The sequence below is a fragment of the Chiloscyllium punctatum genome, chromosome 5, assembly GCF_047496795.1.
Source record: "Chiloscyllium punctatum isolate Juve2018m chromosome 5, sChiPun1.3, whole genome shotgun sequence".
Classification (NCBI taxonomy): Eukaryota; Metazoa; Chordata; class Chondrichthyes; order Orectolobiformes; family Hemiscylliidae; genus Chiloscyllium; species Chiloscyllium punctatum.
Window position 1 is genome coordinate 105531047 of NC_092743.1, and position 288358 is coordinate 105819404.

Genomic DNA, 288358 nt, shown 5'->3' on the forward strand with positions numbered 1-288358 from the left:
GTGGAGGCAGAGGAATTAGGAATACAGGATGGCATTTTTGCAAGAGGTAGGGTGGGAAGAGGTGTAATCCAGGTAGCTGTGGGAGTCGGTGGGTTTGTAAAAAATGTCAGTGTCAAGTCGGTCGTCATTAATGGAGATGGAGAGGTCCAGGAAGGGGAGGGAGGTGTCAGAGATGGTCCAGGTAAATTTAAGGTCAGGGTGGAATGTGTTGGTGAAGTTGATGAATTGCTCAACCTTCTCGCGGGAGCACGAGGTGGCGCCAATGCAGTCATCAATGTAGCGGACCAAAGGGGTAGCCATGGCAACACGTATGGGCCCCAGCTATGCCTGTCTCTTTGTTGGCTACGTAGAACAGTTGATCTTCCATAATTACACCAGCACCACTCCCCACCTCTTCCTCCGCTACTTGTCTGTACTTGTCCTACCTGCCTATCTTCTTTTCCACCTATCCACTCCACCCTCTCCTCCTTGACCTATCACCTTCATCCCCTCCCCACCCTCTTCAAGAAGGAGGGAGGTAGTAAACAAGACATCAAGTTGCCTGGCCTATTTTTCTTGTTTACTACCTCCCTCCTTCTTGAATAGTAAAGTTATATTTGCTATTATCCAATTCAATGGAACATTTTCTTAGTCTAGAAAACTAACACCTACTGCACCATCAGCAACCTCTTTTAAAACTCTGGGTTGAAGTCCAGCTGAACCCAAAAGTATACCAGCCCACAGCTCCATCAGTTTACTTAGTACTGCTTCCCTCATAACTGTAATTTCATCAAGTTCCCCTTTCTCATCCACTTCCTGATTTAAGCTGTTACTAAAATATTTTATGTCCTCTATAGTGAAGATAAAACCGAATTAATTGTTAACTTCTTCTGCCATTCCCTCATTAAATACGATTAATTTTTCACTTTCACTCTCTGACAGACCAAACACCCACTTTCCTTACCCTTATCGTTTTAAAGTATCTGTCAAAACTCTTGCAATACAATTTTATATTCCTAGCTAGCTTCTCCTCATGCTTGAATTTTTTCCTCCTGATTTACCTTTCAGTCATTCTCTGCCATTCTTCATATTCTGACCACCTGATCTGTTACTTATCCTTGGACAGTAATATATCTTTTCTTAAGTTTGATTCTTTCCCCAGTTCCTTGAGTTAATCATGAATGGTGAGGACTAACTCAGATTTCATGCCCACATAGTTGCCCTTTTTTAAGTTTAAGATACTAGTCTTATAATCAAACTACTCCTTTTCAACCTGGATGTAAAATGCAATCATACAGTGTTTGCTGCTAGACGTGCTGTAACTCTGAAGTCATTAATTAATTCTGTTACATTGCACAATTTCAAATCTATAATACCCTGTTGTCTGGTCAGTTCCAAACTTTCTTGAAAGTGTTCTATGAATTCTGCATCCATGTTGCTTCTGCCAATCTGAGATTTCCTGAGATTAAACTCACTCGTGATTATTTCTATCCTTTTATCACAAGCGCCCAATACCGCTTCTTGTATACTTTTTCCCACATTGTGGCTGCTGTTAGCAGGCTGCAGTTCACTTTCAGTAAGTCACAGAAAGATAGGGTACTGCCACAATCAACAATGAAAGACAGAAGCATGAAGGTGGAGCAAATGGAGTGAGAAGGTCATGTGATGAATACTTCAGCCAGGCAGCATTCTCTCTAAGCTGCATATCTGCATAGCAATACCTCCCCCCACACCTGTCACCATGCAGATATTTACTCATTTAAGTTATCACCTAAGTGTGACTGTCTGTAAATAATCTTTAAGGGGCCACTCACTTGATTTGCCTATGGACTCCAAATCAAATTGTGAGGCTAACCTGTCGGCAACTTAATGGCAGGCCCAGTTACATTGTGGCTGAATTTGCTTCCCCTTCACCTGAGCAAACAGTGTGCCTAAAGTTTCAAGCTGGAATTGTCTCTACCCTATTAATACCCATGCCCCTGCCAGATCCAGGACTTTGGAATGTCCTGAGGTTATGAAAGGTATTTTATAAAAGTGATTTTTTTTTTTGCAGCTATCTCTGTGTTACCCCTTGTAGCTCTGGATAATGGCCACATAATTACCTGCTGCCCATTTAGTAATCCTCAAAATGCACTGTGGAGCACTTTTTCAGTTCCAAAATAATCCTTCATATAAGTGACAGGCCAAGAGGCTATCTAGGGAAATCTGGCTCTTTGTTTAAAATCAATCAGACATCTGCAACTAATGCAGCTGAGAGTCTCCTCAGGAAGTATTAGGTTATTAGTCTCTTCTGGCAGGGAAGCTAAAATATAATTTATGCGATGGAACACGTGAAGATTACTGCTTGACAGAGAGAAACTGAAGCCATCCAATCTTTGGTAGTAGGAAGTAACTGTTTACTTATTGTTATTGGAAACATAGGAAATGACAGCAGGAGTCCATTCGGTCCCTTGAGCTTTCTCTCCCATTCAGTCAGTTCATTTACCTGCCTTATACCTATAATTCCCTTAATGTCCAAGGTCTGTCAATCTTTGTCTTGAATATACTCATTAAATGAATATTCACAGTTCCCTGGTGTATAGAATTCAAATGACTCACAAACCTTCTGAGCAACAGTCCCTTTTAATTTTCTGACGGTGGGCAGGGTATGTAAGTGGTTTGTTTTAGGTGTATAGCTCCTTAATTTGTTTAAATGCAGTATTGAACTATATTTGAAACTTAAAGAGAGCTAACTTGAGTGGGAACATTTGGTGACACTTCAATGAAGAAATATTGCCTCTTGAGTGAAGAATATTCTCCACGAAGCAGTTCTAGATGTCCAACTCCCTATCCTGAAAGCCACCCAAGGGAAATATCTTCCCAGCATCTTCCCTATCAAACATCCTAAGAATTGTAGGCTTCAAATATATCATCTCTCATTCTTTTGAACACCAGAGAGTATTGGTCAATTCTATATAGTGTTGCTCATGTGCTTGCTCTTGGCTTGTCAGATGACTATATATATTAAAACAAATGCTGCTGGGATGAGCAACATTTGCTCTCTGGATTGCAGAGGTTCCAGAAGAACATGCACTATTATCTTGTCAAAGGACAGCTGGAGATGAGTAAAGCCTTGTTGTTAGTGTTGCCAACCCCCCAGAGAATGAATGTTAGCAAACAATGTTCAGGTGAGACAGCCACCTGATGGACCATGCCTGGGCAATCTCCCCCCATACTCAGCCTAACCTGAAATCTGATTCCTCAGTTCTACTTTAAGAAAGCAAACTCTAAATTAATAGAGAACATTTCATGACCTCAAGAAACCTGATAGGCAACTTGTACAGACCAAGCTCTCACAAACAGCAACGGGATCATGAGCAGATCATTTGCCTTTGAATATTAATTGAGGGCTAAATATTGGCTGAAATATCAGAGAAAATTCCCCTGGTCTTCTTTGAAATGGTACAGTGAGATCTTTTAAATTTAATAAGAGGTCAGATAGGTTAATGTCTCATCCAAAATATGGCAACTCTGACTGGGTAGCACTCCCTGGATACTACATTATATGTGTCATTCTGGATCATGTACTCACAAGTATGGAATCTGATTTCAAACTATAATCTTCTGTCTCAGAGGTGGGAGAGTGACTCTCAGCTGATAGCTAATGCTTTGGCTTTCTCACTGCCTTGGGAATATGCAAGTAAAGAGGTGCAGTTTCAAAATTCTACTGCTCCAAAGTGCAGGATGTTTCTCTTTCGCTTCATCTAGATACAATACTGTGGAATTCAGGCCAACAATATGAGCAACAGCAGCAAACCACACAGTAGATAAGCAGTGCTCAGATGATGAAACCAAGGTAAAGAAAGTCAAGACATAGTTACTGTAATATACCGTAATGATGCAAAGAGTTCAATATCTTCCAATTACTGTAAATTATTTATTTTGCATTTTTGCCGGAGAAGCAGTATCTGTTTGGTTGCAAAGTTTGCAAGGATCAGTTACAAATGCAAAGAACGGCAGCAGGTAAGAGCATTTTTTAAATTCATTCATTCATAGCATGTGGACATTGTTGGCAAGACCATCATTTAAGCCCAATCCCAAGTTGTCCTAGTGAAGGTAGTGGTGAACCTACTGCTTTCAATCTAGTAGCAAGTTCGGGCCTTTCAAAGAGGTAGTTAAGAGGCAATGACATTGAGGCAAGTCTGGAATCACATGTAGGCCTGACCAGATAAGGATGACAGTTTTCCTCACCTGAACAAACATCAGTGAAAAGTGAATCGATGAATCAGATGGGTTTTCAGTCATTATGTGGTCACATAACTGACAATTTGGCTTATTATTCCATGTTTATTTATTGACTGAATTTAAATTCTTCAATCTTTCAAGATTAGCTCCACCTCCAAATTTCAATTGGCTTTTGTACTGAGTTCAGGGGAGTACAGATCTCACAGTCCTTTTTAGTTTATTCATGAGATATGAGTGTTGCTGGCTTTATTTGCCCCAAGGGCAGTAAAATGACAACCATATTGCAGTGGGTCTGGAGTCACATGTAGGCCAGACCAGGTACAGATGGTAGATTTCCTTCCCTAAAGGACAGTTGTGAACCAAATGGGTTTTCATGACATATAACAGTGGTTATGTGTTCACCTTTCATCTGGCTTTTAATTCCATATATTTATTGAATTTAAACTTCACCATATGCCACAATGGAATTCAAATCCTGGTGTTCTTGGATTATTCATCCAATGACACTATCACTACACCACTCTCTATAGCAATCAGACGGGAAATCTGGCGAAGCAGTAGCACTTAAAGGGCTGTCACTTGCCAATGATGAACAAGTGATTCTTCCTGTAATTTTCATTGAACTGGAATAAGCAGAGATTGCTGGTCAGAAAACCTGAGAAGTGTAGAGTGCCAAATAAACACTGGAAACAGAGACGCATGTTTAAATGGAGCAGAGGAGCAGAGGATTTGGAAACACAATACAAATCAAAACTCAAACTAATGACAATGGTTAATAAAACCATAAAAATAAAACAAATCACTGGAGTTCATTTGTGAAAGGATGGAGCAGAAAGTGATTTAAACTTGTCTTGAATGTTGGTTTGACTATATTTAGTGCGCTGTGAACAGTTTTGGCCTCCACATTATATCAATGCACCAGAGATGATACAAAAACATTTACTGGAATGATACCAGGATTGCAAGGTCAAATTTATCAGGAAACATTAACCAGGCTGGGCCTCTTTTCTCTAGAAAGGAGAAGTCTGAGGGATGAGTGATAATGAAGGCCTTTAAAATTATAAAGGGAGTTTGAAGCTAGAGGAGAAAATCTTTCCACTTGCCAGGAAAAGGTCACATTCTGATCCATAAATATACAATAGTCATTGATAAATTCAATCATGAATTCAGGAGAACCTTCTTTATCTGATAACATTGAGAATTTAGAATCCATTACCTCAGGAGTGGCTGAGGGGAATGGTGTAGATGCAATTAATGGAAAATTGGATAATTACAATTGGAGGAGAGGAATAAAATGGTATGGGCTCTTACAACCTTAGAGGGATTAGGGTGGGAGTAAATATCAACATGATCCATTTTGGCCAAATGGAAATAACTCCCTGCTTTGATTTTGAAGCCTTAGAAGTTATTCTGCTAGGAATAAAACATGTGAACACCAGTTTCAGAACTGTGAAATTAGTAGTGTATGCTGCCAACATGGAGGTCACTTTTTAACCTCTGACCACAAAGCCACTAAGTAGCAACAGTATCAGGAGATTTTTAAAGACAAAGCTCAGAAGGGAATATTTAGGGGCAGAGCATTTGTGGGGAACCACTGGGGAGATGCTAGTATTGGTCTTGATTTAGATTAGATTAGATTAGATTACTTACAGTGTGGAAACAGGCCCTTCGGCCCAACAAGTCCACACCGCCCCGCTGAAGCGTAACCCACCCATACCCCTACATCTATATCTACCCCTTACCTAACACTACGGGCAATTTAACATGGCCAATTCACCTGACCTGCACATCTTTGGAGTGTGGGAGGAAACCGGAGCACCCGGAGGAAACCCACGCAGACACGGGGAGAACGTGCAAACTCCACACAGTCAGTCGCCTGAGGCGGGAATTGAACCCAGGTCTCTGGCGCTGTGAGGCAACAGTGCTAACCACTGTGCCACCGTGCCGCCCAAAAATATCTGTCAAGGAAAGTGCACCCTAAAGACATCAAGGAAACATTGCTTAAGCTGTAACCAAAATGAGACATTGATAAAATAGAATTCAGTGGAAAACAAAAGGTTTAGAACAGTTTTAAAAATTCACCTCAGATATAAAGCAATGGAAAGAAACACAAACTTGAATTTATACTGTTGCTTACTTCACTGTACCCATATTATAGACCTCTAACAAACTCAGTGATAACCCATTTAGCACATCTGAGGCTGATGGCCTGGAGTTCAGGCAATTGCTAAATTGCTCAGGGTGATTTTATTTTCTACTAAATACTTATCAATCACAGATTCCCCCACTCCCCACCATTGCCTCATCTTTGATGGTTTGCATTGCCTTTAATGAGCTTTACATATAAATTATTCAACTGGAAACAGGGGTGATTTACTGGCTAATAGATGATAAAAAAAAAGTACCATGGGTGATTTGGTGATGGGGACAAAAATGTTCGGTTGTGTGTGAGAGCACTTCTAGATATAAAGAAAAAATGTCATTTCAGTTCAGGAATTTTCAGTTGACTTACAGTATCAATTACTTTTTAGTTGAGGAAGTTCTGGATCTCCATAATCTCTGTGAGGAAATGCTTCCTAATAGGGACCCGGAATGACCTGCACTCTAATTCTAAGCTTATACTGCCTTGCTCTGGACTCTCTCACCACAGGAAATAGTTTCTCTCTCATTCTGTCAATAGCTTTCCTCATCTTCCACACCTTAATTAGATCACCACTTAATCCTTACATTCAAAGAGATATATGATTAGTCTAGATATTTTCTAATTAACGTGTTCAGATATGTTATTGCATTTCTTTGGAGTAGGTGGGACTTGAACCTAAGTTTCCTGGTTCAGAGGTAGGGACACTACAACTGCACCACAACACACCCTATAAGCCTAATCTACACAACATGACCTCAACCTAATCCTTTGCATCCCCCGGTATCAGATTGGTGAATCTGTGCTGCAACCTTTCTAATTCCATGTCACCTTAAGACAGACACTAGGATGGTGTAAATAACTAAATAAAGGTAATGGAGAAAACTCTATTATAGACAGCACTGCACTTTGTGCTGAATATTAATAGAGAGTTTCACTTGGTATTTTCACCCTGATGTGGGAGTCTCTTAAGTGGAATAAATTGCAAGATAAAATCATTAAGTGAAGCAAATGGAAATTATTTAGTAGGCAGACATCCTTTTAGCAGGATTCTGTCAATAAATACATCTTTATTGGCTCTTGCTGGTGCCTAAATACTTCTTAAAATCCCAAGGTTTTTATGGGTTTATGTAATTCTGTAATTACCATGGAAACAATCATTTACTGTAGATAAGAATATCAATTGTTGTGCCAAAGAACTGAAAGAGAGCAAAAGGATATTCCCCATTTGGGCAGAGTTTCACTGGAGAACCTTTATCCTGCAAACAATATTGTGACAAGGATGAGAACATCCTTTTTTAGGTATTAGTTGAAGGATAAATATTGGCACAATGCACCACAATAGTAGTCATGAGATCTTTTAACTTGACCTAAAAAGACTCAGTTTAATGTTTATCTAAAAGATTGTATCGCTGACAGTGTAGAACCCTATCAATACTGCACCAGGCCTTGAATTTGTGCTCAAGTCTTCAGAGTGAAACTATTTCACAATCTTTCTGACTCTGAGATGTGGTCTAACGCTGAGCCGTGGGCTGAAGTTGCAGCAGATAATAATTCAAATTGAAATGAGGAATAACTGAGCAATGAAATGGAGAGTATAATGGTCTGTAGAAGTACTGATCCACAAGGCCAGTACAAAGATTTAATCGATTGATCATTCTCTCTAATTTTTGTTTATCAGTAACTTCTTGACAGGACTGAAAGAGTCTCCAGTCTGTTGTCTTAGGAATAATATCGTACCTAAACAAAACAATAATATATTACTGATATAGTGTGATAAAAATAGATACTTGGCTGAAATCATAAGATCATCTAAAGCAGGAATAGCAGTCAGTCATTTAGCCCATCAGGGCTCCTTTGCCATTTGATAAGATCTGCTGATTTGATTGTGACTACAAATCCACTTTCCTGCCTTGCCCCCTTAACTCCCTTATCAACTAAACATTTGTTCAGCTCAGCTTTGAATATAAGTTGCCACCCAGGTAAATAGTGCAGTGAAGGCGGCATATGGCGTACTGGCTTTTATTGGTAGAGGAGTTGAGTTCCGGAGTCCTGAGGTCATGCTGCAGTTGTATAAGACTCTGGTGCGGCCGCATCTGGAATATTGTGTGCAGTTTTGGTCGCCATACTATAGGAAGGGCGTGGAGGCACTGGAACGGGTGCAGAGGAAGTTTACCAGGATGTTGCCTGGTATGGTAGGAAGATCCTATGAGGAAAGGCTGAGGCACTTGGGGTTGTTTTCATTGGAGAAAAGAAGGTGTAGGGGTGACTTGATAGAGGTGTACAAGATGATTAGGGGGTTAGATAGGGTTGACAGTGAGAACCTTTTTCCACGTATGGAGTCAGCTATTACAAGGGGGCATAGCTTTAAATTAAGGGGGGGTAGATATAGGATTGATGTTAGGGGTAGGTTCTTCACTCAGCGAGTCGTAAGTTCATGGAATGCCCTGCCAGTAGCAGTAGTGGACTCTCCCTCTTTATGGGCATTTAAGCGGACATTGGATAGGTATATGGAGGATAGTGGGTTAGTGTAGGTTAGGTGGGCTTTGATCGGCGCAACATTGAGGGCTGAAGGGCCTGTACTGCGCTGTATTCTTCTATGTTCTATGTTCTATGTTCTATGTTGCCAGAGTTGGAGGGTTTGAGCTATAGGTAGTGGCTGAATAGGCTGAGGCTATTTTCCCTGGAGCATCGAAGGCTAAGGTGTGACCTAATGATTATAAAATCATGAGGGGCACACGCTCAGGGTAAATAGGCAAGGTCTTTTCCCTGGGTTGGGGGAGTCCAGAACTTGAGGGCATAAGTTTAGGGTGAGAGGAGAAAGGTTTAAAAGGGACCTAAGGAGCAATTCTTTCACACAAAGGGTGGTGCGTGTATAAAATGTGCTGCCAGAAGAGGTGATACAGGCTGGTACCATTACAACATTTAAAAGACATCTGGATGTGTCCATGAATAGGAAGGGTGCAGAGGGATATGGGCTAATTGCTGGCAAATGGGACTTGATCAATTTAGGATAAATGGTCAGCATGGACGAGTTGGACCAAAAGATCTGTTTCCGAGCTGTACATCTCTATGACTCTACGACTCTACGACTTTATGACACAGTCTCCATGACTGTCATAGAATAATAACAATACAGTATGGAAGAAGGCCATTTGGCCCATTGTGCCTGTGTTAGTTTTTTGAAAGAGACATCCAAATACTCCCATATCTTCCTGCTCTCCCTGTGTAGCCTGCAATTTTCTTTCCCTGTACCTACTACCCCTTTGAAATCTGCTTCTACTACACTTTCAACCAGCACATTCCAGATCATATCAAGTCATTGGCCAAAAAAAAGCAGCCTTATGTTGCTACTAAATTTTATGAATCACCATAGATCTATGTCCAACAGTCATCAACAATTTTCCTTTATTTATTCTCTGATCAACCCTCACAATTTTGAACACCTCTATAATCATGAGGGGCATAGATAAAATGAATGAAAAGCATCTATTTGCTCAGGTGGGGGATTTCATAACTATATTTTAGAGGTGAGAGGAGAAAATTTTAAAGTCGTGTGGGCAACATTTTTTACACAGTCAGTGGTTTGTCTGTGGAATGAACTGCCAGAGGAAGTGGTGAATGCAGGTACATTTTTAACAATTAAAAGACATTTGGATAAGTACATGAATGTGAAAAGTTTGAAGGGATATGGGACAAGTACAGGCAAGTGGGACTGGTTTAGTTTGGGTACATGGTTGGCGTGGACTCATTGGACCAAAGGGTCTTTTCCATGCTGTACAGCTCTACGACATTATAATTATACTTCTAAGCTCTTCTGCCCTAAGGAAAACAATCCCAGCCTCTCCAGTCTCTACATGTAACAGGTCTGGGGGTGAGAGTTTCAAAGAACCTCTTAGAGCAGAAATTTGTTCTCAGCTCCTTCTTAAATGGAAGAACACTAGTTCTAGATTCCCCCGAATGAGAAAAACATTTTCCCAGCATTACTCTTTATAATCCTCTCAGAAACTTATATTTTTCAATAAGATCACCTTTCATTCAGCCAAATCCCAACAAATACAAGCACAAACTGCTAAACGTTTTCTCATCAGACAACCATTTATCCTAGGAATCAGCCGAGTGAACCTTCTCTGAACTCTGAATGTAACTACAGCCCTCTTCTGTGAAAGTGGACAACCTCCCATTTTCACACATCCATCTGCCAATTTTGTGGCTTAGCCTATTTATAGAGTCATAGAGATGTAGAGCACAGAAGCAGACTCTTTGGTCCAGCTCATCCATGCCAACCAGAATTTAGTTCCATTTGCCAGCATTTGGCTCACATCCCTCTAACCCCTTCCTATTCATGTACCCATCCAGATGTCATTTAAATGTTGTTAATTGTACCAAACTCCATCAGTTCCTCTGGCAGCTCTTCCATACACGCACCACCCTTTGCATGAAAGAAATTGCTCCGTATGTCCCTTTTATATCTTTCCCCTGTCACCCTAAACCTATGCCCTCTAGCTCTGGACTCCCCTAACCCAGGGAAAAGACCTTGTCTATTTACCCTATCCATGCCCATCATGATTTTATAAACCTCTATAAGATCTCCTCTCAGCCTCCGACTCTCCAGGGAAAATAGGTCCAGCTTATTCAGCCTCTCCCTCTAGCTCAAACTCTCCAACCCTGGCAACATCCCTGTAAATCTTTTCTGAGCCCTTTCAAGTTTCCCAACATCCTTCCTTTAGCAGAGAAACCAAAATTGCACAAAATATTTCTTTGCAGACTTTGTATCCTCCAAACAACTTACTTTCCCATCTGTCTTTGTATTGTCAGCAAATTTGGTTGTAATACAATTTTTCCTGTCTTACAAATCATTGATTTCAATCACAAATAGTTGAGGCCCTACTCGCTATGGTGCTCCATTTGTTTCAGTTTGTTAATCTGCAAATAAACCATTCATCCTGAATCTCTATTTACTGTTAGTTAATTAATGCTAATATATCACCCATGACACTATTTTGCGTGGTAACCTTTTATAGGCATGTTATTAAATGCCTTTTGGAAATCTAAATGCACTAATCTACTGATTCCACTGTATGAACATTGCTACCTCTTCAAAGGGCTCTAATAAATTTATCAAATACCTTTTCTTTTCTTTCACAAAACCATGTGTCTCTGTCAGATTGTATCATGATGTTCTAAATGTCCTATTACTGCACGTGTTAATGAATTCTAATATTTTTCCAATGAAAGGTGATTCAAATAACTGAGATATACAGTGTGATTTTCACTTAATTTCCAAGTGTGGTGGCAAGTACGTTAGATGGGGATCAACAAATTACCCCCACTGGCCGCATCAGCTCACTGATAGGTGAGTGAGCACATGTACATCACCTTAACACAGGAGTCACCATTGGTGATTTGGGTTGCCAGAATCAGAGATTGGTAGTTCCTGGGTCCTAAAATCTGCGAGTTGAGATCTCATGCTCAGGGGATCCAGTGGGTCGAATATGCCTTTTTTATTCTTCTTCTCACAGGGTGTGTGTTGTGGAGAGAGGAGGTCAGAGACAAAGGCAGGGTTTGGTTTTCAGAAACCAAACATACATGTCTCTGATTGCCCTCAGATTGAGGCAATTTGAGAACTCTTTCAACTTAGCAGACAGGTCACCATGTTATCCCAGTTGGAAACTCACTACCTTTCTCATCATAGCAGTTGAGGCCCTTAAGTGGCATTAATTTCTACTTTGAAAGGCTTTAATTGCTGGAGAATCAAGAAAGTCACCCATGGGCCTTCTCATTGCTGAGGTGGCAATAATAGGGTGAGTTTTACTCCAGGTAACAACTTGCCCAATTATTTCCGTTTTTTGCCATCTCTCTTGCAACCTTCATCAAGAGCAAAATCACAAGCATGGTTTTCTGATTTTTGCATCCATCATTTTTTGAATAGTTGTGTCATATTTGCAGTTTACCAAGACACTGGAAACTATCTAGATCTCTGGGAATTTTGGAGAATTACAGCCAAACGTCCCTGATCTCTGCACTAGCAATCCAGACCCCAGGCCAATTGTTTGGGGAATGGTTTCAAATCTCATGCTGGCAAATGATGCAATTTGAATTCAATACAATCTAAAATAAAGAGCTGACCAAGTGACAACCATGTAACCACTATCAATTGTCATAAAAACCTATGTGATTCAATAATGTCCCTTAGGTTTAAGTAATCTGCTATACTTGCTTGGTCTGGCCTACATGTGACTCCAGGCTCAAGACAATGTGGTTGACTCTTAATTAATCTCTGAACAATTAAGGATGGGCAATAAACACTGGTCTAGCCCACTTCCTGTGAATTGATAAAAAAAATCCTGATACAGGAAATCAACAATAAGATACTTGTTGACCTTTAGTCCCATTAATTTTCCAAATATTTTTCTCAAGTTATAGCAATTGCTTTGAATTTCTCCATCATTTTTGCCTCTTGATCTTTTAAGACCGTAAGACATAAGACCATAAGACATAGGAGTGGAAGTAAGGCCATTCGGCCCATCGAGTCCACTCCGCCATTCAATCATGGCTGATACTATTCTTGGGGTATGTTCATATCTATTGCTTCTATGTGAAGAAAAATATAAAATACGTGGTCAGAATCTCCTGGTATTTCATTTTTAGTCACATTTTAAATTCTCCAATCTGACCATCTAAAAGACTGATATATGTTTTAGCTACTCTCTTCCTTGTATGTACTTATGAAAGCTTTTATTGTCTCCTGTTATATTTCCTGCTAATTTTCTCTCATATTCTAATTTCTTCTTATTACTACTTTTTGATGAGTTTCCTAAATTTACACAATCTACCGATCAACCATTAATATTGACAGTATTGTACATCATTTTTCATTTTCAAACCATCATTTCTTAATTAGCACTTAGTTGAGAAACATATCAGCCGTAATTGAATGGCAGAGCAGACTCAATGGGACAAATGGCCTCATTCTGCTCCTATGTCTAATGGTCTAATGGAGTCTATTTATTAATTCAAAAGGCATAGCTTACAGAAACTGCTGAAGGAAAGGTGATTAATCTTCTTAACGTTTAAACTCAGTTTTTAACTGGAGAGAACAGGCAGCTTCAGAACTGGGAGAAGATCTGCATATTTCCTTTTTTCTCTCTGTGTGTCTTTGTAACTTGTTTCCAGCTCCTAGCTGCTCATCCACCCTAGAACCAATCACACACTGTTGCTGAACAAAAAGACCAAGAGGTGTAGCTGCACAGTTCCTTGGAGTTGCAGATAGACGGCATGGTGAAGAAGGCATTTGGCACGTTTGCCTTCATTGGCCCAGAAAATTGAATATAGGAGTTGGGGTGTCATTTTGTGGCTGTACAGGACATTGGGGAGGTTACTTTTAGAATACTGCATGCAGTTTTGGTTGCCCTTCTATAGAAAAGATGTTGTTAAATGTGAGAAGATTCAGGAAGGATTTATAAGGAAGTTTATAAGGACGAGAAGGTTTGAGCTGTTGGGAGAGACTGATTGGTTGGAGCTATCTTCCCTGAAGCATTGTAGACTGAGGGTCAACCTTATAGAGGTTTATAAAATTATGAGGAGCATGGATAGGGTGAATAGCCAAGGTCATTTTCCCAGAGTAGGGGAGTCCAAAACTAGAGGACATGGGTTTAAGGTGAGAGGACATAGATTTAAAAAGGATCTGAAGGGTAACTTTTTCACGCAAAGATGTGTGTATGGAATGAACTACCAGAGAAAGTGGTGAAGGCAGACACAATTACAACATTTAGAAAGTGTCTGGATGGAGATCTGGGAATAGGAAGGGTTACAGAGATATGGGCCAAATGCTGGCAAATGGGACAGATGAGGATGTCTGGTCAGCGTAGATGAGTTGAACTGAAGGTTCTGTTTCCATATTGCATGATTCTCTGACTCTATGTCTACTGGCACTGTTTTGTCTAAGCTACTCATTACCTCCTCAAAGATTTCTAACAGATTTGTCAGGCATATCCTCCCCTTGACAAAGCTGTTCAATGTTACCACACTTCCAAGTACTCCACAATCCCATCCTTAATAATGGACTCTTAAAATCTTACCAACAAATGAGGTCAGGCTAAACAGCCTGCAATTTCCAATCTTCTGCTTCCCTCTCTTCTTAAACAGGGGTGTACATTTGCTATTTTGCAGTCCTCTGGGACTTTTCCTGAAAGATCACGACCAATTCTTCTACAATCTCTCCAGCTATCTCCTTCAGAATTCTAGGTGTAGTCCATTTGGTCAGAGTGATTTATCTATCTTCAGACCTTTCAGCTTCACTTTCTCCTTGGTGGTGACCAGTATACCCATCTCTGCCCCCAACTCTCTTAAAGTTCTGGTATGCAGCTATGTCTTCCACTGTGAAAACTGATGCAAAGTTTGATTGATTCAGTTCCTCTGCTATTTCTTTTTTCCCTGTTACTATCTCTCTAGCCTGATTTTTCAACAGTCCAAAGTCCACCACTGTTACCTCTCTCTTACCTTTAATATATCTAAAAAAAACTCTTGCAATCTTCTTTGATATTACTAGCTAGCCTACTCTCACATTTCATCTTCACTCCACTTATTGCTTTTTTCAGTTATTCCTTGCTGGTTTTTAAAGGCTTCCAAATCCTCCAGCTTAACACTGATCTTCACCACACTGTACACTTTTCCTTTTGCTTTTGTGAGACATTTTCTATGTGAATCATTAACTGTATTTCTCTTACAAACGAATGGAAACTTGCAGAGAAAATTATCTGAACAACAAAGGGTCTGGCTAGCCCCAGAAGTATCATCTCAACATTGGAACCCGGAAGGAAGGAGACCACTGAATCAAATTTCCAGTCTTTCTACTTCCACTAATAATTTATCTTTCCTATTCAAGTGTGTGTGTATATATATAGCCAAATTTATAAGGGATTTGAGTTTTAATTAATAGTATCATATACCAATGGTTTATATCTTTTATCTGTTGCTGTACTCTAATTATTTGTCATAAATAATAATTCCTGAGCAGTATAGAAACCTTGTCTGTGCTTTCCATCAACCTTTTTTTTGAAAGTCAAGTAAATTGAATAAGTGTTCATACATTAACAAAAACAAACATTTAATAAAACACTGGGAATAGTAGGGCTTGATTTACAACACCCCACTCAATGGGTTGTGACAAAGTTTGAGGGCTCTTGGTCAAGGTTGGATCGCCATGGAAACAGAGGCAATGAGGTTTTGGATTATTGACAAATAATATTGCTGAAGGAAAACATCAGGTTCTGTGCTGTATTTAGACATGGCACTGGAAACAGCAAAGGATGAAGGTGGCAGAGTTTCGCTGGCAATCTTAAAGGACATTTCAAAATCAAGGTTGAAGGATTTACCAGGTAAACTGGAGAAGGTATTGCTTGACAGTGCTAAAGAGGCAAAGATAACTGAGATAACATGGTACTTGAGTGTAGAGGAAATACAAATGAGATCTAATACTTCAGGTAATGAAATGTCAGAATCAGGTAATGTTCTGTTCCAATTAAAGCAGCTTAAACATGAGGAGAGAACGAAGAAACTAGAGATGGCAGAAAAAAAAGGTAAGGGAAGGGAAATGGAATTAAAAAGAATGTGTGTAGGAAAATTAGAATGAGAATTGCAAAGAGATGAGAAAGAAAGAAAATGTGAATGTTAGCTTAAAATGTTACATTTACAAAAGGAGACATTAGATGCTATTGAATACTCTAAAAGGGAATACCTAAGTTATAATTTGAAGTCTAAAAAGGAAATGTTTAAGTTTGTACAAGCCCTACCAAATTTTGAGGGAGAGGTTTTGGGGGCATTCTTTATGTTATTTGAGAAAATAGCTCAGCAAATGAAGTGGGCTAAAGGAGACTGGATGTTGCTCATGTAGAGTAAGTCAACTGTCAAAGGAGGTTTCTTGGGGTTATGATACGATGAAGTAGAATATATTTCCTGCATATGAGTTAGTACCTGAAGCATAAACGCAAAGGTTCCAGAATTTAAGAAAGAGCCTGGGAAAACCTAAATTGAACTCAAAAAGGTTAAAGTAAGTAATTTTGAAAGGCGGTTATGAACAATATAAGTTGAAACTGTATATGAAGCTTAGAGAGGTTATCATTTAAAAGGAAGTTAAAAACTCATGACCTGCCATACTAAGAACTCATCTGGCAGACCAATGGGTTGCAATTTCTGAACAGGCAACAATAATGGCTGACAGTTATGAACTTATCCATGAAACGCATTTTTACTTCCATCAGCCACATTCGAAAGAGAGAGTGAAAGGAAGACAAGTCAAAGTGAGGAATGGATAACTGGAATGCCCCTTGTCTCCTACTCAGATCAAAGGGAATGTTCTGAAGATGGAGGTGAAAATTGGAAGCTAAGGTATTTCTATTGTAACAAGGTAGGACATATTTGTTCATCATGCTGAAAAGGACAGCTGAAAAGGAAGCCCATGTGACTTATTAGAATATGTAAGACTGGGTCTGAAAAGGAAACTCAGAATGAGAAACCCACAGATCAGCTAGCAGCTTTAATTACAATTAAGAAACTGGAGGCAGACATTGCTGAGTACAGAATAAATACATAGGGTAGATGGGAGATATGAAGGATCTTTATCTAATTGGATGATAATCCCTTTATCTTCAAAGGAAGAATCCAAGCCCATAACTATTCTAAGAAGTAGAGGGACTAGTCAATCTGTCTTACTGGAGAAAGATGTAAACTTCCTTCCAGAGAGTTCATTGAAGTGTTTGCAAATGGGATACATGAGATAGGCAGAAAGTATTATCCTAGTTCCATTGTTGAAGATCCAATTGGAGCGTGACTTATTGTCTGAACTAATGGTAGTTGGGGTAGTTAAGAACTTACCTGTAGGTGGAGCTGATTTATGAATTGTCAGGAGTGAAAGTTGTAGCTTTGCCTGTAATTGCAGAATGCCCAGTTGAGGCTAAAGAGATGGAACACTTGCAGGAACACTTGCAGGAACAGCTTCTGGGTATTTTCCTATCAAGTGGTGTGGTGACCAGAGCAAAGGCTAAACAAAATACATCATCAGATTTTTAAGCATGTGGGAATTTACCAAACAATGATTCAGGAATACAGAAACCAGAGGGTTATTTCTCGAAGAAACTAAACCAATATCAGAGGAAGAATTCTATCAGACAAAAAGAGACCAGATATCTTGAACTAATTTAGTCCCATTTGCCAGCACTTGTCTCCTGGTCATCCTTGTGTTCTTAGCCTGTTTCTTGCTGGCTTTCTCCTTCTGCCTGTCCCTTAGGTTAACTCTCTTTTATAGGGTACAAGTCTTCATCATTAGGATTAAATAAAATGCCCAATACAGAGACAGTCATTTGGCCCAACCTGATGTTCAACCTCCATATGAGTCTCTTCCAATCCCTTTTCATCTCACTCTGTCAGCACATCCATCTATTCTGTTCTCCTGCATGTAGTTATCTAGGTTCCCATAAAATATTTATGCTGTTCACCTCAAACTCTTGTTGTACTAGCGAGTTTCACTTTCTCACAATTTTCTAGACAACAAAGTTTCTAGAATCCGTTTTTGTATTATTGGGAATATATCTAATTCCCCCGCTACTGTATTAGGATTTAAATGCCAGATCTCTAGTCCACTAATATATTTACTCTCCCATCTCATCCCTATAGCTGTTAGGTTTGATAACTTAACAGGAGTTGCAATGCTAGAGCTTCACAACTAGATGGAAAAACAGATAATTAAATAATAATCATTGAATGTCCATCACAAACAAAAATATCTACAATTGCAAAAGCATCAAGTAGTCCAATTAATAAATGTACATTTTAAAAAATGTATGCACCCATGTGATGTGAGTGTCACTGGCTGGCCAGCATTTATTGCCTATATCTAGTTACCTTTTGGAAGGTGGTAGTGAGCTGCCATTTTGAACCACTGCAGCCCGTGTTCTGTTGGGCGACCCACAATGCCCATAGGGAGAGAATTCCAGGATTTTGACTCAGTGACAGTGAAGGCGATATATTTCCAAGTCAGGATGGTGAGTAGCTTGCAGATGGAAGTGTTTCCATTTATCAAGGGATGGTAGTTAGATTGTCTCTTATTTGTGATGATTATTGCCTAGTATTTTGTGGTGCAAATGTTCATTGCCAATTGTCAGCCCAAGCCTAGATATTGTCCCACATCCTGTTACATTTGAACATGGATTGCTTTAGAATTTGAGCAGTGCTGAATATTCTTCTATGATGATTGCGCATCCTCATTTCTGACCTTATGTTGGAGGGCAGGTCAATGATGAAGCAGCTGAACATGGTTGGGCCGAGGATAGTTCCTTGAGGAACAGCTTCCGAGGTGAACTGAAGCTGAGATGACTGACCACGAACAACAACAATCATCTTCTGATGTGTCTAGTGTGACTCCAATGGAGATTATGCCCCTTGACTTTCATTAATTTTAGTCTAGATTAGAGTGGTGCTGGAAAAGCACAGCAGGTCAGACAGCATCCGAGGAGCAGGAAAATCAATTTCATTAATTTTAGTTTTCCTCAGGCTCCTTGAAATCACCTTTGGTCAAATTTAGGATTAATGCCAAGGTCTCACCTCCCCTCTGGAATTCAGCACTTATGTCCATGCTTAAACCAAGGCTATAATAAAATCAGGAACCGAGTGGCTTTGGCGGAATCCAAACTGAACACTACTGAGAAGGTTATTGCTGAGCAGGTGCTGCCTGATAGTGCTGTTGATAACACCTTCCATCACTTTACTGATGGGACAGTAATTAGCCGGGTTAGTTTTTTTTTGTGTAAAGAATATACCTGGACAATTTTCCACGTTGTTGGGTAGTTGCCAGAGTTATTACTGTACTGGAACATCTTGGCTAAGGGAGCCCCAAGTTCTTGAGCACAAATCTTCAGCACTTTTACTGAAATGTTATCAGGGCCCACAATTTTTGCAGCATCCACTGCCTCCAACTGTTTCTTGATGTCATGTGGAATGAATTGAATTGGCTGAAGACTGGCATTCATGATGCTGGGAACCACTGGAGGAGGCTGAGATGGGTCATCCACTTGGCACTCCCGGCTGAAGGTTGTTGTGAATGCTTAGGTCTTATATTTTGCCCTGTTGTGCTGGGCTCTTCCATCAATGTGGATGGGAATATTTGTGGAGCTTCCTCCTCCAGTTAGTTGTTTAATAGTCCAACAACATTCAGGACTGGATGTGGTAGCACTGAGAGCTTAGATCTGATCTGTTGGCTGTAGGATTGTTCAGTTCTATTGCTGTTTTTGCTGTTTGGAATAGAAGTGGCCCTGTATGGTAGCTTCATCAACTTGACACTTCATTTTCAGGTATGCCTGGCGCTGCTCCTGGCATGCCTCCTGCAGTCTCCATTGAACTAGACTTGATCCCCTGTCTTGGTAGTAATGATTGAGTGGGGGATGTGCTAGGCCATGAGACTGCAGATTGTATTGGAGTACAATTCTGCTGCTGTTGAGGCCTCAGTGCCTCATGGATGTCCAGTCATGAATCGCTAAATCTGTTTGAAGGCTGTCACATTTAGCATGGTGGTAGTACCACACGACGTGATGGAGGGTATTCTCAATATGAAAGTGTGATTTTGTGTCCACAAGGACTGTGCAGTTGTCACTCTTACCAATACCGTCATGGACAAATGCATCTGTAGCCAGAAGATTGGTAAGGATGAGGTCAAGTATGTTTTCCCCCTCTTGTTGGTTCCCTCACCACTTACCTCAGAACCAGTTTAGTAGCTATGTCCTATAGGACCTGACCAGCTCAATCAATAGTGCTGTTGCTGAGCTTTTGCCGAGTTGGTGGTGGGCATTGAAACCCCTGACCCAGAGGACATTCTGTGCCCTTACCACCCTCCAAGTGTTTCTCAACATGGAAGAATACTGATTCATCTGCTGAGGGAGGACAGTATGTAGTAATCAGCAGGTGCTTTCCTTGTCCGTGTTAAACCGGATGCCATGTGACTTCATGGGGTGTGGAGTGAATGTTGGAGTCCAAGGGCAACTCCCTCCTCACTGTATACCACTGCTGGGGGTTCTGTCCTGCCAACGGGACAGGACAATCCAGAGATGGTGATGGTAGTGTCTGGGATATTGCAAGTCAGTTTTCCCAATTTTGGCATTAGCCCTGAGATGTTAGTAAGAATGACCTGTCAGGGCTGTTTGTGCCATTGTCATTTCTGGTGCCTAGATCTTCACCAGGTAGTCCATCCAGTTTAATTTCTTTGTTGAGACTTCATAGCAATTGTTACAATTGTTATTAGGCCATTTCAGAGGGCAGTTGATAGTTAAAACACATTGCGTGACCCTAGATTCACATGTAAGCCAGACCAGGTGAGGATGGCAGATTTCCTTCCCTGAGGGCATTTGTGAATCAAATGGGTTTTTCTTTCAATCAGCATGGTCATCAGTAGATTCTTAATTCCAGCTATCTTTTTTGAATTCATCTACCATGGCAGGACTCGAACCTGGGTCCCACGAATATTAGCTGAGGTTCTAGTTTAATAGTCTAGCAATAATAATAGGCCATTGCCTCCTCTTTGAATCTTTATTCTATTGTCTGAAACTGAGGAGAATCAATACTGTTACATTATTTATATGGGCCTGAGGAATCAATGAGAGGGTAATAAATGTTATTATGACCACTTGTGGGTTTTTTTATTGTCTGCACTACGGAATCTACATTCCTAGAAGGTTCACATACATCAGGCATGTCAGAAGACTTCTGATTTACAAAAAAAATACTATTTTTTGAGACAATCTCAGAATATCCCAAAGCACTTTGTACCTAATGAAGTATAGTCACTGTTGTGATGTGGAAAGGCAGCAGCCTATTTGAGTGCAGAAAGGTCCCGCAAACAATAATACGCTCAAATAGTAGTATTTTTGAAATTGATTGAGGGATAAATTTTGGACTGAACAAAAGGGAGAACTTATGGCTGCTCTTTAAAATATTCACCTGAATGGGCAGCTCAGGGTTAACACTTTTTTTGCAAAATAGCAGCTCTGGCAATGTGGCACTCCCACAGTACTGTACTGGTAGTGTTAACCTGAATTTTGCAGTTAAGTCTTTATGAAAACTCTTTTGTTTGTGAAATTCACTCAGGGAGTCCAAGTTGCTGTGACAACATTTATAATTACATGCATGCTGCAGTCTGGAGCTGTAGATATTGATGGTAGCAGCTCCAAAGTTTTTTCCTGGTTGACCAGGAATCTCTCCTACTCTTCTCATCTTCACATTGGCCTGTGTTAGAAGGATTTAATAATTAGTACACATCCTGTTTGATCATATTCCAAATGCACCTTCTCTTTGACTGTCAAGGCCTAAAGTGGAATTCAAGTCTAGAGCTTCAGGCCCAGAGGCAGGGTCTCTACCCACTGTGCGAAAAGACTTCCCCTCAAGTTTGTATATATAGATTTGAACCCCAAATCTTTTGCCTCTGACACATGAGTGGTACACACAGAGACAAATCAAACAGTATTAAGGTCCCAAATACATCTGCAATCTTCCTCTGCCCCATGACTATGATAAAGGGGGAGATTCTGATCTTGCTAAAGCTTCTAAGGTACTTTATATAAAGCAGATGATATTTGGAAAATGAGGCATATGAAAGTGATTATTGGTGCCTAACTAAGACTGGTAGTAGGTTCTGTTTATAATAAGCTGCTTATATGGTGACTCCCTGCAATTCTTTGGTTCTGTCACCTTTGTGGTGGTACATATCACCTTTGTGATGGTGAATCAAGATGATCAGATCCCACCCAGTTTCTTGCTGCCCAGGCAGCATTTGTGGGACTTCAATCCCAGAACATCAATGGCCCTGAGTCTGTCTTCCAAATCATAGCACATTCAGCTTCTAAAGACTAGGGGGTGGCCTCCAAGAAGTCTGTATAATTAGAGAAGGTTTTGACAGAGTAGAAATGTTGGTGTTTTCACTTATGGGTGAAATCAAAACCAGGGATCATAAATATTGTGACTAATAAATTGGGCATTTAGGAGAAACATTTTTACCCAGAAACTGTTGAGAATGTGCAACTCACAACCACAGAAATGGTTGAAGGAATGAATATAGACATATTTAAGTGGAAGCTGGATAAAACATGAGGGAAAAGAATCTAAATGATGTGTTCATGTGGTGAGATGAGTAAGGGTAGGAAGAGGCACATGTCGAGCATGAATACCACATGGATCATTTGCACTGAATGGCTTCTCTCTGTGCTGTAATTTCTACATAACTCACTTTTTTGATTATGGTACTTTGCAAGTTCTTCTGAAAATAAAACATATCAAGATGAGGACCCCACCTGGACTGTCAATGCGATATTAAAACACTGGGGAAATTTTACATCTTCTGTGTCTGGTTGCATCATTTCACAGACCCGATCAAATATATCGCTGATATGGTGAGATGCTGTTGGACTGAGGTGGACAAAGTTAAAAATCACACACCACCAGGCTACTGTCCAACAGGTTTATTTGGAAGCACTAGTTTTTGGAGTGCTGCTCCTTCATCAGGTAGCTGTGGAACACAGTCATATGGCACAGAATTTATAGCAAAAGATCGCAGTGTCATGCAATGGAAATGATATATTGAACAAACCTAGATTACTGTTAATTCTTTCATCTCTTAGAATGGGTTGCAGGTTTTGGTTCATTAATATGTAAATCCCAGAACTTATTTTCAGTCACATTCTCAAGATAACTTAAGGTTTTATAAAAAAAAGAGGTGACATCTCAGCTCAGACAATGCACTAAAGGTCTGAGGTTAGAGTCTATCTGTATCCCAGTTTTGAGCCAGACTGGTTCTATTTCCAAAGTAGGAATTTATAAAATGTTACATGGAATGACTATTTGCATTGACTGCCTGCAGGTTGTGTGCTTTTTGAACAAAATAGAATGTGCCTGCACTTACAATTCTGCAAATGCAAATTCATTGCATAGGCTTATACATGTGTCTGTGTGTGCATGTGTGTGTGTGTGGGGGGGGGGGGGTGCAGAGAGAGAGAGAGAGAGAGACAGAGACAGAGAGAGAGTGAGAAAGAGAGAGTGTGTGTGTGTGTGAGAGAGAGAGAATCTGAGTATGTGCATGTAAGTGCATGTGAATGTGTGTTTGCATGAGTGCAGACTTGGTGCAGTGTGTGCATGAGTGTGATGGAGTATAAGCCTGTGAGAGGATGTGTGTGGGTGGGTGTGAGTGTAGGGTGTGTATGTGTGTGTGTGTCTGAGAGAAAGCAGGTGTATGAGAGAGGGTCTGTGTGAGTGTGTGAGTATGAGAAAGAGAGTGTATAGTGTAGTGTGGTCACCTATAGTGTGTCATGAACCCAATGTCCCGAATGAGGCCATCCTCATGGGTACTGAACTTGGCTATCAACCTCTGCTCAGCCACTCTGCATTGTTGCCTATCCCAAACTCCAGCTTGGAGGATGGTCACCTGAAAATCTGAGGCCGAATGCCCCTGACTGCTGAAGTACTCCCCAACTGGGAGGGAACATCCCTGTCTGGCGATTATTGTGCAGTATCCATTCATCCATTATCATAGCGTCTGCTTCATCTTGCTAATATACCATGTCTCAGGGCATTCCTGCCTGCAGTGTATAAGAAAGACAAAGTTGGCTGAGTCCTGAAGGCTGGGCAGTTTCCTGTGAACAATGTTTAAGGTTTGGCAGTTGTTTGAAGGCGACAAGTGGAGGCGTGGGGAAGGTCTTGGTGAGGTGGTCCTGTTGCAGGCTGTGAAAAACATGGTGTAGCTTCTCCGCATGGGAAGTATGAAGGGTGCTCTCTCAGTCGTATCCCGTGTCTGTCTCCTGAGGATGATTACAGTTTCTCGCTGTGGCAAATCCGAACTGGCGATCGATGAGTTGAGCATCGTATCCTGTTCTTATGAGGGTGTCCTTCAGTACCTTCAGATGTCCATTACATTCGTCCTCATCTGAACAGATCCTATGAGTAGGGCTTGTCCATAGGGAATGGCTGTTTTCATGTGTTTAGGGTGGAAGCGTGAGAAGTGTAGCATCGTGAGGTTATCCGAGGGTTTGCAGTAGAGTGAGGTACTGAGGTTCCCGTCCTTGATGGAGAATGAGACCAAGAATGTGTCCAAGAATGAGACAGATATTAAAGAGTAGTCCATGGTAAGTCTGTTGGTGGGATGAAACTTGCTGACATCACTGTGTTTCAGTGACTCCTCATCATGGGCCTGGAGGAAGAAAATATCGTCAATATATCTGGTGTGTAGTGTTGGAGGTCCTGTCCAGCAAAGAAGTCTTGTTCGAACTTGTGCATGAAAATGTTTGCATATTGGGGTGCAAATTTGGTCTCCATGGCTATTCCATGTAGCTGAATGAAGAACTGGTTTTCAAAGGTGGAAATGTGGTTGAGACTGAAGTGGATGAGTTGTAGGATAGTGCTCAGAGGTTGGCAGTTGTTGGTGTTGAGTACTGAGGCTGTTGCAGCGATGCCATCATTGAGGGGTATGCTGGTGTAGTGTGCTGAAACATCCATTGTGATGAGAAATGTTCCCAGTTTGACTGGTCCATGGCTGCTGAGTTTCTGGAAATAATCTGTAGTGTCGCAACAGAAGCTGGCGATCCCCTGTACAATGGATTTCAAGATCCCCTCAACATAGCCAGAGAGGTTTTCACACAGGGTTCTGTTGCCTGACATGATGGGACGACCAGGTGAGTTGGCTTTGTGTATCTTTGGAAGGCAGTAGAAGTCTCCTACGTGACAAGTACATGGGATGAGAGTGTGTAGGGAATTCTGTAGGACTGGATCCAAAGGTCTGATCAATGCGTTTAGTTCATGGGTGTGTTCTTTGGTCGAATCAGTTGGTAGTCTCCTGTAGTGTTCCTGGTTGTTCAGTTGTCGGTACACTTCCTTGCAGTAGTCTGTTCTATTCTGAATGACAATGGCTCCTCCTTTATCTGCTGGTTTGATGAGAATGTTGTAATTGGTTTTGAGAGCACAGATGGCGTTGCATTGTGATCGGGTGACATTTTGCTCTACCTTGTGGGTGCGGCTGATGAATCTGGCATTTACACATTTCCTGACGGTTTGAGCATACATGTTAAGCCCAGGGCAGCAACCCTCCAGAAGGGTCCAAATCGATTTCCTCTATGGTCACTTCACTACGGAGCTCTCTGATGACTATTCCAGTTCATTGGTTGCTCTCATTGGGATTGATGCTGACATCTTGAAAGAATTCCTAGAGTCTCATTCGTCTGATGAATTCTTCCATGGTGAGATGAAGTAGGGTTGGGAGGGAACTCGTATTCGGCATTAACATCAGCATTGACCAGTTGGATGAAAGGCTTGTTTTTGTACTGTAAACAAGGTAATTACATGTGTGGGGCCCCCAGGTATCCATATTTGACAAACACAATGATTAGAAGACCTAACACCTCAAATACATTGCTTGCAGAAGGGATTTGAATAGGGCACAGAATATTTAATAGGATAACAAGTTCCATCATGTCAAAAATCGTAGCTCCCTGCACATATTTATAGTTCCTAATTCTACTAGAAAGCAGAGAAATTAGTTCCTCTATTGCTGGGATTTAAAATAAAGTGGCATATCATTAAAATTAACACAGGACCATTCGGAAGTGATGTCAGGAAGCAACCAAAGGCAGTGGAAATCTGAAACCCTCCGCCAAAAAGCTGTAGCATCTGGCTGTCAATTGACAATTTCAAAATGTAGGCTGTGGCAGTTTTTGTGCATAAGAATATAAAAGGCTGTTGACCAAGGTTGATAAATGAATTTGGTACAGATCAGTCATGAATGGGTCTGAATGGTCTTCTCTTCTAATAAAAGGATTGCATTTCAATAGCATCTTTCACAACCACATGAGGCTTAAGCATTTTATAGCTAATAAAATACTGTTGTAAAGTAGAACATAGAAAAGTACAGCACAGGACAGGCCCTTTGGCCTACGATGTTGTGCCGAGAAAAGAAAGCTCCCATTCCCTGGCCAGGAATCAAACCCAGGCCACAATGGTGAGAGCACCAAATCCTGACCACTAGACTACTAGGGAACGGTAGTAAATATAGTAGTCAATTTGCACACAGCAACATCTCACACTGAGCAAATTGGGAATGATCAGATAATCCGTTTTGGTCATTTTGGCTGAAGAGTAATATTGGTCTCAAATTGAACTCCTTTGGTGTCCTTCAAATAATGCCAAAGGATCTTTTACATCTACCTAGGTACAGACAATGTAACAGTTTAACATCTCATCCAAAAGAAAGTATATCAGACTGCAGCACTCTGTTCGAACAATGTCAGCCTGGATTTGTAGTTATGTATCTGTATTATCAATGTTTGAATCTAAGACTTTCTGATCTTAAAGTAAGAGGGCTACTTATTGAGTCACAGCTGACAATTTTGGTGCCAGGTTACTTGCTGGTTGGAGGTGAGGATTGTGAGCACATCACGCTTGGGGTTTGGCCATCTACATCTTCCGAATACCACTTCCAACTGCAGGAGCAGTATGCCTTTTGGCTGTAGCACAATGAAACTTTACACTGAAGGTTGCAGTCAGGGAATGTAGTGTTTAAAACAATACCTAGCAGAGAATGATGAGCCTCATAATATATATCCAAATGGGAGATGCACATACCTCTAGTGAGCTCTTGAAACCAAACAAAGTCCTCCTGACTAGCTCAGAACGGAGCTGACTGCGAATCCAGTCAGTAACTTCACTGCATGAGACTGGTACTTCTGGACACTGCTTCAGACATGCCCAAATTTATTGTACCAGCTGTGGGACAGGCAAATCTCCAACATCCAAAGGAGAAATATTATTTATTTATTTCCACACCACCAATTAAACAGAAGACAAGAGCAGATTTTCTGAGCTCTTGGTCATCTTTGGCAAGTTACCTTCCACACAGTGTGCACACATTGGGAAAATGATGGCTACAATTTCCCGCACATTGATGAGAACTGATTGATCATCAGAGGTCTCAGAACAATAAGTGCCTAAAAGGAATCAGATAAATATTTGATCCCTCTCTGTAGTTGATGCTTTGGGTAAAGCTTTGAATCTTTCAGGCAGTGACTAATTCTGTCACTGTGACTTCAGGAAAATGAATGGTCAGAAAGAGTTTTGTTAGGAATGGTGGTGCAATGAAAGCACGATGTCAACTAACATTATTTGACAAATAACAGTAAAATTGACTATTATTGTATTGTCTACACATGTTGTATTATAGATATCTAGTGACTCTTAAAATGGATTTTGAAATAACTCCATGGAGACTGGTATCCCATCACCAAGTACCCTTTATTTACACATGGAAAGTCCTTGACACTGATCCAGCTCCCTCAGGGGCAGCTCAGTGTGTCAGGGTGTCTGACACTCCTTTTTTTTTCTTTTTTTTCTTTTAATCCCCCACACTACCACTGAACAGCAGTCGTGCTTATTTTTCTCCAGCACCCATGTCGTGTGTGTGCAGGTATCAGACAGAGTGAAGAACAACAAGTGCGTAAATCTTTACTTACATTCTGTAACCCAGAAGAAAGAAAACATCAGAGTGGCCAGTGGCAAGCAGTGCCCTTCCCGACAAAGGGCAGTGCTGCGTGACCAAAAAAAGTGAAGGGAGAGCAGGGATGAAATCTAAATAGTATTGGAGGGGGAAAGTACAACCAGAAACAGAGGAAAAGGTTTTTAAGGAAATCAAAAAGGGAATTCAAACGCTCATCCCCAATATAGACACTCCTGCTTTTTAATTTTTTTTTCTCTAAATCTCCTGATTATATTTTCTCTTTTTTTTCCCCTCACACTACCACTGTGGGTGGTATTTTCCCCAGCACCCATGTCATGTGTGTGCAGGTGTAGGACACAGTAATGAACAAGTGCGTCAATCTTTATTTATATCCCACCATCAGAAAGAAAGGAAACATCAGAGTGGCCAGTTACAAGCAGTGCCGTTCTTGTCAAAGGGTAATGCAGCGTGATAAATAAAAGTGAAGGGGAGGGCAGGGATTAAATCAAAGTAGAGTTGGAGGGGGAATTAAAACACTCCACTCCTTGCGGTGCCCACCTCTCCCTGCACAGCTTGAGGGTGTTGGTAGACACCACGTGCTCCTTCTCCAGGGACACCCGGGCATGGATGTAACTATGGAAGAGGGGCAAACAATTGGCCCTAACAATCCCCTTCTGTTTCCTGGACCTGTTTATGGCCAGTTTGGCCAGGCCCAAGAGCAGACCCATGAGGAGGTCATCTGACGTACCCTTCCCCCCTCTGCACTGGGTGCCCAAAGATCAGGAATATGTGACTGAAGTGCAACCAAATGCAGAGGAGAAGGTTTTTAGGAAAATCAAAAATGGAGTGCAAATGCCCACACCCAATTTGGGCAGTCCGTTTTTTTATTTTTAAAGAGCAGAATCCTTCACTCCTTGACACTGATCCAGCTCCCACAGAGCCAGCTCTCAGAGTGAAGAACTTCTGACCCTCCTGGTTTTTTTTGCTTTACCCCACACTACCACCCAACCATGGTAGTGCTTATTTTTACCCAGCACCCATGTTGTGTGTGTGCAGGTGGGAGACACAGTGAAAGACATAAGTTGTACAAATCTTTATTCAATTTCTACCACCAGGAAGAAAAGAGACACCCAAGTGGCCAGTGGCAAGCACTGCCCTTCACATCAAAGGGCAAGGCTGTGTGATCAAACAGTGAAGGGCAGGGCAGAGGTTAAATCAAAATAGAATTGGACGGCGAAATAATATACTCCACTCCCTGCGGCACCCACCTCTCCCTAAACAACTCCAGGGTGTTGGTGGACACCACGTGCTGCCTCTTCAGAGTCACCTAGGCTCTAACATACCGCGGAAGAGGGGCAGGCAGTCGGCCCTAATTACCTCATCCACTGCCTGCTGCCTGGACATGTTTATGGCCAATTTGGCCAGGCCCAGGAGCAGACCCACGAGGTGGTCTTCAGACCTCCCCTCCCCCCTCCGCATTGGGTGCCCGAAAATCAGGAGCATGGGACTGAAGTGCAACCAAAAACAGAGAAGAAAGGTTTTTAGAAAATCAAAAAAAGAGAGTGCAAGCACCCACACCCAATATATACATGGTCCATGGACTCCACAGCGCCACAGAACAAGCAGTTGGGCTGGGAGTCCATGACCACTGCAATCTGCAGTTGCAAGGGACTGCTACTTGCAACACCCTCCACCCCAGATCCCCAAGAGAAAGGGGGAGGACCCTGCATAGAGAGTTCTCACTGAGAGCCTGGTTCATGCCAAGTTGTGTGTGGGTGGTGGACGAGTGAGGAGAGGTGGACAGTGTGCAGCAGCAGTTGATACAGGCCTAAAAGGGGTAAAACTAAAATTCCAGAGGCAGCTCAGGTTGTGGGGCAGAGGTTCCAGGGGTAAGTACAGGACCTTGGGGCCATATAAAATTCCGTCTGGGCAGGGTTGACGTTCCTGTTTTTTTTTCCTTTTTTTTATATTTTTTCCTTTTTTTTTAAAACCCCCACACTACCACCTAACTGCAGTAGTGCTTATTTTTTCCCCAGCACCCATGGTGTGTGTGTGCAGGTGTGAGACACAGTGAGAGAAAAATCTTTATTCAATTTCCACCACCAGGAAGATAGGAAAACACCCGAGGGGCCAGGGACAAGCACTGCCCTTCACATCAAAGGGCAATGCTGTGTGATCAAAACAGTGAAGGGGAGGGTAGGGACTAAATCAAAATAGAGTTGGAGGGGGGAATAATACACTCCACTCCCTGCGGCACCCACCTCTCCCTGAACAACTCCAGGGTGTTGGTGGACACCGCGTGCTCCTTCTCCAAGGACACCCGGGCCCTAATGTAACCACGGAAGGGGGCAGGTAGTCGGCCCTAACGACCCCCTCCACGGCCCGCTGCCTGGATCTGTTGATGGCCAGGCCCAGGAGCAGACCCATGAGGTAGTCTTCGGACCTGCCCTCCCTCCTCCGTACCGGGTGCCTGAAGATCAGGAGCGTGGGACTGAAGTGCAACCAAAAGCAGCAATCAAAAAGGGAGTGCAAACGCCTATGCCCAATATACACATGGTCCACAGACTCCACAGCGCCACAGAACAAGCAGTTGGGCTGGGAGTCCATGAACCACCGCAATCTGCGGTTGCAGGGGACTGCTGCGTGCAGCACCCTCCCTCCCAGATCCCAGAGAGAAAGGGGGAGGACTCCCGCGTAGAGACCCCTCCACTGGGGATACCCACCGCCCGGTGGCAAATGGGCACGCCAAGGCACGTCTGGACGGTGGATAAGGGAGAAGAGGTGGACGGTGTGCAGCAGCAGTCTATACAGGGCCCTCCTTTTTATCCCCTGGAAGGGAACAAAATTAAAATTCCAGAGGCGGCTCAGGTTGTGGGGCACAGACTCCCACGGGATGTACGGGACCTTGGGGCCAATGTGAAATTCCGTCCGGGCTGGGGTGAGCGCAGACGGGATCCCACTGCACACCTGAGAGTCCAACTGGTGCACTACGTCGGGTCCGAGCACCGCCGTTTTAAGGCATTGGATGGCAGTGGCCACGTACCGGACGTCTACCGCTGCCCTGCTCGCTATGTCCTGTGGCAGCGTCCAGCCCAGGCCCCCGGCACCCAGCACATCCCCAACCCTGGTCGCCCTCGCCGCCACGGCCCTCCCCTCCGATAGCCACTTGAACCCGCAAGTACGGAGGTGCAGATTCCTGAGCAACGGCTCCCTGACGACAGCCGCTACTCCAGCCGGAGGGTAGGCGCGAAGCGATTCGACCATGTTCCAAACAGTGATCAGGTCCTGGTAAAAAGACAGCCAGCGTCTTGAGGGCGACCTCCAAACCGTCACGGTCAACGAACAGGAGTTGCGTGTTGTAGTTGAGGTTACGCACCTGGCGGAAAAAATACATTGCCAGGGCGCACCACCTAGGAGGAGGCTTGACATAAAGGTATTGCTGCAAGGTCTGAAGGCGGAACATCGCGACCTGGGTGCGGACGCACACCAGCAACTGACCGCCCTCCTCGATAGGGAGACTCAGAACCTGTGCAGCGACCCAGTGCATCTTTTTGTCCCAGAAGAAGTCGACCAACATTCTCTGGATGTCAGCGACAAAGCCAGGAGGAGGGACCAAAGTGACCAGCACTCGACTCCTGTAAGATAGCACTCGGAGCAGTCCTGTCCGGCAGCCTAGGCTAGCCAAGGCTTTGGCCTCCAGCTCCTGTCAGTTGGCCGGCCAGGATTCCTCAGCCGGGCTGAGGTAGACCCCCAGGTAGAGGAGATGGTTGGTACTCCAGCTGAACCCCCATAACTCCTCCGACAGAGTCCACCTGCCACGGACCGACCAGTAGTCCGGAACATTTGGCCCAGTTGATTCTGGCGGAAGACGCTGCAGAGTACACGGCCTGGCACTCGTGCATCCTCCCCAGGTCAGTGAAAGTGAGGAGCACGTAGTTGGCATAGGCCGAGAGGACCACCTCCATGCCTGTGCTGCGCTGAACCAGCCCCGACAACCTCCTCCGCAAGAGGCGCAGGAAAGGCTCCACGCACAGGGAATACAGCTGGCCAGACAGGGGGCAGCCTTGACGCACTCCTCTCCCGAAGCGAAGGGACACCGTCAGGGACCCGTTAACTTTAACCAGACACTCTGCAGCGGCATACAAAGTTGGATCCGGGCGACGAACCGCGTCCCGAACCCGAATGCCCGCAGAGTCCCGAGCAGGTACTCGTGATCGACCTTGTCGAACGCCTTCTCCTGGTCGAGAGACAGGAAGGCGCTCGGCAGACCAGCCCGTCGACAGAAATGGATCAGGTCCCGGACCAGGTGGACTTTGTCGTGTATCCTCCGGCCCGGGACCGTGTAGGACTGGTCCGGGTGAATCATGTGGGCCAGCACGGAAGCCAGGCGAGAAGACAACACCCTGGCAAAGATTTTGTAGTCCGTGCTGAGGAGGGAGACTGGACACCAGTTCTTCAAAGAATGAAGGTCCCCCTTCTTTGGCAGCAGGATGATGACTGCCCTGCGCAAGAAAGGGGCAGCTCTCCGGCATTTAATACTCCCCCAAGACCTGTGCGTAGTTGCTCCCCAGGACGTCCCAGAACGCCCTGGAGAACTCCACAGTCAGCCCGTCCAGCCCCGGGGACTTGCCCCTCTAGAGCCGGTCGAGGGTGCCGGTCAGCTCCTCTAAAGTGACGGGAGCATCGAGCCTTCCGGCGTCCTCCGGGCTGAGCTGCGGCAGGTCCTCCCACAGAACTCTGCGAGCATCCTCGCTCGACGGATCCGGAGAGAACAGAGCCGTGTAATAGTTCCAGATGTGGGCCCTGATACCCTCCGGATCAGAGACGAGGGACCCGTCGTTGGCCAGCAGCACAATGAGCTGCTGACGGGTGCCAAGCCTTTTTTCCAGTGAGTAGAAGAAGGGGGAGCCACGGTCCACGTCCTGGAGGAGCTGGATCCGCGACCTCACGTACGCGCCCCGAGCCCCGATGAGCTGCAGGTACCGGAGTGCGGCCTTCTCTTCGTACGCCCCGCGAAGGACCGGGTCCGCGTCGGGCTGACCGATGCGTGACTCCAGGTCGAGCATCTCCCTCTCCAACTCCCCGATCCTGGATTTCCGCCTCTTGGTCGACCCCCTCGCATACTCCTGACAGAAGACACAGACGTGAGCCTTGCCCACGTCCCACCATAGCCTCAGGGAGGGGAAGCTTCGCTGTTTCCTTCTCCAGCCGGCCCAGAAACGACGAAACGAGTCCCGGAACCACTCGTCCTCCAGCAGCAGGTTGTTAAAGTGCCAGTACCCGGAGCCGAGCCTGGCGCCAAATGGAAGGAGTTCCGCCCACACCAGGGGATGGTCCGTGCACGACACCTGCCGCGTGGAGGCCTTCAGAAAACAGGAGGCGTACGCCCGCGAAACGTACAGGCGGTCAATTGTGGACGCTCCGACCCTAGGCCTCATGAAAGTGAACGCGATGGAGTCGGGATGGAGATTCCACCAGACGTCCACCAGGTCAAAGGACTTTACCAAGTTCCCTGACCTCCTCCCCGACACCCAACCAGTGTGGGCACCGCCGTGGTCCCTGCCCTCGAGAATGCAGTTAAAATCTCCCGAGGACGACGCGCTGGTTCTCGTCGATGGAGGAGAGATGAGCGGACACTTCTCCGAAGAAGCTCGCTTGCCTCAGCCCGGCCAGGGGAGCGTAGACGTTCACCAAGTGAAGCACCGCGCCCCCCAGCCAAAATGTCAGGTGAAGCAAACGGCCTGGCACTGGCTCCCTGACCCCCAAGATCTCCGGCTGAAAATGCGGGGCCAACAAGATAGCCACCCCGCCAGATCTGGGGGTGAGGTGACTCATGTAGAACCTCCCACCCCCACCCCCCTACCCTCGCCACTCCAGGAGCCAGGTGGCTTCGTCTCCCTGGGTAGTGTGGGTTTCTTGCAGGAAGCACACCGCATACCTCCTGTCCCGGAGGACCGAGAGGGTCTGGAATCTGCGCTGTGACTCCCTGCCTCCGTTGATGTTGAGGCTGGCTATAGTTGTCTCCATGTCGGAAGCGTTGTGCAACCACCATCAGTACAGTTAAAAACCTATATATACATTTACTGGGAGGACGAGGGAGGGGCACAGAAGTCCCTCGCTCTCACCAAGAGTGCCCCCAGGACATTCCTGACTCACTTTCGCTCATTCATATCGAGCCCAGGCGCCTGGCGAGCAGCGTGGGCCGACCAGTAAACTCTTTCAAAAGAGCTCCAGCAGTCGAGCGCCAGTTGGGCTCTATCCCGGCGACTCAGAGTTTCCTCGACAAATTCCTGGAGTTCCTCGAGGGGGATGAGGGGGGAGATCAGTGGGGGGCACCTGGGACTCAAAAATGTCACTGCAGACAGAGTCCGCATAGTCCCCGGTGTCCGCCACCGATCCCGAACCCTCCTCCGGGAGGTCACCCTCGGTCACCGACCCCTCCCCCACCGAGAGGATGGGGGCTGGTTCGGCGCCGCCAACTGGTTTCAAACCCCCGGTGACCCCACCCCCAGGGTCACCGGCGGTACCTTCCTCAGTGCACCCCTTCCCGGACCGCCCACAGTTCAGGTCATCAGGCGGCAGAGGCTCGGGGCCCCGCTCCCCTCCCGACACCGGGATGCCCAGCTCCTCGGGGAAAAGGTCCTCTCCTAGGGCCAAGGCCCCCGGAAAAATAGTCTGGGAGGGAGGAACGAGGATAACTCCTTCCTCCCCTCCACCGCTCGATGACCCAGCAGAGGATCCTCCATCATCGCCAGCACCACGGCCTGTGTGGCTATTAAAGTCCTCCCCAGGGGCCAGAGGAGTTGAGGCAGCAGGAGGCCCTGCTGTAGCCCCTGGGGGTTTGAGTATGTCGGGCTGTAGTGCAGGACAGTCAAGAGGCACCGTCAGTTCGTCCCCTGGAGAGGGACAGCACCACCAGTGCGCTACTGGAGTATCTCTCCCCTCTGAGGGCTGGCACCACTTCCCCAGAGAGATACGGGGGAATTTATGGGCCTTCCCCTCCCCGCCCGCCTTAGAGGTCATGGGGACCGAGGTCCCTCTTCCCCCCCACCCCCACCCCAGCCTTTCCTGGAATACGATTGGCTGGGGGAAGACAGGGGACATGGCCAGGGTGGGGTGGGTCAGCTGTGTCACTTCCTGCCCTGCCCCTGGTTTATCAGGAGATGGCGGGCAAGGGCAAGGGCCCAGAGACATGGTCGCTGCAGAAGGTTAGGTAGCGGTGGTTCTCCCCAGGTTAGTACTAGGGTGTGGCTGGGTGGCCCCCGGGCCAGGTGTTGCAGCGCCAGGGGCAGGCATTGAAGCCCCAGGGGTTTGGATGTGGGGTCAGTGGGGCCAGGATCAGGTACGCGTTAGGGGTTTGGGGGTCAGGGTTCCCATGCCGGTGCAACGCTGGCATAGCCGCAGGGCATTGTCATGCTGGGGCGGGGCAGGTCATGGGCTAGGTGTCGGGGAAGGGGATAGGGTGGTCTCCCCGTGTGCGGGCCTGACGCGTCGCGTCTTCTTGAGCGCCTTCTGGCCGGCCAGACGCTCACCCCCCTCCCTGCAGGAGGCTGGAGCATTGGAAGCCTCCGGCTTAGCCCCCGGTGCGGGGGCTTGTGGTGCTGACTTCGGGGGAGGGGGAGTGGGTGCGGCGGTACCACCATCAGCCGTTGGTGTGGGCTGTGCAGCCTTCTGAGTGGGGCAGTTTTTTCTAATGTGCCCCACCTCACGGCACAGGTGGCACTACACGCCGTCCGCCGTCCAGAAGACGCGGTAGGCCACGCCCTTGTGGAGGAGGGTAAATGAGTCCTCAGTGACCTCCTCCCGGGCCAGGCAAATAAACATCTGGCGTCGGAAGGAGCATATGTGTCGGACGGCGGGGTCCTTAAGACTGAGCAGGAGTGGTTAGACACCTGACCGGATCTCCCCCAAGGTGGTGAGGTGGGGGAGAAGGAACACGCTGGCAATGAAGGGCAGGACATTGGAGATCACGACCCTCTGGGCCATAACCTCCAGAGGGTCGACGGGCAAATGTGTCCCGCCCACAGTGAGCCCCCTCTCCACGGCCAGGTGGATTGCCTGCTCGGTCTTAGGGAAAAAGATGGCCTTCCCGTACATCTGGGACGCAGCGACAATGGCCAGTGGGCTGACCACACTAGCCATGGCCTTGCTGCAGGCCTCGATGGTCATATTGGGGTGGGGATAGGCTTTGACCCCCAGGCGTTTAAGTGCCTGAAGGGGGTCGTGGTTGCGGCTGGGGTTGGAGCAGCCGAGCCTAAGGCAGCGGCTACCCTGGCGTCGGTGCGGCTGGGCTCCGTGACCTTCGGGCTCACCGTACTCTGCTGCTATATGTTAATAGGCCTCAGGCAGCAGCGGTGAAGGTGGGCCTCTGGCAGCAGCAGCAGTGGAAGCAGGCCTCGGGCGAGTCCCAGGTAGGCCCTCGGTCGCAGCAGTGGGGGCAGACCTGTTGGGGAGGGTCCCCAAGGCAAGTCCCAGGCAGCCCCAAAATTGAGTCCCAGTCAGCAGCAGTGGAGGTGGGCCTCCAGCAGTGGCAGTGGTGGAGGTCCTGGGGAGGGGACAAGGTGAGTCCCAGGCAGCGGTGGTGAAGGCAGGCCTCAGCGTTGTAGGCAGGCCTCAGGCAAGTCCTAGGCAGGCCCTTGGTTGCAGCGGTGGGGGCAGGCCTGTTGGGGTGGGTCCCCAAGGCAAGTCCCAGGCAGCCCCAAAATTGAGTCCCAGGCAGAAGCAGTGGTGGAGGTTGTGGGGAGGGGCCCAAGGCGAGTCCCAGGCAGTGGTGGTGGAGGTAGGCCTCAGGCAACAACAGCAGTGGAGGCAGGCCTCTGGCAAGTCCTAGGCAGGCCCTTATTCGCAGCGATGGGGGGCAGGCCTGTTGGGGAGGGTCCCCAAGGCGAGTCCCAGGCAGCAGCAGTGAAGGTGGGCCTCTAATAACAGCGGCAGTGGTGGAGGTTCTGGGAGGGGCCCCAAGGCAAGTCCCAGGCAGCAGCAGTGAAGCAGGCCCCAAGCAGCAACAGCTGAGGCAGGTCCGGGTGGGGTCCCAGAGACCAGCATTGGGAGTGGGCAGCAGGTCAGCAGCAACACTCCCTTGACCTGGGTGAGGCACAGGCTGCAGCTCCAAAAGCAGGCCCCAGACTCAAAAGCTCTCACCTCCTTTTGCTTCTGCCTCCTCCTCTTCTTCCTTCTTCCTTCTTCCCCTCTCTCTCAATGTGGGGCAGCTAGTCCAGGAACAGTCCTCTTCAAGGAGGAGAGTCCTTGCACGTGCACGCACACAGTCACACTGATCCAATTCTCAAAAGGGAAAACACCCGAGTGGCCAGTGACAAGCAGTGCCCTTCACATCAAAGGGCAATGCTGTGTGATCAAAACAGTGAAGGGGAGGGTAGGGACTAAATCAAAATAGAGTTGGAGGGGGAAATAATGCACTCCACTCCCTGCGGTGCCCAGCTCTCCCTGAACAACTCCAGGGTGTTGGTGGGCACTGCGTACTCCTTCTCCAAGGACACCCGGGCTCTAACGTAACTGCGGAAGAGGGGCAGGCGGTCGGCCCTAACGATCCCCTCCACGGCCCGCTGCCTGGACCTGTTGATGGCCAGTTTGGCCAGGCCCAGGAACAGACCCACGAGGAGGTCTTCAGACCTGACCTCCCTCCTCCATACCGGGTGCCCGAAGATCAGGAGCGTGGAACTGAAGTGCAACCAAAAGCAGAGGAGGAGGTTTTTAAGGAAATCAAAAAGGGAGTGCAAACGCCCACACCCAATATATACATGGTCCACGGACTCCACAGCGCCACAGAACAAACAGTTGGGCTGGGAGTCCGTGAACCACCACAATCTGCGGTTGCAGGGGACTGCTGTGTGCAGCACCCTCCACCCCAGATCCCCGAGAGAAAGGGGGAGGACTCCCACGTAGAGAGCCCTCCACTGGGGATCCCCACCGCCCGGTGGCAAATGGGCACGCCAAATCTTTTCTGGCCGGTGGATGAGGGAGAAGAGGTGGACGGTGTGCAGCAGCAGTCGATACAGGGCCCGCCTTTTTACATCCTTAAAAGGGACAAAATGAAAATTCCGGAGGCAGCTCAGGTTGTGGGGCACAGGCTCCCGCGGGAAGTACGGGACCAAACACTCCTGTTTTTGTTTTTTTTTCCTCTTGTTAATTTGATTTGATTACATTATAGTGTGGAAACAGGCCCTTCGGCCCAACAAGTCCACACCGACCCGCCACCCACCCATACCCCTACGTTTACCCCTTACCTAACACTACGGGCAATTTAGCATGGCCAATTCACCTGACCTGCACATCTTTGGACTGTGGGAGGAAACTGGAGCACCTGGAGGAAACCCACGCAGACACAGGGAGAACGTGCAAACTCCACACAGTCAGTCACCTGAGGCGGGAATTGAACCTGGGTCTCTGGTGCTGTGAGGCAGCAGTGCTAACCACTGTGCCACCGTGCCAACACTCCTGTTTTTTATCTGTCACCTAGGGCTCCCGATTGGATCAGATTAACAGCTCTAATCAGGGAAATCATATTCTATGACGTCCACCTGGCTAACCTCATTACAATCACTACAGACAAAGCCTGACAGTGGAGTTTTCAATGCACTTTAAAATGCCACTATCAGCAGTTGCAAATGGTAATATTGAAACATTTTCAAATTGACATTGGCAAAGTATACAAATAGCCATTGCTGGTAAAACCCAAAACAAAACACCTCCTGTTCAATGTGATTCCATGATTGGTAGCACTTGTCAAACTTCTCTGAGTGAGCTTCTAGCTGCACTAAAAAATAATTTAAGATAATCAATGAAGTTCACAACACGGTTTATTTACCTTTGCCAGAAGAGATATACATTCAAAACGCATTCAGACTAAAGGCATATACTTAAGGCTCTGTCCTTTTCTGAATAATTTGGGAACATGGGGAGCCTGTAGTTCCCTACTGCTTACTCCATAACAATGCCTTAGCCAATGAGAGTTGATGAGCCAGCCCTTTTCTCCTGTGGAATAAATCAATATGATTGTTTGTAACACTTGCATTTGTCCTGAGGAGTGCAAGACATGTACTTTCTAAAAAAAACTTGTCATTGGATGCAGTTAGGTGAGCTGCCTTCTTGAATTGCTGCAGTCCACATGATGATAGCACTCTTTTCAGCTTTAGTTCTGTACTACCAAGTTTGTTTTCATTTCTAAATTATTATTTCTTATACTTTTATAATGTTTGTAGATGCAGACTGAGGCTTAGAATTGGAGTTACTCCACGTCTTCTCTTTGTAGAGGAAGAAAAGAAAGACTGGCAGAATAACTATAGAGGTTCCAGGATAAACAGACTCCTCAGCCCATTCTCTTGTTATCCACGTCTCCTCTCACTGTCAATTCAGGTGGAGCAACTTGACAATAATTTGTAGAACATCGATGTCTGCAGCCACATCCTTTAAGAGGTTAGCTGATTAAGGGTCATGAATCCTATCATCAGTGTCCCTGGTTAGTAATAAGTTCCACTTAAATGGCTGATATCAGGTAGCTCACAGCCACCGGTTGTGGCTCTCTTTGAGACCCATTCTGCTGTTCATTTGTGCAGCACTGATCCTCAGATCATTCTGCACATATCCCTTGATTGACAAAAACATTCCACTGAGAACAACCTTCCTTAATGTTTGAGGTGTTTGCTCTCTTCCTTTTCTTTCATGAGCTTGCTGCCTTTGCTTTTCTAGAATAGTGGTGTTTACAGGTTTGGGAAAGCGCTTAAGAAATGACTGACTAATATGCTGTAGGAGCTTTAGAGTGTTGAGATGGTTACAGTCTTGCCTTCAGTCAAAGCTATTTCTCTTGTAGGTCAGAAGTAAAGTGATTGAAGACATTCAACTATGGGTCATTCTGCTATAACGTGTTCCATTAACACAAATTCACTCTAACATGTTGGTAAGGGATGATATTCAGTCCCTTGCGCGGGGGAACCTAGAATCAAGGGATGTAGAGTCAGTGTGGATAGAGCTGAGAAATTCTAAGGGTAAAAAGACCCTCTAGGGAGTTATCTACAGGCCTCCAAACAGTAGTCTGGATGCCGGATGTAAGTTGAATCAGGAGCTGAAATTGGCTTGTCGGAAAGATGTTACTACAGTTGTTATGGGGGATTTCAACATGCAGGTAGACTGGGAGAATCAGGATGGTATTGGACCTCAAGAAAGAGACTTTGTGGAGTGCCTCTGAGATGGATTCTTAGAACAGCTGGTGCTGGAGCCTACCAGGGAGAAGGCAATTCTGGATCTGGTATTGTGCAACGAACCAGAATTGATCTGGGACCTCGAAGTGAAGGAGCCATTGGGAAGTAGTGACCATAATACAATAAGCTTCAATCTTGCAATTTGAGAGAGTGAGGGTACAATTGGAAGTGACAATATTTCTGTTGAATAAAGGGAACTATGGAGCTATGAGGGAGGAGCTGGCCAAAGTTCAATGGTGCAATACCTTAGCAGGGATGACAGTGGAGGAACAATGGCGGATATTTCTGTGTATAATGCAGAAGATGCAGCATCAGTTCATTCCAAAAAGGAAGAAAGATCCTAGGAGGAGGCATGGGTGGCCGTGGCTGATGAGGGAAGTTAAGAAACATATAAAGTTAAAAGAGAAAAAGTACAACATAGCAAAGATGAGTGGGAAAACGGAGGACTGGGAAGCTTTTAAAGAACAACAGAGGATTACAAAAAAGGAAATACGCAGAGAAAAAATGAGGTACGTAGGTAAACTGGCCAAAAATATAAAGGAGGATAGTAAAAGCTTTTTTAGGTATGTGAAAGGCAAAAAAATGGTTAAGACTAAAATTGGGCCCTTGAAGACAGAAACAGGGGAATATATTACGGGGAACAAAGAAATGGCAGAAGAATTGAATTGGTACTTCAGATCTGTGTTCACTGGGGAAGACACAAGCAATCTCCCTGAGGTAACAGTGGCTGAAGGACCTGAACTTAAGGGAATTTATATTTGCCAGGAATTGGTGTTGGAGAGACTGTTAGGTCTGAAGGTTGATAAGTCCCCGGGGCCTGATGGTCTACATCCCAAGGTACTGAAGGAGGTGGCTCGAGAAATCGTGGATGCGTTGGTGATTATTTTCCAGAGTTCGATAGATTCGGGATCAGTTCCTGCGGATTGGAGGGTGGCTAATGTTGTGCCACTTTTTAAGAAAGGTGGGAGAGAGAAAGCAGGAAATTATAGACCAGTTAGTCTGACCTCAGTGGTGGGAAAGATGCTGGAGTTTATTATAAAGGATGAAAGTACGACACATCTGGATACTGGTAACAGGATAGGCCAGAGTCAGCATGGATTTATGAAGGGGAAATCGTGCTTGATTAATCTTCTGGAATTTTTTGAGGATGTAACTCTGAAGTTGGACGAGGGAGATCCAGTAGATGTAGTGTACCTGGACATTCAGAAAGCTTTTGATAAAGTCCCACATAGGAGGTTAGTGAGCAAAATTAGGGCGCATGGTATTGGGGGCAAAGTACTAACTTGGAATGAAAGTTGGTTGGCTGATATGAAACAAAGAGTAGTGATAAACGGCTCCATTTCGGAATGGCAGGCAGTGACCAGTGGGGTACCGCAGGGATCAGTGCTGGGACCGCAGCTTTTTACAATATATGTTAATGATATAGAAGATGGTATTAGTAATAACATGAGCAAATTTGCTGATGATACTAAGCTGGATGGCAGGGTGAACTGTGAGGAGGATGTTAAGAGATTACAGGGTGACCTGGACAGGTTAGGTGAGTGATCAGATGCATTGCAGATGCAGTTTAATGTGGATAAATGTATGATTATCCGCTTTGGTGGCAAGAACAGGAAGGCGGATTACTACCTAAATGGATCAATTTAGGTAGAGGGGTAGTACAAAGAGATCTGGGTGTTCTTGTACACCAGTCAATGAAGGTAAGCATGCAGGTACAGCAGGCAGTGAAGAAGGCTAATAGTATGCTGGCCTTCATAACAAGAGGGATTGAGTATAGAAGCAAAGAGGTTTTTCTGCAGCTGTACAGGGCTCTGGTGAGACCACACCTGGAGTAGTGTGTGCAGTTCTGGTCTCCATATTTGAGGAAAGACATTCTGGCTATTGAGGGAGTGCAGTGTAGGTTCACGAGGTCAATTCCTGGCATGGCGGGACTACCTTACGCTGAAAGACTTGAGCGACTGGGCTTGTATACCCTTGAGTTTAGAAGACTAAGAGGGGATCTGATTGAGACATATAAGATTATTAAAGGATTGGACACTCTCTGGAGGCAGGAAACATGATTCAGCTGATGGGTGAGTGCTGAACCAGAGGACACAGCTTAAAAATACGGGGTAGACCATTTAGGACAGAGATGAGGAGAAACTTCTTCACCCAGAGAGTGGTGGCTGTGTGGAATGCTCTGCCCCAGATGGCAGTGGAGGCCCAGTCTCTGGATTCATTTAAGAAAGAGTTGGATAGAGCTCTCAAGGATAGTGGAATCAAGGGTTATGGAGATAAGGCAGGAACAGGATACTGATTAAGGATGATCAGCCGTGATCATATTGAATGGTGGTGCAGGCTCGAAGGGCAGAATAGCCTACTCCTGCACCTATTGTCTATTGTCATAACATGGTTGATAAATTAGGGACACTGTTTCTAAAGCGTGAAATTTTAAAGCATGTATTGTTTATAACACAATTCTGGCCCCATTAGTCTAAATGGCACTGCAATTACATGATTTTCTTATAACACAGGATTGTATGAGAATGGAACTACCAAGTAATAGCAGAACTGACTGTACCAGCATATGCAATCAACTCAAGATCCTTAGTGAAGAAGGTCATTAAATATCCATCAGTTGCCTTTTCCACTGCTTCCTTGAGTGTTCAACAGTAATGGAACATTGCAGAAGGGCTTAAAGACTGTTGCTGAATCTTCTGCATGTAGTAGTAAGTTATAGATAGTGTTTTGCGCAGCAAGGGTAAAGTGGTAATGTCTGGCTAACTTGCTAATTGCATCCTGGTAAATAGGCCTTGATAACTATCTATACACACCCCACTTGAATAAACAGATACACATAAGATCAGGATTAGTTTAATCATATTTAGCTTCTGAATGCTTATCTAGGTAGAAATCACAAAATGGTTCAGTGGTAATTATTCAGGATGTTCCCTTATATAGTGTTGCAGAAAGGACATTCAGCCCATCATATCTGCACCAGCTCTCTGTATGAGCATCGTGACTTTGTGCCATTCTCCTGCCTTTTCCACTAACCCAGAACTCTATTTAAATTTCATCTAATGTCTTCTCGAATGTCTTGATTGGAGCTGCCTCCACCACACCTTCAGGCAGTGCATTCCAAACCCCAACTACTCACTGTGAAAAGATTTTTCTCACATTACGTTTGCTTCTTTTGCAAATTACTTTAAACATATACCCTCACCTTCTCAATCCTGTTACAAGTGAGTGCCAGCATAGAATTAAGTTGTTTAATCTTTTTCAAATTTAAGTGTGCAATTCATACCAATTGACTTCTTTTGTTGCTCATTGTAAAACGAAAAAGCCAAGATCATCCTGATATAAGAAAAAGGACAGTGGGGTTATGTTGAGCAGTTACATACTTAATGACAAACAGATTGGCCATCTGGAAGCAATGAATCATCTAGGACTCTGTGTGTGACTACAGATCTTTTCTTCACAATTTGTGATGTGATTAGAACAAATAGTTTGATAAAATTACATACCTATTCAAAAGAGAAATACGGCAAATACATTTAATTCTCTGTACGACCACCGCTTCGAGAATATGTCAAGATTTGACTAAATGAATTAAAAAGTTAGGTTACAGACCATATTTATTGTCAGATTCAAATTCTCTTACACTTCCAAAATTGTGATGTCCAGAATGTACACGATACTTCATTGACAGTCCACCCAGTGCCTTGTATCCTAAGTCCATTGTGGACCACCTTTCCTCAGGGCTAGAAAGTTGGATTTTCCTTTACTGAATTACAGAGGAATGCCTTAAGTGAAAAATCTTCAAAGGTGTGAGCTTGTGCCAGTGAACACCAGTTCAGTTGATGCAGTTCCAAAATAGCTATCGGGATCCTTCCATCTCCCAGTACACCATTCTGCATTGACAAAGGCTCCATTCCCTGAAAGTATCACATCATTGAATTGGATCATGGCTGATCTTAAATTTGCTTGACCTGCCTTATTTCTCCTTTGTCTAACAAAGTTCTAGCAATCTCAGATTTGGCATTGTCAAATGATCAACTGCTATTTGAGAGAGTTTCCTGAAACCAAACCTGAACGGTCTCTGTTATGTTCCAAGAAGGACCAGGAGACCAAAGTATTAAACAACTTCAGGAGCTACAAATCAGAAAATGTAATTATCTTACAATGATATTCACTGGACAGTACATATATTAAAACACATTACCAATATATACTCCTGAAATGCATCATCTATTGTTGAGATTAACTTCCAGAAACCATTTGACATGATTATCGGTTAGGAAAATTGTGGTAGCATAGTTTTCCAGACTCTGCCCTCACCATTCTCTTCCCTCCCACAATAGGGTCCATCTGGTCCTCACTCTCCAACCCATCAGCATCCACATTTAAAGGATCATAAGTCACCATTTCTGCCACCTCCAGTGGGATGCCACCACCAGACATGTTTTCCTCTCCCCTCTTTCGTCATCCTTCCACAGAGACCATTCCCTTTGAGACACCCTGGTCTACTCCTCCTCCAATCCCAAAACCTCCCCACACCACCTTCCCATGTAATTCCACAGGGTGTGATTCTTGCCTGTTTCCATCCTCCCTCCTCACTGTAGGCAAGGCTCCTCGGTGAAGCAGCAAGTTATCCACACTTCACTCAATTTAGTCTACTGTATTTGCTGCTCACAATGTGGTCTCCTCTAGAATGATATGGAAGTGCTGGTGTTGGACTGGGGTGGACAGAGTTAAAAATCACACAACACCAGATTATAGTCCAACAGGTTTATTTGGAAGTACTAGCTTTCAGAGTGTTGCTCCTTCAGGTAACTAAATAAACCTGTTGGACTATAACCTGGAGTTGTATGATTTTTACCTCTATCTCTAGAATGGGGAGGTGAAATGCAGACAGCATGACTGCTTTATGGAACACTTAGATCTGTCAGTAAAAATGATCCCCTGTTTCCAGCCACTTCAACAAACTACTGTGTTCCTTTGCCAACATTTCTGTCTCGGGCCGACTGCAGTACTCCAGTGGGGTTCAGCCCAAGCTGGAAGAACAGTATCGCAGTTTGCAATTGGGGACCCTGCAACTTTCAGGACTCAATATCAAGTTCAACAATTATTGAGCAGAAGGTTGTGGAGGCCAAGACATTCAGTGTATTTAAGACATAGCTAGGATCTTGATTGTAAGGGGAATCATAGATTACAGGGAGGAGGCAAATAGAATGGGGTTGAGAAACATATGAGCCATTATCGAATGGTGGTGCAGACTAAATGGGCTGAATGGCCTAATTCTGCTCAGAAATCTTATGGATTGTTGTCAGATGACATGTAGAACCTGACCCAGGAGGAGACATTCAGTAGTGGCCCATGGCAAAATCTTCAATCTTAAGCTTTATTGATGTTCTTTGGGTGAGGTGAAAATGCCAAAGGTTTCCAATGGTGGAAAGTCAGTTGGTTGTAGCAAACAGACAAACAGTGTGTCCTACAATGATAAGGAAGGATGAGTGTGGGCATGTGGTGTTCCTTTTTCTCTAGATCCTAGAAAAGTCTTTTTCAAAATTCAAACGTCTTGTGGTGGAATTTCAATCCTTGATCTTGGTACATTTGCATAAACTTATAGATTATTAGTCTAGTGACATTATCACTACGTTGCTACCTCCCCATACTCCAATTATTTCCGCTTGGAAATTGTTCTCAGGATCTGACAATTTAGATCTCTTTCATCCACATTTTCCCATTCATTTAATCTGTCTTTGCCCCTTTTGAAACTTTTCTTCATATTTATCACATTTGTCTAATCAGGATAATGTATCCTGACTTTCTAGGCAAAAGTGAGGACTGCAGATGCTGGAAATTAGAGTCTAGATTAGAATGGTGCTGGAAAAGCACAGCCGGTCAGGCAGCATCCAAGGAGCAGGAAAATCGATGTTTCAGGCAAAAGCCCTGGCTTTTGCCCGAAACGTCGATTTTTCCTGCTCCTTGGATACTGCCTGACCGGCTGTGATTTTCCAGCACCACTCTATCCTGACTTTCTGTCTCTTAACCCCCAAACAATTTCAAATTAATATGTCATCTCTTCACCCTCAGGCTGTGCCCCTGGGTCCTAATCTCTCCTACTAGTGGAAACATCCTCTCCACAACCACTTTCTCCAGGCCTCTCAGTCTCCTGTTTCAGTCAGATTCTCCCTCATCCTTCTAAACTCCATTGAGTACAAACTCAGAATCCTCAACTGCTTCTCATATGACATGCCCTTTATCCTTGTAAATTTTTTCTGGATCTCCTCCAACACTAGGTACAACTTTCCTTAGTTACCGGGCCCAAAACAGTTCACAATTTACGAAATGCAGTCTGACTAGAGCCTTATTCAACCACAGCAGAGCATCTCGGTTTTTGTTTTCTAGCCCTCTTGAAATGAATGTCAACATTGCATTTGCCCTTCTAACTGCTAAGTGGATCTGCATCATGTTAAAATTGTACAAGACATTGGTTTGGCCGCATTTAGAATATTGTGTACAGTTCTGGTTGCCACATTACCAAAAGGATGTGGACGCTTTGGAGAGGGTGCAGAGGTTTACGAAGATGTTGCCTGGTATGGAAGGTGGTAGCTATGAAGAGAGGTTGAGTAGGTTAGGTTTATTTTCACAAGAAAAAAGGAGATTGAGGGGGGACTTGATTGAAGTTTACAAAATCATGAAGGGTATAGACAGGGTGGATAGAGACAAGCTTTTTCCCAGGGTGAAGGATTCAATAACGAGAGGTCATTCTTTCAAGGTGAGAGGTGGAAAGTTTAAGGGGGACACACGCGGCAAGTACTTCACACAGGGTGGTGAGTGTTTGGAATGGACTGCCAGCAGAGGTGGTAGAGGCAGGCACAGTAGATTAAGATGCATCTGGACAGATGCATGAGTAGGTGGGGAGCAGAGGGATACAAATACTTAGGAATTGACCGACAGGCTTAGACAGTACATTTGGATCGACTCAGGCTTGGAGGGCTGAAGGGCCTGTTCCTGGTTTGTAAATTTTGTTTGTCCTTTGCATGTTAACCTTAAGAGATTCTCTTAAGGTTAACATGCAAAGGACAAACAAAATTCACAATTCTCTTTGCACTTCAGATTTCCATTTAGACACTCAGCTTTACACCTCTTGATCCCTTTGCTGCCATTGTGTCATCAGATCACTTGTCCATTCATTCAGGCTATCCAGACACCCGAATGCTGGAAAATCAGCTAATGCAAAGGATGTCATGACTCCTCAGTAAAATATCATCAAGAAGCTGTCTGTATTGATTTTCATACACCATGGTGCAGCATAAATCAGCAATACACAATAGGTGCAGGTGTAGGCCATTCGACCCTTCAAGCCAGTACCACTATTCATTATGATCATGGCCTATCATCCACAATCAGTTTCCTATTCCTGCCTTATCTCCATAACCCTTGATTCCACTATCTTTAAGAGCTCTATCCATCTCTTTCTTGAAAGTATCCAGAGACCAGTAGGAATGTTGTCCATCAAATGTTCCACTTTGCTATGCTTTGTAAACCAATGCACCTGGGATAACAAAATGTAAACTAACACCACCATTTTCACATACAACTTACACCTTGATGGACTCTCTTGGTATCTTTCTTTGATGGGCTACATCCTAGAGTTCTGAGGGAGGTGGCTGATCAAATAGCGGAGGCGTTGGTTGTAATCTTTCAAAGTCACTGGAGTCAGAGAAAGTCCCAAATGATTGGAAAATCGCTGTTATAAGCCCCTTGTTCAAGAAAGGATCAAGACAAAAGGTGGAAAATTATAGGCCGATTAGCCTAACCTCGGTTGGAGGTAAAACTCTAGAATCCATCGTTAAGGGTGAGATTTCTAAATTCTTGAAAGTGCAGAGTCGGATTAGAACAAGTCAGCATGGATTTAGTAAGGGGACTCGTTCTTGACAAACTTGTTAAAATTATTTGAAGAGATAACAAGTAGGTTAGACCAGGGAAACCCAGTGGATGTTATCTACCTAGACGTCCAAAAGGCCTTTGATAAGGTGCCTCACGGGAGGCTGCTGAGTAAGGTGAGGGTTCATGGTGTTCAAGGTGAGCTACTGGCATGGATTGAGGATTGGTTGTCTGACAGAAGGCAGAGAGTTGTGATAAAAGGTTCTTTTTCGGAATGGCAGCTAGTGACAAGTGGTGTCCCGCAGGGTTGTGTTGGGGCCTCAGCTGTTCACTTTATATATTAATGATCTGGATGAGGGGTCAGGGGGCATTCTGGCAAAGTTCACCGATGATACAAAGTTAGGTGGATAGCCAGGTAGTTCTGAGGAGGTGGGGAAGTTGCAGAAAGATTTGACAGTTTAGGAGAGTGGTCCAAGAAATGGCTGATGAAATTCAATGTGAATAAATGCACTTTGGAAAAAAGAATACAGGCATGGACTATTTTCTAAACGGTGAGAAAATTCATAAAGCCAAAGTACAAAGGGGTCTAGGAGTGCTAGTCCAGGATTCTCTAAAGGTTGACTTGCAGGTTGAGTCGATGGTTAAGAAAGCAAAATGATGTTGTCATTTATCTCAAGATGGTTGGAATGTAAAAGCAGTGATGTGCTACTGAGATTTTAAAAAGCTCTGGTTAGGTGCCATTTAGAATACTGTGTCCTGTTTTGGGCCCCACACCTCAGGAAGGACATACTGACACTGGACCGTGTCCAGTGGAGATTCACATGGATGATCCCTGGAATGGTAAGTCTAGCATACGATGAATGGACGAGGATCCTGGGATTGTATTATTTAGAGTTTAGAAGGTTGAGGGGAGATCTAATAGAAACTTACAAGATAATGCATGACTTAGAAAGGGTGAATGCTGGGAATTTGTTTCCATTAGGCGGGGATACTAGGACCCAGAATTAGACGGTGTCAATTTAAAATGGAAATGAGGAGACAGTTCTTCAGCCAGAGAGTGGTGGGCCTGTGGTATTCATTGCCACGGAGCGCAGTGGAAACTGGGCATGTTAAATGTCTTCAAGGCAGAGATTGATAAATTCTTAATCTTGCAAGGAATTAAGGGATAAGTGGACAGTGCGGGTAGGTAGTACTGAAATGCCCATCAGCCATGATTGAATGGCGGAGGGACTCGATGGGCCGAATAGCCTTTCTTCCACTCCTATGTCTTATGATAACTTGCAAGGCAACACCACAAAAAGACCTGCATAGTTTGTACACTGTAGAAACAGGTCATGAGTCTCAAAGAACTATGCTGATGTCGTTGCTTTATATGAGCCTCCAACCAGCTTATTCATCTCTCCCCATCAGCATGTCCTCCTATTCCTTTTTCACTTATGTATTATCTAGGTTTTTCTTAAATCAATCTATGCTGTCTGCCTCAACGACTCCCTGTAATAGCACATTCTCACCATTCTGGGTAAAGAGATTTCTCCTCAATATCCTACCAGATTTATTAGTGATGATTTTATATTTACAGCCCCTAGTTCCAGGTCCCAACCCCCACATGACTATCCAATAAAATCCTTTCATAATCTTGGACACCTTCATCAGGTCACAGCTCAACCTTCCCTTTTTTAAGGAAAAGAGTCCTAGCCTAATCAATCTTTCCAAATGGTTCTAATCTCTCAACTCTGGTCTCTCTCCAGTGAATCTATTTTTGCATTTTCACCAATACCTTTATTTCTTGTCGGTAATAATGGAGATCAGAACTACACACACTGCATGCTCAGTGTTCTCCTTTTAACAAAGGTTATAGTTGCTAATGGTTTAAATCCTGAAATGACACACACACACACACGCACACCCTGTGATGGCGTTGCTATTTCCCACATATTATAGTCCTCCAAACCTTTTATTACTGATGGGAACTGGTATGACTAAAAATCTAACCCTGCATTTCCTGGGAAAGGGAGGGGTAAATTTCTGGAAAATTTCAAAAATCAATTTGCAAGTCCTTCCTTTTTGCTGTATCATGTTGGTTTTTTTTAAATGGGGGAGGCGAATGATTCTAATCAGGTTGCTCATGAACTGACTTCAGATCAAAACCACTTAACAGAGAGGGTGATGTACAGCTGGTTAACATGCATTGATTGTACTCTCAGTGTGCTGATTCCCCCCCTGCCATCACTGTACGTGGTGCAGGCCAGCAGATTATAAAATGCTCCATGTGTCACTCTGATCACAGTACAGGGTGTAGCAAACTCACCCGATTCAGCAGACAAAGCTACATGCACTATCCTGATATCAGAAGATGCTGGCAAGAAAATGCAGAAGAACACGCAGGTGAGCTTCTATAAAATAAAACTTATAAGACCGCAAATAAATTCTGTTCAGTAATTATTTTTAAGATTATGGATTAAAATGCAATTTTCACTGTTGAATTATTTCTAAAATAATTTTTCTTTTACTTTTTTCACACACTTCTGCCCTCAGCTAATCACCACGTCGTGAATCCATTCTTATTCATATACTGCTGATATTATTCACAATCTCTAAAGCAAATTTAAGTTCTAATCATTCTGAATTATAGGGTTCTGTATTCAAAAAATAGCCACATTATGTTTTAATTAATGCATTAAATGTCACCTCCTTTTAAATAGTACGTAGTAGTCAAATGATAAAATCGTTGGCCTCAAAAATGGATGTGTAATTGTAATTATACATGTAGGTCATAAATGAACGAATTCAGAAATGTTCCCTATGGATCATTAATTCAGCGTCAGACTCTGCAGACATTTGCCTGTCCCTCTTCTGCATTATTGCAGAAAATGCTAGAATTACATAGCGGGCCAGTCAGCATCTGTAAAGAGAAAAGATGGGTTAATGACTTTGGGTGTGTTCCCCTTCGTTAGAAGTCCTTTTCCCCATCCTCCCTTCCCATAATTCAACAAGACTGGTTTCCTCCCATCGTCTGACAAGTGCAGACAACAGGTAACAAAAATAATTACGCATTGCAAGTGAAACGACTGCACCACTGGAGACATTTATCAAGCTTGGCTGGTGTGATTCTTGTCTGTAATTGTACATCTTCTGAGTTTCAAATGAAGATGGGTGTAGCAGGAGGAAGTCAAATCACAGGCAGCTGCAGATACCTGTAGGTTTTCTATTCTGTTTTTCTTTCTTCTTTAACAAATACAATCAACAGCAGCTGGTAGTCTACTTCAGAAACAAGCTACTCCTCGTTTGTAATGACTTAAAGGCGAGTCACTGACAAAGTCGATGTTACAGACTTGCCATCTCTAACATGCTAATAGATAGCAGCATTCCTGAATGGTACTGCAATGATCTTCATTGCTTCCATTCGCTGGCATAGAGGAATTCATGCTGGTGTTTTGGCCATTGCTTATTCCTCAGCATCAAAAACGCATATCTTAACTGCTCATGGGAGCTTACTGTGCATAAATAGGTTGCCGCATTCCCTCCATTACAACAGGGACCGCACACTGGTAATTGCTGCATTGGATATAAAGCATTTTGTGATCCACCGAGGTCAAGAAAGAGGCTATAGAAATGCATATTCTTTTCTTTCCTCTTTTTGTATTGAATATATGTCGTATCCTTCAATGCTTCCTAATTTCCACATCTGGAACAAGGTAATGCACATATGTAATGTCCAAGAAGAATACTGAGCCAAAAGTACACTTTAATTCCAAACTGTCTGGACTTCGGCACTTCATTCTGATTTAGAATTGCTATCTCACTATCAATTAATTTCTTCATTCAGCCAAGAGAGCAAGAAACAATGAGTGATCAATGACTGCTATAAAAAGGGATTCAAAATAAAAGAAAATGCAGGTGAATTTCTCAGTTGGCATTGTACCAGTACAATTAAGTAGCATAAAAATCACAGTAAATGTGGCTATTACTAATTAGGGTAAAGTTAATATTAACAGCAATAAGTAAAATACTAATATTAATGGTAGTTAAAATTGAACCACCACTGATAATGAATATGATGCTAGTGTTAATGATGGTGAAAATTGGACTTGCATTTTTCTTGAATAATGTTGGATTTGTTTACTGATAAATGTGGGACTGGCTTCACTGGTAATGATTTTAAGTCCAGCATTATTACTAATATATTAGAATTCTTAATCATTCTCAAGCTTTTATTAATCCATAAATGGAAGGCACATATCAATTGTAATAAACATGAGGTCAGCATTAGTTATCGTAAATTTTGGGATAGTACTATAGTGAGAATCCATCTATTCTTACTATATTGTAAACATTCATTCCATTAATGGATTGGCTTTAATAATATCGAATATATCTGTCCAACAAAGAGACTAATATAAAGCTAGTATTAGTGGTTAAAAAATGTAAGAATAAAATTATTGACAGTGAATATGAATGGATATAGGGAAAACATTAATAATAGTTAACATAGAACTAATGTCAATGCTAATAACTGTAGGGCTATCATTAATGATACTGAATTTGGATTTAGACTTATTCATACTGAATATAAGACTAATATTATTGGTAATAATACAAAAATAGTATTATTTGTAGTGAAGATTGGTCCAGCAGTAATGTTAACAAATATGAAGCTAGCGCAATGGCCTTTTCATATAGGATTAGCATTATTGGTGCTAAGTATAGGACAATCATAAAAGCATATAAATACAATGATATGACCAGCATTAACATTAATTGATATAGGGTCACTATGAATAATAAAAGGCTACTATTAACAGTAATGTATGTGAAAATTGGTGATAAATCCATTGCTAGCAATTGGCTTTGCATAACTAACTTTTGTTTTATCCATTCATGGCATATGGGCATCACTGGCTGGGCCAGCATTTGTTGTCTAACCCTTAGTGCTCTTGAGAAGATGGTTGTGAGCTGCCTTCATGAAGAGTTGCAATATACCTGCATTAGTAAATATTAGTGCAAATGCTTATAGTTATATAGCAAATGTTATTTGCAATATACTTGGGGTCAGTAATAATGAAAGTGAATATGGCTTATGTCTTTGGTAATGAAAATACAAATATTATTATCAGTAATAGTTGTTGGGTTAGTATGAATGGTAATAGATACAAGATGATAATATTGATAACTAAATAGTATAGCTTCATTAGTAATGAATTAGAACAAGCATTAATAGTGTTGAATATAAAGGGTTCTGTTCATCTCCTTGATCTCTATGGTACTAATATCACACACACTTACCTCCAGAATAAAATCAGCCTTAGCCTGAAGCTACTGAAACTCTCATGCATGCTACCTATAGGGTTTAATTATCCTTATGCTCTACTGGCCAACTTCATGTTGTCTATTCACTTTGTTTAACTCTTGCTAATCCAAAACTCTGATGCCTGAATCCTATCATACCAGGTCACATGTGGTCATCACCTACATTAACTTTCTAATGTCTTAGAATGGAATTTCTGAAATGTTTTTAAAATTCCCTCAGTGGCCTCAACTCTTTTAACGTGCCCAGATGTATAATTCACTATCACATCATTTCACATCTCCACGACTCTTATGGCTCCAGCCTCACATATCATCTCTCTATTTACTAGTATTGCTGATATATTCAGCTGCCAAGGTTCCAAACTGTGGAATGTGTTCTCCAAACTATCTGCTTCTGTAATTTTAAAGCTTATAACTCACTGCTGACTAGTTCTTGATAACTTCTACTAATCTTCATCAGGTCAGCGTCCAGAACATTTTACACCTTGGTGAAGTGCTTGTGATGATTCTCTCTGTTAAAAATACATAAAAATGCAAGATACTACTTTGCATGTCAATGGGTAGCACATATGCGTTTGTGTCAGATGACTGTGGGTTCAAGCCTCTCCAGGGACTTGGGCAGAAAAGTCTTGAATTATGCTCCAGTGCAATCTTTTGAATGAGACATTAAAGCAAGGCCTCAGTCTGGTCTCTCAGCTGGATGCAAATGATGCCATGGCACTATTTCAAAGAAGGACGTGCGAGTTATCCCCAGTTTCCTGAGCCAATATCTACATCTCAACCAACATAAATATCTACAGATTATCTCATTCTCTATCAAACCCCTTGTGAAGTCATAGGCATTGTGTTCCTTCCCTCAGTATGTGCTAGCATGACATAAAGTCGTCAAGGCAGTAGTAGAAATTGTTGAAACAGCCTATCATCCTTTCATCTGAACAATGAGCAGTTAGATGAACATATGAAAGCTGCCTAAGTGCCTGACAATCAAACACATAATACCAAATGTCGAATGCTGACTGGTCATTGATGAACTCTTCCTGTTCCTGTAGGGACGTCTACCAAGAGGAACACCAAGTATCATACTAATCATTCCACATAACATGAGAAAACCCAATGAACAACAAAATACAAAATTACCGGTCTGAACATCCCTAACCTCCAGAGGAAGTTCAACATAGATGTTGGCCAACATAACCAAGACCTGAAAATGTGTTGCTGGAAAAGCGCAGCAGGTCAGGCAGCATCCAAGGAGCAGGAGAATCGACGTTTCGAGCATGAGCCCTTCTCCTAATGCCCGAAATGTCGATTCTCCTTCTCCTTTGCTGCCTGACCTGCTGCGCTTTTCCAGCAACACGTTTTTAGCTCTGATCTCCAGCATCTGAAGTCCTCACTTTCTCCTACAACATAATCAAGAGTTTAGCACTTGCTATGTGCGACTATAGGCAGCAATCACTGACAAATGTTTGTTAATTCACTTGTGCCAATCTAGAATGATCCCAAAAATAAGATGTTCAATGCAGAGAAAACTACACTGCTACAGGATGGGATTTCCTTGCTGTGTATTAGTGAAATTGACTCACCATCCAGTACATTACAAAGCTTTATTAATTGGCTCATTGATACACCTAGAAGCCTGAGGCTCCAGTAAATCCTTGGATGCCTGTAAAGTCAAATAGGTGTTGTCCTTATCACGCGCTGCCCAGCTTCTTCAGCATCCAAACATTTCCATTTGCCTGAATACTTCAGGTTCATAGTACGATTCAGAAAGGCGCACAACTGGCAAAACACTTTCTATAGGGTGGATTTGGTTTTTACCTCCAAGTAGGAAGTAAAGGTACATCAAAACTCCACTGCAACAGCCTCTGGACTGTTACTTCAAAGTCAGACTGCAGGAAGCCAACAATCTGTTTCCACAGTGAAGAATCATTTCAATATATAGATTAGATTACTTACAGTGTGGAAACAGGCCCTTCGGCCCAACAAGTCTACACCGACCCGCAGAAGCGCAACCCACCCTTAACCCTACATTTACCCTTACCTAACACTACAGACAATTTAGCATGGCCAATTCACCTGACCTGCACATCTTTGGACTGTGGGAGGAAACCGGAGCACCCGGAGGAAACCCACGCAGACACGGGGAGAACGTACAAACTCCACACAGTCAGTCGCCTGAGGCGGGAATTGAACCCGTGTCTCTGAAGAATCGAATCAGATTCCAAACGCTAACTTTGTTTCTCTCTCCACAGGTGCTGCCAGACACGCTCAGTTTCACCAGCACTTGTTAAAAAAAAAGTTTCCATAGAATGCCCTTGTAGCCCCCTGGAAAAACAGCCTTTCTGGCTTCAGGCAGGAGTGATACCCTATTTGTTGTAGTAAAATTTGTAGGGCTGCAAAAGCAAGGGATAAAGCAAGTGCTGCCTGGGAGAAGAAGGTTGGTGTGTGGGTGTGTCAATGGCTCTGAGACTAATTGAATAATTCTTCCAAAGTGCCATCTGGAATACAGTGAGCTGAATATCCTCAACTGTTATGAGAGATTCTTCGATTGTTATAAACAACCCAGGACAGCATCTATGGGGAAGTTAAACAAATGGTATTTTCCCATTTCCTGTCTATGCTTTTATTTGAATTAGAGATTGGTAGAAAAAAGACTGTCTGCAGTTTATTCAATTAAGCAGGTAGATTCCTTCCAATTGACATGGTATTAGATAAACAGAGGTGGCACAGTACAGACAGAGGCAGATCACGTGAAGAAAAATGCCAACTAAAGTTAGCAAGTCTCATGATCGTAAAACTGTCCAACCCAGTCCCACCTTTCAATGGATTTCAAATGTATCAGTCTCTGGGCTGGCACAAGTAACCACTGTCTTGACTGTGATTTCAGCTATAGCCCAACCTTCTCAGAACCTTTGTACCCCTCCCCCGAAGCACATTACCACCTCCCTCTCTTGAAACCCTGATTAACCACCAGCAACATTTCATCACTTCTGCTCTTCCCATTCACTAAAGTGACACAGCAATTTCTTCACAGCAATGTCTTTACTTTTATTCTCATTATCATCAATTTCAAATCTTCCATGTCCTTACCACCTCTGTATTTTTATAAAACTCCTCCAGCTTTACAATCCTCAAATTTCTGCACACCTCCATTTCTGGCATGTTGTGAATTGCCACTGTGTATTTTCATTGCTCCACCATTAATGACAGCCTTCAGCTACAAAAAACCTAAAGTCCAAAAATTCCTTCCCAAAGTTCCTCTACCTCTCTTCTCCTTTAAGCATCTCTTAGGATCTACCATTTTGTCCAAACATTTTGTCATCTGTCCTAATGGCTTTTTATGTGTCAAATTTTATTTGATAATGCACCTGTGCAGTGTCTTGAGGATGTTTTATAACATTAAATATGCTATATAAATGCAAGTTGTTATTGTTGAAACACTACTTAAAAGGGTCACTGGAAACCATCATCCCATAACTTCTGCAGCGAATCAGCAGTGAAGGCACTTCATGTGAATTTCACTGCGTTATTTTTAGTTCTGTATTCTATTAATTTAGCTGCACACTATGGGATCTGCTCCAGAAATGTTCACAGCATCAGTGGAATCAAGCAGCACAGTGTCCCTTTGGCATTCTTTCACTAGAAGCTGTGGCAACTTTGCAGCTATTTCCATGATAATTTTTAAAGATATAAGTAGAATGGAACATTCACAAGGGAGAATTTTGCTTAACCATGTGCGTCACTGCTGAAATTCACAGTAGCAATGAAGAAAATGGGAGGTATTAATTTGGTCATACTGTCTCACTCAGCCGGGTACAGTACAATGTCGCAGCCTTCTAACAATTATTCTAGAACAGTCTGCCAGTTGATATGCATTTACTCAAGCAAGTGAGGACTTGCAGACTGTTGCATACTAATTGCACTAGCCACCTTTAAGCTCAATGGAAGGAGATTAATAAATACAGGGTGATTCAGACCAGTGACTTTTTTTTTAAAAAAGTCTTGATAAATAATAATAAAGCATTCATAATGAACTAAAGATACTGTCAATAATTTGATGGCTTGTTGAATCATTTTTTCTGAATGACATCAAGAATATCATATTATATTCCTCAGTTAAGCCTTTATTTTGATATTTGTTTGCCTGCTCTCTCCCAAAGGCAGTGATCAGAGAGCTGTGAATATCAGACAAAGCCTCGATGTTATCAGTTCTGAGTCAGACAGATGTTCGGGCCTGCAGCAAAAATAGAAACAGACCTCAAATGGTGTTTGTCCATTGGGTAAAACAGACAATCAGTCTATGTTCAGATCAGTTGATTCAGCAACTTTGAGTCATAATGTTAATTATCATCAGAAGAGGAGAGTCACAACTGATGGTCACTACAGGGAAAGTTCATGACATGTGCTTAGTCCTGTCTGTAGTGTGACTGCATTTATGACAAGATGTAGCATTTATTCATTGGTTCTCTGAAACAAGGTGCAAAATACTTCCACTTGACCATTAAAGAAAACATTAACTTCATTATTTTCTGTACTGTTTAACATTTTTGTGAGCATACAATGAAACCCAATACATCAAAACCTTTACTGAAGCCATATGCCTTTCCTCGGATGAACCACTCTATCCCAGCTACCACTACCTCTGTCATCCAGTAGCCTGCCAATCAAAACCTCTAACATAGACATCATTCTACTCCATTCAGTATCCACTCACCAGTTGCATCTAACCATCTAGCCCCACCTGTTCTAAGCAACTTACCCACTTTACCACCACTCTAGCTTCCCCTACATTGTCCCACCCACCAACTTCAGACCATGCACACCATCCCACACGGCACCAATTCTATATAGCTGATCAGTCTGTTGTGTGTACATTCTCTCAACTTGGGTCTATAGATGGAAGATATTACTGAGGTCAGCTGAGCGAAGGTATAATTATTTTTGCTTCCTTTCCTCATTACCTCTCCTGGGCTACACCTTGCATCTATCCACCATTTATCTTACTGTACCGAACAGTTTCCTACTCACATGCTACTCTCCTCAACCTGCTACTGCAATTTTCTTGGCTTTTCACCCTCAAGATTAAAGAGGACTCCAGATACTGAAATATAAACAGAAAATGCTGCAAATACTCAATAGTTCATGCAGCACCTGTAGGCAAAGAAACAGTTAATATTTCAAGTCAATGAAGTTTTCAGCTGAACTGAGATAGGTTAAGAATATGGCAGGCTTTTAGCAAGTTCGGAGGAAGGGAACTGGAGGAATGGAAAGAATAAAGAGAGCATTTCTAGGAAGTTGGAGAGGTTAAATGATCAACAGAATAATGCTGCACAGCAAAACATTGTGGAAATGAGTCAAATAAAGGGACAGAAGATTCTTCTAGAGGAGAAGTAAATGTGAAAGGCAGAACCATCTGCATCCCTCTTTCCAGCATTAACATCCCTTTTGGTGTTGCACTCATCATTTGTTTAGTTTCTCTCACCTTCCCTATCACAAATCTTTTCCATTTTGTTCTTCCTGTTCTGCTTCCCTTGCCTCTACTTAACCTGTCATATCTCTAACCTTTCCCAGTTCTAAACTGTTCATCAGAAATGGAAGCATTAACCCTGTTTTTCTCTTTGCAGATGCTGCATGACCTGCTGAGTAGTTTCAACATTCTCTGTTTCTAATTCAAATTTCCAGAACATGCAGAATGTTTATTTTAAATTTGTCCGAAATGACCATTGAAGGGTCTTTAATAGTCAAGCACACATTCTAGAAGGATTGTGGAGGGTGAGGTGCACAAGAGTGCATGGGACAAGCATGTTCCAGAGATACCACACCCACATGAATGGTAAGCAAAGGCATGTTCCAGAGATACCACACCCACATGAATGGTCCTGTGGTATTCTGAAGCTCCAATGTTTTAGACACCTTCAGCTGCCCAAATGTTTGACCCTCAAACCCTCTCTATCTCAGTCATGGGGAATGGCAAGTTTGTCTTACAAAGGCTGACCATGCTGGGCCTCTGCTTAGTGGAGTTTAGAAGAATGAGAGGTGATCTTATTGAAAAATATGAGATTCTGCAAACTGGACAGGATAGATAGTGAGAGAATGTTTCTCCTTTTGGGGTATGTAGAGTTAAGAGGCACAAGATTCATCTAAGAGGAATCACTAAGATGAATTTCCTCTTTCAAGAGCACCATGAATTATTGGATTTTTCCAACTCTCCAATTATTGGAGAGCAGTGGCAATATTAGGTTAGATAATTTTTTGATCAAGAAAGTCAAGGGTTAAGGGAAAACTGAAAGGAAAGTGCAGTTAAGGCCACAATCAGATTAGTCATGATCTTATAAGTGGACCACTCCTGAGGGGAAGAATGGCCTACTCATGTTTCTATTTCCCACAGTTCTTTCTCTTGCTCTTTAATGTCGACCACATTTCACAAAGCAATTGTTCACCTGTCTAGCTAGATGTTTGCTAACACTTCATGAAAGTCCTTGGGATGTTGGATTGCATTAAAGATACTTTATAAATACCAAGTCACTGACCATAACCGAGAGAGGACACATAAACCTGGAACAGAAAGTACCTTGCTGGTCCCAATATCACCAGCTCAGAACTGAAGGAAAATCCTCTACTGGCTGGCTGTTTGCCAGGCACTGCTGGTAGAGCAGTGCCTGGGGAAAAAAGAAAAATATTCATTTTGTACTTCTTTCCAAGAGCAGAAATATGTTACCATAGATTTTGGCAAAACATCAACTGAGATTACAAAGTGGGATTGTTGATTAAAGACGTACATAGGGTGATTTTATTGGCCATTTACAGAAATAACTATATGTAGTGGACAGGTACAAAAAAAGGCAAATGTTTTGATGGCATTTATGTTAAAGGGAGAGGAGTATAAAATGTTGGTGAAGAAAACAAATGGTGCATTGGCCTTCAGAGTGACAGGATTTGACTACAGGAGCAGGGATGTCTTGCTGCAACTGTCTAGGGCCTTGGTGAGACCACAAAATCAGAGTTATGCAACACCGAAAAAGACTGTTCAGCCAACTCATTCAGGCTGACCAGCTTTCCCAAACTAAACCTTTCTATCCATGTACCTGTCCAAATGTCTTTTAAATGTAATTGTACCAACCTGAAATACTTCCTCTAGCAGCTCGTTCCACACGCACCACCCTCTGTGTGAAGAAGATCCCCCTCAGATATTTTTAAAATCTTCTCCCTCTCACCTCAAGTCTTTACTCTTTAGTTTTAGAGTCCCCCAGTCTGAGGAAGTCTGGAGCAGTTTTGGCTGTCTTATCTGAGGAAGGATGTTCGGGCAATGGAAGGAGTGCAATGAATGTTTATCAGACTGATAGTGGAGATGGCAAGACTGTCTGAAGAAGTACTGGATTGGTGGGGACTATATTCACTAGAGTTTAGAAGAATGAGGTTCGATCTCATAGAAACCTATAAAACTCTAACAGGACTAGACAGGGTATATGCAGGAAGGATATTCCTGATGCCTTAGGAATCCAGAACTAGCAGCTACAGTTTAAGGAGATGGGAAAGGCCATTTAGGATAAGATGAAGAAAGATTTCTTCATTCAGAGAGTAATGTACCTATGAAATTGTCTTGCCACAGAAAGAAATTGAGGCCAAAACTTTAAATGTCTTCAAGAAGGAGTTAGATATAGTTCTTAGGGCGGTAGGGATCAAAGGGTATAGGGAGAACCCAGGAACAAGGTACTAAGTGATCAGCCATGATAATATTGAACGGCAGAGAAGGCTCAAAGGGCCAAATAGCTGACTCCTGCTCCGTTTTTTTATGCTATGTAAAATTCTGCTTCCACAATAATTTAGAGTACCAGATTTTTGGTTATGGCTACTTCAAGGAAGCTGTGGAGCATAGAAACTAACTGGAATGATACCAAGTCTAAACAAAATCAATTGAAAAGATAGGTAATGTAAATTAGGTTTGTGTTTAATTGGCAACAGAAAATAATGAGGCAATCTAATTTGTGTTTCAGATGAATAAAATAATTTATTTGGTAAATATAGGAAACCTAATTTCTCTGGATGGATGTTGGAGAAGTAAAGAGACATAATCTGAAAATTACAGCCAGACTGTGTTAGGGTGATATCAAAAAGCATTTTTGAAACCAGTCTTCTTATATACATTTACTATGCCTTATACCTCACATGAAATAGATGACACGAGGGCAATTGTGCTGATATGAATAAATTTATCTATTCTGTGAATGACAATGTACTCAGGAAGCACTTTTGCATAAAAGCTAAGATACCAGAGTTATGGGCTTCAATGGCAGATTGCATGAGAAGGATGATTTAGTGACAGAGTTAGGGACTAGAGGAAAGGATTTAACAGGAGGATTAGGGAATGAGAAGGACTTGTTTCAATGGAAGCGAGAGGGATGAGAGTTAGAGTTAGTTAGCTAGCTCTCATGAGTTAGCTCATGAGAGAGATGAGCATCAATTGAGAGTTAGTCTAATTTTAGGGGTAGATCTCAGTAAAGTTGATGTACTAGACAGATGGCATAGGTAGAATTGTTAAGGTAAAACAGTTTCAGAGACCACAAGGAAGAGAAGATGTTAAAGTCCTATGACAGAATGCAAAATTTCAGCATATTATATTAACAGGTTTTTGTGATTACTCTCAATGTTATTACCTTCTTTTATGTTTCCTCTTCCTCTTCTATTTGTGAAGGTGACCTCAAAAAACTGCTTTCTTGGCATTGTCCAGAGTGGAGTGCAGTCACTGGTCTTATGGTAAGGTGCTGCAGCTGGTGTTGTGAATCAGGCCGTCCATATTAAAGTACCCGGCTACTTCACAACACCAGGGTTGCATCCAACTACTGGCAACATCTGGCTTGGAATAATAAATATTTGCATCAGCTCATCTGGAAGCAAGTAAGGATATTCAGTTATCACTCTTCATTAACTGTAGCACAAGTAAATTAGTATGCATTTTTAAATACTGCCTTTCATGCCTCCAACCTCAAGGAGTAACTTGGAATTATTATCATTAGTTTAAGAATTCAATTTAGAAAGCAATGACCTTGACAATATCTTGAAAGCTAAAAATGTTCCTTACACCAAACTGCTCTTGCTAGTTTTTCTTGTTAGGTTAACACTTCTGTAAAAACTTTGGGAACTAAACAGTCATGTTAAAAATTCTAATTAATTTGTTAAAACAAAAATAACCATTGATGGTTTGTTATGCAATCTCAGTGGAGTACAGTGCAGATTTTAATTCCCAGCATGAGGATTGCTGGGGACTTCTGCCTTAAAAATGTATTTTACAGAGATTTTTAAAGATTGCGCAATGTTAGGACACCCATTCATGTTAACTGGGATCAGAATTGAGGGTCATGGGATGGCTCAGTGCTGTTTTGCTTGAGTCGTGAGCTAATGGATTCAGGTTTTACACTTTGAGCACAGAATCTAAACTGATAGTCCCAGAACTGAGAGAACTGCACTTCAAAAGTGCTGTCTTGATTTATCTGGTCAATATCACATTGCTGTTTATGAGAGCTTACTGTGGACAAATTGGCTGCCATGTTCCTTAAATTACAATAGTGACTACATGTCGTAAGATTTTCTTTTTATCAATGCAGTGTTTTGGAATATCCTGAGGTTTTGAAAGGAAAAAACTCCTTTCTTTAATTAAGAGTGAGTTCTGTCCCAGATGCAAAAGCAAATAGGAAAATGCAAGAAAGGAATTTTAATGAGAAGGAATGGAACAGGGAAGCATGGATTTAGAAAGTGAACATTCAGGATGAACACATTAGCATGTAATAAATATTCTCAGAGGAATATGTGAACAAAGACCAACCCAGACCCCTGTGGTTTCATGTACAGAGAATACTAATCTCTGAGACAATGATTATATGAATGTTTTGATTGACAAAGTGTGACCAACATACACAGATTACCTCTCAGAAGGATGCTTGTCATCTTCATATTGGCTTTCTACAAGATCTACTTAGTGAGTCTCACTCCCTCGCTATCAAATTTTTCTCTTCAGATAATTCTCTAATTCCCTTTTGAAAGCAATGATCGAAACTGGCTTCATTGCACTCACACACAGCAAATTTCCAGATTTGAATAATCCACTGAGTAAAAAAGCTGTTTCTCCTTTTCACAATCACCTTAAATTGTGGTATTTTGGTTCTCAACCTTCCTGTCAATGGTAAGGTTCTCTTTATCTACTTTATGTCAAATCGTCCTGATTTACAAATTTGCATGATTTACTTTTAACAGACTTCTGCAATGGCCTAGCCACTCAGTTCAAGGGCAATAAGAATGGATGTGTTAACAACTATACCCACATTCCATGAAAGAACAAAATAATCCCTTCTCCAGGAAGGCCAGCTTGAGCTTCTTCAATGTATGCAGATAACTAAAGTTCAGCCTTGCTGGAAATTTTTCTGAATCTTATCTGCATCTTGACTTAATTTCTTTCAGGATGCCCAGAATTACACACAACACTCCAGTTAAGGCAAAAGTGCATTTCAACAAGTCCAAGCCTTTAAACTTATATGAAGGAAAGCCATATATTCAAAGAACAGGAATACACATCTACTGGACAGGTGTGAATAAAGTTGTCAATAATGACTGCCTGCAGTTTAGTATATGTTAAGCTTACTCTATACAATGCACAACCGAATTGATAAATGATTATCCAATAAACCAAACACATCTTTCAACTCGAAATTAGTCTCAGGTTTATCATGGTCAATTGCTCCTGTAGAATAAAATCGTATTTGGTGATTTATCGCATGCACATAAATCGTCCATTCTGGGATATTTAGCGAACAAATCTGCAGGACATTGCTGCTAGCAACGTGGGAAGAAGAATCATGAATCTGGTTCTGGAGAAGGGTTTCTTGACTGAAATGCTAACTGTTTTCTCTCCACAGATGCTGCTGGACCTGCTGAGCTCTTCCAGCAATTTCTGTTTTTGTTTTTTTCAAGATCTCCAGTATCCAGTTATTTTATTTTGTCCATGAATCCGGTAGCAGTCTGTTGGTTCCTCATTGACTCTGCACACTTGCATGCTACTGCACTACTCATCCCATCTCCATCCTTATAGTTCCGCTCTATCCACAATATCCATTGATAAATCTCCACAATGCAGAGGTATGATAACACCTTCTCCCGACTACAGCACACTCAGCCCCACCCACTCACAATAACGGTCGTTATGACCCCGCCCACATATGACCGCGCCCGTTTCTGCCCCGCCCACTCACGGACTTCGGGCTCCACCCACTCCAGTACCCACACCCCTCACGGTCACGCCCCTATCTTTGGCATCGCCTGCTACTTTGTGCCTGGGCTGCTTCCACGCATGACCGCCCCCCCGCACCCCCCCATCCGGTCCCGCCCTTCTTTGGTCCTGGACCCAGCCCACGGGGCGACGCCCTCTCGCCCCGCCCCTGCACGTGGTGTGTGTTTTCCTCTCAAACACCGCCTCAAGCGCATGGCGGCCATGCCGAGCGGGAGTCGTTCCCTCTCAGGCCGCCTGAAGGGGAAACGTCGCCCCCGTATTGGGGTCACGGGTCGGTCTTCCGGCTCCAAAGCTGGAGTTTGTCTCCTGCAACTCCGTTCGTCAAGTAAGCGGCCCAGGTGTGGGTGGGAGGCAGGTTAACTGTGGAAGGAGGAGGGATGTAGAAGTGGGGAATCGGGGGGGGGGGGTGGATTTCGGTGAAACGTGGGGAGCACCGGGGGGGGGGGGGTCGGGGTCGGGGTCATGAGAGGTGAGTCTGGATTGAGGGGAGTTGTTGAAGTCTGGGATCATTCCTTAAGGTGCCAGGGAACCTGGGAGACCGTCAAGACTCTCAAGGGGTTGGTTAAATTTAACAACGTTAACTTGCTCAGGGTTGTTACATGAGAATGAAAGATGGAAAAGAAATGGATTTGTGCAATGGAGTATGCACAGTGTTGGAAGAAATTATGAAAATTGATGTGTTTGTATTTTAAGAGGAATTGATTTTTGCAGTCGACTAAATATTTTCTGGTTTTCTAAAGTCCTGTGATTCTAGTAGAATTGCCCTGCCTGATTTTCTTTGTGACAAGCAATGTTTCTTTTCCATAATTTTTTTTCTACCCCTTATGAAGGATAAATGTTTTCTTCCGTTTGCCTTTGCTGTGAGGCTGCTTAATAGCCTTCATCAAATCATGTGAGCATTGCTGTCTGTGGTTAATAATGCCATGAGTTGGTCTTGAACATCATCCTTTCTGACTCAAACATGAGCTCAACAGTTTACACAGGAACAATTTGATCATTTGTTATGATACAGGAATGACAAAGCTTGTAGTTGAGATCTATAACTATCTATGGTTTGAAAACTTGAGTGAATGGCAAGCTATTGTTACAACACTTTTTAATATACTTCAAATCGCACTTATAAACTTGACTTGTTTGCATTTCTATTTTCCTGATGTGGACTGCACACATTCACCAGAGGGACAATACCTCCTTGTCTAACTATAGGTTGGTAAGATGGAAATTGATAAGAGCAAATGCTAGAGATTTACAAAGGCAGACTATTACTAAATCTCAATGTCAGTGATATCATGTAATATCACGACGTTAATAAATGTCCTATTTCTTTTAGGATTATTCCATCCATTAGGGCAATAACTTGTAGGATAATCTGTAATAAAACATGAATAATTGCCTTTGCAAACTACAAGTCTACCCTTCTGGGGCTCAACAGTATGTTCAGCTGATTGTAATCTAGCTAGTAACATGATCTCATCCTTGTCATATCCTTTCTCCAGATATGAATGGAAGAAGTGGGAGTAACTGCCTCAACATTAAGTGCAGATAGTGCCACCGGGTACCCTGAATTAGGTCAATGGATAATACTCAGTTGGCTAAGATTCCTTTTGTAATAATCTTCACCCAGTCTTTACCTGCTTCATCACACACTCTGTCATGAGGTTGGTTGGACAGGGGTGTATTTTCAATAAATGGAAGAGTACTTTACTCCTGTGCCAAGTCTGAAATTGAAGTAATGTAGGCTAGCCTATAACAGGACCTGGACAAGATTGATGTTTATAAGAGGCAACTGTCATTCACTGTGTAAGTGCTAGGCTTTTATGAGAGAGAGCATGTCCTTAAATCATGCCAAAATTGGCAAGTTTCCTATCCCGTGTTGGGAGGAGGATAGAGCAGATCTAATGTGGATGAGAAAATTAATTAGACCTACTCTATCAACACAGGCTATAAGAACACTGAGTAAGCTGCTCCAAGTAGAACTGAGTCAGAAAACAATGGCATATTTACTGCTGTACCAGGTGGGTGCAGCTGCAACAACTCAGAAGTTCAATAATACTCAACCAGGAGAAAGAAGAATGCACTTGCACACTGCCACTGAAATATCTGTCCATTGATTTCCCCCACTGCCACACTTTTGTATGGGATACACTGCAGTTAAATGGTCTTGTTCCGCGACCTCTCCATGATCTCCACCCATCATGAAGGATATGTCACAAACCATTTTGGCTTGAACGTGTACTATTTTCTGACTTGCTGTACTGAAGTCTTGGAATCCCAATTTGAAGGTCAGCTTCACCAGGATGAAAATTTGTATGTGGATTATTAATTAGGTTTTGCTGAGTTGGAAACATATACCATCTATAAGAATATTGTATGCAAGAACAGAGTTGGTGTTGGTGTAGTGTCTATATCACTGGACTAATAATCCAGAATCACAAACTAGTATTCTGGAGTCACTGATTTAAATTCAATCACGGCACATAATGACATTTGAATTCAGTGAAAGTCTAGTATAAAAGGTTAGCTGAACGGTGACCAGGAAACAACAACTGATAGTTGCAGAAACCTCTCTAGTTCTCTAAAGTCCTTTAGAAAGTTAGCGACCTCTGTACTTTGTCAGGTTTACATGTGACTCCAATGTGGTTGACTTTTAACTGCCCTCTAGGCAATCAAGGATTGGGAATAAATTTTGGCCTAAGTGCCAAAACCCACATATCATGAACAATTAAAGAGAACAAACAAAGGCTGGGAATACTGCTGGGAGTTACCACCTGATTCTCATTCCTGTGTGCAGCTCCAACAACATTCAAGAAGCTTGACACAACTTGCAATTAGGAATGGACAATAAATGCTGGCCTCACCAATGACGCCCACATCCTTAAAGTAAATAAAATAAAACTCTCTAAAAGATGTCAGGATGTTGCCAGTAATCTCCCGGCCACATCATGACTGAGTAGAAAACCTGCTCCCTCAAATTCTGCGCTCAACCAGCTGGAGTTGCAGAAGCTAATTACTGTGCAGCCATACAAAGTATGCATTGAGACAAGGACATCAGATCGTTTTTGTTTATCCATTTACTAGTAATGTAATCTTGTAATTATTGTCTCAAACAGATTATGCAAAATTCATTGCTCTTATGTGAAAGTAGACTCGTAGGCATTCACAGCACAAGAATGCTGTGTCAATTCTCAGCTGGTCAATAAAGATGTGACGAATCCCATTTTCCAGCTCTGGAAGCAACGAATTCCAGACACCCACCACTTCCTGGGAGAAAGAATTTCTTAATTATCCTGTTACCCTGTTATCTCTTATCCTGGCTGTTGACTCCCCTACAAATGGGGGGAAAACGCCTTTCTATCCACACCTCTTATAACTTTATATCTCACTATCTGGTCCCCTCTCAACCTTTGCTGTTCCTAGGAAACCAAACCTATTCTATTTAATCTTTCCTCATAGCTCAAACCCTCCAACGTAGGCAGCATCCTGTTAAATCTTCTCTGTACCCTCTCTAGTGCAATCACATCATTCTTGTAATATGGTGACCAGAACTGTGCAGGAATTCTCAAGTTGAAACCTCACCAGCATTTCATAGAGTTGCAACATGATCTCCTTGTCACCTATACCTTGGTTAATAAAGGTGAGTATGCTATACATCATCTTAACGAACATCTGTTTTCCCTGATACAATGTAATATTTAACCATGTCAGCAATACCTAACATTTGTGCCAGTGCTCTTTTCACCTGATCAGTCCATTGATAACCTCCACTGTTTGGTAAGAGGTGATGCATGAACTATCTCTGGCCCAGAAGTTTTTGTCAGTAAGATAGACCTGGGTTTCACTATTCATCATTTTATTGGGAAGTAAAGGTAACAGTAACTGAAATTTAAAGTTGATTTTGCCCTCTTAATGAGAACAATGGAGCATTTCAAGGTGTACAGATTTAAGATAATTAATTAAAAAATGTGAAAGTGACATGAGGAATTTTTTTTTTGCAATGTGTGCTTAATGCCTGAGATTATATTAGAGAATGATTCAATTGAAACTTCAAAAGGGAATAACACTGTTATCTGGAAAAAGAATATGCAGGGTTACAAGGGGAAGGTGGGTGAAAGACTTGAGTTACCATGCGCATTTGGAGAGTCAATGCAGATATGTTTTGCCAAGTGCTCTCTGTGCTGTAACAAATATGGACTTTCAGTGAAGAATTATTCTAATAAAAATAGTTGTTCAAGAAAGATGAATCATTCATGGTTAAATAAGGAAATTAAGGGGATATTAAATTTATAGGATCACTGTACAAATGTGTAATTAGTGATAGTTCAGAAGGTTGAAGAGATTTTGAAAAACTAGCAAAAATTACTTAAAAAAAAGAGGCAATAACAAGTGTTTGAGAGAAAATCAACTAGTAAAATAAAGACAGATTGTAAGAGGTTCTCTGGATATTTGAATAGGAAAGGAGCGAGAGAGAGTGTCTAGAGAAGTGACAATGAAAAATGAAGAAATGGTGAAGGTTAGAATGGTAATGTGTCTTTAATCGCATTGTGGAGGTGCCAGTGTTGAACTGGGTTGGACAAAGTTAAAAATCACACAACACTAGGTAACTAGTTACCTGATGAAAAAGCAGCGCTCTGAAAGCTAGTACTTCCAAATAAACTGGCTGGACTAGAACCTGGTGTTTTGATTTTTAACTTTATTCACATTGGGAGACTTGAAAAGGAGAAAGGCAGAAAATAGGTGTCTGTAGGCTAGTTTACGTAACATCGGTCATGGGGATGGTGCTAAAATTTGTTATTAGGGACGATCTAGCAGGATACCTGGAAAATCCAGATGTGATCAGCTAAGGCTTTGTGAAAGGGTAAGTGTAAAACTGGTACACAAATATAAAGTGTGTTAGTTACTGGATAAATTAATCAGCTGTCATAAGCACTTAAACTGTTCACCAGGATCTGACGAGAGAGTTGATGATTTCCCTGCATCCACAACTGGTCACATTTGCACCAACCAATCAGCAATCAGTTGCAGGACAAATTCCACTCTGCACACAAACAATGATGCCATGGTATCTCACCTTCTACTCCACCGCTTGCAAATTAACAGTGTAAACATTGTTAGCAATGGATTTTAGTAACATTTTAAAAAGTGCAGCAATTCTTCCACAATTCTTTGTTTTTAAAATTTTTTTTTCATTTAGTCCACAATCAAGAATAAAGAAAAGTAAAAAAATTGAGTCTTTACATTAGCTTGCACAAAGGATTGGTTAGACAGCAGAAATGTAGGGATAAATTGATTTTTTTTTTTGTTGGATTGGCAAGCTTTAACTAGTGGAATGCCATGGCAATCAGTGCTGAGTTCTTAACTACTTACAATCAATAGTTGAGAGGACTGACTGTATGGTCATTAAATTTGCCACTGACACCACAATAAGGGAATGAATTGTCAAGAGGAGGTAGAAAGCTTGCAAAGCACTATAGGTTGGTTGATAGGCAAATGTTTTGCAGATGGAGCATAACATGCGTAAATGTGAACTAGTCCATTTGGCAGTAAGAATTAGAAAAGTTGTATTTAAATGGAGAGAGACCGCACTAGTCAGTGGTAAAGAGGAATCTGGATTTTCTGGTACATGAGTCTCGTAAGGTTAGAATGCAGACGTAGCAAGTGATTAGGAAGGCAAATTAACTGTTGTAGCTGATTACATGGGAAATGGATTTAAAAATAACGTTTTTCTGCAGTTGTATGGAATGTTGGTGAGACCATATCTGGTATGTTGTGTACAGATGTTGTCTCCATTTTATGAAAAAAAAACTGCTTAAGCAGATCAGAGAGGGTTCACTTGACTAATGGAGAAAAAGCAGAGTTAATGTTTCGGGTCCAGTTCAGGTCAGGACTGAGAAATGTTAACTCTGCTTTCTCCACAGATGCTGCCGAACTGGCTGTGGTTTTCCAGCAGTTTGTTTTTGTTTCTGATTTACAGCAGTTCTTTTAGTTTTTTTTTGTTCACTTGATTCATTCCTGGAATGAAAGATTTATATTATGAAGAAAGATTGAAGAAGTTGGTCCAGTATCCTTTAGAAAAGTAAGAGTTGACTTTGTTGAAGTTCTTAGGGGGTTGGACGCAATGGTTGCCCAGTGTCTATGTTCCCTTCATTTTTTTCCTGCTGCTATGCAGACCTCTGAGATTCATGTGCAGCAGTGACTTCCAGAATTGGAAGCCTGTGTTTGCATGCTGCTTTGTATGTGCAGATTCTCCAAATTGCAGCTGTGTAGCTGAGAAGGAACACAGTTCCAAAAGTGTGGCACTGGAAAAACAAAGCAGGTCAGGCAGCATCTGAAGAGCAGGAGAGTCGACAGTTTGACATAATTCACCCAGGTGCATGTTTTCTTTTGTGGATGAGACTGAATCTAGGGACAGATTTTAAGGAGAAGAGGTCTTCCTTGAAGACAGTTGAGACTTTTTTTTTTCCTCTGGTCACTAGTGTGTGTAATTTGCTTCCCCAAAAATACTGGAGGCTGAGTTGTTAAATTGAGTTGAGAATTATTAGCCATTATCTCATTGAAAAGCAGAGAAGATATGTTGGGCCGAATGGCCTAGTTCTGCTCCTACATTTATGTTCACATCAAATTTATTCAAGGCTGAGATAGATTTTTGATGGACAAGGGAATCTAGGATTATAGAGTGCAGATAGGAAAGTGAAACTGAGATTTCAACCAGATTGGCTGTGATCTTATTGAATGATGGAGTATACTTGAAAGTACAAATGGTGTGCTCTTGCTTCCTGTATTTCTATGTGACAATTGTGAGAAGTGTTTCTGTGATTGTCCACAGATCCAGGTTGAAAGTGGCATCCATGTGTCCAGATTGGATGTGGCCTGTGGGAGGTGTTGCCTGTCATTCCTAGATTTGTTCGATGTTGTGGTCCATACTCGAATGAGCCTGAAGAAGACAGCTCCTGGTAGATTTGGCATCACAGGAATTGGAAGTGAAGTTGAATGTTAATATAATTTGATTTCCTTTCTATACTATAGGTTGTCCTTTAAAATAGATTATGTGGGCCATGTGTTATTCTAATTATCCAATAAGCAAAGGGAATTGGTGGAGAACTGAGTTACTGCTTTTTCTCAGGCTGACAAGAATTTGTCAATAAAGACCAATCAGGAGTCAGCTGCTTCACCTCTCCAGGAAATTAAAAATCCAAAGCAGAGTTTTCTCTATTGTCTGTGTCGGTGGAGGAGAAAATCGTATGGGATTGGGAGACGGGCCTTTTTTTTGTGTAATGTAGTCTTAACTTTTTGTTGGGGATGCTGAGTTTTCTATATGATTTGAAGACATTTTTAATGAGGATGTTATGACATGTCTGAGGCTGATGAGACTTGAACCTAGACTTTCTGGCTGTAATGTGAGTTTGGCTGTTTATGAATGTGATTGTGGAGGATGTATTTGTATTTTCAGTTCTTCAGGGCTTCTATATGCAATAGAATATGTGACCAGTCACTGGACTTAACATGTGTGAAGTCATAGTTACAAGGATGTAAGATTGTCCCAATGGATGAATGACAGGAAGATTACTACTGCTCTGCCCTAGTACATTGCATTGTTTTAATTAGATTAAATCAATATAGCTGTGTATACTTAAGGTGGAGATTACCTCAGCATTGATTTCTATTCCCCTAATTTGGTTTGGTTAATCAGGTTTTACATTTACAAGGAAAAAGATTACATTGAATGCTAGTGACATAAATATTTGCCCCAAGTCTTTTTGCAAATATGGAGGAGGAAAAAAAAAGTCAAAACAACAACAGTTTAAAAGGGAGAAGAGAAGACAAAGGAAGCATATGGTGAGGACAGTGCAGGAGAGAGAGAACCTGCACAGTTACTGCCTTTGCTGTTTTTGAATTCATGTGTCGCTGGACATCAGAGTTCATCTGGGAAAATTAACAAACAGTGAATTTCACAACTAATCTTGGAGGAACCAGTTTGGGCGAAGTTCACAACAAAGAATCAGATAAGTTAATTGTTTAAGTCTGTCCAAGAGAGAGGCTGTATTAGTGAGTACAGTGGGTTCTTTCTTGATTATATGTTTTTGGAAATAAGTCTCTTGATTAAACTTAAAATATAAGCCATAGCTATTAATTTAACCTGGTGCAGTGTTTTGTAGAGGAATAAGATGGTGTTATTTTCTGGGTCTGTAGGTTGTGAAGGAGCAAAAATGGCCTTTGCAGTGATATGTACTTCTTGTCAGATGTGGGAGTTTAAAGAGAGTTTAAGGGTTACTGCGGATTATATCTGCCATAAATACTGTTGAATGCAAATCTTATCAGATCGAGTGGATTGGTTGGAGAGACAAATAGAAGCGATGAGGAATTTGCAACAGCAACAGTATGTGATGGATGGCAGTCATAGGAAGGGGGAAAGTGTCAGATACAGTCACATAGATGAGTTGACTCCAGGAAGGGTAAGAGAGGATGGCATCTAGGGAAGGAGTCTTTTGTGGATATACCCATTTCAAACAGGTATGCTGTTTTGGAAAATGTAGGGGGTGATGGATTCTCAGGGAACATAGCACGAACAGCCAAGTTTCTGGTATTTTTAATGCAACGAGGGGTACGTCCAAGAAATCAATTGTGTTAGGGGATTTTGTAGTCCGAGATACAGACAGACATTTCTGTGGCCAACAGAGAAAAAACAGAATGGTGTGGTGTTTCCCTGGTGCCAGGATCAAGGATGTCTCTGAGAGGGTGCAGAATGTTCTCACCGGGGAGAGGGGCCAGCAAGAGGTCATTGTTCACATTGGAACCAACGATAGGAAGGGAAAAGGTTGAGATTCTGAAGGGAGATTAGAGAGTTGGGCAGAAATTTAAAAAGGAGGTCCTCAAGGGTAGTAATATCTGGATAACTCCCAGTGCTATGAGCTAGAGATATCAGGAATAGGAGGATAGAGCAGATGAATGCATGGCTGAGGAGCTGGTATATGGGAGAAGGATTCACATTTTTGGATCATTGGAATCTTGTTTGGGTTAGAAGTGACCTGTACAAGAAGGACAGATTGCACCTAAATTGGAAGGGGACTAATACACTTGGAGGGAAATTTGCTAGAACTGCTCGGGAGGATTTAAACTAGTAAGGTTGGTGGGGTGGGACCCAGGGAAATAGTGAGGAAAGAGATCAATCTGAGACTGGTACAGTTGAGAACAGAAGTGAATCAAACAGGGCAGGCAGGGACAAGGTAGGACTAATAAATTAAACTGCATTTATTTCAATGCAAGGGGCCTAACAGGGAAGGCAGATGAACTCAGGGCATGGTTAGGAACATGGGACTGGGATATCATAGCAATAACAGAAATGTGGCTCCAGGATGGGCAGGACTGGCACCTTAATGTTCCAGGATACAAATGCTACAGGAAAGATAGAAAGGGAGGCAAGATAGGAGGGGGAGTGGCATTTTTGATAAGGGATAGCATTACAGCTGTGCTGAGGGAGGATAATCCCGGAAATACATCCCGGGAAGTTATTTGGGTGGAACTGAGAAATAAGAAAGGGATGATCACCTTATTGGGATTGTATTATGGACCCCCAAATAGTCAGACGGAAATTGAGAAACAAACTTGTAAGGAGATCTCAGCTATCTGTAAGAATAATATGGTAGTTGTGGGCGGGGATTTTAACTTTCCAAACATTGACTGGGACGGCCATAATGTTAAAGGTTTAGATGGAGAGGAATTTCTTAAGTGTGCACAAGACAATTTTCTGATTCAGTATGTGGATGTACCTACTAGAGAAGGTGCAAAACTTGACCTACTCTTGGGAAATAAGGCAGGGCAGGTGACTGAGGTGTCAGTGGGGGAGCACTTTGGAGCCAACGAACATAATTCTATTTGTTTTAAAATCGTGATGGAAAAGGATAGACCAGATCTAAAAGTTGAAGTTCTAAATTGGAGAAAGGCCAATTTTGACAGTATTAGGCAAGAACTTTCAAAAGCTGATTGGAGGCAGATGTTTGCAGGTAAAGGGAAGGCTGGAAAATGAGAAGCCTTCAGAATTGAGATGATAAGAATCCAGAGAAAGTATATTCCTGTCAGGGTGAAAGGGAATGCTGGATGACTAAAGAAATTGAGGTTTTGGTTTTTGTAAGGTTTAGACAGGATAGATAGAGTGAATCCTTAGAGTATAAAGAAAGTAGGAGTATACTTATGAAGGAAATCAGGAGGGCAAAACGGGGACATAACTTTGGCAAATAGAATTAAGGAGAATCCAAAGGGTTTTTACAAATATATTAAGGACAAAAGGGTAAGTAGGGAGTGAATAGGGCCCCTCAAAGTTCAGCAAGGTGGCCTTTGTGTGGAGCCACAGAAAATGGGGGAGATACTAAATGAATATTTTGTATCGGTATTTACTGTGGAAAAGGATATGGAAGATATAGACTGTAGGGAAATAGATGGTGACATCTTGCAAAATGTCCAGATTACAGAGGAGGAAGTGCTGGATGTCTTGAAATGGTCAAAGGTGGATAAATCCCCAGGACCTGAACAGGTGTACCCGAGAACTGTGTGGGAAGCTAGAGAAGTGATTGCTGGGCTCCTTGCTGAGATATTTGTATCGTTGATAGTCACAGGTGAGGTGCCGGAAGACTGGAGGTTGGCAAAGGTGGTGCCACTGTTTAAGAAGGGTGGTAAAGACAAGCCAGGGAACTATAGACCAGTGAGCCTGACCTCGGTGGTGGGCAAGTTGTTGGATGGAATCCTGAGGGACAGGATGTACGTGTATTTGGAAAGGCAAGGACTGATTCGGGATAGTCAACATGGCTTTGTGTGTGGGACATCATGTCTCACAAACTTAATTAAGTTTTTTTTGAAGAAGTAACAAAGAGGATTGATGGGGGCACAGCAGTAGATGTGATCGATATGGACTTCAGTAAGGCGCTCGACAAGGTTCCCCATGGGAGACTAATTAGCAAGGTTAGATATCATGGGACACAGGGAGAACTAGCCATTTTGTTACAGAACTGGTTCAAAGGTAGAAGACAGAGGGGGATGATGGAGGGTTGTTTTTCAGACTGGAAGCCTGTGAAGGATCGATGCTGGGTCCTATACCTTTTGTCATTTACAAAATGATTTGGATGTGAGCATAAGAGATACAGTTAGTAAGTTTGCAGATGACACCAAAATTTGGAGGTGTAGTGGACGGCGACGAGGGGTACCTCAGATTACAACAGGATCTGGACTAGATGGGCCAGTGGGCTGAGAAGTGGCAGATGGAGTTTAATTTAGATAAATGCGAGGTGCTGCATTTTGGGAAAGCAAATATTAGCAGGATTTCTACACCCTAATGGTAAGGTAGCAGGGAGTGTTGCTGAACAAAGAGACCTTGGAGTGCAGGTTCATAGCTCCTTGAAAGTGGAGTCGCAGGTAGATAGGATCGTGACAAAGGTGTTTGGTATGATTTCCTTTATTGTATTGAGTACAGGAGTTGGGAGGTCATGTTGCGGCTGTACAGGACATTGGTTAGGCCACTGTTAGAATATTGCGTGCAATTCTGGTCTCCTTCCTATCGGAAAGATGTTGTGAAACTTGAAAGGATTCAGAAAAGGTTTACAAGGATGTTGCCAGGGTTGGAGGATTTGAGCTACAGGGAGAGGCTGAACAGGCTGGAGCTGTTTTCTCTGGAGCATTGGAGGCTGAGGAGTGACCTTATAGAAGTTTACAAAATTATGAGGGGCATGGATAGGATAAATAGACAGTCTTTTCCCTGGATTGGGGGGTCCAGAACTAGAGGGCATAGGTGTAGGGTGGGAGGGGAAAAGATATAAAAGAGACCTAAGGGTCAACGTTTTCATGCAGAGGGTGGTATGTGTATGGAATGAGGTGCCAGAGGATGTGGTGGAGGCTGGTACAATTGCAACATTTAAGAGGCATTTGGATGGGTATATGAATAGGAAGTGTTTGGAGAGATATGGGTCGGGTGCTGGCAGGTGGGACTAGATTGGGTTGGGATATCTGGTCGGCATGGACGGGTTGGACCGAAGGGTCTGTTTCCATGCTGTACATCTCCATGACTGCCGGTAGTTTGGAACCAATGCGGTTTGTTCGTCCATCTGGTTGATTGGTTTCATCAGCTACATTATCTGTGCAGCCCTGAAATGGAGCTTGGAGAATTCATGTGGATTCTGTGAATGACTGGCTGAAGACACTTTCTCTTTTTTTATTATTGCTGCAAAGCCGCTTTGAACTCTTGCCAGAGTAGAAGAAAAATCTTCTGTTGCAACTGATGTGCTAGCTCTCTGGCCACGTTAAAGTCACTGTACCTGTTCAAGCTGTCCTCTATAATTGCAGAAACCCTTCTCCTTTCTTTTCTCTTTCGTAAATCGAATTTTTCATGTCTTCATGTCAGCCTCTAGTTTCCAGTCTCGTCAGCCATGGATAGTGCTTGTGACTCCCAATTTTGGTGGCATGTACAAAATGTTAGGCTGACATTCCATTGCAGTTCTGTGGAAGTACTGCTTTGTCAGACTGAGCCATGTTTCAGACAAGACATTAAGCTGTGGTTTAATCTAGTCTCTCAGGTTAATCTAAAATATTCTTTAGCAATGTTTTAAATTGTAGCAAGAGCATTCTCCATGTCATCTTGGACAATTTTTCTCCTGCAATCAAAATCATTTAAGGAGAATGAATTCTCTGCTTATTAACACAGTGGCAAATTGGCTGTTGCTTTACAAGAGTAACTACACTTAAATGCTTAATTGGTTGCATTGTGTCTTGAGTTGTACAAAGGTCGAAAAGCCTCTTTTCTTTATAACCCCACAACTACTCCATAATGTTTTCTTTTAATTTCTAGCAATTGAGCAAAGAATGAAGATTGTTCTAAAGAATTCTACTGACAAAAGTCCTTTAGATGACAGTGATGTTGTAACAAACCACAGCATTGGAGAACCTATTGTGCATTCTGCAAAGTACTTAAACTGTCAATCCATTTCACAAGCACCTTTTAAAGGAAGAACTGAGGTTAGAAATTTTAAGGAAAGATTACTTGTCAAATTTATTGTTTCTAAGTCATATTTGATAATATTTCCACTTAGTAGGTGACCAAAACTAGGGGCTATGCCTATCAAATGGCCGTTAGCAAATCAGTAGGGAGTTCACCAAAAACATCTTTGCCCAGAGAGTAGTAAGAATGTGGAATCTTAGTCCACGGAATAGTTGAAGTACATGAAGAGAAATGTACATATGGACCTGATGTCAAAAAGAATAGAAGCCTGTGATAATGTGATGGAATGAAGAAAAGGTTGGAGGAGGCTTGTATGTAGAATAAAGACCAGCACAGACCAATCTGGTGCCTCTGTTGGATAAAGGGCTTTGTCCTGAATTTCATGTGTCCTAGTTTTAATCTCCTTTGTAAGTGGAAATGTTTCTTTATCATATTTGAAAAAGGGTAATAATTATAAATTATCTTCCTGTTACTGTGCTATTTATTGAATGTAATTATATACAAAAGTTAGACATATTATGACGGGCATGGATAGGATAAATAGACAGTCTTTTCCCTGGGGTTGGGGAGTCCAGAACTAGAGGGCATAGGTTTAGGGTGAGAGGGGAAAGGTATAAAAGAGACCGAAGGGGCAACTTTTTCATGCAGAGGCTGGTACATGTATGGTATGAGCTGCCAGAGGTAGTGGTGGAGGCTGGTACAATTGCAACGTTTTAGAGGCATTTGGATGGGTATACGAATAGGAAGGGTTCGGAGGGATATGGACCGGGTGCTGGCAGGTGGGACTAGATTGGGTTGGGATATCTGGTCGACGTGGACGGGTTGGACCAAAGGGTCTGTTTCCATGCTGTACATCTCTATGACTCTATATTATGGGTCTGCAAAGACCAAATAGGGAGAATGGTTGGTGCCATGCATAAGAATGGTGACCCCAATCTGGATTGTTTGATGCATTGAAAAAAATTACTTCACCTCCTCCCCAGTAAGCTTGAGCTTGTATTAGTGGAGTCTCCAATGAATTGGTACTTCATATTTTCAATATTGCTCAGACTTCAAAAATGGACAGCCTGGGGAACATATTTGCATATGCTTAAACAAATAAATTTGAGCTGGTTAGCGAGGTATTGTGCTGATATTGTTTCCTCTTGGCTCGAAAAGTGCAAAGCAGCCTGCTTGATTGGCACATATACACAAACATTCAGTCCTTTCACCTCTGAGATTCAGTAGCAGCAGTGTATACAATCTACAAGATGCACTGCAGAAATTCACTCAGGCTCCTAAGATAGCATCTACTAAACCCATGACAACTGCTACATAGAAAGACAAGGGCAGCAGATATTATCATCATCACCATCTATAAGTTCACCTCTAATCCATTCACTATCCTGATTAGAAATATAACACCACTCCTTCAGTGTCACTGGGTCAAAACCTATGAACACTCTCTAAAATGACATTGTGAGTGCACCTGCACCAAATGGACCAAAGCGGTTCAAGAAGGTAGCTCACCCTGTCACCTCAAGAATAACTGAGAATGGATGATAAATGTTGGTCCAGCCAGCAACACCCACATCCCATAACTAAATTAAAGCAAACTTTATTCAAACTGAACTTGGGCATGCTAGTTGCAAATAATGGGTGGAAAGTCTGAGAAATTTTATCTACAGTATAAAGCTAAGTTATAGTATAAAATGTCAAGTATTCAACAAGCAGCTGTCCTGTCATTATTGTCTTTTTCAGCAAAGTAGGACTGTTTGTGTGCAGCTGTGTGACAACATGATGCCGAAAGGACTCAAACAGTCTTCAGTAGTTGATCTTTGCAGTCAGTGTAATGGCATGTGCACTAATTCAGAGAAAGGTCCCAAATTCAAAAGGTGCCAGGTGAGGAAACAGGAAATAGATCACGGCTGTGGAGACTGTAAAGTGACTGATACGATAAAAAACACCCGGAGAGGCACTGAGCTCATTGCAACAATTGAACCTCTCCAAGTTAGCGTAAACCGAAACGGATGTAGCAAGATAAATTCTTCTGAAGATTTTTCAAAATGTGTTGAACAAAATCGAGACAAATCAGTGGGTATGAACTTTAAAACAGGATGCACGTTGTCCAGGAACAACATAGAAATACTGCTTGAAACTCGACCGTCGGAACAATCCACAGTAGTTCACAGAGATGTGCAGCATCTTAAAGCTTTGAATAAATCCCATTTGGGGGCTAGTACTGGTGATTTTGAGAAGACTAGAACATCTAATGTTACTGAATCTTGTTCTGAAATAGGATTTAAATCAGGGCATTTAGGATTATCCTGGCATCCCAATGGTTTGGTTTGGCAAGATGCATGTCAAGATAACACAATTTGGAGCAAAGTGGGTTCTACAAATGTAACAGGGGATGATTTAGAACTGGAAATACCAGAATTGCATGATGTTAAAACCCAAGATCTAAATGCTGGCTTTGACCCAATTAGCATAATTGTACCAAATGAGAAGGTACATCTTTCTGCAAACTGTAAAAGAAAACTGAGTGAATGTGTGCATTCTGAGGTTTCTGTTGAACAGTTTAGCTGTGCAAGAACGACACCCATCATTCTGGATACGTGTGCTCGAGCTAGACCATTCAAGAGAGCAAAACTATGCCAAAAATTTTGGTTTGATTCAGAATGGTGTTGCAAACAAGAAAATGCAGGTGAACTGCAAGGAGGCACCTCTGTACTCGAGTCAAAATCAGGAACATTGCCATGTCAAGTGTCTTTGGAATCATTTAGGAATATTTTATGTTTGTTGGAGAAGTTGTCCTTGGAGGCACCTAAATTAAAGGCAGTTAACAAAGGTAAATTTAAAAATAAATCACTGTTAGAAAATAATTGGAGTTGTGTATCTTTTGCAAGTGACAAGGTAGCAAAAGTACAGCCATCAGTACACTTTGCAAAGAATTCAAATGTTGAATATGGTAGACAGTTAAAAGATGCATATTCCTGTAATAATTTTAAATCGTCTCCCTCAATCAATGTACTAAATAACTCCAAAATGGCAAATGGTCTTTGTGTTGAAGAAAAAAAAAGTCCAATCAGGCAAAATAAACTGAATTGCTCAAGTCCAGCTGCTCATTGCACGAAAGTACTGTCAGCAAAGCCACCCACATTATACATTCCTTTGTGTAGTGACACACGAGGAAAAGTAACTGTAGACTACCAACGAGTTGGGTGTGTTCAGGATAAACTTACTCCAAAGAAAGTTTACATAAAGGAAATGAACAATGGACAGTCAACAATGCTCTCTGTTCATCAGAATGAATCTTTAGATTTAAGATGTGACCAAATAGATGAGCAGTGCTTTATTGCACTTAGTGAACATACTGGAGGTGAGGGGTTTCTTGATGATTCCTCTTTAGTTGTTGCAAAGAAATCAGATTCTCATTCAAAGTCAGTGGAACTATCTGTGTGGCCAGATGGTAACTGCAACCTTGAAAAACCTTCAAATTGTCTGTGGCAGAATGCTGAAAATACTTCTTTATTGGAAAACCAGCTCAGGATTCCATCCCCAAAGGAACCATTTATTGCAACACAAATAGTTACAGACAGTGAAGTCAAAGAAATACTGTATAAGAGCTCTGAAAACCACCACAGTGCAAAGCGAGTACCTGATGTCATTAGAGCTTATGAAGAGGATGTGCTAGTGCTTGATGTGATTCAAGATGACCCAGAGTTATTTGGTAGTCCCAGTAATACTGATGTGGTGCAGAATGCTGAACCAGTCGTGGCTTTGGGAGAAATTGCATGTAAGAATGTGGAGGTAAACTCTGGAGATAGTTACCTTGGAACTCAACTGAACAACAAACAGCAGAAAGAGTCAGATGAAAAGATTTCCAGGTGGGTGTATGCTTTTCATTTTTTGTTTTAATCATTTATTGATGTGCTTTTTTTTAAAAGAAGGAAATTTTACGGAATATTTTCAAGTTATGTTCAAATTAGATAGAGCAATGAAAATTTCTTAAATCATTTAAATTCACTTCTGAGAAAAATGGGGTCAATGGTAGAGTAATAGTAGTGTCACTGGACTAGTAATCCAGAGGTTCAGGCTAATAATCTGGACATCATGGTAGCTGGTGGAGTTTACATTCAATTTTTTAAAAATGGAGTTAAAAGCTGATATCAGTAATAACTTCATTAAATAATTTCTTCCATAAAAAAACCTATCTGATTCGTTAATGTCCTTTTTTTATGGAAGATAATCTTCCCTGACCTGATCTGGTCTACATGCGACTCCAGACCCACAACAATGTAGTTGTCTCCTCTAATGACTTTCACAGCAGTTAAGAATGGGCAATAAATTCTGGCAGTGAAGCTTATGTATCATGAACAAAATTAAAATTCAATTTCACTAACAACTATCATATTTCTCAAGTTTGGAACCAATTTCTACTTGATATTCCTACCCCTTGTTTTGATCTATAACTGCTCCAATTTTGATTACTTGTGCAACTCCCTTTTTGAAAATATTTGGGGAATCTTATTCCAGCATATTTTCGAGTAGAATGATCCAGATCATGAACAGCAACACTTGAAATAATAAAACGTGAGAAATTTAAACTTAATCTGCGATCCTCACACAAAAATGTCGTCTTTTATTTCGGTGATCACTTTACGTTTGTGATGGTATCTTGCAGTCTTCCTTGGAAATACAGACCACTTTACAGCTCTCTCTCTTTACTTTGTATGCTTCTCTTCCTGTTGCTCAAATAGAGACTTATAACAATGTTTAGAAACTTTTTTATGAAAACCTTTTTGCTTTATTTCTACTCTCAGCACCTCTCTCCATGTGTCTGAGGATGATTCCTCTGGAAAGCTGCCAGACTCAACTACTCTGCAACATGATGGTAAGTTTTTAAGAGCTAAGTTTTTCTCAATGCCACTTTTTTTTTGTCAGTTACCTTTTAAATTGGAAGCCTTTTTGAATTGATCCATCTTTCAGCAGATGGTTTCAATTGACATCTGTACTGATTTATTCTCAATTTGTACTCTGGCCAAATGGCTTCCTTCTGTGCAGTACAAATCTAATGTATCTGTTTCATCTGTTCTTCAACCTTGCTCCACCATTCTATGAGATCATGGTTGATCTTTGACCTCAACTCCTCCTTTCTTGTTTGACCCCTGAATTCCTCAATTTCTTTCAATTCACTTTGAGTGGTCTGCAAAAGAAGCAAGGGTGAAGTGAGGGAAAAGCTTTTTCACTCTGCAAGTAGTCAGGGTATTGAGGCATTCTTGTGGCCGTTGGATGATTATTTGGATAAAAATAGTTTACACAGTGTCGGGAAAAGCAGAAGATTGGTTAGAAAGTAATGATGGTCATTTAAAGAGCTTGTTCAGGTACAATGGGCCTAATGGCAGCCTCCTGTGATTCTGTGAAATCCAAAAAAAAGTCAAAAAAATACTAAAAGAACTGCGGGATGCTGGAAATCTGAAACACAATCAGAAATTGATGGAAAGTCCGAGTAGGTCTGGCAGTGTCTTTGGAGAGAAAGCAGGTTTAACGCTTCAGATCCAGTCACTGGGAAACTTTTTGAGGTCGTGAACTCCAAAGATTCACAGGTCTCTGAAGAAATTGCTCCTCATCTCCGCTCTATATGTCTGACCTTCTATCCTGAGATGAAGCCCTCTGACTCTCAGCTGTCCAGCCGCAGGAGCAGTCTTTTTGGTTTGTGATGATTTATGACTGTAGTGAATGGACTGTATAAACAAATAATGTTTAATGCTTGGATGAAAGAGTCCAAATTCAACTGCCTAACTGTTTGTCAGAAAGTTGCTGTGTAGCAGGAATAGTCATTTCATGTAATAATAGGGTACATGTTACTGCAGTGAATCAAAGGTTTTACAGCAAAAGGTGGCAGTAATTTGCCCTTTGCCCCTAATCCCAAGTAGTTCCTCAAATTTACTATTAATTTTAGTAATGGATTATTTCTTTGCATTTTAGGATTCAATACTCAAAGGAAAACATCTGTGAATGAAGAGAATTGTTTTGTTGAGGATACGGCATTGACGAAAGAGGGAGAGGTTACTGATTCTGGATATAGTTCGTACCAGGTAGAATGATAGTTTAATCTATGCTTAAATGATTTCTTTTATGCTAGTTTTGTTTCATGCCATCTGCATTATTAGGTCTTGTTCAAATCCACCACTTCCTTTCAGTGTTCTTTACCTTTTATCCCTCCACTTGCTGCTGCTTACTGCAGCAGTGTTTGAAGAGGGCAGTGTAAATCCTGAACTCACTAATGCACTGAGCTGTTCACTTTCATGTCCTCTCGCTTGGTCTGGTGAGCCTGAGGCTGATATTATAGTTCAAAACAGAACCCTGAAATACATTCCGAATCCACTAACCTCCCACCTTCACAAGTACAAGCAGAGCTTCTGCAAATCTGTGGAGGAGAAAGAGTCCAGGCTGTGTTTAGATTTGATCATACATTTCACTCACCTGCCCGTTGAGTGCCAACACCACGACCTCAGTAAATGCTGCTATTGTGAGGTCTGTAACATGTTGTGGTTATTTTGATTGCAAAGATAGAGCTGGTATTATAGGAGCAGGCCACAAACATTCTGGCAGCGTCACCTTCATGGAACAGTACAGTACTGTACCAGTCACAATTCATTGGTAGTATGTTTCTTTCTATGGATTGTATACTACAATGATGTATCTGAATAAAAGCTGCAGGTGTCTTTTATTTTCAGGATGCTTCAAATACTGGATTAGTTTCTGCGATTGATGAACAACAGGATGACAGAAGGACTGAAATAAGGTTAGTGGATAGAATGATTATTTTTGCATTCGTTGCAATTCCCCACCACATGCTTCATTCTCTAAAACTGCAAGAACCCTTTTTTAAAGCAACATAGAAATAAACAGTGCCAGAGAAGAATATTGCAAAATTTCACACCAATACAAAATTGCAGAAATACCATGTTGCTTTCATTCCCCTCTATTGTAAAGTGTTGCTTTGGATTTTGTAATGTGAATGTTCCGTACTCTGCCGGTTATCCATTCATCAACCTTTTCATGAAGTAATTATATCTAAAATGCCACCCTCCTGCTAATTTTAACATTTTGCCCTCTTGTGGAATCTTGTGTTAAATACACTGATATTTACTTTATTTGCAGCCTCTTATTTTTTGAACGTCTTAGTGTAACACATAGACCATTTTCTCTCTAGACTAAACATTTGCTAGCTTTTCTCCCTTCTTAGAGAAGATGTCAAATCCCATTCATTAATTGCATTTCCCTCGACTGCCTCGCTATCTCATTTAGAATCTCATGACCAAAATGGGCACATTTCAGGCAGGTTAGTGCTGTGCCAGTTCTCTTGCAAATTCTGTCCCTTTCTGAGATTTGAGCAGACCACATAATCTGTTATACAAATTGGTCTTTTTAAAAAATTTATTGAAACAAAGATAATAATCTGGAATGTTCTATGTGAAAGGGTGGTGATAGCAGATTCTGTATTTTCACATTCAAAAGGATTTAAAATTTTAAAATAACTAAGATGACAGAGCAGGGGAATAGGATTCATTGGATCACTCTTTCGAAGAGCTGACTTAGGCATCAAGTGTGAATGATTCTGTTATCTTTCAACAGCGTTGATGGAGCTAGTGAACCATCTTTGTGTTTTGATGTCCCTCCATTTGTATTAAATTCAACATATTTTGTCCTTGCATACCAGCCATTTCAATTTTTTAAAAAATTGCCATTGTTAAATGTTCTTGCTCTGTCATCCTTGGCTATGGGTAGCACTACAGAACCAAAAAGTTGAGGCTTTGCACTGTATCTCTGAAACCTGAGTACTTAACCTAGCCTGGGATTCCAGTGCAGTGTAGAGGGAGTGCTATACTGTTAAATGTGCTATCTTTTGGATAAAATATTAAATTAAACAAATACAGAAATTGCTGGAGAAACTCAGCAGATCTGGTAGCATCTGTGGAAGGAGAAACAGACTTAACGTTTAGAATCCGGTGACTCTTCTTCAGAATCTATTTCAAGGTCGCTCTGCAAGAACACATGCCATTCTTTTAAATAATGATGTTCCTGTTCAACTTCATTCCCTCAGCAGACATCAGTAAAATAAGTCATTATTTCAGTTTTTGGGGTCTTGCAGTACACAAATTAACTGCTGCAGTTTCTAGAGAATGCAATGGCTTCCTTGTGAAAGTGGTCTTTGAGACTCAGTGCAAGGATAATACCTGAAATAAATGTCCAAAACGTAATAATGTAATAGCCTTCTAACCTGCTATGCCTCTATAAAAAAGGTTAAGTTAGTTTAAAATATTGACGTGAATAACTTAGTGCACATTTCTTTTGCAGTATCTGCAGCTTTCAACAGCATTGTTCAGATAGACATTTATTGGAAAATCAGTTTTCTCTGGAACAACCTTGTTCTGAAACTCCATTCCATAAATCAGCATTGACAAATGGTATGCTGCGGGTTTGTGATTGTGTATGTCATCAGTTTAGAGTTGACTTGATGTTTTTGTAGTAAAATGTGTGATTGGAAATGTTATGTCTTTAACGATTGGAGAATCTGTGCTTAACAACGCCCTTGACAGTCCTTTCTGAAATGATCTGGATTCCTACAAATAAAGACTCATTAGTTTAGGGAAGATGAGGTGTTAAACTATAAACAGAATGCTGGAAATACTCACCAGGTCAAGCATTATCTATGAAGAAGGAACTAAAATTGTCAAAGTTGACCTGAAGCATTGCATCAGTGATAACTCTGTTTTTATTTCTTTTCACATAGTGTCACACCTGCAGAGTATTTCCAGTGCTTTCTCTTTTTCTCTGATTCCCATTTGTGCTATATTTTGTTTTTCTACTAATTATTTAAGATGAAAACATTCGTGTTTATCAGTATAATTCTTCTCTACATATGTAAAGTAGACTTGCTTTGCTTTTAAAAGGCACATTAAATTTAATGGATTGTACTAAATTGTGAGTTTATATTTTAAAAGAGGAAAAGCTTTAAACTCCTGTCTGGTTTTCTCCTGATACTTTCCAAAAGGTATCGGGCAGTGATTGTTAGTTACTCAGTGCAAGTCGTCATTCATGCATGAGCTTAGCCAAGAATTGGCAGCAGTTGGTATGACTGAGGCTTAACAAAAGTGATTCTCATCCTACTCTTGCCCAATGTCCAGGTATCCATTTATTTAAGCAGTGGTCAATCAAAAGTGTTCAGAGGGGACTTCCTGGTAAGCTACCAAGCTGCTCCTCTATCTCCCTTTCCTACCCAGCTCCCTCAACATCCTGAGTCCGGCTAAATAATCCATTGCAATCTTGCCAACTAATTCAGCGCAGTCTGGTGATTAAACTCAGAACCTCTGTTCTGCTCAGTCTCCTTTCTCATCAGCCACTGAGTTTACTTATTGGTATTTTGAAAATGGTTCCTTGAGTTAAATAGGAGAGTGCTGATGCTAATCGTGGTGATCTGTGTAGATCAATGTCTTCAGGAGGATAGAGGACAAAAGGCTTTTTAACTGAAAGTGAAAAGGATCTTTTTTCCCTTAGGTTTAAGATTTCCGCAAGAGCATTTACAACCACCAACATCAGCACGTACTCCTCTTCCTGTATTTCCGAATAACTTGGAACACCGGACAAGGGCTAGGCTTGTAAGTCAGCAGTTCATGTGTACCTTTGTGGCCTGTTGTTCCACTGAATTTACCATGTCTACACTGAAATGGCCCTTTAAATTTATATTCAATGAATTAGTTGTCCAGAGAACCCTTTAAGTACGCATCACATTGGAATAACAAACCTTGCTTATAAATCGATTTATTCCTTTTTATAAAACCAAAAGTTTGCTTTATCCTGCTTGAATAATACGCTTTGCCCATATAAGTTGTAAAGATCCTGCTGTAAAAATTATGTTGCTTTGTATCTTTCACTCCCATCAAGGTTTGTGAAACTGTGCTCATGGTTTTGTTCTTGTTGCTGTAGAGAGCTGTAACTTTCTGTTGGTTTTCCATGACTTAAGCACTGAGATGGATTGTGATCCAGGAAGCTTTTAGAGAGACCTCTGTCATTAAATGTGTGAGAAGGTTGGAAGAGATGGATACATTCCTTGGCTTTGACAGGTCGTGACTGAGATAACTGACTTGTAATGCAAGATTAACCTTGATGACTAATTCACTGAAAACATCTGTCAGGATTCCGATTCAAACTAGTGAAATGTGCCGAAAGGATGGAGTCAGAAAGTCTTTGAAGACTTGAAACCATATACTTCTGGCTGCATAGGAAGATTCAGATTCTTCATTTACATGGAAGCAAGCACTGTTATTTTTCTAGTTTAGCTAACTTACCTTGCTCTTCCTGCATTTTGTTTGTTTAACTTTTTATGTCATCCAAAACAGCATCAAAGTGTGCATTGCTTAGGACTTGTGCAATTTTCTAGAGCTTCTGCATTTGTGATACAGTGACTGAAAGTATGTCTTTCCAAAATACTTTTGGAATAATTTGCTTTTAAACTATAGGTTTTGTGAATTGAAAAGAAGCCCTATTGTGGTAAAGGTATTTTGATTTCATTGTTCATTTAACTGTTCCTTGAAGCAGTAATAATTTATATTTCTATGATGCACTTAATGCAGTAAAACATCCCTAGTTGAAGAAGCATTATCAGAATCATAACCGTTATCATTTTAATAAATTCTAACACTCAGCCACGAGATAATAGGACAGTGACCAAACCCTTAATCAAAGATCAATGTTAACCTTAAAGAACATCTTGGAGAAGGGAGAGGTAACAACATGGATAGCTTTAAGTTGGGAATTCCGGTGTTTGGTTTCTTAGCGGTTGCATGCTTACTAAAAATCGGCCAATAAAATTGATATCCAAGAGTCCAGGTCTGGAGGAAGTTAGAGATAGGGAGGGGTGAGGCTGTGGAGGAATCTGAACTCAAGATGAGAAATCCATCCATGTTTGCAGACACAGTAAATATTTGAATTTCTCTCCATTTTAAACAATTTAATATTTTTAACGAAGAGAACAATGAATACTCCATTGATCCCTTTCTTTTTGATATTTTGAAGGTACAGGCTTGCAGCATTTTTTCACATTTAAAAGCAGTTAGACAATTTGAGCATGCATGTTACTTTCCTTAATGTAATGGGTTAGTAAACATTTTTGAATGAAAGAACTGTTTTAATAGGGTGGCATGGTGGCTCAGTGGTTAGCACTGCTGCTTCACAGCACCAGGGACCTGGGTTCAATTCCAGCCTCCGGTGACTGTCTGTGTGAAGTTTGCACATTTAACCTGTGTCTGCGTGGGTTTCCTCCCAAAGTCCAAAGATGTGTAGGTCCGGTGAATTGGCCATGCTAAATTACCTATCGTTGAGAGGCAATCTAATAGAAACTTACAAGGTAATGCATGGCTCGGAAAGGGTAGACGCTGGGAATTTGTTTCCATTAGGCGGGGAAACTAGGACCCATGGGCACAGCCTTAGAATTAGAGAGGGTCAATTTAGAACGGAAATGAGACCGCTCTTCAGCCAGAGAGTGGTGGGCTTGTGGAATTCACTGCTACTGAGCACGGTGGAGGCTGGGACGTTCAATGTCTTCATGGCAGAGATTGATCAATTCTTGATCTCGCAAGGAATTAAGGGCTATGGGGAGGGCGTGGGTAAGTGACGTTAAAATGCCCATCAGCCATGATTGAATGGCAGAGTGGACGTGATGGGCCGAATGGCCTTCCTTCCACTCCTATGTCTGATGGCCTTATGGTGTTAGGTGCCAATTGTAGTGATGTATGTAGAGTACTATGTATTAATCAGAGGGAAATGTGTCTGAGTGGGTTACACTTTGGAGGGTCGGCGTGGACTTGTTGGGCCAAATGGCCTGTTTCCACACTGTAGGAAATCTCATCTAAGTGAATTATTGTGCACGGATACTCAATCCATCACTCATATCCCATCAAAATTATAATGGTATGCAGTATTTGCAATGCACAAGTGCTGCACGTAAAAGCTCTCTTCCACCTGTCCTGGTCCCTTTTTCTTGGTGAGACAGCCATCTCACTGTACCATGCACACACTGATGGGTGGGAGTAGTAATCTCGGGTGCTGTCTCTTGCCTTGCACTTTCATATGACTTTGTCAACCACCTGAAAGTAACAATGCGTGAATACACACATGCTCCCCTCCCCCCATTTGTTTACAAACCCCAGTTTGATAAACAATTTGAAACACTGCAGATAATTTAGACATTAAATTGTTTTGTCATTACTTTTAGTGTAATTATCCACTGGAGTTGACTGCACTACCATCTGGTTACTGCCGATTTTATTTCACCACAGTTAAAGGATGCAGGAAAAATGGGTGCAGGTTTGGACATGAAATTAAGAAAGGAGATGAAAAAGTAAATGCATTACTTATTAATACTCTTGATTTCAATATACCTTCTGAGCTGCACTACTTTTTTTTAATTGATCTGTTATTTCTTATAGCATTCTGCTTTTTTAAACTAATTTACTTACCTAGCAATTTTAATGTTTGTGTTGAATTTGTTCACTAATATGAATCATTGACAAGACAAGAATTGAAGCACAATGTGACAAATCTTTTACCCGTTAATATCTAATTGTTGCATCTGAACTGTGTAAATGGACAGCTGTTGTCCTGCATTTTTTTTTGTTGTTTATAATTTTGGGATGCTTCATTGAAACTTTTCTGTATTCGTTTCCTGATTCAGTTCTGTATGGAGATTGTTCAGAAGTTTTTGGATTCTGGTAAAATGAATCTCTTGTTGCGTGCAGGTATGAATAAGCTTGTTCAGTGCCATTTTATGTAAGCCTTTTATTCCTCACAGGCTTTTAACATTCTTTCAATAGTGTAGTTAATTTGGTCAGTATAACATTGTATGAATGTTACTGCACTAGCTGGGGAATTTTGATTTGGATCATTAAATAAATCACTGGCATGAAAGACCAGTAACAGTAATAATGACCATGAAACTACTCTATTTGTGACAAAAATCTATCTGGTTGACGCATGTCCTTTTTAGGAAAGAAAATTGGCTTATTGTCACCCAGGCTGGCCTCTGACACCATACCTTCAATGGTGTGATTGAAATTTTATCCGCCCTGTAAAATTTCCTAGCAAGTTCCTCTGTTGTCTTGAGGGTAATTAGACATTGGTAATAAATGCTGGCCTTCAACTATGCACACGTGCTTAATAAATAATAAAAATCAGTAATTGCATTCCAATTGGGAAATTTTATATTGAATTAGTGTTCTCCATCAATCAGTCAGTAAAAATTCTAAGATTATTCTCTTCCAAAGATCTTGAATCACATTTAAAATGGGTAATCTCCAGAGCTGGAGGTAATCTTACTATCCTACTGAACTGCAAAGCCTTTCTCATACTGTCCTTTGAAATGCTAGGTAATCCAGTCTCGAAAACCAAGGCCCTGTTGCCTCGTGAAACAGCAAGTAGGTCAGACAGCATCCATGAGAGAGAGCTAGCTAATGGTTTGAGTCTAGATGACTCTTCAGAGCTCAAAATGATAGCTTGCTCTGACCCGCTGTGATCTCCAGCATTTTTTGTTTTCAGTATGGATTCTAGTGTCTGCAGTAACTTGCTCCTACCATGTTACCTAATGTCTGTTTTATGCTTCTAAGGTAATATATTTATCAATTTGTGCAGTCCTCCTGGATTAAATGTTTTATGTAGTATTTAGGCCACCATTTGGCTGCATCTGACATCTTTTGTGAAAGTGTGTTGTGATTTTGACAGATTAGGAATGGTCAACAAAAGGTGTTAGCATTACTATGAAATCAAAATTTTGGATAAGCTTTTCGCTGATAGGAAAAGTAAGACCTAAGTAAATTTGGGTAAATCACAGATATTATAGATGAGAAATAAATTGATGTCAGAGTGAGGAACTGTTTTAACTGTGATGTTTGACTAAAATGTCAATGGTGAGATTCTGTGGAAAAGATTAAATGAGTGAAATTTGAAATGAATGCACTTTGACGGTCTAGACCGAATCTGCAAGAGAGAGGCAAATAAACAGAATGGATGCAGAAGTAATATTTTTGGGAAGTGCATCAATCAGTTGAGATTTTGAACTGTTACTGAAATATGACATCGAGTGTTTCCAGTCACTTAAGTTTGGGTGAGAAGAACATGGTTTCAGCACCAAAGCAATTTCCCTTGATCAGGCTTGTCAGGGTTCAAGTCTCAGCCCTGATCAATCTTTCTTGGGTTTTCCAGTTGGGCCAGTTTCATTTCATGAAACTAAGGACATGTTGTTTGGTGATCAGTGGCTCCCAGTGATTCATCACTTGGATGAAGTGAGATATTTTGTCTTCTCAATTGAGGATAGTATATCAAGTAGTATATCTGTAAGCATGAAAAAATTGCTGAAGACCATTAAATTATTCTCAACTCTATTGATGGTGTGATAGTAATGTGATGCATATACTTTTTCTGCTCAGTGAGAATATTTAAAAGTTACTACAGAAGTTTTCCGCCTGGCATTTACTGTAGTTCCCAACTGATGAACAGACTACTTTTCACATTGTTGAACTTGCGTATGTTGCAAGAAGTATTTGAAATGCTCAATATGGCAGTGATCATGAAGGTATTGGTAAGTAACTGTTTTATTGATAACTTATTCACTTCAAGTTAGATTATCCTATCTCTTGGCCATAGATAAAATCAAACAGAATTGAAAATCTAACCGTGTCAATGAGCAGTCCCTGAATATTTGCTTTCTGTTGTTTTAAACTGGTTGCTGGACAGTACAGTGGCATGGTAGTTAGCACTGTCTCACAGTGTTAGGGATCTGGATCCAGTTTGAATAAGGGGGATCTTTGAATTAATGGCTCCTGTTTAAAAATCATGGATCATCCATTTAACTCTGAGTTTACATGCAACGTTTTCTGTGAGGGTTGTGAGCCTTTGAAACTCTGTCCCTGAAAGAAGGTGGAAGCAGAGTATTTGAATACTTTTAAGGCAGAGGTACATAGAATCTTGTTAAACAAGGGTTGAAAGGTTATCAGCAGGAAGCGGGAATGTGGATTTGTGGTTACAGTCAAATTAGCAATGATCTTCTCAAATGGTGGAGTAATTTCAATGGGCTCAGTGATTTACTCTTGATTCATATTTTTGTATGTGATAATCTCAGATTCTCCATTTACAACAGAACTGATCCTTGTCCCTTCTTTATAACCATATTGATTGTTAACAGATTCTGTTCAACATATGGAAAATGTTTTCTCTTCTAGCCAGATGGGGACATTTTGCTCAATGTATTTGATCTTGTGGCATCCACAGACTCGAGGCCCATGGTCCCCAATCTTATAGAGATAACCTGTAAGGTAGGAACAACTGTTGGTTGTTTATACATGTGATAGAAGTGCATGTGGTATCTTTGTGAATATATTGCAGGATTAACTACATTAATTGACAACTGTTAAAATATTCATTGAACTTGTTAATTTCATGTTTTCTCTAGTAGGGTACAAACGTGTCTGTCTGTCTATCTGTCTGATCTCATAACCATATTTCTATCCCTCCCTACTAATTTTAGTTCTCTCTTCTCTTTGTCTTCCTCACTTGTCTGTCTGTGTCTCTTTCAGTCTCTCTGTCATCAGCCACACCACTGTTTGTGACTCTATAACTAATTCCACTCTCTATCTTTTGTAGAAAAGAGGTCAAACATATAATTGCTAGCATATTTTAGATTAACTGAATTGTGGGAGGAGAAGTTGGAGACATCTTGTATTAATATGTATGTGTGTTACTCGTAGATTTATAAATATAGAGCCTTAAATTATTCATAAAATAGACTGGGATGTAGAAGAGGTATTTAGTTAATTTTATTTTTCTAGTTTTCAGGACTATCTTAACAATATATGCTGCTTCCACAAGGAGTAGAAGATACTCCTTTGACTATATGATCTTATATGGTCTTATTCATAACAAGGTTGTCTCTGACTTTTGCTTCCTATCTTTACACCTGAGCTACCTAACCCTGGGGCATTAAAGATGTTCATAATTTAAGTGTTCTATTGATATTATGCTTGAAGATTTTCTTAGTGATGTAAAAATCAAATATGGTGGAGGCTGGAAATCTGGGGAAAAAAACCCAACTAATGGTAGAAATATACAGGTCTGGCAGAATATGTGGAGAGAGAAAAACAGAGTGAACATTTCAAATTGACGACTGTCCATCAGAACTGCAGAATGTTAGAGATTTGTAATCATCTCCCAGTTCTCATGACAGGTATTGAACTGGAAAGTTAAAATTGTTTCTCTCTTTGCTAATCCCACATGACCTGATTGGAGTATTTCTAGCATCTTCTGTTCCTAAGATTTCTAGCATTTGTAATATTTTGCTTTTGCTTAAACAGCTTGTGCTTGAGATTTGTGTTACACAAGTTTAAGTAGGATGAGATTGGAGCTGATATTTCAAGATGTATTGTGCAATTAATCATTCTAATTTTGACTGGATGCTTTCTACGTATTTTCAAAATTATTGTGGTTTTCTTGTGTCTGAAAGTTATGGAATTGCTTTCACAACCTTTCACCTCCGGGGAAAAAGTGCAATCCATTGAGTCCTGGCATGTCATACGTTTGTAAATGGAGTTCTAATTAAATCTCTGTATTTGAACTAAAAAAATAATGGGGAAGGTTTTGTGTTTAAGACTTTTCATGTACAGAATAATTTGCAAACTCTTACAGCTTGCGGAAGTGGGATTTAAGTTTAAATTGGATCAGTTTAACTACATGATGTATCTGCTGAATCAGCTACATGTGCCTCACCAAGAAATAGATTTCATCATGGCTCTTAAACCAAGGTAAAAAGTTGTCCATTTTCCTCTTGTTAGGCTTACAATTTTGCCTATGCAAGATATGATACTAAGCAATTTGCCCTAATATTTTAAAGTGGTGTGTGTGTGTGTGTATGTCAGTGGAGGTGAGTTTTATTTGGACCTTTTGAAAGATTCTTAAAATTGCTCAGCGTACCTCTGCTGACCTATTGAAAGAGCAATCTGATTAGTGCCACTCCTCCCATTGCTCTTTCTCTTTAATATCGCTAATGTTTCTTCTTTAATTATGTATCCAATTTCTTCTTGAAATTTACATGTTTTTCTTTTCTTTTCCAGATTACTTCCTGATCAAACAGAACCAGAAGAGCTGCTTAACTTGAATTTTGCAGTAGCTCAAATAGAGGTGTTTAAATTTTTTTTTAACTCCAAGTATTCTGTACTTTTACTCATATTTATGGGCATTCTTATAAAGAGTGCTTTCAGCTTGTGGTATAGATGCTAACATCTGATTTCTATAAATGGATCCTTTATTTGAAAGTAATGTTGATAATTGGACACTTGGAAAATAATGGTAGGTGTGGGCAGTGTCGACATGAGTTTATGAAAAGAATGCCATATCAGGCAAACCATTTGGAGTTTTTCATGGGCTTAACTAGCAGAATTGATAAGAAGGAACCTGTAGATGTTGTGTGTGCGTGTCTGAGTTTTCAGAAAACTTTCAATCAGGTCCAACATAGATTAATAAATACAATTGGAGCACATGAGATTGGTAGAATTATGCTGACATGGGTTGAGAATTGGGTAATGGACAGAAAACAGTAAGAATAAATGAGTTATTTTGTGTTGGCGTGATGTAGGATGCCTAAGGGCAGCAGTTGGGACCCCAGCTATTCACAGTGTGTATCAGTGATTTGGATGTAGGGTCCAAATTTCAAAGCTTGCTGATGTCCCAATTTACATGAGACTATGAATTTTGAGCAGAGCATAAAGAGGCTGCAGGCACTTAGGCCAAGTAAAATATGATATGGAAAAAATGTTTAAGTTATCCACTTTGGGAGGAAAAAATAGAAATTTTAAATTATTTTAAATGGTGAGGATTAGGAAATGCTCATGTCCTAAGAGATTTGCGTGTCCTTGTTTCTGAGTGGAATATTCTTGCAAGGTTAACCCTGTAAACTCTCTCACCCCATGCAGTCAAGTCCCTTTTTACTTCCCAATCTCCCTATAGTTTCCTCCTGAAAGCTAGCATGCAGCTGCAGCAAACAGGGAGGGAAATGAAATTACAGTCCCAGCCAATGTTACTACTAGATCGAAGTCCAATCTCAGACTGAAATCTGGCTCAATAAATCATTTTGTTTTATTTTGTTTTTATTTAACAATATGGTCTTTCAGTGTGTCATAGATTTGGTTTTAACAATAAAACAGTTTGTTATTGAAATGCAAATGAAATAGAATACACCAAACTTATTTATGTAGAACTCATAGTAAAAAATACAATCCTATCTGAAACATAGAATACTCCAACATCAGAGAGAGAATCCTCTTTCGCATGGAGTCACAGAATCACAGCACGAAAACAGACTCTTCGGTCCAATTAGTCCATGCCGAGAATAATCCCAAACTAAGCTGGTCCTACCTACCTGCTCCTGGTACACATCCCTCCAAACCTTTCCTATTCCTGCACTTCTCTAAATGTCTTTTAAACATTGTAACTGTGCCCACATCCATCTTTTATCAGGAAGTTTGTTTTAAACATGATCCCCCTCTGTAAAAAAAAATTGCTGTTTATCTTTTTATTAAATCTCTCTCCTCTCAGCTTAAAAATGTGCCCCCTAGTCTTGGAAATCCCCTCATTCTTTGAAAAAGACAGCTATCATTAACCCTATCTATACCGCAGTAGGTTTGGCTTAGCTTTCAATTCCTGTTTTTTTGCAAATTTGGTAGTCTCTTTGTTGCATAGTCTCACAGTTGAGCTTCACCTTTCCCAGTGTCAAATAGTCCTATCCCTACTGATCTGGAACTTGCAAACAAAAGCTCTTACTCTGAAGTAACCTATTTCCTAGCAGTGCTAAACCTTTCTTCGGGAGAAGTGATTTCATACATCCAATGTCCGTCAGGTTGTTTGCAAGTTGAAACCAAAAGCTTCTCAAGCTATGGGTTTTGCCCTTAAGCAAAAAAAAATCTACCTTTGAAACTAAAAGCAAGCTAATATTTTTTAATATTTACTCTGTCCAATTGTAGAACACTCAAGTAGGGGCGACACAGTGGTTAGCACTAATGCCTCACAACACCAGGGACTCGGGTTCAGGACTGGCGGGGTGCGGGGGGGGGTAATGGCTCTGGGTGGGATGCTCTTTGGAGAGTTGGAGTGGACTTGATGGCCAAATGGCTTACTTTTGCATTGTATGGATTCGACAATTCAAATGAATACTAATTATCACCCCAGGATTGTTTCTTGTTGCAGCTGTACAGGACATTTGTTAGGCCACTGTTGGAATATTGCGTGCAATTCTGGTCTCCTTCCTATTGGAAAGATGTTGTGAAACTTGAAAGGGTTCAGAAAAGATTTACAAGGATGTTGCCAGGGTTGGAGGATTTGAGCTACAGGGAGAGGCTGAACAGGCTGGAGCTGTTTTCCCTGAAGTGTCGGAGGCTGAGGAGTGACCTTACAGAAGTTTACAAAATTATGAGGGGCATGGATAGGATAAATAGACAAAGTCTTTTCCCTGGCGTCTGGGAGCCCAGAACTAGAGGGCATAGGTTTAGGGTGAGAGGGGAAAGATATAAAAGGGACCTAAGGGGCAACTTTTTCACGCAGAGGGTGGTATGTGTGTGGAATGAGCTGCCAGAGGAAGTGGTGGAGGCTGGTATAATTGCAACATTTAAAAGGCATTTGGATGGGTATATGAATAGGAAGGGTTTGGAGGGATATGGGCCAGGTGCTGGCAGGTGGGACTAGATTGGGTTGGGATATCTGGTCGGCGTGGACAGGTTGGACTGAAGGTCTATTTCCGTGCTGTACATCTCTATGACTCTATTTGTTTTTTAAAAAAGGCTCTAGATTTACTGTCAAGTTGGTACTCGTACACCGACCAATGCTCCTGTCTCCAGTTCAAAATCCAAACCATAAGATAAATTATGTTTAAAATTTACATAAATCTCAAACCTTGTATCTTGATGAGTTGGTCTTTATTGCAAGAGGATTTGAGTGCAGCAATAAAGAAGTCTTGTTAACAATTGTACAGGGCCTTGGTGAGAATACACCAGGAGTATTGGGTACAATTTTGGTCTCTTTATTTAAGTAACATTGTACTGCCTCTTTGGCAAGTATAACAAAGGGATTTCTGGGATGGTGGGATCAGCCTGTGGGGGGAGAATGAGGAGACTAGCCTTTTTTTGGGTTTAGAAGAATGAAGGACTATCTCTAAGCATGCAAAATTGTTACAGGGTTTGACAGACTAGATGTAGGAAGAATGTTTCCCCTGTCTCTACAACCGGGTACATTGGCTAAGAAGTTGTTGACCATTTAGGACTGAAGTGAGGAGGAATTTCTTCATGTGATGCAAACGAGTCTTTGGAATTTGCTATTCCAGAAGGCTGTGGAGATTTGTCATTTAAGTATGATCAATACAGATTGATACATTTTTGTATATTAAAGATAACAAAAGAATGAGAATACTGTGGAAAAATGTTGCTGAAGTACAAGATCTAGTTGTGATGGAGCAGGGGCTGAATAACCTACTTCTGGTATTTCCTATATGACCAATCTTGCAGGATTGATAAGCATTTGGAAGTAACGATTAATCTCGAACTGTGAGCAAAAACTTGTGGTGGGCAGATGTTGAAGTAACTTTCATTTCTTTCTGTGGTTATAAAATGATGAGAAGACTAGCAAGTAAAAGGCTGTTTGGCTGTGTCAGACGTGAGAGGTGATGTAGTGAACCTTTCAAGAATATGTTCAGTCAAAATTGAGATCCTCAACTGCCCGCCCTTTGTTATTTTTCTCTCAGTCAGAGGTGGATGCTAGGAAGAAAGAACAGTATTTTTGTAAAGGGAGTGCATTCATTTCTTCTGCTTCATTAAGAGCTGACCTAGACTTGGACTTAATCTGCAGTCCATCATCATTGTCTTTTTTTTTTAACTTGAGGAACTTTTGTTTCAAGAATGAGAGACATGTTCTTGAAAAAATATTGGGAATCTTGGATTTTGGGAAAAAGGACCTTTTAGCACTGGTTTCCGTCTTTAGAAGCTCATCTGCAGTGAGAAATGTTTCTTAATAAACTATTGAAAGGTAAGCAAAGTAAAACGAGTAGGTTGCAGAAACTCTAAAGTTCATGGATTAGTGGTGCTGGAAGAGCACAGCAGTTCAGGCAGCATCCAAGTAGCTTCGAAATCGACGTTTCGGGCAAAAGCCCTTCATCAGGAATAAAGGAAGGGCTTTTGCCCGAAACGTTGATTTTGAAGCTACTTGGATGCTGCCTGAACTGCTGTGCTCTTCCAGCACCACTAATCCAGAATCTGGTTTCCAGCATCTGCAGTCATTGTTTTTAACTCCTAAAGGTCAGTCATACGAAAGAAAATAATCAGTTAGACAGATCTCCAAAATCTGTGGAGCTGTGAACTGAGATTGAGTTCTATTTTGAGGGCCTGATTATGTCCTAATTATGAATCAAAACTAGAAGTGTAGGAGATTGGGAAATAAAGATTGGTTGTGTCAGAATTGAGAGACCATGTAATCAACTTGTGTTTGTGACTGGAAAACGCTCTCCAATTGAGAGAGTGGTTGGTAAATGTTATGTTTGTATGCTGGCTGGTGTTACTTAGTGTTGCTCTTATTAACTCTGAGGTCATGCTTTTTATAATAAATCACAGGTTGCTACAACACACCAACCACTGTTCATCCAAGTCTGTTAACGATTTCCTGCACATGATCAACCTAGTCCAATTTCATGCTGTTTACCATTCTCCCATAATCTTTTAATAGTTTAGATTCCACTAATTTTGCAGCTTTCTTTTGGTTACCTTACATGATTTCTTATCTTGCACAGTTTAACCTCCTTCAGTCTTCTGACATCTGTTTTCTAGATCTAAATCTTTCTTCCCTTTCAGGCAGTCTGCTCTTAGTTTTTGCTTGTAACATGAGTTGAAATCCTGTCTCTCATCTGTATGTTAGCACTCCACAAAGTTTCAGTTGTATTTCAGAATTCTGTTGATACTACTTGTTACAATTTCAGAAATTTGAATCCTTCTCCCATACTTACCATACGTTAAACGTTTACTTTTTAATTGGCTGTTCTTGTGATGGATCTGTTAGGAATGCTTCATACATAACCCAGTCCTCAAATTCTTGAGTCCCTTTTGCAGGGATTTCCTGAATCCTACTTGTTTCTTTTGTCATCAGTGAATTTGCACTGTATTTTCTGGCTGATTCCTCCCTTTTACCAGGGTTCCTTTCCTTACCTCTTTGTCCTGGTATCTGCAAGGCAGCACTATTTGGGATTTCTTGCATATTGCAAAAATGACTGTGCTCCCTTGACAATTGTATCTATCAATATTACTTCACTCACCTCCCTTCCTCTTACGACTCACATTGGATTTGATGCTTGTCCATATATAGGTTCTGAGCACTGATCGTATAGCCATGCCATGAGTGTTTCTTGTATTTACATAGACATAGAACATTACAGCGCAGTACAGGCCCTTCGGCCCTCGATGTTGCGCTGATCTGTCATACCAATCTGAAGCCCATCTAACATACACTATTCCATGTACGTCCATATGCTTGTCTAATGACGACTTAAATGTACTTAAACTTGGTGAATCTACTACCGTTGCAGGTAAAGCATTCCATATCCTTACTACTATCTGAGTAAAGAAACTACCTCTGACATCTGTCTTATACCTATCTCCCCTCAATTTAAAACTATGCCCCCTTGTGCTCATGGTCACCATACTTGGAAAAAGGCTCTCCCTGTCCACCCTATCTAACCCTCTGATTATCTTGTATGTCTCTATTAAGTCACCTCTCAACCTTTCTCTCTAATGAAAACAGCCTCAAGTCTTTCAGACTTTCCTTGTAAGACCTTCCCTCCATACCAGGCAACATCCTAGTAAATCTCCACTGCACCCTTTCCAAAGCTTCCACATCCTTCTTATAATGCGGTGACTAGAACTGTATACGATACTCCCAAGTGCAGCCGCACCAGAGTTTTGTACAGTGGTAGTATAACCTCATGGTTCCGGAACTCAATCCCTCTATTAATAAAAGCTAAAACACTGTATGCCTTCTTAATAACCCTGTCAACCTGGGTGGCAACTTTCAAGGATCTGTGTACCTGGACACCGAGATCTCTCTGCTCATCTACACTACCAAGAATCTTACCATTAGCCCAGTACTTTGCATTCCGGTTACTCCGACCAAAGTGAATCACCTCACGCTTGTCCACATTAGACTCCATTTGCCACCTCTCAGCCCAGCTCTGCAGCTTATCTATGTTTCTCTGTAACCTACAATATCCTTCGTCACTATCCACAACTCCACCGACCTTAGTGTTGTCTGCAAATTTACTAACCCACCCTTCTATGCCCTCATCCAGGTCGTTTATAAAAATGATGAACAGCTGTGGACCCAACACCGACCCTTGCGGTACACCACTGGTAACTGGACTCCAGGATGAACATTTCCCATCAACCACCACCATCTGTCTTCTTTCAGTAAGCCAATTACTGATCCAAACTGCTATATCTCCCACAATCCCATTCTTACGCACTTTGTATAAACCTTATTGAACGCCTTGCTGAAATCCATATACACCACATCAACCGGTTTATACTCATCTACCTGTTCGGTCACCTTCTCAAAGAACTCAATAAGGTTTGTGAGGCACGACCTACCAGATGGCCTCCTCCTTTTAGAGATCACAATTTCCCTTCTCACGTGGTTGAAGATGCCCTCCAACGCATCTCATTCACACCCCGCACCTCCGCCTTCAAACCCCACCCCTCCAACCGTAACAAGGACAGAACCCCCCAGTCCTCACTTTCCACCCTACCAACCTTCGCATTAACCGCGTCATCCGCCGACATTTCCGCCACTTCCAAACGGACCCCACCACCAGGGATATATTTCCCTCCCCACCCCTTTACAATTTCCACAAAGACCGTTCCCTCCATAACTACCTGGTCAGGTCCACGCCCCCCCAACACCCCACCCTCCCTTCCTAGCACCTTCCCCTGCCACCACAGGAATTGCAAAACCTGCGCCCACACCACCTCACCCACCACCATCCAAGGCCCCAAAGGAGCCTTTCACATCCATCAAAGTTTCACCTGCACATCCACCAATGTCATTTATTGTATCTGTTGCTCCCGATGCGGTCTCCTCTACATTGGGGAGACTGGACGCCTCCTGGCAGAGAGCTTCAGGGAACATCTCTGGGACACCTGCACCAATCAACCCCACAGCCCTGTGGCCCAACATTTCAACTCCCCCCTCCCATTCTGCTGAGGACATGCAGGTCCTGGGCCACCTCCACCGCTGCTCCCTCACCACGTGACACCTGAAGGAAAAATGCCTCATCTTCTTCCTCGGAACACTTCAACCCCAGGGCATCAATGTGGACTTCACCAGTTTCCTCATTCCCCTCCCCCTACCTTACCCCAGTTACAAACTTCCAGCTCAGCACTGTCCTCATGACCTGTCCTATCTGCCTATCTCCCTTCCCACCTATCTGCTCCACCCTCCCCTCCACCTATCACCTCCATCCCCACCCCCGTTCACCTATTGTAGTCTATGCTGCCTTCTTCCCAGCTCCTCTTCTTCCACCCCCTCCCATTTATCCCTCCACCCTGGAGGCTTACTGCCTCTATTCCTGCTGAAGGGCTTTTGCCTGAAACATCGATATTCCTGCTCCTCGGATGCTGCCTGACCTGCTGTGCTTTTCCAGCACCACTCTGATCTAAACTCTGGTTTCCAGCATCTGCAGTCCTCACTTTTGCCTAATCTTCTAATTGCATACAAATTCTCCAGGAATCTAAACTTCCCACTCATTCCATACTTGATGTATTTACAAACATACAAAATAGGAGTGAGAGTGGATCATTGGATTTCTTGAACCTGTTCCTGCAATCAGTAAGACCATGGCTGATCGTTTTGTGTTTTGAATTCCCTATGCACATTTACCTCTGCCCCTGATCTCCTGGCCAATAAGAATCTATCCATCTGTGTCTTAAAGATATCACGTCTCTACTACCTATTGCAGATCAATTGTGCATGTAAAAATAGGGAAATCCTTGTTCGAGAATGAAAGCTAAAATGGTAGAATAAGGTGAATTTTACACAATTTCTTGTCAATGAGATCACATTTCTCTCAACTGCAGCATAATGGAAGACCCTTGATCTGGTAGCTGGTCAGTTAGATGTATGTTTCAATTGAATTAACGATTTGACTTTGAGTTTGAAGGGATCAAAGACAATGGACCGAATCTTATGTTTTTTTTTAACAAAGTCAAAGTTGCATCGCTATGGAAAGTAACTGTGGGTGTTCCCCTCTCAGTAGCTCCAGCCTCCACCTGAATGTGCCAGTGAGCAACCCCCCAACACCACCAAAACATTCACATTCCCTACCTTGTAGCCTGGCCTGTAAACCCCATAAGGCTCCACGCTTCCCAAATCTCCACCAAACCTATCTACCTGTGCATCTCCTTGTGTTTTTCAATCCATTGCCTGACGTAAGTGACCAATTGAGGGCTGGTCATTCATTTATTAGCCACTGCCTACTTCCTTGATTAGGGACACAAACAGACAGTCCTAGTCCGACCTAGATTGTACCTATACATCTCCGAGTGCATCAGCACTCCCATTCAATCGCCACCCCATCCCTAACCAATTACCAGATTGACTGCCACATTACCAACCGACTGATGGTGACTCTGTCTTTTGTAACTGTGTGCTGGCATGGCAATGATTCTCTGGTCATGCACGAAGCTGCTAGGTGAGTGAGCATGAGAGAGCAAGCAGACAGCCCAGTCTGTGAACTGGGATGCCTGTGCCTGTGTGTACAATGTCCCCACTGCAGCCTTGCAATGCTAATTTCTGGCTCGCCCTGCAATGCAAGTTTGCACTTTCAGAGCACACTGCCAATTCATTGAGCGTGGGGCTGACGCTGAATGCCAGTGCTTGTGTAAGAGGTGTGCATGTGACTTGTGTTCTGGGCAGTATTTTAGTTGTAGCTCATCTGGAGCATGTGCTGATCTGAATCCATCAGGTGCACAGTCCTGTTTTCTTGGTGAGGTTTCCTAACACTAAGCTTGTTTGATAAGGTGGGAGCCTTGATATTAATGAGATGGGTTGTACCATTAATAAGTTGTATATCAAGTTTTAATCTCCATTAATTACCATCTCATCGCTACCCAGAGAATCTTGCTATGCTGCTTGTGAAAAGCATAAAAGATGGTGTGAGTTGCTTTTGATGTTGATATGGGTCTCACTATACTTGTCAGCTGATTCTGTGTCTCAGCTCTTCATAGTTCACGTCACTTAGATCCCCAATAAATTCTGCGTTGTGATTTCTGGAGCTTTCTCTGATCCCAGGAAATAATGGGGGGGGGGGGGCAGTTGGGAGGGGGAGGAAAGGGGATGGGGAATGTGGGTCTTTGGGGGGGGGGGGGGGGGAGGAGGAGGAGGAGGAAGGGGGATTGGGGGGGGGAGGAGGAGGAGGAGGAAGGGGGATTGGGGGGGGGAGGAGGAGGAGGAGGAAGGGGGATTGGGTGGTGGCGTGGGTGTGGGATGTTCATTAAAGGGTTGTGTGGACTTGATGGGCTGAATGGCCTGCTTCCACACTGTAGGGATTTTCACTCTGGCCTGTGAATAAACCAGCCCAGATTGCAGCAGCACAGACTGAAAAGGGTCAGTATAAAGCTTGGCTTTAGTAAGCAAGACTGACTGAGGCAGCCCTTTCAAGGCCATCTGTGGTCTAACCTGGAGGGTAAGTGCCTTCCACCACCCAGGCTGCAGCCACTGGAGAAACATTGTATAGCAATGCCAAGAGAGGCAAAGGGACACGAGGCCTGGCACGAAGGGAATGTACATGGGATTGGCTTTTTAAATTCATAGTCACATTTATTAATCGAGATTGGAATATGCTTTTTATTCTCTTTCCAACAATGCCTTTTTAAAACAAAAGTTGACAAGTAATCAGGGAACAGTGAAGTGAGTGCAGGAGTGTGATTCAAGGTAACATAAAGGATAATCACTCATTAATACTTCTTCTCGAGCAGGGGACGAGCTGAGAATAGTTCATAGGTCAGCGCACCATCGAGGGCTGAAGGGCCTGTTCTGCGCTGTATTGTTCTATGTTCTATATGTTCTATGAAAAGGGCTGTAAATGTCTTAGCCAGTCTTGCTTCCTGTTGTTCCTCCTGATTGTGCAACTGTCTCTCAGCTTCTTGCACGATAGTTGTGGTCAGGGCTCTTTTTCTCATAGTGATCAGGTTGTACAAGATACCGTTCTAAATCTGATAAAGGAACGGCGCTCTGAAAGCTGGTGTGCTTCCAATTAAACCTGTTGGACTATAAGCTGGTGTTGTGTGATATTTAACTTTGTACACCCCTATCCAACACCGACATCTCCAAATCATTCTAAATCTTGATACCTGTTTAACAGAATGCACAGAGGGCTTATTCAGAGAGACCTAGGCAATGAGCTATTGCTTAAGGATGGCAGTTGTGAGCTGTTCATGGTAGCAACTTGGCTCTCACTTCAGGTCTGCTGCACATATTACGTGAATTGAAGATGCAAGCTTGAGTGTCTAAGCTTTATCAGCCATTAGCTACCCTTTGACTTGCTGTAATCTGTTAACTAACTGATAGAGGATTGCAGCAGAATGAATGAATCCTAGTTGTCTGTAGATTGAGGAATTAGAATCCCTTTGGTCCATTAAAATGACCATGAGGCCCCAGCAAGCCAATGTGTGTGGTCACTCACACCTTGAATTGAGAAATCTGCCCAAGTCCTCATGCTAAATTTGTTTTTTGGCTTTGGAAACCATAAATGGGATGGAGCTTACTCTTCAATGTGGAGAAACCGTGACCTCCGTGTGCTGCAAAATGTGATAACTCTCCAACAGCACCCTGAAAGGAGCTGGATGCATTAAAATTGAGCTGCAGTCACCTTGACAACCACAAGTATTGCTATCCTAACTCTACTTTTGAGATTGTGGATGCAACAATTTGTAAATTTAAATCATCACACCTATAGTGAAGCAAGACGGTTTTGAACCTATTTCCACATTAAAGGCAAGGTAAGGGAATTCCTTTTTAAAGACCCTGGGGAGATAATTACCTACTGCTGAGAACGACTGCTCTTGACTGTTGGCTTTGTTCATGGATCAGTTCAACTACAAGAGGAAGAGCTATCCTACGTTTTTGGATGCACTTTGTTTCAATAGAACTTTTTAAGGAACAAAACCTACTTCGGCACCAGCCAGACCATGTCCTGTAAAATATTGAAACTTTAGTTAAGTGTCACAAAGCTCCAAACATGTACGGCAGCAACCAGAATAAGTAATCCATCAACTAATCACGAATAGTTGTAACATTGCTGGTCAGCAGATGCTCCTTCGTGCTACTGAATATTATTCTGTCATACAAAGTAAAGACAGGATTTAAACTGGACCTTGTAAATTGCAGTGCTGGCATTAGATTAGGGTAGCTTCACATGCTTCTAGTAGTATGTTTGTGGGTATTCCTTAATTAATTAGGTTCTGGCACATTTGAAGCTGCATTGCATTTTTAAAACATAAAGTGCAAGAGAGTCCAAGTTTTCCGACATAATCCTCCAGCCATCTGCTGACCTCAAGGGTCTAACCTTTATCAGCCATTAGCAACCCTTTGACTTGCTGTAATGTGTTAACTAACTTACAGAAGATTGCAACAGAATGAAGGAATCCTAGTTGCCTGTTTAATTAATCCGGCTTCTTTCACGCTGCTGTTGGAGAGTAACCACATTTTGCTGTACATGGAGATCACTGTTGCTCCACATTGAAGAGGAAGCTCCATCCCATTTATGGTTCCTAATGCCAAAGGTACTTGACCTCATTCAAGTCTCTCACACGGACTGTATTTTCCTTGGTGGTCTTAATTCGCTTCTCAATTTCTGGATCAACCTATCCACATTTTGCATGAAAGTAGTACAGGAAGGGAGTGTGGATGTTGCAGGCATCTGTTATCCATCCCCAAATGCCTTTGAACACGTAGTCTGATAAACTAAACCGCATTTAATTCAATGCAAGAGTCCGAACAGGAAGCCACATGAACTCTGGGCATGGTTAGGAGCATGGGACTGGAATATCATAACAATTCCAGAAACACTGCTCAGGGATGGACAGGACTGGCAGCTTAATGTTTCTGGATACAAATGCGATAAGAAGGAGAAAAAGGGGGTGGGTGGGGGGCAAGAGAGGAGGGGGAGTACCATTTTTGATAAGGAATAGCATTACTGCTGTACCTAGAGAGGATATTCCTGGGAATATATCCAGGGAAGTTATTTGGATGGAACTGTGAAATAAGAAAGGGATGATAACCTTATTGAGATTGTATTATAGACCCCCTAATAGTTAACGGGAAATTGAGAAACAAATTTGTAAGGAGATTTCAGTTAATTGTAAGAATAATAGGGTGGTTGTGGTAGGGGATTTAACTTTCCAAGCATATAGACTGGAACTGCCACAGCGTTAAGGGTTTAGCTGGAGAGGGATTTAAGTGTGTACAAGAAAACTTTCTGATTAGTATGTAGATATTCCTACTAGAGAAGGAGCGAAACCTGACTGACCCTTGGGAAGTAAGGCAGGCCAGGTGACTGAGGGTTAGTGGGGCAGCACTTTGGGGCCAGTGACCATAATTCTATTAGTTTTAAAATAATGATGGAAAAGGATAGACCAGATCTAAAAGTTGAAGTTCTAAATTGGAGGAAAGCCCATTTTGACGGAATTAGATAAGAACTTTCAAAAGCTGATTGGGGCAGATGTTCACAGGTAAAAGGATGGCTGGAAAATTGGAAGCTTTCAGAAATGAGATAACAAGAATCCAGAGAAAGTATATTTCTGTTAGGGTGAAAGTAAAGTCTGGTAGGTATAGGGAATGCTGGATGACCAGAGAAATTGAGGGTTTGGTTAAGAAAAAGAAGGAAGTATATGTCAGGTATAGACAGGATAGATCGAGTGAATCCTTAGAGTACAAAGGCAGTAGGAGTATACTTAAGAGGGAAATCAGGAGGGCAAAAAGGGAACATAGCTTTGGCAAATAGGGTTAAGGAGAATCCAAAGGGTTTTTATAAATACATTAAGGACAAAAGGGTAACCAGGGAGAGAATAGGGCCCCTCAAAGGTCAACAAGGCAGCCTTTGCGTGGAGGAGATATGAAATGAGTATTTTTCATCAGTGTTTACAGTGGAATAGGACAGGGAAGATATAGAATGTGGGGATATTGATGGTGACATCTTGAAAAATGTCCATATTACAGAGGAGGAAGTGCTGGATGTCTTGAAACAGATTAAGGTGGATAAATCCCTAGAACCTGATCAGGTGTACCCTAGAACATTGTGGGAAGCTAGGGAAGTGATTGCTGGGCCCTTTGCTGAGATATTTGTATCATCAACTGTCACGGGTGAGGTGCCGGAAAACTGGAGGTTGGGTAATGTGGTGCCACTATTTAAGAAAGGTGGTAAGGAAAAGCCAGGGAACTATAGCCTGACATTGGTGGTGGGCAAATTGTTGGAGGGAATCCTGAGGGACAGCATGTACAAGTGTTTGGAAAGGAAAGGACTGATTTGGGATAGAGTGGCTCTGTGCATGGGAAATCATGTCTTACGAACTTGATTGAGTTTTTTTTGAAGAAGAAATAGAGGATTGAGGGCAGAGCAGTGGACATGATCTATATGGACTTCAGTAAGACGTTTGACAAGGTTCTCCATGGGACACTGGTTAGCAAGGTTAGATCTCGTGGAATACAAGAAGACCCAGCCATTTGGATACAGAACTGGCTCGAAGGTAGAAGACAGAGTATGGTGGTGGAGGGTTGCTTTTCAGAGTATAGGCCTGTGACCAGTGGAGTGCCACAAGGATCGGTGCTGGGTCCACTAATCATCATTTACATAAATGATTTGGATGTGAACATAGGAGGTATGGTTAGTAAGTTTGCAGATGACACCAAAATTGGAGGTGTAGTGGACAGTAAAGAGAGTTACCTCAGAGTACAACGAGATCTTGATCAGATGGGCCATTGGGCTGAGGAATGGCAGATGGAGTTTAATTTGGATAAATGTGAGCTGCTGCACTTTGGAAAGGCAAATTTAGCAGGACTTGTACACTTAGTGGTAAGGCCCTAGGGAGTGTTTCTGAACAAAGAGACGTTGGAGTGCAGGTTCATAGTTTCTTGAAAATGGCGTTGCAGGTAGATAGGATAGTGAAGAAGGCGATTGGTATGCTTTCCTTTGGTCAGGGTATTGAGTACAGGAGTTGGGAGGTCATGTTGCGGCTGTACAGGACATTGGTTAGACCACTTTTGGAATATTGCATGCAATTCTGGTCTCCTTCCTATCGGAAAGATGTTGTGAAACTTGAAAGGGTTCAGAAAAGGGTTTGAGTTAAAGGGAGAGGTTGAATAGGCTGGGGCTGTTTTCCCTGGAGCGTCGGAGGCTGAGGGGTGACTTTATCAAGGTTTATAAGATAATGAGGGGCATGAAGAGGATAAATAGACAAAGTCTTTTCCCTGGACTGGAGGAGTCCAGAACCAGAGGGCATAGGTTTAGGGTGAGAGGGGCAACGTTTCACACAGAAGGTGGTATGTGTATCAGTTGAGCTGCCAGAGGATGTGGAGGAGGCTGGTGTAACTATAGCATTTAAAAGGCATCTGGATGAGTATATGAATAGAAAAGTCTTAGAGGCATGTGGGCCAAGTGCTGGCAAATGGGACTAGAATAGTTTAGAATAACTGGTCGGCATGGAGAAGTTGTACCAAAGGGTCTGTTTCTGTGCTGTACAGCTCTGTGACTCTATAACTGAGTGGCTTATTTAGCCATTTCAGGAGGCAGTTAAAAGTCAACTATATTGCGATGGGTCTGGAGTAGTATGTAGGCCACATCAGGGCAGGAAGACAAATTTCCTTCCCTAAAGGACATAAATGAACAATTGATAGTCATTAGCACCATTACAGAGATTAACTTCTGTTCCAACGTTATTAAATACTGTAAATTTTACCAATTGCTGTGGTAGTATTTGATTGTCTCCCAGAGCACTAACTTGAGCCTTGATTAATTCAGTGACATCATATGGCACCACCAGCATAGATTTGAAATAAAGGGCAGGAGGTTTAGATGGGATTTGAGGAAGAATTTTTTCCACCTAGAGAATGTTGGAAGTCATGACCTGGAAAAGGTGTTAGCGGTGGGAACTGTCAGAACATTTCAGTAAAATTTAGATGATAGCCTTGTTTGCTGTGGCACTTTAGGTTATGGGTAAAATGCTGGAAAAACAGATCAGAATGTATAGGTGGTTGGTTATCTGGCACAGGCATAGTGGACTGGAAGGCCCCTTTCTTACTATGCTGTAAAACTGACTATATAAATACTGAAAGCACCAGGGTTTTAAGAACCTCTCCTCTCCTCCCCTCCCCCGCCCCCCCAAAAAAGCACCCATGGATCCTCATTAAGAAAAACTTTACTTCCAGTGATTTAACTTAATGCTCGATTACAATCTTTAAAATACTGGGAAAACTTCACATGCATTTAAACAGGTTAAAATACTGTATTTGAATGCCTGCTTTAAGTAGTTCTAATTGTTTTAAGTTCCAAAGGCTACTTTAAGCTGAAAGACGCGTTTACTTTTTTTCTTTAACTCATCTTTACAGTTGGCAGTTATATGATAATCGATCGTAACGTTTTGAAAAGTTAACTGCCGGTGAAACTGGCACAAGTCGCTTAGTGGCAGGAAACATTGGCAAAGGTAGGAAAGGGGTATTGATTCGCAAGTGCCAAATGCATTCAATTTTATTTTGCTCTACCTGCTGCTGTCTGAATGTTCGTTTGCTGGTGCTCTGCTAGTTCGATTTAGTTGCTGTGCCAACTTCTCCAATTAATATGTTTCATACCTATTGCCCTTGATGTGCTGGATGTGTCACAAGTTCCTTAATTTACTATTTGATTTTGTAGTTAACTGGTTGCTGTGCCTGCTGCTCGTTGACTTGTGTTTTGCAGTGCCCTGTGGTCATCGTAACTTCATTAATTTCAGACCTGCCTACTTTTGCCCATTTAGTCAGTGGCTGGAGCAGCACAAATATTGTTCACTCACTGCTGTCTACTTAGTAGCTGTCTGGCAGTGCTAATTAGCTTGTTTTAGTTGTCAATTTATAATGGAGTTTGTGTAAGTTGCTTTGCTTCCTGTGCTTCTGGTTCTTTGCTCTGATTTGAATGTTGACAGAAAATGGAAGAATCTAGTTCTAATTTTCAGTTCTGCTGTTTTTTTTTAGTAAGCTGTTCTGTTGGAGTGATCTGACGACATGTTTTTGTGAAGATTGAGATGAAACTTTCCTACTTTGATACCAACAGAAATACATGGAAAAAGGAAAAAAATTTGACCTTTACGTTGTTGGATTTTTCTAACTTGTAACTTGCAATGTACTACTGACCAATTTAAGCAGTTCAACTTTCTTAAATATCCTGAAAACAACTTTTGGAGTTCCTGTAATAAGTAACTTGTGCTTTGTATAATGTATGCATTCAGTATTACATTTGGGAGTATTTTTTAGTCATAAGCATAACTGGGTGGCCCATCTTTGAATCATCTAGAATATATCATACACCAGCCATTTGGCCCAACTGTCCATGCCAGTGTTTACACTCCATTTGGATCTCTTCCAATTTGTTCTCATCTAAATCTGTTATTGTAATCTTCCATTGTTTTCTCCCTCCTACATTTGTCTGGTTTCCCTTTGAATGTATCTGTACTATTCACTTCAACCATTCCCTCTGGTAGCAAGTTCCACATTCTCACCACTTCATAGTTAAAGAAATTGCTTCTGAATTCCCAATTGGATTCTCAATGACTATTTTATCTTGATGGCCTGTAGTATTGATCATCTTCACAAGAGGAAGCATTTTCTCTGCATCAACTCTATCAATACCTTTTAGTAATCTTGAATACCTCTATTGGGTAACTCTTCAAACCTGATGTTGCAAGAGAAAAGGGCCCAGTTTGCTTAATCCTTTCCTGATAGATATACCCTTCCATTTTGTCATTGTACTGGGAAATCTTTTCAGCACCCTCTCTAGTGCTGTTTGTAATAGAACTGTAACCAAGGCTCGATACAGATTGCGCATGACTAGCTTGTTTTTCAATCCAGTGCGAGAATTAAAGCCTGTTACCAGACATTTTCTATGAGGATCTTGCTAACCAATGAAGCAAGATTGATTGTATTTGTTCTTTGAGATCCCTTCATTCCCCTCCCCCATATTCTAGTCTTAACAAAGTGTACTGCGTATTAATTTGACTTTCATTCACCAACTACTAATAAAATTGGAGTCGACAAAGTCTTCCTGCAGTTTGTTGCAGTATTAATCTTGACTGTGACCTGAAGTTGGTGTCTCCACAAATTTAGAAATAATTTTTATTCCAAAATCCAAATTGCTAATGTAAATTGTGAATAGCAGTGATCCCAGCACTGATCCATGTCAAATACCACTTTTTTCATCTACTGCATCTCTGAATGACTACCCTTACAACCAATGTATGCTTTCAGTCTTGAAGCCAGTACGCAATCCATCCTGCCAAGTGCCCTGACTCCATATCCTGACCTCCTTCATTAGTCTGTTATGAGCAACTGATTGAAAGTCTTCTGAAAATCCAGATAAGTTACATCTATTGCATCACTGTTCTCTGTTCTCTCTCTGGTTGAAGGAAATGATAACAAAGAATTTTACTATTACTACTTCGAAAAATTCTGTTCAGAATTTTTTTCCCTTGTGAAATCATGATAGGTATTCTTTATTATATTTTTCATCTTTTCTATTCCTCATTTAATAGGGACTCCAGTATTCGTCTAACCATTGACAAACTGACAAGTCTGTAGATACTGCACATGTTCTTCACCTGATTTTAAATATAAATATACTCCTGTATTTACATTAGCTATCCCCCAGTGCTATGAACCTGTATCTTTTTCTAATGAATTATTAAATGTACAGTAATACCTCTGTTACATGTGCCCTACATGATTTTAAAATGTGTGGAATGCAATCCATCTGGGTCAGGGCTTTATCCTGTTTGTGTTTTGGTTCTCTGTAAGAAACAAAGAGGAAGAAGCATCAAATCACACTTAATGCTACTTTAGGTTAGAGCAGGGTCCTATCTGCAAGTATTTTTTAAAAGAAAAAAATCTGTCTTGTGCCAGGATTAGAGGGGCAACCCTGACCCTTTTATTATAAAAATAAATCATTATGGTAAGAGCCTCATTTGTATATCTCCACTTAACAAACAATATAACATGCAAAAATGAGCACATCAACTTGAGCTGAAAATATCACTAGAATTCCACTAAAGTCGGTGAAACCCATCTATATAATGTGTACTACATGATAGTAAAAAGCACATCTTAAAAACCACAGTAAGCAGCACAGAGATCTGTTGAAATGTATAGGTAGTCCCCAGGTTGCAAATGGGTTCCTTTTTGGAGTCAGTTTACAAGACTAACAGTGGAAAGCAGCTGCTCATAAATGCTGGAAATGTTTTTATATTGGGTCTTTAAATTTTAAAACCCTGTTTGTGATTGTGTTCATCACTACAAGCATTTGTAAATCAGGGATCTTCTGTAGATGTATATTTCCTGAAATAGAGTGCTGGAGAAACTCTGGCAGGATCAGTGGAGAAAGACAAAGTTAACAGTCCAATATCAGACTTGAAACATTTAGTTCAGTTTCTGTTTCTACAGATATTGCCCAACTTGCTGAGTTTCTCTAGCACTTTGTTTTTATTTCAGATCTCCAACACCTGTAGTACTTAGCTTTTGTTTAGTTGTATATTTTCTGTTTGTTCAGCATTGTAATGGTTTTGAACAGCACTCTTGATAATTAGTGGATATTCTTTAACAATATAAAGTAATAAATGAATCTAAGCTAAATGGAGGAGTATAAAAGTAGACTGAAATAATTTTCTTCATAGTTGGATTATTCCAGAGTGTAGCGTTATGTATGTCTGCTACCTGCCTACTAACCCAGTGTCCTACCAGTGTGCAAAGTACTGAATTGAACCGGAAGGATCACTGTTCAAACATATTATGATTCTGCATGGAAGGTGGGATTTGAACTGGCCCAGTAGTAGAAACCATCACTGTGCTAGGAGACCACTCTTTTATTGTAGCAATATAATTAATAAATCATAAACACTAATGCCTGCTTCTGTTACTTGAATGGATAAGGCTGTTAAGCCCCACTGCCTCGAGTGCTACTGTGCCATGTTCTTCCCAGCTTTTTCCACAATATGGTGCTAAAGAAGACCATACAAATTAATCTGTCAGCGTTTATTTTCACCACCTTATCCCTGTTATTTCAGTAAAATCTCTTTCCTATCTTCTCTATCCTCTTGACATTTTTCCCTAAGTGAAGAGGCCTAGACTTAATAAATTAATAGAGTCATAGAGATGTACAGCACGGAAACAGATCCTTCAGTCCATCTCGTCCATGCCGACCAGATATCCCAACCCAATCTAGTTCCACCTGCCAGCTCCCGGCCCATATCCCTCCAAACCCTTCCTATTCATATCCCATCCAGATGCCTTTTAAATGTTGCAATTGTACTAGCCTCCACCACTTCCTCTGGCAGCTCATTCCATACCCGTACCACCCTCTGCATGAAAAAGTTGCCCCTTAGGTCTCTTTTATATCTTTCTCCTCTCGCCCTAAACCTATGCCCTCTGGTTCTAAGAACCCCACCCCAGGGAAAAACCTTTGTCTATTTATCCTCTCCCTGCCCCTCATGATTTTATAAACCTCTATAAGGTCACCCCTCCGCCTCCGATGCTCCAGGGAAAACAGCCCTAACCTATTCAATCTCTCCTGATAGCTCAAATCTTCCAACTCTGGCAACATCTTTGTAAGTCTTTTCTGAACCCTTTCAGGTTTCATAACATCTTTCCAATAGAAAGGAGACCAGAATTGCACGCAATATTCCAACAGTGGCCCAACAAATGTCCTGTACAGCCGCAACATGACCTCCCAACTCCTGTACTCAATACTGTGATCAATAAAGGAAAGCATACCAAATGCTGCCTTCACTATCCTATCTACCTGTGACTCCACTTTCAAGGAGCTATGAACTTGCACTCCAAGGTCGTCTTGTTCAGCAACACTCCCTAGGACCTTACCATTAATTGTATAAGTCCTGTTAAGGTTGCTTTCCCAAAATGCAGCATCTCACATTTATCTAAATTAAACTCCATCTGCCACTTTGGCCCATCTGATCGAGATTCTGTTGTACTCTGAGGTAACCTTCTTCGCTGTCCACTACACTTACAATTTTGGTGTCATCCGCAAACTTACTAACTATACCTCTTATGCTCCCATCCAAATCATTTATATAAATGATGAAAAGTAGTGGACCCAGCACAAATCCTTGTGACACTCCACTAGTCACAGGCTCCCAGTCTCTCTTATGAAAATTTGAATAAACAGTATCTAAATTTTCCAGCTCCTCAACATTGGAAATCTTAGATTTGGTAGCAGAAATTCATTCTGGAAATGTTACTGTAAAGCTAAGAAATTGTATGTTTTCAATCGATTCATTTGTGTCTATTGATGAATCTTGGTGGTTTTGCACCATTTCAGTGCTGGTTTAGTCAGTACTGTGATTCTCCCTCTACAATCCAAGTATGTATAGCACTTCAGTGTTCACCCAGATAGTGAAAACAGGATAGTCAGCTCTACCCTTTTCCTTGGTGTGAGTCGTCGCTCACTGGCTAACTCTAATGTGTCAAATCACAAAGCCTGTGAAATGGAACACTGTCCTGGGCAATTAACCACTTAATCTATACTGTCACTCCAAAGCAGTATTGAGAGAGTGCCATCTTTCAACTTGAGATGTTAAACCAAATCTCCTTCTACCCTCCTTTTGAGTATAGAAAATTGCATCTCAAGAAGAGCAATTCTCTTCCAGTGACCTGGTTCAAATTTATACCTTGACCAGCATTTACCACATTGATATTTGTAGGATCTTGCTTTGCTCAAATTAGTTGCCTTTCTGTAATATTAACTATGCTTCAGGTAAATTTTGTAAAGTTTGGGGACATCCTTATAGCATGAAAGATGCTTCATGATGCAAATCTTTTCCTTAAGTGAATCGAAATGACATATTACCCCAGCTAAAACCATTTGACTTGGCACAGGTCTTCCTGGTCTGCAGTATGTACGTTTGTGTCTCAGTGTCATCTCATTCTGGTTTTTGAACTTTTTTCTTTGCTTTTCAGCAATACAAAGAAAAAGGAGAATGGAGCAAAATGGGAACTTTCTTTCAGAGCCTATGTTGGAATGACAACGGTAAAAGTGACCTTCACAGAATTGCCACATGCATTGCAATGACTCTATTAAAAAATAAGGATAATGGAGCTGCAGTCCCTTTCTGCGAATTTGCAAAAGCAGGTGTGGCTTATTTGTTTAACGTTTTCATGAAAATATCTTAGTGACTGGCTTAAGAGAGTTCTTAAAAAATGCATTACAGCTAGATTTCTTTGTTGTAACCAAAGCAATATCACTTTTGTTTATAACCAGTGCTTTTCAATATTGACTGTCTTTAGTTGTGCATTTCCTAATATGATCACAGTCACATTAATTTAGATTGTCAAAGCCAAAGCTTAAAAGCTAATGGATGACTGCTAATAACCTTCAAGGGATTTGGGATCAGTTGCATCATTCACTGCTTGATCCCATGCTCAATGTTGTTGAAAGCAGCAACTCACTCCTATAGCAATACGGTTCTTCTGCCTATTTGTGCCAAGTGGCATTACTCATACCATTACATAAATCAAAATGTCCTAAGTGAAATTGTCAGCTGAAATTTTGGAGTCTCAAGCCACCATAGAGCTCTAACAGTTGTAACACTTGTACTCCCAGTCTAACAGGCTGGTGTTCTCAATTACACGCTCTCCCACTCAGTGTTATTGAAGGGCTGTGACAAGTTTTAAGCCTCAAAATGGGATTAGAGTGAGGGGACAAAGATGGGAAAGCATACTCTAAGCACTTTGTCTCATCCAAGCTTGACCTCGTCCTCCGCTAATACCAACAAGAATATGGTGGTTTAGCAATGACTTAAAGGCAGGATTCTGGCTTGTTTTTGACTTCTTAATTTAGGAATGCTGCTGTATTGTCATGAGTGCAATGTAGGGTAGAAATTTTGTTTGGCAATCATGTGCTTACTCTGTGCCTCTCTCCAAGGTCGTTATCCTACCGCTATTTTTGTCTCTCGTTTCGCTCTGCGTCTATTTTTCCCACTTCCTTTCTTTCCTGTTACCTTCAATCACTCCAATGCATTGCACTCATCCTTATTATTTTGCTCTGTCCATTTGTGTCCCTGCTTTTCTGTTTCGCATGTCTTGAGTGATACAGCATGGAAGCAGATCATTTTGTCCAACTCATCCATGCTGACCAAGTTTCCTAAACTGAACTAGTCCCATTTGTTTGCATTTGGCCCATATCCCTCTAAACCTTTCCTATCCATGTGACTGTCCCAATGTCTTTTAAATGTACCTGCCTCTACCACTTACTCTGGCAAGTCAGTCCATATATGCAGCACCTTCAGTGGAAAAGGTTGCCCCTCGGGTCTCTTGTAAACCTTCCACCCCCCCCCCCCCCCCCACCTTAAACCAATGTCTTTTCCCCTGGAGGAAAAAAGCATTGGCAACTACCTATGCCCCTCATGATTTTGTAAATCTCTATAAGGTCACCCTCAGCCTCCAATGCTCCATGGGGGAAAAATAATGTCCCAGATTATCCAGCGTTTCCCTATAACTCAGACCCTCCAGTCTCTGTAAAAAAAATCTTGTAAATTTTTTTTGCACTCTATGGGCGACACAGTGGCTTAGTGGTTAGCACTTCTGCCTCACAGCACCAGGGACCTAGGTTCGATTCTCGCTTCAGGCAACTGTCTGTGTGGAGCTTGCACGTTCTCCCCATGTTTGCGTGGGTTTCCTTCATGTGCTCTGGGTTCCTCCCACAATTCAAAGATATACATGTCAGGTGAATTGACCATGCTAAATTGCCCATAGTTAGGTGCATGAGTCAGGTGTGAGTATAGGGTAGAGGAATGGGTCTGGGTGGGTTACTCTTTGGAGGAGTGGTGTGGACTTGTTGGACCGAAGGGCCTGTTTCCATACAGTAGAGAATCTAATCTATGTCCAGTTTGATTACGTCCTTCCTACAGCAAGGCAGCCAGAATTGTATACAGAAGTCCAAATGTGGCCTTATAAACAGTACTTCAAGTGTAGTGCCCTATACTAGGGAATTTCATGGGGGGGAATGAACTCAGCAGAGTCAGGAAGGGTGTTAAATTGAGAAGGGAAATGTTATAAACTACTGTATTTGAGCGGTCAACACCAGTGAGGAAATGTATTGTGGATGGAATGGACAACAGGTCTTCTGGAATGGCAGTGGCTTGGTGCAAATGAAATATGATACGATGCTAGAATGGGAGAACATAAGAACAGGAGTAGACCATTCAATCCATCTAGCCTGCCCTGACACACTATACCATGGCTGATCATCTCAGTACCAGTTTACTGCATTCTCTTGTTGAGACTTTTTAAAATTTTCCTTTTTATTTTTGGTTTGGAACGGAGTTGCAGTTGAGAATTGAACTTTGAACAATAATGCACTTACAAAAAGAAAACAAAAGACTGATGTTCACTGTTAGAAACTGGCCTGAAATGATAATGCAGTTTAATTATTGTTGTAAGGATATTGTGGATGATTTGGCAACAAGATGTTATACTTGGGGACTGGCAGTTGTTTGGATATTGATCGATCAATCAAGAGAGGATAGGTGTGGCTCGGCAATCACAGAGAACATTGAAAAAGAAAGGGGAAAAAAAATGAACTGGCTCTGACTGGTCAAGAAGCAAAGGCTTTAGTAACTACCACACTGGGAAACTGTATTTTGATTTTACTCCCTCCAGTTGTTCTGCAGTTATCGATTTGTTGAAAGTTCTGAGAAAAGAATCCTAGGCTATAAGATACTAACAAAATTCTCCAGAGGTCTGCAAAATCTGTTTGCATTAACCAGTGAGTTCAGAATTCAAGCAAGATACCATCCAATGTGCCTGTAATACACCCATTGTCCAAGGAATGAAATCCTGGTATTCACACTGGAACGGGTGCAGAAGAGGTTTACCAGGATGTTGCCTGGTATGGTAGGAAGATCGTATGAGGAAAGGCTGAGGCACTTGGGGCTGTTTTCATTGGAGAAAAGAAGGTTTAGGGGTGACTTGATAGAGGTGTACAAGATGATTAGGGGTTTAGATAGGGTTGACCATGAGAACCTTTTTCCACGTATGGAGTCAGCTATTACAAGGGGGCATAGCTTTAAATTAAGGGGTGGTAGGTATAGGACAGATGTTAGGGGTGGATTCTTTACTCGGCGAGTCGTGAGTTCATGGAATGCCCTGCCAGTAGCAGTGGTGGACTCTCCCTCTTTGTGGGCATTTAAATGGGCATTGGATAGGCATATGGAGGATAGTGGGCTAGTATAGGTGAGGAGGGCTTGGATCGGTGCAACATCGAGGGCCAAACGGCCTGTTCTGCGCTGTATTTTTCTATGTTCTATGTTCTATCATTTGAAATGCTTATTGATCTGGCAAATTACAGTTCTTTTATTTTTATCTCTAAACTGTGTCTATCTGTTGGTATGAGAGTGGGGAATTTACGATCAAAGAATGTTGGGTTTAGATCATAGAAATTAATTAGAGTGCCTTGTTCTTCTTCTCTTCTGCTGGTTTATACTCTGAATAATAAATTGTTAATTTTTGTTTATTACAAACTTGATGTCCAACATCTGTTACTCATGAAGTTTGGTTCAGAACAATTCATAGAATAATACAGAACACAAGACCCTTCGACCAACTAATCTGTACCATCAAAACCATTCCTGATGAAGGGCTTCTGCCCGAAACTTCAATTTTCCTGGTCCTCGGATGCTGCCTGACCTGTGCATTTCCAGCACCACACTAATCTTGACTGTAGACTCTAATCCCCAGCATCTGCAGCCTTCACTTTCGCCATCATAACCATGCTATTACCTACACTAGTCCCACTTTTCTACTAGGCCCATAGCCTTGAATATTATGACACTTCAAGAATTCATCCAAGTATCTTTTTAAAGGTTGGGATTTCCTGCCCAATTATACTGCTGGACAGTGCATTCCAGAACCACACCACCCTGTGGGTGTGAATGTTTTTCCTAAACTTCTGTCTGAACCTCCTGTTTTTTTCACTTTAAAAAAAATTATGCCCCCTTGTTATTGACCCTTCAACTAAGGGAGTTTCCAGTACCACCTCGTTATCAATCTGCTCAGAAACTTCCCAATTCGTCATCTTGAATTCTGTACTTGCATCCTCTTCCTCCTGAGTAAAGAGGTGTGAAGTGCCATTTAACACACTACTGATGTCTTCCAACTTCATGCGCAGATTGCCCCCTGGATCTGTAATGGACCCTGCTCTTTCCCTGGTTATTCTCTCTCCCCTTGATATACTTGTAGAACATCTTGGGAATCTCTGTAATCTTCTCTGACAGCGTTTTCTCATGTCCCCCCTTTTGCTCTCCTAATTACTTTCTTGACTCCTCCCACACCCCACACTTTCTGTGCTCCTGTAGTGCCTTCGTTGTCTTGCTGTCTTTGTGCCTGTTATACCTCTTCTCTTTTTTTTACTCCGTCCTGAAGATTCCTAGACATCCAGGTTTCTGATGGCTTGTGGCTCCTATATTTAAATCTAAAGGGAACATATTGACCCTGTACTCTCCTCTGTACCTTTTTATTGCTCTTGAAAACTCTTGCTGTTTTCTTGTAGATTTACCCTCCAGCAACTTTGTTTATTTTAATAAAATCTACTTTACCCAATCCAAAACACTTTTTTTTTGTGTAGACCATTTCTATCCTTTTCCATAACAAACTTAAAATGTGTGGTAATATATTAAAACAGACAGTAGATGCTGGAGATTTGAAACAGAAACAGAGAAACTCAGCGGGTCTGGCACCATCTGAGAGTAGATAACTTAGTTAACGTTTCAAGTCCACTGATGGTTCATCAATTCTGCTGAGGAAACTAGAAGTCACCAGACTCGCAGCGTTAACTCTGCTTTCTTCCTACAGACACTGCCAGACCTGAGGTTTTCCAGCAACTTCTGTTTTAAAACATATGGTGTTCTGATCGCTATCACTGAAATGCACACCCTCTGCCAGTTTGAACAGCTATCTGGTTTCATTTCCAGAATTAAGTCCCAAAATTGCACTGTCCCTTATGGGACCATCTACAGATTGACATGAAGAGCTATCCTGTATACATTTCAAGAATCCTGCCCCCTTTGAACCCTTTATATAATGATTTTCCCAATTAATGTTGAGGGTAATTGAAATCCCTTTAATTATCCGATTGTTATTTTCACACACCTTAGTGAATTGACCACATAACTGTTCCTTCAGTTACTTGCTGACTGTTTGGAAGTCTATAATAAACACCTAATCGTGTAACTGCCCCTTTTTGTTCCTAAATTGTATATGAGGTATCATCCCTCCTTGCTGTAACTGATTCCCTAACTGATCGTGTGTCATTGAGGGTTATTTCATGTTTTAAGTTCACCGTGAATCCATTGGTGGGCTGATTTTCGTTTGGCTTGCTATCCCTGTGTCATAACACTCTCCATATTCCTTTAATGTCTGTAGAAACCCATTGGTTTTGGTCTTTAACCTGCTTAATGATTAGGACTTTGCAGTTCTCTGGGGCAGCAAATCCTAAGGATTCACCACTGTCTGAGTAAACAAATTCCCCCTCCTGTTCTGCAATGACCTGTCCCTTACCTTGAGATTATTTCCATTGGAAGCAGCAGAAGAAAGTACAAAACAGGTTGATGGTATAGAGGTAGGATTTGCTTACTTGCTGCCTGTTAACTTTAATAAAAGCCTTTAATTTAGCTGGCACTATTTCTTTCTTGTAAAGTAGACACTTGCCAGACAATATTTATCACCCACGCATTGGCACAGTGAATGTGAAGTGAAATATTAGAATACAGAGTATAATGTTGGTGTTTTGATTTTTAGTTTGCCAAAAGCCGCACGTGAATGGTATGATCAAGCAGTTGCTCATCAGGATTGGAACCTCTGTGATGGTTGCCTACTATAAAAGTGAGCAATGGAGAAAGGTATGTTCAAGGCGCATCTATCTCAATGAAAAATAGCAAATTCAGTTTACTTGCTCCTTCACCCTTACTCTGTCCTCTTTCTATCATTTTTCATCACCAAAGGATATTAAAAGTTTTAGTTTTTGTCACCCCTGCACACTGCCTTTATGTGTTCACTCTTTTTATTGGGGAACTGGCTGACACCTAAAGACTTTTTATTATGTTATTTCAGTGAAGATGTTTGTCTGTTGTGTAATCCACAATACTGCTGGAATATTACCAGTCACTATTTTTGTTAACTTAATTTACAAATGGTAACTTGAGAAGTCAGAGTCAAGTCCTGCGACACTTGATGCAGGTATCATCATATTTGGAAGGGGAGTCAAAAGCTATGGTTAGATGATGCCGACCATTGTTTTTAAAAGACTGTCAGAAGAAAAAGACGGGGGCATGATTGGGGAGATGTGAGAGAAGATGATGGGTTGAGCATGGTTGTAAAAGGATAATGGTTATAATCAAGTGAAAAGCTGAAGATGAGCAAGACTTCGGCCACCTTAAAAAGGGCTTTTTCTGGCTGTTTAGACAGTCGAGATATCATCCCATTTATAAGCAGTATTCAGCTTTGCAGAAGTGAATGAGATTAGGGAAATATAAACATTTTGGCTTGAGGAAGGGAAGTATCTTGGCAAAGGACAAGAAAGAAAATCTCAACTTCAGATCAGAGTTGATGGTGAAGTGCATAATAGTCGAAAAAAGACAAAAATTGGAGTCATCAGTCTTGGGATGATTTGATTCAGTTTCAATAATTGGGAGAATCCAGAGTTTTCCTCATGATTCCCATTGACTCCAGTTTTGTTAGAGCTCCTTGATGCCATGCTTTGTCAAATACTGCTTTTGATGTCAAGACCAGTTAATCTCACCTCACCTCTGGGGTTCGGATCTTTTGTCCATGTTTGAAGTCAAGGAACTGAGTAGCTCTGGCAGAACCTAAACTAAGTATCAGTGTGCATGATTTCTAGGGTCAGTGAAAGAACATGCAGAAGAATTAAATACTCATCCTTTTGTAAGGGACTGTTATGAAGTTGTAGATGTGTACTGTACCTTTAAGGGAGTTGAAACTTCTGGCTGGCAGAGTGTGCTGAAAGAAAATTTTTAAAATGTAACATTTGGTTATGAAACAAATAGCTGGAGCTATGTTACCATGGTACACAACAAATTCAAATTCGGCCAATCAGTTTAAATTATGCCACAGATACCAAAATCCAGTTGAATTTGAATTTTACTATTTTGGATGACATCAAAACAATGAGCCAGTCTGATGTTTTAGGGTATATAAAATCGGGTATTTGGAGCAGTTGGGGAGCACCAGCAGAATAGCTCTGTGTAAGATAGCTGTCCATAAGAAAATTGTGCTGTAGGAAACCTGAAGACAACCTAGAGGAATTTACAGAGGAAGGTTAACATCCAAAGATGACAACTGGTTTTTGCAAGGTTTGTGAAGGTTTGTAGCTCAGGTTGAGGTTTAGGGTGTAGCTTTGCTCGCTGAGCAGTAGGTTTGATATCAGACATTTCATTATCTGGCTAGGTAACATCATCAGTGGTGATCTCCAAGTGAAGCGAAGCTGTTGTCTCCTGCTTTCTATTTATATGTTTGTCCTGGATGGGGTTCCTGGGGTTTGTGGTGATGTCGTTTCCTGTTCATTTTCTGAGGGGTTGATCGATGGTATCTAGATCTATGTGTTTGTTTATGGCGTTGTGGTTGGAGTGCCAGGCCTCTAGGAATTCTCTGGCATGTCTTTGCTTAGCCTGTCCCAGGATAGATGTGTTGTCCCAGTCGAATTGGTGGTTTTTCATCCGTGTGTAGGGCTACGAGGGAGAGAGGGTAGTGTCTTTTTGTGGCTAGCTGGTGTTCGTGTATCCTGGTGGCTAACTTTCTCCAACCACAACGCCATAAACAACGCCATAAACAAACACATACATCTATTACCATCTATCAACCCCTCAGAAAATGAACAGGAAATGACATCACCATGAACCCCAGGAACCCCAACCAGGACAAACATATAAATAGAAAGCAGGAGACAACAGCTTCGCTTTACTTGGAGGTCGCCACTGATGATGTTACCTAGCCAGGTAATGAAACGTCTGGATATCAAACCTACCGATCAGCGAGCAAAGCTACACCCTAAATGACAACTGGTTTTGAAAATTGATTTGCCGTAAACGTGAGGGAATTTATTGGAACAATATTGTAGAGTGGGAGGTAAAGATAGGTTAAGAAAAAGGACTTGGACTTTGATTTACCGAATCTGTGTTCTCTGTATTTTTTCTACCCAAATTGTTTTTGTCTGTCTTGTAAATTAATGTGTGTGTCCTTATCTTCCAAACCTCTACAACCTTAGATCAAGAATCTATCTCCATTTTAGGTATATAAAGGCACTCTGCCACAGAGAACTGTGAAGACATTGAGTTTCAGAGCTCAACCATCTGAGCATATAAATTCCTCCTCATCTTGTCTTAAATTATCATCCCATTATTCTGAAACTAAGCCCTCTCATCCTAGACTTTGCCACAGTGTCATGGGAGAACTTTCTTCCTCAAAGAGTGAAGTGGTATTTTATTGACATTACCTTGAGTTGGGGGATTGGTTGAGCATCACTTCTAACAACTTTACAGGTCTTAACCCTTCCCTTATGTTTATCTACTGCCCTCTGGCCTTTTCTTTGACTCTACTGTTGCCTAGAAGCTGTTCAGGTCTGACAGAAGGCCATTGACCTGAAACATTAACTCTGTTTCTCTCTCCACAGATGCTGCTGAATACTTTCAGCATTTTCTGTTTTTATCTCTGACTTACAACAACTGCAGTATTTTATTGTTTTGTTAGATTTAGAAGAGATTCTGGTTGAAAGTAAGTGTGTTGACTGATAATGCAATTGCATTTGTTATGTCTTATCTCAGGCAAGGAAAGTTCTGGACACATTACACGAAATTCCAGTGAATTTTACGATATTGAAGGGTCTTGTTAGTGAGTATGCTGTATCAAGATGCCAGATCATTAATATTGCTGGAGATGCCTTTCTCAGAACAGGATGTGTGAATAAAGCACTTCGGCTATTAAGAGGTATGCCCTAGTATTCCAAATGATGAGAATCATCCCTAGCTGGGTGACTAACGCTTAAGTTAGGCTTCCCTTATCATTATCAAAATCAGGGTCCTTTGCTTGTGACTGTTACTTTCTGAAACATTTTATGGTGATATGAACAAAGCAATTAAATTTTCTGTTTTTCTGCAAAAATCCTAGGGATTGCTGTAATCTCATGACTATGGAGAGTTTCTAAGAAAATTTGTACGAGAACAGTTGGGTAACCTTTTAGTTTTGTTTCAGTTATCAGAGGAACATTTCTTTCGTCTTTCACTGAATTTTAATCTTTCTATTCTTCGTAATAGTCAAGGAAAATACTTAGTATTTGCTTGCTTTGCTAAGTGTGTAAATTTACGATAATATAATCTATCTGAATCATTGTGTCTTTGCTAGAGTTGTCAAACTCAAACTCAAATTCAATAAACTTTTCCTTTTAAGTTTCATGCTGATTAGGGGTAGGAGGAGGTCATTCAGCCCCTTGACTCTATTCCACCAATCCATTTGCTGACATACCAGATGCCCTAACCCTTCAATACCTTTACCCATCAAAAATCAAACAAACCTGGCTTTTAAATAGTCTAATGACCCTCCAGCCTTGTCAGCATTCTCAGTGGGGGAGAAAGAGTTCCACTACCCTTTTGAAGAGTTGCTTACTGACATCACCTCTGATCAGCAGTTAGTGATTTTTAAATTGCTTGTATAGCTAAAATTTTGAAGGACAGTGAATCTTATTTGTAGTGTTTTGTATTGTGGATGTTACATTGCCCCAGTGGATGTGTTTCAGGTGCACAACATTTACTGAAAGGAACCAGTGGCTCTGAAACATTTTGTCAGCAACTAATTAGTCATGGCAGAAGACCACATGGATCATCTATCATTCTAACCTACCTGAATTCACTCATCACTGCAAACAAATTCCTCAGAATTAATGGGAACTTTAAGGAAACTTCAAATATTTTGCTTTATTTCCCCTCTAAACCCAGTAAATGTATATGCATTTTTTTATATTAATGTGTAAGTTTTCAATTGAGTTTTGGATTAAAAAGTATTTCAAGGAAACATATTTATTTGAAATGTTCCAATGTGTTGTAAAGTCAGTATAGTAATTTTGTTCAGACAAACTGTTACTTACATTCTTATTAAACACAATAAGAGTAACGTAAATTTCTTTTAAACAACATTATTGTTCTTTGCTTATGTGAGAACCTGCATTTGTGGGTGTCTGTCATGTTGTGTTATGCGAGGGGAGTGTGGAGATGAGGGTTCTGGCTCTTCTTTGCTGTAACCGTATCAATGGCATTGTTAATGACTTACATTCTGAACCAACTGGCTGGTCACCTAGAGGACCCACATTGATCTAGATGGTTAAAATGAAATGAAATCGGCAATCACCGCTTTGCTGCTGAAATTATCCAGATAAAATCTCTTCTTATTCTCATGTATATATTTTTAATACACAGAATCTGGTTGGATAATCTGTACTCCAGATTGGCCCTGTGATGATTTGGATGTTCTCAATCGACACAACTTTTTGTTTAGCCTTGCTGATGCAACTCTTAAGAATAACATGTATTGTGAAACACTGGAAATTTTGCAGAATTTGCCCGGATTCCAGAAAATAAATGGTAAGTGCATTGAAACAATCTAGTATTGCACAGAACTTGTGAATTTGGAGAACAGTACACTTATTTTACTAGAGTGTTGTGTCAACCATTAGGTTAGGTTAGGTTAGGTTAGATTAGATTAGATTATATTACTTACAGTGTGGAAACAGGCCCTTCGGCCCAACAAGTCCACACCGACCCGCCGAAGCGCAACCCACCCAGACCCATTCCCCTACATTTATCCCTGCACCTAACACTACGGGCAATTTAGCATGGCCAATTCATCTGACCTGCACATTTTTGGACTGTGGGAGGAAACCGGAGCACCTGGAGGAAACCCACGCAGACACGGGGAGAATGTGCAAACTCCACACAGTCAGTTGCCTGAGGCGGGAATTGAACCCGGGTCTCTGGCGCTGTGAGGCAACAGTGCTAACCACTTTACCACCATGCTGCCCACTGTTTGTTTCTGAATTTTGTATTCATCCATATTCAATATTTCATATTCTCCTTTTCATTGAGCATTGAAAATATTTAAATTACATGGTTACATTTAGAGTAATAGAGATGGAAACAGACCCTTTGGTCTAACCCATCCATGCCGACCAGATATCCCAACCCAATCTAGTCCCACCTGCCAGCACCTGGCCCATATCCCTCCAAACCCTTCCTACTCATATATCCATCCAAATGCCTCTTTAATGTTGTAATTGTATCAGCCTCTACCACTTCCTTTGGCAGCTCATTCCATACCCGTACCAACCTCTGTGAAAAAGTTGCCCCTTAGGTCTCTTTTATATCTTTCCCCTCTCTCCCTAAACCTATGCCCTCTAGTTCTGGACTCCCCGACCCCGGGGAAAAGACTTTGACTGTTTACCCTATTCATGCCCCTCATAATTTTGTAAATCTCTCTAAGGTCACCCCTCAGCCTCCGATGCTCCAAGGAAAACAACCCAGCCTGTTCAGCCTCTCCCTATAGCTCAAATCCTCCAACCCTGGCAACATCCTTGTAAATCTTTTCTGGAGATTTCATTACATGAACGCTTACTTCAAAATTCCGTCTGGTCAAACATCTTTTTTTTGTCCCCAATTTGTAATAATTTTATGTTAACTAAATAGGTGTTCAAAAAATGTATTGAAAGCAACATACTGGTCAGCCCATAAACCTTTTAAGAGGGTTTCTACCTGGTCTACTTAATAGACATTACAGTCTGGTTAGTATACACACCCCCAGGAAAAGGGTGAGCTGTGATGAGTTAGGGAAGGTCATGGTCTCTCTGACTCGATTGCAGATGTTACATTTTATTAGTGACCTTGGTGGCAATCCAACACAGAATTGGTTCAGGAAAGTGGCCAAACCAGCAGCACCACCACCTCAAAGGCAGTCAGGGTGGGTAATAATTCCTAAACTTGCCGGCAACAAATAAATAAACTAGACTCCCAGCATGATTTGTGAATACTGGGTGCAGATGAGATGAAGGAAAAACAATGACTGCAGATGCTGGAAACCAGATTCTGGATTAGTGGTGCTGGAAGAGCACAGCAGTTTTGAAGCTACTTGGATGCTGCCTGAACTGCTGTGCTCTTCCAGCACCACTAATCCAGAGCAGGTGAGATGAAGATGAGCGGTGATGTGTGAAGTGTGAAGCCTGCCTATAATATCATTAAGCCAACTGATTAAAAATAACTAAATACTCGAGGGTGGTATCATGACTGAAATGTAGCCCAGTGTGAGGAAGCAAGTGGAAAAATTCTGGATGGAGAAGCTAAACATTTGAGAGATTGAGATCATTGGATCCACATCTGCAATCAACTAAAACCAAGCATATACCAAATCTTCAGGATTTTTCTCCTTCTTTCAGGGGATGTGGACATTGCTATTGAGGCCAGTATTTGTTGCCCATTCCTAATTATCCTTGCAATTGGGTAGCTTGCTAAGCCATTTGAGTGCAATTAAAAGTCAACCACATTACTGTGCCAGTTAAATTTCATCACAAGTATCTGTCCTAGTTCTTTGTAATTGGAGGATCTTGGAGGAGGAGGGAGACATCAAAGTAGGACCATTGCAAAACAATTTATTTGTTTTATACTGTCTTAAAGAAGCCACTTCTCTTGTTGCTAAACAAAGTCTAATACAAAACTCAATAAGGAGTTATTCAGAAAAGTAACCAAAAGCTTGGTAGATTTGAGGAAAATCTTGAAGAGAAATTTCCTTTTGGAAAAAATTTACAATTTCTTTTGACAAACAAGTTAAAGTTTTTATTTATGTATTGCAGGTATCATGGATATCTCACTGTATGTCAATATTTTCAACAACCTGCTGCAAGAGTGCATCCAGAATAATTGTCTTGGGGTATCAACTGACACACTGGAGTTTATGAGATCAGCAAACATTCCTGTAAACACTTTGGCTGTAAGAAACTTAATTACAGCTTTAGGAAGATCTTGTTTGTGGCCAAAAGCAAGAAAACAGTATAAGAGTAAGTCTGTGTCAAGATTGTATTCTTGTTCATTTGTCTAAAATTCCATTTTGTCCTAAAAATAGATGGAAATCCATTCATTGACCAGCACCGTTAATTTCTGTCAGTACTTGCCTTGCTGTTTTGTCATTTCCTGTCAGGTCATTTATCTAGCTTCAATTGTATTTTCTTCTATTTATTTATTTATTGGGTATGTATGTCATTGACAGGGTATTTAAAACTGATCCCCAGTTGCCCCTGAGAAGGTGATGGTGAGCCACAGTCTGTGTGGTGGAGGTCAGAGGCAGGAAGGGAAACCACAGGCTTTGGTGCTGCCTCTGGCCTGAGCACAGCCTCCTTACTCCAGTAATTGGAACTTGATGGATTCCCTGATCTGGGCCCTGCTGTAGGTATACCCATAGTTGGTTAATAAAGGATTCCTGTCTTTAACACGATAGTGAAAGGATGATAATGTATTTCAGTGTCAGGATGGTGTATTTCTCTTCTGCTGCTCAACACTTCCCTCTCACCCATCCCACTCAGTGCAAAGATTGCCAGCACATGTCCCTTCTGGCCTGTGTAGCTGGGCAACAAGGAAGTGCACAAAGGTGATAAATGACAGCACCAGGCCAGCGAACCTCGAACATGTCACCCAATAAGATCTCTTTTAGGCCTCTTCCAGGATATTTCATGGTTGGGGAGTAGGGAAAGACCAGTGAGCTTTTGTCCTCATGCACTGGCCAGCATGGTTTTGGGGAAGGTTTGACATGGATCTGATGGTATTTTTCTGCCTGTCAGTTTTTATTGCATCATGGGGTAGAGGTGTGTTAAAATGAGGTACCATCTGCCTGTCTGGTTGCTGTTAGCAATCCCATTACACTATACAGGGAGCACATACACTGTTCTCTTGAGGACCTGAATATTGTCCATCTCCCAACCAGCACAACTCAAAGCAGTTACATTTGTATGTCTTACTTGCTATTTTCTATCATGTTTCCTAAATAGCTGTATTTCAGAACTGGCTCACTAGATGTCAAAGAGCCATAGAGATATACAGCACGGAAACAGACTGTTCGGTCCAACTCGTCCATGCCGACCAGATGTCCCAACCCAAATTTAGTCCCACCTGCTGGCACCTGGCCCATATCCCTCCAAATCCTTCCTATTCATATACCCATCCAAATGCCTCTTAAATGTTACAATTGTACTGGCCTGCACCACTTCCTCTGGCAGCTCATTCCATACACGTAACACCCCGTCTGCATGAAAACATTGCCCCTTAGGTCTCTTTTATATCTTTCCCCTCTCACCCTGAACCTATGCCCTCTAGTTCTGGACTCCCCCCATCCTGGGGAAAAGACTCTGTCTATTTATCCTGTCCATGCCCCTCCATGATTTTATAAACCTATAAGGTCACCCCTCAACCTCTGATGCACAAGGGAAAACAGCCCCAGCCTATTCAACCTCTCCCGATAGCTCAAATCATCCAATCCTGGCAACATCCTTGTAAATCTTTTCTGAACCCTTCACAACATCTTTCCGACAGGAAGGAGATCAGAATTGCACACACTATTTCAAAAGTGGCCTAACCAGTGTCCTGTACAGCTGCAACATGACCTCCCAACTCCTGTACTCAGTACTCTGACCAATAAAGGCAAGCGTACCAAATGCCGCCTTCACTATCCTATCTACCGGCAACTCTACTTTCAAGGAGCTATGAACCTGCACTCCAAGGTCTCTTTTTTTCAGCAACACTCCCTCTGACGAAGACTTGCTTTCCCAAAATGCAGCACCTTGCATTTATCGAAATTAAACTCCATCTGCCACTCTTCAGCCCATTGGCCCATCTGATCAAGATCCCATTGTAATCTGAGATAACCTTCTTTGCTGTCCACTACACTGACAATTTTAGTGTCATCTGCAAACTTACCAGCTCTACATCGTATGCTCACATCCAAATCATTTTTATAAATAACGAAAATTAGTGGACCCAGCACCGATCCTTGTGGCACTCCAGTGGTCACAGGCCTCCAGTCTGAAAGGCAACCCTCCACCACCACCCTCTGTCTTCTACGTTTGAGCCAGCTCTGTATCCAAATGGCTAGTTCTCCCCGTATTCATGAGATGGAACTTGTCGAAAGCCTTACTGAAGTCCATATAGATCATGTCCACTGTTCTGCTCTCATCAATCCTCTTTGTTACTTCTTCAAAGAATTCAGTCAAGTTTGTGAGACCTGATTTCCCATGCACAAAGCCATGTTGACTATCCCTAATCAGTCCTTGCCTTTCGAAATGTACATCCTGTCCTCAGGATTCCCTCCAACAACTTGCCCATCACTGACGTCAGGCTCACCTGGTCTCTAGTTCCTTGGCTTGTCCTTACCACCTTTCTTAAATAGTGGCACCATGTTAGCCAACGTCCAGTCTGCCAGCATCTCACCTGTGACTATTGATAAAAATATCTCCGCAAGGGGCCTAGCAATCAATTCCCTCGCTTCCCACAGAGTTCTAGGGTACACCTGATTAAGTCCTGGGGATTTATCCACTTTTGTGTTTCATGACATCCAACACTTCCTCCTTTGTAATATGGACATTTTTCAAGATGTCACCATCTATTTCCCCACATTCTATATTGTCCATGTCCTTCTCCACAGTAAATACTGATGCAAAATACTCGTTTAGTATCTCCCCCATCTCCTGCGGCTCCACACAAAGGCTGCCTTGCTGATCTTTGAGGGGCCCTATTCTCTCCCTAGTTACCCTTTTGTCCTTAGTGTATTTGTAAAAACCCTTGGATTCTCCTTAACTCTATTTGCCAAAGCTATCTCATGTCCTCTTTTTGCCCTCCTGATTTCCATCTTTAGTGAATTACTTTATGTCCTAAGGGTCTGATGAGGTATTTGGTAATATATCTTTCTCTTCCATTTTAGGTTTTTTCCCCTTTTCAAGGTTCTTGAAATAAAAAGCTGATCGTTGTAAAAGTGATCATGAAGTTCTTAGATAATCATTAAAAAGGCCAATCGCTTCATTAACAGGGACAGAATCTGGCCTCCCTGACCCAGATTGGTCTCTTACGATTGTTGACTCTTTGAAGTCAAGCTGAGCTAGCAACTGTTTTAAATCAAATGCTACGTAACTGGGTCCAAGAGCAATACCAGCCACCACACTGAAAATAAATGCCAGTGATACCCACATCCTGAGAATTTATTTCACTTTCTTCCCATTTTTCTTTCCTCAGCATCTATTAGATTTATGGCAAGCATTTCACTGCAATTTATTATTTCGGACAGCTACATTACCACTTCCTGATCATGCAGTCTTAATACTTTGGAACCAGTAAATTGCTTTTGTAATTTAGTTGTGGTTGTTTTGGCAGAGTGTGACTTTGTGCACTGCAAATTATTCAATGACCAGTTATTTGGGTTATTGCTGATGCTGTTTGAGTATAATTGTTTGCTCGAGCACCGCCTAATTCCTGTCCTCCAGTTTGAATATCCAAATGAATGTCTGTCTGTTTTAACTGAAAGCCCTTCACCATTATAGCATTCCTGCAGATGTTGGTGCTGACTACTCAAGTTCTGGACTGCAGCTTGAACTGTCAATCTTCTATCAGATGAACCTGTTGGCACTGAACCATTCATGCTAGTTAGTAATGGAGGAGCTGGATAGATTGCCAGTCAGCACCTGAAACATATTTTTAACTTGGTACTTAGACCAAGTAATCATTATTAGCATAGGTATAAACCAGCTTACAGGACACTGCTATCCTGAGATTAATTTAAGAAAACAGTTACACTGAAGTTTGTTTCCCTTGTCTGAAGATTCTGAAACTATGGTTTATAACCTCCAAGTGATTGGCCTTTTTGGACTGAAATGAGAAGCATGGTTTGTGAATCTTAGATCATCCCAGAAAGCTGTGGATGCTCAGTCACTTATTCAGATATTTAAGGAATTGAAGGATGAGCATGGTGCAGGCAATTGGAGTTTAGGCGAAAGCACAGCTGGTACCTTGTTGAATACTGGGCTAGGCTCGAGGGGCCACATAGTCTATTTGTGCTTCTATTCATTGTACTCCTGTGCACATCCTTTCTGGCAGGGACATTAATTCAACTGAATGCAAGTTATATGCATTTAAGAAAATAAAGTTTTGCTTAATGTCTTAACTTTATGTACTTTTGATACATGGTAGCCAATTTTGCATACAGCAACCTCGCATAATGCAATAATTGCCAGGTAATATGAGAGTTGAGAGGTAACTATTGGTCCCAGGGTATGAGAGAAAGAAATGAAAATAATTCTGATTTCTTTTTGCAGAAGCTTTGTCCAGTGGGTGCTATCCACCAGTTGAGGAAAACCTGTACCGCAAACTGCTCCCGATTCCATGCTTCCTGTCAGAAGTGGAAATGTTATTGGCAACTGAAATGTTCCTTGTTATGAATGCTAGCAACATTCAGAGCCCCAGCGTCTCCAAACAATCTCTGCAGATTGTACTGAGAAGGTTTAAGTCCATTCCTTTAAAGCTGTAACTTTGCTTTATCATTCAGCAAGTAGGTGATTTATTCAAATTTGTTTTTTTTGATTTTAAAAGGAATGAAGATGAGAAGAATCCATTGACAAATGGAGATTATGAAGCAGCTGTAGACAGATTGCTGGTAGCTGCTCGAATATCAGAACCAAAGCTTCAGATAAAGCACACAACAGTCAACATTGCAAAAGAAGAAGTTTTTAGTTTAGAATATTCCTCTGCGCTGAAGTGGCTGGAATGGAACATGAAATGGGCTGGCAAGGTTTGGCTGTTCGACTAATTATGACAGAGATTGCTCCAGCCAGAATATTAAATATTTGAGTTATAGGTGTTAAATTGCCAATCACTGAACAATAAAACTATTTGATGCTGAAAATCTATCTCTTCTGTAAACTAAGGAACGTTTGTACAGTTGAAATGATTTTTCAGATGATGAGGTCAGGGGAACACTCTTGACCAGACTTCCTTGAACACACCAGAAACTTCCTTGTAACTTGTAATATAAAAGTATTACAATATAAACTTGCTTCCCCTAATCTGATTAAAATCTGGTGGGGCTGGACTTGACATTAATCTATCCTGCTATATATGAGAGGAACAGTATGCACATATCCAACTCTTTTATTGTGAAAACTGAACTGGAAGCAAGAATTTTAACCGACCAAATCAATTTTCATGCGTTTTTTGAATATTTTTTCTGAAAGGACATTGAGGTAGTTGAATGTATGCATCTTTGCGTTGTGGTGCAGCTAGCTCTGTTGCAACATACACTTTTCTCCTCCAACTGCACCGATCTTGTTGCTCGTGGTGCCCTCGTAAAACTCCCAGCACGTTAGTTGCACAATGTGATCTCTGTCTGGCCTTTTGCTTACCCACACCATGCCACTGTTCCTTCCAGAAATAAATTTTCAGTACTGTTGCTTCATGCAAATGCTCAAGTATTTCATTTCTGAATGACCTTTCTTTCTTAATACCCACTGGTTTGTACATCAGTTAGTCACATCTTGAGCATTCTTTGCAAATGTCAAAGTCCAAAAGAATTAATCTTTCTTCACAGTTCAGCATTCTGCGCCATAAGTAACAGTAGGAAATACCAATGTGTCCAAAAATTAGTTAGTGCAGTCATTGCTTGTGATATGGCTTCTACTTCAACTCTATTTTCTATATGCCTTGAAGATCAAAAAAACTCTATATTCCAGCATTTATTATATTCAACCACAGTATCGGGTATTTTTCTAAAGACTTGACTCAAAAAAAAAACCAAGAAATTTTTAATCTCAGTCCTAAGTGATTAGACCTTTAACCTGAGACTACCTGTGTTCTAGATTTCCCAGTCGCGAGAAATTACCTTGGTACACCCTGTTAAGCTTCTTCAGAATCCTGTATGTTTCAATGGGATTACTTTTTTTTTGAAACTGCACTGCCTCGTGATCATTTAGGATTTAATTGATGTAAATTTAGGCTCTTGCTATAACACACTTATGGACCCCACCATCCCATTCCCCAACCCGCCCCCCCACCGATGAAATAAAACTAATACAGTACTCTGCAGCCAAAATCACTACTTCATATTTGCCAACGTTCACACAACTTGCACTTGCATAGCACCTTAAGGTAGTATAACAACAATGAACCACAGAAAAAGACATCAGGAGGTTTGACTAAAGTCTTGGCAAAGAAAGCAGGTTTTAACAAATGTCTTAAATGAGAGGCAGAGAATTGTGGTCTTAGGAGCCAAAAAGCTGAAAGCCAGCCACAACAGTGGATTAGCTAAAACTGAGTGTGCCCAAGATATCTCAATTAAATGTACACAGATTTCTTGGAAGTTGTAGGGTGGAAGGATGGGACCATGCCATGGAGAGTTTTACAAACAAGTGAGAGTATTTTAAAATGGATAGTTTGCCAGATAAGGAGACAGTTTAGGTCAGCAACACAGGTTGATGAATAAACTGGACTTGAAATGAGCTCAAGTTTATGGGAGATGGCCAGGAGAACATCTGGAATTGAAGTCTAGATATAACATATGGATGGGTACTTAGGTAGCAGATGAGCTGAGCTAGGGGTGGAGTTTGAGATTGCAGAGGTGAAAGTACTGGATTTTAATGATGAGGATTGTGTAGTTGGAAGATCACAGGGTTAGGGATTCATTTTATCTGTGCAGTGATTAAGTGTAAGACAACACTTCCAAGATCAGATCTATTGTTTTAGAAATTCTGTGCCCTGGCTGTGAGAGCTGCAAGTTCTAGATCTACTGTTCTCAATATTCCTCTCAAACTTGGGAGCTTTGGAAACTAGTGCAAACAGGAGGAAAGGAAGGATTGAAACAAAAAGTCATAATCCAAATTAGCCTCATTCATCAATATGGTAAGGTGTGAGATTAAAAATGAGGTTTTAAGATTAATAAGAGGTCTTATGGCACAGTAGATAGCATCTCTGTCTCAGTCAGAAACTCTAGGTTCAAGTTCTACTTCAAGACTGATGGCTAAGGAAAGTGTGTTTGACACTCACCTGTTTGGCCACATCAATTTTCAGACCCTTCCAAAACATGCATCGACAGGCACTAAGTGCTGGAAATACGTGGGCGGCCGAATGATGATAAAAAAACTTTGAGCCTCAACCACAGTCATCTTAATTTCAGCTTACAACATACAATTAAAAGTGCTGGTTTCCACAGCAAGTCAAATTGGTTGGTTCAGTTAGCCAGGGGCTGAATTTCCATTCTGGTGGAGCTGGTCACTTTGAAGTTTGAAATTTTTAAAATATATATTTTAATTCACATTACAATTCAACTCTCTGTGAGCAACTTGGGATTTCCCCAAACTTGGTTATTAGCTACAGTTCCAAAACATGCAGACTCCCAGTTTCATACACTTCACATTGCTCCAAGCTGAGATTGTGGGGACTATCATGGATCCAGTCTCCTTTCCCCATTCTCCTAAGTTACCATTTCCAGTCCCAAGGCACACACAAGTCACCATCCTGCAACACTGTATAGAAATGGGAGATACACAGGTGCATCCCTTGTAACTCTCCGATGTGTCCTTCAAGGAGTCTTTGACAGCACTTCACCATTTGTTGGCTGGACACACTGGGCTCCTTATACAGTCTCTTGAGTCCAAATCGTTCTATACAATCTCTGATCAGTGTCTTCTGTTTCAGTTCCAATCTAGTCGGATAAAGATAAAAATCCATTAATTTCTGAAGTGAAACAGTGGATTTGCTCGAGAAGTAATAGAGTTTACATTTAATTTGCTGTCAAGTTCAAGGGACGAAGAGATAACACTGAGTTGTGATGTAGAAGAGCTGGTGTTAGACTGGGGTGTACAAAGTTAATAATCACACAACACCAGGTTATAGTCCAACAGGTTTATTTGGAAGCACTAGCTGTCAGCTACCTGATGAAGGAGCAGCGCTCGGAAAGCTTGTGCTTCCAAACAAACCTATTGGACTATAACCTGGTATTGTGATTTTTAACTGAGTTGTTGGTCATCAATCTGTTGTTGCACACTAATGGCTTTTCATCCTCAGCCTTGCTGTTATTTTGAAGAGTTTGCTGGTTTTATGCATTATTTACCAATTAAACACACCACAGGTTTAGGGCTGATAATTATCAATGTATCTATGTAACTTCTGGTGGGCAGAAAAAGAGCAAATTCAATTTAATGAAGTGTGACTTGGTACATTTAGGAAGATTTAACAAGGCAAAATAATACACAATTAATCAGAAAATACTGAAAGGTGAAAAAGACCTCTGAGTGTAGGTCTATAAATTACTGAAGATAGTAGGACTGATCAATAAGTAGGTTCGAAATCTTGCTCTTTATTAGCCAAAGTATCGAGGTGATGCTAGAATTGTATAAATCTTTAGTTAGGCCACAAGGACAATTTGCAATTTTGATCACCTCATTATAGAAAGGATGTAACTGCACTAGAGAGGATGCAGATGAGATTTACATAACGGAAAATTGTAGCTGTAAACAAAATTTTGATAGGTAGGGTTGTTCTCCTGGCAGAAGAGTAGGCTTGGAGGAGAGCTGATTGAGACAAACAAATTGTGAGGGTCCTGGATAGAGCGGCTCAACAGGGCTATTTACCTCTGAATTCAAAATGATTGGTAGAAAGATTACAGGTGAGAACAATGAGGCAGAAATCCTCAATTCATATAAAAGGTGTCTGGATATGCAGCTCAATTGCAGAAACCTGAGGCTGTAGACTGATTGCAGCAAAGTGGGATCAGGTTGTGTAGCTAGTTTCTCAGCTGGTGCAGCCACATGATCCAAGTGGCTGTTTCTGTGCCCCACCTTTTCTTGAGTAACAATGTAATAATTAATGCAATGTAAATACATTGCTCTGGTTCAGAACAAGAAGAATTTAAACAATAATATAGAAGAAAAGATGCCCAGATGCTGGAAACCTGAAATAAAATAAAAAAAAATACTGGATATACTTTGTGAATGAGGGGGCAGTGAACAATTTAAATTGTTTAGGTTCAAACTTTCAGATGAAGTAATGCCAGTGATTTTGCAAGTATAAACAGTTTTAGTTTACTTTTAACTTTTTTTTTCCTTTGTCTCAAGTCACCCTTTCTCCTCTTCCCTTTATTTCTGAATCTGATTTCACTGTAATTCACCTGATTTCCTTTTTTTGTCTGTTTCTTTCAGTCCTTAAATCCTCATATTTAGAGTTCCCAGATGCCCCTACACTATTATCAAAAGTTTATAAAGAAAGACTTAATTAATGGGGTCTCATTAAGATTTGCCCTATCATCAGAATTTTTCCCTATTAAACTATTTGACTAATAATGGTTTTATTACACCATGATTTTACCATCTCCTTCCTGTAGCCAGTAAATCACATCTGCAATAACTGTTGATGTTAATGAGCTATCAGGCATCTTGGAATTCAGAAATACCGACACTCCAATCCCTTTTGAGTTGATCCAGTCAATGATTCTTTATGCACATTGGGAAACTGAAGTGATTTTATTTTAACAATTCTTTAATGAATTACCCATAGATGCAAAAACCATATATGAAAGTGTGTGAATGTCTGATCCTCTTCAAGAGTGCGACTTCAATTGTCACCCTCCCATCAATAACGTGCTCAGTTAGAATCTGTTACTTACTCTTCCTCTTTTCTCAAGTAGGTCCTGGCTCTTTGTGAATGAGCCTGAATAAACCATTGTAAGGTAGTGGGGTCACATGTTACAGGTATGCTCAGTTGACCTGCTTGAAGGAGGCTAGGAGCTGAAGAATCACTGAAATAAGAGAACAGCATCCTGTTAACATGAGCAGTGTTGAAATGATGGAGTAGCAAGTTGTTGTTAAAAGTCTTCACATTTCCTTCCATAAACTGAGGACATCCCAAAATGCTTCTCACTCAAATCATCCATTTCTCCTCAAGTACAGCCACCAATTGCAGGCAAGAAACCTGTGATGTTGATTGAGAGACAAATATTGGCCACACCGAAGAGAACTCTCCTGTTCAATGAAGTGGGATCTATGACCAACTCTTCCCCCCTCCCCCTCACTGGCTTAGCCGGTGATACCCACATCCCATGAATGAATGAAGAAAATTGCTCAGGAAATGATTGAATGATGCATCATCATATGACTGGCCATATCATCAAATCCCACCCACCTTACCATCCTTTCCTCAATTGGAGAGGTGAGTACAAACACAAAGGTGGCCATCAAAACAGCTGCCTACACATGCACAAATGGGCCCAGTCACATCAGTTACTGGTGGCAGATGTCCCTAAGCCAGAACAAATCTCAGCACGAATAGCCAGCATCACTATGTTTCGAGGATAATAATGTCATACTTGCTGCACTTAAGTGTGATTTCACTTGCAACTTTAGCAATTACTCACTTTTGTAGAATTATTTGCAGTCCTTTTAGACTTCGTGGGTGAAACAGAGGTTGAATAACTATCAAATTCTGATAGAAGGTCTTTAACATTCTGTAATAATCTTCAAGCATAACTGTTGGTTGCAGATCCTCATCATAAATTAATTCAACGTCTCCCAGAAGGTAGCTGGTCCTCTCTTTCAACACAGAAAGATGGCTGTGAAGATCACAGTAGATGGGCAACCTCTCCAACAGCTTCAAGTAATAACAAATTAAATATTTACTGAACTAATACTTGATAATTCACAATTTAAACATTTTACAGATGCCTTTGTTACCTTCAGACTGGATTCGTCCAAAACGTTTTCTGCCTGGCTTCCCACCTTTCACTCTCTGCCAAATCTACATTATACAAAACTGTGTCAGTTTGTCCCAGTTATCCATCACCCACTGTACTCAGCAAGATACACTGGCTCCCAGTCTGGCAATGCGATGATGTTAAAAATTATATTCCCCCTCTTCCACCCTACAACCCCCCTGCCCCCCCACAAGATCTTGGTGCTCCTCCAATTTGGAACTCCTGAGCATCCCTTATTTCTTTCAATCCCATACTTGAGGCTGTACCCTCAGCTGCCTGGCCCCTAAATGGAGGGATTTCCTCCCTAAACTTTGACCAGATAGAACAATGTAAATATTTCTGAAAATAATAAACATGAAATGCACACATTTTGCTATAATGTTGTCTTTACTGTTGGTTTCACTTACTTTTGCCCAGTGATGATGGACATCCACAGTTCCCAACATAATCTGCCCTGCAGCATTCATCCCGGAGTTATCAGCAAAGATTAAAGTACATCCTGTAAAGGAAACAGGCACACCCATGGAGGGGGATGAAAGATTTGCATCAACATTCACAGTGTAAAAGATACATCACACAGTTCCACTTTAAATTAGTCACAGCCCTATCTGGAATAAATAAAAGCAAAGCACTGCAGATGCTTGAGATCTGAAATAAAAACAAAGCGCTGGAGAAACTCAGCAGTTCAGGCAGCATCTATGGAGACAGAAACAGAGTTAATATTTTGAGTCAGATGACTTCAAACCAAAAGCAGCTGGAAAATGGTGGTGTTATGCTGTTGATGAAGGGGAAAAAGTGAGTAAGTGAAATGGATGGTGAGAGTGGCCAGTATGAAATTGATAATTGTAGGAGGGGAAGGATAAAAGAGCAGAATAGGTTTTAATAGAAGATGTTACTTACAGAAAATAAGTCAGCTCTATTATGAGCAAACCAGACACTGGGGGAAGAAAAGGTGTAATCACAATGGGGGAAAATTGTTCATGATCTTAAGTTGTTGAACTCAATGTTTACTCCTAAAGATGGTAAGGTGCCTCAGTATACAATATGGGGCTGTTCTTCCAGCAAGTGTTGAGTTTGGCTTGAGCACTAGAGCAGATCTGGGAATGTTAGCATGAGAGCAAAATGGTGTATTAAAATGGCAAGCACCAGGAAGGCTGAGGTCTTTCCTACAGATAGAACTGTGGTGTTCCATTGAGCAGTCACCCAGCCTGCGTTTGGTCATGCCAATATGTAGGAGAGCACATTGTGATACAAAATACAGCACAGTAGGCTGAACAATGTACAGGTAAATTGCTGCATCACCTGGAATGCATGTTTGGAACTTGGAGAGTGAGAGGGAGATGAAAGAGTAAGTAACACACCTGTGCTTACAAGGGAAGGTGTCATGGAAGTACTGTGGAGGGAATGATCCTTGCAAAATGCTGACAGTGGAGGAGAGGTGAAGATGTGCTTGGTAGTGGTATTCTACTGGAGGTGGCAGAAATGGTGTTGGAAGATGGAAAATCCTCAGTTGAAGAAGATGGTGACGTCGAAAGCATCCCTGTGGAGGAAAGGTGGCATTATTGGAAATGATGTGACAGAGTTGAAGAAACTGGAGAATGGAATAGAATCCTTACATGAAGTGGGGTACTGTGTGAGGATGTGTATTCAAGATAACTGTGTGTATGTAATGTTGTATCACCATAGTCTTGCCAGACTATAGGGGCTGCTCTCACTGGTGGTGATTTAACCTGAGGGCTGTCAAACTTCAGGCAAGGGAAGAGGTTGAAAAGGAGAGTCCTTCATGGTAATCGCAAACCAGTGATGGGAATTGAACCCATGCTATTGACATCACACTGTTCTGTAATCCAACAATCCAACAATCCAGCCAACTGAGCTAAACTGATTCCCAGGTATGTAATGGATATTGGGGAATAGCCTATCTTCAGAAATAGAAACAGAGAAGTCAAAGAAGGGAAAGGAGACTCAGATGCACTAGGGGAAGGTGATAGATCCCATACAAGAAGGCATTAGAGAAAGGGTGTTGGGTGGATTTAATTGAAAAGCTTGGAGCAGAGGGAGGGTAGAATTTGGAATGAACAGAAATCACAAATGAAATATTAGCCTGCTTATCTTATATCTGAACATGCTGGCATAACCATTTTCAAGTTTTGATTTCACATTCCAATGCTTGCAAGTATTTATGAAAAGACAGACCTTTGATATTGTGCAATTCTGGAGAATTCTGCTGGATGAAACGAGCGAGGCTGTGTAATTGGCTACATCGATGAGCTACTCCCCAACTTCTCTGCCACCTAGACCAAGAGCAAAATTAAAATTATATTGCTGGAGATGGAACCAAATGTACTAATGAGCAGTGAGGAATATCCCTAAACATGGTAGAAAGCAATGTGAAAAATAAAACTTTAATATTCTTCTATATTCCAGAACACACTGGATTCCAGGACAGTTCCAGCAGATTGGAAAACTGCTAATGTGACCCCCCTGTTTAAGAAGGTAGGGAGACAGAAATTAGGAAAACTATAGGCTAGTTAGCTTAACAATGGGAAAATGCTAGAGACCATTATTGAGGAAGAAATAGCAGGACATTTAGAAAAGCTTAACACAGCAAAACAGACTCAGTATAGTTTCATGAAAGAGAAATCACATTTGACTAATTTAGAATCATAGATTCATAGAAATGTACAGCACGGAAACAGATTCTTAAGTCCAACTCATCCATGCTGACTGGATATCCTAACCTAATCTAGTTCCATTTGACAGCACTTGGTCCATATACATCTAAACTTCTCCTATTCATATACCTATCCAGCTGCTTTTTAAATGCTGTAATTGTACCAGCATCCACCACTTCCTCCGGCAGCTCATTCCATGCATGTACCACCCTCTGCATGAATAAGCTGCCCCTTAGGTCTCTTTTATATCTTTCCCCTCTCACCCTAAACCTATGCCCTCTAGTTCTGGACTCCCCCAACCCAGGGAAAAGACCTTGTCTATTTATCCTATCAATGCCCCTCATGATTTTATAAACCTCTATAAGGTCATCCCTTAGCCTCCGACGCTCCAGGGAAAACAGCCCCAGCCTATTCTACCTCTCCCTATAGCTCAAATCCTCCAACCCTGACAACATCGTTGTAAATCTTTTCTGAACCCTTTCAAATTCTTTGAGGATATAACAAGCAGAGATGATAAAGAGACTGGTATTTGGATTTTGAGAAGCATTCAATAAGGATCCACTTATGGGGCAGCATGGGTTGCTCAGTGGTTAGCCTCACAGCATCGGAGACCCGGGTTCAATTCCCACCTTGGGCAACTGTCTGTGTGGAGTTTGCACATTCTCCCCATGTCTGGCTGCATGGGTTTCCTCCGGGTGCTCCGGTTTCCTCCCACAGTCCAAAGATGTGTAGGTTAGGTGAATTGGCCACGCTAAATTGCCTGTAGTGTTAGGTGCATTAGTCAGGGGTAAATATAAGGTAGGGGAATGGGTCTGGGTGGGTTACTGTTCGGAGGGTTGATGTGGACTTGTTGGGCTGAAGGGCCTGTTTCCACATTGTAGGGAATCTAATCTAATCTAAAAGGTTATTGCACAAGATAGGAGCTCACAATTTTGGGGATAATGTATAGGCATAGATTAAGGATTAGTTAACACACAGAAAACAGAAAGTTAGAATTAACAGATAGTTTTCAGATTGGACAGATGTAACTATTAAAGTGCCACAAAGATCAGTCCTAGGACCTCAATTATCTAACATTTATATTAATGACCTGGGAGGAAGAGGCAGAGTAAAAATGTATCCGAATTTGCTAATGATACAAAAATAGATGGGAGGGCATTTTGTGATGACAACAGAAGGGATTTGTAAGGAGCTACAAATAGGCTAAATGAATGGGGAAAACCCTTGGTAGATGGAATTTAATTTAGGAAAGTAGGAGGTCATAGAAGAGCATAAAAGAGCAGTATAGAGGAATTGAGGTGTTCTTGTGCAAGAAATACAAAAGCATGCAGTGACAGTAAGTAATTGAGAATACAATGGAATTTTGGCCTTTATTGTGAGAGAGGTGAAGTTTAAAAGCAAGATGTTGGCAAGGCTGCACCTGGAGTACAGTTTTGGCCATTGTACTTAAAAAAGGATCAAATCATATTAGGCTCTGATGACTAAAAGCATGGTCAGAGGTAGGTTATAAGGAGGGGGGGGGGTTGAAGGAGGAAAGGAAAGTGTAATACAGAGAGGTTTAGGGAAAGGATTTCAAAGCTCAATGTCAATGGTGTGCAGTTGAAAGGTATAAGTTAGTGGTGGAGTACACGCAAGAGGCCAGAATTGGATATCTTGGGAAAGTTGTGGAATTGGAGGACAGCAAAAATAGGGAGGGGTGAGGCATGGAAAGATCTGAGTACAAGGGTCAGAAATTACAAATTAAGATGTTGCCAGATTGTCATCCAATGTAGACTGGGGGGCCATGGCAGGATGTGGGGGGTGCATGTGAGGGAGGGGCTGTGTGTGTGTGCACACGCGCAGGGGTGGGTGAGTGCTCCAAGTTTTTATATGAGCAGTACTTTTGAATAAATCCAATTTCTGAAAGGTGAGTTCGCCTGGCGAGGATCAGAATAACTGAGTTTGGCGTTAACAAGATCACAGTTGAGGGTTTCAGCAGTGGCAGAGGTGGCATTGTTATAGAGGTGTAAGTTGGTGGTTTTGGAGTTGGAGATGCAATGAGGTTGGAAGTTCAGTTTGAAGGCATCTGATTCTGCCTTAGCCCTAGCAAGTACCATTAATCCCAACCTGTTTAAGAGATGCAAGAAAAGCAGTTGTAGAGTGGGTGTAATCATCTCTGAGCTACAAGACAGCTAAATACCTTTCTAGATTTAAAGAGATTCATTTAAAACTCTACAAACATTTCCCTTTCTGGCATATTTCACTTCCTTTTAGAAGTAATACCTGATATCAGTTATCTCCAGTTGCAGACACAGTTCCGTTTTTAAACGCTCGAGCTCATCTCGCAGTGGAATACTGACAGTTAACTTCTCGGAAGCAGAAGCTCTGTTTTTATGCAACCACAACCTACAAAATTAACAATATCATCAGTTTGTCAGCATTACTCGCTCGATAACATCCATGGTTTCCTCAAAATGATTCCAAAACTATAATCCATGGGGTGGAGAAACTTTGGTCTAGTAACACTTACGTAGCAAAATTTAGGATTGTCTATGACTCCCGCACCATCAATTTCAGAAAACTAACTGACCTCTTAACTGGCACCACTACGCCTGTACAAATCACACATTTCACAATACTACCATGTCTAAACAGACTCAATACACCCTGACATCGTCCTCATTTATAAAATACAGGAACCTGCAAAAGCTTGCTTAATTTACCTTTTGCATAATCGAGTCCATGGAATAGCCTAAAATGGACAAGTTTTAAGTACGATTGTGAGAATCTTATTGCTGTAAGGGTAGTAGAAACAGATTCAACACTTTACAAAGAGAACTGGATGAATTCTTGATAAAGAAAAATGGACAGACTCTGGGAATGAGGGGGAGAATGGGACTAATTAGATTGCTGTTGCAAAGAGCTAACTTGGGCATTGTGGATCGAATGACCTCTTTTTGCATTAAGATTTCTAAAAGATTTATTTTGCAAACCTAATCCCTTGGTTTACAAGAATGGAGTAGTTAACAAATTGCCTTTCATGATTTCAGGATATCCCGAAATACTTCACTGCTCCTACTCTTGTAATGTAGAAACACTAGTCAACTTGCTCATAGCAAGATCCCACAAATAGCAATTTAATAAGGACTGGATAACCTGATTATTTGATGCTGATTGAGGTTTAATACCTCATTCAAACGATTTGCATCTGTAACACTGGTTTTGCAACTGGAAATCTTCTTTCAGTGAAATTCCATAGCATATCAGAAATATGCTTTTTCTGATATATGATTTAGACTTAAATATAAAGGTGATCAAAAGATAATTTGATAGTGTCATTGATAGTGTGGAAGGAAGCTTTTAAATTGTAGCATTTCAATGGACTGTCAAGTGGTTAAAACAAAGTGGCAAGTAGAATTCAATCTCGAGGCATTCAAGGTAATTAATTTGTGGATGATGGTATACAAGGTAAATGGTAAAACATTGAGAAGTGTAGAGGAATAGAGAGACCTTGGAGTGTATTTCTACAGATCCCTGAAGGTAACAGAACAGGCACATAGGGGATACTTTTCTTTACAAGTCAGTGCAGAGAATATAACAGCAGGGAGTTCATACAGGAACAGATAAAGCATTGGTTAGACCAAAGCTGGAATACTGTGTACGATACTGATCACCTCATTCTAGGAAGGATGTGATCATACCAGAGAGGCAGAGGAGATTTACAATTTCACTGGAAAAAATTAGCCAGGCAGGAAGATTAGTTAAGGCTTGTTTTTAAAACAGAGGATGCTGTGGCAGATCAATTGGTGTGTTTAAAATTACGAAGGGCCTTGTTGAAGTAGATAGAAAGGACTGATTTCACTTATCAGTGATATAAATAACTAGGGGGCAAAGATTTCAAGTGATTAGCAGAAGGATTAGAGGGGAGTTGAGGATTTTTTTCTCAGAGGATAGTGCACATCTACAGTCACTGGCTATAAAAGTATAGCATAGGCAGAAACCCTCATCTGAATTATAAACTATGCATTGTATATGTAAAAGGCAATTATAAATTATAAAGGGTAAAGATACACATCTGAAGTACCACAATGTCAAAAGCTACAAACATCAGGCTGAGAAGTTGATTAGGTCTTTTATGACCAGCACAGGCACGGTCTTCCTCAGTGCTGTACATTTCTACGATTCTATAAATGCTGCATTCCCTCAGTACTGTTCCTCTGATAGTGTTGTACTTCTACAGTATTGCCCCTCTGATAATGCAGCACTTCCATTGTACTGCCCCTTTGATAATATTGTACTGCGACAGTACTGGCCCTCTGACAGTGCAGTTTTCCCTCTATAATGCCCCTCTGACAGTACATACCATCCTCAGCACTGTGGTCTGACATGGTGACACTGCAGTACTCCGTCAGTACTAACCTACAGACACTGCAGTGCTCCCTCAGTACTGACCCGAGTGAAGATTTGAACTCATGGCTATCTTAGTCGTGCTAAGCACTAATCCACAGCTGACATTTGAATGATTAGCCAAATATTAATGATGCAATTATCTGGAACTGAGATAGACCAGAGCAACTATCACAGCAATTAACACAACCTTAACTGAGGTAGGCAGTAACAGTTCTTGTACCCAAGTGCAGGTTCCATATGGACAGTGTAGTCCAACTCTTCCTCTGGGACTCTGTAGCCAGTGACAGTGTAGTAGGTCTTATCCCATCGGATAGGTCTGCCAAATGGAATGGTCCCAGTCTGCTGAGGCAGGCCCTTGTCAATCTGTGCATCTTGCACATGATCCGTGGATAAACTGCAGGATTTCAAGATCGTTACTACCACACTCAGGAGGTCCTTATTCTGTAGCGTGAAAGTGACTGGTCGAAACCCTGAAACAAATAGTTTTGTTTTAACATTAACTAAATTTGCAGACATAAAGTGAATGTAATTAAACATAGAAAATAAGAACAGGAGAAAGCCATTTGGCCCTTAAAGCCTGATCCACTATTCAATACGATCATGACTCATCATCTTGTGCAGTACCCTGTTATAGCTTTTGCTCCAGATCCATTGACCCATGTAGGCTGAAGAACTATAACTCCTTCTTAAAAACATTCAATGTTTTGCCCTCAACAGTGTCCTATACCACTAGACATGCTCACCACTTTGAGTGAAGACATTTCTCCTTATCTCAGTCCTAAATAGCTTAACCCGCATCCTTAAACTGTGACTCCTGGATCTCAGTTCTCAGGAACACCCTTCCTGCATTTACCCTGTCTAGTCTTGTTAGAATTTTAGAGGATTCCATGAAATCCCCTCTCATTCTGAACTTCAGTGAATATAGTGCCAACTCTCTTCATATGGTCAGTCATGTCATCCCAGAATCAGTCTGGCAAACTGCATTACATTTTCTCTGTAGCCAGAACAGTCTTCCTTAGAGAAGGAAGCCAAAACTGCACACAACATTCCAGGTGTGGTCTTACCATGGCCCTGTACAATTGCAGCAAGACATCCCTGCTCCTGTACTCAAATCCTCTTGCTATGAAAGCAGACATATCTTTTGCCTTCTTCACCGCCAGCTAGACCTACACGCTTAGAGTCAATGACTGGCATACAACAGACAAATTACTGGACGTAAAGCATATGCAGAGGTTATTCAGCCCACCACCATCAGAAATACTTCTCCGTCCCACATTCTTTTCCCAAAGCTCTGTAACTTTTCTTTCCATTCAAACGTTTATCCAATTTCCTTTTGAAAGTTGCTATTGTATCTGCTTCCACTGCCTGTTGAGGCAATGTCTACCAGACTTCACTACTGATATGCAAAGAGCAGTGTGACACTCTTACAGTTTGCAATTTCTAAAATGGTTTCAAATTAACATACCCAAGAATGATAGAACAAGGCTTACAACCACCTGCAATTATGTATGTGGAGTCTTTGACATTGCAGAGTGTCAAAAATGCATAAGAGTCTTATCAAACAAAATTTGACACTGAGACACATAACCTGGGGCGGTATGGTAGCCCAGTGGTTAGCATTGCTGTCTCACAGCGCCAGGGACCCAGATTCAATCCATTCTCGGCGACTATGTAGATTTTGCACATTCTCCTCGTGTCTACGTGGGTATCCTCCAGGTACTCTGGTTTCCTCCCACAAAACGTGCAGGTTAGGTGGACTGGCCATGGGAAATGCAGGGTTATGGTTACAGGTAGGATGCTCTTTGGAGAGTCAGAGTGGACTTTATGGGTTAAATGGCCTGTTTCCATACTGTAGGGAATCTATGAAATATTAGGACAGGTGTGAGTGTCTGAAAAGAGAGCAGAGTGGAAAGGAAAGGAAATCCAGTACTTGGGACCTTGGCAACCAATGGCACAGCTGCCATTAGTGGAGTGAAATAAAAGTAGGGCTGTAGAAGAGGTGAGAACTAAAGAAGTACAGTTATCTCACAGGGTTGAAGTGCTGGAGAAAATTAGAGAATTGGGATGGGCGAGACCATGGAGAGATTTGAAAGCAATGATGAAAATATTAAAATTGAAGCTTTGCTGGACTAGGAGCTAATATACGTCCATGAGGACACTATTCCTGCAAAACACTTCTCACCCTGTCACTGTGCCAACTCAGGAAAGCATCTGCAAATCACTGAACTATTGTTATTGCTCCACCATGTCCCTGTTGAACATTCATAATCCCTGCATCAGAAGAATGTTAATCGGTGGATAAATATTGGCAAGGATATTGGGGAGACCTCATTTGCACCTATCCAAAATAATGCCTTGGAACCTTATACGTAAAGTTGAATAGAGAAATGAGGTTGTGGTTTAACATTTTATTGAAAGACACCATTGGACACTGTAGCCCTCCCTAAGTAATGTCTACCTAAATTTCTGTGCTCAAGCTCTAGAGTTGGACTTGAATCCAAAACCTTGTGACTCAGAGATGATGGTGCTAGTCACTAAAATAATAAGCTTGGATTCAATTCAGTTCGATTCCAGCCCTCGTCGGTTTGGATTTTGCACATTCTCCCCATATCTGCATGACTTTTTCCAGGTGCTCCAGTTTCCTCCCATAGTTCAAAGATGTGCAAGTTAGGTGGACTGGCTTTGTTGAATTGCATGTAGTGCCCAGGGATGTGCAGACTAGGTGGGTTAGCCATGGGAAATGCTGGGTCACAAGGATAGGGTCGAGAGCTGGCTCTGGGTGGGATGCTCTTTGGATGCCTGGTCAGGGCTGAATGGCCTGCTTCCACATTGTAGGAATTCTATGATTCATGGCTTTATTTACTGTACTTTGTTAAACAAATAAGGCTTGGCTCCAAGGATACTGGGACTGCCCAACTGTATAATTAAAGGAATGGTCTGAACAACAATACTCTGCAGAGAATATCTGCCTTAAATCCTGAATGAAACCAGTTAAGTCAGAACAAGATTAAGAATAGTTCGTAGAGCTCCCAATAAAACAGTGCCCCCACCTGAAGTATTTACATGGTGCTGGGGTGCATTTGGATCACTACTTGTGTCTCTGATGTAGAATGTGAGCTTTGTAGGTTGAAGGGTTTTCCGCCCTGGTCTCTGCATGCACTCCAAGTAGCTATTCAACTGCTTCAGGGAATTTTCATTCACTTCCTGCAAAAGCAAAACATCACACAGAGACTTTCTTCCAGCTGAAAGTAAAGTGCATCGGATTCTGAGAATACAGCACAGAATTGGGTCCATCGAGTCTGCATCAGTTCATTCAGTCTGAGTTAAAGGATTCTTTCAGTGGGGCAGTGGCCATTGGTACAGGTACTTAAGTTTTTCCAAAAATTGGTATATACTACCGTAGTTTTTAACCATATCTTTATCTAACCAAATCTGGGCTGAAGCATTTAAGGAATGAAACCCCTTACCTCCAAATGGAATAATGACCATCAGTACCAATCTTTCTTTACACTCAAATGTCTTAGAGTGACAGAATATCATGGATTGACTCTGCCAATTGTGTTGCACATTGAACATAAGGACAGGAGGAAGCCATTCAGCCCCTTGATTCTGCTCTCTCATTCAACGAGGTCAGAGCTGATCTGTGCCCTAATTGTATTTACCCACCTGGTCCCACACTACTTAAAAAGATTGGCTAATAAAATCTATCAATCACCAAATCAAAAATTAACAATTGACTGAACATTAATCACCATATTTAGAAGAGAGCTCCAAACAGCTACCACTCTTTGTGCGTAGGACTGTTTCCTAATTTCACTCCTGAAAAATCTGGCTCCAATTTAGACTTGGTTCACAGTCAAGCACAGAAATTGGGTGCTCATCTCAAAAATCTGTTTGCAACATGGAACCAATTCTATGTTGCCATACATTTATGTAGCAGCAGTGTCAGTACAAATGAGATGGATTATAACTGGCAGAGCAATAAGAACAATTTAAGAGCACACATAATTAGTAACAGACCAGTGTAAAGACATTCAGAATGCCTCAAAAAGGCAGAGATGGAACCTGCCTGTGTAGCTTAAAGAAACGTTTGAAACAAGGACACTCCACCTGGAACAGCAACAACATTTGACACATTGTGCCTGTGTCAGCTCTCTGGAAGAGTTATCAAATTGCTTCTATGCTGCCCCTGTTCTTTCCTCTTCAATTATTTATCGAATTCTCATTTGAAGATCACAACTGAATTTGCTTTTACCGTTCCCTCAAACAACACATTCCAGAACAATTAACAATTATCTATGTCCTCTGGAAACAGAACAATGAGCCACTTGCTTACATCTCTTTGATCAAAGCCCTTTGTGATTTTGAATATCCCTCAACTTTCTGTGCTGTAACGAGAACAATGTTTATTCATTATCACTAGATATCTCAAATCCTTCATCCCTGATACCATTCTGTAAAGAAAGATCTGAATTCCTATGCTACCTTTCACATTCTCAAGTGATCCAATACTGCCATACAAGTAATTTGGAAATCTCACTGTTGTAATGTTGGAAATATGACAGCTAATTAGCACACATCAACTTCGCACAGATAGTAATGGGAGAATGATAAGAGATAATGATCAGATAACCTATTTTAGTGATAATAGTTGATGTATAAATATTGAGTAAGACACTCGGGAGAGCTCTCCTCTCTTCTCTGAAGTGGTACCAAAGCATCTTTCACATCTACCTTACAGGGTAGGCACAACTTTAAATCTGAAAAAGATAACCATCCAAAAGATAAACACTTTGTCAGTGCAGCACTTCTTCAGTACTTCACTGGACATGCAAACATAGATAGTGCTCCAGCCTTTGCAGGAGGACTTGATCTCACAACTGCCTGGGGTGAGAGTGCTACCCACTAAACCACAGCTGATACCAGATCTTGGTAAAGCTCTGCACCTTCTCCAAGGCGATCATCAGTTCTCAAACTCAGAAACCTCACAGAGACCATCAGTACCTACCCTCTCTCTTGGATATTGGCCAAAGAAATCTGGGTGGACAGCAAAGTAGAATGGTCTCAGGGCATTCACAGCTTCAGCCACTGATAAGGTGCTCATTCGACAAATCTGATGATTGGCTATTCCTGCACAGAATCTGGGATAGAAAATTAAGTGATTTGGTGAGTAACAGGGAGTAGGTTTCTATTGCATTACAGCATGTTTGCTCAGCTGAGCCTGCATAGCAGGAAAGTTTGTAGAAAAAACAAAGTCAACAATGAAAATGGTAGCTCGGGTTAAATGCAAGTTATCTGAGGGAGGAGGAATTGACACCAAATTGCACAAAGGTCTAGAAGTACATGAACAGATGAAAAGGGAATAAGTAGAAAGAATGACCAATAGAGTGAGATGAATTAGGGAGGAAAGAGTCTCACTGGCTTGGGCTTGTTGGGCCAAATGACTGATATATGCTGTGCAGACATTGATAAATTTAAGATTCTTTCTAAAATATCCCCCAAGGATGGACAATCAACTGAGGGATTCTAGGCCAGGCCTCAAAATCAACTGGAAACAATTCAACAGGGTATCCAAAACTAAAAGGACAGTCATATAGCAAACTACATTAGGTGGGTGTATTTATAAGGGCTTTTGCCTGAAACGTCGATTTCGAAGCTACTTGGATGCTGCCTGAACTGCTGTGCTCTTCCAGCACCACTAATCCAGAATCTGGTTTCCAGCATCTGCAGTCATTGTTTTTACCTTGTATTTATAAGACTATTGACCAAAAGACAAAACATACTATATTGCCTTTGTACAAACTTTTGATTAATCCAGTTTTAGTCTCCTCACAAATGATACTGAGTCCTTGGAACAGGTGGAGAGGAGGGGGGAATATGTCAATTTCCCTGCATAAAAGATTCTTACTTACGACTGTATGGAAGGGTTGAGACTTTACAGGAATGAAAACTTAATGAGTGATCAGTTTGAGGTTTAGAATATAATGAAGGGAATTGATAATGGTCCAGCTGAGAGTTTGAGTCAGGATGTGAAGGGGTCACAACTTCATCTTGTATAAAGCCACACATAGGTCTACTGTTAGGAAGTGGTTCTGTCCTTACAAAGTAGTGAAGTGCTATCTCACACAATGGACAACGAATCACTGAATTTCTCCACGAGACAGCTGGAGCTGTTTTTGTGACTGGGGCAGATGTCAGCTTGCTCAAGAGGAAACTACTGCATAGAATGTTCAGGACAACAGTGCTGCCTAAGGCAGTTGTGATCACCTACATAGCTTGGAGAAGAATTTCCCAAATTTTCTTCTTTGCCAAATTGGTGCAAGCTCATTTCACGTAATTTTTAGATTGGGAGCGTCCATTTCATAACATGCAACGTGTCGCAGATTGTGTGGGATGATTTGGATATTGCAGAGCACCCGTCTTTAACTGTTCAGGTGTTGCATATTCATGTATTGTATGTTCATATATGACCCAAAACAGTAAGAGATAGTGAGCAGGACACGGTTGATGATTTTGTACTGAGAGAGAGGTAGTGGTCCATCACAAGGTCAAGTGTCACAGAAGGAAAAAGTATGTTTTCTTCATGACACAGACTGGACTTTCAGGCTCCTGTAGGTTTGCAATGCTGAGGTCCACTGAAATGGCAGTTTGGGCTAAGACATTCCATCCCCTCATTACAGATTCTCAATTCTCATCCCCTCCTTTGTTGAGGGTTCAATTCAACACTCATTCCAGACGCATCACTCAGAACCTGATGATGGTAAAGTGTTTGTCATCACACACTTTCACACAAACTGGATCAACTTTAAAGCTGGTAAAAGGAGCACAGAGCAAGTGGGTGGTGGTGGGGGGGTAACACCAGGTGAGGGGTTGGTGGGGGGGGGGGTGTAACACCAGGTGAGGGGTTGGTGGGGGGGGGGGGTAACACCAGGTGAGGGGTTGGTGGGGGGGGGTAACACCAGGTGAGGGGTTGGTGGGGGGGGGGTAACACCAGGTGAGGGGTTGGTGGGGGGGGGGGGTAACACCAGGTGAGGGGTTGGGGGGGGGGGGGGTAACACCAGGTGAGGGGTTGGTGGTGGGGGGGGGGGGGTAACACCAGGTGAGGGGTTGGTGGGGGGGGGGGTAACACCAGGTGAGGGGTTGGTGGGGGGGGGGGGTAACACCAGGTGAGGGGTTGGTGGGGGGGGGGGTAACACCAGGTGAGGGGTTGGTGGGGGGGGGGTAACACCAGGTGAGGGGTTGGTGGGGGGGGGGGGGTAACACCAGGTGAGGGGTTGGTGGGGGGGGGGGGTAACACCAGGTGAGGGGTTGGTGGGGGGGGGTAACACCAGGTGAGGGGTTGGTGGGGGGGGTAACACCAGGTGAGGGGTTGGTGGGGGGGGGTAACACCAGGTGAGGGGTTGGTGGGGGGGGGTAACACCAGGTGAGGGGTTGGGGAGGAGAAGGTGATGGGGGAGGGGATGAGGAATCGGTGACATTGAGGTCAGAGGTGAGACGGAGGTCAGGGTGTCAGGTCAGGACCATTGACCCCTGACCCGAGGCCCTGCTCACCTGCCCAGGAATCGGAGCATCCGCGCGGATCATCGGGGCCGCAGGCCTCGGCCGAGCTCCCTGTCAGTCCCAGCTCCGGGCGGTCACCAGGACAACGGGGGCACACTCGTGTAATCCATCCCAGAGAGGAGCAATCACTCCCGGATAGACCGATCACTAGGCAGGAGCAATCACCCCCAGATAGACCGATCACCAGGGCGGAGCAATCACGCGCTGATAGACCGATCACCAGGGCGGAATAATCACTCCCGGATAGACCGATTACCAGGGCGGAGTAATCACTCCCGCTAGACCAATTACCAGGGAAGAGCAATGATTCTAGATAAACCGATCGTCAGGGATGGGCAATCCATTCCTAAAGTATCGATTACGAAACAATCGCAGTGCAACTGTTGGTAGTTTATAGGGTTGAAGGTCTGTTGTGTTGGATACCATGTTCATTCTTTTCTAATTGTCCAACGTAAAGTCTTGATTTAGATTCAAGTCCGAGCATCATAACCTCCGTCTCAGCCCGGGATATCCTGGGTCAAAGGGATATCACTTTGATGTGCTCAAACTGAGGCCCAACTCATTTCTTCTGCAAATTCACGATAAACTCAATTCCCTTGAGCTCCTTACTCTTGTTAATAAAACATGCAATACTGTGTACTGTCCTCTGTATCAGGTCTATGCCTAATGTACTGTATCTATATACTGTATAGATCCAGACCTCTCTGCACTGCAGCCCATTTAGAGTTGTGCCATTTAGCAGACTCTCCATGTTCTTCATTCTAAAGGGAAACACTTCACGTTTCTCTGCATTGAACTTACTCTGCTAGCTGGAGAGTATGTTGCTGGAAAAGCACAGCAGATCATGCATGAGAGAAATGGCTCTCACTCTCCAATAATTTCAGTCCGAGTCAAATTCCAAAGCAGGTATTTATTAAAACATTGTTATAAGAATGGATGACAAGTAGGCACCCTGAGTTATACAGTTCAGCTGAGTCTCTCGGTACTCCTCTTTTAGCTTACTGGCTTAGCGTCAAACCTTTCATAACCTACTCACTTCACTCCTCCTCTGTTTACTTCTCCCCCAACTCTAAGCCTGTCGCCCCTTACGCTTATTTGTTTCTTGCCTTATTTGGCCTTACACGTGACAAAGTGCAGGTGTTAGCTTGGCTGTTTTACCACATAGCTTGACCGTTTCACTACATCCCTCTGTGGTCTTTTGTTAGCTTGCATCCCTTTTTGCTGCAAACTGTGTACATGCTTGGTCCACACCTAGCCTTATGACCTCTGATTGTGGTTTCTGCAGCACGGACCCTTATATTTTACACAAAATTTATTTTTTTTTACAAGCCTCTTGCAGAAGGAACACTTACATTTTTCACAAGCATATTCTCCACAGGCAGCATCCGAGGAGCAGGAGAATCGACCTTTCGAGTCGGAGCCCTTAAATTTACCAGCTTTCTGCCCAGTTGACCATGTTATAAATGTTATTATGGTCCAGCACATTAATAACACAAGTTATTCAAATCACAATAGAATCACAGGCTTGATAGACAAATTAGTTGTGTCTTTTTCTCACAGTCACTGAACACAAGAGACTGTTAAATTTACTATTGACTAGTCATAAAAGAAAACAAATTATAGACAAGTCAAGAACAGTTTAAGTGATCTCATTAAATATCAAAGGTTTAATCATTTCACCCCCAGCAATACATATACAGACTCTCAAAACTCAATGAAGAGTCGCCCCATCTTCACACTAAAATTCTTGCTCAGCTGGCATAGCTGTAATTAGTTTCATTCCAGCAAATTTGAGCATTCACAAACCCACTTTCTTTAGTTAATGCGTCTCAATAAACAAGCTAACTGCTCATTTATAACTTAACATGGGTTCCCTAAATTCATGTCTTCAGCAGCCTTGTCGGGTGTCTTCCTCTGATAACTCCACAGCCTTCTGCTTCCAGAACTTGCAGGGACTTGTCAGGCCTGACTGCTCAAAGTCTAAGAACAACATCCGTGCCGTTATGTACCTCTTCTTTCCATGAATGAACTTGCTTCTGGTCATGTTGTCTGGGTTGAAAAACTCAAGTCAACAAACACCTTAGTAATTATCTTCCAAGGTGGCAGCTGGTCATTTAGTTGAAACAGATGACTTCTTGTAAATATTATTCTGAACTCAATATTCAAAATAACTTCAATCTTTTAAAAAAGTCTCATCTTCATATAACTAAAAACTAAAATCCATTTTTTCTGCACTTCAAAGAAAAGGTTCAAGTAATTATATGAAGGCTCACAACATACAATGTCCTTTCAAAGCTCTACACTATGCTCAAAGTTCACAAAGCTTGAAATTTTCATATCACATGCAAACTTTGAAATTGAACCCTATTAAAGGTCTTAAACATTAAGATAAACCAAAAAAAGTAAGGATCCCAACACTTACCTTGGGGAGCGCCAATACACTTTCCTTTCATCCCCTAAAACATCTTTTAGCTGTCATTCAGCCAAATTCATAAAGCTGACCCTTTAATTCCATAAACTATAACTTTACAAGTTGTTAAAAGCACTTTATAAATCCAGTTTCTTTCTCTTCATTGTCTCTACCTCCACTGGATCAACTTGGTTTCTTTGACAGCATCCTGCAAATCTGCTGCCTCTACCACCAATGAGAATGGCAGATAGATTGAAGCACACCATCCCGACTTCGAACTATATCACTGTTCTTTTCTTGTCGAGTCAAAGTCCCGGATCTCTCTCCCTAACAGCACTGTTGGTTTAGCAATATCACACTGACTGCAGCAGTTCACAGCGGTACCTTATGACCAATCTTCTCAAGATTAATTAGGGATTGGCAATAAATGCTGACCTAATCAGCAACACGTACACCCTTGTAGCAGAAAATGAGTGAACATAAACACAGCAGGAAATGAATTGAAAACAGTACTTTATTTTCCTAAAGTAACACCATTGAGCACATTCCAAAGTTTGCACCTTTACTGTGAACCGTAGACAAAATGGAAATGAGCTCACAATGCATTTATTACATTACCTCATTACAGTGCTTTTACTCAACAGTATAGTTAAAAGTTGGAACTTGTGTAAGACTACATATACACTAAAACCGTTAGCATCTCTTTGCCAGTAACATATTAGTTTTAAATACAAGGCCAAATTTCAAACTGTAGAATATCCAGCAGTTAAGTTCAATTACATTACTCCTTTATCCAATTACCTTATTCTACAATTTCCACTCTTCCACAATTCATTTTACTTTGTTTATTTAAATATAAATGTGTTCACTTGTGCAACACCAATATACTAATTATAAATACATGTAACAAAGGAATGTTTGTAACAATTAAATTGTAAACTTTAATTTTGCAAAACATCAGTACTATCCTCTTAAAAACTATTGAGTGATCTGAACTACAGAATGCAGCTTGAAACAACACAACTGAGTATAGATTACAGTGCATCTTGGAAAATTAATTTCAACACAATTCTTGAAGGAAGACCCTGTGCATCCTTTACACTGCATTCTTACCAGGACGATAATGTAATCAGCAGCTTTTGTTTCTGTATTTCCTACAGAATGCAGCTGAGGAATGAGCTTTTCCTTGAAAAGTTGCAATTGATTTTACAAAATGGATCTACTCTCAGATTTTATTCTATAAATAAAATCTAATTTCTAATCACAAGATTATTTTTAATAAGTAACTCCCAACAGCACCAAATGTCTTCGATCAGGAGCTTTGGGTTAGAACTGGACATGAAAACAGAAGTACAAATAATTTACAAGAAAAAGATATAAGCTACAATAACATAAGAACTTGGCACCATTAGTAACTTAATGTTTTCTCTTGGAAAAATCACAATATTCTTATACACAAAAAACAAAATTGTCTTATTAATCTGAATTCCAGTAACAACTGAGATATTATCTTTGCATGTGTAGCAGTCAGAGGGGTGGGGAGGGGGCAACTTCTATTTGGAAGTACAAATTTTGGAACATTTTGCTAATGAAAATTATTCTTTTTCTTCACTAAATTTGGTCAATCATTGTTCTAACAGAAAAGTCTAAGGCCACCTTTAATAATAGAACATAGAACATAGAAAAATACAGTGCAGTACAGGCCCTTAGGCCCTCGATGTTGTGCCGATCCAAGCCCACCCAACCCACACCAGCCCACCATCCTCCATATGCCTATCCAATGCCCATTTAAATGCCCATAAAGAGGGAGAGTCCACCACTGCTACTGGCAGGGCATTCCACAAACTCATGACTTGCTGAGTAAAGAATCTACCCCTAACATCTGTCCCCTACCTACCACCCCCCAATTTAAAGCTATGCCCCCTCGTATTAGCTGACTCCATACGTGGAAAAAGGTTCTCATGGTCAACCCCATCTAAACCCCTAATCATCTTGTAATGCATTTGGAACTAAAGGGTAAGGAAGTATTGTGAATAATTGCCTGGTTTAAAATTTTAAACAATACGTGGCAGTTAACTATCAATCTGCATTAGCAGGTACATTCTCCATGACAACACCTCAACCAGAGCCCATGTACCAACTAATCAACTTTCTCCTTTCATGCATTACAAATGCTTTTCCCCTTGAATTGGTATTCTTGAAAATTGACCTGATGAGTGCAAGAGATAAGTTTTGATAAAATGTGTCTAGTTCAGAAATAACAAGAATTTGTTACATAAAATTGTGACCACTTTGAGGACTTAGGGTATCGCACAGAATACTGAAATTCCCTCAATAATTGTCTCTGTTTCTCTTATTATTCATCAGATGACTCAAATTTTTAATCTTCCACTTTCAGTTGCCCTGACAGCTATTGCTGTTAATTGTGTACTTGAAGGTTCGGATTCTGCATGACAACTGTTTTGTCAATCAATTTCCCAGTGTCTTTGTTCAGCACATTGCATGTTAACTGTCTGTTAAGTTTTTACACTTTGATTTCCCAACCCCCGCCCAACCAAAAAGTGGAAAGAATGGAGCAATCTGGAACTGGCTTGAGTGAAGGAGAAATAGAAATACCGGAAGTGGGAAAATCTCACTGGTGATCATCAGATTCTCTTATTGTCTTGCCATGTTGTAACTGATTATGTACTTCTTTTTAAATGTACTGGCCCTAGTTTGAGAGACTGGAGATACGTCACTACAAGCACATGTATGGGTGTGGCAACATTGAGTTGAGTTTTCAGCCATGAGCTGGCCAAGGAAATATGAATGTGGATTCAGGCTTGATCGAGAAGGGAACTATCCCAGATCATTACCACAAATTAAACAGCGTTAAAGCCTCATTACTTTATTGCAGACACTAGTTAAATAAATAGATGCAAATATAGTACTTCAGAGTACCCACAGGTTCCATCCACAAGCAAATATCACAATCTTACAATTGACAAAATTTTATGTTCAAATACAGCTATAAGCAGCATGATGCCAAATCCCAGGAGCATTCCAGAATTCTGTAGAAGGAAGTAAGCCCCATGACTGTAGTCATGATCACCAGCGTCACTGTGAAGCATTTCTGGAACCTGTATGAATAAATTGGAAGCTAGCTGAAGTGATTCATACTTTCAATACAGTCATACTGTGGTTCTAAGCATTGCAAGACACTGGTCCCAGTTTGGAAGCTAGTAAAGGAGTTAATATTCTATCTGGATAATTTGGTCACATGTTGAGATAGAGAAGGCACCAAATCTTAAACCTTCCACATCCTACAATGCTGAGGGAAGGCAGGGATGAACTCTGATCACAATCTTTCAACTACCATTGGAAGGGAATGATCTGCCATATGATGACAGGGTTATCAAATACAAAATCTCTTATTTACAGTGGAGAAACAGTGTAGAAATAACGCTATTACACAAAGAGAACAAAAGCATGAATGACATCACAGAAAACAGAGCAGAATAATAAAATATTAAATAAACTGGATGCAGGGAGCAGATGCAGAGGACCATTAATCAGCAGAGTGGCTGAGCCAGAGATGACAGAAACTGGTAAAATTACTGCCAAAACTAAAAGCTGACATTTATATAGAAAAGACTGTAGAATGGTGTACAGTAACAATGTTTTATTAACATACTGTGGAGCAATACTTCCATGCACCATATTACAATGCATTACACATGTTTATGGGAAACTAGAGAAAAACTTTGTGCCAGGTAATGTATTCTTGTCAACATATTCCAGCATAAGCGGTGAAACAGTTCAGTTAGCTGTCACTGTGTGCTATTTTACTGGAATAGAAGACATCCCAAGAAAATACATAACAGGAGGTTTGTCTTCTGTTAAGACACTATATTAATTCATGTACTGCTCTTGCATTGTAGAATAAGTAGCAAGGTATATACGTACCATATCAACTAGTGCCACATACAAGAACAACCCAGCAGTAACAGCAAAGATCCAAGAGGAGACATTTTCAGCATAATGGCCAATGGCAGTGCCAGTTATCATACCCAGGTACCCCAGCAAGGCAGATAGGATATTGTACAGGATAGCTTGTTTCACAGTCATTCCAGCCTTCAACAGCACAGCAAAATCACCTGCAGACAGAAATATTGGGAAACATTTTGGAAACTTTCAAACATTAGTGCTTTCTCATCATTGTTGTTTCAATAATATAAGTCCCACCTCAACACTGTTAGGCATGACTCAGGAGGCATCAATTCTCTTGCAAGCAGCGAGTTTATATCTCAAGATGCCAGTTTGACTCAGTCGGCAACTCTCTCACTTTATAGCCAGAAGGTGGTGAGTTCAGGTCTCACTCCTGAGTTTGGAGCTCAAAATGTAGACTGACATTCTCAGTATACTTTAGGGAATGTTGCATTTTGAATGACACAACAAGATTGCAACTACTGTGTCATACAGGGCTACAGCACAGAGAAAGACCCTTTGGCCCATTTAATCTGCACCAGTTAAAAACACCCAGCAAACTATTCTAATCCCACTTCTCAGTACTTGATCCACAGACTTGTATGCCTTGGCATCACAAGTGCACACCTAAATACTTCTTAAATATTAGGATGTTTCTGCTTCTATCACCCATAAAGACAGTGAGTTGCAGATTCCTGCCACATCTGGGTGAAAACATTTTTCTCTCAATCTCTAAACTTTCTGCCCCTTCCCTGAAATCTATGTCCCCACTCATTGATTTGCCCGCTAAGTTCTTTCCTATTTATCCTTTCTATTCTCTTCACAATTTTATACATCTGGATCATGTCTCCCCTTCACCTCCTCTACTCCAAGAAAAACAACTGTAGTCTATCCCATCTGTCTTCATAATTAAATCTTTCCAGCCCAGACAACATCCTGATAAATCTCCTCTGCACCACTCCAGTGCAATCACTTTCTTCCTATAATATAGATTCCAGAATTGCACACAATACTCTTAAGTGTGCTGAACCAACTTTATCTAAGTTCCAACCTAATCTCTCGTCTTAAAACTCCATGCATTGGCTATAAAGGCAAGTATCCCAAATGCCTTAACTACATTATCCAGCTGTCCTTCTACCTTAAGGGACTTGTGGATATACCTAGTGGATGTGCACACCAAGGTCCCTCTGATCCTAGATGCTCCCCAAGGTCTTACTGTTCAGCATGTATTGCCTCGTTTGTCCCGCTTAAGTGCATCACCTCAAACCTATTTGGACTGAATTCCATTACCACTGATCAACCTATTTCCTTCTGTAATCTAAGGATATCCTCCTCACTATTTATGTCTTCAATATTTACCGCTTCATCAATCTTCATATTATCATGAATTTACTGATGAACTCTCCAACATTCAAGCCTAAATCATTTACATATCTCACAAAACTGCAACACTAACCCTTGCAAAACTCTATTGGTGACAGGTTTCCAGTCACAAAGCAACCCTTAACCAACATCCTCTGCTCCCTGCCACTCAGCCAATTCTGATCCACTTAGTCAAATTTCCTTGGACTCTTACATTCACTATCAGTCCCCCAATCTGCACCTGACAAAAGTTTTACTGAAGTCCAAGTAGATTACACCTCCCATCTACGCACCTGGTCGCCTCTTCAAAAAATTCAATCGAGATAGTTAGAAATAACCTCTTCTTAATCCTTGTTTCTCCAAGTGCAGATTAATTATGTCGCTCAGAAAGAATTCTGGGTAATGCAAATGGAGGACAGGGAAAAATTGTGGCTGTAAGGACTCCATTTTTGAGGTATTTTCAGTGTTGGACAGGACTTCCTCGAATTCTAAGAGCAATAATTACTGTTTTATAAGCTGTTGCATTGTTTTGGAACTTTAGGAAACAAAAAGATCAAAACAATGGCACTTTAAAAATAAGGAAAGGAGACAAAGGCAGTGATTGGGAAGTGATTCAAACAATAAAGAAACCAACCCTGCTATCTGACCCAGCAATAATCTGCACAGCTGCTGCCTTTGCTGTTAGGTTGCAAGTATCTCTGGACATTGGAGTTCCTTCTAAGAAAAATATACAAACAGCAAAATTCACAGCTCACCTTGGAGTAACCCGAGTGGGGGTGCTCACAGCAGGCGAGCAGTTAAGTGGCTAGTTTTAAAATGTAACCTTACTGTTTTTTTTGTAAATCTACAATAGTGAGTAGAGTGGAGTTTTTTTATTTATATGTTTCTATACAGATTTGTCTCGATTAAATCTTAAAAATATAGGTACTAAGCGAGCACGAAACAGTGTTTTTACAGCAGTAAGACTATGCTATTTTCTGGGTGTGTGGATTGTTGAAGTGCAAATATGGTGTTTCATAGAGTGACATGCTCTTCCTGTTGGATGTGGGAGAATAGGGAGAGTTTCTACGTTACTGATGATTATGTCTGCAGGAAGTGTGTTGGTTGCACATCCTATTGGATCACATTGTCTCTAGTTGCTGCTCCATCTGATCAATGTGGAATATACAGGAGTTGAGAAGTGAGATGGATGGCAGTTGCAGGGAGGGAGATAAACTGGAGATACAGTCAGGTAGATGGGTGACTTCCAGGAAAGGTAGGAGAGGAAGGCAGGTAGTGCAGGACACTCCTGTGGCTAACCCCATCTCAAACAAGTATGCCGTTTTGGAAAATATAGAGGTTGATGTAGCACTGACAGCCAGGCTTCTCGTACCGAGACTGGCTCTAATGAAGCAAGGGCTATACCAGTTCCAAGCGATTGATGGTGACAGGGGACACTCTAGTCAGAGGCACAGACAGATGTTTCTGCAGCCAATCGTGACACATCAGAATGGTGTGTTGCCTCCCTGGAGCAAGGATATCTTGGAGAGGGTCCAGAATATTCTCAAAGGGGAGAGGGACCTGCGGGAGGTCATTGTACACATTGGAACTAAAGACATAGGAAGAGAAAAGGATGAGATTCTGATGAGAGAATATAGGAAGTTAGGCAAGAATTTAAAAAGTAGGAATAGGAGGATAGAGCAGATGGATGTGCGGATGAAGAGCTGGTGCAGGGGAGAAAAATTCACATTTTTGGATCCTTGGAATCTCTTCTGACATAGAAGTGACCTGTATGAAAAGGATGGCTCGCACCTGAATTGAGTGGGGACTGATATCTTGACAGGGGGATTTGCTGGAGCTGTCCAAGAGGATTTAAACTAGTTCTTTTGGCGGCGGCAGGGGGTGGGGGAGGGTGTTTTGGACTGGTACTGTTGGGAAAAGGAGCAAGTCAAACAGTCAGAGCAGGCAGAAATAAAGAAAACAAGGTAGGACTGATAAATTGAACTGCATTCATTTCAATGCAAGAGGTCTAATAGGTAAGGCAGATGAACTCAGGGCAATGGTTAGGCACACGGAACTGGAATATCATAGCAATTACAGAGACGTGGCTCAGGGATGGACAGGACTGGCATCTTCGTGTTCCTAGATACAAATGCTATAGAAAGGATAGAAAGAGGGTGTGTGGGTGTGTGTGTGGGGGGGGCACAGGGTGGGCAGCAGGGATGGGGCATTTTTGCTTAGGGATAACATTACAGCTGTACTTAGAGAGGGTTTTTCTGGGAATACATCCAGGGAAGTTATTTCAATGGAACTGAGAAATAAGAAAGGGATAACTACCTTATTGGGATTGTGCTGTAGACACCCCCCCCAATAATCAGCAGGAAATTGAGGAACAAATTTGTAAGGAGATCTCAGTTATCTTTCAGAATAATACAGGTCATTAGCGCAAATTCACTATTTTGCAATTGATGAATCGAGGACATAGTTTCTAAAGCACCACGTTTAAAGCATGCATTGGTTATAACACAATTCTGACCACATTGGTCTAAACAGAGCTGCTATTACGCGATTTTCTTATAACACGGGATTGCATGAAAACGAAACTACAGAGTTATAGCAGAACTGACTGGAGGATGATTATGGTAGGGGGGGTTTCAACTTTCCAAACATAGATTGGAACTGCCACTGTGTTAAGGACTTGGCTGGAGAGGAATTTGTTAGGTGCGTACTAGAAAATTTTCTGATTCAGTATGCGGATGTACATACTAGAGAAGGTGCAAAACTTGATCTACTCTTGGGATATAAGGCAGGGCAGGCGATTCAGGTGTCAGTGGGCAAGCACTTTGGGGCCAGCAACCGTAATTCTGTTAGTTTTAAAATAGCAATAGAAAAGGATAGACCGGATCTAAAAGTTAAAAGTTCAAATTGGAGGATGCTAATTTGACAGTATTAGGCAAGAACTTTCAAAAGGTGATTGGGGGTCGATGTTCACAGGTAAAGGGATGGCTGGAAAATGGAAAACCTTCAAAGATGAGATAACGAGAGTCCAGACAGTATGTTCCTGTTAGGGTGAAGGGTAGGGCTGGTAGGTATCGGGAATGCTGAATGACGAGAGAAATTGAGGTGGTAGTCAAAAATAAGAAGGAAGCATACATTAGATATAGACAGCAGGGATCCAGTGAATGCCTAGAAGAGTATAAAGGCAGTAGGAGTATACTTAAGGAGGAAATCAAGAGGGCAAAAAGGGGACATGAAAAGGCTTTAGCAAATAGGGTTAAGGAGAATTCCAGGGGATTCTATAAATACATTAATGACAAAAGGATAACTAAGGAGAGAATAAGGCCCCTCAAAGATAAGCAAGGCCATTTATGTGTGGAACCACAGGAGATGGGGGAAGATACTAAACAAGTATTTTGCATCAGTGTTTACTGTGGAGAAGGATATGGAAGAGAATGTGGGGAAATAAATAGCAACATCTTGAAAAATGTCCATATTACTGTGGTGGTGGTGCTGGACATCTAGCCGCAGCTGTTCACATTATATATTAATGATCTGGACGAAGGGACTGGGGGCATTCTAGCGAAGTTTGCCGATGATACGAAGTTAGGTAGACAGGCAAGTAGTACTGAGGAAGTGGGGAGGCTGCAGAAGGATCTAGACAGTTTGGGAGAGTGGTCCAGGAAATGGCTGATGGAGTTCAATGTGAGCAAATGCCAGGTCTTGCACTTTGGAAAAAAGAATACAAGCATGGACTACTTTCTAAACGGTGAGAAAATTCATAAAGCCAAAGTACAAAGGGATCTGGGAGTGCGAGTCGAGGATTCTCTAAAGGTAAACAGGTAGGTTGAATCCGTGATTAAGAAAGCGAATGCAATATTGTCATTTATCTCAAGAGGGTTGGAATATAAAAGCACCGTTGTGCTATTGAGACTTTATAAAGCTCTGGTTAGGCCCCATTTGGAGTACTGTGTCCAGTTTTGGTCCCCACACCTCAGGAAGGACATACTGGCACTGGAGCGTGTCCAGCGGAGATTCACACGGATGATCCCTGGAATGGTAGGTCTAACATACGAGGAACGGCTGAGGATCCTGGGATTGTATTCATTGGAGTTTAGAAGATTAAGGGGAGATCTAATAGAAACTTACAAGATAATACATGGCTTGGAAAGGGTGGACGCTAGGAAATTGTTTCCGTTAGGCAAGGAGACTAGGATCCATGGACACAGCCTTCGAATTAGAGGGGGTAAATTCAGAACAGAAATGCAGAGACATTTCTTCAGCCAGAGAGTGGTGGGCCTGTGGAATTCATTGCCGCGGAGTGCAGTGGAAGCCGGGATGCTAAATGTCTTCAAGGCAGAGATTGATAAATTTTTGATGTCACAAGGAATTAAGGGCTACGGGGAGAATGCGGGTAAGTGGAGTTAAAATGCCCATCAGCCATGATTGAATGGCGGAGTGGAGTCGATGGGCCAAATGGCCTTACTTCCGCTCCTATGTCTTATGGTCTTAAAATGCATAAAAATGGATAAATCCCCAGGACTTGATCAGATGCACCCTAGAACTCTAGGGGAAGCTAGGGGTGTGATTGATGGGGCCCTTGCTAAGATGTTTGTATCATCAATAGCCAATGGTGAGGTGCTGGAAGATTAGAGGTTGGCTAACATGGTGCCACTATTTAAGAAAGGTGGTAAGGAAAATCCAGGGAACTATAGACCTATGAGTCTGACATCAGTGATGGGCATCCTGATGGACAGGATTTACATACATTTAGAAAGGAAAGGACTGATTAGGGACAGTCAACATGGCTTGCGTGTAGGAAATTGTGTTTCGTGAACTTAATTGATTTTTTTGAAGTAACGAAGAGGATTGATAAGGACAGAGCGATGGATGTAATCTATATGGACTCTAGGAAAGCGTTCGACTAGGTTCCTCACGGTAGACCGGTTAGCAAGGTTAGATCACACTGAATACAGAGAGAACTAGCTATTTGGATCCAGAACTGGCTCAAAGGTAGAAGAGAGAGGGCAGCGGTGGAGGGTTGCTTTTCAGAGTGGAAGCCTGTGACCAGTGGGTGGCATGGTGGCACAGTGGTTAGCACTGGTGCCTCACAGCGCCAGAACCCGGGTTCAATTCTTGCCTCAGGCGACTGACTGTGTGGAGTTTGCACATACTCCATGTATCTACGTGGGTTTCCTCCGGGTGCTCCGGTTTCCACCGACAGTCCAAAAATGTGCAGGTTAGGTGAAATGGCCATGCTAAATTGCCCGTAGTGTTAGTAGAAGGGGTATATGTAGGGGAATGGGCCTGGGTGGTTTGCGCTTCGGCGGGTTGGTGTGGATTTGTGGGCCGAAGGGCCTGTTTCCACACTGTAAGTAATCTAATCTAATCATATGTACCACAAGGATCAATACTGGGTCCACTGCTTTTCATCAATTATGTAAATGATTTGGATATGATCATAGGAAGTACGGTTAGTAAGTTCACGGGTGTCACCAAATGTAGAGGCGCAGTGGACAGTGAAGAAGGTTACCTCAGATTACAACGGGATCTTGATCAAATAGGCCAAGGAGTGGCAGATGGAGTTTAATTTACAAAAATGTGAAGTGCTGCAATTTGGAAAGGCAAATCAGGGCAGGACTTATACACTCAATGGTAAGGTCCTGGGGAGTGTTGCTGAACAAAGAGACCTTGGAGTACAGGTTTATAGTCCCTTGAAGATGGCATTTGGTATGCTTGTCTTTATTAATCAGTGCATTGAGTATCGGAATTGGGAGGTCAAGTTGCGGCTGTACAGGATATTGATTGGGCCACTATTGAAATACTGTGTACAATTCTGGTTTCCCTGCTATAGGAAGGATGTTGTGAAACTTGAAAGGATTCAGTAAAGATTTACAAGGATGTTGCTAGGATTAAAGGATTTGAGTTATAGGGGGAGGCTGAATAGATTGGGGCTATTTTCCCTGGAACATTGGAGGCTGAGGGGTGACCTTCTTGGAAGTTTATAAAATCATGAGGGGCATGGATAGGGTAAATAGTCAAGGTCTTTTCTCCAGGGTGGGAGAGTCCAAAACTAGAGGGCATATGTTTAAGGTGAGAGGGGAAAGATACAAAAGGGATTTAAGGGGCAACTTTTTCATGCAGAGGGTGCTGTGTGTATGGACCATGCTGCCAGAGGAAGAGTGGAAGCTGGTACAATTACAGCATTTAAAAGGCATCTGGATGAGTATATGAATAGGCAGCATTTAGAGGTATACGTGTTAAATGGGGCTAGGTTTTTTTTAAGGATATCTGGTTTGTAAGAATGACTTGAACAGCACGGTCTATTTCTGAGCTGTATATCTCTATGACTCTAATTGTATCCAATAGTTTCCCCACCATGGAGGTTAGACTGACAGGCCTGCAGTTTCCTGGTTTATCCCTTGCTTTCCTATTGAACACTGGCTAACCTCTGATCAGAAAGAACTTGAAAAGTATTGCCAGTAAAGTTTCCTCCCTTACCTCACTCAACAGCCTGGGATTCATTTCATTCGGTGATAGAGATTTATCTAAAGTTTAAAGCCTGCCAGATCACTCGGAACCTCCTCTCTGCCTATGCTAATTTCTTTAGGTATATCACTATTCTCCTCCTTGATTTCTATACCCACATCACCCCTCTCACTAGTGAACACAGTGACAAAATATTCATTTATAACTTTTTTTATGCTGTCCAGCACCACACACATTTGGTCCTGTCCTTTGTTATCCTTTTACCCTTGATGCATTTGTAAATTAATATAGTGGACTGGAGTATTGCTGAATAAATGACATGCTGTTGAAGCTTTTTGTTTTGCACTCATCAGGCCCATAAATAAACCAAATGTAATAGGGAGCAACAGCTTATGAGGAAAGGGTACTGACTGATTGATAATTGGATTTCCGGTTGCCTGGACATGTTCCTTTCCCCTGTGGACAAACAAAATCTCTGATTTCACCATGGTGAATCAATCAGTGCTGACTTGTCAACTAATCACTACCCTTTTCTCAGTGTAAAACTGTTGTTCCCTTTGAAAATTGGCATTCTTGCACCTGTCCTGATGACTGCAAGACAAAAACCTTTAAAAATATGTTTCCTTTTTCAGCAACTCTCAAGAGTAGGGAACACCTCCCTATGTCCGGGGCCAACATTTTTATCTCTTCGCCTAAACCTAAATAGATCATTTTGATCACCGTTACTTGCTATTTGTGGGAGGTTGCTACAGACAAACTCACTGTGGTGTTGCTCTCATTACAACAGTTCAACTATTCCAGGAAGTTCTAGGGCTGCAAAGGTTAGATAAACATAGGGGTTCAGGTACAGAGTTATTTCAAAGTTGCATCACAGGTAGAGAGGGCAGTTAGGGCAGTGCTTAGCACACTTGCCTTCATGTCTTAGGTCAATGAGTTGGGATGTCATGTTGAGGTTGTACAGAATGTTGGTGAGGCCACTTTTGGAATATTGCGTACAGTTTGGGTCACCCTGCAATGGCAAGGTATTATAAAATTGGAGAGTGTTCACAAAAGATTTACCAGGATGTTGTCAGGACTATAGGATTTGAGTTAAAGGACAAGCACATTTTTTAATGGAGCATAGGAAGTTGAGGGGTGACTTTATTGAGGGACATCGGTAAGGTGAATGACAAGGGTCTTCTCCCTAGAGTGGGCGGGTTCAAACCCCGGGGGCATATTTTTAAAGTGAAAGGAGAAAGATTTAGAAGAGATCCGGGGGGCAACTTTTTTACACTAAGGGTGGTCCCAACGTGGAATGATCTGCCTGAAGAAGTGGTAGATGCAGGTACAATTACAACATTTAAAAGTCACTTGGATAGGTACATAACTAGAAAAGATTTAGAGGGATATGAGCCAAATACAGGCAAGAGGAACTAATTTAAAATTGGGAAACTTGGTTGGCATTGACAAGTTGGACTGAAGGATCTGTTTCTGTGCTGTATAACTCTATGACAGAATTATGCGAAGAAATCAGATCAATAAAGCTATCTTGCATGTACTGATACGAACACCTTCACCAGCGCTATAAAGCTCCAGGATCCTGTGAACACTCCTGCAAGTAATAAAGCACTTGCAACTACAGTCAAATTATTGTGTAGATTTTTTAAAAATCTTACCCAGTTCATGTGGCAATTCGTGACAGAATACAGCAACAGATGTACTCAACCCACTGGACAAACCTCCAGTAAAAGCAGCACCTACAAACAAGATTTAAACTATTAACTATGCTGTAGTTAAAATGATAAAATGAAGTTTAAAGATATTCAGCATAACACAATTGGAATTGTACCTTTTTAAAAATTAAATCAGTTTCTCTTAAGATCCGACGTATTCAAAAGGAATTAAAACTGGCTGAAAGAAATGTTTAATAGTGCTGAAACTGCAAAGTTCACTGCAGTTCTTGAAGGTCTTCTGTGATTAAAGGGTAAATGGAGGACACAGGTTTAGGATGATTGACAAAAGAATTAATGTAATGAGGAAAAGTCTTTTATATTAGTAGTTCAGGTTTGGAATGTGCTGTCTGATACAGGCTCAAAAGCAGCCTTGGACAAATACTCAAAAGGAAAACGAAACTCCAGATTATGGGGAAAGATCCTGAAAAGAGCCAATGCAGATTTGAGGCCAGTGCCAATGCCTTGAACAATAGTTTGCATTAGGATTGGGTAGAGGGAAGGCTGAAAGGATATGGAACATTATTTAGAATGTTGAAAACCATCAAGGAGGGGAACACAAATTTAGAACTAAATCTGTCAGTTTCAAATCATTCAGACTTTCATTTCCTTTTACTTTAAACAGCCTTCAAACCGGAAGCTTTGCTTTAATGCCCTCAATATCTATCTGCTGCACCACAAATGACACCTATTTTACTCAGCGTTTAATTACTGTTGCTATGCATCTTTTCACATTACGCAGACTAGTGAGAATATGGAAAACTGAAGCAGTGAGTAACTGGTGTAACTAGCATAGATATACACTAAAATTAACATCTCGGCTTGCTTTAGCCTGAATGTATTTGTAACATGGAAGTATAAATACCTCCTCAAACAGACAAGTTGGCAAATGTCTGCTATATTGCTATCATGTCACAAGTACTCATAGTTGCTGCAGTGGAAACAACAGAACATTATTATTAATGAAGATAAGGTAACTCACCTATAGCCAGACCATCACTGAAGTTATGGAGGCCATCACCCATAATAACCATCCATGCCAAAGTTGCTATTCCTGCATCCTTCAGATCCTCCTGAAAGTAATAGTGACCATGACTATGAGGGTGGTGGTTCTGGTGATGGTGGTGGTGTAGAATATGGTGATACCGGTGGTGATGGTGATGAGAATCATCAGCGTTTCCTATTGTGTCATGGAAATGAGAGTGGCATTTGTTTTCACATCCTCTGGGTACGTATGTATTGTAACTGCCTTCTGGGTGAGCATGGGCAATCATCACTTCTTGTTCTGGAGTGAGAGAATTCTGACTGTGATCCAGAGAGTGAAGATTTGACTGATCCTTTGGTTCGACCAGACAGTCAGCCGGATCTGTGAATGAAAACAAGATACCAATATCAAAAAAAAGATAGATTAAACACTTCAACCAAATAAAACTACAAAGAATATCCTGAAAGGATTTCATTACAATTCTATAGGAATTATTTAAATATCAAAGGATAATACACTTTTGTACATACGAAGAATTATAGTCAAATCAACCTAGAAAATTAGCTGCTGTCAGTGCAATCCATGAGATGAATAACGATTGGCTGAATAAAGAGTCCATTTTAAGCAGCCTGCTTGATCTGTAACTCATCAACTATTTTAAATATTCAATCCCTCCATCAACTGACATATAATGGCTGTGGTATATACTTGATGCACAGCAGCAACTCATCATGGTCCCTTCAACAGCATCCCTCAAACCTTTGAACTCTACTACCTGGAAGGGCAAGGGTATCAAAAACATGCTGGCACCAATAGCTGTAAATGTTCTCCCAAGCAGCATCTGAACTGGAATTGCAACACCATTTCTTTACGCATGTAGAATCAATATCTTCAAGTTTGTTCCCTAAAAGCATTGTGGGTACCTACTGTGGGTATCTGCATCACTCAAACTGCAGACCTTTCAAAGGCAACATATGCTGGCCTAGCCAGCAATGCTCAAGTCCACAGCCTCATTCATTTAAATATTGTCTGAATTATGTTCTATTCACTACTTTGTCCTCTCCTGTCTCTCCTTTTAGCACCATTTACCTTGCACTCATTTTATTCTCTTGCCCAATAATAATAAGGGGTCACATTTTATTTTTTGGAACTATAGACTAAAATGGAAGCAATATTGCTAACTACACCATGAAGACGACTTTGCAACTGGAAAATCAATTGGAAAACAACTCAATGGCCACTGACATTTTTTCACATTCAGGAAATTCTGCCTAACAGCGCACTGATTGGTTCAGCTGCAGTATTAAAAAGCTGTAAGTGTCAAGAGCAGAGTTGAATAGACATCCAGAACCTGTAGACAACAAGCAACCATCTCTCCCTCTCCTCTGTGCCCATCTGGGAAAAACACAGAAAAACCAAAGAACTTTAAAAGAAAGAATTCCTACAAGGAAAAACACAAGTTCAGTTTGATCATGAATCAAATCGAAGGACAATAGTATGTCATTATTGCAAAAATCAAAAGAATTGAGAGAAAAGTTGCTTTGTACCTCATAGTCTGGACTTTTGTTTACGCTATATTATTTTTCTAAACATTGCAAATGTGTTGAACTGTTTGTTTTTGTCTGTCTTGATGACGTTTGAGTGTGTGTGTATTTGGGTTTTGAAGCAGTATAGTTTGAAGCTGCATAAATTAGAGATCCTTTCGTTCCACTAGTATTGTTAACGTTAAGTGTGTCCCAAAAAGTAAGTTTTTTTTTGTTACTTAAAGAACCTTCTGTGAACTGCTTTTGTCCCAGGAAAATCAGTCTCATTGGGACTTTATAATTTATACGTTTTGTGTCAGTTGGTGGAACATTGTAGCACAATTATTGGTACACTCTTCCCAGTTACATCTTGACATAGTGTATGTAACTCCCAACTACAGTTACATCATATTGGAGTTTCATTGCATGTAGTCATGTGCAGGGGTTTATGCCTGGGGAGAAAAGCACGTACAAAGATTTTTGTTTCAACCCACTTGATTAATTTTTACAAAAAAATTTGAGATTTTTTTTACAAAATTACAAAATTAATACAAAATAGTGTATCCACTTTACAATATAACACAATATAATAAGATTAAGAAAACTAACTACTAATCTACAAACAACCAAATTACAAAATAAAATATAGAAAAGAAAACTGTATATATATATAAAAAAAATCACAGTATCGTACATTAACAATAACCAAAAAAAAAAGAAAATAAATAAATACGCATTCAAAATGAAGTTATATCAAGTCATAACAAAACCCGTATTTATATGGGATTCTTCCTCCCGGGGGCTCCCTAACCAACCAGCACCGTCCTCACGGCTAAGCAAAGGTCTTAAACAGTATGGCCGATACATCTGCATCGGTGTAGTTCAAAAAGGGCTGCCATGTTCTATAAAATAATTCAATTTTTTGGTGCACCATATTCATAAGGAAGTCCAGGGGGATATACTCTATAACTATCCTATGCCAATTCAAAAGTCCTGCGGGCATCTACAGAAGGGAAACTTGGAAAACCCAAAAGAGACACTGGGTCCAACCCAATCTCCGTTCCCAAAATCTTTGCTAAGGCATTCGCTACGCTGTCCCAATATCTATGAATCTTATGGCATGTCCACAAACAATGAGTGAGAATACCAACTTCTTTTACATTTAAAGGCACATTGGGGATGGTCCTGCCTTGAACTTTGCAAGTCACTGTGGTGCTATATGAGCCCTATGAAGTATCTTGAATCGAATAGCCTGAGTTCTATTACAGACAGAGATCTTCCTGGCATTTTCCCAGATATCCTCCCACATCTCGAAGGAGATTCCATACCTAATTCTTGATTCCAGGTTTTATATAACCGTTCCATGTCCTTCGATACCTTATTACGTAAGCAAGTGGTAGACAGTATTGACCGAGCGCGTACCCATCGGCCGAAGCACTCTCCTTTCCATATCCGATTTATAAGGATTAATCATCAATGTGGTCTTCTTTTGTATGAAATATCATACTTGAAAAATCAAAAAAGGTCCTTGCTGGGCAACCCAAACTTCTGACCCAACTGTTTGAAGGACATCATGACCTCCCCATCGAACAGATCTCCCAGACAGGAGATACCTCTGGACTCCCAGATTTTAAATCCAGCATCAGTCAGGCCTGGCTGGAATCCCAACGTTCCCATTATAGGGATATAAGGGGAGGTTTTTTGTAAATTACTCTCTCCTATCGCATCATCCTCCAAGCTTTGATTGTATTTCATACAACTGGATTTTTACAATGATCCATAATAACTCTCATTTTATCCATAAATAGTAGATTGACGAGGGTATATTTTGCATGGGAGGCCTCAATATCCAACCAGATTGATTGTGGGTCACAGGAGACCCAATCAGCCACATATGATAACAGAGAACGCAGTTGATATCTCCTGAAATCCGGAAAGTCCAGACCTCCCCCTTACTCGTGGGAACTGCAACTTATCTAATTTAATAAGGGGCTGTCTATGACTCCAAATAAAGGAGCCGAGCCAACCATAGAGCTTACGCAGTGCCTGTCTCGGCAACATCAAGGGGAGCATTCTCATAGGGTATAATAGGCAAGGGAGAATATTCATCTTGACCAAAGTTATTCTTCCGAGCCAGGATATCAGGAGATCTTCCTAGTTTTGGAGGTCATGCCTTATTTCTCTAATAAGTGTGTATAATTAGCTTTATATAGCTGACCATATACCAGGGTAATAAAAATACCTAAATAAAGAAAGCCTCCCAATGACCACCGCAAGGGGAAACGGGACCCATTTGGAAAATTGGATTTGCTGGTAAGACTTCCTAGTGGCATGGCCTCTGATTTCATAAAATTAATTTGTAACCTGAGAACATACCAAAGTAGTTAACCACTTGAATTAAGCTGGGCACAGATGTCAATGGGTCATTTAAGAAAAGAAGGATGTTGTCTTCTGCTTACCCGATCCTACCTCCAGGGCCATTATATTAGGATCAGTTCATATAGCTTCCGCCAGCAGCTCAATCACTAGCGTAAATAGTAGTGGTGACAGAGGGCACCCTTGACGACAACTTCTGCCAACACCAATCTTACGCCGTTGGTAATCACTGCTGCTTAGGGGTCATTATACAATACTGCAACCCATTTGGTAAAGACCTCTCCAATACCAAACCGTTCCAAAGTTTAGAAGAGATATGGTCATTCTACCCGATTGAATGCCTTCTCTGCATCTAGGGAGACGACTAATCCCGGTATTGCTCCCTGCTGGCAGACTTGTACCATGTTTAACACTCTTGTAATGTAATCAGTTGATCTGTGACCCTTAATAAACCTTGTCTGATCCTCTTTTATAATGAATGGTAAAACTCTCTTCAATCTTAATGCAAACATTTTTGAGAGAATTTTAAAGTCCACATTCAATAAGGATTTAGGTCTGTACAAACTACAGTAATCTGGGGCCTTTCTTAAGAATGAGAGAGATATTTGCTTCTCTCAGAGAAGGTGGGAGGCTACCCTGACTGTGTGAATAATTATACATGTCTATAAGTGGTCCGGCCAATTCGTCTATAAATTCTTTATAGAACTCAGCCTGGAATCCGTCTGGTCCGGGCACTTTACCGCTCTGGAACTGCCTCACTGCCTCCTGGACTTCCTGGGTTGTCGGGGGCGTTCAAAATCGACACCTGCTCCGAGGTTAGGCCTGAGGGGGCCAGACTCCATCTTCCTCGTTCTATCCTCACAGTCCTCCGACTTGTACAATTCGAAATAGAATTTTCTAAAGGCTGCAATTCAGAATTCGAATTCAGAAAGGTCGAAGGGACAAAAAAACATATCAATTCTGGTATGACACTTGTGTGGATTAGAATAAAAAGTAAAATCTCTACCATCGGGGTGAAGATACCTCCACACATCTACCAGCCCTAACTCCCTATATAGATCAGCTAATTGCCTAGATCTTAGAGATATACCCACGGAGCTCCGAGGTATCCTGTCCACCTCGAGGTTGATAATATAATTAAAATCTCCCCTATAATTCTGTGATGCACCTAGAGAGCCATCAACTCGGAGACCGCATCTATTACAAACTTAAAAGGATGTGCCGGGGGGCAATAAACATTCAAAATCCTCTATTCCTCTCCATATATTAATATATACAGTTCAGACTCATCTTTTATCTGGCTAAACATTTGGAAGGGAAGATTTTTCTGGATAAGAATGGCCACTCCCCTACTTTTTGAGCTAAAACATGAAAAGAACACCTGGCTAAATCCACCTGTTGCAGCTTCAAGTGCTCCTTATCAAGTAGACGTGTCTCCTGTAGAAGGGCTACATCAATCCTCTCTTTTTTAAGACTTGATAATATCTTTTTCCTTTTAATTGGCGAGTGGCTCCCCTTGACATTCCAGGTGCATCATTTAAATGAATGACTAGCCATGATCCTTCAAGCAAGTCCGAGACCCCCCCAGGAGGAAGAACCCCACTCAAAAGGCATTGAGTAGAGACCATAAACAAGTCACATATAAAAACAACTAAATCAAAACAGCTAAGAACTACTCCTTAAAAAAAAATCAGATATAATTAAAAGGAGACTTTCCCCCTCGTCCACAGGAGGCACTCCTACCTTCCAGTAATTCCACCATAACACCTCCCAGCTGGAGCCATGCTCTCGGCCCAGACATTACAAAGTGAGACAAACACATGCAATATTTTATAATACAAGAGTTAAAAGTGGGCGACCAGCCCACCCCCTCCATATTACTACCTAGGCACTCTTAACAAAACAGCAACATAAAATAAAATACATAAAATTACAATCCTAGCAAATATTAAGGAACAAAAAAAAAACTTAGAAACATCCCCCAACAATTGGATAAACCAAGCGAGTTATAGATAAGAGTCAAAAGAAAGAAGCCCACCCTACCAGAGGAAGGATGGAAAAGAGTAAGAGGGAAAGAGGAGGAGAAAAATCAGAAGGGGGACAAAATAAAGTCATTAACAATATAGTTCAAGTCCATCAGTCTACTTGAGAGCATCTGGCAATCTGAAGTTGAACGCAGATCCTCCATGACTGAAGGGCAGCGTTGTCGGGTATTGCATGGAATATTGAATACTTAAATCCCTCAGACGCTTCTTTACCTTGTCAAATGCCTTCCTCTTGTGAACCACAACCGGAAGAAGTCCTGGAACAGCATTATTTTGGAATCCTTGTATACCATGGCTTGGGGATCCTTCCCCAAAATTCTGAAGGCCTCCAGCAACATTTGTTTTCCCTGTAGTGCTGAAGTCGAACTAGGACAGGGTGGGAGGGCTGGTCTGACCTGGGCCTGTGCACAGCAATCTGGTGGGCCTGCTCAACATGCACTCGGCCCAGCTCAGACTCCAGCTTCAACAGCTGTGGGAGCCATTGCTGCAAAAAATCAACAAGCTGGCCTTCTCCTCCCGTTCGGGAAGGCCCAGCAACCAAATATTTTTCCAATAATCTCGATTTTCGAGGTCACCGATATGTTCTTCTAAGGCCCGGACACGGCACTCCAGAGACCGACCTGTCCCACAGAGGATTCAGCAGGGGTCTCGGAGGCCGTGGCATGTTGCTCCGCCCCTCCAACACGTGCCCAAGTTTCTCGATCTCTCAGTCATGCTTCTGCAGCATGACCGAGATCGACTCTTACCTGGACTGGGTCTCTTCAATCGACGCATTGATCTTCTCTCTGAGCTTAACAAACTCCGAGATCAGGCTCGCCTCTGCAGGTAAGTCTCCCAGGGCGGCTGCGGACGTCTCTGTTGGTCCTTGCCTGTTGCGAACTCCATGATCCTGACGTCTCTGTTGGTCCTTGCCTGTCGCAAACTCCATGATCCTATAACTTTGGTCATTTTAAAATCTATCAAACTGCTAAAGTTTGATGCACAATAACCAAAGCTGCTGGGAAAAGGCTATTTTAGCAGTTTAGAAAGTGAGGGGAGAGTTGGTACCACACTTTGCCTGGGTCCTGGGCAGAGCTCATCAAACTCAGACCTACTGGGTCGCCGCCATCTTGAATCCCCCCACTTGATTAATTTTGATTAGAAAACTGATAATAAAACACACACGTGAAAGATAATTAACCTAGTCTAATCACTAAACAGAACCACACAATTTCAGTTACTGAAGAACAAGTACAAGAGATGCCAGAGTGATCCGGATGACTCACCAGCAAACTGTTTAATGTCTGTATTTTCATCCTTAGATAACTGCTGAGATTCATGAGGCTCTGCATTTCTATCAGGATCAATCTCCTGATCATCTTGACTAGATTTCTTGTGCTGTTCAAAACAAAATTCAGTTCAGACATTGTAGAGATACTGGACCTTAAGAATGCAATTAAAGAAAACAGATAGCTAAACAAATATTGACATGTTTATCAAAGTAATTTTCTATATATATTAACCCCAGCTTTTCCAGTCATCTCACATTGCTAGTACAGTTCTTGCAGAGCCTGACAGAATAGATACAGGAAGAATGGTTGCATTGGCCGAGGAAGGAAAGAGCTGTCTAGAACCAGGGAAGCAGTTTAAGAATAAAGAGAAGGCCATTTACAAGCGAGATTAGCAGCAATTTGTTCACTCAAGCTGAGGAATCTTTGAATTCTCTATTCCAGAGGGATTGTGGAAGCTCAGTCTTGAGTATATTCAAGGCTGAGATTGATAGATTTTAAAACATTAAAGATATCAATGAATAGGGTATTGCGTAGCAAATTGTACTAAGATATAAAATCAATCTTGAATTGGTTGAACAGCAGAGTACTTTTATCCTACTGAGTTGTCTTCTGCGGCTCCTATTTCCTATGTTCAATTCTAATAAATATAAACAGTATTCTACTGCAAGGCAAAGACTTTAACTGTGCTAGTTAAGATACTTTCATCAACTAATCACTAGTTTGAAGCAAATTAGAATGAAGGGCACCATACAGAAATTCCTGTTCTTGATCCATAATCCAAAAGTAAAGAAGTTGGATCGACAGGCTGAACATTCAAATCAATTACTGTAATAGCACATTGAGAACAATGGCATGCTACAGATTATGAAATCTGAAGTAAAAACAATGCTAGAAGCATTGCTGGACAACTGTCTGGCAACATCTGTACAGAGACAGAGAAAAACTGTGTTAACATATTGATAAAAGATCAATCTGAAATATCAGTCTGTTTCACTCCCCAACGAAGCAGCCTGACTTGCTGAGCATGTACTGTGTTCACACCAGTACACCAAACCTTCATTTATCAATTAAAGCTCTGAATTACCATTTATCATTAGAAAAGGTTCCCTTATTAATATTAATGACAAAATATCATTGCCGATCCTACCTTCTTTTTACCTTTGTACAGTTTAATCAATGTAATAAGATGTTCAATAAGAAACATAAAATAAAGACCACCAAGAGCAGTGAGGCCTTTCCACACAGAATCCAAGTAATCCTGGTCTTCTACATCATGATGATGAACACTTTGCGACTGCAAAATAAGAACATATTTACTAATTAGATTAGATTCCCTACAGTATGGAAACAGGTCCTTCGGCCCAACACCTTCCACACGGACCCTCAGAAGGGTAACCCATCCAGGCCTATTCCCATACATTTACCCCTGACTAATGCACCTAATACTATGGGCAATTTAACATGGCCAATATACTTGACCTACACATCTTTGGATTGTGGGAGGAAACTAGAGCACCCAGAGGAATCCCACGCAGACACGGGGAGGATGTGCAAACTCCCCACAGACAGTTGCCCGCGGCAAGAATCGAACCCAGGTCCCTGGTACTGTGAAGCAGCAGTGCTAACCACTGAGCCACCGTGCCGCCCCTTTCTGAGTAGGAAAGTAGCAATGAAAATCCTGGAATATTAAAAGACCAGTGTCCATGATCGTGTTTGGAAGGTTGACATTTATTATCCATCCCTAATTTTCCTCATGACGGTGATGGTAAGCTGCTTTCTACTGCTGTCCAAATAGTGCAAATTCCAATATTCTTGTGCAGGTCTCCATAGTGAAAAGGAAGATTTGCATTTATATAACACCTTGTCTCAGGATGCATGACAAGAGTGACTGCACATTAGTGTAACTTGCCCATGCCAGTATTGAACACTGGGAATGTACCTCTGCTTTTCCTTAAATGCAAACATTCACTCCAGAGCATGAAATTTGGGTCTTACTTGCATCACATCTGAAAGAGTGAGTCTCTGGCAATGTAATACTCTCTCAATACTGCAATGGAATTTTAGACAAAAATACTGGATGTACTTTTTAGGGATAAAAGGATCAAGGGATACATGGAGAAAGCAGAACAGGATACTGAGGAGGATGATCAGCCATGATCGCATTGAATGGCGGAGTAGGGTCAAAGAGCTAAATGGTCTATTCCTGTTCCTAATTTCTATGTTTCTATGAAACTAAACCTAGCAAATTAGATAGAATCCACAATCAATGATCACCTGAGAATCTGAAAATAACAGGGTTTGAAATGAATAGTTAAAGGATTTGGAACTAGAGACCTTGGTGAATTCTAAAAGCTAAGAGTTACCAGAAGCAAACCAGGGCAGGTCTGGTCTTATGCAGTTAAAGTTAGGGCCCTGAAGAGTTTGGCTGAACAAAGAGACCCAAGGGTGTAGGTGCTCAGTTCTTTGAAATTGGAGTTTCCGATAGACGGGGTGGTGGAGGTGGTGTTTGGCATGCTTATCTTCATTGGTCAGAACATTTAAGTACAGAAATTGGCATGTCATGTTGCAGCTGTACAGGATATTGGTGAGGCCACCTTTGGAATTCTGGTCAACTTTCATTAGGAAGAATATTGTTAAACTTGAGAGGGTGCAGAAAAAAATTATCAAGAATGTTGCTAAGACTGAAGGGTTTGACCAATAGGGAGAGGCTGAATAAGCTGGGGCTTTTTTCCCATAGGAGATTAAGAGGTGAACTTATTATAAAATCATAAGGGGTATGGTTAGGGTGAACAACCAAGGTCTTTTTCCTAGGGTGGGGCAGTCCAGAACTTGACAGCAGAGGCTTAAGATGAGGGGAAAGATTTAAAAGGACCTGAGGGACAATTTTTTTTAAACAGAGTGTAGAACGTACTTGGAATGAGCTGCCAGAGGAAATGCTGGAGGCAGGTACAATTACAACATTTGAAAGGCATCTGGATGGGTAGATGAATAGAAAGGGTTGAGAGAGATGTGGACCAAATGCTGGCAAATAAGACTAGATCAGATTGGGATATCTGGTTGATGTTGATGTCGATGAGTTGGACTGAAGGGTGTTTCTGTGCTATATGACTATGACTCTATGTAAATCACACCACTAACTTCAGAGAAGATCACGATAACCATATGCAATATCTTCTTGTCAATATTTTATGAAGCAAACAGATTATAAAATAACATTTTTTGAAACATTACAAACAGCCTTTTGAAGAGTGGGTCCAACAATTTAATCAGATCAGTAAATGAAGACAACCTCATATGGGGCCCCATGGATTAACTAAGTCGCTAAATGGCAACACAATTTTGAAAAATATTTATATATATATATATAGATGATACATACATGTGGCAAGAGATGTAAAAATGCATCCCCACTAAGTGTTCCAACAGCTAAAGCAACCAAGAATGTCAAGAGAAACTTGAAGAATGTCTTATTTATTAACGGCATGAAGATTATACCCAACAGGGACAGCAGACTGATGGTGGTGACAGACACAAAGCCTCCGATCCAAGCTGTCAGAAGACAAACAGAATTGAAGATACTGCATATCCCAAAATAAACTTTAAAACATTTCAATCAGATATATTACATTTCTTGCAAATTTTCTATTCTGCCCCATAAAGCATGACAACAGAATAGTTTCAATGCAGGAAGTCATTTGGTCCATTGAGTCTGTGGTAGTCATCTGAACAAGTAACTTCTCTAACCATACTGTTTTCTGCTCATTGCTATGCAGATAATGTTATGCTTCTTTTCTGAAAGCTTTGACTGACTAGATTAGATTAGATCCCTACAATGTGGAAACAAGCCCTTCGGCCCAACCAGTCCACACCGACCATCCGAAGAGTATCCCACCCAGACCCATTTCACTCTGACTTATGCACCTAAAACTATGGCAATTGAGCATAGCCAATTCACCTGATCTGCACATCTTTGGACTGTGGGAGGAAACTGGACCACCGGTGGAAACCTACGCAGACACAGGGAGAATGTGCAAACTCCACACAGATAGTCACCCGAGGCTGAAATCAAACCTGGGACCCTGGTGCTATGAGGCAGCAGTGCTAACCACTGAGTCACCGTGCCGCCCCACTAAACCTGCCTTTATCATACTGTCAGGAAGTACATTTCAGACTTTATCCATTTGCTGCACGAGAAAGTTTTTCTTCTTGTTGCCATTGTTTCTTTTGCCTTAAGAAGCTTAAATCAGTGCCCTCTGGCTTTCAAACCCTCCACCAAAGGGAACCGTTCCTAATTAGTCTGTCCCATCTCCCTCATGATTTTGAGCATATCTATCATATCTCCTCTGAATATGCTTATCTCCAAGGAAGACAGCCCCATATAACTGAAGTACTGATGAAATGATGTTATCTTTCACTGAACTGCTCCAGGTTCTGAGATTATGCAGGAATTATTTCTTATTTTTAGACTATTGGTACTTGTCTATGATATCAATGTTGCTCTAAGTACAGAAAGGCAATTCTCGACATTGGCAATTTGTTAGCAATTTAGTGTGAAGATTCAATTTGGTCAAATGTGTCTCAGTGCCTGAAAACACTCTGCAAAGAATGTTGAGAAAGATAGAGGTATAGATGTTATCCCCAAGTCAGGGAGATCAGGGCTAAGGTACAAAACTGTACATTTGTTAAAGGAACTCAGGAGAATTTGGAACTCACTACTATGGAGAATGGTCAAGGTAAATAACATGAATGCATTTACAGGGAAGATCAGAGAACATACAAAGGAGTAAGGATTCGAAGTGGTGGGGGATGGAATGGAAGAGTGGGATGCCCTTGAGGACAGCTCATTGTCCTAAGCATGAATTTCAGAAAAAATGCCAATAATTCAATAATTTAAATGAGCAAATAATAAAGATGGCCATTTAAAAAGTGCCACTTTACAGTACTGAGTAAAAAAGTTTTTTGCCTTTTCTGTTGAGAGCGAGAGAGAGAGAGAGAGAGAGAGAGAGAGAGAGAGAGAGAGAAAGCGCGCACGTGCAGGCAAGACAGAGACACACAACACACCAAGTGCTGATCATGAGGTTTGGGATGGGGATGTGACAGGGGCTGAGTGCCATTAGGACTATGCATTCGCACCTAGTGGCACACACACAAAGCTGGCCTTGGTATAATTTATAAGAAAGTAAGCTAAATGTGGGTTAACTTTCAGGCTGGATTTTATTCCTCTCCCTTACAGCACTGTAGAAAAGGTCTTAGGAAGAGACTGTACGTTCATTTTGTTCAAGTTTCACACACTCCCACCTTCTCCCACAAAATACCTCTCTCCCATTTACCCCCTTTCTTTACCTTGCATGTCCTACCTCCTACAACCTCACTCTACCTCCAATGCTCTCCCCACTCACTGTCACTCTTATCCCTCTCTCTATACTGCATCCTCACGCCAAACTTCTCCCACACCTGTCTCTTCCTCCTTCCATGTTGTCTCCTTTCCTCCCCACAAGTTCTGATGAAGAGTCACCAGACTGAAAATGTTAACGCTGTCTTCATCCCAAAGAGGTTGCCAGACCTGAGTTTCTCCAGCAGCTTCTGCTCTCCTCCCTTCTTCCTCCCCTTCAATCCCAAAAACATCCCACACCCATTATCCTCCATTTGTTCCCCATCCAACCTCCACATTTCTGCACCTCCGCACGCTTAAACCTCCCGAATCTCATACCCGTGCCCTCCACTCTCCTCAAACATCCTCACCCATGCTCTCTACACCTGCTCCCGAACATGCTGCACCACCCCATACCCTACACTTGCCTCCAACCTGATGCTCCCATGACCCTCTTGCAAGCCCTTCCTCTCACCTCCCTCCCTCCCACACCTACTCTCTGTCATTCCATAGCCTCTCTCTTGCCGTCCCCTCCCACCCAAGTCCTCCCCTCCTCCATCAGCCTCTCTTTCACCTACCATCCTTCCTCCCACACCGACACTCCCCTGCCCTCCCTTCTCACTCCCACAACAAACCTCCCCCTTTCACATGCAGACACACCCTCCTCCCTGCACACACCCTCACTCCCCGTTACATGCCTATGCTCTCCCTCCCATCCTTACCTACACTCCCTATCAGCCACCCCAGTTCCTTCACGTTTGCCCTTCCTGCGTGCATCCCTCCCTCTACACATGCCCTCCAAAATTAAATAAATTTATTCACCTGCCCCAACAGTGGAAGCGGAGTGTTTCTCTCCAGTTTTGTGTGCAATACAAGCCTTGCTTTCAATCTGGTCCAGGAGTGCAGGACAAATGTAGCCAAATTGCTCTGCATCAAGAGTCATCTGTGGGGTCATTCCATGAGATGAAAGCAAAGTGTCTGCATTCAGGCACTGTAGGGATCATAATCATGCAAAAATTAAAAGATCCACTCAACCAATACAATAGCCTTGCTTTTCCTCTCACCTAGAAGTCCTTTCTTCTCTCATTGTAAACCACTCAAAACTATGCAACCCACCAGTTTAAACTCGGTGTTGTTTGGATACATGTGCATCTTTAAGGTTTTTGCAAAGATCTGTAGCACGGGTTGTGGATGAGATAATTGGTTAGCTCGCTCTGCTGCTGGGTTATTGTTGTTTGGTCCTGCTTGGGTACATATGCATGGGCAGGGCAATCCAGAGACTTAGTTGCACAGGATTCCTGTGAATGACCACATTCCTGACAATAGGTAAATGATCAGAAACATAACTCTACCTTTCTTCTCCACAGATGCTGCCAACTGGTGAAGTCACACTTCCTGCTTTCATTCTCGATTAAAATCCACAGTATTTCATTTTGTAGAGAACAAGGAGTTTCTAGAACATATGCTCCATAATTCAATGCCTCAGTCATCCAGACCCTCCAGTTATCACTCTTGCTAACTTGAAGGACTTGCTGTACATATTTTTAAGTGGCAGTATCAGACACAGTTAGTACAGTTTAGGACACAGCTAGTGTTAAAACAAAAAGGAACAATCAGAGAACAAGGGGGCCCTGGGTATCCTTTATTACGTTATTTATTTATTTTGCTCATGCAAGGGACATAAATCCATCACTGTTTAAGAAACTCAAGAACAAGCATCCAAGAAATCTATGGATGGTGAATTTCCAGCTTATAGAGTGCACTGCTTCCCACTTTAGAATGTAGCTTGACCAAGGGCACACTTACTTCCATACTGGACTATTCTAATATTCCCTGTGCCGATTTTGCATCTCCCACACTCGAGAAACTTCAGCTTATCCAAACTCTACTCTCCATGTTCTAACTCTCACCAAATCCCATTCCACTATCACCTCTGTCCTTGCTGACTGGTTCCCAATCTAGTGATGTTTCAAATACAAAATTCTCATCCTTGTCTTCAAATCATAGCCTTGCACTCCTCTCTAATCTTCAACTGTACAAGACTTCAGTATTCCTCCAACTCTGGCCTCTTGCCCATCCTTGATTTTGGTTAATTTATCACTGGCAGCCATGCCTTCAGCTTTTGGACCTTATGTCCGGAATTTTCTCCCAAAACCTTTCCATTTTCCTTTTCCCCTTTGAGTCCTCTTTTAAAACAGATCTGTTTGACTGAGCTTTTAGTCATATATCTACGTCAGTTTTGGTTTAATAATATTGGTGAAGCACCTTGAGATGTTTTACTCTATTAAGTCTGCTACATAGATGCAAGTTGGTGTAACGTTAATACAGCTAACTTAAAATGACTTGCAGAGACATTGGCATAGTGGTAACATCACTGGACTAGTAATCTAGAACTCTAAACTGATTTTCTAAAAAGAATTTGAAAGCACCAAAGCAAGACATCCCTTTGCAAAGTATGCGCCACAAGAGAAATGTGATCTTACCTCCTCTCCTTTCGGGTCTTTATCTGTGTGGTTTTCAAGTGGATTACTTCTTTTTTGAACCTCATTACTGTCTTTGCGAGTAGAATCTTCTGTTGATGGCAAGCCAGACATTCTGGTGTTGTAACTGTCAGTCGTACCAAACTCAGCTTTACGTTTATCCATCAAATGTGTATTTGTTGTAGCTGGAATTGCACTGGGAGGACTGCGTGCTGCCCTCATGTGCTTTTTGGCTCCAGATTTATCTTCAGCAGGGACGCCGGATGGCGGAGTCACACCTGATGAATGGCTGTGCTTTGGAGAGATTCCAGTCTGTTTGGGAGTGGTTTGTATGCCAATTTTCAACCTAATATGTCGGCACCCTGGACAGCAGGGATGATGAATGTTTCCTTCTGCTGATACCGTATGTTTCTTTGAGACATGATCAAAATGACTGTGCCTGGTTTTAATTGTCCTGACTTCACCAACTCCGATATTGCACAGGAGTTTCTCTAAACCTTCCATTGTCAGGGTGCCATTTTCACCATATTGATCAAAAAGTTTTTGCAGATAGTAGTTCTGTTCAAACATCGCTTTATTTCTGTCCAGACCTGTATTGGTTGCATCTGGAAGAGGGAGGTGGCCATGTTCACCAATTGCTGTGCATTCGGTATCATGATCAACGTGACCACAGCTTCCGTTCCAAAATGAAATCAGTAGGCAGGTCAAGAAAAAATTGAGAGGTAGATATCTCATTACCCAAACCATTCCTGCCACCAAGAAGAAACAGATTATATTTACATACTCATCTGATTTACTACAGAGACTACGTAAACAGCAATGCAGCACCAAATTAAGCAGATTATTTTCCAACATGTTCAATTCTAGTCCGATTGTAATCAGTGCTCATAAACTTTAGATCAACCTCTTCCTGTCCTCTGGCAGTGCACTAATGTTTTACTCATAATACAATAGGGTTATAATTGACCATAATTATAAAAGCTAGCATTGCGCAATAAATTCTGACCTTGCCTGCAACACCTACATCCGGAGAACAATTCTTCACAACCATAAAAATGGCTACTGCTCAGTGTAGTTAAATAAATACAACTTCTTGTATTTAAACAACTGGTGATATTCAGCCTGCTAAAAACTGGTTGTTATTAAATTCACTGTTTTTGGGAGCCTGCTGTATGCAAATCACATGCCATGTTTCTTCCATCACAGCAGTGTCTACTTTTCACAAAGTCCTTCAGAGGCAGCTAAGCACTCCAAAACATCCTGAAGACATGGAAAACAGTTTGGAATGTAAATGTTTCCTTCCAGCCTTTCAGTCACCGAGATTTTGCCACCTTCAACATTACCCTCATTCCTCATACCTTTAATACTGCCTCCAGTGTTCACTCCCCTCTCCTTCTGATCCACCTCACACACCAAAATCCCAAACCTTACTTTTCACTATTCCGTTAAGCCAAAAATACCAGGATTAAAACTTTAGAGAGTAAGCCTCACATTAAATATAGTTCTAATCACTATATTTAATATTGCCCATTGCCACTTTACTATCCTAAATATCCTATTCACTAGGCTTTCCAGTCCCAATTTCACTCCCCATTCCCTCCTTGCTGCTGGAGTCCGAGGTCAAAACAGGTAGAGGCCCTGAAGAAGAGGCTCAAAAACCACGAGAACTACGGACCCTAACTCATCTCACCCTGATCTCCTTCTTTTTCATTCCCTCTGGCTGTTAATTGAGCACCTCCCTCTCAATGACACTCACTCACCTCCCCTCCCTGCACCTCTCTCACAAACTGACTATCCCTTCCTCACCTCTCCCCCACACAGTCAGTGATCCCTCACTCTCCTCAATTCCCCCACCCCCCCACCACCGGACAGTCACTGACACCTCTCTCCCCCCCCCAGACACTCACTGACCCCTCACACCCCTGTCTCCGCCCAGACACTCACTGACCCCTCACACCCCTGTCTCCGCCCAGACACTCACTGACCCCCTCACACCCCCGTCCCCGCCTGGACACTCACTGACCCCTCACACCCCTCCTCATCCCCCACCCAGACACTCACTGACCCCTCACACCCCCCCTCCCCACCAAGACACTCACTGACACCTCACATTCCCCTCCTTCCGGACACTCACTGACCCCCCACATCCCTCCTCTCCCCCATGACACTCATTGACACCTCACATCTCCCCCCCCCCCCCCCCACCCCACCCCAGACACTCACTGACCCCTCACATCCCCCTGCCCCCAGACACTCAGTGACACCTCACACACACCTCCCCGCCCGGACACTCACTGACCCCTCACATCCCCCCACACCCCCACGACACTCACTGACCACTACATCCCCCCTCACCCCCACGACACTCACTGAACCCTCACATCCCCCTTCACCCCACCGACACACACTGACCCCTCACATTCCCCTCCCCCCCCTGGCCCGGAAACTCACTGACCCCTCACACCCCCACGACACACACTGACCCCTCACATTCCCCTCCCCACCCCGGCCCGGCCCGGACACTCACTGACCCCTCACATTCCCCTCCCCACCCCGGCCCGGACACTCACTGACCCCTCACCCCCGGACACTCACTGACCCCTCACCCCCCCCACCCCCGGACACTCACTGACCCCTCACATCCCCCCCCCGGCCCGGACACTCACTGACCCCTCACATCCCCCCCCCCCCCCGGCCCGGACACTCACTGACCCCTCACATCCCCCCCCGGCCCGGACACTCACTGACCCCTCACATTCCCCCCCCGGCCCGGACACTCACTGACCCCTCACATCCCCCCCCGGCCCGGACACTCACTGACCCCTCACATCCCCCCCCCGGCCCGGACACTCACTGACCCCTCACATCCCCCCCCCGGCCCGGACACTCACTGACCCCTCACATCCCCCCCCCCGGCCCGGACACTCACTGACCCCTCACATCCCCCCCCCGGCCCGGACACTCACTGACCCCTCACATTCCCCCCCCGGCCCGGACACTCACTGACCCCTCACATTCCCCCCCCCCCGGCCCGGACACTCACTGACCCCTCACCCCCGGACACTCACTGACCCCTCACATCTCCCCCCCGGCCCGGACACTCACTGTTTTCTCTTTCTCTTCGGACACTGAACGTTAAACGCGTGGACTCGCGATCCCGCGCAGTCGCAATGGCATCGACTCAGCAGCGGCGCCCGGTGTTAGTGACCGGAACTGCTGCGGCGCCAGCACAAAGAGGTCTGGAAGACGGGTCAAACAGAGGGACTATTATGGAGAGGGAGGACAAGTGAGGACGAGAGAGTGTAACTATTACAGAGAGAAGCCTAAAGAGTGTGACTGTTAAAGAGAAAGGCTAGACAGAACGACTAATAGGTTGAATATTAGAGGCCCAAAAATTAAGAGTTAAAGAGTGACGATTGGACAGAGAAGCCCAGAAAGAAGGGGCTAGAGAGAGCAATTATTTAAGAAAAGTCAAGAGACAGTGACTACCAGAGAGGCCCAAAGAAAATAATCTAGTTGAGTGACCCACAGGGAGAGAGAAAATGTAATACACAGACATTGACCTGGATAAAGTAAGCTATACAAAGTAAAAAAGAGCTGGCGAGAGTGATTATTAGGAAGAGAGGGACCCACGGACAGAATCATGGAATTTTTCAGCACAGAAGAAAGCTATTCAGCCCATTGTGTGTGCACTGGTTCAAGAAAGAGGTAGTCTCATTATCCAGCCCTATCTCCATTGCTCTGTCTGTTCATGTACATAAATACATGTCCAATTTGTTTTTTGAAAGCACCTATGGAATCTGCCTCCAACACTCTCCCAGGCAGCATATGCCAAATCCTAACAACTCTCTGAGTAAAAATGTTTCTCCTCATTTCTCTTCTGCTTCCCTTGCTGATAATCTTGAGATTGTGACTTGTCATTACTGACATCAACCAATGGAAACAATATCCTTCTTGTCAAAATTGTTCATAAATTTGATTCCTCAAAAATTCAACTCTTTGTCTTCTCTGCTGCAAGGAGAGTAAGTCCAATTTCTCAAATCATTCCTTCTATATATTTTCTGTCATTTCTGGTATTATTCTAATAAATTGCCTTTGCACTCCCTCCAGGGCTTTAATACCCTTCCTTAAATAAGGTGCTCAGAACTAAACATTATGGTTCCAAATATGGTCTGACCAATGATTTGTGGAGATGTATTACTACTTCCCTGCTTTTATACTCTATACCTCTATTTATAAACCAAAAGATCCTATAAGCCTTCTTAACAACTGTTCCAACTCGCCTGTCCACTTTCACTTGAACCCCTAACGTCCCTCTGTTCCTGTACTCCCGTAAAGTTATATCATTGAACCTGTGATGTCTCTCCAGGTTTCTTCTACTCATCACTTCACATTTCTATGCATTGAAATTCATCTTCTAGGTTTCTGTCCAGTTTGCCAATTTGTCATTGTCTCTCTGAGGTCATCTTTACAATTTGTTCTTCTGTTTAAGTAAGTATAAAATGCAAATACAGAGATGTTAACCTCAGCATGCATCTCCAAGTCATTTATAAACATCAGAAAAGTCAAGGTCCCTGCACCAGTCTCTTGGGAATATCACTACTGGAGTCCAGACTTGTTTTTTGTCTGAAAAATACCCTTCTGTAACTACCCTCTGTTTCCTATCATTTAGCATGGAGAGTGGCCCAGAGAGAAAGAGAGACTAACACATAGAAAGACTGTGACCCACACAAAATAAGCCATAGACAGCATGATCCATGGAGAGAGAATAATTCATAATGAGAGACTAAGAGTGACCCAGTTGGACCGAAAAGAGAAAGTTATAGTTACCCATAGAATCTGACACAGTGAGTGAATGACAGAGTGGCCGATATGCTGATTGTCCAAGTCACTGATCCCAACCCCTTCTTACTTAGATTAGATTACTTACAGTGTGGAAACAGGCCCTTCGGCCTAACCGACCCGGCGAAGCGCAACCCACCCAGACTCATTCCCCTACATTTACCCCTTCACCTAACACTACGGGCAATTTAGCACGGCCAATTCACCTAACCTGCACATTTTTGGATTGTGGGAGGAAACCGGAGCAGCTGGAGGAAATCCACGCAAACACGGGGAGAATGTGCAAACTCCACACAGAGAGTCGCCTGAGACGGGAATTGAACCCGGGTCTCTCGCGCTGTGAGGTAGCAATACTAACCATCATGCTGCCCATGAACCTTACTGCCATCCCAACATATAGCACTTTTACTGTTTATATTTGCATTTATCTGTCCAATTGCATGTAAGTCCTCCCTTGTGATCCACATTGGAACTTATGTTTTACATGTCTGCAGAATTAAACCTAGAATTGTTTTCTGTATACAGCTTATTTATATGAAATGGAAATAGTATTGACTACACTCTCCGCATTATTCTCAGGATAAGGATTTGGATACTTCTTCATTCAAAGGTTTGCAATCTTTAGTATTACCTATAAATGTATTCAGCACGTTGTCTCAAACGCATTCTACATCTCATCCCGGTCATGTTATTTAATTTGTTTCTAAATTTATATTTCCCATCCCACTGTCCAACAGAAACGTCCTCATCTTGCTTTTAATTAATAATTTATATGAAAATCAAGTATATAGTTGAGATTTTATTTGTAACATCTTCGAAGTTCTCCCTTTTTCACTACGAAACCCACCCATTAAACTGCTAGAGCAGATAAACAGTATTGTCCTTAAGACTCTTTATTAAAGATAAAGAGTACTTTATTCAGGAATTGGTGTGATGCACGGCTCATGGGTCCACTATGGCACTATATCAAATGTAATATCACCACAGGATCAAACACATTAATTATTTGTCCTGTTTTTGAAATCTATTCTATACGCCTTGCAATATTTGATAGTCCCCGGGGTGCAGCTTACAACATTATGTACCTATAGGGTGTATTTCCTGTACCGTAATGTGATGAATATTGAAGATGCTCCAGGAGGATCCCCTCACCGGAAGTGACGCTCAATAGATGCGCCTGGCTGACTGATTTCCGGAGGGGCCTCGGGAACTCGGCACGGCACCTCACCCGGCTCCGGGGCTAGAGCTCCTTCCCCATTGCGGGGAGGGAGGGAGGTGAATGGGAGTCATGTCGGAACCTTGTGCGGCGAGTAATGGAGGTGAGGGAGGCTCCTGGAGTCGGGTCAAGAAAGGAGTAACATCGCCCGTCCCCTGGGTTGTGTGTACTGTACACCTATGGTTTGTGGAATGGGGGGGAAGGAGGTGTTGAAGGACACAGGGGGCGGTGAACTGATTTCAGTCTAGAATCTAAAATCTATTCGTTTAGTCAGAAAACAGTGGGAGTCTGGACCTCGCTGTCTCAAAGGATGGTAGATCTCACAAGGCTTTAAAAGTAATTCAATGTACTGGAACCAAAGAGGACTATGCACTAAATGATCGAAAGTGGATTAGACTGAATAACTCTATTCGGACCAAATGGTCTCATTCTGTGCCATAAGTTGTTTGACTTTTTTTTCCAATAAATCATAGGGTAATGACAAAAAGAGTGCTATTCCATCTGCTTAGTGACAGAGTAAGCAGGTTAAGAAACATTTGTTGAGATTGTTTAAGATTTTGAATTAAACTTAAGTTTTCTGCAAAATATGCTGATGTGCATAAATTGTAACAATGGTTTGGCACAGTGGCTCAGTGATTACCACTGCAGCCTCACAGTGCCAGGGACTTGGGTTCAATTCCAGCCTCGGGCAGTTGTCTCTGTGGAGTTTGCACATTCTCCCTGCGTCTGTGTGGGTTTCTGCTGGGTGCTTCGATTTCCTCCCTCAATCCAAAGATGTATAAGTTAGGTGCGTTAGCCATGGGAAATGCAGGGTTACAGGGATAGGTTGGGATGGGTCTGGGAAGGGTGCTCTTTGGAGGGTTGGTGTGGACTTGTTGGGCCGAATGGCCTGTTTCCACACTGGGGATTCTATACACAAATCAGTTCTGTTATAATGCGTGATTCTTCAACGCAAATTGGCTTTAACACTATTGAAGAATTTGGACCATTTTTTTGTAGAATGTGAACTTTCCATAACTGTACTGGTTATAATCGGTCCCATTAATTTAAATGGCACAGCTATTGAATGATTTTCTTATAATGCGTGATCGCATGAGAACAGAGCTCTCACTTTATATCAGAACCAACTATATTCTGTATATAATCTTCTGTGCTAGCCAAAACTCTTCACTGAAACTCTCTATCCTGATTACCTCCCCATTGCTTTTGTTGTTATCCAATTTCTTTCAAAATATTTATTCACTACCTTTCAAAATATTTATTCACTACCTTTCTAAATAAGTTGTTGTTTGATCATGATTTGTAGTTATACTCTCTGAGTTTTGGAGACGAAGAGGTGATCTCATTGGAACATATATAATTCTGATAGGGTATGGGCTGAGAGGCTGTTTCTCCCTGGGCTGTGTAATCCCAGGATAAGAAGTCAGTTTGTGAATGAGATGAAAAATTCATTAACTTTTGCAGAAGCTAACTTTTGATTTTAGCTAAGTTTCCATTAGTGGTTCTAAAAATCTGCCATTTCCCCTGAATGTGAAGAAAAAATTGTCATATGAAAAACAGATATGCAAAATAAATGTCTTTGCTTTGTGTTGTAGATCAGAATACTGATGTGAAAACAGAGAGTAATTCTCTTTCTTCAGGAGTTGCTGACCATGTTAAGGAGCTTGCAAACAATGCTTATCAGGCTTACACAGTAAGTATTAGATCATAAAAAGTTACCATGAAGTTGAGTTTACTATAGGGCCAAGACAATGGCAGCATTTCTTTTCCATTAATTGAATTTCAAGGCCAGTTAACTTTTGTTGCGGGCTTTTGAATTTCTATGATCACTACCATCTTCCACACTGTTTGTGTCAACAGAAAAAAAAGACTTCTATAATCTGAAACTTAATGCCTGAAGTGTGATTATGTGAGGAAATGTCATGGTACTGTTATTCTTTACACCACTGAGTAGCAAATGTGAATTCAGCTCCCTTTTCTATGTATTACACATGCAGCACCAGTTAGGTTTATTTCCATGCAAATAGCACTGAATGAAACAGTCACAAAGTAATTGCAAATTTTGTACTACATCATGAAATTGCTCGTCAGAATATTTGGACCAGATGATCATAATGTGGAATTTTCTGCAGTTACCAGTTGTTATTGCAATGTGATAATGGGTAGAAAACAAGATAATGCACACCATCTATTTTTGAATCCGAGTAAAAAAGTGATTGGGGGTTCTTGGAGTGCAGTGGTAGTGTCCTCACCTCTGAGCCAGGATGCTTGGTTTCAAGTCTACCTGCTCCAGAGGTGTGTAATGTTGAGTCAAAATATCTAAAAAGGATAATTGTTCAAGTTAGCTTATTTGAAGTTTTAATGGAAAAGGGTATGGGAATTTATCATTTCAGGTCCGACAGAAATTTTCATTTGTTATCAGAATGCCAGGTCATAATGTCATTGTTTGCTGTAAGATCAACTGCTGCACTTTTGTTTGTTTTCCTTCCTCTAACAACATCCTGCATACTGTACTATATTAAAACTGCATCAGTGTTTATTCGGAGTGTATGAAGCTCCAGAAAATTGCTGCAAATCGCAGTTTTATTTATGCATGTTTTCTTACAATTTTCCATAGGCAGGACAGTTTGACACTTGTCTGCAATATCTGGGTCATTTGCAAGAGCTGAACAAAGATGATTACAAAATATCTCTGAATAAAGCAGTGGCAGAGTTCTACAAAAATGGACAGACTTTGACAGATACCTTGAGACAGACTCTTAACCTGTTGAAAAATCAGGTAAGACTGAAAAACCACAGATGTCGTTTTAATTTTTGTCTGATCTACATAAAATGTTAGTAAAGAAAGACCTTTTGAGGCATCTCTCCAAAAAGGCATTTTTGTTTTGAACCAACATCTCAATGTTTGGTTTAATAGCTTGCTACCCTATAGTCACTGCAATCCTCATTGTTGATTCACTTTTGGTTTCTCGCATCGATTACTATTTATCATCAAATGGTCTTTGCCTTTTCCTAATCCACACACTTAACAATTTGAAACTCTTCACAATGTGGTTAATATTCCCCTGTCAGTTGATACAATCTGCATACAATCTACATTTAGAATTGCAAAATTGTAACAGAACTTGGCTCTTCAGTTTGTGTTGCCTTTGGCATGCATGTTCCTGCTTGAAGCTGAGATGCAAAAGAATTTCCCCTCTGAATGCCCAAAGTCTTTGGATGCTCTTCCCCAGAGAGCAGTGGAGGCCAGGTCATTGAATATGTTCAAGCTGTGTTAGACAATTTTTTGATCAACAAGGGAGTCTAAGGTTGAAGGATAGTCAGGAAAGTAGAGTTAAGGTCACAATAGGATTAACCCTGATTTTATTAAATGAGCAGCCTTGAGGGGTGAAATGACCCACTCCTATTTATTATGCTCTTATCTGTCTTAATCAAAGCTTCTTTTCCAATCTTACTTCACATCCTTTCAGTTGCTTTAAAATATTTTCAAATACTCTCTCATTTCAAAGAGAATTCTATTAAATCTCTGCCTCCAGCTTGCATATGCTTGTTTTCTCCCAGTGATGATTAGATTAGATTACTTTACAGTGTGGAAACAGGCCCTTCGGCCCAACAGGTCCACACTGCCCCGCCAAAGCATACCCTTACATCTACATCTATCCCTTACTTAATACTACGGGCAATTTAGCATGGCCAATTCACCTAACCTGCACATCTTTTGGACTGTGGGAGGAAACCGGAGCACCCGGAGGAAACCCACGCAGACACGGGGAGAACGTGCAAACTCCACACAGTCAGTCGCCTGAGGCGGGAATTGAACCCGGGTCTCTGGTGCTGTGAGGCAGCAGTGCTAACCACTGTGCCACCGTGCCGCCCACAATAGACAATAGGTGCAGGAGTAGGCCATTCTGCCCTTCGCGCCTGCACCACCATTCATTATGATCATAGCTGATCATCCTTAATCAGTATCCTGTTCCTGCCTTATCTCCATAACCCTTGATTCCACTATCCTTGAGAGCTCTATCCAACTCTTTCTTAAATGAATCCAGAGACTGGGTGCCCACTGCCTTCTGGGGCAGAGCATTCCACACACCCACCACTCTTTGGGTGAAGAAGTTTCTCCTCATCTCTGTCCTAAATGGCCTACCCCTTATTTTTAAGCTATGTCCTCTGGTTTGGGACTCACCCATCAGCGGAAACATGTTTCCTGCCTCCAGAGTGTCCAATCATTTAATAATCTTATACGTCTCAATCAGATCCCCTCTCAGTCTTCTAAACTCAAGGGTATACAAGCCCAGTCGCTCCAATCTTTCAACTTAAGATAGTCCCGCCATGCCAGGAATTGACCTCATGAACCTACACTGCACTCCCTCAATAGCCAGGATGTCTTTCCTCAAATTTGGAGACCAGAACTGCGCACAATATTCCAGGTGCAGTCTCACCATAAATTGTTTCCCTGTCAGATCGGGCTGTAGTATTTGTTGACAATATTCTGCAAATAGGAAGATGAGGAGAGGCTGAGGGGGATCATTTGGTGATTGCATAATGAGTAAATAACGAATTAGCGGTAGTTTTGGATAGTAGGGTGAAGGGCTGGAGAACTGGTTGGGCTATGAATTGTCTTGTGAGGTGGTTAGACTGAAGAAGTCAACAAGTGGATGGGACACAGGGTTTGGAAGTAGAATATGAGGGTGGGAAAGAATACTGAGGAGAATTACTGTAGGAGACCTTTCAATTCATCAGGAGTTCTTTCTTGGAAGCAAATTGAAAATGAGAGCGTTAACTTGAAGTACTTATTTGGGTTACTGTCTCTATTGGGTTGTTTTAGGTGCATTCCACAGTTGAAGAAATGGATGGACTGGATGATGTTGAGAACAGCATGCTTTATTATAATCAAGCAATCATTCTTTACCATCTCCGCCAGTACACTGAAGCTATATCAATTGGAGAAAAACTCTACCAATTCATAGAGCCTTTTGGTAGGTAGTTCTTGTTCACTCTACTTGGTTATATATCAATAGGATTGATTTAGTCATGGTGCTTAAATATCTGTGTTCTTTTAATACTTTTACTGTCTTGTGAAAAGCTGACAATTGTAGTATGAGTACTGGAATACATCAGCACAGTTCTCATGTCTAGGAAGTAATTCCCAAGCCTCCCTCAAAGTTTCTCCTAGTGTTGGTACTAGATAAATTGCCTCCTTTGAAAACTCATTCTGTGTATTCATTTCCCTCTGCACAAAATTGCTAATTCTTGATTTTTTTTTCCATCTCAACCTGTTCAGACATGTTATGACACAAGAGGATAGTATGTGTATGGAATGAGCTGCCAGAGGAAGTGGTGGAGACTGGTACAATTGCAACATTTAAAAGGCATTTGGATGGGTATATGAATAGGAAGGGTTTGGAGGGATATGGGCCAGGTGCTGGCAGGTGGGACTAGATTGGGTTGGGATATCTGGTCGACATGGACGGGTTGGATCGAAGGGTCTGTTTCCATGCTGTACTATGACTCTATGACCTCTGAGGTAGGGACACTACCACTCCATTACAGAGCCTTAACTTACTAATTCTAAGGTACTTTTTCACCCTCCTTATAAGTTGAATGTCATGTCCTCTCAAATTCAAATCTGTTTTAAAGTTATTGAGTTTGCCTTGTATTTTCTACTTCGAGATCTTCAATAGGTTTTGTTTTAACATTTCCTAACATCCCAGTTTCTCTGATGCGTGATCTCAGTCCTTGAATGAGTTCCCCCTTTTTGAGACAACTCTTTCTATGGCTAAATATTTATCCGTAGTAAGTGACCATGTTAAAAAAGTAGGACTGAATCAGACATCTTTACAAAGCTTGGATTTTGTGCTCCAGTTCCCCAACAGTGTGACCCAGATTGCTGTTTGTCACATTTGTTGCCTTGCACGCCACTGATAGCTTCAATGATCAATAGTCCATCGGCTGTGCCCAAATTCCTCTCCTGTGTCATATCTTAAACAATGATACTGGTATTTGTTTATTATATTCACATTTGATGTTGCAATTTTCTCTGTAAATGGCATCCCTCTTCTTTCAGTCCAACTTTCCAAGATATGTTGGGGGGATTGTGCATTCCAGGTTTTATTTTTGTCCTTTTGAGGTTATCATTTGGAGAGGCTTGTATCAGTTTTTCTATGGACAGCAGTACAAAAGAATAGATGAGAATAACTGAAGGATATTCTACACAAAGATTTAAATATATAAATCTACTCTCTCATCAATTTCCTGCAGGACATTATTGAATTATTGCAGGGAAATCAAGTTACACTTGTATATTGATGTTCCACTAATACTCCCCTATCATTCTTATGAAACACTAAATAAAGCTTTGTTAAAACAGTTGGTAGGCAGAGCATCCATGTAAAATAAATGTAAGAATGACAAAATTCAAATAATTGCAACAATTTATACTGCTGGAGGGAAAAAAATATCCAATCAGCATCCTTTTCTCCTGTGGTATAAATTGTGGCCATGTGAAAGTTGATATTCTTGTGTTTGTCCCAATAAGTGTAAAATCAAATGCTTCAGCAGCATTTTAAGCAATATAAATGTTTGTTGAAAATAATGAGTTAATCTATATAGTAAATCTTTCTTTTGGAAATTAATCTAGAGGTTATTTAAAGTTTTATTTGCAGCAAACATTGGAACCACAAAAGCTTGATATGACTGACCCCAAGCTGTGCCTGTCTCTTTGGGCTTTGAGGTGCTTGGTGCTCAGATCATTAAAATCTGATTTGTTTCTGTCTCCAATCTTTAAGCAGAAGAGAAATTTGCCCAGGCTTTGTGTTTCTTGCTTGTTGATCTTTATCTATTGACGTACCAGCCTGAGAAAGCTTTGCTGCTGCTTGCTGTTCTGGAGAAAATGATTTCACAAGGGAGCAATAAAAATGGCAAGTCCAATGAGGTTAGTATATTTAAATTTTTTGAAATTTTAATGGCAAATATAGCTTTTAATACAATTTACTGTTTAAATTTCCTTCACACTTCGGCATAAACAAACTCCCTTTCTGAGAGCTGCTTTTAGTTCAATAAGGTTGCACTAGCTTTTCTAGCCAGTAATGTGGACTCATCTCTTTGTAGATAAGTGATTTTGCTAAGCGTATGAAGACAGTAGGTTGTAACTGGAAACAAACAAAAACTGAAGTTGCTAGAGAAACTCAGCACGTCTGGAAGACAAAGGGGTAAAATCTATTTAGGAAGATTTTAGAAAAGCCAAGGGGCAGCAAACATTGGTAGAAATAGTGTCTAGGCTGCCAATGGTTATGTAGGGCAAGGTATAAATTAGGGAAGTAAGGGTACATTCAGTAAAGCTAATGCAAAGTCAAAGGTAAATTCAATCTATATACAGACTAGGTAAATCTAATGAGCTCCAATGCTTTGGAGGATGAATTCCTAAAATGTGTACAAGATGGTTTTCTGGAGTAGTTTATTGAAGAACCCAGCAGAGAACAGCTATTCTAGATCTGTATTGTGCAAAGAGAAGGACCTGATTAATAATTTTGTAAAAGAACCTTGAGAGTTATAAGGTTTTTACAACACTGAAAGAGGTCCTTCAATTTGTCACAGAAAGTAGTTACCAGGAAGGCGGAGGAAACACTTCAAGTGTATCCTCATAGCCTCCGTTTTAAAAAAAAATCATAGGAATCCCTTGTCCAAGACTACCTCAACTGGAGAAGCAGCATCCATAAAGGTGCTAAGCATATTCGGTGTCTCTAAAAAGCCGAGATGGAGGTCACATGAGAGGGGCAGGCAAAAACACAAGTAAGGCAGAAGTGAGGAGTACGGATGCTGGAGATTAGAGTCGAGAGTGTGGTGCTGGTAAAGCACAGCAGGTCAGGCAGCATTTGAGGAGCAGGAATATTGACGTTTCGGGCCCTTCATGAAGGGCTTTTGCTGGAAACATTGATTTTCATGCTCCTCAAAAAACACAAGCAACCCAACTGCTGCCTTATCGAAAATCGCTTGCCACATCAGCAGAATGTGCAGATCCACGAATGGGCCATTTAGTCACTTCAGAATTGACAGCTCCAGAGTGGAAGAAAGTTAACCTTGATCCCAAGAAGAAACAAGATAACTAGACCCTTTTTTTTAAAAAAAAGTGATCTGATTAGGCACAGTCAATGGATTTATGAAGATGATATTGTTCAACATTCACTCGCAAAACAAGTTAGAAATTGAGTTCAGCTATTCCCAGAATCATCACAAAAGTTAAAGATTTTATCAAAATCAGCAAAATTCTCCAGTTCACATATGTTAACCAATTTGACAGAAAGCATGGACCAGAATTCTGTACTTAATTATTTTTTATAACAAACTGATTATAGCTATAGTTAAACAATTATGAATCATCCACATACAACTCTAGTAGTTAAAAGTCTAACTTTTCTATAAAACATCCACTCTACATCTGGTAGAAATAAAAATGATGTTATGCGTGGAAGAACAAACTGGAAAGGCAGTTCAAAGGACTCTGTCCTCTGGGTTCATTGAGATGTTCCTTTTAGCTGGCTAAGACATGTTGTTCCGCGATCGCTATTCATCCACTTTTGTTTGTAACTGCTTGTCGGAGGCACAGAGCAATTGCTTCACAATTGGTTTTGGTTTAAAAACAACAGCTTACAAAAACTGGTGAAGGACAATAAGCTGGCTTTTTTCAGGCTTTTCACAGTGGAAAGACAGATATCATCTGCTGTTCCAGATGTTCAAAGGCTTTTGGCTTTGTACTTAACACCCACAATCAATTCACCTGGCCGGGAGACTATCATATAGTTGTTGGCGGGAGGAGACATTTGTCATTGGTCTGTGGAGAGATGACCAGTTGTTGCTGGCCAAATCTCACTTTGTTCATGTTTCCTGGTGCAGCACATCTGCAATAACCTGCTTCCACTGGTTGAAAGAAGAACAGCACTTACAGCAAGTGTTGGTAGTTTGCTTAAAAAGGAAATACAGCAATCGTTTCCACAATCCTTGAATTTTAAAAACAGCTCTTCCCACTTCAGTGCACAATCATAAATATAGTAAAATTTAATAAGTCTTTACAATATCATTTCACGGTCTGTTAATGTTTTAAGGATATTACTAAAAACAAATAAAGGAGAACCAGTGCTTGTGGTTGTATTTGGATTTTCAGGTTTTTGATAAGGAGGTTAATATACAAAGTAAGGATTGGTTCATAGTAAGGAAATAGAAAAGGAATGAATGAATCATTCTGGTGTTGGGCTGTGACTAGTAGGGTACCACAAAGATCAGTGCTTGGGGCCCAGCTGTTCATGATTTGTATCAATGATTTGGATCCTTGGACCAAATGCAATATTTCCAAATTTGCAGCTGCTACAAAACTAGATGTGTGTTGTAGGATCATACAAAGAAATCTCCAAGAGATTTGGACAGGCTGACTTAATGGGCAAGAACATGTCCGATGGAATGTAATGTGGATAAATGTGAGGTTATTCTTTAAAAGATACAGGTTTCCTTGTTCATAAACTACTAACACCCAAGATACCAATGTAACCAATAATTGGAAAGACTAATGATGTGTTGACTTTTATCACTGGAGGATTTGCGTGCAGAAGTAACTATGTCTTTTTTTAACTGTATAGAACCTTGTTTGGTTCTTCCCTGAGGAAAGGATACCTAGTGGGACTACAGCAGAAGTTCACCAGATTAATTCCTTGGATTGTATGTTGAGGGGAGATCGAGGAGACTCAGCCTATATTATCTAGAATTTAGAAGAATGAGAGGTGACCTCCTTGAAACATGCAAATATTTAAAGGGCTAGACAGACTAAGCCGAAAGGATGTTTTCCCTAGTTAGGGCTTCTAAAACCAAAGCAGAGTTTCAGTGTAAGGTGCAGGTTATTTAGAACTGAAGTGAAGAGGAATTTCTTCACTTGAAGGGTAGCAAATCTTTAAAATTCTCCAACTCAGGGACATAGATGGTTAGATTTCTAGAAGCTGATGATATCAAGGAATATGGGATACAACGAGAAAATGTCATTGAGGTAGCTAATCACCCGTGATGTAGAATGGTGGAACAAGCTGTAGGGGATGAATGGCCTATTTCTTCCTACGTGGCTTGCCGCAAACAGGTAAACACCAAGATTTAATTATTGGAAAGTTCAAATGGTCCTGTAGAATGACTGACTGCTGATAACTGCCTCGATCAAAGCTGTTGTTTGACTTCAAACCAGGAGTCCATTTTCTGGTTATTGTAAATTAAACAAAGTTGCTCAACTTGGTAAAGCCCAAATGCCTGCTTTCACAAAATGGGAAAATCTTCGAGTGGAATGTCTAAATTAGCTGTACGTTTTATTGGCCTACTGAAATACTGAATAGAGAAATGAGGCACATCCTTGATCTTTATTGGACAGGTCGGTGTAATGTTTTCCATGTTTAGAGACTCAGGCCATAATTGGGCTTTGGATCATCCCTCATAGTCCACATATTGAGTATATCAGTGTTCTGTACAGATTTGTTTAAGCACAGACCACTGTTCTTGATGAAATTTGGAGGCAAGGACCTCTGCTGTTCAGTCAATGGTGAGTTTTTTTAATATACATGGATGTATGTGTTCCATTATCCTGTCCACCTACTTGCGTGAACATTTAGCTGTAGTTTCCCAGAATCTGGTTAAGTCCTATCTACAATGTATATTCTTTTAAGCTTTTACTGTTCAGCTGTGTAGAATTGTAAAGTAATTTCACTCTCATTATTTGGTCAAAGGCTTATAAGGATGCAGCTAATCAGAAGGCTGATGCTGGAGGTCTGGTGGAAGCTACTAAATCCAAAATTCATCAGGTGTGTGAACAAGTCGTTTATATTGAATTATAACTCTCTGGAGCAGAGGTGGTTAAAGGAAGGTTGATTCAATCAATGAGAAAAAATGGACAAGGAAGCAAAAGAGATTTCGTGGTATTTGCAAGTGAATGTTTTTCCATTCATTCACGGGATGTGGATGTTGCTGGCTAGGCCAGTATTTATCATCCATTTCTAATTACCCAGAGGGCAACTAGAGTTCGGCCATGTCGCTATGGGTCTGGAGTCACATGTAGACCAGACCAGGAAAGGACAAAGATTTCCTTCCCAAAGAGACCTTATTGAACCAGATGGGTTTGTTTTACAACACTTGACTATGCTTACCTGGTTGCTATTAGGCGGGCTTCAGTTTCAGGTTGTGTTCACGATTGAATTCAAATTTCACCATCTGCCTCTCCAAAGCATTGGCCTGGGGTTCTGGATTGTAGTTCAATGACTTTACCACTGTATGTAAGTGTTCTCATTGCATGACTTGTCCATGTTTTTGTTTACAGTGTAAAGTGAGAGCTTATGTCCAGATGAAATCTTTGAAAGCCTGTAAACGGGAAATCAAATCTGTTATGAATACAGCTGGAAATGTAAGTACCTGGAAATTGTGCTTCCCTAAATATCTTCGCCAAAAGTTAGGAATCTTTCATTCGTAATACGCCTCAGTCTTCACTTCTCCACCTCACCATTATTTGATATTCATCTTGTTGCCTTGAGGTTAGGGGGAATGGGGGCTGAGAGATAAATAGGAGGAGGGTGGGGCTGAAGGGAAGGTAGCTGGGAAGGTGATAGGTAGATGCAGGTGGGGGAGTGATGATGAAAGGTTGGAGTGTATAGTGGAGCAGATAGGTGGGAAGGAGGATGAATAGCTGGGCAGTTGAAGAGGGCGGTGCTGAGTTGGACGTTTGGATCTGAGATGAGGTGGGGGAGGAGAGATGAGGAAACTGGTGAAATCGACGTTGATGTTGTGTGGTTGGAGGGTCCCAAGGCAGAAGATGAAGTGTTCTTCCTCCAGGCGTTGGGTGGCTAGGATTTGGTGGTGGAGGAACCCCAGGATTTGCATGTCCTTGGCGAAGTGGATTGTTTGTTGTGTGTGTCCCAGAGATGTTCTCTAACATGTCCCCCAAGTTGGTGTCCTGTCTCTCCAATGTAGAGGAGACCACATTGAGAGCAACAGACACAGTAGATGGAGTGTGCAGGAAAATCTCTGCCAGATGTGGGACCTTTGGTGGAGGTGAGAGGGGAGGTGTGGGAGCAGGTTTTACACCTCTTGTGGCGGCAAGAGAAGGTGCCAGGAATGGAGGGTGGGTTGATAAGGGGCCATGGACCTAATGAGGGAGTCGCGGAGGGAATAGTCTCTGCAGAATGCAGAATATATCTGTGGTGGTGGGATCTGACTGCAGGTGGTGGCAATGGCAAAGGATAATGCACTGAATCCGGAGATTGGTGGGGTGCAAGGTGAGGACCAGGTGTGTACTATCCTTGTTCCAGTTGGAGGGGTGGGGTTCTCCATAGAGTGTAAGAGACTGATGGAAAATGTCCAAAGTTAAAAATCACACAACACCAGGTTATAGTCCAACAGGCTTAATTGGCAGCACTAGCTTTCTGGGAGTACTCCACAACCATCTGATGAAGGAGCAGCACTCCAAAAGCTAGTGCTTCCAAATAAACCTGTTGGACAAAACCTGGTGATGTGTGATTTTTAACTTTGTGCACCCCAGTCCAACACCGGCACCTCCATATCATGATGGAAAATGTGATAGCTTTGGATACAATTATGATAGAGTAGACAATGAAAACCTTTTCCCATAACTGCTGTGAAGATTAAGAATCTACAGAGTTAAGGTTTTTGGCATGAGATAAAGGGGAATCATTAAGAGGAACTTTTTTATGCAGTCAATGCTTAGGATCTGGAACACTCTGATTCAGCTTTCCCCTGCCTCACAGGCATATTTCAAAAGGAAATTAGATGAACACTTGAACAAAATAAACTTACAGGGCTTTTGAGATCACGCAGGAGAGTGAGATCAATTAGATTGCCCTACTGACATGGACTTTGTTTGGTCAAAATGCCTCTTCTGTACCTGAAATGACTTTATAAATTAAAATTTCATTTTAAAGCAAGTAATTTGTGTAACTGGATTACAATTTCATTGTATGATTTTAAAATTTCACTGCTCTAAATGTCTGTGTTTGTTGTTTATATATAAACATTATCTCTGTGTGCACACCTTTATTTATTTTATGCAGTCTGCTCCCTCCCTATTTCTCAAGAGCAATTTTGAGTATTTGAGGGGAAATTATCGAAAAGCAGTGAAGCTGTTGAACAGTGCAAATATTACAGATCATCCTGGATTCCTAAGCACAGGTGAGAACCAAAGTAACAGCTATTTTATTGTCTACTGCAGATAATAAGTGATTTATCTAGCTATGTCTAGATAGATGTTTTATGTTGATCAATTTGTAAATTGAAGTCCTAATAAGCATAAGCTATTAATTTTATACTTTTACAATAGAAACTAATCATAACTCAACTCAACTCTTCAGAAAGAACGTGATTTTGGTATTTTCTGCTAGTACCAGTTGTTTAAATGGGGTTGCTGTCCCCACCCATATTTTCAGTTCATTACATCTGAAGTTATCGAGCAAGAGTAGCACTCATCTTTACTTTCCAATTTATCTGTTATGCAGAAGGAACAGGAGACTAACCCGGTCTTTCCTCTCTCTTTCGCACGTAATCATCTGATATCACTAGATATACTTAATGAAATCTGGTCTCGGGAATTGTACTGTTCTGTTTCCATTGCATGACTCTCTTCCCATGGAGATTTGGGTCAGAGCCAACGTTTATTATTCATCCAAATTGGAAAAATTCCCTCATGGGTCAATTATCTGTGCTTGTGTTTTATTGTCTAGACGGGCATGAAACTTTGAAAGAAATAATCTATTTATGTGGAGTCTTGTCTTTCAAATTTGCTCAAGCTGTCTGTCTATGTTTGATGATGTGGCATTCCAGTGGCTTTCAATTAACAAATTCATCTTAATGCGCACATTTTGCCAAACTCATTATTGGAACACATTTCAAATTTGTAAACTCATTCAAAAGAAGGCCATTCACCCTGTTATATCTACGCTAGTCCTTTGAAAGAGTTATTCAATTATGCCATTCTCTGATGCTCTCCCATTCCCTTGCAAATTTCTCGATTTATCTAATTTTAAAAAATTTACTGCTGAATCTTGTTCCACTTTCAGTGAGCGTAGACCCTTTTTTAGAACCATTTAAGTTTTCTTTATACAACCAGATACACACTTTATTTTTTCCTGAACAAGTTCAGTGTACAACCTTGTAGGCTGTTGCATACCTGCACATTCCTCATCACCTTTTTCCAATTGCCGTCAATTTGTGTCTTTTGATACCTGGCATTCCTTACAGTGGAAGCCAGTTTCTTCATATTTACTCTTATTAAATTAACCTCCTTTACCTTGGAATAAAATTCATTTGCATCTAAAGACTGCCATCTGTCACTCTTAGCTTTTTAAATATATTTATGAAGTAGTTAAAACAAGTATGATGACTCTTGACTTTTCTCTTCTCAAAACATTTGTAAACAGGTGAATGTATTAGATGCATGTTCTGGAATAACCTGGGATGCATCCATTTTGCTATGGGGAAACACAATCTTGGAATTTTCTACTTTAAAAAGGCCTTGCAGGAGAATGATGCTGCTTGTGTGCAGTTAGCAGGAACGAGCACAGATCAAGGTGGGTTACATTTGGTCAAATACTCTATTCAAAAAATATTAACATGAACCTAATTAAGTATGAATTGTTTGAAGTTCAGTGGTGCGTAAATACATCAATTAATCTGGACGCTATCACACTGTTTCTGGAAAGTGACTGTGTCACATGGCTTATCACATTTGCAATGTTGCAGCATTGCTCTGTTTCAATTAGTACATCATTGGCTAGGAAGCACTTTTGAACATTTGGAAGTTTGTCAAAAATGTAGCTTATGACATAATCCACTTATTTTAAAATAACTTCCAAACACAGTTCCCTAAAATGAAGAATAATTTACATTTTTCACTCATGTTAAGCATAATTTTGTACAAATTACATTTTTGGTTGTTGCAAAGGAAGTTGTTTCCTTTAGCTTTTGATTTAAAAGAAAAGGCAGTACTTATACACGTGTATGTTCATGATGTTTCACTTCGATCATTTTGTTAGAAAGTTGACTTTAAAATCTGTTACTGATTAACTTTTCTTTAGTGCGTACTTGGAGTATGTAATATTAAAACCAGTTGAGTAGTCTATTTTGCTATAATCTGCAGCCTTTTTGTATAGGTTTATATTAAGAAATATAACTTTCTGCATTTTGCAGCCGCTCAATATTTGTAATTTTGCTTTTTCTTAATTAGGGAAGAAGTTTTCAGGCAGACCTATGAGTACACTGCTTACAAACAAGCGATATGAATTGTTACATAACTGTGGAATCCAGCTTTTGCACATTGGTAGACCACTGGCAGCCTTTGAGTGTCTGATGGAGGCAGTTCAGGTATATCACTCCAATCCACGACTTTGGTTAAGGCTAGCAGAGTGCTGCATTGCTGCCAACAAGGGGGTGAGTGGACTAGTGTCAACTATATTTCTATTCATTCTGCAAGTTTCCTTTCCTGTACTTTTTCTTCTGTCATGTTAAATTTCAGCATTATTTTCCTTTAGACATCAGAACAAGAGACCAGAGGACTGCCAAGCAAAAAAGGGATTGTGCAATCAATTCTGGGTCAAGGTTACCACCAGAAGATAGTCTTGGCCTCACAGTCCATGCAGAACACCGTTTATAAGTGAGTGAGCAAGGTGTCAAACAGGCTGTAAAAAAATTCAACAAGTGGCTGCATAGCACACACAGTGTGAATGAGCAAACTTTTAAGATGTTTAAATGTGAAATCTTACAAGTGTATTATTTATATAGAGGCAGCTTAAGATTGTAAAGTTTATTGTAAAGTTTTTTGTAAACACTGACAAGTTACCAAATGTTCAATTGATGAACTAATGTGTGGGTGCAGGGCAGAAGTATATTCAGATTTTAGCAGTCAGCATTCCTGAGTTAAATGCAATTTGGCTGTGGAATACTCAACAGACATGTTCATAGGAATACAAAATTTTGTGAGCACAAACTGAGAGGGATCCTCAGGTCTTTCTCAAAGGTTCAGTTTAATTCCTTGCTTAAAATATCCATCTTTCCAGAAAGTACCAATTCCTACTTCAGGTACTGAGTTCTGGCAGCTTGCCAGTACAGTCCCTGAAGCAAGCAGTCCAACTTTGGTGTTTGAGCTATATGGTGTGCTTTTCAACTTCATTGTGCATCATCGCAATTTCTGTCTTTGCACCTCAGGTGGTACAGGTAGAGTTGGATAGACATTGAGGCTTTCTTCTCTTTAAGATAATTTTTTTTTAAATCCAGGGGTGGGGTTGGTGGGTTTTTTTTGTACACATTATCATCTGGAAAGCAGGACCTGAAGAGGCAGTGGAAACTAATCAAAGAAGAACATCCAAGGGAGACTTGGATGCATACTTTAAAAAGAGAAATTTTGAGACTACTGGCGGATGGGGGAGAGAACAGGACTAATTGGATAGCTCTATCAGTGAACTGGCATAGGCATATGATGGGCCTTTTGGTATATGAATTTTCCTTTCATTAGTTACATTGACTGACTGATTTGCTATCAATGGGGACTGGAATTTAGAGGCTTCAAGATTTTATGCATCAACCAAAAAGAGTCTAAGGCACTGGTACTGAAACGTATGTTGGGAATTTATTGGTATAAAAGTTTAAATTTGAATTTTAAGGCCATGAAGCTTTTAATAAAATGGTATTTTGTTCTTTTTGTTCTGCAGCGATGGGCAGTCTTCAGCCATTCCTGTAGCTAGTATGGAGTTTGCAGCTATCTGCTTAAGAAATGCCTTGCTGCTGCTCCCTGAAGATCAACAGGAGACCAAGAAAGATAATGGTTTAAGAAATTTCAATCAGTCAAGCAGTGGTGAAACCAGCAATGAAAACACTGAGGCCTGCAGGTACGGGGCATTGAAAGATATATCAGTGACTGTACAAGTGTAGTGTCGGTGAAGTCCTGTTTTGGAATCCTATTTCCTTTACTAAAGGGATAAGTGATAGTATAGAAAAGTGCAGTTAAGGTTGAAGATTAACTGTGATCTTCTTGAGTGGCTGAGCTGGATCAAAGGGCTAATTGACCTACTTGTATTTCTCATGCTGTTTTATGTTTTTGTGCTTTTACGTTTGTTGGTTTGCTTCATAGCATTAATATTTGGTATAAGCAATTGATAAATGATTTGACAAATCACCTCTCCAACCCCTCAACCATTCATGCATGAGCATTACCTTTCTTCCCCTCAGTTGCATACAGGTATTTCTGGTATAACGCAATGGTGCGACCTAATGCAATAGAACATCGTGCTGGAGAAGATCACTATAGAAAATCTCTATCTGTGCAGTAGAAAGTTCGTGCTATTCAAACAGCATCCACTATTCATCAATTGCATTATAGCCAATTCGCATTATACCAGAAATAACTGTAGTATTCTTTGATAACATCCACAGCTATTAGGTCAATTTTCTGCTGTGTGAAGGTTAACAGCAGCTCTCATTTTCCACCACCGCCTCCCCCATCCCTCACTGCTCTGAGTCAGAATGCCCTCCCCTTTGACATTCAGTGTCGCATGAGGTGGAATCTTCCATCAGCTAAATATCAGCGAGGCCTGAGCTGCTGCCATTAGATTCTGCTGTACGCTGTGTAATCCTTGTCACTAATTTCACTCCTCCAGACGAAATAGAACTGACTGACTGTATTCCTCTGCAGGGAGCTGGTTTGAACTCAACGGTCTGAATGACCTGTTATGTTGCAATGGCTTTCTTCTCATAGCAACAGCTACCATATTACATTAATCTTTTTAGTACAAGTTGGTCATCCTCTGCCCATTGAATTCCATACCACATTAATTAAAAATTCTAATATTGTTACCTTAATATAGCTGAAATTATTTTCTCTCATTTTACAGTGGTAAGCCTCATGAAGGAGATAAGTTCTTAGTTCCAGGTCCACCATCTTCTCCATTAAGGAAAGAGGAATTGGACAATCTGAGGTATGAATGCTTTCCTCTGCATTATACATTTTCTTTCTTATTTACCCGAGGGTTTTCGAGTATCGCCGACTAGGTCAGCGTTGATTTCTATCCCTATGCTCATTGCTAGAGTCCTTTCAACTTAATGTAATAATGTGATGGAAGCTTTTTGCACATTAGGAACCCCAATTCATGAATATTTCAAACATTTAACATAAAAATCTGTGCTGCAGTTGGCTGCAATTCTGTGAGAAAAGGACTTGTTTTTAACACATTGCAGTCAATTCCTGTTCAGAACAGATCTAGCTTGTTTTGCCACCAGTTTTTTTCTTGCTATCTCTCTGTGGATGCTGTCTGACCTGCTGTGATCTCCAGCATTTGTTGTTTTCAGGTCTTTTCTTATATTCTGCAGTGTCTCTTGCTGTTGTCTTATGTAATGGAAAGTTGATTTATTCTGTATATAATTCTCTATGTTCAAGTTTCCAGTGACTTCAGATGACTTTCTCACCTCTGCCCTATCTAACTCAGCTATAAAGATGCAATTGAACGTGGGGAAGAACAGAATGAGAAGTGTGCAGTTCATTTCCTAAACAATCAGCTCCAGACAAATGTTTACCAAAGCAGAAGTAACCCTCAAAAACTGCTCAAATAATGGGAGTTCTGTTGAAATTAATGACTATAGATTATAAATGCAATGAAATTCTAGAGCAGGCTTCAATTCCAATTTGAAATCCACTAATGAATAGAGGAATAGGATTGCAGACAGACAATGTAGAGTTTTATTTTCTGTTCTTTCAGATGTTCTATCCTGGCTGGCAGTGCGTATGTTGCCCTTGCACTTGGTGACAACCTTATGGCCTTAAATCATGCAGAGAATCTTCTGCAGCAGACTAAACTGTCTGGGTCTCTAAAGTAAGTAACTAAGAAATAATATTATGGAATTACATATAGGATTGTTAACTTTGCATATGAAGTAATTTGCTTATTTTAACTTAGAGTATTGGAGGACATATACATGAAATGAGCAACACCTGAGGAAAAGACCATTCATGCCTATCATTCTTGTGCGAGCTGTTATCCATTTAGCCCTGTTCAGCTCTTTTCCCATTGCCATGAAAACATCAGACCATTGCATTCAAAGTGGCTCCCTGCAGAGCAATGCAGTCAGATACATTTTTCTTTCTGCGTTTGTTCCTAGTGGAAAGAGTCTCAGTAATTGAGGGACTGAGGTAGGAGCAAACTGGGCAATGATGCTTGTGGTATGTTAGGGTTCAGTCAGTGTCTGAATTATAGTGGTAATGCACACTTGTACATGCAAGTTAACTATGGATAGTATCTGTAGTAGCTCCAACATTTTTCCAATCATATTGTTGAACAGGAATCTTATCTGGTCTCACTGCTTTCCATTGGTGTATTAGAAAAAAATGCAAATTAGAAAGATACTGGCTGTGTTATGAACACTTCTTTCTTGGCAATTAAGTTCTGGGGTGGGATTGAACCCAGAGTCTTTGGCTCAGAGGCCCACTGTGCCACGTGACTTCATCCATTGATGCTGAGGTTAGTGTAAATGGCCTTGTTGATGCACATGAGTTTTACATTTAGCTGGTTCAGGGCAGCTCTGGTTTATTTGATTCTGACAGTAGTTAGGAGGGCAGTGAATGGAGTAATTTGCTTGACCTTTATAATCAACCTGTTATGTGGCATCTCATCACATGTAGTGACTTACTCGAAACATGGTTACATGAGGATGATCTATCCTTCACAAACATGTGCATAATGGCCCTGGTCAGACTTTATCTTTCTAAATGCTGACTGAATTCATCCTTTAATGTTTCCTGGAATTTCCTCAAATGGCCATCTCCTCCTTGAACACCTTAGAGCACTTTTCACCCTCTGTTCCTTTGACATATTTCTCATTCTCAAAGGCTTTTGGATACTCCATAATACTGCATTCTTTTGAGCCACTTTCACTGTATTTTTGATTATGGACTGAAATAAGGAAAGGGCTTTTTTTAAAAGCCAAGGATTATGGAAAAGATATTGCAAGTTTTGAAAGCAGGCTACTAACACTTGTTGTGAATGCTGTTTACACTGCTCTTGTTCAAACACCCTGGAGGAGGTTTACTTGCAGGTGAGCTGGAGCTAGGGGATATGTGCAAAGGCTTTGGGTGCTGACAGCATTCCAACTTAGTACTGAAGAGTTATGCTCCACAACTTTCTGCTCTCCTAGCCAAGCTGTTTGGGTGCATACTGGGATCTAGCCAACAATGTGGAAAATTGTCCAGGTATGTCTTGTATAGACAGAGCAGCCGGCTACTGTCCCATCGGTCCTCACTCAATTATCGGTACAGTGATGGAAGGTGTCATCAACAGTGCTATCAAATTGAGCGCATGCTCAGTGGTGCCCAGTTTGGGATCTGCCAGGTTCCTGAACTCATTACAGTCTTAGTTCAGACATGGACAAAAGAGCTGAATTCCAGAGCTGAGGTGTGTTTGACAGTCATTAATATCAAAGCTACATTCGATCAAGTGTGGCATAAAGGAGCCCTGACAAAACTGGAATCATGGGTATCTCAGGGCAAACTCTCTGCTAGTCAGAGTCAAATCTGGTATGTAGGAACATGGTTGTGGTTATTGGAGGTCAGTCATCTCTGCTCCAGGGCATTTCTGCAGTAGTTCTTGAGTGAGTGCGCTAGGCTCAGCCATCTTCAGCTTCATCAATGATGTTTACTGAAGATTGCGCAATGTTGAGCTCCATTAACTAACCTTCATGCTGAAGAAGTCAATGTTCAAGTGCAACAGGAACGAGACAATACCCAGCATTGGGCTGACAAGTTGTAATAAACTTTGCACTGCACAAATGTCAGGGAACTCCATTTCCAATAAGAAACAATCTAATCACCACCCCATGGCATTCAATGGTGTTACCATCGCTGATAACTCTTGAGAGTTATCACTGACCAGAAACTCAACTGGACTCACCACATAAACACAGTAACTACAATTGCAGGTCAGAGGCTAAGCATACTGCAGTGAATAACTTACTGTCACCATCTATAAGTCATAAGTTGGGAGTTTGATGGTATACTCCCCACTTAGCTGGCTGATTGCAGCTTCACCAACACTCAAGTTGAAACCGTCCGGAACAAGCAGCTCACTTGATTGGAACCATATCCTTAAGAATCCATTCTCTCCACCACTGATGCTCAGTAGCTGCAGCTTTTACCATCTTCAAGATGCATTACAGAAGATCACCAAAGATCCTTAGATAGCACTCATACTAACTTCCATCCAGAAGGATAAGGGCAAACAGATACATGGAACACCAGCATCTGCAAGTTCCCTTCCAAGTCACTTATCCCCAACTTTGAAATATATTGCCGTTTCTTTTGCTTGTTGGGTCAAAATCCTGGTACTCCCTCCCTAAAGGCATTGTGGGCTAGCCTACAGCATGTAGACTGCAGCGATTCAAGAAGGCAACTCTCACTATCACCTAATCAAGGGTGACTAAGACCGGGCGATAAATGCTTGCCAGTCAGCAATGTCCACGTCCCATAAATTAATAAAAACAAATGTTGGCTGGCAACAAGTAGCTGATCGCTTTTATTTAATGGTGAGAATAATTAATGGCTAAGACCTTGTGCCTGCAAGAGCAATGTGATTGATTCCCAAGCAGCTAAACAGTTTGTCAGTGTGAAGATTTAGTCAGAAGCTATTGTATCTCTGGACAGGGATGGTACTGCTTCTTACTCTTGACAGTTTTTAAAAAAAATGACACTTAAGTCAGTTTATTTCCCTTCCATCTCAGTCTTTCTCTCCACCTATAACACCAGTTGTTTTGTCTTGTCTGTGTGTGAGGGAGTTTTATAAGGAGGTTAGAGTTTTAGCTCATAGTTATGTCAGTGGTTCATAATTATTTATATAGCTAGAATCTATTTATTTGTAATAAGTAGTAATCTTTGTTAAATATAGCAACCTGCTCTGTGCTTTCTGTCATCCGGGGTCTAAAATACAGGTAAATTGAGGCGTTTTGCATAATTTTACAAAATCTTTAACTTATATGATGACTCTGGAAATTCTACGTTTCACTTCCAATGAGGAATGACACTTTGCGCTGGGTTTAACATGATTTCCTTCGTCCATAAATGGTGTTAACGTACTTTCATTATCCTTTTTAATGAAAGCCTCACTGTTTTCCCTTGTGATTGCTGGTTTTCTGCCTTAACCCCTCTTATCTTTCCCAAATGTTTTTTTTTTCTTCACCATTTCTACAGCCCTTTTATATATATGCTTTATTCAAATTTATTTTTCTGGGGAACACCCCTTTTTGACTGTGAAATGCTTCGGAATGTTTTTCTATGTTACACTCCTATAAAAATGTACGTTGTTGAATGTTGAGTTGGAAGAGGTGGTTTGCAAATGAATAAATGGAATCAAATAAACCAACTGCAAGAAAAATGTTCAATACAACAAAATAACATAAGAACTAGAGCAGGAGTACACCATCTGGCCCTTCAAGCCTGCTCCGCCATTTATTAAGGTCATGGCTGATCTTTTCATGGCGTCAACTCCATTTACCCATACTCTCACCATAACCCTTAAATTCTTTTATTGTTTAAATAAAATCTATCTTAGCTTTAAAAACATTTACTAAAGTAGCATCAACTACTTCACTGGGCAGGAAATTCCATAGATTTACAACCCTCTGGGTTAAAAAGTTCCTTCTCAATTTTGTCCTAAAGTTGCTGCCCCTAATTTAGAGGCTGTGCCCTCTTGTCCAAGTTTCACCTGCCAGTGGAAACATCCTCTTTATTTCTATCTTATCTATTCCCTTCATATTTTTGTATGTTTCTATTAGATTCCTCCTTCATTCTTCTAAATTCCAGTGAATATAATCCCAATCTACTCAGTTTCTCCTCAGAAACCAACTCCCTCAACTCTGGAATCAACCTAGTGAACCTCCTGTGCAGCGCCTCCAGTGCCGGTGCATCCTTTTTCAAGTAAGGAGGCCAAAACTGCGCGCAATACTCCAAGTTTGGCCTCGTCAGCACCTATACGGCTGCAGCATAACCTCCCTACTTTTAAACTCGATCTCTTTAGCAATGAAGGACAAAATTCCATTTGCCTTCCTAATTACCTGTTGTACCTGCAGACCAACCTTCTGTGATTCGTGCACCAGGATACCCTGGTCCCTCTGCATAGCAGCATGCTGCAACTTTTCACCATTCAAATAATACTCCTACCAAGGTGAATGACTTCACATTTATTAATGTTGTATTCCATCTGCCAGACCTTTGCCCACTCACTTAAATGTGCTGAACATCATCACCATTGCTGTCTGACTTCACAGCTGTTAACTCACCAGACTGCTTATTTAACATCCAGAACTGGATGTGCAGAAATTTCCTCCAATTAAATATTGCGAAGACTGAGTAATTATTTCCAGTTCCCACTTCGAGTTCTGTTGCACAGATGTGGACTCCATCCCTCTCCCTTTATTTTTGTGTGGCATTTTTAAAAAGCAACATCATAAATATTGACGACTAATTGGTATGTTAAGGATATCTGATTTTTTGTGTGTTATTGTTGTGTGGTTCAAAATAATTTCTTATATGCGTTATTTTAAATTGACATTTCAGACTGTGTTTGTTTATAATTGGGCTTAGGTTTCTGGGTCACTTGTATGCAGCAGAGTCCCTCATTTCTCTGGATAGAATCTCTGATGCCATCACTCACTTGAATCCTGAAAATATCACTGATGTGTTCCTGGGAGTTTCATCAAATGAACAAGATCAAGGTGAATAATGTCTTGCTTGTTTCTGATTTACTCTGTCAGCTGCATTCTTTTTGTTGATTTCTCAGGAATGGATTTATTTGAGGACAATATTTCCATGGAATCATAAAATACTGGAGTGGCCCATTCTGTTGGCTCTTTGAATGCTGTCCCATTAGTCCCATACCTTGCTGTTTTACCAAAGTCCTACAAATCTTTTCTTTCATTTGAAAAAAAATCCTTTCACGAGTTACTATTGAATCTTCCTCCACTCCCTTTCATGCAGTAGATTCCAGATAATCATATCTTATTGCTCATAGGGAAAAACTCTACTGCTTTCCTCTTTTGCTAATTATAATCCTTCTAAAGTGAAAGCAGTTTTAGTTTTGATTACTGTATCAAATTGTCTCGATTTTTGAACACTTCTATACGTCTCCTCATAACCTGCTATGCTCCAGGAAGAACAGTCCCAGTTTCTCCAGTCTGTCTTAGTAGCTGAACTTCCTCATCCTTAGTACCATTGTAGTCAGTCTCTCCACCCACTGCAAGACTGTTACATCGTTCCTAAAGTGTGGTCTTTGAAACTTGATTAATTGTAATTTCTTGAGAAAAGCTGAAGCAAGCTTTCATCATTGCTCAGATGCTTTCTGTAAATGTTTTTTCTACTATTTCTTACAACTGCTAAAACAGATTTACAAAAAGGGAAAGTGTTTGGTGCTTATTAAATTGTTCAAGTGCTGTTCAGAGTGTATCTACTAAAGAAATTGCTAATCCCCAATCACAATTCTTACAGTAAGACCTACAAACTTTCTCCTGCCCTTGTGATAACTGGTACTGGGAGACCATAAATCTCCAATGAATGTTCATGAATTCTGGAATTGCTTCTAATAGTGCTGCCATAAACCCAGTTAAACCCACTGCATGTACAACACCTCAACGATTGTAGTTCTTCTTTCTCCTGTTGTGGAACCTTGACAGGTCATCCTCACCAGCTAGTGATCCTCCGAACAGTGCTCTGCCTCCACTTCTCTAACGGCACTCTCACTAGACCCAGTGCTTCCCTTTCTCTCGCCTCTTTCTCCTTAATCCACTACAATGACTGATAGTATTTTCCCTACTGTTATTATTCATTCTCAGGACATGTTGTTATTTATTACCCCTCCTTATTTCCCTTCAGAAGGTGATGTTGAAATGCCTGCTTGAATTACTGCAGTTCATGTGATGCAGCTACACCCACAGTGCCATGAGGGATGGAATTCCAGTATTTTAACCCAGTTCCAGTGAGGGGGCAGTCACAAAACTTCAAGTAATAATGAGTATAAGAGTTAGAGGGGAGCTTCCATGAGATAGTGCTGCCAAACATCTACTGCCTTTGTCATCTAGATGACAGAGGTGATTGATTCGGGAGTACTATGGAAGTTGTATATCCTACCATGATTTCAAAAGGCTACAATACATGAATGAGAGTGTGTGCATTTTCTTCAGCTCCTGTTTTATTCATCAATTAAATTAATGTTGGATACTTGGAAAGTAAATGTAAATTGAGAGATCTTGGCTTTTCTTTCAGGATCTGACCGAGGGGAAAGTGAACAGATGGAGAACTGTAAGTATACTGTTAAAAATATCACATTTCAGAACAAAAGCAAAATACTATAGTTACTGGAAATTTGGAATAAAGATTATTGGAAAACACCCATAAGGAAAACCTGTGGAAGAGTGAAAAAGTTCCAGTCATTAAGTTAGAATGTGGACAGCACATACGTTTGGGCTTTGTTCTATTATTGAAGCAAAGTAGTGCTAACTTCCAGTTAAGCATTTACGACTGATTAATTTGGATGTTACTCCTGATGTTTTCTGGTTATTTTGGAATCTACGCCATTAAGGACAGCATCAAAGAAAAGCACCAATTTGATTTTTCTTCCTTGATTTCTTTTCAATATTTCTTCATATTTTCACTTCATGCTTGGAGATTGTATCTTTATTGCACTGTGTAAGTTGGTGTATTAGTTTATGCATCATGATACCTATAGAGTCATATAGCATGGAAACAGACCTTGCAGTCCAACTTGCCCACGCCTACCAGGCGTCCCAATCTGACCTGGTCCCATTTGCCAGTAGGTAGTCCATATCCTTATAAACCCTTCCCAATCATATACCCATCTAGATGCCTTTTAAGTGTTGTAATTGTACCCACCACCACCACTTCTAGCAGCTTGTTCCATCCATACACCACCCTCTGTGTGAAAAAGTTATCCCTCAGGCTCTTGTTGAACCATTCCCCTCCCATATTAGACCAATGCCCTGTAGTTTTGGTCCCCCCACACTAGGAAAAAGACCTTTGCTATTTACCATATTCATGTCCCTCACAATTTTATAAACCTCTATTACATCACCTTCAGCCTCCAACACTTCCAGGGGAAAAAAGCCTCTCCCTATAACTCAAACCCTACAGTCCCAGCAGCATCCTTGCAAATCTTTTCTGCACCTTCTCAAGTTTAACAATATCCTTCCAATAGAACGGCAGCAGAATTATACACAATATTCTAAATGTGACGTCGCTAAAGTCTGTACAGCTGCGACATGACATCCCAACTAAATTTTCTGACCAACGAAGGCAAGCGAGCCATACTTTTCCTACACCACCCTGACTATCCGTGACTCAATTTCAAGGAACTATGCACCTGTACCCCTTTGGCAACACTCCACAGGGCCTTACCATTAACTGTATAAGCCCTGCCCTGGTTTGCCTTACCAAATTGCAACACCTCAGATTTATCTAAATTAAATTCCATCTAACACTCCTTAGCCCATTGGCCTCGTAATCATCTTCACTGTCCACTATACCACCAATTTTGGTGTCACCTGCAAACATACTAACCATACCTCCTGTATTCACATCCAATCATTGGATTTTTATTTGGTATTTATCAAGTAGTTTTCTCTTGAGCATAAAGAATAGAGATTTGTTTGTCTCAAGGTTGGAAGTCTTTTGAAAGTTGAGCTCAAGTGCCTCAAAGGTCCAGGAGTTTCCTTACCAAGGAAGGGTACACTTACCTTAAAGAGAGTGTAGACTTATTATTGAAATGAAGGATTGTCCTGTGAGGAGAAGTTGAGGAAATGAGACCTACATTTCCTGAACAATGAAGAATAATAGGATTATTTGATTGAAACAGAAATTTGTATTTGACAAGATATATGTAAAGAGAATGTTACTCCTAGCTGTGGACTCTAGAACTGGATGACACAGTCAAGATAAGGGGGTTGGCCATTTAGGACTAAGTTGAGGAAAAATGTCTCTACTCAAAAGGTTGTCAACTTCCTTAATTCTCCATAGAGGTGTGGGTGCTTTCTCATTGAGTCCATTCATGTTGAAAACTGATAGATCTTTGCTACTAAGAGAATAGGGAAGTAGTGCAGGAAAGTCTAGTTGAAGTAATGATTTTAAGCATGATCTTATTGAGATTCATGGAACTGAATGGGCCCACTCCTTTTTTCCTTTTGAGAGAGATTTTTTGTGGTTCTGGATTTGGAATGTATTGTCTGACTTGGCAATAAATTTCAAAAAGGATTTGGATAAATGTTTTTGGAAGAAAACATTGCAGAGATACAGAAAAGAACAGAGCAATGTAATTAACTGGATTACTGTTTGAAAGAGCTTACACGGATATTATGGGCTGAATGACCTCCTGTGCTGTGCTTTTGTGATTTTAATGAGTTTTATTTTGTACATTTAACAGCTGGCAAACAGATTCTGCAGTGTTACCCCAATTCGGTTTCATCTGCTTGTGCAATGATGCTCTTCAACCTGGGAAGTGCATATTGCCTACGTAGTGAATATGACAAGGCACGCAAATGTCTTCACCAGGTAAGAAAAACAACTCTATGAAATATGGCTCTATCCATTTAGATTAAAGGATAGGGATAACATACTGTCTTCTAATTATGTTGAGTCTGAAAAGTCAAAAGTACTGGGTTTTTTTCATGCCTTACATTTGTAGGAGATCGGGAATTTTTTGACTGACTAGCTGTTGACCATCTGTGCTAGTCTCACATTTAAATAACTAAGTATGTTGGAACTATTTTTCTTTAGAAGAGAGTCCTTGAAGTGTTTTTAATTCCTGATTTATTTACTGAATAGAGTAGCAATACCCTAAGGTATTATTGCCAGACTGTTAATCCAGAAATTTAGCTAATGTTCTGGGGGCCTGAGTTCAAGTCCCACAATGACAGATGGTGGAAAATGGATAAAATAAAATATATCTGGAATTAAGAACCTACTGATGATCATGAAACTATTGTCGATTGTTGGAGAAACCCATCTGGCTAACTGATATCCTCCAGGGAAGGAAACCTGCCATCCTCACCTGGTCTGGCCTACGTGTGACTCTAGACACACAACAATGTTGTTGACTCTTAACTGCCCTCTGAAATGGCCTAGCAGGACATTCAGCCTTGTCTCAAAAAAGGAATGAAACCAGACAGACCACCTGACATTGACCTAGGCACCAGAAGTGACATCAGCAGAAACAGCTTTGTCAGCTCTGCAAAGTCGTCCTCAGTAATATCTGGGAGCTATTGGGAGAATTGTCTCACATACTCAGGGAATCATACTAACAGACAATGTCCCAGGCATTGTTCCACCATCACCACTCCCGATATGTCCTGTCCCACTGGCGCAACAGACCCAGGAAAGGTGGCAGAACAGTGGTGTAAAGTCTAGAGGATGTTGTGCTAGGTGTCCTCAATATTGACTTTGGATCTTACCAGGTTAAACATGGAAACTTCCTGCTGGTTACCAGGTACCATCCTCTCTCGGCTAATGAAACAGTACTACTCCATTTTGAACAACAGTTGGAGAAAGCACTTAGGATGGCAAAGGCATAAAATGTACTCTGGGTGGGGATTTCAATATACGCCACCACCAATGTAATGAGTCCCTGACCTCATTACAGTCCTGGTTCAAACATGATGAGAGTGACAGCCCTTGACATCAAGACCACAATCCACTGAGTGTGACATTGAGATGGCCGCGCAGCATTTGATTCAGTGGGTATCAGGGATAAACTCTCTGGTTGGAGTCATGCCTGGCATGTAAGAAGATGGTTGTGGATTTTGGAGGTCAGTTGTCTCAGCTCCGGCACATCTCTGCAGGAGTTCCTCAAGTAATGTCCTGAGCCTGACCGTCTTCACCTGCTTCATCAATGACCCGCCCCTCTATCGTTAGGTCAGAAGTGGGGGAAGTTCACTCATTGTACAATATTCCGCACCATTTGCGATGACTCAGATACTATTAAAATGCAACAGAATCTGGACAATATCCAGGCTCAGGCTGATAAGTGCTAAGAAACACTTAAAAAAAACAGGCAATGATCATCGCCAATAAGAGACAATTTAATCACCACCCCTTTACATTCAGTAGTGTTGCTATCATGAATTCCCACTATCAACATCCTGCAGGTTACTATTGACCAGAAACTCCACTGGACTTGCCACATAAACACAGTGGCTACGAGGGTAGGTCAGAGGCTAGGAATACTGCAGCAAGTAACTTTGCACGTGATTCTCCTTAGCTTGTCCACTGTCTACAAAGCACAAGTCAGGAATGTGATGAGATACTCCCCTTTGGCCTGAAGCTCCAAGAACACTTAAGAAGCTTGATACCATCCAGGACGAAGCAGCATGCTTGATAGGTACCACATATACAAACGTTCAGTCCCTCCTCCGCCAACAGTCAGCAGCAGCAGTGCTCACTATCTACATGATGCACTTTAGAAATTCATCAAAGATCCTCAGACAGCACTTTCCAAACCTGTGAACACTTCTATCTAGAAGGACAAGGGCAGCAGCTACATGGGAACACCACCACTTACAAACACCCCTCCAAGCCACTCCCCATCATGACTGAGAAATATGAAACTGTTCCTTCACTGTTGCTGTGTCAAAATGCTGAAATTCCCTCATTGAAGGCACTGTAAACCAACCTACAGCACTTGGACTGCAGCAGTTCAAGAAGGGGCTCACCACCACCTTCTCAAGGGCGACTAGGGACAGGCAATAAATGCTGACTCAGTCAGCAATGACCACGTCCCATGAGTGAAGAAAATAAAATTCAAATTTCCTTTATAGTCCTGTGACTGATCCATTGCAAATCCGTGTTTGCTATATATAATCAACCTGTGCCTTTCTTCTTATTTGTTTCTTTTTATCTTTAATCACAGTCTGCAATAATTTATCAACTTTCAGTACAAGAATAATGTGTACTGTATATCACTGCTTTTGACCTTATCAGACTCCAGTCCTCTATTGTGAATTTTGAGCAATCACACTTTTCCTCCCTGGCTTTCCGTATTCGGCGTTGCTCATCATCTGGACCTGGGATTACTTTTAGCACCGTCATTCGCTGTTGTAGATATTCATTGTGTTACATTTCCCTCTGCACTTTTTGTGGGGAGTATAGTAGCTCAGGAAGAAATAAACATTCAAGTTTGTTGTGATCTTTAGTGAGTTTTGAGAAGATTTGTAGGTTTGCTCGCTGAGCTGGAAGGTTCATTTCCAGATGTTTCTTAACCATACAAGGTAACCTATTCAGTGAGCCTCCAGACGAAGCACTACTGATGATTCTTGCTTTCTATTTATATGTTGAGATCTTGTTAACCATAATCTCACTTGTTGTTTATTTTGATTAGTAAATCAAATGTTCCAGAGCCGGGTGGGGGAACAGACTGCTTGTACCCTGGAAAGCAAATCTGATTGTCCATCTAATCAAAAGGGTGATAATTAGATTGTCTCATGTTGGAGATAATCATTGCCTGGGATTTTTGAATTTCACACTCTGATGGGCACCTGGCAAGAAAAGCCTGCCCCACAGACTGCAGGTCAGTATGCTCAGGTGGTGCAGAGTGGGACCTCTGACATTTAATGAGAAGAATTACCACCCTTGAGCTGCTGTTCAATCTGTTTGGCAGCTCCAGTAGTGCTAGGAGTGCCAAGAGCTCAGTACTGGGTACTGCAGGGACAGGAAGCTGTGCCAGGATCAACGCCTCAATTGAACCCAGGACCAGGTAGATTAGGGGCATTGGGGATTGTGGTTTGAGCACCTGAGACTTTTGCAGAGGAGATTGGATGGGTGGTGTTTAAGATCCAGTTAGGGGAGAAGGAAGATGGTTACTGTTTTCTGTGGTGGGAAGAGAGCCAATCAGCCTTTGGGTGAAAACATTATTCCTTAAATTCCCTCTAAACCTCTTACCTTAAATCTATGGCCATTGATCCCTCTGTTTTTGTATCTACACCCTCTCTATCTGTTCTGTAATTTTGTGGACCTCAATCAGTTCCTTTTGGCCTCTGATCTAAGGAAGACAACTACCAATCTAGTCTCTCTCCATAGCTGAAACGCTCCAAACTGGGCAAGATCCTGGTGATTGTACTCTGTACACTCTTTATCATAGTTTTGAAAAACATCTGTTACATTAGCAGCAAGTGATTTTTTAAAATGTGAATAGTACAGGTGGAGATATAATAACTGACATTCATATGCGTTACCAGAAAACATTTCATAAAGTGCTGCAGGTTTCTCTTATCCCCTTTATCCTTTACTGAAGAAGAATCTAACTGTAATATTGAATTATCACCCATTCTTATGTTGTCTTTTGTTTTTACATTGTAGGCTGCTTCAATGGTTAATCCCAAAGAGATCCCTCCAGAAGGTATCCTATTGGCTGTGTACCTTGAATTGCAGAATGGTAAATTCACGTCTAATTATTTAATTAGATTTAAAATATTGCTTTGTAATCAGAACATGTATAGGGAAAGATTGTTCCCTCTTAGCCTCATTCAAATAAGTATTTGTTTTGTGAGTGTGTACAGAAACTTTACCTGTGGGTGAGGTGACAAAAAATAGATGGGCACAAATGTTCTGTTTCTGAGAGATTAGTTACAAATTAAAGTTTGCTTATATATACAAATCCCAATTCTTCCCAAATGGCTGGGCAAATTAAATGAGGCAGATTCTTCTACCTATGTGGAGACTGATTAGCCTGACCTCTGGCATGGATAAGTTCCTGGAGTCCATTGTGAAAGAGGAGGTGACCAAGCATGTGGATGAGGGTAGAGCAGTGGATGTAGTGTACATGGATTTTAGTAAGGCATTTGATAAGGTTCCCCATGGTAGGCTTATGCGGAAAGTCAGGAGGCATGGGATAGAGGGAAATTTGGCCAATTGGATAGAAAACTGGCTAACCGGTCGAAGTCAGAGAGTGGTGGTAGATGGTAAATATTCAGCATGGAGTCCAGTTACAAGTGGAGTTCCGCAGGGATCAGTTCTGGGCCCTCTGCTGTTTGTAATTTTTATTAATGACTTAGATGAGGGAGTCGAAGGGTGGGTCAGTAAATTTGCAGATGATACAAAGATAGGTGGAGTTGTGGACAGTGAGGAGGGCTGTTGTCGGCTGCAGAGGGACTTAGATATGATGCAGAGCTGGGCTGAGGAGTGGCAGATGGAGTTCAACCCTGCCAAGTGTGAAGTTGTCCATTTTGGAAGAACAAATAAGAATGCGGAATACAGGGTTAATGGTAGGGTTCTTGGTCAGGTGGAGGAACAGAGGGATCTTGGGGTCTATGTACATAGATCTTTGAAGGTTGCCACTCAGGTGGATAGAGTTTGTAAGAAGGCCTATGGAGTATTATCGTTCATTAGCAGAGGGATTGAATTCAAGAGTCGTGAGGTGATGTTGCAGCTGTACAGGACTTTGGTTAGGCCACAGTTGGAGTACTGTGTGCAGTTCTGGTCGCCTCACTTTAGGAAAGATGTGGAAGCTTTGGAGAGGGTGCAGAGAAGATTTACCAGGATGTTGCCTGGAATGGAGAGTAGGTCATACGAGGATAGGTTGAGAGTTCTCGGCCTTTTCTCGTTGGAACGGCGAAGGATGAGGGGTGACTTGATAGAGGTTTATAAGATGATCAGAGGAATAGATAGAGTAGACAGTCAGAAACTTTTTCCCCGGGTACAACAGAGTGTTACAAGGGGACATAAATTTAAGGTGAAGGGTGGAAGGTATAGGGGAGATGTCAGGGGTGGGTTCTTCACCCAGAGAGTGGTGGGGGCATGGAATGCGCTGCCCGTGGGAGTGGTAGAGTCAGATTCATTGGCGACCTTTAAGCGGCATTTGGATAGGTACATGGATGGGTGCTTAATCTAGGATAGAAGTTCGGCACAACATCGTGGGCCGAAGGGCCTGTTCTGTGCTGTATTGTTCTATTGTTCTATGTTCTATTAGGTTTCTGAATACTTCGTGTATGGTAAAATAGGGTAAAGTCAGCATGGTTTCTTCAAGGGGAGGTCATGGCTGACAAATCTGCCAGAATTCTTTGAAAGAGTAATGAGTAGGTTAGGCCAAGGAGAGCCACTGGATATTATCTACCTGGATTTCAAGAAGGTCTTTGACAAGGTGCCGCATGGGAGTCTACTGAGAAAGCTAAGGGCCCATGGTGTTAGAGGCAAGGTGCTAACATGGATAGAAGCTTGGCTGTCTGGCAGAAAGCAGAGAGTGAGGATAAAAGGGTCTTTCTCAGAATGGCAGCCAGTGACAAGTGGTGTTCTGCAAGGCTCAGTTTTGGGACCGCAACTTTTCACCTTGTGCATTAACGATATGTGTGAAGGAACTCAGGGCATTGTGGCTAAGTTTGCAGATGCTACAAAGGTAGGTAGAGGGACAGGTAGCATTGAAGAGGCAGGGAGGCTGCAGAAAGATTTGAACATGAGAGAGTGAGTAAAGAAGTGGCAGTTGGAGTACAGTGTGGGAAAGTGTGAGGTCATGCACTTTTGTAGGAAGACTAGAGGCATGGACGATTTTCTAAATAGGGAGAAAATTCAGAAGTCTGAACTGCAAAGAGACTTAGGAGTTCTAGTCCAGGATTCTTTCAAGGTAAACTTGCAGGTTGAGTCAGTAGTTAGGAAGGCAAATGCAACAATGGCATTTATTTTGAAAGGACTTGAATATAAAAGCAGGGATGTAATTCTGAAGCTCTCTAAGGCGCTGGTCTGATCACATTTGGAGTATTGTGTGCATTTTGGGCCTTATGTCTCAGGAAGGATGTACTGGTCCTGGAACATGTTCAAAGGAGGTTCACAAGAGCGGTCCCAGGAATAAAAAGCTTAACATATGAGGAACGTTTGAGGACTCTGGTTCTATACATGGAGTTTAGAAGGCTAAGGGGATATCTAATAGAAACTTACAGAATACTGAATGGCCTGGACAGGATGGATGTTGGGAAGATGTTTCCATTGGTAGGAGAGACGAGGACCCCAGGGCGCAGCCTTAGAGTAAAGGGAAGACCTTTTTAGAACGGAGATAAAGAGAAACTTCAGCCAGAGAGTGAGGCCAGGTCATTGAATATATTTAAGATGGAGATAGTTTCTTGATTGTCAAGGGCATCAAGGGTTACGAGGAGAATGGGATTGAGAAGTAAGTGTATTAAAAGATATGGAACCAAGATAGGAAGGTGGACTTGAAGGGCTAAATGGCTCTCAGCCCTTTGTTTCTTTCCTTCCTGTCATGTACAGGACTGCATATGCACACTTTATTGTTGTCAGGTATTAAACTTGCTAAAGTTTATGTTTAAGAACTTGTACCGTTTCTATCTTGTTTGCTGATAGTTAATTGTCCATGACCAGTTATATTTCTCAACGGTATTCTCATTCGTTGGTGTTTTTTTTGGGGGGGACAGGCAACACACAGTTGGCACTACAGATCATCAAGAGGAACCAGCTGCTGCCCTCACTGAAAGCCCTGTCATCTGATGTAAAAAAGAAATCAGTGTTTCAGTCCATTCAGACGGTTCAGCCACCACCATTCAACACTGTCCAAAGGAAATGAGACCTCAACACCAGTCACTGTTGTGCATTTTCCTGCAGACATTTTACAACTGGGAAACGAATTGGAAATGTTGGAAGGGGAAACAGCCCTTGTTGTGAGCTCCAACAGCTAGCTGGAGCAGGAATACAGTTTCTTCAGTCGTTACTTTGACAAAGCTGTGGACAGCATTTTGATTTAGATTTGGACCTCATTTAGACCTCAAGTATCCTGGCAGTGGTACAAGGATAGATTCATAATGTTTCTGGAATTTGTAGGTTTGTTGAGTTTTTCTAAATGTTTTTCTGGGTAATGATTTGTAATTGCAGTATTTATAGCTGTTTCAGGTTTGTTCCCTGTTAATATTTCCAGCTTTTGAACTGGTCCAATGATTACACTGTATGTTAACAAATGCCATTTTGTATTGTCCCTTTAGTAACCCACCAATACTGTGTATGTTACTGAACACTTCTGTATATTATCCTTTAGTCAAGCTGCCTTGGAGATTGTTGGTTGAGTTTTGGTTCCAGGAAGACAAGTGAAAGATTGATAAATTTATACTTAGAATGACTTTGGAATATTTGTCCCTTGAGGTGGGATTTACAAGTCCCCTTGATTCAGCTTTGAAATGTTGGCATTGCCACTATACTGGCTGAGGTGGGAACAAGGAGGAGAAATAGGTGCAGTGTCTGAACCAAATAAACTGTCCAGGGATATGATTTCTACTCGGTGAACATTGCTGATCATTTATGGGAGTATCTCGTAACTGGTTAATTGTGCTAACTACCTTTTTTGTAAATAATCTTTACCAAGCTTTTTGGGGGCAATCTATTTTTTTTCTGGAGATACTCATTCTGTGTAAAAACAACAGACCTAACAAAATATATCAAAAGTTGGATTATACCAAATAAATAAAGAATAAGTGACTTTTATACTATAACTTTAATCAGGGAAGTTCCAAAATGGATGCTATCTCTGCAATGGGATCTCATTTCTCCAAAAGGCAGCCAACCAAACGTGATTTGCCAAAAGGCTTTGCAATCCCAGTGATCCAATGTGGATGCTGATGATACTGATAAAGAGAACAGTGCCCAGAGTTATCTCCCATGCTGGGCGGACCCTGCAGCCACAGTACCTTGCGATTATCTAACATCTTTGATTTAATACCAGATGATTACCAAATGTGACTATAATTATTGATTCTCTGCCCAGTAAACAGGCCACTATCTGGGTTAGTGCAGGACTGAGAGATTCCAATGTATTATAAAACGTGACAAATCACGCACTCTTAAATATAGAAAATAAAATGATATTTTGGAAATATTCTGCAATTGTGAATAAAGCATAAGCATAGTGAAATGTGCACTATACCGATTTTTCTTTTCTGTTTCTGATCACTTTGTCCTGGGTGTAGCTACTGTTGAATCTGTGACTATATTCCTCTAAGGTCATTAAATGTTCACTATCTTGTTTCTAATTTTGTCTTTGGAATGAAGCATATTAAAAGATCTAGATTGTTTTTGGGAACATGATAAATCATTATAAGGTCAACCAATCCTTGACGCTTCAGTTAAGTTGTGACTAATGTGTCTTAACTCCACCTACTTAATTCTTCCTGATACCATTACCGAACAAAACTTTCTCCATCACCTTACAAGTGGATATGCCCCTGTTGATGGAACATACCCTCCTAAATTAAATTTCTAAGCTTACTATCATTCTGCACCCCCTGTAAGACCAGTGAGTCCTTCCTGGTGCCCAGAACTGAATGCAGTTGTTCCATACCAACTACCTTTCCCTTTCTTTGCAAGTTTACCTGGTACTCAGCTCATTATCCTGACACAGGAGCATAAACATTGTACCCCTCCATTTATTTAATTTGATGTTATGCCTGCCAATTCTCATTGCTTTAGTCAATTCTATGGATAGGGGTTTCTTTCCATTTTCATGTCCTGCTGAAGACTGTGCCAGAAATTCAAGCAGCATTTGCTTTTGGGGAAAAAAAAACCTTTTACCTGCTTTGACAGAAGCCTAACATGCTAAGATAATCCAACAGAGAGAGCTATCAGTCTCATCTTTCTAGTTTGTGTGCAATCTCCTTCATGAAGCTTCTTCACTCAAAATTATTTAAATCGGTTTTGGAGGTTTGGAGTTTCATCCTCCCAATATGAAATTAGTGAAGCCTTAAAATGTGCTATGCAGTGTGGAGACTGTTGTGGCTCAGAGGGTGAAATGCTTAACTAGGGAGTCAGCTTTATATCTGCTCCAGGCTGAATTCTAGGCTGACGGAACCGATACAGTATAGAGTCCTGATGCACTGTAAAGAATACTAATCTAATGTTAATAAAAAGGCCTCTTACGTGGGTATAAGACATCCCAAGGCACAGTGACTAAGATAGTTGAAGTGGGGGGGGGTTGGTGAGGAACACTTGTGAAAAGTACCAATTTAGATATGTTGGAGTAAATGACCTGCTTGAGTGCGATGGAGCAGTCTATGATCTGCAATTATTAACACTAGGTATTCTGTCTATTACGAATGCCAGGAGGTTTAATTGTTGAATCTTGGAACATTGAATTTAGAGTAGTCCTTTACCATTACTTTCAATATCCAGTATAATTAGTTATTAAAAATGCAACATCAAGTCATCTTGTTACTCTAAACCTCAAATTTTCTAAATCTTTTACGTGTCAATTTCATTGAGAGACTTATTTATACAGTACTTTTCATAACCTCAAGACTTTCTAGAACATTTCACAGCTCATGGAGTACTCCTCATGTGCAGTTCTTGCGTAATGTAGCAGCCAGTTTGTGCACAGCAAAATCTCATAAACAGCCATGTGATGATAGCCAGATACTGTTTGTTGAGGACCTGAATACTGGTTAGAACACCAGGGAGAAGATTCCTGCTTTTCTTCAGAATTGTAGCCATGGCTCTCTTACTTCCTTTCCCCAAGAGGGCCGACTAACCCTCAATGCAATGTCTCATCTGAAAAAACCCCACTCTGATAATGCAACGCTCCCCCGTATGTGTCATGGAGCTGGCAGCTGGAATATTTGCTCAGGATAATATCTATGTATCAACTCATGATATAAAGAGTTATGGAGAGATCTAGAAACTTAAAACTTCTATAGGCAACAAACAATCCATCAGGTGGTTTTTGAATAATATATATTTCTTTACAAATTACTTGGGGCTTTTACACACTGCCAGTACATCTTTGTTTCATTTATATTTATTCAATGGGAAGCATAATCGTGTTTGGCTCTCTTCCCTTAACCTCATGAGGAAGCTGAGTGATTGCCTGGTCACAATATATATGGGAGGATATTCTCTATCAGATGAACTATGCAGGGGAAGGGATAAACCTTATAATAGATTCTGTTCTTGTTCTCATTTATTATCTCACTCGCTGAGCTAGGAGACAGAGGGAATAAGACACCTGTTTTGTTATTAGAGCAGAAACTGGTTTCAGAAAACCGTTTAAATCTGTAACTCATTTATGGCTTAGTAATTGCTTTGTTTCGCAAAGTAATTATTGTCACTGAATTGGTAATACAAATTGGCAAAGAACAGTACAACTTTCATTGTTCAAGCACCTCCTCAGTAAATTGAAATGTAACTTTTGTTTCTGCAGTGTTGACGATCTCTTTGCTCTCCCATCTTATCTAACATCGAGAATTGTCAGCCACCCATCCTATGTCTTATCATCTGTCCAACCTGCAAATCACACACAAAACTGGAGGCCATTCTGCTGATGTCAAACTTAGGCTCATGTTAGGTCAGCCAGGAGTAGCATCAAATTGAAAGAAAAACATGCAATTTGACAAAGATTAGTGTTAAGCAGAGGATTGGATAAGTTTTAAAAATGTCAAAAGACAACTATAGCCCAGCGAGCCTGACCTCGGTGGTGGGCAAGTTGTTGGAATCCTGAGGGATAGGACGTACATGTATTTGGAAAGGCAAGGACTGATTAGGGATAGTCAACATGGCTTTGTGCGTGGGAAATCATGTCTCACAAACTTGATTGAGCTTTTTGAAGAAGTAACAAGGAGGATAGATGAGGGCAGAGCGGTCGGTGTGATCTATATGGACTTCAGGAAGGCGTTCAACAAAGTTTCCCATGGAGACTGATTAGCAAGGTTAGATCTCACGGAATATAGGGACAACTAGCCATTTGGATACAAAACTGGCTCAAAGGTAGAAGACAGAGGGCGGTGGTGGAAGGTTGTTTTTCAGACTGGAGGCCTATGACCAGTGGAGTGCCACAAGGATCGGTGCTGGATCCTCTACTTTTTATCATTTACATAAATGATTTGGATGCGAGCATAAGAGGTACCGTTAGTAATTTTGCAGATGACACCAAAATTGGAGGTGTAGTGGACAGCAAAGAGGGTTACCTCAGATTTCAACAGGACCTTGACCAGATGGGCCAATGGGCTGAGAAGTGGCAGATAGAGTTTAATTCAGATAAATGTGAGGTGCTGCATTTTGGGAAAGCAAATTTTAGCAGGACTTATACACTTAATGGTAAGGTCCTAGACAGTGTTGCTGAACAAAGAGACCTTGGAGTGCAGATTCATAGCTCCTTGAAAGTGGAGTCGCAGGTAGATAGGATAGTGAAGAAGGTATGCTTTCCTTTATTGGTCAGAGTATTGAGTACAGGAGTTGGGAGGTCATGTTGTGGCTATACAAAACATTGGTTAGGCCACTGTTGGAAAATTACATGCAATTCTGGTCTCCTTTCTATCAGAAAGATGTTGTGAAACTTGAAAGGGTTTAGAAAAGATTTACAAAGATGTTGCCAGGGTTGGAGGATTTGAGCTATAGGTAGAGGCTGAACAGACTGGGGCTGTTTGCCCTGAAGCGTCGGATGCTGAGGGGTGACCTTATGGAGGTTTACAAAATTATGAGGGGCATGGATAGGATAATTAGGCAAAGTCTTTTCCCTGTGGTGGGAGGGTCCAGAACTAGAGGGCATAGTTTTAGGGTGAGAGGGGAAAGATATAAAAGAGAAGTAAGGGGCAACTGTTTCACACAGTGGGTGGTATGGGTATGGAATGAGCTTCCAGAGGATGTGGTGGAGGCTGGTACAATTGCAACATTTAAGAGGCACTTGGATGGGTATATGAATAGGAAGGATTTGGAGGGATATGGGCCGTGTGTTGGCAGGTGGGACTAGGTTGGGTTGGGATATCTGGTCGGCATGGATGGGTTGGACCGAAGGGTCTGTTTCCATGCTGTACATCTCTATGACTATGACCAAGCAAAAAGATGAACTTTGAGTAATATCAAAACAGACAACGAGAGATTCTTTAATGTGTAAAGGAAGAGAGAAGCCAAAGTAAACATAGAAAATGAGGCTGGAGAAATAATAATGGGGGACTAGGAAATGGTAGAGAAATTGAATAAATACTTTGCATCAGTCTTTGTAATAGAAGATACTAATAGCATTTTAAAATTACTAAAGAATCAGCTGGCAAAAGAAGGAGAAGAGGTAAATGCAATATGTCACCAGAGAACAGGCACTAGGGAAGCTAATGGGGCTAGAAGTCAATATGTCTCCTGGGTCTGATGGGATATTAAAGAAAGTAGCTATGGAGACAATGGATATGCTGGTAGTAATTGTCCACACATCCTTAGATTCTGGAAAAAGCTCAAGGATTAGAAAGCTGCCAGTGTAACATCTTTATTCAATAAGGGGAGACAAAAACAGATAATATAGGCCTGTTAACCTGATGTTTGTTATTGGGCAAATGTTAGAGTATATTTTAAACGATGTGCTAGCAGAGCATTTAAAAATACATAATATGATCAAGCAGGGTCAACATAGCTTCATGAAAGGGGAATCATACTGACATGTTTACTAGCACTCTTTGAGGAGGCAACAAGCAGGATATATAAAGGGAAAATAGTGGTTGTAATATATTGGACTTTTAAGAAGGCATTTGATAAAGTGCCGCACATAAAGCTACTTAAGAGCACTTGGTTTTGAAGGTAGCATATTACCACGGATAGAGGATTAGCTAACTAATAAGAAGACAGTGTTGGGATAAGGGGGGCATTTCCAGAATGACAACCTATAACTCCTGAAGTGCTGCAGGGATCAGTTTTAGGGTCACAATTATTTACAATTTGTGTTAATTACTTGGACGAGGAATATAAATTTATTGGTGGGAAGGCAAGTAATGAGGATGACACAGAATCTGCAGAAGAATGTAGACCCATTAAGCAAGTTGGCAAAGGTTTGGCAGATGGAGTATATTGTGGAAAAATGTGAGGTTGTGCACTTGGCAGGAAGAATAAAGGAGCTGAATATTACTTAAATGGAGCAAGATTTCAGAAAGTTCCAGCACAGAGGGATTTGGGAGACCTCAGGCATGAATCACTATTAGCTCACATCCAAGTTCAGCAGGAAATTAGGAAAGCAATGGAATGTTGGTCTTTGTTTCGAAAGGAATGGTGTTTAAAGGGGAGGTATTGGTAAGCCTATACAAGGCACTAGTCAGACTACAGCTTGAACAATGTGAACAGTTTTGGGTTCCATATGGAAGGAAAAATAGCCGGGCATTGGAGGCAGTCCAGAGAATATTAACTAGGCTGATAACAAGTAGGTTAGGCTTATACTCATTGGAATTTTGAAGAATGAGAGGTAATCTTGCTGAAAGATATAATATTTTTAGGGGACTTGACGGGGTAAATGTGAAAAGGTTGTTTCCCCTTGTGGGAGAGCCGAGGACCATTAGGCATAATCTCAGAATAAGGGGGTTAAACATTTTAGCAGAGATGGGGTCACATATATTTATGGTCACATGAATATTCTAGCTAATTCCAGAAAGTTAAACTGCAATTATGTCAACACATCTATAATTTGTAACAATAAAGTGAAAAAATGTGGCAAAATGACTGTGGCAAAATGTGGCTCATTCAGATGCATGATAGCGGTTGATAAAACCCAGATGAGCAACAGCAGAAAGAACTTGTATTTCTATAGCACCTTTTACAACCACTAGATATAAAACTAATGAAGTATTTGAAGTGCAGTTGCTGTTGTAATGCAGGAAACATGGCAGTTAATTTTGCTCACAGCAAGTTATGACAAACAGCAATGTAATGACGACAATTTTAGATGTTGATTGAGGGATAAACATTGGACAGGATGCTGACCTCGATTTAACATCACATCTGAAAGATGAAACAGTGAAACATTTCCTCAGTTACTGCTCTGGGATTGTCATTATCTCTGAAATTAAACTTGAAACCATGAACTTCTAGCTCAGAAACAAGAAAAGTGGAAACTTGATCAAAGGTTACAAATGGATTTCCTGGTGTTCTGGCCAATATTTATCCTTCAATGAACATCATAAAAACAAATTATGCATTCATTTCCACATTGTTGTTTTTGGGACTGTTATTAATTTGTTGTTAAACACTTTGGACACTTTTGAGACTTCCCACCCATCATGCTCACTGACACTATCATTCTTGGTCAAGCATCAATTCAATTTTAAATTCTCATCCTTATTTGCAATTCCCTTTCTTGCCTCACCCCTCCCTTTCTCTGTAAACTCTTCCAGCTCTACAACTCTCCAAGATCTCTCTGTTAATGAAAGCCTCCAGCTCGTCCTCAATTTTAATTGCTCCGCCATTGGGAAGATGTGTTTTCAGTCAGCTGGGTCCTCAAGTTCTGAAATTCCTTCCCTTAATATTTCTGACTTGCTATCCTTCTCAACTTTAAGATGTTCCTGAAAATTTATCTCTCAAAAGAAGCTTTTGGTCATCAGCCCTACTATTTCTTTTATGTGGCTCTGTGTCAAATGCAAACTCGTTCTAATATGGTGTCAGCAATATCATTAGTACCTGATTCTTACACTAGATGGTGCCATTACTCTTGCTCCAAAGGTGGAGGAGACATCGATTAACAGCAAACACAGTTGACCAGTGGCTGCTATCAGTTTTCCGATCAATCTGGGAAGTTCATTGCTGGAAGAGTTTCCTGGGGGACATCCCAAAAATGGGTGAAAGACAACAAAAAGCCTAATGGAAGGTTGCTGTTTATCTTAAAGGTCCTGGAATGTAAAAGGCTGAAAGTAATGTTACAGTCTGCAGAGTTCTGGTCAGACTCCATCTGTGCACTAAGTGGGCACCACATCTTGAAAAGGACATTTATTTTGTATTCACTCATGGAATGTGGGCATCTCTGGCTAGACCAGCATTTATTGCCCATCCCTAATTGCCCAGATGGCTATTAAGAGTCAACCACATTGCTGTGATGTCTGGAGTCACATGCAAGCCAGACCAGGTGAGGATGGCAAATTTCCTTACCTCAAGGTCTCATTAGTGAACCAAATGGAACTTTTCAACAACGGTTTCATAGTCATCATTAGATTCTTAATTCCAGAGTCTTTATTGAACTCAAATTTACCATCTGCTGTGGCAGGATTTGAACCTGTGTCCCCAGAACATTAGATGAAATGCCACCAGGCTATTGCCTCCCCATATTTTGGGGAGGGGATTCCTCGGGCTAAATTTAAAAGAAGGAATTTTAGAATTTGAAATTGAAGTTTTGTTGGACCTGGAGTGAACAGGTTGAACACGGTGAGTGATGGGCCTTAGATGATCCCAAAATACTTAATAGCAAATTAATGGCATCAGTTAGGCAGCACACAACACAGAGCCACAGACAGCAATTAAACGGGGACCACGAGAGTTAAACTATGAGACTGAGAAACCATAAGACCGTAAGACGTAAGAGCAGAAGTAGTGTTTTTGGCCCATTGGGTGTGCTGTGCCATTCGATGAGATCATGGCTAATTTAATAATCCTCAACTCTACTTTCTTGCCCTTTCCCTATAATTCTCGATACCCTTAATGATTAAAAATCTGTCTATCTCAGCCTTGAATATACTTAATGAGCCAAAATTCCTCCTCATCTGTGTTTAAATGTGTAATTCCCTCATTCAGAGATTGTGCCCTCTGGTCCTTGACTCTTCCACAAGAGGAAACAACCTCTCTGCATCTACCCTGCCAAGTCCCTTTAGAATCTTCTATCTTCAAGAAAGTTGCCTCCCATTCTCTTATGTTCCAATGAGTATGGAACCAATCTTCTTATAAGACAGTACCTGGCATCAGTGTAGTGAATCATCTCTGGATTGCCTCCAATGCCAGTCTGTTTTTCATAAGATAAGGGCTTCAGAACTATTCACGTATTCCAGCTGTGGTCTGACTAGTGTCTTATATAGTTTTAACATACTCCATTGTCTTTGGCCAACATTTCACTTGCCTGCTCTATTTCCTGCTAATCTTGGATGCTAGCTTTTTGTGTTTTATGGTACAAATTCACTTGGATGCTACCTGTTCAGAGGAACTATACTCCAATTCAAGACACCCCATAATGAATATTCATGTAATTCATAGTCTTGATTTGTAAAGAGGAAAAGATTACATTATTTTCATTATGAAAATGATTTTTTAACAATACAGTGACAAGTACACAGTTCACGTTTGATTTTTCAAAAATATAATTAAAATGGGGTTTAATCGTTATAGCAACAATTAGTATTTAGCTAGTCTTGGACCAGTAAACCCAGGTCATAGAGTCATAGACTCACAGAGATGTACAGCACAGAAAAGACTCTTCAGTCCAACCGGTCCATGCCGACCAGATATCCCAACCCAATCTAGTCCCACCTGCCAGCACCCGGCACATGTCCCTCCAAACCCTTCCTATTCATATACCCATCCAAATACCTTTTAAATGTTGCAATTGTACCAGCCTCCACCACTTCCTCTGGCAGCTCATTCCATACACGTACCACCCTCCGTGTGAAAAAGTTGCCCTGTAGGTCTCTTTTATATCTTTCCCCTCTCACCCTAAACCTATGCCGTCTAGTTCTGGACTCCCCGACCCTAGGGAAAAGACTTTGCCTATTTACCCTATCTATGTCCCTCATAATTTTGTGAACCTCTATAAGGTTACTCCTCAGCCTCCAACACTCCAGGGAAAACTGCCCTAGCCTGTTCAGCCTCTCCCTATAGCTCAAATTCTTTTTTTGTAAACCTATCCGACTGCCACTTGAGATGCCCAAGCACAGATTTGACTTGCATTTCATTGAATATGGACCTAAGAAGTGTTTGCAATTGACTTGCTGGTTTAGGCATATCATTTTAATACCTCTGAGCCTGGAGGCCTAGAATCAAGGCCCATCTGCTCCAGAGATGTGTAATAATATCTGCCTGAACAGGTTGATCAGAAAATATCCACAAGTAAGAGGCGATCTAATTAAGGACTTAAGATGATGAGTGTTTTTAACAGGGTAGAGAGAAACTATTTCCCTAATGGAGGTGAGCCCAGACGAGAAGGCAAACATCTTAAAGTTAGATCCACACTGTCCATGACCATAGTCATTGAAATATTTCTTCATACAAAGGGGAATGGAAATGTGCGACTCTCCTCTTCTCCCAAAGGCTATTGAGGCTGGAAGGCCAATTGGAGGTTTCAAGACTGATATCAATTAGATTTTCCAGATTTAGTCCCAGAGACCCTTTCTCCCAAGGGTTGCTCAACCCAAAACGTTAATTCTGCTCTCCTGCCTCAAGTGCAGACAGACCTGCTGAATTTTTCCAGCAGATTTCTGTTTTCATTTCTGACTTCCAGCATCCATAGTTCTTTGGGTTTTCTTTTCAATTAGATTTTTGTTGGGTAAGGTTATCGAGGGATATGGACCAATGGTGTGTATATGGAGTTGAGATACAAAACAGCAATAGACTCATGGATATTGCTGAAATTGAATTGAATCTAACAGTTTGCCTGAGGAAGAAGTAAGTTTTAAATTTCCAAATATTTTCTACTCAACCTGTTCAGAACTATTGAAACATATATCCTGGATGAGAGGTAGGGAGTTTTAAATTTCCACAGTACCTTTCATAATCTCAAGGCATCCAAAATGTTTTACAGCTAATGAAGTACTTTTGAAATGTTAACACTTTGTAAAGTGAGAGTCTTCAGCAATTTGCACACAAGGTACCCTAAGGAGCAATGTGATAATGATCAGATTTTATAGCGATGTTGGCAATGGGATAAACATTGGCCAGATAACTGGAAGAACTCTAAAATAAAAGCAAAATATTGCAGATGCTGAAAATTTGGGGAAAAAACCCAAAGTCTTTGAATGATCATATTATCTGCTAAATGATCATTCTGTTCTTCTCTTCACAGATGCTGCCAGACCTGCTGAATCTTTCCAGCACCTCATATTTTTAACTTCTTCTGGGGAGAACATCCCCAAGCAAGGCTTCAGCCTCACATCTCATCAAATAGACAGCACCTCTGACAGGGCAGCCTTCCCTCAGTACTGTACTGGGAATGCCAAACTGGATTATGCACCCAAAGCCATGAAGTGTGACTTGAAATCACATTGTTCTGACTCTGGATTAACAGTTTTACACACTGAGTTACAACTGCTTTTAGCCATCAGTTGTTGTACAGTACATTAATAATTTGCATTGTGGCTATGTATGCACTCCATGGACCCATATGGCTCCCCAAACATTCCTTCACAATATTGCCTTGCAATTTATATTTTGCTCTCTTGGTTTCAGACTCCTGCTGTGTGAATAATGAATACAGTTGTTTGTTTAATGGATATTCTGGCAGCAGGAAATTGAATTGCTATGAATATTGGATCGAAGATACTTTGATAGGCTAGGAAAACGATTCATATGATAGCTGTCCAGCATGATTGCTACATGATGAAACAATGATACTTCTGTGAATTATGTTCTTTCAGAAACCCGGTCACTACGTCAGCTCTCCTCATTGATCTGTGAGCTCATATGAAGGTAATAAAAAGGGCTTTGAGCAACGAATGCAGACTGATTGACTGAACTAAAAATCCCCTTTACTGTGGTGAAAAAAAGTCGGTTGCCAGACAACAAAAAAGAACAGTTAAAATTCTGATCTGGTACAAAAAAAATGGAAATTTAATAACAGAAGCATTCAAAATCAGGTAGAGTTTTGATAAAATATATTACAAGAAATTGTTTCCTTTAAAAGGATTGTGACTTTTACACAGGAGCTGCATGACTATGTATGTCAGTGAGCACAAGTGATGCTGGGTGAACTGAACTTTATTGTGATTCAGTAGCACATTCTGAAAGACAATTAGACAAAACCTGAGGATATTTGCCCAGGGCTTTAAGAAATGACTTAATGAGTCAGATACTGCAGAGGTCAATAGTTTAATTGTACTGTGTGTGATTTTCTGTGTCTGGTAATTGATCGATGCTTGTTGAACTTGATTGGTTAAGCCTGCTTGGAGAGTCAGAGCAAAGTGAATAGAGAAGCTGTTAGAGACCATAAATTAAGCTGCGAGCATAAGTGCAGACATTTTGTGATTGCAGAAATATTGTAAAACCTTGTAAATAATATGTTGCACAACTAGAGACTAATGAGAGGTGATTTTGTTGCAACATGCAAAATCTTGAGGCGATTTGACAGAACAGATGCTGAAAGAATGTTTCCCCTTGCTGGAGAGAGTTGAGCTAAGGGACATATTTTAAAAGTAAGGGATTGTCCATTCAATATAGATATGAAAAGAGTTGATTTCTCTCAGAAAGCTGAAAGTCTTTGGAACTCTCTGTACTAGGCCGCAGTAGAGGCAGAGTCATTGGATATTTTTTAGGGCAGAGGTATGTAGATTCTTGACAAACAAGGGAGTCTTAGGTTATCTGGGGTAGGTCGGAATGTGGAGATGTGGTCACATCAGATCAACTGTCTCTTATAAAATGGTGAAGCTAGCCTGAAAGGTCACATGGTCTAATCCATATGTCTGTATGTGTCTGTTGTGCATTGGTCTGAACCAAATTAAATATGTAAAATATATAACTAACCAGCAAATTTACAACAGACAACTCCTTCACAGAATCTGCACAGGTATAATGGACCAAATCTGGATGGTGACTGACAAAGTGAGGTGGTTTAATGAATTACAGTCAATGTGTCACTGTCAACCTGTTCAACAGAGAGGATGGAATTAAAATCACCTGCAACTCTTTGGCTTTCAATCTCTGAGCAATCAGAGTTGATTTTTATGTTCTGGTTACCTTTGTATTAGTAAAGGAAAGTTAAAATTCACGTTGATGCCAATTACTCCTGAAAATCTGATTTATATTAGAATGACAGAGCCATAATGGTACAGAAAGCAGGCATTTTGTCCTCCAACTCCAACCCTTCTCTCTGTAGAACAATCCAGTCTGTCTCTAACCCTACCTATAGGTTTACTTCCCTCAAATACTCATCCAATTTCTTTTGAAATCACTGAGTGTCTCCACTCACACCACGTTGTAGAGCTCAGAGTTGTGGATTATAACATAAAAATATTCTTCTTTGTATCCCATCTGTATCTCTTGCCCAAAATCTTAAAGTTTTGTCCCCCAGTACTTTGGACCATTGGCTAATTAGAGCTTGATTTATTATAATTTATCATGTCTAAAGCAGTCATCCTCTTGGGAAAATCTCTACCAGATCTCCTATCTTTTAGCTCCATGGAAAACAACCCCAACTCTACAATCTAACCTTGGAGCTAAAATAACTCATCCTTTCTGTAAATCTCCTCTCAAAATCCCTCATTTCCTTTTAAAAAGGTTGTTATGGCCTAACCAGAACTTTATAATGATTCAGGACAACATCCTTGCTTTTACGAAGCCCAAAATTCCAAATGCTTGGCAAACTACTCTCTCTATATATTCTGCCGCCTCAAGAACTTATGCACATGAGCCCATAGGTTCCTCTCCCCCTGCTAATTTTGACAACAATTGCGTTGAGTCTGCAATCTGTTTCAAAGTACATTGCCTCATATGACTGCGTTAAATTCCATTTGACACTTGTCCACTCATATTAATAGCCTATTGATGTTCCATTGTGGTTGATTAGTTTCATTCTCATCCTTTGCCACAATTGTATATCCAATATAATTGACAAAACTTTTGCAATTTTATTCTGCATTCCAATATCCACGTTATTTAAATACATCAATGAAAATGGTGGTTATAAAACTGAACTTTGGGAATGTCACTTGTTATTAAGTTGAAGGCATGTACTGTACCTTTAAAAGAGAGTGAAGGGTATTTTGGCAGTGAGAGTTTGAAGGCAACTGTCATGTGACTGACTAGTAGTCTCAGAATGTACTGGAAAATTGAAAATATATAATATTTGGCTGTAAACTAGATATCTCAGTTGTTTTGACCACCATTTGAATTTAACCAGTTTAAATTATGCCCCAAGATACTAAAACCCGACCGAATTTGAATTTTATTGTTTTGCCAACATTGAACCAATGAGTTGATCGAATATATAAATAAGCTGGCATTTGAGAGTTAACCAGAGAGAGCAAAAACGTGCCATCTAGAGAGAGAGAGACTATCATTCAAAATGCTTTCTATCAAATGTACCTTTTTCATATGAAACGTATTTGCAGCAAAAGACCAAAGGTGACCCAGAGAGATATATAGCCAGAGGAAGACAGAGGCCGATGACGACACATGCTGTCTAGTTTTGAAATTAAAGTTGTAATTTTAATAGGGCCTTTAATTGGATCAGTATGTTGTTATAGAGTTGGAGGTAGATAACAGACCTTTAAGAGAAAGGAGGCTTAGAGTTGTAAATAGTTGCTGTTTAATGTTCACTTTTAGAGTTAAAGAATAAAATTGATAATTTTCTTTAAATAGTGGAATTTGGGGAGTTCTCTGTCACTCGTACTATATCAGATTACGAGGCAAGGTGAGCTTTTCTGTGTGTTTAGTTTAATTATCAGGAGGGTCTGCCGCGGTGTTGTAACACTGTCTATTATTCATCAGTCTGAAAATCAGTCATTTACCATGTCTCACAGCTCTCTGACTTTAAGCTGTTTCTTTTAAAATCCAAGCTGATACTGAGCCTCCAGTCTGATGAGCCTCAACTTTGTGAATCATTTCTTTCATTGATCTGTTTCCATGCTGCATGACTCTATGACTCTCTGATCTACTCTTTTGAATTCTTCCATCATTTTAAACAACTCCAACAGATCACCCCTTAATCTTCTTTACCAATGCTTCCCAAGCTCCTTTTCATCATGAAGTCATTTTGAGGCCTGGAAATTGTCATGATGCCTAGGTGAAATCAATCTGGTAATATCCATCAAAAGTTAACAACGTGGCTTTGTGCTTTAATCCCATGGTGAAAGGTGTCAATTGTAGAAATTCAGTCTCCTCCTCATTTTGCTTTGCCACCATCGTCATTAGTTCCTACGGCTGTGTAGCATACATCATCTGAGCCAAAAGATTATAGAGTCAAGACCCCTCCACAGACTTGAGCACAAAATGCTAGCTTCACTCCCTGTGCAGTGCTTCAATGTCAGAGATGTTATATTTCAAATGAGATGCCATACCATCTCCGTCCTCACTGGTGATTGTGAAATGTTTCTTGTTATTTCTTGAAGAAGAGAGGTGATGTTCTTCCTGTTGTACTGGTCAATATTTATCCCTTAAAGGGGCCTCATTAAAATAAATTATCTGGCCATTACAATACAATTGTTTGAGGGATCTTGCATGTGAATATTGGCTGCCACATTTTCTACATTGGAACAGAGACTACAGATCTTAGGCTTGCAACGGCTTTGGTAAAAGGTGCTTGTAGTGATTGGAACCAAATGGATCTTATTGACGACAAGGACCTTGACTGGGGTTATCAACCTGGGCCGTCAGGAAATCTCTAACTAACCACACCTGCACACACGGGGTAAATATAAGCACTACCGTAGATAGGCAGTAGTGTGGGCGTAGACGGGGAAAAAAGTAACCAGGAGATTTAGAGTCTCCTCAGTTTGGAGCACTGACTCTGTGCTGGCTGGTGCTAAAGTCAGTGTAAAAAAAAACAAAGAAAAATTACTAGGAATCTCCTCAGTTCAGGGGACTGACTCCAAGCTGGCTGGTTATAGCCAGTGCACTGTGCGCAATTTAATAAAGGGTGACTTGGTGATGAAATACTGGCCTCTGCAGTTATTTCAGTGCTATTGAAATGCAAACCGTCCTTTTTCGCAAACACCCTGTAACCAATTGCAACGAGACCATGATTTAATGCTTCATGCAGTGAAGTCTTCAGCGGTGGCTGGCTCACTACAATCACCTTTGGGAGGTTTCGTTGGATTAAGCTCCAGTCAGATAGTTAACAGCTGACCAGTGAGCTTGGTCTCCATGATGAAATCCTGCATCACCAAATGTTTCCAGCCAATCAGAGGCTGGTGGCATCTGGGTCCCAGAGATCATCGCTGAAAGCTTAGTTTTCAGGAGATCCAATGGTGACAAAGTGGCTTTTTTTTGGACTTGTCAGTGAGCTTTAGTGGCAATGAGAGTTGGGGAGTTTTTGAAAGCATGGGTGACGGGGTGGCCTTCAGCAGCAACAACAGAGTTGTGACATTAGCAGCCACTTCCATTCCCCCTTCCATGTTGTCAGTTGGAGTAAATGGAGGCCAGCTGTCCTGGTTACCCAGTCAGGAAACCCCTGCCACATTTTTTGGCTTGTGGGAAGGCAGGTTATTATGCCAATGGTAGAAGAGATCTTAAGTGGCCATTAATTGACATTTAAGGACCTTAATTGGTGATAAATTGAGAAGGTTGTCAATGGACCTTCTCGCCCAGCTCCCATTTGCTGAGGGGACTCTTTTTTTTCCTCTTTAGGGAAGGGATAATCTCGCCCCTAATGAGATACTCTAGTTCTATCACTCGCTATTCTTATACTATCTTTTAATGAGATGAGGACCAGTTTTGTGCTGTCAGTTTGAGCATCTGGCTATGGTCTATCCATTTTGGTGAAAGACCAAAAGAATAATCAAATTAAATTCTCTTGTCTCTGTGTCTGTCTAATTGTTCCTTCTCTATGACAGGTTGACATTTATTTATGAAAACATAATTTAACAATTGTGAAGGCTTTAATTTTTAAAATTTAATGAAGTGCAGAGGTTAACTTTCTTAGCACTGCTTGGGAATTGGATAAGAACTGTGCTGTTTACAAGTCACAGGTTTGGTATTTAGATTGTGACACATCCTAATCACACTTTAATGCCAAGACTGAGTGCCAAAATATCTTAGTCCTCAAAGGAGGCAGTGGCAATTTAACCAGTTGAATGAGTTCCCTATACATAACTCAAAAAAGAAGCAACAACATGAGAAGTTATAGAGTGTGATGGAAACCATGTCCTTGATATCTGGGAGCAAGGGTACAATAGGAATTGAAAAAAAAATTAGAAACTGCTAATGGCTAGTGTAATTGATAAACCTAGTGGAACATTAATTAAAAGGCTCCAGATTCATCTATCACCTCGTCAAATCACAAGAATGCAAAAGTTAGGAGCAAGATTAGACCATATGGAGCTGGTTGAGTAAAAGTTCAATATGATCACAGCTGACCTTGGGTTTCAACTCCATTTTCCTGCTCAGTCCCCGTATCCTTTGATTCCCTGACGGACCATGAATGTGTCTATCCCACCTTAAAGATACTGAATGATGGAGCGACTGCCTGCGGCATGGATTCACAACCATTTGAATAAAGAAAGTCATCATCATCTCAGTCCTATATAATCAATTCTTGAGACTGTGCCCACACAATTTAGATTCCTAATCAGTAAAACAACCTAACTTGAAGGAACTGTGCATTTAATGTGCTCCAAACATAGGGATTATAAGATGCCTTTAATTTAGCTTGCTTGAATTGTCTTCTATTTACCTGTCCAAATTAGATCTTTAGTTACAGAATCAAACCACTACCTGTCAGCCAGGGCTCAGTGGAAAGCAATTCTACTTCTAAATGTGCAGGTTGTAGGTTGTGAACACAAAATTTAGGTCTATACAGGTTCCCTCTAGTGCAATACTGAGGGAGTGCTAGACTATTGAAAGAGTTATCCTTTGAAGTAATTGTTAACCCAAAACCTACTTATTGTCTCAAGACAATCCCGTGACCCCATTCTGGACAGGGTGTAATATGTTATGTATTGATCAATATTTCCTCCTTAATCAATGTCACAAAAACAGATTACTTAGTTATTGTCATTTTGCTGTATGTTAGAGCTTGCTGTGTGTAAATTTGCTGTATGTCTCCTAATCTGTGAAATTCTTTTATATCAAGAATACTTTATTGACAGCAAAGGAGTTTGTTAGCTATGAAAGGCATAATACAAAACAAGTCATTCTTTCCCTTTCAGGGTGTATTGTCCTGTGCTGAGTAAAAATCATTAATCAATATTTTTCTGCTACCACACAAGTTATAATTAAACTATAGTCGTATTACTCAAACATTGAAGAGATTGAGGGTCAAATATTGACTAGGAAAATTTTGCCTTTCTTTGAATATTGACTTGGCATCTTTTACATTCATATGAGAGAGCAGATAGGGTCTCAACTTTTAATCACATCTAAGCTAATGGTCACTGTTCCCTCAGTATTGCTCCACTGGCAGTGCAGAACTCCCACAGTACTGATCCACTGACCGTGCAACACTCCTTCAGTACTGACCCTCTGACAGTGTGGGACTCCCTCAGTACTGACCCTCTGACAGTACAGCCCCCCTTCAGCACTGACTCTCTGACAGTGCAGCACTCCCCCAGTACTGACTGTCTGACAGTGCAACGTTCCCTCAATACTGACCCTCTGACAGGGCAGCACTCCCTCAGTACTGACCCTCCAACTGTCACTCCCTCAATGTCGATCCTCTGACAGTGCAGAAACACAAGGTAGCCTTTGCGTTATTGAGTCTTTGAATTGTCAGTTTAAAGTCACAGCTCACATGCCAATCTCACACCTATAGCATGTGCCATCAATGTATGCAGCAAGCACTCTGCATGTACATCAACTGCATGGCCATGTCTCAAAGTCTAAGGGAAGTAATCCTCAGTCAAGTCAATGGCAGCTGCTGTCAGTCAGGAAGTCCCAGTATAGGGATTCAAAGGCATTATCTGCTCCCAGTCTAAGGGCTTGGGCATGGTCGGTCATTTGATGGTGGCAGTCAGGGTGAGAACGTTCTTATGCCTACAGTCTGGGGAGTGAGACATGGTCAACCTTACAGGTCCAGTGCATGTAGTTAAGGAATTCATGAATTGTCAAACAGGGAACTGTATGCGGATCACTTAGACATCTGGTCTATCATCAGTCAGAGTGCCTAAGTAAGTCAGAAGTTGAACCATGATCTGCTCTGGGGGATCACTGGAATAGAAAACAAGGGGGTGGTTGCCAGGCACAATGTTATTGTAGGAATGTGAGCAAATTCAATGCTGGAGATTGGAGGTAGCAACCAGGGATGCAGAGGATCACAGATGGTGAAGGGGGGATATTCAACATATCAGGAAGAAGAAGGTAGTGCATGGGATTACATGGGATGTTGTGTGGCAGGGTAGGTGATGGTGTTCATCTCCACTCTGGGCTCAAGTGGAGATCCTGATGGATCCAGATGGTGGGCAGCACGAACCTATAGAGATGGGGCTCAGGGGTGAAGAGGGTAGTCATCCTATCCTGCTGGCATCAAGATGGCAACTGGCTGCTTTCAAGGAGTCATTGGGATCCTGTGCGGGATCTCGTAATTGCTCCTCACTAAGGTATGAAGGCCGTTACCAATGTAATTTGCATCACACCACACCTTTTCAGCCATTTTCTGTGGTGAGGTCAATGTTGCAGCCCAGGCTCTGGTAACATAAAAACAAAGCACTGCAGATGCTGCAAATCTGAAACAAGAACAGAAATTGCTGGAGAAACTCATCATTAGGGAGAAAACAGAGTTAATGTTTAGGTCCAGTGACCCTTCCTCTGAGTTCTGCCCCTCTTTGTACAGGCTGCAGAGTCAATACACAGGTCATGTCGAGCGGCCCATGGTATAATGCAGTCGACAGTGTGGTCCTGGAAAAGCATAGCAGGTCAGGCAGCACCTGAGGAGCAGGAGAATCAACAATTTGGGCAAAAGCCCTTCATTAGGAATCTGGGCTTTTGCCCAAAGCATTGATTCTCCTGCTCCTCGGATGCTGCCTGACCTGCTGCGCTTTTCTAGTACCACACCTCGATTCTAATCTCAGCATCTGCAGTCCTCACTTTTACCCATGTTATAATGCAGCTGACTTCATCAATAAATTCCATTCCATCAATGTATGTTATCTGTGGTCATTGGGACCAGCACATAGAAGTCTGTGCCAGGTACCTCAGGGGCTTCCATAGTTCCAATATCCTTGAGACCTCTTATATTCCTGTTGCATTTCAAAGGTCAGATACCCCACAAGGATGGTTACTGGGGGACAAGGGCTGATCTCTGTAACAATGGCTGCTGACTCCACTAGACAACTCGCTGACTGAGGCCAGGTGTAGAAACGATGCAGTCCATTTCTAACCAAGACCATGATGGAGCAAATGATGTTCTGACGCTTGTATTGGTCTGGGAACATTGCTATTCCCTCTGGACAGGGTGTGTCATAAGATTTGAGTGTGCTGTATTGGAAGATCAAGAAAAGTATTCTGAGAAGGGAGGGGTGAACATTGAGCAAGAGGAATGTCACTTTCTGTGTGACACAGTACAGCCACGTGAGGTGATACAAACTAGGCAGGACTGAATTAACACCCAGTTCCAGCTGGGTGCCGTGGTCATTTATTGACTGTAAAATTGATGGTGCTCTAAAGCAAGTAGTCTGTTTGTTTGATTTCTGTTAAGTTTTACTGTTGGTGAATAAATGTGACTGGTTTAAATTGTTTGAAGGCTTTCCTGTACGTGATTGTTGCATGTTGAACAATGATAAGATGCTGGGTTACACTGGGGAAAGAGTAGCCCTCACTTAGAGATGGTTGTAAGTGGCATTCCTTCTCCCATTTCTTTCCAGCATAGACTCTGAAATCCATCAGTCAATATCGCAACTGGTCATGCATGGAACCTTAGAGTGGTTGCACATGTGCATGGCTGGTCAGCTTAGATGGAAGGTTGGTTATAAGATGGGAGATAATTTCTGATCAACCTGTTCAGGGATGTTATTACACACCTCTGGAGCAGTGGGGCAGGGTGTTGCTCAGGATAGGCAAGATATGTAGCCTGGTTTAAGTAGATGCTCAAACAGCGATAGATGTATTAAAGTACAAGGATGTATCAGCTATGTGTATTGTTGGTTTTTGTGTGCTGTCCTACAATGTGAATGGTGAAGGGCAACTGTGGATTGGCAATTCTTGACCAAGTGCAGGGCTAGGTACAACAATTGCACCAGCGCCAGGGATCACAGGACATCCCAACAGTAGTGAATGCTTCCACCTACAATAAGAGGGCGAATCAGACTGGCAGCTGGAAGCTGTGGGGGGGGGGGGTGCTTGACACCTAGTTTGGATCAATAGAGTGAGTAAACTGGCTTGATCTTGTGGAGACCAACTCTCCATAAGAAGCAACAAAGCTGCCACTTAGATTCCATTTGTGGGCTTTTCTGACAATCAAAAAGAAAGAAGTGCTTGCATTTACATAATGTCTTTCATAACACCATGTACCTCAAATAGTTTTATTTCAAAGTACAGTTGATATGTTGCAAAATAAGAAATGGCAGCAGAAAATCTGTGCATAGCAAGATTGAATGATCAGCAATGTGGTTGCTAAATTATCTTATTTTTGTGATGTTGATTTAGAGATAAATACCACTCAGGTCAGGTGGATCTCCCTATTCTTCTACAAAGTAGTCTCAATAGCTCTTACCCATCCCCAAGAGATCCGGTAAGATGGCGGTGGAGTAGAACTTCTGAGCTTTTTGTTTTTTTTTCTCTGTTTCATTATTTTTTCTTGTCTCTTTTATTCTATTTTATTTACCTCTTGGTGAAGAGCTCAGTCAGAGCGATGGCACGGTGGCGGGTAGGTCCAGCAACATGGATTTGAGTTGACCCAGCAGCGTGGAGTTGGGTAGGCCCAGCAGTCTGATCTCAAGTTGGCCCAGCAGCATGGACTCAAATAGGCCCAGCAGCATGGACTCAAGTTGGCCCATCAGCATGGACTCAGTTAGGCCCAGCATCTGGCCTCAAGTTGGCCCAACAACATGGACTCAGGTAGGCCCAACAACATGGACTCAAGTCAGCCCAACACATGGACTCGAGTTGGCCCAGCAGCATGGACTCAGGTAGGCCCAGCAGCGTGGACTCAGGTAGGCCCAGCAGCATGGACTCAAGTTGGCCCAGCAGCATGGACTTGGGTAGCCCCAGCACATGGACTCAAGTTAGCCCAACAACATGGACTTGAATAGGCTCAGCAGCATGGACTTGGGTACTCAGGTAGGCCTAACAGTACAGACTATAGCACCAGTGTCAGAGACAAGTTTGGGTTCCCAATGGTTCCTGCATTGTTGAGACGATCCTTGTGTCGATTCATGGCTGCTGCTGCATAAGCAAGTTTAGGATCCTGGCGGTATCTCTGTCAAGCAAAGGTTCAAAGGGACGGTGGTGGAGGTGGGTTTGTGCCAGATATGAGATCCAGTGGCAACAGCAGTGCCTGCATTGGCAAGGTAGGGCCGAAGTGATGGCAGCGGAGTCAGCTTTGGTCCAGTGTGATACCGGGTGGCATTGGTGGCATTTGCATTGGTGAAGTCCAGTGTGGGTGAGGGCATTGCTGGAGGTGAGTTGGCGTTGAAGAGTGGTGACTTTCCTTCCAGCAGCAATGACACAGTGAAGGGGACTCGAGTTTGACCACCAGGCCCATGGTCCACAATAGAGCACTTAACAAGAAGGACTGTAAAGTTGGACACTTTTTCTTGATTTCTTCATTCTTCTGTCTTTATATTCTATGGTTTAGTTTATTTTTCTGTATTATAAGATAGCCCAAGAGAGTAGCAACACTCTGCAACACATTTCACTGTATTTTGTAAAAAGACGTATATGACAATAAATAAATAAATCAAAATCAAATCTAATTACATCAAGAGAGGGGAGGCAGGGGTTTACTTTATTGTCTGATCTGAAAGGCAGTACTTCTGACTATGCAGCACTCTCTTAGCACTGCACTGAGCGTGCTAACCTAGATCCCGTGTTCAGGTCTCTGGACTAAGACTTTAACTCATAACATTTCGACTATTAAGAGACAACTAAAGTATAGTCTGTGAAGAAAATGAAGGAAAAGCTATAATTACCTTTGGGGGAAATGAATGAAACTATTTTGTTTTTGTACATATGGATTTTAAAAATTAACTGGGGCCCCTTAAGGATAACTGAGCTGAAAGAGTAAAGGAAATGCCTAAATCTTTAGGTTTTTATTTCAGTGATTTTTTAGAATAGAAAACATAAATACTGTCTCTCATTTTGTGTCCAAGTTGGCAGAAAGTGTGAAAGGAATGATTGTGTACAGTGTGTCCAAAAGCGACGTGGTCATTGAGATATTGGATTTGTAAAGTATTAGATTCCAATGGAATCCAGCTGAGAATATGAAAGTGACTTAGACCAGAAGTAAGGGATGTGTTGTGGAAACTCCACAATATAATTTTGGATGCTGAGGATATATCCAATGTCCTTGGAAATTGCAGATCCAGCCGTTCATGGAATGAAAATGATTGATTGATTTATTGATTTTGAAGAACAATTCAGGAGTACCTATTAAATAGTAAACGATGAACACACTGTGCCCGACAGAATGGAATTTTTCTTTGAGAAAAGAGCAGCAATTTTAAAGGATGAAGATAATATCACTGATGATAACTTAATGTTGGAAATGCATCTGATCCCCTGAGAGGCTGACTGAACTGAGCACTCAAGAGATCAAGAAGGAAGTTGTTAACTGAACTATAAATTGATGAGGTAAGTGGAACTGGAGACATGCTCTTGGCTGTGTCGGTCACTATTGACTTGCCATGGCTCCAGTTGTGCAAAATTATTCCTGAGCCTTGCTGATCTTATTTAGTTTTGATTTGACTGAAGATATTGTCTGCAAAGCACCTCACAAACCAAATATTGCAGGAGAGCACAAGGGTGTGAACTGTGGCACCGTGGTAGCACTAACTGCCTCAGAGACACAGATCCCTCAGACAAAGGGTGATTCAGGTTTGAAACTCAATTCCACAAATGGCAACTGATGATTAATCATTCTTACTTTTACAATGTGACTGAAAGATTTTAGTTTTCTAAAGGTATCAAAGGACTTGGGGCAAATACACGTGTGTTGAGTTAGATCACAGATATTCTCATGGAATGTTTGGACATGCTTGAGAAAGGGACAAAATGTGCTGTCCCCTGGACCCATAGAATCACTGAATGGGTACAGCTGAGAGGCAGAAAATTTGACCCATTGAGCCTGTGCTGGAGTGGAGAGTGGTTGTACATGTGAGTTTGACGGGATGGTGGTGAAGAACGTAGAATCAATAGGCACAAATTTCACATCATATCATTATTATTTTTATTCTACAGTTGTCTCAAAGCTAGTCTTTTTACAAGGTTATGTTGTCCTTGATTTTTTATCCAGAGAGGTTTTAAATGACCCAAGGTTCCGTCATGTCTGAAGTTTGAATAGTTCATTGGGGCCCTTTTGTTTATACCTAACAGATCATGCTTTAGGCAGAAAGCTTTCAAGTCTTTAGGTATAATCAAGGGGGCATGCCCAGCTAGACAGGTCACTTCAGTTCGGGGATTAGTTGAGTCAGGGCTCAGTTGAAAGTGGATGCTCTCCCCCTTCTTCTGTTCTTCTGACTTTTTAGCCTGTAAACTTTTTGTGCCATTTCTACTCTTTGTGCTAAGGGAAAAGGTAGGAGAAAGTGAGGACTGCAGGTGCTGGAGATCAGAGTCGAACATGTAGTGCTGGAAAAGTCTTTTTAAAATCTGCATCAGGAATCAAGTCTTACTGATGAAGGGCTTATACCTGAAACATAATTTCTCCTGCTCCTCGGATACTGCCTGATCTGTGTGCTTTTCCAACACTACACTCTTGACTTTGTGCTAAGAGGTTTGTTCATTGGGATTGTTGCAAGTATTTTGGAACAGCATCATTTAGTCAGGATAGCCTGTTGGGTTCGGATAGGATAAATTATTCAGGTATTCTACTTTTGGTTCTTTGTGTTTCATTCCGTAATTTTGTAAATAAATTCTGTTTATTTGAAACTTGGCAGTCTGACCAGCTAATTCACTCTGGGAATATTGCTACACGCTTACCTGAGACAAATAGCAAAGTTACAGTCTAGGCTACCTGCTTAAAAGTTTTTTGAGAGGTCAGTCCTGGTCTGTAACACAGTGTATGTGACATCATGGAAAAGTCAATGGAAGAGAATCTCTCAATCTGGGAGTAGATCTCAAAACATTCAGGTTTTGTATTTACTGGTATATGATGCAGATCAATTTCTATTCTCCTGCCATCACAGCTCATCTAATCCTCAATAATCTTGCAGTGAACCCACTCCCCTTGGGCTGTCATAGAATTAGTGCTTTTTGTATTCAATATCAATTAATTTTATTATCTCTTTCTTTATATCAAATCTTATAACAGTCTGATTGCTGGCATTCAAATATTACCAAATCTTCTCACTATCTGAGGCTGCCTAATAAATATTCCATAAACATTCCATTGGTCTGATTATGAAAACAAAATCTGAATTTAATTAATTAATTTACCTCGAGTTGTTAAAAGATATCCACTCTTCAAATTATGGCAGTTCAAATCATCATGAGTTATTTCCTTGCCTTTCTCCCTGATGCACTCTTTATTTGTTCAATTAATTTCACTTCAATTTCCTCTTTTTTCCCAATGAACTGGATATTTTCCCACCATTAATTCCTCTTCTCTTAAATTTCCACCCAAATTAGTCTCATCCAAAGTTGAATCCAAATGACTGATGATGCTTATTCCTTCCTTTAACACAATGGCCACACTCCACGAAAACCTTTTGCAAACTTCAGACGACTGTATTTGAGCCAATGTCTATCCACTGGTGCCTGAGAAAATATCCAGAGCCAGATTTCTAGGTTTTCAAGTTAACAGGACTTTGTGAAACTCTTTACAGTCAATAAGTGCAGTCACTGTTGAGAGAATAAAATGCACTGAAGACAATTTGCCACACAATGATATCTCAAGAATAGGAATTGAGTGAAAGATCAGATAATTTTTTTTATCTCAAGGGGTAAAGCTCATGGGAGGAATGTTGGCTGAGAGCACCAGGAAAGTTCCTTAACCCCCTATCAACAGTGACGCAGGATTGTTTATATCCAACTGCACAAGCTGACCAGATCCTGTCGAACATCTTCATTGATGAATGGGGCCTCTGACTGTGCAACTCCCCCTTAGTAAAATTAATTCAAAAAGAAATAAACTAAATCAAATTGAAACTGTTTCACATCACATGATTGTTGTCATAATAATAGAACAAACAGATCATCAAGACTTACTGCTCACTAGTAACAGGTTTTGCTAAACATTCTTTTGTAAAGATTCTACTCTATCAATAAAGCTATGACTGACAAACAAACTGGCACCTCTCAAATGTGCAGTGGCATCAATCCAGATAACTGTACCCATGGGAAAAGCAAATACAGATCACTATGATACTTCAGAATTCGATTCTCACACTGTAGAAAATGAAAAATCTCAGTGACAAGGGATCTGGAAGATGGAGCAGTTTAACTTTACTCCACAGTAAAATAGCTTAATATTGACCAGGATATGATATTATAGAATCCCTGCAGTGTGGAGGCATGCCATTCAGCCCACACCAACTCTCCACAGAGCATCCCACCCAGACCCACCCCATATCCCATGTAACCCTGCTTTTCCCATGGCTAATGCACCTAACCTACACATCCTTGGACACTATACACAATTTAATATGACCAATCCACCTAACCTGGACATCCCTAGACTCTAGTCTGGCCAATCCGCCTAACCTGCACATACCTGCACTTTGGGGCAATTTAGCATGGACAAACCACCTAAACTGCACATCTTTGGACTGTGGGAGGAAACCAGAGCACCTGACAGAATCCCACACAGACACAGGGAGAATGTGAAAATGCCACACAACAGTCACCCAAGGGTGAGAATTGAGCCCAGGTTCCTGGCACTGTGAGGCAGCAGTGCTAACCTATGAGTGGCCTTTGTAACAAACTAATGCTATTCTACTAATTCTACATGAGAAGATCTCTGCAATCAGAATTAGTGGCTCTCAGGTTAACTGAGCAGCAGGATTGTCAAGCCAGGAAGCAGCAAATAATATTAGTCACAGCAAATTACATTTACATAGCACCTTTAAAATAGCAGCTACACCACAGTGTAGTCAGTCAAAATTGACCATAAATTTGGGGATGTTAAAGAGGTGAGAATTAGGAGAAAGCAACTAATTTGGAGTGTTGTGAGGTTAGAGGGAGTGATAGAGAAGCTAGGTCAGGAATCCAAAACCCTAATCAATAGATAATATAGATATGGATGAATGGGAGTCTGGATGGATTTGGAAATAATGATGGGAATAGATCACATGACTCTGTACATATCATACTGAGCTATCCCTCAAATCGAGGAAAGCCGCTCCATTTGGATTTAGAGTGTTGCTGTGTTAAATCACCGGGTAAGGGAAGGTAAAGTACCCATGCCAGCCCCTGCTAATTTGCAAAGTGCCACCTGAAGTTGAGATGTCAAAGATAAAAACAAACCTGCATGTTTTCCAATAGAAGCTCTCACACCAGAGGAATGTGCATTTATTAATGGATGGATGTAACTTCTTTGGCAGTGCATTGGAAACTTTATTTACATATGTGTAACAAAGGGAGGCAGAGAGGATTTTATTTCTGACCTGCTGGGTGGGATTGGAGAGGATGAGCAATTAAAGTGGAACTTGTATCTAAATGCTAATTGAACAATCTTGCGGTGCAATGGTAGTGGCCCTACCACTGAATGAGGAGGTCTGGGTTCAAGTCCCACCTGCTCCAGAGATATGAAATAATATTTATAAATAATTGGGGATCTCAAATGATCAATTCTGAAGTGGTTTTGACAAGTTAGGTCGAAGCAGAAAGTCAGCTGGTCTTGAAAGTAGTTTGTATCAAAGAATGATATCACACAGAAGGAGGCCATTTGGCCCATTGTGCTTGTGCCAACTTTCTGAAAGAATATCACTCAATCTCACTAACACCTGCCCCTTCCTATGTAAAATGCCCTACTGCAAATAAATGTCCAATATTATGTATGTTACTTGCGAATCTGCTTCCTCCACTCTTGAGGGCAGCATATACAAGATGAGAACAACTCCTGTGAGAAAAAAGTCTACTTATCTCCTCTTCTGGTTCTTTCCCGAGGTAACTTAAATCCGTATCCTTCAGTTTGTCCTGCTTAATTTAGCAAACTGCTTCATGATGTTTTACACCTTCATTAAATCTCCCCTCACAGCTCTAAACTCAGAATCGCCACATTAATTGATGCCTCTCATCCCTGACAACATCACAGGAGACAAGTTTCCTCTGCATCTTTACCAGAGCTTTGACAATGTTCTTAAAACCGCATGGGGTGCGGTTTCAGCATTAACATCAGAGAGGTGCCTCTCAACAGAGCCCAGAACTGGACACAATTCTGCAGCTGGGTCCATTCACAATAGGCTTAACCACAACTTGTTTGATTCAAAATATAAAAAATAAAGCTTGCTTGTGAGAGAGGTTTTCAAATGCCCCTGGGAAAATGGAGCAGAGCCCATTGAAAGGTGTTGCATATTCTTTACCGGATGTCATAGTTTGGAAGATCTCAGTTCCATCCAAACTTGATGGAGTAAACAGATTTTATAAAAATTAATCCCAACAGTGCTCTGCTCCAGATTGTTCATCAGCTCATCAACCACTGAAACCATCAGCTGGTAATCTGAAATAAAACCAGAAAATGCTGATAATGCTCAAGAGGTCTGTCAGCTTCTGTGGAAAGAGAAACAATGTTGGACTGGATTCAATATTCTGTCCACAAAACCAGACAGACACCTGTGTTATCTCCTCTGGGATGACCCGCTGGGGCATACAAGTAACCACAAGGTGAAGCCATCTGGGATGAAGGACTTTGAGGGAGTGGGTAGGGATGACTCCCACCCACTGCGAGACAGGGACTGGCAGATTTTATCGTTTGATGGGCAGCACACTTATGAGCCAATGATCATTGTCAGAACAACAGAAACCAGAGACCCAGAATCAAGGAACAATAGGCAGGATGCAGAATGAGGTTACCTCCAAGTAAGTTCCCGTCCAAGCCACTCACCACTCTGACGTGGAAATATATTTCGGTTCCCTCACTGTCGCTGGGTTAAAATCCTAAAATTCCCACTTCTAAGGGCTGTGTGGGTCAACCTACATGTGGACTGCAGCGGTTCAAGGAGGCAGCTCACCACCACCACCTTCTCAAGTGCAACTAGAGCTGGAGAATAAATGTTGGCGAGCCAATGACACCCACGTCCCACAAGTAAATTGAAACAAAATGGAGGTATTCTTGTAAGGTATTGGTCATGAGGAGATGGGGGTGGGGTGCGGTTTCAGCATTAAGGGCAGAGAGGTGCCTCTCAACAGGCCCCAACTTGCAGATGTCATGCCTCCCGATCAGGCACTGACTGCTTTTGAATGAGGAGCTCCCTGTCCATATGACCGTAAGCAAGGCTGCACAAGGTTAGCTGTCTTGGATGTCCCATGGTGACAGACCCCGCTGCCATTGCATTAATACCAGTGATGGTGGCATGATGCCTTTGGATCATCATGAATTGGCCACTTTAGGGTTTCAATTGACAATGGGACGGGAAGTCCTTACACCAGCCTGATGGAGTGGGAAGGCACTGGGGTTCAGATACACCACTATCTTGCCCAATTAAATGCCTTCCACACCTGCAAGCCTGTTGAGAGCAAGGCCTAAAGCTCCACCCAACAGGTCAATTTCATCATAAGAACTCCAGTTATGTTCAGAGATCTGAAACATTAACTCTATTTTTCTCACTCCACCTGCTGAGTACTTCCAGCACTGTCTGTTTTTAACTTCACAAATAGAAGGAAGACCAGGAGCCCAATCAGTTCATCCAGCATGTTCCACCATTCAGTTAGATCACTTTAACTCCATCTTGCTCTATAACCCATAATAGCCTTTACCTAATAACAAACAAACATCTCTGTTTTACCCCTCAGACTCAACAGATTTTGTTTTGGGGAGACAGTTTCAGGTTACCACTACCTTTTGAATAAGGAAAAAGAGATTTTTTAGTGGAGAGGATATCTATCTCTGAGCTGATTAGTTTTGAATTAATAAGTTCAGAGCAACAGACTGATTCAGGAACTGTTCATCTTGAACAATGAACAGCGTGCTGCAGTTTAAAGTTTGAGTATTTGAGACTATTAATATGCCTTAAGTGAAACCTTGGAAAGCTAATATTACCTTTCTTTTGATTTCAAATTTGAGAATAGAAGGTAAAATGAGATTGTGGTCATCCAGGGTTGTGTTAGTTTAATGACGTATTTAACTCCAGTGTAAACACTATTAATACAACATGACAACCAAAATATATAGGCAGAGTGCTGAAGCTTCTCCACAATTGCTATGGGAGTTAGTACGTTATCACACTGTACCAGTAGAAAATTATTGACTGAAGAATGTTAAAATACAAGAGACCATTCAGTTCATCAAACCTGTGCCAGATTTTTGAAAGAACTATCCATTTAGTCTGATTGCTCTCTTCGCCCTTTTACCTGCAAATTCTTTCCTTTTCAAAATTTATCCAATTCCCTTTCGAAAGGTTACAACTGAATTTGCTTTCATCACTTTTAGGCAGTGCATTCCAGTTCACAGCAACTTTCTGTAAAAAAGATTTTCTCATGTTCTTTAATCAAACATCTTAAACCTGTGCCCTCTGGATACTTAGCATCCTGTCACTGGAACAATTTATTCTTTGAAGAACATCCTTGCCATTAGGACTTACAGCAGTGGGATTGGATTGATTGTGAATCAGCAAATGTATCATATCATGTCTGTCTCTATTCCCTGATGTCTGTTAGTTTGGCATCCACCTTCTCCTCACTCTCTGCCACGCACACTACCTGTGTTGGATAATCAGAATGTTGCAGGCTCCAGTGCTCCACAAACTGTTCTAATACAGGAAGGAATTTGCTCAGGTATAACCATCGAGGGATGTGCTCACATATCATTATCCATTTGTAGCTGTCCAGCAACCACTCATTTGAACAGTGTGACCACACAACCATGGGGCTGGGGGTAGATTTAGGCACAGGTTGGCAGAGGAAATACCCTAAAAAAGTGGATAAGCATTTGTTTGGATTGACCATTGTTCTAAATTCAATGAAAGCAATGACGAATAGTCAGAGGCACAACACCAGGACTAACATTGCTGCTTTGAGGAGCAACATATTCACATTTTCTCTTTCTTTTCAAGGGATATGGGTGTCATTGGCAAGGCCAGCAGTTGTTGGCCATCCCTAAGTGTTCTTTAACTGATTGGCTTTCTAGGCCATTTCTGATGATATATAAGAATCAATCTTATTGCTATGGTCTGGAGTTATATGTAAGGACAACAGGTTTCTCTCTCTAAAGGACCTTAGTGAAACAAACAGCTTTTTAACAACGATGGCTGATAGCTGTTGTGATCACCATCATTGAACCTACCCATACTTTCCAGATTCTGCAAACTTCACTTAAACTCCAGCAGTCCCATGGTGGGATTTGACCCATATCTACAAAACTTTAGCCTTGGCCTTGTTTCTGGATTACTAGTTCATTGACATCGCCACTATGCCACCATTTCCCCCACATGGCATCCATTGGTGACAATGGTGGGATAATGACTCTTTTCCAGAAATTTCCTAAAAGTTGTTGCATTTGCTGGAATACATCCCATAACACCTACCATTTTGTGTAGACTGCACAATGTTCCTTCAATACCGGAAGTCATTTATTGAAGCAAACTCTGTTTGAAGCGTAAATAAATGATAAAAAGAAAGATGGATGGATGGATGATCAAGTATGTAATGAGAACAGGAGAAGGCTATTCAACCCCTCAAATCTATTCTGTCAATCAAATATACCATAGCCAAATTCTCTTCTCCTTCCTTGGTTCAATGGTCATTAACACTTTGTCTCGTTTACCTAAGATTATTACAGATGGCTACCTTCAATGTTTAGGGATATTTTCACTCAACCAGAGTAAGAGATTTTGTGGCAAAGTAGTAATGTCCCTCTCTCTGAGCCATGAGGCCTGTTTTCAAGTCCCACCTTCCTCCAGAGGGGTGTAGTAGCATCTTTGAACAGGTTGGTTAAAAAAATGACTCTACTGTACTGAAAGTATTTTACATTTTCATGCAACACTGCTGCAGTTTTAAAGAAGACCTTATTGAATCATGATATGGAGGTGCCAGTGTTGGACTGGGGTGGACAAAGTTAAAAATCACACAATACCAAGTTATAGTCCAACAGGTTTATTTGGAAGCACTAGCTTTTGGAGTGCTGCTCCTTCATCAGGTCATTGTGGAGTATAACATTGTAAGACAAATGTTACATTCTCAAGTGAACTTTAACAATTTGAGTCATATTGGCCCAGAAAATGCATTTAAGGTGTGAGGTGCCCTGTGTGAGACTGTCTGTGCCACAATGGTCAGACTGATTCTAATCTAAAAAATGGATTTACAGAGTCTTACATGGATTCATGCAGTTTTTGAGTAAAGTAAAATGTAATTCTGCAAGTACAAATTCACCCCAAAAACTTATATGTGTGTGTGCATATGGCTGTGTGCGTGGAGGGGGGGGGGGGGGGAGGTTATGAGTGTCTGTGAGAGAGTGTGTATATGTGTGTGTGTGAGTGTAAAGGGGTATAATTCTGTGAAGGAGCAGCGCCCCAAAAGCTAGTGCTTCCAAATACACCTGTTGGACTATAACCTGATATTGTGTGATTTTTACCTTTATTGAAATGAAACTGAAAACAAAAAATGCTGGAGATCACAATGGGTCAGGCAGCATCCATGGAGAGATAGCAAGCATCCTCTGTGATTGAAGTCAAGTTGACTGTTTGCTTTGCAGGTGGGATCTTCTGTATCAAAGCACTAGATCATATGTGACTGAACCAGACATTGAAGATTTGGTTAGGTTTGTTTTCAGAACAGGTCTGAGTTTCCAGTACTTACTGCATTTGAATGGTCTAACACTCAGACCCAAGAAAATCTCCCTTTCTGGATTGATACATATGCTGTTAAGAATGCAAAGACAATAATCACGTCAGTGGGATATAACTGAATGTACACTACTCACCAATGTGGATAATGAGCGAATGGCTTGATGGAGCCTTTACTAACAGCCAAAAAGGGTAAGTGAATAGCATCAATAGCAAGGTGTGAGAAAAAGGACGAGTGTGCATTTCTATGTCTTTCATGGCCTCAGGTACTCACAAAGCACTCTACAGACAATGATGTACTTCTGAATGATAGTCACTGTTGTAATGCAGCACACAATATGCTTACAGCAAAAACCCAGAAACAGCAATGTAGTCATGACTACCTCATCTGTAAGACCCAGTTTTTGATTCATGTGATTAGTTGGGAATCCTGGTAGTCACCTATTTTCATAGAATCATGGATACCCTATATTGCAGAAAAAGGCTATGCAGCCCATCGAATCCACATCAACCCTCTAAAGAGCATCCCACCCAGACCAACATCCCACACAGACCAGCACCCCTCCCCCGCATTTCCCATGGCTAAGCGACCTAGCCTGCACATCCCTGGACACAATGGGCAATTTAGCAAGGCCAATCCACCTAATCTGCACATCTTTGGACTGTGGGAAGAAACTGGAGCACCTGGAAGAAACCCATTCAGACACAGGGAGAACGTGCAAACTCCACACAGATAGTCGCCTGACAATGGAATCCAATCCGGGTCCCTGGTGCTGTGAGGTAGCAGTGCTAACCACTGAGCCATTGTACTGCAATCTTGGGATGGAATGGGAGCAAATCGAAGAGGGGAAACCTTGAATTCTATCTCACTAAACGAAGAGTAAATTGGCACTGAGTGTCCAACTTGCCGTGTGTGTGGATCATATTTATCTTCATGAGTTACTGCTGCTGGGCAGGTAAAATTGAAACACTTTGAAACCCCCAGCCCGAACAACATGGGTTCACAGTTATTGAATATACATATGCTTTTGAGGGCAGAAGCAGGCCTTTTGAAATAATTATCCAGTCAGGCAAACACGTGCCTGATTGATGATCTAATGAGAGTAACGTATTGATTTAGTTCTGTGGTTTTGCTATTGCAAATTATTATAGCTGACAGCAGTACTTACTTAATTGCCTTTCAACAATCATAACAATACATAATTATTGCTAATTTGTAGTCAAAATCCGTGGCTCCATTTGTAAGGTTCAAGAAATTCCACATGATTGAAATCCCAAGATAGTCGTATTAGTCAGTGCTGAGAAAGTGTATTAGGTTTGATCTGGTAAATAGCAGCTCAGCAAAAGGGAAACTGCTTCAAGCCGTTAGATTCCAATTGTGTTTACATTCTCCTATATTTCGCCTTCCCGGGGGGCTGCTGACACTTTGAAAGAATCCAGATTTGAGACTTGAACTAAAATACTGAAGGGTGGTTCTCAGATATCAACATGATAAACGTGTGCAAATCTTTTTACCTTTGAGATGTTTTCAATAGAAGTTAGCTTCTCCAAGATAAGATGGAGATAGGTATGGATTTCCTTAGAGCCATTCTGGTTTTAGATGCAATAATGTTTCTGAGAGTGCAGCCTTAACCTTGTCATGGCAGGAAAGTTTTGGCAGCGGAATGGAATCAAATGAGATTCATGATGACTACGGGTCACTCGTTACATCTGACTTGCTGAGCTTTCTCCACCTCTCTCCCTCTCCTTCTTTAAGACAAATCGTCAAAACAACATTCTTAACCAAACTTCTGGACATTTGAGCTAGTATCTCCTTACCTGGTTTGGTGTCAGATTTTGTTTGATAATTGCTTCTGTGAATCACTGTGGGATGTTTCATTACATTAAAGATGCTACATAACTCCAAGTTGGTGGTGTAAAAAGTCCCACGAGTTTTAGCTGAACTGCAAATTTACACTTCACAGAATTCTAGGTATTGAAAAATGAACATATCATAAGACCAATAGATTCAGAAGTAGAGTTAGTCAGAAGTAGAGTTAGTCCATTCTGCCCATCAAGTCTGCTCTGCCATTCAATTATGTTGCTCAACCTCATTCTCCTGCCTTCTCCCCATAACTCTTGATCCCCTTACTAAACAAGAATTTATCTAATAATTTGGCCTCCACAGCCCTCTTTGCAGTGAGTTCCACAGATTCACCACCCTCTGGCCAAAGAAATTCCTTCTTATCTTAGTTCGAAAGAGCCTTCCTTTCAATTTAAGGCTGTGCCCTCGAGTCCACTCGATGTCTACTCTAACCAGGCCTCTCAGTATTCTCGTAAGTTTCAATCAGATCTCTTCTCATCCTTTCTAACCTCCGTTGAGTACAGACCCAGAGTCCTCAATCACTCCTCAAGAAAAATCCCTCCATTGCTGGGATCATTCTTCTAAACCTCATCTGGACCCTCTCCAACGCCAGCACATCCTTCCTTAGATATGGGGCTGAAAACTGCTCACAATATTCTAAATGTGGTCTGACCAGAGCCTTATACAGCCCAAGCAGTACATTTCTGCTTTTGTATTCTAGCCTTCTCGAAATTAATGCTAACATTGCATTTGCCTTCCTAACCGCCAACTGAACCTGCATGTTAACCATAAGAGAGTTCTGAACTAGGTCTCCCAAGTCCCTTTGTGCCTCAGATTTATCGTCAACAGATGTTTCAGTTGGAACAGCAGCAACTTGCATTTATTTATATAACACTTTTAACATACTGAACCATCCTCATGAGCAATTATCAAACAAAATATCATACTTTAGCAACAGGTAACTGGAGCTTGGTAAAAGCAAGAGGCTTTAGCCAATATATTGAGGAGAGAGTTGGGGAGGTAGGGAAATTTAGGGAGGGAATTCCTTAGCTCAAGGCCCATGCAGTTGAGGGCATGATATAACTGCTAGTGAACCCTCCTTCATATTAGTGAACAGACAAATGGAATAACTAGACTTTTTTATTCTTATTTTGCAATCTCGACAAATGGAATGGTGTCAGTTTAATATTTAAAACTCTTAATCTTTTGAATTCTATTTATACTGTGTTAATTGTACTGAGGTCTTCTGGATCATTCCACATACTCACTTGACAGAATTGAGATATTACAGAGTGAAGGGTGAAGGTGTGAATTATACAGCAGCCAGCAAGGCTGACCTTTGACCTTTACTTGTGGTGACGATGATAATGGTCACTTTTTGACTAATGAATGAGAAAGGTTGCAATGGAAGTGCTCACTGGCTGTAGCTGGCTGTTATGCCTGTTCCTGCACTGCAGCCCAGATCATATTGATCCCTAAAGTCATATCAGCAGGATTTATTTGGCGAGTGAACTGTTTGTTTTCACCCTGTGTCTGTTTTCTTCTATCCTGTTGACTTCAGCGGTAGGGAGACATTAGTTGAGGTGTAAAGAGAGCAGTTAACCCATTTCTCCACCTGGTGAGAACAGACTACCTCAACAGATGCATCATTGGCATCGCCATCTTACCTTGGGAGCAGTTTCTCCTCACCAGTGCTCAACTGCCAGTACTTTGGAATGGAATACTTTCCCACTTCACATTTTTCCTGGCTTTGTATAACATTAAACCTTTGTGCATTCAAGACAGACTTTGAAGATGTGACCGCATAATTCATGCTGGCACGTTGAGTATAGTAACAAGCAGATGGATGAACATTGAAATGTCTCTGTCTTTACCCTTCCGGTTGAGTGTAGAGGCCTCATGGTGCTACTTCAAGAAAGAGTAGGGGAGTTCTCCCCAGTGTTTGGGGCTATTATTTATTCCTCAACCAACATCACCAAAGTAAATCTGAAAGTTTACTGTGCAAAAATTAAATGCTGCGTTTCCAGTGACCACATTTCATAAAAGTATTTTATTGTCTGTAAAATCCTTTGCAGGCACTATAGGAATGCAAGTCTTTCACTGTAAAATAAGTTGGTTGCTGAATCACTTTACACATGAATCTAATGAGAGAAAATAGAATCATAGAATCCATACAGGGCGGAAGCAGGCTATATGGCTTATTGAGTCAACACTGAGCCTCTGAAGAACATCCCCTCCCAACCTTATTCCCGGTAATCCTGATTTCCCTATGGCTAATCCACCTAATGTATACATCCCTGGGCACAATGGACAATTTAGCATGGCCAACCCACCTAACCTGCACATCTTAGGACTGTGGGAGGAAACAGGAGCCCCCGAAGGAAACCCATGCAGACACAGAGAGAATATGCAAACACCACACAGACAGTCGCCTGAGGGTTGAATCGAACCCAGGTCCCTGGTGCTGTCAGGCAGCAGCAAAATACATTGACTTCTTTAGAACATACAGTGAATGATGGCAAATCACAGACTACCAAGTGGTTCAAAGCTATCTAGGATTGTTAAGTTATATTTTTTCTCAAAATTAGGGGTCACAATAGCATTGTCACAAACAAATGACTTCTTTATTGTTGAATGAAACCCGCAGTGATCAGACAGACAGAGTGCTCTGGCATTCAAGCTGATTACACTGTGTGCTGTTCAAGTGCACTTAAAAAAATTGAACTCTTCTTGGCCAGGACAAGACAAAAATAAATCAGTATTAATTTATATTTTATTAGAGAGTCATTTATCGTACAAATTATTCCATGGAATTTGCTGACAGATATGAGGGGCAGCAGAAATACTGCTGAGACATTTTCCAATGACCAATTTTGTTTTTCCTCATTTTGAATTTCTAGGCTGTTTGAATTGTCTGGATAATTCAAATCCCTCACCCTCCAAATCAACTTTCTTTACTCCTAATTGTTGAAAGTATCATTTCCAATAAAGTTGGAGCCAAGTGAACGCTGCAGAGACATGTGTAAAACCATTGTATTTTGCACTCAGTCCTCTCTCCCCAGTGAAACGTGTATTTATAAAGCTCTTTTCATGGCTTCAGGATGCCCCAATCAATTCTGAGACAGAGAGACACTTTTGAAGGATATTTATTGCTGCAATGAGCAAAAACTGGCTGCAGGATTTCCTCCATTGGTACACTGACTACTCTTTGAAGAGGTATCAAGTAAATTAGACAAAAGGGTGCCAGGATATGATCTATTTGGATTTCCAGAAGACCTTTGACGAGGTGCCGCATAGGAGGCTACTAAACAAGATAAGAACCCATGGTATTAAGGGCAAGGTACTGACATGGATAGAGGAATAGTTGACTAGTGGAAGGTAAAGAGTAGACAATAAGAGGTATTTTTCTGGATGACAGCTTGTGACTAGTAGAATTCTGCAGAGACCAGTATTGGGACCAATCACATTATAAATTAACAATCTGGACGCAGGAACTGAGGACATTGTTGCTCTGTTTGCAGGTGACATAAAGTTAGGTAGAGAGACAGGTAGTGTTGAGGAAGTGGGAAGGCTACAGAAGGCCTTGGACTGGCCAAGAGAGTGGGCAAAGAAGTGGCAAATGAAATACAGTGTTGGAAAGTATGAGGTTATGCACTTTGTTGGGAAGAATAGAGGCATATTTTTGAAAATGAGAAGGGCTTCAGATCTGAAGCACTAAGGGACTTAGAACTAGTTCAAGATTCTCTTAAGGTTAACATACAGGTTCAGCTGCAGTTAGAAAGGTAAATGAAGTGTTAGCATTCATTTCAACTGCTGAGGCTGTGTAAGGCTCTGGTCAGACTGTATTTGGAATATTATAAGCAGCTTTGGGTACCATATTTTAGGAAGCATTGCTGGCAGTAGAGGTGGTTTACAAGAATGATCCTGGGGATGAAGGGCTTGTCATTACAAGAAGCAGTTGAGGACTCTGGGTCTGTACTCAATGTAGTTTAGAAGGATGAGGCCTGGATAAAGTGGACATGGAAAAGATGTTTCCATAGTACATGAGACAATGACTTGAGGACAAAGACTTAGAGTGAGAGGACAACCCTTTAGAATTGAAATAAGAAGGAATTTCTTCAGCCAGAGGTTGCCAGAAGAGCCAGGTCTTTAATGTTTGGAACTCATTGCCACAGAGTGCTGTAGAGGCCAAGTCATTGAGTGTATTTAAGACAGAGATAGGTAGGCTTTTGATTAGTAAAGGGATCAAGGATTATGGGATGAAGGCTGGAGAATATTTTTTATTTAGTTAAAGGATGTTGGCATTGCTGGCTGGCTAACATTTATTTCCTGTCCCCAGTTGCCCTTGAGAAAGTAGTGGTGAGCTGCCTTCTTGAACTGCTGCAGTCCAACTGTAATAGATTAGCCCACATTGCCAGCAGAGGGGGATTTTGACCCAGTGACTGTGAAGGGACAGCAATATATTTCTAACTCAGGATGGTGAGTGGCTTGGAGGGTAACTTGGAGGTGGTGTTTCCATGTATCTGCTGCCCTTGTCCTTATAGATGGAAGTAGTCATGGGTTTGGGAGGTGTTGTCTGAGGAGCTTTGATAATTTTCTGCTGTGCATCTTGTTGATAGTACACACTGCTGCTACTGAGTCTGGTGGTGGAAGGAATGGATACTTCTGGATGTGTTGCCAATCATATGGGCTGCTTTGTCCTGGATGGTGAGTGTTTTTGGAGCTGCACCCATCCAGGCAAGTATTCCATCACACTCCTGACTTGTACCTTGTGGATAATGGGCACTCTTTGGAAAGTCAGACAGTGAGTTAATCATCACAGTATTCTTAACCTCTGACCTGCTCTTGTACTACTGTGTTTATTTGGTAAATCCCATTGAGTTTCTGGTTAATAGTAACCCACAGGATGTCAATAGTGGGGGATTTCATGATGGCACCACCATTGAATGTCAAGGGGTTAGATTTCCTCTTATTGGTGATGGTCATAGTCAGGCATTTGTATGGAGCAACTGTTACTTGCCACTTGTCCACCCCACTTCTGACCTTATGATGGAGAGAAGGTCATTAATGGGCTGTAGAACTGTTAGGCTCATTTAATAACACACCCTTTGCAGTTAGATCATAATACAACTTATTGAAACTAAACCCTGAATTAGCGACAGATCCATCTTCATCCTCACCAGTCTACCTACTATAGATTCGTCTGTACATGGCAATATCAGTACTGATTACCACATAGTCTTTGTGGAGTTGATGTGCTGTCTTTGCATTCGATATATGCTCCATTATGTTGTGTAGCACTACAGGAATCCACCAAGGCCAATTACTATTTACTCTTGATCATTGGCAAAGAGATGGGAACAGTTATCAGTTATTGTTCTGTCTAAGCATCCGATGATCTGTAAGCCCTTGTTTGTTATGATTTGCTTGTACTGCTCGCAAAACAAAACTTTTACTTAAATACATGTGACAACAATGTGCTATCAACTAAAGTTTGTTAGCAAAAGCCTGCGCACTGATGCTCGGTTTTGGTTCCACCAGGAGCCACCCAGCTCCTGAGCTCGTTACATCTCTGCGTCGGAGTGGCACGGTGGCTCAGTGTTTAGCACTGCTGCCTCACAGTACCAGGGTCCCAGGTTTGATTCCAGCCTCGGGCGACTGTCTGTGTGGAGTTTGCACATTCTCCCCGTGTCTGTGTGGGTTTCCTCCGGGTGGTCCGGTTTCCTCTCACGGTCCAAAGATGTGCAGGTTAGGTGAGTTGGCCATGCTAAATTGTCCATAGTGTTAGGTGCATTAGTCAAAGGGAAATGGGTCTGGGTGGGTTACTCTTCAGAGGATTGGTGTGGACTGGTTGGGCCAAAAGGCCTGTTTCCACACTGTAAGGAATCTAATCTAATCTAATCATGAACGAAAGAGCTGGACTCGAAAGATAAGATGTGACATCAGGGCCACATTTGATTATGGATGGCGTCCAATCACCCTAACAAATCTGGAGGGATTGAGAATGAGAAGAAAATCTCTTCACTGATTTATGTCACACCCACCACAAAGGAAAATGATTGGTGCTGTGAGAGTTCGGTCATCTTCCTCTATTGTAAGGTCAGACAGGGGGTGTTTTCTGATGATCACACAATGTTTAATACCATTTGTGACTCCTCAGATACTGAAACAACATATCCAAATAAACAAGACCTGGACAATATCTAGGCTTGGGCTGATAAACGTAACCTTTGTGCCATACTTGTCTGAGGCAATGGCAATCTCAACAAGAGAGAATCTAATCATCATTGCTTCACATTCAGTTGCATCCCCCATAATCAACATCCCTGGACTTAGCATTGAGCAGAAACTGAACTGGACTAACTGTATAAATACTATGGATGCAACAGCAGGTCAAAGGCTAGCAGTCCTGTAGTTAGTAGTGTCACAAAGCTAGTCCCTTTTTTTTCTAAAAGCTGTTCCTTGGCTCAAGGATACTCTGTCCTTGATTTTTTTCAGAGGGGTAATAAACCAGGCCAGTCTCTGATCAGTCTGGTTTGGTACAGAGATGAAAATGGTTTTGACAGGCCTTTTGTTTATATGTAAACAGATGAGACTTCAGGCCCAAGTGGTCATGTTTTAGGTGTGACCTGTATAATGAAAGGGGAGTGGTCGTCAGCTCTCTAGTTGAGCAATTTAGTTCAGTCTGACCTAGTGAGGAGTTCAACAGTGAGCTGTGTGGAAACCCTTGCTGTCTCTTTCTGCCCTTCAACTTCAACCTGTAAGCATGCAATCCATTTATACTGGGTCTTAAAGGGAGTTTGCTTATGGGACTGTTGCGTGTATTCAGAACAGCATAATTAAGTCTAGTTTGAATAGACTGAGTTCTGTAGGGGTTCTTTATTTTGTTTTTGTGTTTCATTGTGTAATCTTGTGAATAAAGTTTTGTCTGTTTTAAAGTCTAGTAGTCAACCTAGCTATCTTACTCCTGGTCATTTTCACTGCACACTTACTGAAACAAATTGCAAAGTTGTGGTCTGGGGCTGCCTGCTTAAGAATGTTTTGAGTAATCGGGCCTAGTCCATAACAGTAGCTCATTTTCTGACATCCCAAAGCCTATCCACCATCTACAAGAGGCAAGTCAGGAGTGTGATCGAATACTGCTTTTGTCTAGTTCCTCCTTAAGCGAATTAGATAACTCCAATCAGAATGTTATAAATGAATGTGCCCAGGTGTCCCACACTACTGAAGTGGTCACAAACACAAGTCTGTACCAATGTAAAAGGTCTCAACTTCACTAGGAACTGTGGAACTGCAAAGCAGCTTTCTCATTTCCTTTCCCTCTTTCTCTCTCTCCGACAGTCAGCGGGTCTCTGCCATTTGCCACGTTGGACTCCTCAGCATGTTTCCAGAAGGTCCAAGAGATTGGCCTATTTTAAGACCTTTATGTATGGTTTTCTTAAACTTTACTGTAGTTCTGGGCTATCAGAGAGATTTGCTTAATAGTTTGGACCATCTCAATCAGTTGGATGGCTTTGTGTAACAAGACCTGGTGCCTTTCTATCTGGGCCCTCTGATGGCTAAGTTATTGACGGTGTGTCCATCTGGGATAACCGTTGCCCTTTACATCATGTCATTAGTATCTGGCTGCTGTGTTTGCACTCTGCCTGGTGACTAGGTTTTGTTTCTTCAGCATTTTACTTGGCCAATGTAACCATCATCTGTTGCTGTTTGCCAAGTTAGCAATCTATCTGTGTTTTAGCAGCCAGAAGGCTGCCACACTCACCATTTTCCTCAATGGGTGCAGCTCCAGCTACGTTCAAGGAATTTGATATGATCCAGGACAAAGCAGCCTGCTTGATCATTGTCAAACATTTGACACTCTACAGCTAACAGTTAGTGACAACAATGTGTAACACCAGCAAGGCCATCTACAGCACCTTCCAACCCACGATGATCACCATTTTCTTAAATTCACTCAATAAAACCTAATTAAATAAAACCTAATAAAACCTAATTAAATTATCTCCTTCTAAATGTAAATATATCTGGGCTAAGGAAAGGTCTCCACGAAGGAAAAGATTACTTCAATCAACTTCTTTAGACCAGCAAGGGGAGAGATTGAAGAACGAACAGGTATCATGTAATGCCTGCTCATCTTGAGCAGAGTTATTTGGTACCTCATACAGAATTGTAACAAACTGGGGAACTTGGTCTGGAGACTAGTTTTAGTACAACATCAAGATAATCTGGAGGATTAGGGACATTATTATTCAGCAAGGGTACTCATCTGACAATGCACCAGATTCTTACTAGTGGAATGAGCTGACAAACATAACAAACCATTACAGAGATGGAGTAGGCCATTCAGCCCTTGAACCTGCTCTGCCATTCAACAAGTTTGTGGCTGATCTGACTATGGCCTTAACCCCACTTTCCCACCTGTACCATTACTCTTGATTCTCTTGTCAATCAAAAATATGCCTATCTCAGCTTTCAATACCTCCAATAGCTACCCTGTAGCCTTTATTGCTGATGAGGTAAAAAATTCCAAACCCTAGAGACCAACTGAGAGAAGAAATTCATCCTCATCTCTGTCTGAAATGGGTGACCCTTTAGTTTTAGACTGTGCTCCATAGTTCTAAACTCCCTCACAAAATGAAACATCTTCTTCGCATCCAGCCTGTCAAATCCCTTCAGAATCTTATGTTTCAGTAAGACAACTTCATAATCTTTGAAAGTCCAAAGAGTATAGACAAATCTACTCAAGCTTTCCTCAACAACATGCTGCAAGGAAGCTCTTACTCATAACCCTGTCAATAAAAATATTGGACTGATCCAGGGGCCTAGCAGTTGTAGAGTTGGACTAAACTTCAGGAAAATGGAAACAGTTTAGGCCCAAGATGTAGCATCTGGATCTATTAAAACAGCCATAGTTAACTTGCCACTAATACTTGCTACTAAAAATAATCAGTCCTATCCTGTAGATGTCAGCAGTTGTTTATTTATTCGTGGAAAAGTAACTTTATGGGAGACCATTTTGAATTATCTTTGTTTTCAATGGGAGTTACAAAGAAACTATAGCAGCAAATATTGAGAAATAAATCATCCAAGTGTCATTCATTATGAAGTTGCAACACTATGTTAATACGAACACAACACAAACTGTGGAGAGGGTTACTCTTCATTTTACTATCGTCTGAGTCAGTTTGTCTCTTTCTGGTGAATTGTGTGAAGCAGTTTTATGGACTGAGTTAGTGCCAGTGAAGATGAATTAACAGTAGTGTTTCTAAAGCAGCTTTCGCAACCTCAGGACCTCACACAAAAAAAATCAGTAACACTTTTGAAATATAGTAGTCTGTCTTGTAATGTAGGAATCACAGCATTTGTCTAAGGCCAGAGAGCTCAGGTATAAGGTGAGGTGTAAGTGGTTTAGAGGAGATCTGAAAAAAATGTCTTTTTTCACCCAAAGGATGGGAGATATATGGAACGCATTTTGCCTGAGAGATTGGAGAAGGCAATAGACAATAGACAATAGACAATAGACAATAGACAATAGATGCAGGAGTAGGCCATTCTGCCCTTCGAGCCTGCACCGCCATTCAATATGATCATGGCTGATCATTCCTAATCAGTATCCTGTTCCAGTCTTATCTCCATACCCCTTGACTCCACTATCTTTAAGAGCTCTATCCAATTCTTTCTTAAATGAATCCAGAGACTGGGCCTCCACTGCCCTCTGGGGCAGAGCATTCCACACAGCCACCACTCTCTGGGTGAAGTAGTTTCTCCTCATCTCTGTCATAAATGGTCTACCCCGTATTTTTAAGTTGTGTCCTCTGGTTCGGCACTCCCCCATCAACGGAAATATGTTCCCTCCTGCCAGAGTGTCCAGTCCTTTCATAATCCTATACGTTTCAATCAGATCCCCTCTCAGTCTTCTAAACTCAAGGGTATACAAGCCCAGTCGCTTCAGTCTTTCCGTGTAAGGCAATCCTGCCATTCCAGGAATTGACCTCGTGAACCTACGCTGCACTCCCTCAATAGCCAGAATGTCTTTCCTCAAATTTGGAGACCAGAACTGTACACAGTACTCCAGGTGTGGTCTCACCAGGGCCCTGTACAGCTGCAGAAGCACCTCTTTGCTTCTATACTCAATCCCTCTTGTTATGAAGGCCAGCATGCTATTAGCCTTCTTCACGACCTGCTGTACCTGCATGCTTGCCTTCATTGACTGGTGGACAAGAACACCCAGATCTCTCTGAACAGCCCCTTTACCTAATTTGATACCATTGAGGTAGTAATCTGCCTTCCTGTTCTTGCCACCAAAGTGGATAACCAGACATTTATCCACATTAAACTGCATCTGCCATGCATCTGCCCACTCACCTAACTTGTCCAGGTCACCCTGTAATCTCCTAACATCCTCATCACATTTCACCCTACCACCTAGCTTTGTGTCATCAGCAAATTTGCTAATGTTATTGCTGATACCATCTTCTATATCATTTACATATATTGTAAAAAGCTGCGGTCCCAGCACGGATCCCTGCGGTACCCCACTGGTCACTGCCTGCCATTCCGAAATGGAGCCGTTTCTGACCCATGAGGTCAGTACTCTTGTAACATTTAAGAAACATTTGGATGAGTACTTAAAATGGTCAGGCATACTAAACTATGGACCAAGTGCAGGTAAATGCGATTAGTGTTGCTTTGTGTTTGTTGGTCAGCATAGATTTGTTGGGCTGAAGAGCCTGTCTCTATGCTATATGACTCTATGATCATCCTGACTTGGAGCTTTATTCTCCACTGTCCCTGGTTCACAATCCTCAAACCCACTTCCTAATAGCACTTACAATCCAAGACGTGCAGCAGTTTGAAAGGAAGTTCACCATTACCTCACACAACAATCAGACACACACACACACAAATTGTGAAACACACGTACTCATATTCACTTCTTATACTCCCACTTGTAGATCTACATTAACACACAGATTCACACCCACTCACGTGTGCACACACATGGGAGTGTCACTTTCTCACACTGATTGAAGAGTTGGAGCAGTATTTTGTAAAGGAACCTAGAATGTGATGCTGCTAACTCCTGAACAGGATTGTGAAGCAAAATGGAAGCTTGTTTTCTTTCAGTCATATGAAAAGGCAAAGTAACAGCAGTAGTTTAGAATTAAGAACAATGTAGGACCGAGCAAATCACTTATTGAGAATCCTCAAATTAAATTTAGTGAAATTATAATTAAATCTAGAACTATTATGAGCTGATTAGTATTTAAACTTAATTTATTCTAACATGTTCCCCTTCTCAAACACATTACTGATATCACACACGTTGGCATTTCACCTTCTGACTTTGCATCTTGCGCTCACTCTCCAGCTTTATAACCATCAGTACTGAATCATCATCAACCTAGGATATTGATATTATAAAAGCAGCATATATGTAATTTAACGTTAATTTTCTGACCCATGAGGTCAGCATTCCAAGACAGTGTGTAACACCCTGACATCAATGACACTCCTCTTGCTCTCAAGAAATGTATCAAAGGTCATCCTTAGCCTTATGCCAGTATTCATAGGAGATCCCTAGGAGGGTGTCAATATTAACAAGAGATACCTGAGAACTGTGTCAGTATTTCCATGGGATAACAGGAGTGTGTATCAGCATCTCCAGGGAGTCTCCAGAGAACGTGATTTGGAGGTGCTGGTGTTAGACTGAGGTGGACAAAGATAAAAATCACACAATCCCAGGTTATAGTCCAACAGGTTTATTTGGAAGCACTAGCTTTTGAGGCACTGCCTCTTCATCAGGTGGTTGTGGAACAAGACCATACAACACAGAATTTATAGCAAAAGGGTTACAGTGTCATGGAGTTGCAATGATATATTAAACAACTTTAGTTAAAAATCACACAACACCAGGTTATAGTTAGAGTCAGAGTCATAGAGATGTACATAGAGATGGAAACAGACCCTTCTGTCCAACCCGTCCACGTGGACCAGATATCCAAACCCAATCTAGTCCCACCTGCCAATACCCAGCCCATATCCCTCCAAACCCTTCCAAATTCAGGCACCCATCCAAATTCCTCTTAAATGTTACAATTGTACCAGCCTCCACCACTTCCTCTGGCAGCTCATTCCATACCCGTACCACCCTCTGTGTGAAAAAGTTGCCCCTCAGGTATCTTTTATATCTTTCCCCTCTCACCCTAAAACTATGCTTTAGTTCTGGACTCCCCCACCGCAGGGAAAAGACTTTGCCTATTTACCCTATCCATGCCCCTCATAATTTTGTAAACCTCAGCATCCGACGCTTCAGGGGAAACAGCCCCAGTCTGTTCAGCCTCTACCTATAGCTCAAATCCTCCAACCCGGGCAACATCCTTGGAAATCTTTTCTGAACCCTTTCAAGTTTCACAACATCTTTCCGATAGGAAGAAGACCAGAATTGCACGCAATATTCCAACAGTGGCCTAACCAATGTCCTGTACAGCTGCAACATGACCTCCCAGCTCCTGTACTCAATACTTTGACCAATAAAGGAAAGCATACCAAACGCCTTCTTCACTATCCTATCTACCTGTGACTCCACTTTCAAGGAGCTATGAAACTGCACTCCAAGGTCTCTTTGTTCAGCAACACTCTCTAGGAGCTTACCATTAAGTGTATAAATCCTGCTAAGATTTGCTTTCCCAAAATGCAGCACCTCACATTTATCTGAATTAAACTCCATCTGCCACTTCTCAGCCCATTGGCCCATCTGGTCCAGATCCTGTTGTAATCTGAGGTAGCCCTCTTTGCTGTCCACTGCACTTCCAATTTTGGTGTCATCTGCAAACTTACTAACTGTACCTCTTATGCTCGCATCCAAATCATTTATGTAAATGACAAAAAGTAGAGGACCCAGCACTGATCCTTGAGGCACTCCACTGGTCACAGGCCTCCAGTCTGAAAAACAACCCTCCACCACCACCTCTGTCTGCTACCTTTGAGCCAGTTCTGTATCCAAATGGCTAGTTCTCCCTTTATTCCATGAGATCTAAACTTGCTAATCAGTCTCTCATGGGGAACCTTGTCGAATGCCTTACTGAAGTCCATGTAGATCACATCTACTGCATTGCCCTCATCAATCTTCTTTGTTGCTTCTTCAAAAAACTCAATCAAGTTCGTGAGACATGATTTCCCACACACAAAGCCATGTTGACTATCCCTAATCAGTGCTTGCCTTTCCAAATACATGTACATCCTGTCCCTCAGGATTCCCTCCAACAATTTGCCCACCACCAAGGTCAGGCTCACCGGTCTATAGTGCCCTGACTTGTCTTTACTGCCCTTCTTAAACAGTGGCACCACGTTTTCCAGTTTTCCGGCACCTTACCTGTGACTATCGATGATACAAATATCTCAGCAAGAGGCCCAGCAATCACTTCTCTTAAACAAGTTTAGATTAAGTCTTTCATCTTTAAGAATGGGATACGGTGGTTTAGGTTCTTTAATATGTAAATCCCAGAATTACATTCTCAAGGTGGCATCAGTTTATCTAATAATAGGTGTCATCTGAGCTCAGACAGTGGATTAAATATATGACGGTAAAGTCTGTACCAATGTTGAGTCAATTCAATTTCTAAAGTGGGGCTCACAGAATCTTACATAGATTCATGCAGTTTTTGAGCAAAACAAAATATAATCTGCAAATACAAATTCACCCCATATTCTTATATGTGTGGTGTGCAGCAGAGACAGAGTGGGTGTGTGTATGTGCGTGTGTGAGTGAGAACATACGAAAAAGTGTATGTATGTATGTGTGTGTGTAGGTTTGGTCAAGTACGTCTATGAGTGTGATGGGGTATAAGCCTGTGAGAGGGTGCGGGCGTAGGGTTGAGTGCAGGGGGTGCATGTGTGTGCATATGAGAGACAGCTTTTGTATGAGAGAGGGTCTGCGTGAGCATGTGAATATGTAAGCATGTGTGTGTGTGTTTATTTGTGAGAGAGTGTGTAGTGCAGTGGGGTCACCTGTAGTGTGACATGAACCCAAGGTCCCAGTTGAGGCCTTCCTCAAGGGTATCCAACTTGGCTATCAGCCTCACCTCAGCCACTTTGTGTTGTTGCTTGTCCTGAAATCTGCCTTGGAAGATGGGCACGTGGAGGTCCAAAGTAAACATTTACAGGTCCATGTTGGGTGTGTGTGAGCATTCATAGGGCATCCTAGGTTAATCTAGGTTAGATGGGTGCTTAATCTAGGTTAGAAGTTCGGCACAACATCGTGGGCCGAAGGGCCTGTTCTGTGTTGTATTGTTCTATGTTCTATGTTCTATCCTCAGAAAATACATCAGAATTTATAAGCAATCTCTGGGTGTATGTGAGTAATTTTAGTGGGGGTGGTTGTTAGGTGGGGCAGGTAATTTTTCAGCACATACAATTGGTGCCTGGGGCACATATCAGTATTTACAGGGGATCCCTGGTAGAACGTGAATGTTAACAGGGGCTGCCTGGGGAGTGGGTCAAATGTTACAAGGGATAACTGGGAATATGTTTATGAGGATACGTCCGTATTGACAGCAGCTCCTCAACACAAACATTTTTGCATAATTATTTGCTGGTGAATCAGCAGATGATATGTTCAATTGAGGAAATGGGACTAATTGGAAAGCACCATGCTCATTCACCACTTATTGTTCCTGTGACAGGGACAGGCAATCAGCCTGTGATTCTTGGTTTGTGTTGAATATGATCAAATCCTTCCTGCTTGGAAAAATCTGTAACTGTCAACCTATTAACTTTAAAGAAATATTTAGATTTTTTTGGACATCTTAATTAGCAAGAATGCACAAACTTTACAGCCTGTGGTATTCTATTCCAGTGGTCTCCTGGCTGGCCTCCCACATTTTACATTCCATGAACTTAAACTCATTCAAACCTCCATGGTCTGTAACCAAACTCACACAAGGTCCTATTCACTCATCACCCTTGTACTTACTGACCTACATTGGCTCCTGTTTAAGATTTATTAAGTTCTCATGCATGTTTTCAAATCCCTCCATGTCTTCATCCTCCTTATCCCAGTCATCTCCTCCAGCCCCACAATCCTCTGAAAAGTTTGTACTCCTCTAATTAAGACTGTTTGAGCACGCCCGATTTTAATAACATCTTCATTGTTTGCAGGATGTTCAGTTGCTTTGACCCAGAACTTTGGAATTTGCTCCACAAATTCCTGACTCTCTTTTCTCCTCTTTTAAACCTGTCCTTAAAAACTACTTATTTGATTAAGTTTTTGCTCACCTGTTCGAGTATCTCCTTATGTGGCTTTGGAGGTATATTTTATTTTGCTAAGCTCCTGTGAATTGCCTGCAAGTCTTATTAAGTGCTGTATAAATGTAAATTGTTCTTGTATTGAACATGGCTTGTGCCTCAGTGTCCTTCCTGTGAAGCAGCATCAATGATTTTGGGGACCATGTTCAAAACTTTACTGATAAAAAGTGGTAGAATTATACACTACAGGAGGAGATCCACAGAATCCCCTTGACCTTGCGAGTTCTTTGAAACAGCTTTCCAAATAGTTCTGACCCCCTTCCTCTTTACCCATATAGGCTGCCTTTTGTAAACTAAATTTGTAGAACAAGGTGACCTTTATAAGTTTTTAATTCATTTAGCCATAAGTAATTCTGCACTTGGTTCAATTTAAGGTTGTTTTGAAATGTAGTCAGCAGGATCTGAAGTTGTGTAAGGCCACATGCGAGTTCAATAAATAAAGTTAACCACTTAGCCACAACTATAGGCCCTCACATGTGTGGTGGTGCTGGCATGTTAACGTTCACTCAGGAAGCTTGAGTCACAGTGAAAACAGGCACTTTTACTTGCAGGTTGTAGTCTGGAACTCCAAAGGCTTCCCAATACATGGCTGCCCAAGAATCATTCCCATCCTTACTATCTACTGATGGCTTGTATTAGAACTTGTCGGAGTGTACTATGAATGCAACTTCTGTGGCTATCAAATTCTGGAGCGAAACGTAAATCTGAAGTTTCCGGCTCAGAGACAGGTATTACAATCTCAGTTGATTTTATTACTGGAAAAGTCAAATCCCAGAATGAAATCTGATTGGATAGATCACATTTTGTTTCTTTTTTATTTTTACAGGTATTCTTTCACTGAAATACAATATTGCATATTTAGTTATAACAATAAAATAGAAGTTGATTATGCAAAAGAAATGAAGATACAGTAGAATAAACCAGACTATTTATATATAATATGGATTTAAATATTAAGAAAGACAATACACACTAATTGTAAGATACATTTATCCTAAAAACTAACCCTTTATAGTGCTCACACCAGAAAAATCACCTTCTCTATCACCTCTATAGAAACTATTCTAATTGTGGTTATAACTCTCAGTCTGGAGAATCTGGAAGCCTTTTCCTAGAGCTTAAACCTTTTCAGCCTCAGATAACTTCTTCAGGGTTTCAATCCAAACACTTCTGGTCTGGAACTATTACTAAACTCCTGACATTGAGGAAATTTAAAAAAATAAATCTAAGCAATCTTCTTCCTTTTGCAGGAACAATTATATTATATATCAATTTTCAGCAAAGACTTTTTCAGAATTGCCCTAACTTGAAATTAAAACTGAAATATTTCTTACCATGTTATGGGTGTTTCCTCCTAACTTAAAAGATAGTCCAGAATCTTCCATCAAAAATTTTAATGCACTGTGACATGGGCTTTGTTGGCCTGTAAACTTTCCCAATGTAGGCAAAAAGCCATTAGATTTTGGAGACTATCTATTACAAACTGGTTTAAAAGAAATTGGAGGTGTAATGGACAATGAACAGGTTATCTCAGAGTACAATGATCAGATGGGTCAATTGACGGAGGAGTGGTAGATGGAGTTTAATTTAGACAAATGTGAGGTGTTGCATTGCTAAACAAAGAGACCTTGGGGTGCAGGTTCCTAGTTCCTTGAAAGTAGAGTCCCAGGTAGATAGAATAGTGAAGAAGGTATTTGTTATGCTTACCTTTATTGGTCAGACCATTGAGTATAGGAATTGAGAGGTCATGTTTCAGCTGTACAGGACATTGCACTGGCCACTTTTGGAATACTGCATGCAATTCTGGTCTCCCTCCTATAGGAAAGATGTTGTAGAAGTTGAAAGGGTTCAGAGAAGATCTACAAGGATGTTGCCAGGGTTGGAGGGTTTGAACTATAAGGAGAGGCTGAATAGGCTAAGGTTATTTTCCCTGAAGCATTGGAGGCTGATGGTTGACCTTATAGAGGTTTATAAAATCATGAGGGGCATGGAGAGGGTAAAATAGACAAGGTCTTTTCCCCAGTTGGGGAAAATGCCACTAGAGGACGTGGGGTTAAGGTGAGAGGGGAATGATTTAAATGGGATCTAAGGGATACCTTTCTTTCACACAGAGGGTGGCGTATGTATGGAATGAGCTTCCTGAGGAAGTGGTGGCAGCTGGTACAATTGCAACATTAAAAGCCATCTAGATGGGTATATGAATAGGAAGGGTTTAGAGGGATATGGGCCAAATGCTGGCAAATGGGACACGATTTATTTAGGATATCTGGTTGGCATGGATGAGTTGGACTGAAGGATCTGTTTCTGTGCCATACATCTATATGACTACAGAATGCCTATGGCTACAAAAATACTTGCAAGTTAATTATTAGACAGACAGTCAAAAATCCAAATCTAAAAATTGGATACACACACACACACACACATAATAGTTTTCTACAATAAAGGAGCTATAACTTCTAGCTGACCTGGTCATCATGGAAAAATGATTACATTGTCAAATTTGTAAATCTAGAATAGTAATTCTTTACGATGACTATTTTAGTTATATAAAATTTGAAACAGAAATCTGGTCTCAGTAAAAGTGACCCTGAAATTCTTGGATTATCAAACAAAAAAAAATTCACTCATGTCCTTTAGGGAAGGAAATTTGCCATTCTAGTTTAATCTGGCCAACAGGTGACTCCTGCTCCACACACACGCATTTGATTCTTAACGGCCCTCCAAGATGGCTAACAGCCACTCATTTGTATCAAATTTCTCCAAAAGATATAGGATGGCAATGGTTCAAGAAGGCAGCTCATCACCTTCTCATGTTAACGAGGGATGGGCAAATAAATTGTGAATTTGCCAACAACACTCACATCCCATGAATGAACAGAGAGCGGGGTTCTGCTCCACTTAGTGTGAGTGCACCAGTCATTCAGGCTGCAGTGGAATTTCACTGTCTCTCTTTTTGTTCTTGTGTCTCATGTGTGACTTTAAACATTGTTGTTGTTGTGGGGACACAGTGGGGACTTGAAGCTTTCAGAAGCTTTCACCCACTAAAGACCACAAAATCTTTTTAACAAGGGGCCAAGTGAGATGTCAGAGTCCAGGGGAGAAGTGACATTTTTTTAAAAGTAAGTGTTTCGAAAGTCTTTTGCTGAAATTGTCTGTGAAGAACTTATATTCATCAAAAGCTGCATGAGGTAAGTGACATGATTGATCTGGGGCACAGGATTTAGAATAGAAGGTCCTGTGACAAAAGAGCATAGAGAATTTGGAGACAATGCAGAATATAGGATTTTCAGAGCCAGTAAGATCTATGCACGGTCATTTTATGTGCATTAGTATAACAAATGGAAAGTATAGCAGATGCTGGAAATCGGAAATAAAGGAAAATGTTGAAAATAAGAAGTTCAGCAGGTTTAGCAGCAACTGTAGAAAGAGAAGTTAACAGTTTGAATCTTTTAACTGTTAGTACCTTAACTGATGAGAGAAATGGACAAATGTTGGGTTTTGTACTGTAGAAAATTATAGGGAAGAGCAAAAGGAACTTAAGGAAAGGTGAGAGGAGGTTTTGGGGGTGACGGAGATTAGATATCAGAGGTGTCACAGAGCATAAGAGCACAAGGACGTAAGAAATAGGAGCAGGAGTAGGCCATCAGGCCCATCGAGCCTGCTCTGCCAATCAATACGATCATGGATGATCTTTTTATGGACTCAGCTCCACTTACTCAGAGAGTGAGAGAGAGAGAGAGAGAGAGAGAATGTTACAGCCCAGATAGAGAGAGGGAGCGTTAACCTTCAATTGCTTTACTGTTAGAAAACCTATCTGTCTTTGCCCTAAAAACATTCAACAAGGTAACCTCAACTGCTTCACTGGGCAGGGAATTCCATAAATTCACAACCATTTGGATGAAGAAGTTTCTCTTCAATTCAGTTCGAGATTTGGTCCTCCTTATTTTGAGGCCTTGCCCCCTAGTTCTAGTTTCACCTACCAGTGGAAACAACCTTACTGCTTCTATCTTATCTATTCCCTTCATAATTTTATATGTTTCTATAAGGTACTCCAATGAGTATAGTCCCACTCTACTCAATCTCTCATCATAAACCAACCCGCTCAACTCTGAAACCAGCCTAGTGAACCTGCTCTGCACCACTTCCAGTGCTAGTACAGTACATCCTTTCTCAAGTAAGGAGACCAAAGCTGTTCACTGTACTCCAGGAGTGGCCTCATTAGCACCCTATACAGCTGCAGCATAACCTCCTTATTTAAAATGCCATCCTTCTAGTAATATTCTATTTGCTATCTTCATTAGGTGTTGCACCTGCAAACTGTCTTTTTATGATCCACACACAAGAACACCCGAGCCTCTGGTATGCAGCATGCTGCAATTTTTGACCATTTAAATAATAGTTCATTTTTCTGTTATTCCTACCAAAATGGATGACCTTCACCCTAACCCTAACTCTAAACCCTAACTCTAACCCTAAACCTAACCCTAACGCTAACCCTAACACTAATCCTGACCAACATTGTATTCCATTTGCCAGACCCTTGCCCACTCATTTAACCTATCTATATCGCTCTGCAGACTTTGCTCTACCACTCATCTTAGTGTCATCTACAAACCTTGACACACTACACTTATCCCGTCCCCTACAAGAATAACTGTCAAAGGTTATAGAGAAGAGATTGGTTCAGAGCAGGTATTAATAGCAGAATCCAGGGAAGACCTGCTGAAAGAAAAACCAATAAAATTGGGGGTATGGAGGCCAGCAAGTATCCAAAATGGAGAACTAAGGAGTTGAAATGAATTCAATGTTTGAATTCATAAGGCTATAGCATGCCTAACTGGAAAATGAGGTCTGTTCCTTTATCTTGTGTTGGGCTTCAATGAAACTTTGCAGCATAACTAGGACATTTGTGTGAAAATAACAGCAAGGTGGAATATTAAAATGACATGCAACTGGAAGGTCAGGGTCATACTAGTGGACTGAGGAGAGGTAGTCTGCAAAGTGGTCACCATATTTGCATATGCTCTCCCCTATGGGCAGGAGACCACATTGTGAGTAGTGAATACAGTACATTACGCTGAGAAAAGTATTAATAAAGGTTACTTCAACTGGGAGGAATGCTTGGGGCCTTATGTATGAGGGAGGAGGAGGTACCAGAGGAGATGTAATGTCTCCTGTGATTGCACAGAAAGATGCCATTAGAGGATGATGAGGTGTTGGGATGATAAAGGGGTGGACCAGGGGATCACAGAGGGAATGCTCCCTTCAGAATGCTGATAGAGACAGGGGAGGGGCAGATATGTTTGCTGGTGGTATTATGCTGGGGATAGTAGAAATAGCCCTTGCCAATGAGACATTCTTGGCCATACCTTTTGTTTGGAGGGAGTGAGACAATCTAAAGTAGAAATCGTTCAATCAGAGAACAAGCTCAGGCAGGTCGGGGAGGGGACTGTTTGGGCCTCTGTTCAAGGAAGAAATGGAGAGCCTTCAGACAATCCTGGTGAAGGATGGAGCTATTGAAGGACAGGCCAACCATAGTGATAAGAAGCTGGCTTCAGCTGGGAAACTGGAAATTGTTGCAATGCATAGTGCAACAGAAGGATTGTAAATATGGGAGGGAAGAGGCTGGACTGGGGGAGAAAAGTAGTTTTGGATTTTAGAAAGAATGTGTTAGTGAGCTGTATGGGGTTAGGGAACTATAAGATGGGAAGCTGAAGACAGAAGATCTCATAGAGGATTCTGGAGGAGACAGACAGGTAGGCTTTCAGAAATTGTCTCTTACCATGCCCCATATGTTCAACATGGCCTGAGCGCTGATTTCACTTCATCCACATCCTTGTATGGAGAAGGAAATCTCTCAGCCTTGCTGATTTATAGCCTGTACTCGATTCCAGTCCTACACCGATGTGTGATTGACTCTCAATTGTCACTTGAGACATCCTCACAAGGTGCTTGGTTGTACCAGTCAGGAATAGGCAAGACAACCAGGGAATTACTAGCCTTACCAGCAATGCCACATCATGGGAATTAATTAAAGAAACATACTTTTACAGTTCATCTGAGGTGACCTTTTGGATTGGGCATCTGAATCGCATCTGCTTCAGGGAAGCTACAACTATGAGCTTTTTAAGAAACCTTATTTTGTCAAGTGGTTTTGAGTGTTAGTGGAGAGTCTTGTCAGCCCTCTGGCTGTGTTGCTGGTGACTGGGAAGATATGATGGATCACATTGCAGGAGTAGTCTTGCCTAATATGGTGTAATTTCACACTGTTCTAAGTGGGGGTACCCATGAAAAGTTGGATACATACTTGAAGGGGAAAAGATTTTGTATGGCTTTGAAGGAATGGGCAAGGAGAAAATTTGAATATTTCTTCCACAGAACTGATACCAGCACAATGGGCCGAATGGACTTCAGTGCTGTGCTATTGAATGGTTCTACAATTCTGACACAGGGTGTAGCCCTGAAAGCCTCATTACATGAACTTTGACTTTTGGTAGCTGGCCTAACTCTCCTGCGACTTGTTTCCTGACATAGAACATAGAAGAATACAGCGCAGTACAGGCCCTTTGGCCCTCGATGTTGCGCCGATCAAAGCCCACCTAACCTACACTAACCCACTATCCTCCATATACCTATCCAATGCCCGCTTAAATACCCATAAAGAGGGAGAGTCCACTACTGCTACTGGCAGGGTATTCCATGAACTTACGACTCGCTGAGTGAAGAACCTACCCCTAACATCAGTCCTATATCTACCCCCCCTTAATTTAAAGCTATGCCCCCTTGTAATAGCTGACTCCATACGTGGAAAAAAGTTCTCACTGTCAACCCTATCTAACCCCCTAATCATCTTGTACACATGTCCATCAAAGTCATGCCATGCCTTGCCTTTGCGAATTAGATGCCGATCTGATATCTGAAGATGAAAATGGGCATCCTAACAAGAGAAAAAGAAGTCACTCAGTCCTTCAAGTCTGCTGTGTCATCCAACAAGCTCTTGATTGATCTGAATTTAACCTGGATTCTACTATCAGGGAGTGAAAGGTATGTGGGCCATGAGGTTACAGAAGAAAGTGAGGACTGCAGATGCTGGAGAGGTTAAAATCTTCTAGGAGAAAGTGAGGACTGCAGAGGTTAAGATCTTCTAGGAGGCATGAGGTTACAGATAATGTTTGAGTGCAATTCTGCTGCTATTGATGGCACTTAGTAATTCATAGATGCCCAGTTTTGAGTTGCTAGATCTATTCAAAGTCTGTCCTATTTAGCACAGTGATAGCACCAGACAACATGATGGAGGGTATCCTCAATGTAAAGATGCATAGTTGCTTCCACAAGTATTGTGAGATGGTGGTTCTTATTGATATTTTCATGGATAGATGCATCTTTTGAGGCTTGACTTTTGAGGATATGATCAAGTAGATTTTGGTTCCCTCACTGGCACATGTTTTATCTGATTCTGAGACATTATGGGGTCCAGAGACAATGTTGAAGATTCCTAAGGCAACTTCTTCTCAATTGTTCACCATGGTGCTGCTACTTCTGGAGAGATAGGAATTACCCAGGATGGTGATTGTAAGGTCTGGGACATTATAAGATATAAGCTATTTTATTTCTTCATGGGATGTGACCATTACTTACGAGGCCAGTACTTATTGTTCATTTCTAGTTGCTCAAAGGCAAGAATTAACCACATTGCTACGGATCTGGAGTTATATAAAGGCCAGATCAGGTGAGGATGGCAAATTTATTTCCCTAAAGCATGTTAGTGAACCAGATGAGTTCTTTTTATGACAAACAGCTGTGGTTACATGGTCAACATTACTCCAAGCTCCACAATGGTTAGTGATCACCAGGAGGGCAGAGACAATGCTGAAAGGACACCCTGAGAAACTCCCTAAACAACTGTAACATTCCCAGCAACACATGGGCATCATCCTTGCGGCGGTTCAGCAGTGACCTGGAATTCCTTACGGAATGACATCCTTGGCATCATGGTGGGTCCGGCCCTGGATTTAAACCGCCCTTACGGGAATTCTTACGGCGACTTCGATGCTGAGTTTCCTTGACCTCAGGAGCCCTGGAGCCGTGAATTGAACTAAGGTGGATTTTGTCTTTTTTTTAGTATATATTATTAAATGGTGCCAGACTATGACCACTTAAATGCTTTTCACTGTATCTTTTTGTAAAAACTACAAGTGCCAAAAAATTACTAATCTACACTATTCTATATGGCCTGGAGAAGAAGCAGCCACGAAAGCGCCAACCACTTCAACCGCCACCGTGTGGAGCACATGGAGACCAAGTGCAAACCAGTTAAAGAACATGCAGAATCCAGCGGGTCCACCCACCGACCTCAAAGTCCAACTACCCCTGCCTCTGGCAGAGATACCGCAGAATGCACTCTCCATCCTTGACCCTGACACCCCTGCGGGTTTGCCAAAGAAAGAAAATTAGAAAAACGTTTTTTTTAATTGAACATACTGCAGTGGGATTTGAGTCCTGGTCCTCCAGTACATTCACATGGGGTTCTGGATTCCGTGAGTACGACTACGTCGGGGATGGGGTGGGGGGATGGTTTGCTCATCTAGTGGGATAGTTCTTCCAATTTTAGCATAAACAGCCAGATGTTAGTAAGAGGACATTGGAGGCTTGACAAGACTTTTTATGTTGCTGTCAGTGCCCAGGCTAATGCCAGGTGACTTGCCCAATTCCATCCCTTTGTAACAGCTTTATAGAAATTTGTATACAACTGAATGGTTTGTTAGGCCATTTCAGAAGGTGGTGAACAGCTAACCAGATAACTGTGGGGCCAGGAGTCATACAGGTCAGAACAAGTAAGGACAGCAGATTTTCTTCCCAAAAGAATATTTGTGAAGCAAAAACAGGAACAGAAAATATTAGAAAAACTTAGCAAGTCTGGCAGCATCTGTGGAGAGAAACCAGATGTTTTTAGTGAACCAGATTTTTTTCTTAATATGACAGTGGTTACATGGTTGCCATTAGGCTAGCTTTTAACTGCACTTTTTTTTATTGAATTCAAATATCAACACCTTCCATGGTTTATTTTAAATGAATATTCCCAGAGCATTAGCCTGGGTTTCTGAATTATTGGTCCAGTGATGTTTCACTGCCTCCACATAACGTGCAAGAGCAGGTCAGAGACTAGGCATTCTGAGGCGAGTTACTCGGCTCCTCAAAACCTGTCCACCAGCTACAAGGCACAGTCAGGAGTGTGATGGAATATACTTCATTTGCCTGGATGGGCGCAGCTCCAACAATACCTGAGAAGGTTGACACCACCTGGGAAAAAGTAACCCCAATTGATAGGCACCCCATCCACCACCAATGTTTAATCTCGTCAACACCCAATACACGCTAACAGCACAACGTACCATCTACAAGATACATTGCAGCAACACACCAAGGCTACTTTGACGACACTTTACACATGTATTCCAAAAACAGAAATTGCTGGGAAAACTAAACAGTTCTGGTAGCACCTATGGAGAGAAGGCGGTTAATGTTTCAGGTCCAGTCCTGAAGAAGGGTCACTGGACTCAAAATGTTAACTTTGATTTCTCTCCACAGATTCTGATAGACATGTTGAGTCCTATCAGTAATTTCTGTTTTTGTTTCGAATTTCCAGAATCTGCAGTTCTTTGGGTTTTTTTTGTCCTTCCAAATCTATGGCCCCTACCATCTGTAAGGACAAGGGTAGCAAATGCATGCCAACATATCACCTTAATATCCTCCAAATGTCACACCTGACTTGAAAATACATTATTGTTCCTTCACCGTCTTTGGGTCAAAATCCTGTAACTCCCTGCTAAAGTGGCCTTATCCACTTCATCACTAATATGTCTGTAACTAATGTACTAAAATATTCAGAGAAATTGGAAACAAAACAAAAAGCCCCGACACAATTTATGTTATGCCCCCCCATAATTCTTCTCCTGGGTGTTGCTTGCACCAGTTTCCTGGAGATTAATCTTCAGTTCCTGGAGACTTCAGACCAATCTTGGAGCACTACTCTAGCTCTAAGTGCCAAGTTACCTCCAGGGTATTTTAGCTGGTGTGTGAATGTAATCACTATACTAGAGGCAATACTCCACATCCGAGAGGCTCAAAGCCAGAGAATTTTTTAAACGGCAATGAAATTTGCACCATTGGCCTCCTTGTGCTTGGAATTCCAAACAGACGTGTGTCTTCTTATATATATATATATATATATAAAATAAATTATTTTTACTACTCCTTGCAATATTTAATTTCAATAACTGAGCCCAGCTGAATTCAAGGATGTGGAGGTATATGCTCCTCAGATTAAATTCATCAGTAGGGCAAGTAACTTCTTGTTCAGCTCTGGTCTGCTCAGACATAAGACAGTTGGTAATGAATTCAAGATCGCATAACCTGAGCTGATGCTCAAGTTTAGTACTGAGATATTGCTGCACTGTCAGAGAATCTCAGATAAGACATAAAGGTGAGGTCCCATCTGATCTGTCAGATGGGTGTGAAAGATTTAATTATACTGTTTTGAAGAAGAGTGAAAGTGACTTTCCTTGTGACTAGGGAAAATATTTAGCCTTCAACCAACCACCAATTAATTAAATTGCAGATTCTATAGTAATTTATCTCCTTGCTGTTCATGGAGATTGCTGAGCTCAAGTCAGTTGTCTACAATAATTTTCAACAAGCAATAACTTGTATTTACAGAGCACTATTAATATAATAAAATGTTCCAAAGTACTTCAATGGTGTGTTAACAGACAAAAACCTGACAGAAAATATTGTACATAGACAGTCTTTCAGCAAGAATGCATTTGGCTCTAAAAGATGAGAGTGGAAATTAAGTCATCAGCTTATGGCTCAGCAAGAAACAAGAGAAGTGCTCAAATGTGACAGATGATCTAAGGAGCTGGACATCAGAGATTTTGGGCTCAAGTTCTGTTTACGTTCATTCAGCAAGAATGCGTACGACTTAAAAGAAGCCAACACTTAAAAGCAAAAGTTATTTGGGATGGAGAATTTTCAGAAATTGACCAGAGTCTGTCTCTTAGAATTCCAAGGGACATGAAAAAACCGACATATGCACACTGATTGACTTTCTTCAACATACTAGTCAAGAGGCATCAGTCTAAGCAATGACTAATTGTCTGTAAACTGTAGAATTGAAAATATATCTACAC

The 288358-nt window shown here is 41.4% G+C and overlaps 4 protein-coding genes across 17 annotated transcripts; 2 read left to right on the forward strand and 2 right to left on the reverse strand.

Moving 5' to 3' along the window:
- Positions 1 to 50238: 50238 nt before the first annotated feature.
- Positions 50239 to 134879, forward strand: topaz1 (testis and ovary specific TOPAZ 1). Of its 5 annotated transcripts, XM_072570969.1 has the most exons (22): positions 62110 to 62140; positions 63698 to 64848; positions 77350 to 77516; positions 79240 to 81368; positions 82305 to 82375; positions 83470 to 83579; positions 84222 to 84289; positions 85846 to 85955; positions 87046 to 87146; positions 89762 to 89887; positions 90221 to 90284; positions 91968 to 92119; positions 92760 to 92852; positions 94219 to 94334; positions 94644 to 94710; positions 115816 to 115987; positions 121651 to 121751; positions 124689 to 124851; positions 126333 to 126497; positions 128753 to 128956; positions 133250 to 133433; positions 133524 to 134879. In XM_072570969.1, exons 2-22 carry the CDS (start codon positions 64365 to 64367, stop codon positions 133738 to 133740), a joined length of 5064 nt encoding a protein of 1687 aa, XP_072427070.1. In that variant the 5' UTR covers positions 62110 to 62140; positions 63698 to 64364; the 3' UTR covers positions 133741 to 134879. The 5 variants fall into 5 exon arrangements, with proteins under 5 accessions (XP_072427072.1, XP_072427071.1, XP_072427074.1 ...); XM_072570971.1 differs by lacking the exons at positions 62110 to 62140; positions 63698 to 64848 and adding an exon at positions 50239 to 50326 and having other exon boundaries at positions 71347 to 77516; XM_072570970.1 differs by lacking the exons at positions 62110 to 62140; positions 63698 to 64848 and adding an exon at positions 50246 to 50326.
- Positions 134880 to 135007: 128 nt separating this feature from the next.
- Positions 135008 to 155154, reverse strand: tcaim (T cell activation inhibitor, mitochondrial). 4 transcript variants are annotated; one of them, XM_072570975.1, is made up of 10 exons: positions 155094 to 155154; positions 151741 to 151873; positions 149783 to 149936; positions 146953 to 147202; positions 144606 to 144728; positions 141865 to 141962; positions 140076 to 140167; positions 139333 to 139565; positions 138586 to 138717; positions 135008 to 136626 (listed from the first exon to the last, which is right to left on the reverse strand). In XM_072570975.1, the coding sequence occupies exons 2-10, from the start codon at positions 151834 to 151836 to the stop codon at positions 136401 to 136403; spliced, it is 1404 nt and encodes a 467-aa protein (XP_072427076.1). In that variant the 5' UTR covers positions 151837 to 151873; positions 155094 to 155154; the 3' UTR covers positions 135008 to 136400. The 4 variants fall into 4 exon arrangements, with proteins under 4 accessions (XP_072427076.1, XP_072427075.1, XP_072427079.1 ...); XM_072570974.1 differs by lacking the exon at positions 155094 to 155154 and adding an exon at positions 154284 to 154440; XM_072570978.1 differs by lacking the exons at positions 144606 to 144728; positions 155094 to 155154 and adding an exon at positions 154284 to 154440.
- A 2044-nt stretch (positions 155155 to 157198) lies between these two features.
- LOC140477316 (zinc transporter ZIP6-like) lies at positions 157199 to 192286 on the reverse strand. 6 transcript variants are annotated; one of them, XM_072570985.1, is made up of 10 exons: positions 192205 to 192286; positions 186259 to 187004; positions 184598 to 184766; positions 181784 to 181953; positions 179552 to 179698; positions 178399 to 178510; positions 171187 to 171570; positions 170151 to 170231; positions 160648 to 160838; positions 157199 to 159821 (listed from the first exon to the last, which is right to left on the reverse strand). In XM_072570985.1, exons 2-10 carry the CDS (start codon positions 187000 to 187002, stop codon positions 159669 to 159671), a joined length of 2151 nt encoding a protein of 716 aa, XP_072427086.1. In that variant the 5' UTR covers positions 187003 to 187004; positions 192205 to 192286; the 3' UTR covers positions 157199 to 159668. The 6 variants fall into 6 exon arrangements, 5 of the variants coding, with proteins under 5 accessions (XP_072427086.1, XP_072427083.1, XP_072427082.1 ...); XM_072570982.1 differs by lacking the exon at positions 192205 to 192286 and adding an exon at positions 189361 to 189437; XM_072570981.1 differs by lacking the exon at positions 192205 to 192286 and adding an exon at positions 187614 to 188068.
- cnot10 (CCR4-NOT transcription complex, subunit 10) lies at positions 192263 to 228268 on the forward strand. 2 transcript variants are annotated; one of them, XM_072570979.1, is made up of 19 exons: positions 192263 to 192416; positions 193909 to 194006; positions 194931 to 195092; positions 197142 to 197292; positions 199102 to 199247; positions 203065 to 203139; positions 203652 to 203735; positions 205396 to 205513; positions 206758 to 206907; positions 207564 to 207766; positions 207868 to 207989; positions 209044 to 209220; positions 210223 to 210306; positions 211084 to 211197; positions 215952 to 216082; positions 217626 to 217661; positions 219796 to 219923; positions 223722 to 223797; positions 226781 to 228268. In XM_072570979.1, exons 1-19 carry the CDS (start codon positions 192377 to 192379, stop codon positions 226927 to 226929), a joined length of 2244 nt encoding a protein of 747 aa, XP_072427080.1. In that variant the 5' UTR covers positions 192263 to 192376; the 3' UTR covers positions 226930 to 228268. The 2 variants fall into 2 exon arrangements, with proteins under 2 accessions (XP_072427080.1, XP_072427081.1); XM_072570980.1 differs by having other exon boundaries at positions 199105 to 199247.
- The last annotated feature ends 60090 nt before the right edge of the window (positions 228269 to 288358 follow it).

Excerpts from the sequence above, each read along its gene's own strand:
- LOC140477316 (XM_072570985.1), bottom strand. The coding sequence starts at position 187,002 with ATGGTTTGGGTAATGAGATATCTACCTCTCAATTTTTTCTTGACCTGC. Across the intron at positions 181,954-184,597 it reads CGCTTCCACTGTTGGGGCAG|CTTGGATCGGAGGCTTTGTG; the intron begins GTGAATAAATTT and ends GTCTTCTGACAG. Across the intron at positions 178,511-179,551 it reads TGTACAAAGGTAAAAAGAAG|CACAAGAAATCTAGTCAAGA; the intron begins GTAGGATCGGCA and ends TGTTTTGAACAG.
- topaz1 (XM_072570969.1), top strand. The coding sequence starts at position 64,365 with ATGCAGAGGTATGATAACACCTTCTCCCGACTACAGCACACTCAGCCC. Across the intron at positions 92,120-92,759 it reads CAGTGATCATGAAGGTATTG|CCAGATGGGGACATTTTGCT; the intron begins GTAAGTAACTGT and ends TTTCTCTTCTAG. Across the intron at positions 126,498-128,752 it reads CGGATTCCAGAAAATAAATG|GTATCATGGATATCTCACTG; the intron begins GTAAGTGCATTG and ends TATGTATTGCAG.
- tcaim (XM_072570974.1), bottom strand. The coding sequence starts at position 154,303 with ATGCTCCGATTCCTGGGCAG. Across the intron at positions 149,937-151,740 it reads GCCAATATCCAAGAGAGAGG|GAAGTGAATGAAAATTCCCT; the intron begins GTAGGTACTGAT and ends TTGCTTTTGCAG. Across the intron at positions 141,963-144,605 it reads CTGGAGATAACTGATATCAG|GTGGCAGAGAAGTTGGGGAG; the intron begins GTATTACTTCTA and ends CTCTTGGTCTAG.
- cnot10 (XM_072570979.1), top strand. The coding sequence starts at position 192,377 with ATGGGAGTCATGTCGGAACCTTGTGCGGCGAGTAATGGAG. Across the intron at positions 199,248-203,064 it reads AAAATGGCAAGTCCAATGAG|GCTTATAAGGATGCAGCTAA; the intron begins GTTAGTATATTT and ends ATTTGGTCAAAG. Across the intron at positions 207,767-207,867 it reads GCATTGCTGCCAACAAGGGG|ACATCAGAACAAGAGACCAG; the intron begins GTGAGTGGACTA and ends ATTTTCCTTTAG.